Here is a 246,303-nt window from a genome sequence, read left to right on the forward strand (position 1 = left end):
AACTACTTCGTAAATGTTCATATGGTTGCTAAATCCAAATTCAGCTAAAAACAAACTGGCCTAGAAACATGTAAAATTCGAAAAAGTGAACCGTCAACCGAGGTCTTCAAAGGTCCGCAAAGGCCTTTGAATTATAGCGCGAAGATATAAGAAATAATGACTTGTTAGACGGAGTTAGCCAGGGGAAAGCGCCCCCTACCGGGTTTGCGGTGGTTGGAATTATCCCCGGGACCGGCCGGAAAGTCATCGCTCTTTATCCTTTCTAAAAAATTGCATTTAACAAGTTTGGGTAGGCAAGTCTTGGCAAAACAATAAAGTCTCGTCACCTCATCGCAATTTGACCGTTTTCACTTTTTTTGCAAAGCGCGGTGGCCTCCAGGGCCTTGAGCAAAGTCACGAGCGTTGCTATATTTTTAGGGCATAGTCATTTCTTGAGTTCCATGTCTGTGTCAAGGTCTGTGTAGTCCAGGGGTCGGCAAATGGTGGGGCATGCCCCCTTTGGGGGTAATGGCGCCCTTCGGCGGGGGGTAATGAGGGCCTCTGAGAAAGCCTTATTTTTTAGAGTTAATGGCTCCCTTGATGGGACAGACATCGCAACTGTTTTGCCCTGCAGGATTCAAAAATTAGTCGAGGGCAAACGCACAAAGCATGAACTGATCAGCTGGCGCATGCCAATTTTCATGTACAGCCCACCGCTAAAGTAATGTAGGGTTTTACCAATCTCAACGGTTGGCTTTGACTGGCGATTGTTTAATGCGGAGTGATCGAAAAGAAGATGTCAATAGCTAAAGTTACAGCTGCAAGGGTGACGATACATATAAGCTACATTCAAAGTTTCATTGTAGTCTGGCTAATCGTTCCTAAGCTTCAGAAGCAGAACATACCCATGACTGAAAACCCACATTACTTCTGCTGTGGACTGTACATAGCTGCTCACCATTCCGTACAGTCGCGCAAAAGTAACTGTCATGTATTAGCCGGCGCTCGCCTGTTGGCGTTTTCACAGTCACTGACGCAAGGGAGAGGAGTTGTCCATTGCACCCTGACCCGAGCATCTCGGCCTCTGAGCTGGAGCTTTGCAGAAAAATTGAGCGTGCTGCCCGTGAAGATAGGCAGCCGCTGCTACCCAATTTAAAGGTCCTTGGTCATTTGGCGACCTTCCAGAGGTCAATGACAAGTCCCGAGTAAATCGGCTCTTGCTGTAACTTCTTGAAGTGAGATTTTGTGGACTGCCATGATCTCAAGAAAGATCTCACAAATCAACGGTTATTCGGGTTAAGGTCATGCCATTTTCAGGACAGATAAAAATGATCGGCTCGAGGGTACAGTTTTTATGATCCGACCCTTTTAACGTGATCTATTCTCGAAAAATACACGCTACCCCTATTCGTATGGGGGTTAACCCGCGCCCTGATGGGGCTCCTGGGTATCCACGCCCTGCTGGAGGTGGAAGTTGAACCCCCTCCCTCCTTCTAACTTGTCTCCTGGGTCACTAGCGAAACGCCGTAGTCGGCGTTCGAAAGAGAGTAAGACATGATGAAGGAAAACTATGGCCACTTTTTAGGTCAAGTCAAAGGTCAGCTCACCAGAGGTCATCGAACGTAAAATTTCGCCAATTTCCAGGTCAACCTTTGACAATTTTCAACAAACTGGCCTATAGCTCAGGAAAGGATAGAGCTACAGAGCTGCGGAAAAACGCATTCGATAGCTCTCTTAACGTTTTTTTCTGATGACGCCCTCAGATTTAACCTAAGAATAACGATTTAGCCTGCGGAGACAAAAATGGCTAAAATGTACGTTGTTTGCTGATAAAATGTACGTTGTTTGCTGATAGTTTTTCTTCAGTAGCGTTTAATCACTCAGAACTTGCAAGAGCTCACTTTTATCAGCATCGTACTCCCCCCGTCGAGAAGCATCGAAGGTCTTGTTGCACATCAGGTGATCCGTGTCGTCGAGCTAAACACATCTAAGGTATTTTCATCGCTCTGGCATGCATTTAGGTATCAAAAGTTAATAGCGAAAAACTATTAGATACCGTTCACGACCTGAAATGACCTCAGGGACATACAGCGGGGTTACGGGTGCAGTTTTCCGGCTCAGTGGTCAATGGTCATGTTTACTTGTGATTCAGTGCTTCACAGTGCTAGGAATGACACTCATCCAAAAGAGGCGTCTTTTAATTTCTACCATTGACTTTGCGACCTCTCCCATTGATAACGAGAGAGGGCGTGAAAGTGAGCTGACCTTTGATCACCTACATCAAATATCCGAGATGCAAATTTTGTACACGTTTTGTTGCCTTTGTCAATTCCTGAAAGTTTGAAAGACATCTGTTACTCTGTGTAGCTACAACAGGCGTTTACAGTTTTTACTGAGGAGAGGTCACTTGACGTGATCTGGTGACCTGACTTTGAGCGACTTTGGTCTGAAATTTTCACAACATGTGCAGACAAAATGCATGACAAAATGTGACAAAATGGTGGCGCTCAACTTTTTTGAGATATTTGCGAGAAACCGCAGGGGGGGGGGGGGAGCCTGTGGTTTCTCGCAGATATGGTACCCAAAGAGTCGCGGAAAAGTATGGAATTTTAGTAACCATGGTTATATCACCAATGGGGTCTGGCAGGTGGGGGTAATGGCGCTGCCTGGCGCCAAAAAAGGGGGCACGACCCCGGAGGACCTGCCGACCACTGGTGTAGTCCAAGGCCCTATATACCGTGTAGTCAATAAGGTCAATAAATATCATTTTTATCAAGGCACATTGCTTTGTGACATAATTCTCTTTTTTGTCTCTGGGCTGCTTTATAGTTACTCTCGGCTCCGTTACAAATATATGCCCGTGGCAAAGGTAAAAAAGTGCAGTTTCAGAATTTGTGGAGTGAAAACGTAATCCGAATGTGAAACCCCTATAGACTTGTCTTTTCAAGTGATGGAGCTATTAGTCGCAAATGAAGAAGGCGACGCACGGCGACCCTATCGGCCTATTCAGCGCGTCGGAAACGTTTTCGACAAAGATGACTCTTTTCTGTTGAAAAGGTATCGCATGCCGAAGAACATGTTGGAAGACATCACCACAAAGGTACGTGGCCACCTACAAAACAACAATCGTGGTCTCAACATACCACCTGATGTACAGGTGGCATGCGCACTACGCATTCTGGCTGAGGGGAGCTTTCAGCGTCCGGCCGGCGACACCGTCAACGTCAGCCAAGCCTCTGCCAGCCGCATAATCCACCGCTTCTGTGAGGCTCTCATTGCCACGCACCCTGAGGCGATCCGATTTCCAAGCAGAGAAGAAGAGGTGCAAGTCACGAAGAATCTGTTTGAGGTCAAGTTTGGCCTACCCGGAGTGCTTGGATGTGTGGACGGCACCCACATATACATAAAGGCTCCGTCGATAAACGAGCACCTCTACGTCAATCGCCATCAGCGACATAGCCTGAACATTCAGGCCGTGTGCGACAGTAACATGCTGTTCACCAATGTGGTAGCGAAGTTTCCTGGAGCGAGCCACGACGCCTTTGTCTTTGAACAAAGTGCCGTGGGACAGCTGCTTGCAGCATCGAACGGCCAACTGGGCTACCTGCTGGGCGACAGCGGTTATCCTCTTCGCCCCTGGCTCGTTGTCCCATTCGATGAGCGACAACAAGATGAGATGACGGCAGATAAACTGGCTTTCAACAGGCGTCACACCAAGTGCCGCTCCATCGTAGAGCGGAGTTTTGGGATGCTGAAGTCACGGTACAGGTGAGAAAAACCTTCTTGCTCGTCTTAAAAATCGTCTGCTGGAATGTACTAACACTCGCCCAGCGACGGGGGTTGATGCAAGATGCAACTCCCTAAGGGTTCTCACAAATAGCGTAAAAAGGGCGGCCCACAGCGCCACCAAATATTGCATACTTTCTAGGGCAACCTTTTGACATATCTCCCGAAAATTTCAGGTTTCAGTCGTTTTAGGTCAGGTCACCAGGTCACAAAAACTAGTACAAGGTCAGGGTAAAGTTGGAGTAGCTTAGCGGCAATGGAATGACGGAGTTTTTCGTTAATAGCATACGTGCCGAGGCACTTAGCGCCACACAATTTCAGAAACAACTTAGGACATTCATTTGACACATGTCCTAGGCGTTTTGAGCTTCAGTGACCTCCTTTCAAGTCACAAGGTCACAAAACTCTATAATTGTCAAAATGGCACTAAAAGTACACTATTTTTTCCATACAATCTAGAGCTGTTCGTCGCCTTAATTCAAACTTGCAGGATTTGCTAAGCTCACCGAGTGCCACTGCATGCATCCCAGTTTTTTTTTAATTTAATTGTTGGTTGAATTGCCAGTTGTTTTCACCCCCAACGCATAGGTACATTTTTGTTACTGCTTCGACTGCTGTTTTACAGGTGCCTGGATCGCTCTGGTGGAGTCCTTCAGTACTCACCCGAGAAGGCGTCCAAAATAGTCGTTGCGTGCACTACGCTACATAACTTGTGCATGCTGGCTGGTCTGCCTGTGCCTGATGAGCAGCCAGAACAAGAGCCGGAGCCAGAAGAGCCGAGAGCTGAGCTGCAGCTTGCAGAGGGCAACGGAGCGGCGCTGCTCCGACAGGGTGCTGAGCTCCGCAATCGCCTAGTGGCGCTACTCAACGGCCGCTAAACAGACGCGGGACGTCAAACGTCAACATGAATAGAGAGAGGATGCATGTCCTTTTTGTAAATACTACACAATGTCCATGTGCTAAGCGACAAATTGTGTATGTGCGTAAGTGTGCGTGCGTGCGTGCGTAATGCTGTACGTGTGCTACTGCTCATGTAAATGCATCCGAGAATTTGTATCAGTTGGTCGTGTCACACCGGCGAAAAAACAGCATGTCAACCTTTCCAATTGATCAGCTTTCAAGGTGTCTCGTACTAATACACCTTTTTAATTAAAGTCAAAATTTTGGATTTTATAATTAATTTCCCAAAAAAGTCACTTTTTCAAAAAATTTGGGCCCAAATAAAAAATTTTCAAAAAAACCGTGATAGCAATTTCATAGACAAAGTAGAATCACGTATAACCTTTTTTGTTACGACTTGATTCCCTTAACCCTATTCCTGGCGGGGGCCTTTAAGGCCCCCCCCCCCCTCTTCAGGTTTTTCTTGTGCCATTGTCAAACGCCGCAAGACGGAAAGCTCATACTCGGTGACTTTTTCTAAACATTCATTGCGCACATTTTGACAAAAAAAAGTTGCCGGGTCAGGTCAGGTCAGGTCACCAGAGGCGGTTTGGTGACCCCACCTCAGAAAAGTTTGCAATCACGCCAGAGCTAGAGTTTTTGACCGATCAATTTCTTCTCTTCAGGTTTTAGTTAGGGTACCAGTATGTGCAATTTATATATCTCAGAAATTTCATATCTGTGACCTGAGGTCAGGCCAGACTCGCGACCTTTACATTGCAAGCCTATGGGAAAATATTGAAACGCCTCCTGTTTCGTGTAAACGAGTCAAAACCACCCAATTCTTTCAGTATTATGGAAGATTATCTCATCGGTGATGATCCTGGTGCCGCTCATTGACAGGGGCACCAGCAAAGGTCATCTGAGGTCATGTGACGTCATAAATTGTTTTTCTGTCAATAAATCACGACATGATGGTGCTAAAGAATTGTAAGTGGTACCAAACTGCTCGCCCTGGTCAAGGCGCGTCGTTTGGTATGCAGCATGACCATACCCCACAACCTCATTGATGAATGACCTGACCTTGACCTCAGGTCAAATTTCAAATTGACCTGTGAAGGTCATCACATACTTATTTCGCATCGCCTCGGCGAGAGCAACAAAAAATGTATGGTTTTATGTCTCTATGTTTCTTAGTTTTAAAGTTATATAGGTTACTAATTCCAAAACATTTTATCGTTGATGACCTCTGGTGACCTCAATATTGACCTGACCTGAAGATGTTTTATGTAAAAGTTGTAGATCTTTAAACGACCTATCAAACGCCGTTTGCCGTTTGTCGCTGCGATGTGTAGTTTTTTAGATCTGAAGAGGGGCCAAATCGGCCCCCCCCCCCAGTTTCTTGTCCCGGCGGAGCCCGCCAGGAATAGGGTTAACCCGCGCCCCGCTAGGGGGGGGACAGAATCTGTCCCCCTCCCGTTTTTCGCCAATAACTTCTAAACGCGTTACGCCAGCGACGTCAAACTTTTAGTACCTTATCATACATCAATTTGACACGTTCCCTGAAAATTTGAGCGAAATCCGTCGGAATTTTTTTTGAGAAATTGACGTTTTAGTGACGTCATGTTCGCCATTTTCGCCTCAAAAACGGCAAAATTTCCAACGCCGCTAACATCTTCATTTTTAAAGGAATCAAGACGTAACAAAAAAGGTTATACGTGATTCTACTTTGTCTTTCAAATGGCTATCTCGGTTTTTTCCGAAGATAGATTCTCGGTTAAACCGAATATACATAAAAAGACATGTTGTCTTACCGTGGCTCGAAATTGTTGAACAGTCTTCCTTTCCATGTACGTACGATGGTACGGAACTGTTCTAAAACTGAATTTGTGCATTACATGCTTGATAAAGCGGCCTGAATGTGTAACAATTCGATGTATGAAGAATTGAACATTGTGCGGTGTATGCATGTGTATGTAATGTGTATGCATGAAGTGGTACATGAAGATGTACCACTACTCACTACTCATCGTAATACCAACTACTTTGTGGTTGTCGGGTATACTGAAATAGTAATAATAATGAAACTAGCAAATGCTAAATACAATATTCATTTTTAACTATGCTAAATACAGTTCAAAAACCCCGCCTCGAATGATCTCTTGTATAAAAAGAAAATCCTCATAATCTTGTATTGTATTGTATTGTATTACCTTCATGGACAATCCACGCGGGGCGTGGCGATTACAGTCCAGAGTCTGAGTCGGGCACAAACAAAAACATGCGGGGACAAGAAACACAGGCATACAGATTCAATCGCTGGACATTCGCTCTCTCTATACCTATACAAACGTACGATTCAAGACAGCACACCGCACACGGATGTCGCACCTCCTTCCTCTGACACGGGTCATCGTCGGGCGGTCGCCATCGCCGGACAGACTGCAGCCTTGGCCGCACGAGCGAATGGGGCGGGGCGCTGTTCGATGACACCGGGAGGCAGACTGTTTAGTAGCGCCGCGGCCCGGTAGCCGAATCGACGCTTGCCAGTCTCGAGCCGCGAGCGTGGAAGGTGGAAAAGGTGGTCCTGTCGAGTGGACCTCTCTCGCGCGTCACTGTTATTCATGAAGATGGCAGCTAGTGCTTCGGGCTCGCCGTTGCTTATTATTTTCTGCGCAGTTACCATGGTTTTAACATCGGCCATAGCTTTCGGAGGCATCCATCCGAGTGAATCGCGGAGGCCAGAGACGTGATCGAATTTCCGGCGGCCGAATATGACCCGTGCTGCAAAGTTTAGAATTTTTTGAAGTCGGTCGAAGTTTTTCTGGGAGCCATTTCCATATACAGTGAGGCAGTACTGGACGCGCGAGATGACGAGTGCAGTCACGATCGTTTTGAGGATACCGTCTGGGAGGCAGTGTCGTGCGTGGGAGAGGCCGATCAGTACGCCCATGCAGCGACGGCTCAGCTCGGCCACGTGTGCTTCCCAGGTGAGTGCGCCGTCGAATACAACACCCAGGTTTCCCACCTGCGCGCACGGCAGGAGCTCAGCGTCACGGAAAGAGATTTTGAAGCGAGGCAGGTTACGTAGGTTTTGTCGGCTACCGAATACCATCAGTTGAGTTTTAGAAGCGTTGACTTTCAGGGCGTGTGCGCAGAACCATGCGTTAAGTGACTCTAGCGATGCCTCCATGCGCGAGATGAGACTCCTGATGTCGTTGCGTGGGCCGCTCACCAATATCTGGGTGTCGTCTGCGTACTGATAAGCGGTGGCGTCTCCGGCAAATAGTGAGAGGTCGTTGGAGAATATAGTGAAGAGGAGGGGACCCAAAGCCGAACCCTGGAAAACTCCTACGGTGTTTGGGAGCGGTCGAGAGGTTATCTTACGGCCGGTTTTGTCTTTCAGGGATACACTCTGCGTGTGTCCCTGAAGATAAGCGGAAAACCAGGAGGTCTCAATACCGTGGATTTGGAGCTTTTTGACAAGGAGTTCATGGTCAATGACGTCAAAACATTTGCTAAGGTCTATGAGGCATAGCATTGAGATCTCACCCCTATCGGTGGCGGCAAGGATGCTATCTGTGACTGACAGCAGTGCAGTCTCAGTGGAGTGTCGGGGGCGGAATCCGTGTTGGGTAGACGAAAGAAGGTGGTTATGGGTGAGATAGTGATAGAGCTGCTGATGGATTACACGCTCGATGATTTTCATGATTACGGGAACTAGGGAGATCGGTCTGAAATTGCTGGGGTCAGATGGGTTGCCCGACTTGAAGATCGGTTGAACGATAGAGTGTTTCCAGGGGTCAGGAATGTCGGAACGGGTGATTGAGACGTTAATGATGTGTAAAATGATGTCGCCAATAGTTTGGAAGCATACTTTTAACATGCGGATGCATATACCGTCAGTGCCACGCGCGGCAGAGTTTCGCATGCTGAACACTGTGAGTCCGAGTTCCCCGAGAGTGATGGCCCTCGGCCTAAAGCTGCATGCGCCGACACGGGGTAGACGTACATTTAGATCAGTATCGTTGTTTTGGGTACTCAGTTCGGCGGCAATGCGGGGCCCGACAGAGACGAAGAAGGAGTTCAGATCGTCGGGAGACAGATCGGGCTGAATATTTGGACCATCTTTCTTTCCAGCGATCACTGATTTGATGCTTTGCCAGACTTTGTTTACCCCACGCTCGCTGATCTCGTTTTGGAGGACGTGACGGCGGTCTCGGCGTAAGGCGGCACGGACGGAGCGGTTAAGAGCCTTATACTCGGGAGACTCGCGGCCTAGCCGACGTAACGCGGAGCGACGCCTGGACATGATGTCGCGGGTGGCGGCAGATACAGGGGGCGCTGTAGGATTTCTTATCAGCACATTTTTGAGGGGGGCATGGTCGTCGAAGACAGGTAGAAAGTTGTCTAAAAAGACCTGCCACTTGTCAGCAACAGACGTCGAGTTATAAACTTCCTGCCAATCGACACTCAGCAGCTCTTGGTTGATAGAGTGAACGTCCACTTGGTTAAGTGATCTAGATTGGATGACAGTTGGTTTTAGGCGCTGCTTAGGCACGTCGACGGTCACGTGGATGAGTTTGTGTGGGCTGAAATGGCAATGGACTACGCTATAAGAACGCACAAATTTTCGGTTTTGTACAATACACACGTCCAAGAGAGAACCGGTAGTGAATGTTGATGTTGTCACGAGTTGATCCAGGGAGTAGTCAGAGAGGAACTCGCTGATGTGTTGACGGGCGGGAGAGCTAGCGCTCTTTAACAAGTCACAATTCAGATCGCCGCATATAACAAACGGGACGTTGGGGTGGTCGATAAGGACACGCTGAAGCTAAGTTTCCAAGTCGGTAAAATCCGCACGCAGTGCGGTCGCGGAATAACGCGGCGGTCGGTACACCGAGCAGACAATCAGATTGCGATTTTTTGGTAATTTCAACAATGCCCACTGCGATTCCAGAAGACTGTCCGGGCACTGCGAGCTTGGTGGCTTCAGTGCTACAGGCGTAAGGTCCGCTTTGGTGATGATGGCGACGCCACCAAAGCCTCGGCCGTCAGGTCGGTCCACCCGGCTGATGGAGTAGCCAGGGATGACCAGGAGGCGATTGGGTGTGCTCGGTCGTAATCTTGTTACCATTACAAACTTTGCATTTGTCCTTCAGCGAATTAAATACAAAAATGCATGATAGGTACCTATGTTTTGCCATTTTCAAATATGTGTGTTCGTAGGACTGTTCTGGTATTGCTTTATCTGCCAAGACAGACAAACTTGAGAAAAATCGAGTGATTGTACCTTTTTTGAAGGTCTCTAACCATCTTGTCTGAAATTCACCGGAGAACAAATGTGGGGTTTAAAAAAGGTGTCGATATATATATATATATATATATATATATATATATATATATATATATATATATATATATATATATATATATATATATATATATATATATATATAGCGAACAAACTAATAAGTGACGTTTCGACTTTTTATTGCTAAAGTCTGCCTCAGAAGTTAACTCTGGCAAGCCATATCTGCTTCTCATATCTTCTCTTCTCATATCTTCTCGCCATATCTTCTTGAGAAGCAGATATGGCTTGCCAGAGTTAACTTCTGAGGCAGACTTTAGCAATAAGAAGTCGAAACGTCACTTATTAGTTTGTTCGCTATATTTAATCTGGCATAAGTTTGTTGCATATATATATATATATATATATATATATATATATATATATATATATATATATATATATATATATATATATATATATATATATATATATCAGAATATTTGGGAAGCAGGTTCTCTCTGATACATATGTCATTAAACACGACAGCATGTTTGGTGTTATTTAGCTTTTTTGTTTCATTTTCGAGACGTCGGACAGTACTTCTTTCCTCATCGTTCAAAGAGAAAAGTAACTCACCAAAAGAAGCAATGGCTGCGATCGAGATTAAAGTTGTCGTAAATCGGTTACTCATTAGGATGCAAATTAAAGTTCGTTCATAATTCGTTCGCTGTTATATTTATCTTAGCTTTCGATCAACATTGATCATCATCAGAGAAATGAATATACACAAATGATGCCGCGCAATATATGTCACAGATGAATAAAATATTAACATTTCTTCAAACATCGTCCTATTTGTTTCATGGCACCACTCTTTCGAACACAAATCTACATCCAGCTAAATACACATGTCATAACATCGTTACCGTGAATATTCACATTGGATCTTGCATAACAGCAACAAACCATCACAATTCATCGATGACACATCGTTTCAACTTTCACATATTACATCATTTGTCTGTCGAACAGTGGAATGTTTGTCAGAGTTTTCATGTGTGTGTTGATGATGGGTGATGTGTCGCGGATGATGATGGTTTCGGTGATGGCCAGTCGTCGTTTGTCGTTTTGTCGCGCTATTATTGTGGTGTTGTTTGTCAGTAAGTCTCTCGTGAGTCGGGTTCCGTGCTGGTCATGAAGATGTGCCTTGGGTCCTCCGTCTTGTAAGTGCATTGTCAGTCGGCGGCTCAGTGATGTAGTTGTGTGACCAATATATATATATATATATATATATATATATATATATATATATATATATATATATATATATATATATATATATATATAATGACGATAATAACTCAAGTTTATTGTAAGAGACAAAGCTTTTGATACGTATAGTGTCTTGATCACTCACACTGTCAATTAGTTGAAGAATATGGTAGGTATTCTTCATCTCATTGACAGTGATCAAGATACTGTGCGACACGTATCGAAAGCTTTGTCTCTTACAATAAACTTGAGTTATTATCGTCATTTTATATCTCTCGGATTCGTTACGTGAAAATACGTTCAATGTTATGAACATCCTCACAAGAAAGATCCCCAAATCTCAATGGTTAAAGCAAAGGTCAATGCACCCAACACTTCTTACGCATTTCGTAAGACATTTCCTACGAATTTCGACGTGAATGCCATTTGCACTTAGGAATTCGACGTGAATACCGATTTTCGTAGATATCCAGACATTTCGTAAGGAAAAACTTAAGAAGTGTTGACGTGATTACCAAATTATACTTACGAAAGAAAATTGACTTACGAAGTCGACGTGAATACGGCCCCTGGGCCCAATCTTACCAATGCCGTGAATAGGCAAAATGCCGTGAATGGAGCCCATTCACGGCAACGGCATATTACCAATGCCGTGGATAGCTATTCACGCCATCTCATTCACGGCATGCGGTCGATGTTTATCCACGGCATTTTGGCAGTGCTTTAACATGGGCAGTGGCACAAGCTGCCGCGAAGGCGGCAGAACAAACGCAAATAATCAGCTGTTTGCGCTGTCGGTGGCCGTTCCATTCACGCCACCTTTTAGTGCCGTGAATGGCGGGTGTTGTGAAAGGGATAGGTCGTTGGGAGGATGTTACTATGCAATATTTGACACTATTATTATTTTCTAAGTAAAGAATTCTTCATATAATGCCCTTGACATCTTAGAGCGACGATTACACGCATAGTGATTATTTCAAAAACATGTATTTTCCAGGGATAAAATCACACTCAAATCCATAAAAATAAACATGTTCATTCATTATATGGTCTTATTTTTCAAATCCATACGAGATCGTGGAGGCGATTTTAGCACCTGGGCCCAATCTTACCAATGCCAAACCTATCTATATGCTATAATATGGGTGTTTCAGTGTTCACCCCGTCCGGACGTCTCACAAACATAGGTACTTAATGATTTCTAAGTAAATATTTAAAACAATTAAATACCGTAAACTTGTTAAACAATTATATCAGCACTCACAATGCATATTTTACCACTTTCTGTCTGGCACAGACAGCTACGAAGCATGCTGTCTTCATGCGTCTCAATCTGACTTCTGAACTGGAAGCCTTTTTCTTGATATGGTTTTGAGACGTAGAAGAGTTTCTTTAATATTTTGAGGAATTCCTTTTGTTATCATGCTTGTCAAGGCTGCGGAGTCGATGGATTTTCGGCGACTCCGACTCAGACTCCGACTCCGGCTTTCAAAAACCAGCTCCGACTCCGACTCCGACTCCGGGCAGAATTGTCGACTCCGACCGACTCCAACTCCCGACTCCGACTCCGCAGACCTAGCAGGGCTGCGGAGTCGACAGATTTTCGGTGACTCCGACTCCGATTCCGGCTCGGGTTTCTAAAATCGACTCCGACTCCGACTCCGGTCACAACTGTCGACTCCGACCGACTCCGACTCCGACTCCGACTCCGACTCCGCAGCCCTGATGCTTGTAAAAAGCAGAAAAATAGGCTATAGCTTGAGCTGGCCCGGTGCATGAACCCAAAGTTTAAGCTTTACAAGCTGCATTTCAATTGCATTATTCCAATGACTTAAAAACAGCAGCGGAGATATCACTAGGTCGTTACTTCAATAATTTTATCTAAAAACTGTTGCAATATCTTAACAGTAAGTAAATAGAAATGATGAGTAGCGACACGAAGTTGAAAACTAATTCACTCGATTTTCTCAGCGCAAGAATGTCCTCGCGGAAGTTTATTAGGCCAGTAATCCGCTTTTCAGGAGAATTCTTTAGGCAGGCTTTAGTTTTTCATAGTTTGCTATCACGTTTTCCACAAATAACTTATCCTTCACACATATATATGTCTCTAAAACAAATAAACGCCCGACAAAACTTTAAATAGAGAGCTATACCTGTTCACAAGCATTACGCACAATTTCCAACAGCGAAGGTGACAAGAATTGACCAATCACATTGCGTGTTTTCTGCTGGCGCTGAATTGTACCGTGGGCAAAATGCGGTGAATAGAAATGCCGTGGTACGGCATTGGTAAGATTGGGTAAATGGAGTGCCGTGGATCAGCCGCCGTGGTTGGCATCCACGGCCTCTGCATCCACGGCATTGGTAAGATTGGGCCCTGGTGTCGCTTCGCTAGTATGAAACTTCATAACCAGGCGAAAATTATTATACTTGACCTCAAAATGTAAGGAATGTTTTCCCACATTCTACTGCTCTGCACGTGCTTCTGTGGGTGAAGCACTGAAGCATCACGGAATCCCACAGGACCTGCGAGTCGACGAGGTGCCGCTTTGGCCGCCGGGTACTGCAGCTCCCTGGAGCTGCCTGGGACCGATGGTAAAACAACAGCTCCGGCGGTGCCCCTATGGGCCGTAGTAATTAGTGAATTCTCGTAATGTAGTAGATATCATATCCTCAATGATCTCCATTACGATTTTATATTCCTAAACATTATGACAGACCAATTATGTTTGCCTACGTTCAGGCATTACCTCTGATGGTTATCCGCCCAGTACAACATGCGTTGTCTTTCAAACAACAGTCGACGACCGGATCCCTTCTCATCATCTCTTAAACCATCGGTTGTCAATTCATCCACCCCGTTTCCCTAAAAATAGACGGTCAGATTCGGCCTGAGTCCTTACGACACCTCTAGATTCGCCAAAGACGGGATCGCGTCGCCGTTATTGCACCCGTCTTAGTGTCTTTAGATCCGGGCCTAGGATGCATCGAGGTTTATAATAATGCAGTCTGAAGATCAATCAACATAACAATAGTGTTATGCAACCACATTAAAATATCTCCCCGGCTCCTGCAACGTTCCAACGCCCCTCCGTTATGCATTCGCTCGGCATGTCCGCCGAGCCGGCTTGCCTCCAATGACGTCACCGGCCGGCCGGCGGCGTTCAAGGTCAAACGGCTGGTGTCCTTACCTGGAGTTCCTTGGCGAAGTGGCGCTCTCCATTTGTTTGTTTACAATGACTGTAGTGCTGATGTATTTTTAGGACTCTGAACGTCGGCTTATAAAAAATGAAACGTTTTTACAAAGGACGCGTGTATATCACACCACGGTGAGATTTACATAATGCATCGCACTGTAGTGTAAACCTCACCCGGGTGTGATTTACACAATACACTACTCCTGTGTATATCACACCACGGGGAGTGTGATTTACACAGTGGGCCGGCAATGCGTAAATCACACCGGGGTGTGATATACACAATGTGCTCCTAGTGTGTAAATCACACCCGGGTGTCAGACCACGCAGCACCTGGGTGTGATTTACACAGTAGGCCCGGCAAATGCGTAAATCACACCGTGGTGTGATATACACAATGTGCTCCTAGTGTGTAAATCACACCTGGGTGTCAAACCACGCAGCACCTAGGTGTGATTTACACAGTAGGCCTAGCCAATGTGTAAATCTCACCAGGGTGTGATATACACTGTGTGCTCGGTAGTGGGTAAATCACACCTGGGTGTCAAACCACGCAGCACCTGGGTGAGATTTACACAGTAGGCACGGTAACAAGACACTTAACCAAACCTTAGACCTGACCTGACCTAACCTAACCTAACCTAACCTAACCTAACCTAACCTAACCTAACCTAACCTAACCTAACCTAACCTGACCTACTGATTTTTGCCTACCCGTGGATGAGGAAGAAGTTACTCGCATGAAGAGATTGCAAGCAATGGTAAGTCAAATATTTTTAGGTTAAGTGGTTGTGCATCAGGCTTCAGGCCTTCGGCCTGAAGCCAGATACACAACCACTTAACCTAAAAATATTTGACTTACCATTGCCTGTAATCTCTCCTAAGGCATTGCCTTCGGCACTGCACCGCTTCGCCACGAGCATTCAGACGTCGCTTTCCATATTGTATTGGTGCTTTTAAACTTGTCGGTCGGCAGCGAACCCACCGCTACCAAGGAAAAGCGAAAATGCGGGAACTAAGGCATTGCCTTCGGCACTGCACCGCTTCGCCACGAGCATTCAGACGTCGCTTTCCATATTGTATTGGTGCTTTTAAACTTGTCGGTCGGCAGCGAACCCACCGCTACCAAGGAAAAGCGAAAATGCGGGAAAAAGCGCCCGCGCCGACGGGACTCGAACCCGCAACATTCGTATCATGGTGCAAGCACCTTCACCACTAGGCCAGGCGGTCAGCTGATTCCGAGAGAGAGGACGCCCGGAATCCCGCCGGAATATTCGTAGTGCTTAGTCTGATCTGACCAATGGGCGAGCAGAGTCACTGCTCTGACCAATGGACGTTCAGCGTTGCTATGACGTCACATCGTGGTGAGATATACACACAGCTGCCATCTCTGTGTATTCCTCACCCGGGTGTGATTTACACTACGTAGTAGATTTTGTGTATATCACACCGGGGTGGGTGTGATTTACACAAATGGCCGGTATTGTGTAAATCTCACCGTGGTGTGATATACACGGTCCCTTTTACAAAAGTTGTAAGGCAAGTAATATTTATCTGAAAGAACTAAAATATTCAAAAGCCGAACAGTAGGTATGAAATACATGAATCGGAACGAAAAAGTAACCCAAAAATCCAGCCCAATCACCGGCTCCTAAAACTGCAACAAAATCATCACTTTTCCCCGCAACTCGTTGTCCAGACGTAAATATGCATGCTGCTTTCCGATTTTAAGCTCAGGTTACACTATCAGCGTTTTTTCGGTTTCTGCGTGATTTCGGTTTCCGCGTTTTTACGGTTTCTGCGTTTTTTCGTTCCGGGCGGCCGCCGCGTGGACGGTGTTGTTTATAGCATAGTGATGGATAAGTGATAAATTTATTTAATTATTCATGTTAAATATTATCGTGTTTTAACAAAATTATGATTAAATAATTGTTTTAAAGATTTTGCAACTAACAAGAAAAGATTTTCGATCATAATCATTTGTCAGTTTAATTACAATTATCATATTTGATGTACATAGGCGTAGGAACAGGGGGGGGGGGCAGGTGGGCAAGTGCCCACCCACTTTTCGAGGTGGGGGGGGGGCAACCATGTGTTTTGGCCCACCCACTTTTTACTCGACGCCCCTCGTCTCGATTTGAGAGGACGTCGTCACCTTCCAGAATAAACAAACTCGGTAAAAATAAGTTCCACGAATCCCCACGCACGGACTCCAAGGGGCTGTGATGGATCCAAGGAGGCCCTCTGTTCATACTTGTTAGTCGAAGTCCCTGAGACTGATAGCCTGAGAGGCCCTAATGGATCTGAGGAGGCCCCAATATCCACACTGGTCTGGGGAGGCCCCTGACACTGGCGGTCTGGGAGGCCCCTCTATCCACACTAGTCAGAGGTCTGAGACTAGTGGTCTGGGAGGCCCGCCATCCACACTAGTCAGAATAGGCCCCTGACACTGGCGGTCTAGTTGAGGCCCCCTACCCTCACTAGTCATAGGAGGCCCCTCTATCCTCAATAGTCAGAAGAGGCCCCTGAGACTGATGGTCTGGGATGCCTATCCATCTACACCGTCGTCAGAGGAGGCCCCTGAGACTGATGACCTGAGAGGCCCTTATAATCACACCAGGCAGAAGAGGCTCATGAGACTGATGGACTGAGAGGTCCTTCTATTCATACTGGCCACAGGAGACCCCCAAAATTTTCGGTCTGGGAGGTCCCTCAATCCGGCACCAGTCAGAAGAGTCCCCTGAGACTGATGGCCTGGGAAGCCCTTATATTCACACTAGGCAGAGGAGGCCTCTGAGACTGATGGTATGAGAGGCCCTCATATTCACACCAGTCAGAAGAGGCCCCCGAGGCTGATGGCTGTGAGGCCTTTCTGTTCATATAACTGGCCACTGGAGGCCCCTGAAACCGGTGGTCTGGGAGGGCCCTCTATCCATACTAGTCAGAAGAGGCCCCTGAGACCGATGGTCTGAGAGGCTCTTATATTCATACTGGCCACAAGAGGCCCCTGAGACTGATAGTCAGAGAGGTCCACTCCTAATTAATCTGAGGGGGCCCTCTATCCACATTTACACTTTTCGAGGGGGGCCCCCGAGACTGATGGTCTGAGAGGCCCTTTTATTTATACTGTCCACAGGAGCCCCCTGAGATTAATGGTCTGAGAGGCTCTTCTATTTATACTAACCAGAGGAGGCCCCTAGGATTGATGGTCTAACAGGCCCTTCTATTCATACTAGCCAGAGGAGGCCCATGAGACTGATGGTCTGAGAGGCCCTTCTATTCAAACTATATATAGTGTCTCTTAGGGCCCTATATCGGTGGCTCTGGGGGCCCCACACCGGCGCCTCTGTGGGCCACCACACCTGTGCATCTCAAGGCTCTATAGGTATACATCTGAAGGACCCACACCGACACCTTTCAGGGCCCCACACCAGTATCTCGGAGGCTGGAGCTCTGAAGGCCCCACACCGGTGACTCTGACGACTCACCGGCTCCTGAGAGCACCATGTTGATGTCTAACGGCTCCACAAGGCCACTGAAGGCACCACACAAGCTCTCACTGAGCTCTAATGTCCATGTACCGGCCTCTGAGGGATTTAAGCCAGCGCATTCATAGCTCCACACCAGCAATTGTAAGGGCTTCACACTGAAGTATCTGAGGGTTCCACACCGGTGTCTCTAAGGGCCACATACCGGCATCTCTGAGGGCCCCATACCGGCGTCTCCGAGGGTTCACATCTGGCGGGCACCCATCAGCGACTGAAGGTCCCACACTGTCGACTCCGAGAGCCCCATCTGCGTCTGGGAGCACCATGCCGTCTCTAAGAACCACAACGGCTCCTCCGTACGAAAGATGGGCGTCTGCATGCCAAAGGGGAGCGGTTCTGAGACAGTAGGGCACCTACGTGCAATAGAGGGGCGCCTATGAAGCCCATAGGGGCGCCTCAATGCGAAAGAGGGTCGCCTCTGAGGCCTACATATATGGGCATCCACATGCATTAGAGGTCTGCGACTGCAATTGATCAATGCCATGGGGGTGCATTCATAAGAAACAGGGGAGAGGCATGTCAAAGAGAGGCGCCTTCAAGTGTCCATAAAAGCACGGGCGTAGGAACGTCATGAAAAGTGGGTGGGCCACCCTGTCAAGGGGCCTCCTTTTCCAGGGGGCCTCCTATTTACAGAGGCCTCCAACTTTTACCTCGTCCTGCTGGCTGCTTTCAAGTATGACCTCCAAATCTAGCTTCTGAGATCGGTCAGATGTACCCAGGGGCGTAACCGCTTAAGCGAACAGTGCGGAAAGTCCGCACCATTTTTAAAACTTATTCCCCCTCCGATTTTTTTAGAATCTATTTGCCGCAAACGGCGCATGACCCCTGAAAACCCTTACACAAATGTCTTCCTCGTTTCCCAGCTGCCCCCATTAGCTCCATAGGCGCCCTCTTTCTCTTTGGCATATAAGCGCCCTATGTATAGTCATCAGAGACATCCCTATATGTCCCACAGTCGCCCTATTGTCGCATACAATGTGCGCTTATCATAGGCGTCTCTCTTTTATGGACACTTGAAGGCGTCTCTATTTGCCATGCCGGCGCCCCTGTTTCTTATGAATGCACCCCCATGGCATTGATCAATTGCAGTCGCAGACCTCTATTGCATGTGGACGCCCATATATGCAGGCCTCAGAGGCACCCCTCTTTCGCATTGAGGCGCCCCTATGGGCTTCATAGGCGCCCCTCTATTGCACGTAGGTGCCCTACTGTCTCAGAACCGCTCCCATTTGGCATGCAGACGCCCATCTTTCGACAGAGGGGCCGCTGTGGTTCTTAGAGACGGCATGTTGCTCCCAGACGCAGATGGGGCTCTCGGAGTCGACAGTGTGGGACCTTCAGTCGCTGATGGGTGCCCGCCAGATGTGGACCCTCTGAGACGCCGGTATGGGGCCCTCAGAGATGCCGGTATGTGGCCCTTAGAGACACCGGTGTGGAACCCTCAGATACTTCAGTGTGGAGCCCTTACAATTGCTGGTGTGGAGCTATGAATGCGCTGGCTTAAATCCCTCAGAGGCCGGTACATGGACATTAGAGCTCAGTGAGAGCTTGTGTGGTGCCTTCAGTGGCCTTGTGGAGCCGTTAGACATCAACATTCAACATGGTGCTCTCAGGAGCCGGTGAGTCCTCAGAGTCACCGGTGTGGGGCCTTCAGAGCTCCGAGATACTGGTGTGGGACCCTCAGAGGTGTCGGTGTGGGTCCTTCAGATATAGCTATAGAGCCTTGAGATACACAGGTGTGGTGGCCCACAGAGGCGCCGGTGTGGGGCCCCCAGAGCCACCGATATAGGGCCCTAAGAGACACTAGTATGACCCTCAAAGGCGCCGCTGTGTGGCGCTCATTAACACTGGTGTGGAGCCATCACAGGCGGGTGGAGCCGTTGGAGGCCGGAAAGGGCCCTTTAGATGCCTACAAGGAGCCTTCAGAAGCCGGCGTGGCACACTTATGGGGATAAGCGTATCTACTTAGGAGCCCTTGAGGTGCTCTCATGAGCTCTGTGGGGCCTTACCGAGCCGAAATATGGCCACGGCCAGTTGCCGCCGCATGGCTCTTCGGACTATCATTCTCAGGGGCCTCATCTGCCTAGTTTGAATAGAAGGGCCTCTCAGACAATCAGTATCATGGGCCTCCTCTGGCTAGTATAAATAGAAGGGCCTGTTAGACCATCAGTCCTAGGGCCTCTGCTTAGTATAAATAGAGAACCTCTTAGACTATAAATCTCAGGGGGCTCCTGTGGACAGTATAAATAAAAGGGCCTCTCAGACCATCAGTCTCGGGGGCCCCCCTCGAAAAGTGTAAATGTGGATAGAGGGCCCCCTCAGATTCATTAGGAGTGGACCTCTCTGACTATCAGTCTCAGGGGCCTCTTGTGGCCAGTATGAATATAAGAGCCTCTCAGACCATCGGCCTCAGGGGCCTCTTCTGACTAGTTTGGATAGAGGGCCCTCCCAGACCACCGGTTTCAGGGGCCTCCAGTGGCCAGTTATATGAACAGAAGGGCCTCACAGCCATCAGCCTCGGGGGCCTCTTCTGACTGGTGTGAATATAAGGGCCTCTCATACCATCAGTCTCAGGGGTCTCTTCTGCCTGGTGTGATTATAAGGGCCTCTCAGGTCATCAGTCTCAGGGGCCTCCTCTGACTACAGTGTAGATGGATAGGCCTCTTCTGACTATTGAGGATAGAGGGGCCTCCTCTGACTAGTGAGGGTAGGGGGCCTCGGCTAGACCGCCAGTGTCAGGGGCCTATTCTGACTAGTGTGGATGGAGGGGCCTCCCAGACCACCAGTCTCAGACCTCTGACTAGTGTGGATAGAGGGGCCTCCCAGACCGCCAGTGTCAGGGGCCTCCCCGACCAGTGTGGATATTGGGGCCTCCTCAGATCCACTAGGGCCTCTCAGGCCATCAGTCTCAGGGGCTTCGACTGACAAGTATGAACAGAGGGCCTCCTTGGATCCATCACGGCCCCTTGGAGTCCGTGCGTGGGGATTCGTGGAACTTATTTTTACCGAGTTTGTCTATTCTGAAAGGTGACGACGTCCTCTCAAATCGAGACGAGGGGCCTCGAGTAAAAAGTGGGTGGGCCAAAACACATGGTTGGCCCCCCCACCTCGAAAAGTGGGTGGGCACTTGCCCACCTGGCCCCCCCTGTTCCTACGCCTATGCATAAAAGAGAGACGCCTATGCTAAGCGCACATTGTATGCGACAACGGGACGACTGTGGGACATACAGGGACAGGGGCGGCGCCACGGGTTTTCGATAGGGGGGGACGGGGGACTTGCCTGACCGAAAATCCCAAAAGTAGATACTGATCGTATATAAAAAAAAAAAACGAGGCACGTAATGTCGCGAAACTTGGCAAAGCCCAAAACACATCGAATGGTGCATCCCGTTTCCAAACTTATCCTAGGACACCTAAGATCGATCACCTTTTCAGGCCTCCTTGCCTCTAAATCAAAATTTGCAGTCTTGCCAACTCAAAGCTGGTTTCCTACAAGCTGCGAATTGCTTAGGTATGAGTAGCTATTCTTACGTTTCGTACTTTAAAATTTTCGATCTTACGTCTGGTCAGCTTCATGGCTTCACCATCATATAGTCATGGAGGAAAAGTGGGAATGTCTTCTGCTCTAACAAGTGCGTCAAAACTGCAATATAATTTCAGAATCATGACATCACTACCTGATCCATATGCAACGGGCAGGGTGCAGCTAATGGCTAGCCGTCAGTGGTCATGTCATCGGTGGTCAGTGGTCACTCAAAAGGTCATGCTAGGTCATGGAAGGTCACCAGCCGTTATTTGTTCACACTTTCTGATGGATTTTACTTACCAAGAGCTTCGCGGGAAAAACGAGCGCATGCACCGTTGAAAAAATTGAGTGAAAGGGTCTCAGGTCCGGCGACCTCTGCAGGTGAAATGCCCCAGGGTAGGATTCCGGTCCTTGTTGATTAACTTCGTCAAAAATGGCAGTAGAGCTGTGATGTCGGCACCATTGTGTTCGTCATGATCGAGCTGGCACGACCTGCAGTCGTTCTCATATTCACCCTCCAATCGTAACAACTACAGCAGGGATTGGCAAATGGCGGGGCACCCCCCTTTGGGAGGTAATGAAGGTCTCTGGAAACCGCATCCCTCATCTCTTTAGCATTAGTGGCTCTCCTTATGGAACAGGTTTCTTGACTGGTCTGTTTCACCCCGGAATTCAAAGACTAGTCAAGGTAAAACCGAGCGCACCACAGTGAGCACAATTTGGTAAGCTGGTGTATCTCAATTTTCATGTAGAACCTTTCACGTATCACGTACCTAAAACCCTTTCGTGCACTCATGCAAAAGCAACTGCCATGTTTCAACAGCTGGTAATGGCATTTTCACAGCCGCTGACGTAAGAAGGGGAGGGGGGGGGCTCGATTAGACCCCCAGCCGTTCGGCCGCCGACCGAGCTTAGTTTTGCAGAAAAAAAACGAGTGCTATCGAACCCCTTGACGAGAGGGAGTCGATGCTACCCAATGATAAGGTCTTGGGCTACTGCGTGCTTTTTTGGTCATGCCTGTGATCTATCCGAACACTTGTCCCCACAAGTGCTTAAATGGCATAGATTTCAAATGGTTCCTGTGGTAGAACTGCCATGCTTGAATTTGACTAATTAGGAATGAAAAATATCCATATAGTAACGGAACTCTATGGAATTTCAGTAAACTTGGTTTTGTCGGCAATGGGGTCTGGCAGTGGGGTGGGGAGGTAATAACCCTGCCTGGCGCCCCAAGAAGGGGGGGGGGGGGCACGATCCCCGAGGCCCTGCGATCACCTTATAACTACAGGCATCACAGCTCCATGCACCTTTTGCAGATGACCAGGACCCCCTGCGATACATCCCAACAGCAATCTTTATTCAGAATCTGCCTTGATTAACCAACGATGCATTAAATGCGACGGATAACTCTACAATGCATTATTATCAACTATTGAACGGGCCTCGCCGATAGGGGGGTACTGTACCCCCCTAACTTTCGATAGCGGGGGACCTGTCCCCCCGTCCCCCCCGGTGGCGCCGCCCATGTACAGGGATGTCTCTGATGACTATACATAGGGCGCTTATATGCCAAAGAGGGCGCCTATGAAGCTAATGGGGGCACCTGGGAAACGAGGAAGACATTTGTGTATAGCGGGCCGCCGTCCACTATGCGGAGCGCTTGCGGTCCGTACGGAATTTAATACAGAGAGAGCCCTATGGGCGCATGCGGTCTCCGTCCGGAGGCGGTCAGGAATGTCTCCGCATCCGGACAGCAAACGGAGAGCTCACGCACACTCGATATCAGTTGTTACAAAAAGAAAATATGGCCATTGCCTAGCATCACAAGATGGTGCCATGCCAAGGAATTAATATTAATTTACTTTGTCTTGAAAGAGTTGAAATTCAATCTTAAATTTGCAATTGAAAACTCGAAGACGGGCGACGGGCCATGTCCGCATCAGCGTGACCACTCCTTGGGATTTATCCCAAGATCTTGGGAATTCAGCCTCTGTCTTGGGATCTTGGGAACTGACACCAAAGCTTGGGATATAGAGCTCACAGAGCATTTCCGGCTTTTCAACGAAACTATTAAAAAATGCAAGTTCTTCCAAAAATAGCAAAGTTAACTCCATACTTACAATCAGAAATCACAGATGTCTTCATGCATTTAGGCCAGGTCGGGTCAGGTCAGGTCAGGTCAACCAGTAGGCGTCCCACCGGCTATCCATAGTAGGGTGGCACTTAATTTCGACTTTTTTAATTTCGACCGGGACGGGTTGCCATATTGTTCTACCTCACGAAAAAATGATCTGTATGAAATTTTATCAAAAAATATTTATATTTAGAGGTAGCTCAATGGGGTCATACTTGGCACATATTGACAAAACGTATATTGTGAACGGGGATTCAGATGTGTGTCGCGCCTTTCCAAGCATTGTCATATTTGAGCTGTAACACGTTTACATGAATGATAGATGCCTTCCTATTTGTTTCATAACCACAGTGTGTCTCGCCGCAAACGCGCTGTGACGCAATACGTGATTCAACCAATGACCGTTCAGCGTAGTTTAGCTTATTTTGTTCGGTGACGGTAGCCCGCTGCCAGGCGCGTAACTTCAGCTCTTCTCCGTACTCCGTAGTACGATGGTTGGGAAGGGTCACGAGACTGCTAGCACTTACCGGGGTTACATAAGCAAATAAATGCGTATCAAGAATGTTTTTTCTTCGCTGAGTATTGTGATCCGTTTGTAATACGCATTTACTCTGCTCATGTATTCCCGGTTACCGATGCGCAGGGGGACACTGCCAGTGTACGTGTAATGATATTACATTTTTTCCACCGGACTATGTATAAAAATGTTGAACCCAGTCTGGACTTCACTGGCCCAGAGGGTCCCCAGCGACAGGTGTTCCTATCCTGAATCATCCCTTCACTCTCCCACGCTACGTGCAGAACGGAGAAGCATTCCGCCCCAAGGGCGCAGAAATGGAGCAGGCACACACGCCGCCGCCGACAGATTGGAGGCGATCGGCGCGGCAGAAACGACTGTAACGAGTGTCTATGACCAGACTAACGGCCATTCAGGATGCTCCCAGTAGCAGATGCGGATCAGTTTGAGCTTCCAGTAATCACGTACTAGAAAGGCGACGCCAACAATTAGAGCGGCCCTTCTCCGGCTTCAGTCATTAAGAAAGCAGGTGGTATGCCAAATGGAAAAACAAGGGATGAGTGAGCAACAAACACGTTGCAACAGCAGTCAGCGGGCCAAATCAACAACGACAATTGCACGACTGAAACCACCATTCGAAGGCGAATCCGTAGATACCCGACAACCCACAATCAAATCCAACCCTTGCATAGAAAAGCCATCAGGAGGAGACAGGGATCATTGCAAGACATAAAGCAATGCAAGGAAATTGTCGGTGCTGCAAACCAAAGCTCCGAAGCTAAATGGCAAGACATAAAGCAATGCAGGGAAATTGTCGGTGCTGCAAACCAAAGCTCCGAAGCTAAATGAGAACGGTATACTATTCTCTGGTTCAGGATGCTTATTAACTCAACGGAAGAAAGACACCCGGCAAGGAAGAACAGATGAATGTACAGTTGACCCAATGTACAGTTGACCCGGCTGCACGACCGCCGGCAAACAGACTGAAAAAAAAGATGTTTCATGATACCGGCTCGGCAGTACACAGGAAATACGCAAAACATCAGCGGAAGAGTGGTAGTATGAACGGAACCAAATTGTCTGAGTTGATGAGCGGCTTAGTAAATTACATGCAAAATAGCGAATTCACAATCAAGAACCACTAAAAGAAGAGAAATCGCCCGTGTAGCTCAAAACAGCTAAATCAACAGAGAAGGAATTCGCTGCAATTGAGTCCTCGCACAAAAAAAAAAGCTCACCAAATCTGAAGAAAAGTTAACCGGAAATGAAACCAAGACGCTGCAGAATTTCACTCAACCCGCAAAAAGGGAACTGGTTAATTGCACATTGGAAGGATCCGCCGAATTTAAAGAGCGGGTCAGGTCACCAGAAGATGAACGTGGAACATATCTTTTTTACACAGCTGAAACAAATTCAGAAGGGCCCGTTATATCAACATGGATAAATGGGCATATACTTCCAATGAAGTGTCAACTAGAGATGAAATCGTTGCGCTGCAGAAAATCGCCCAACCCCAGAGCTGCAACATGTCACTTGTAAATTTGGAAGGACCTGCTGTTTACCGAATGGATCAAGTTACCAGAACGGGTCAGGTCACCAGAAGATGAACGTGGAACATATCTTTTTTACACAGCTGAAACAAACTCAGAAGGGCCCGTTATATCAACACGGATAAATGGGCATATACTTCCAATGAAGTGTCAACTAGAGATGAAATCGTTGCGCTGCAGAAAATCGCCCAACCCCAGAGCTGCAACATGTCACTTGTAAATTTGGAAGGACCTGCTGTTTACCGAATGGATCAAGTTACCAGAAGATGAACGTAAAACCCAGCGAGTGGCCGCATTCCGGACTTCTCGAAATCATCCACTTCAGAAGCCGGAACGAATAGCCACGCTAACAGTTTTCAGTTTAAACCAGCAAAGATAAAACATCTGTGAGAGATGAACATCCAGGGAGCTTGACTATGCGTCAAATTGAAGATGAGGCAAATATTGGATGTCGCCATGCCGAGACACGAAAGAACAGAAATTTTCTCATCAGGAATCTGGAGCGGTTTCTGAAGAGAAGCCCAAAACAAGCAAAGATGAGAAGTGAAGACAAATTTAAAATCAACCCGAGCTGAAGTAAAATTAACGGATTACAGCACAAGAAAAACCCGATAAAGAAGGGGAAGACCACAGCTACAGCAATACTGTCAGGTCATCCGCCTACAAAACCAAGCAAACGCCTCCAGAAAAGGATTTGCAATTGCAACTTTCGTGAAATGGAACAAGAAATTTGTATAACTAAGGCCAGAATCAAGCGAAGGAAATTCACAAAGAACAGAACATCTGAGCACAAGGCCCCTCGAAATCGCGAGAAACCAGCAAAATGGCGTCGGTGAAAGGCGAAAGATCGAGAGAAAGGACGGAAAGCATAAAAAGGGGAGGAGAGACGGCGCTCCCTCTCACTGCTCCTCCGGACGTCACTCGCAGACAGTGCTCCTCCGGGCGTCACCACGCAGCCGAGATCCAGTCAGCGCTACACTTCGCAGCAGCCTCTTCGGCGACCATCGGTTGCAAGTGAGTCTGAAGCGGACACATCAGAACGCATCCTGGCCCCCTTCACCATGTAACCACGCCTCATAATTCATATTCACCCCTAGCCGCCGGTTACAATTATGATACTTGTTGGTCTTTCCGTTTGTGCGGGTGCCACCCCGGGTATGGTCCAACCCTTAGTAGACATTCACCGGTCGGGGGAGGGAGTACGTTTATTTAGTCAACATCGCCCACCCGGTCTAGATCATACCGTGGCGCGATAATGGCGATGTTCGACGAACTACACGTCGATCCGAGATTGTAAATACGTTGGGTCAAATGTTTTTTTTTTTTCGCGGGCGAGGTGAGCCCGCCCGGCTTCTCAGGCCCGGCAGGATATGTGGGCATTGAATTGCGCTTCAGGATTATCCTTTTTTGGGGGGGGCATCAATTATGCATCAGGCATCTAAAGTGTGCCTACTCCGGTTTTTCAGTTAGTGGGGAGGGGTAGATTTTAAGCCTAAGCGGTTTCATCCGATACAAGGGGTCCATGATTTTGAGTGCAGGAAAGATTTTGTAGCCGCTTGGGGGCTCGCTCCGCCCCAAAACTGTGTGAATAACTTGTTAGGTTACCGGTCGATTTAGTTTTTTTCCGTTCCTTTTTTTTTTAATCATTTGCTTTTGTATTGCGAGTTTCATATCTTCTTGTTTGATTGAATATATCTTGGAAAAGTACTCATATCTGTTGGGGATATTAGGGACGGAATGGTGAACGAGCAGACCCAGCGAGAGCGTTTTGGCCGTCGATACTTAAAAAACCAAGCGAAACATCACCCTTCACACTGCTATCACCCGTGAGCATGCCGTTTCTTCGCGGAACACAAACACTGGGAAAACGCACGCAGTATCACGCCGAGTCGTTGTTGTACTAGTGACCGTCGTTAAAGCTCTAACTCGTAATAATGAGAGTGAAATAGATATTTGCCTCGGTGTTACTTTTAAACTTGATAATGATGAGTCCCAGTTACCTCGATTTAGCGTGTTTTTTTTGTAAGTTATCGTAAGTACATTAAAATCTATGTCTGTTCGCGTTCTATTCCGAATGTACAAGGATAGGTAGGGTCCACTCTCGCTTAACATGGGCGGAGTCAGCCGGCACGGCTGTCGGTGATTGGCGCAGTTTTTTTTTCGGGGGGAGAGGTACCGCGTAAGGGACGGGCCCAGCTACACTAATTTCGGAGAGCGCGGGAGTGACCAAGCTGACCCCGAAGCACCTGAACTGATTCCACATCCTCGTCGTCTGGCCAACTCGCGGCCGAGTTATTATCCTGCCTTAAGACATTGCAGCGCTCGAACGGGAGCTGTTTGATTGTCGCCCGGTCAGAACGGACCGGGATATTATCCTGCCTTAAGACAATGCAGCGCTCGAACGGGAGCTGTTTGATTGTCGCCCGGTCAGAACGGACCGGGTTATGATCCTGCCCTAAGACAATGCAGCGCTCGAACGAGAGCTGTTTGATTGTCGTCCGGTCAGAACGGACCGGGTTATGATCCTGCCCTAAGACAATGCAGCGTTCGAACGGGAGCTGTTTGATTGTCGCCCGGTCAGAACGGACCGGGTTATGATCCTGCCCTAAGACAATGCAGCGCTCGAACGGGAGCTGTTTGATTGTCGCCCGGTCAGAACGGACCGGGTTATGATCCTGCCTTAAGACACTGCAGCGCTCGAACGGGAGCTGTTTGATTGTCGCCCGGTCAGAACGGACCGGGTTATTATCCTGCCTTAAGACACTGCAGCGCTCGAACGGGAGCTGTTTGATTGTCGCCCGGTCAGAACGGACCGGGTTATGATCCTGCCTTAAGACACTGCAGCGCTCGAACGGGAGCTGTTTGATTGTCGCCCGGTCAGAACGGACCGGGTTATTATCCTGCCTTAAGACACTGCAGCGCTCGAACGGGAGCTGTTTGTTGTCGTCCGGTCAGAACGGACCGGGTTATTATCCTGCCTTAAGACACTGCAGCGCTCGAACGGGAGCTGTTTGTTGTCGTCCGGTCAGAACGGACCGGGTTATGATCCTGCCTTAAGACAATGCAGCGCTCGAACGGGAGCTGTTTGATTGTCGTCCGGTCAGAACGGACCGGGTTATTATCCTGCCTTAAGACACTGCAGCGCTCGAACGGGAGCTGTTTGATTGTCGCCCGGTCAGAACGGACCGGGATATTATCCTGCCTTAAGACAATGCAGCGCTCGAACGGGAGCTGTTTGATTGTCGTCCGGTCAGAACGGACCGGGTTATTATCCTGCCTTAGACAACGCAGCGCTCGCACGGGAGCTGTTCGATTGTCGCCTGGTCAGCACTGACCGGGTTATCATCCGTCCACATTTTCCAGCCCATAATAATCTCAGCACAAGGAATGCTTGCCGCTCCGCCTGGTCCGTACGGGTCGATGACTCAAATAGGGGGCGGGGACTCCGCCCGGTAGCCCGGCCGGTGGGGCCGAGCGGCGCAATTAACCCGGGGGAGGGACGCTTGGGCGGCCCGCCGCCCTGTCATGCGAGTGAACGCTTATGCCATCTAGGGAGTGAATCAGAGGCGATAAGCCGAGCCCTCCTCGGTTACCGGCGTGACACGCGACCGTAGTGCCGTCTGCAGGACAGACACGACACTTTCAAGGGGGCCGAGCCGACCACGATTACGCTCAGACACTGACAGGTAGAGAATATGTATGTGAGATGCCTGATCGACGTTAAGACAAGCCGACAGGGTTAATAGTCAAGTAACATAACTTACAGAGTCTTCTATTCCCGGTTTCGCTCCATGATAGGCAGAAGGTATCATTTAGAGAATCATTTAGACAAGGGGATGCTGAATTTAAGTCTTGATTTCGCAGCCGGCAATAAATTCCCATCTAGGACATTAAAGATACGGACAGGTTTTGCATAGCTAATAATTGGTGATATCTTCAATTGAGCACGACCCGATCAACAACTAATTAGACCGCTCTTGGCCACAAGGATCTCAGTAATAGAACACTTGTTTAGAACTGATCACCGTCAACCCGGCTTGTGTAGATGACCGATGGCCTCAGGGTAACGTGATGATGGAAAGTCATTGAAACAGAAGCCGGTTTCGCTAACACTTAGAGTTTGCAATTACGAGAATTAGCTCGAGTCTAAGGGAAAGACTGGCCATCAACTTATATTTGGGTTTCGCGAAACCTCCGTACATAAATTTGAGTTTCACAGTAAACAAGGATAGTTTTTCATGATTTATCACCCGGCACCTTAAGGCATTCGACAGTTCTCGGCCGTGAATCGTTTTGCGGGCTAATCTCCTGGCGAGACCTACCAGCTATGTAACATTGCTAGAGCGTCATTAATTAAGTTTTTTTTTTTTTGGGAAATCGTCGATATGAAAACGAGACGTAAATTGGGAAAAATATGCAAACTCGATAATGTGCTATTGATTGAATAAAACCAGTTTTCTTGTATTCAGGTTTATTGTTAAACTTTGCGTACCGGAGTTGCCGTAAAAGTGAAGTCCAGTGAAATTGAAATCAACGTAGTAGGCAAAGGTGCTTATCAATTGTTAAGTGCAAACGCTTGCAATTATCACTATTTTCCAGGCCAAAGCCTTTAGCGGAGGGACTTTATAAGCCCCGCTACAGTTCTATCTTTTGAATCAGCGTTCCCTCGATCGTTAGGATTTTGCTACGATGAATATTGGGGATGTAATTGCAACTCATTAAAGTCAATTAGCAGCAATTTCGGCATAAGGTTGGTGATCCTTGTTTGGTGTGGCTTCGGTAATTTCGTGATTAGGCATTTCATTCGGTATCGGCATGATAATTATGGTTTCGTAGTGTGACGGAAATGGTTTCGTAGTGATCAACATAATAGATATCTATCGGGCTGGAGGCCGTTCCATTCGTAACAAAGGGCCTTTACTCGTGACGTTCACCAGGAGGGGCCGTGCACGGTAAAGCACCGCTGACGCTGATTATTCCTCCGCTGCCAATAGTGTTCTGATTTGATCCTCTACACTCTCCCTCTCTCTCTCTCTCTCATTCTCTCTCTCTCTTTCTCTCTCTCTCTCTCCCTCTCTCTCTCTCTCTCCCCTTCGTTATCTCTCTCTCTCTCTCTTCCTCCTTCGTTATCTCTCGCTTCCTCTCTCTTTCTACCTTTTCTCTCTCTTTTCTCTATCTGTGTCTCTCTCTCTCTCTCTCTCTCTCTCTCTCTCTCTCTCTCTCTCTCTTTCTCTTACCCTTACGATGAACACGCAGCTACACGTACGTACAGTCACTCAGGCGGGAACGGGAGACAAGTTTCGGAGGCTGGAGGATTCACGATTCGCCCACCGCGTAGGCATGATATTCTCGCACATATAACCAGGAACGTAGGATTAGAAACGAGACCCCTGACAGGAATGGAACGTACGACATAATAAGACGTGTTTAGCCCGGGCGGAAGAGAGGAAGGAGCATGCGACCACGCCCCTGCGCGTTAAGTTCTGCCGGTAAGGACGCATCATTGGGGAGAAGGGACCTGAAAAACGTCCAAGTCTAGTTACATGGGAGCAAACGGAAACGGGACACTAAGACACCTAGGAGCACGCAGTAAAGCGCGAACATACGCTTGTGACCGGAGGGCGGCACTGTAAGACGCGATATACGCTGGTAGTCGGGGAGACACCGTAAGACGCGATATACGCTAGTTGTCGGGGAGACACCGTAAGACGCGATACGCTGGTGGTCGGGGAGACACCGTAAGGCGCGATATACGCTGGCGGTCGGGGAGACGCCGTAAGACGCGATACGCTGGTGGTCGGGGAGACACCGTAAGACGCGATACGCAGGTGATCGGGGAGACACCGTAAGTCGCGAACATAGGTCCCTCACTGGTACTTACACCTCGATAGGTTCGGGAATAACTCCAGTAGAGTTCGGGTAAAATTTAAATATAGGAAGGGCCTGCGTCAAGCTCGGACGTATCCATCACTGGCAGGGTGGATGCCATCGGCAGAGCGGCAGAGAACGTTATATGCGATACAATGGTAACCCAGTGACCGCAGTTAGTCGATGAACGGATCCACATCGCGGTGAGTCGGGTAATTTGGGGGACATTGTGCATTTGTTTATTTAGGTAGGCTGCGACGGCAGTTTAATACGAGGTGACTCGGAAAGTTACGCCGTAAGACGCTAGTCCCGGTTCCAGGACGGTACGCGCCGTAAGTCGCGAATACGCAATAAAGCGGTGCCAGCCGTAATAAGGCGCGAAATATACGCTGTAAGTCGTCACTTAGTCGTTATAGGGCAAGGACGCTGTAAGACGCGAGTTATACGCCGTAAGTCGTCGGGAGATGCAGTAAGACGCGAGATAATATGTAGTAAGACGTGCTTTGTGATCCCAAATGTAGACCATCGATGAGTAGAAAGGGCCCATTAGGCGGAACGTGTAGAATTAATTGATGTGTTTCGACTAACTCCGATAGGCAGAGTGGAAGTTCAAAGGTTCCAAGGGTACTCCAGAGCCGAGGTAATTTAGGACGTGGGATCGACTGCAGGGATAGGAAAAGGGGGAGGGAAGCGAGACGTCGCAGTTTGGCAATAAGGACAAGTTTGAGTCAGATGAGTGAAAGTGTGTGAGACTGGATGAGTGTCTGCGGGAGCAATTGCGCTTAGGTTAATCAGTTCGACCACCTAGCACCCTTTTATTATCCTCAGGGATGGACCATGCCCGAGGGATCCAGAACAAACGCTTAACTGCCCCCCTGTGTTTTTTTTTGTGGCGGTGAAACCCAATGATGCAGTGCCTGTGTGTTCGCCAAAGACTGACTTGCCTCAAATGGCCTCGCTAAATGCACTCCTCACCGAGGGCGGACGGCAGAGAACAAAGTCCGCACAGAGCCGACCCGCACTAGGACAATGACACCAACAGAGCCCAGGGCGAATGAGGAGAGAGGCCGCACAGCAACCCGACAGAGCCCAGGGCGTACGAGGAGAGAGGCCCCCCTACATACGGCCACAGGGCAGGTCTCCGTGTCTTCGTGATGTCAGGGAGAGGACGTGCACGTGAAAAAGATAAGCTGTGTTTTGCTAAGCCATTTCAGAACATTTTTCGCTAGCCAGGCTCAAATTGCCAGGCCGCAACAAACGCTGTTCTAGAATCCCTCGATGAGTGAGAGTTGAAGGATTGAGTGAAAACGCTCAGTTTTGACACAAGTGCATCGAACACCAGCCTCAATGCAGGAGCTTGCACGATCATCGAGCAGCGGCTCGAGCAGGGCTTGCTCCATCTGACTTGCCACGACATTTACGAGTTTGTTCAAAGACACTTTCAGCCTGTGTCTTTGGCCCGTCCAGCGGCCTGGACGTTGTTTTGTTTAAGCGTTTCCATAAAAAGTGGGCGTCTAGATGGAACGAAGCCATAAACCTTCAAAAACTGTGACATGTCCCACCTCCACAACCCGCGTGATGATCTTGCACAGTTCGGTCGTATATCCTTGACCGCCAGCATTCACGCGACAACCTGGAGCTGGAGCTGGAGCTGGCCATCACTGTCCTCGGTGGTACACCTCTACTATAGCTTCAGTGTCTAGCAAGTCCACGGAAGACTTCATCAATCACAACTGGCTTCACAAGCTTCTTCAGCATCCTCGGTATGGACACCGATTTCCTCTTGAAATATTCGATTCTTTGGGAGGTCAACCATTCTACAACGCCGCCATGCGCTACATGAGGTCTCTTCACGCCTCAACGACTTCGCGGAACGAGGCATTTTGTTGTGGCCAGGAAATCGATCTGACCCCCACGAAGGATAAAGACTAACAGCAGCTCCTCATGTAGGTCGTCGAGGAGCAAAGACGCAAGCATTCTGACATACGCAAGGCGATCGTAATTTCTAAGTAGGCAAGACTAGCCGACGAATAATGTGTACAAGTGTTGGCTGATTACGGATGATACTGCTTTCTCTTTTCATGGAGTTATGCAGTAAGTTATGCATACCTTCAAAAGAATTATGTACCTCATATGTACCTGTATATCTGAGATTTAGGTGCTGAAACGTTTCGATAAAGTCTTGTCAACGTCCAATGTCATTGTGAACATAAGAAATACACGTGGAAATTAAAATTTCGGTAAAGCTGTGTTTTTCACGAAAATGTGAACTTTGACCTGGTTGAGCTACCTCTAAATAAACATATTTTCCAAAAATATTTTACACACAACGTTTTATCGGGTGGTAGAACAGATTGGCTGCCCGTCCCGTTGAAAATTCTCAAAACGAAATTTTAGCCCCGTTTTAGTGCCACCCTAATCCATAGGAAGTGTCAACTACCACTGACGGCGTCGTAACATGCACTAGAACTACTTAGTAAATGTTCAAATGGATGCTAAATTCGAAATCAGCCCGAACACTACCCTAGAAACATGTAAAGCTCGAAAAAGTGAGCAGAGGTCATCAAAGGTCAATAACCTGACCTGACCCGACCCCCACCAAACACGATTTGGCAGCACTGTAATGACGCCTGCTGGGCGTGAAGTTTTCCCTTCACCATAGGGTTTACACACAAACTGGTCAAAGTTTGAGCCAGGATATACTAGTCTAAAAATGCAAAAAACGATCAAATTTTGGCATCAATAGATTCAGCATTTCATCGTGTGCCTCAAACCGTCCATCATTTGGCCTCAAAGGAGGTAAAAATTGTTCAAAATCGAAGTTGAAAAGATGCTTTCTGAGCACATAATCTGGTAGCAATCACGTGACCTGCTATAAGCAGTTTATCGATAATTTACAAACATAATTATTAATATGCTGCTTTAAACAACATTAAGCATACATTTTGATCTTTCAGTACTTTAAATAAGGTCAAAACATCGCAAAACACAAAAGTTAATACAATAGTCACGTGGGTGTCAGGAAATGTCACAGGTGCGTCAAATTTGTGACTGGGGCTTTACTTTCAAACATCGGATCTACCTGTTTCTTATAGGTATCTTGACCTGACCTTCAGGTAACCTTGACACCCACCGTGATGCATGGGACGATCATCTGTTTGTACATTTACAATCACAAAAAGACTGGAAACGCGTGGATAATGTGAGCTGACAAACGCCAAATCGCGATTCCGACCGAACATGGTCTCGAGAATCAGAACAGGTCAAAGGTCATTTAGGTCAGGGTTATGATATTTTCAGAGTAGGTGTAAAATTGATCAAATCGAGGGTACTGAAAGCTTCTTCGCGATCGGCCGCTTTTTGCGCGAGTTATTCGGGAAAAACCATGAGTGGTCCATCCGACCCCCCCCCCCTTACACATGCGAGGGGAAAGATAAAAAATGAAGAAATAAGTCGCCGCAGCGACCCACCGATTCGTCTCCAAAGTCACTTACGGTCAGGTCGGGCCGACCACTCTGAAAACGTTCCGCCAATAGAATTATATTTTTCTTGCGAGTTCTTAAGAACTGGCACAGTCTTCGGCCTCGTACGTAGGTGATAAATTTACGCTTTTTTCAAGATAATAATAGCTCTTAGATGCCAGCTGACTGGTAGCCTCCGTAAAATATGGAGCGGCCAGAGTTAGATCAGTCTGTAGCGAGACATTCTAACACTCTTACAATAAAAATTCTAACAAACATTTCAAACATTCATTTCTAAGAGCTTGGGATGTTGGGGGGTAAAAAGGGCCGATCTTGGGATATTTTGCTGACCGTCTTGGGATATACGAAAAAGTTGAGTGGTCACGCTGGTCCGCATCCATTCCGTCTGCGTTCTCCGCACAAAGTTCAACACGTCGTACTTTGGAACTTCGTCTCTGCGACAGCCGCGACAGCCACTTCGGATGTCGATTGATAACCCGATTTCGAATTTAGCTCGAGGGAGGTCTCAGGTCACGCACGACTTGCATAACGTGACTTCCGAGTCGGGCTTGAATATAATTACGCCAATTATCAGCGATATGTGTCCACACAACATGGATGCGGTCCGCACACGATTTCCGTACGGACCGGATGCGCCCACCTAAATTCCGCAAGCATTCCGCACAGTGGACGGCGGCCTTAAGGTTTTTCAGGGGTCATGCGCCGTTTGCGGCAAATAGATTCTAAAAAAATCGGAGGGGGAATAAGTTTTAAAAATGGTGCGGACTTTCCGCACTGTTCGCTTAAGCGGTTACGCCCCTGGGTAGGTACATCTGCCCGATCTCAGAAGCTGGATTTGGAGGTCATACTTGAAAGCAGCCAGCAGGACGAGGCAAAAGTTGGAGGCCCCTGAAAATAGGAGGCCCCTGGAAAAGGAGGCCCCTTGACAGGGTGGCCCACCCACTTTTCATGACGTTCCTACGCCCGTGTTGATGTAGAATGATGAGTTTTGAAACACATTTTGTCTTATTTAATCATGAATTACACCATTTTCATTATTTACATTTGAAACTGTTCCATCGTCACAATATTATTAGCAACAATCACTTCTAATCATCCATCACTAAAACGAAATCCCGCAGAAACCGAAAAAAGTTCACAGCTCTGAACTTTTTTTTCGGTTCCGACTCGTCGGTTTTTGCGGGTTTTCGTTCCACGGGACGCCAGACTGGCAGTGTAGCTTGCGCAATGCATTCGCTATGAGGCGAACTTGACGACGCGAGCCGAAATCCCGCAGAAACCGAAAAAACGTCGGAATTATTGGTGCCAATCGGAATTTCTTTTCTTGGAATTCCAATTTTTGTCCAATTCCAATTTGGAATTTGGACGGAATTCTTAACATTTTTTGGAAATTAATCGGAACACAAGGCCTTTAAAATTTAAAATTTTAAAACGGAGGCCTTTAAAACGCTTTTCAACACTTTTAAAATTTACGCAAAAAATGCAAAAATCGTTAAAAATTGGAATAGCCCCCGCTTTGGACAAAATTGTAAATTTACTTGGCAATTTCTTGGAATTGGATCGGAATTGGAATTGAAATTTCATGAAATTGGCACCACTAGTCGGAATTCATGCTAGTGTAGCTTAGGCTTTAGGCATTTCTCGATGTTGTAACTGTAAGTGCCGAAACCGGTAATTGTGAGCCAGGGACCCCATTTTGGCTATCTCAACTCAAATCTAATGTTAATGTGGGAGGGTCCCTTTAAGATATTGCGACTTTCATATTTCATCGTGACGTCATTTATATCGAATCTGTGACGTAATGAAGGATTTACTTCATGTCGATGTGAGGGGAAATTTGGCAGCAAATATATTTGCTCTCAAATATGACGCGGCTCATACAATAACAAGAGTGTCTCTGAAGTCTGATTCAGTTGTGGTCAAGGCCGTGTATAGGGGTGTTGTAGTAATACAGCTAGAACATAGTCATTCGTCATGGATAAAAGAAAATATTCGTGAGTTTTTTGCTTCCTTTCATTTTTTTTTCAGCCCCCTACGCCTTCAACATGAACTGGAATGGCAGTTTTGTAGCTCAGTTGGGCAAACTAGGTTTCTGAAATAAAAAAAATGGAAGCATCAAAAAATTGATTAGGTACCTATTCATGGCCATATTTGGGTATAAATGTAGACCACTTCAAAATAACCAATCGTCTTAAAATAAGCCAGTGTTTTAAGAAGGAACATGCCTAATGTTGAACAGAAATGTTGGAACTCCCTACTGAGCACAAAAATATTGTTTTAATCATAGTAATCTGACTTCAAAAGGGTAGTGAAAGGCATTCAATAAATTGATTCACTTTGAACAGATAATCAAAATATTGATTCCATGCTCAACTAGCTACTCATTATTTTGATTCACAGGTAATGTTAACAGGCAAAAATGGCTTGCAAGAATACAGCATTTATCTTGCTATCATTATCATTTAGTGGTATCCTCAGCACCTCAACAGATACCTATAGTGTTGTACTTAACATTCACTGAATTTGATAACAATTCACAATTTTTAAATGTCAAGAATACAAAAACTGACGCAACAGGTATAAACCATATAATAAGTATTAAAGTAATACGACAATGAAAATTAGGGGTTTAAGAATTTCATTTTGCCATTTTACACAAATACTTTTTGTTAAAGGGACTATCCCACCTTTAACATGGGGTTTGAGTTGAGATAGCCAAGTTTGCGGCAAGGTTCAGAAACCACTATCTATCTAGGTTGCAACCCCCGCGGCCTCTTGGTGTTGAAGAAATTTGTTCCCTTCATTTGAAAATGGGCCTTGCGCAAGGCCCTATCTTCAACATGGAGCGACCGTTAGTGTGACGTCACCTCGTTTAGTCATTCTGATTTAAATGGGTTTGTTCGTTGAAAAATCGCTTAAAACCTGGTCTTGACTTTCTTGTGGTGCCTACAGAGTAAAAAGAATCAGCTTTATGACAGTAATGTGGCCTGGGGAAGGAGGTAATTTTGGGCTGTGACGTCACATATTTGAAAGTTTGTGTTTGGAATATGGGAAGCCTTCGATGTTTAATGAAAAATAAATGCCAGAACCGTGTTCCTGATCATCCAATCTATAAAGTTGGGCACAATTTAACTGGTTTTAACAACATTTTAGAAGGTGGGATATTCCCTTAAAGTATGCGATTCATGATACCAATATAACATACAGTGTGATTTTCCCAGGGCCTATTTTAACATGTTAACTGGGGGGGCAAATGCCCCCGCACTCAATAGCATTGCCCCCCCCCAGTCGTCGAGATTTGCCCACTATAAAAATGGGCATAAAGGAACAGGGTGACAAACATACTACTGTGACTTGTTTTGCAATGGATGTCAAATGAGTCAGTCTGCAAGTAATGACCAGTGGTGGATCCAAGGGTGGGTCATATGGGTCATGACCCCCCGCCCCCTTGGGGCCTGGGGACACCACAGGCCTGCCAGGGGCACCACAGGCCTGTTGGGAGCACCATCGACCTAGCAAGAGCACCTAGGTCTGCCAGGGGCACCACAGACCTGCCAGGGGCCCCACCGACCTCGCAGGGACCTTGGGCCTGTCAGGGGCACCACGGGCCTGTCGGGGGCGCCACAAGTTTGTCAGGGGCACCACAGGCCTGTCAGGAGCACCATCGGCCTAGCAAGAGCACCATAGATCTGCCAGTGGCACCACAGACCTGCCAGGGGCCCCACCGGCCTCGCAGGGGCACCACCTTGGGCCTGTCAGGGGTACCACCACAGGCCCGCCAGGGGCACCACAGGCCTGCCAGAGGCACCACAGGCCTAGCAAGGGCCAAGGGCACCATGGACCTGTCAGCGACACCACGGGCCTGTCGGGGACACCTCAGGCTTGTCAGGGCCAAGGGACACCACAGTCCTTTCAGGGGCACCACAGGCCTGTCAGGGGCACCAGAGGCCTAGCAGGGACACCACATGCCTGGCAGGGGCACCACCGGCCTCGCAGGGACACCACCGGCCTCGCAAGGGTATCATGGGCCTGTCAGGGGCACCACGGGCCTGTCGTTGGAACTTTAGGCTTGTCAGGGGCACCACAGTGCTTTCAAATGCACCGGCGGCCTAGCACCATGGCACCATGTTTGGCCGGGATCGCGATTCGGCGTATGTCGCCTCGCATTAGCCGCGCGTTTGCAGTCTTTTCGTGGTTTCAAACGTTCAAACATGGGATATGATGTTGCTCTCATGCATTAGGGTGGGTGTCAAGGTCACCGGAAGGTCAGGTCAGGTCATTTACCTTTGGTGACCTGGGCTCACATTTTCGAGTTTTATATGTTTCTAGGCTAGTTTTTGGAGCTGAATTCGAATTTAGCAACCATTTGACCGTTTACGAAGTAGTTTTGGTGCCTTCGTAACATGTTACGAAGCTGTCAGAGGCGGTTGCCACCTACTACGAATACGCGGCAAAACCCCTGGTTGACCTGACCTGACCTGACCTGACCTGGCCTAAATGCATGAAGACATCATCTATGATCATAACTAACATGATATTCGTGATCAGCACCCCGGAAAAACCATAGCAGCCACCCATTACGACGCTCTAACAGGTCCCGATTTTCCCGACTTTTGAGTCATTGACCTGACCTGGAAGGTCAACCGATGACCTAGGACCTTAAAATTGGGTATCATCGTTTTCCTTTCATCACGGGCAACACGGCCGTTTTTTCCGCGAAGCTCTAGCTCGATCAGGGGCGAAACGGCAAGGGGGAGGGGTCCAACGGACCCCCCCCCTAATATTCGTTCGCAGCTGGAAACACCAATACGGGCGAGGGTTAATGGATTATTAAAGACAATTTTTCAGGTTGCCCCCCCCAGTCAAATTCCCTTAAAAAAGGCTCTGGATTTTCCCAAAACAGCTCTTACGTGATGGACAGTGGCTCCGTCTTTTTCCCATTCTCAAGGCCAAAGTGACAATTTCTGAGTTTTGAGGTCACACTTTGCATAGGTACCTACTACCTACCACTTTGTTCTACAAATTTAAATAAAAAAAAACTCACTGTCATGGGCCTTGTTCAACCGTAAGGATACATTTGAAGTCAAGAGTGTACCCAAATGAATCAAAAAATTGATTCCATACCCATATTTGGTCATGGCTCCTCCCACCAGAATCAAATTATTGATGCCTCCAGTCTCCACATTTTGATTCCAGAAGTCTAGTTTGCCCAACTGAGCTTCAGTTGAAACTAGCACAAATGGGAGTTTTTACAGCCTAACGATCACCCTAGGCAAAGATAAGTTTTTACACTTATCTTTGTATGAGTTTTTACACTTGCACTTGGATATTGATATTGAAAGATATTGCACTTGGAGCCAAACACCTTTTGAAAAAAGCTAGGTAGCAGAATGGGTGGCTGCATGTGAGACGGCTGTCATATGATTGCCCATATGGCACTTCCTGCAAAAGACTTCTCAGAACAAGAAGTGCATTATCAAATATCTCGCGCAGGTTTTGGCAACTTCAGCGTCTGGCTAAGAATTTCTTACTGTAAAAATGATTGATTTCCTAGCCAACATGCCCATGCCTCTGGGCCCCACATGGGCAGTTGATGGGCATGGTGGGCCATGGGCTAGAGATGGGCAGATATGTAGGCTGCATGTGGGCCCCACATGGGCTGCCCCATTGACCTCTGTAATAGCCTAGACGCAGGAACCGCGGATTCAAATTTTGTGCATTATGCTGTATGCAAGATTTGGCGATTGGGCCCCCCACCCACGTCGGGTTCCCTTCCAAAAAGCCCCGCCACTGCTCCGGAATATAAGCCGCTAGGCTCTATAGTAATAAGCCGGGTCTAAGGAAGCGGGGCGGGAAAACCTTCAAAATTGACGGTCGTAAGATGAATGAATGAGCATCTTACGTTCAGGAGATGCATGAGCAGTGTAAATGCACATGCATGCATGCAACGTGATCTGTACCTATGTATACGGATCTTAATGCTAAGCGCAAAAGAAAATATTTTATTTAGGGGAAGATGGGGGAACACCGCCCTTTGGGGAACACCGCCCACCTTGATATCAGAAATATAAAAAGGTCTAGAGCGATAGCTGACTGTCTTTTGGCAGCGTGACGACAACACAAGTGCAGGTACAGAGGCGGATCCAGCTCAGAGTTTTGGGGGGCAAACCATAACAATTTATCGATTCTTTCCATGCATCGTCCATAGGCGTAATGTTAAAATTATGCCCTTTGGGGGGGGGGGGGCAAATGCCCATTTTGCCCCCCCCCCTGGATCCGCCACTGTGCAGGTATGGGCAGTGCACCGCATTGGCTTAGGTGATTTGCGAGAAATTCCTAATTTTACGTTTCGTGAATGCGTTTTATACTTTTTCTAGCATAATAAGCAGAAGAAAACTGATCTTATTTGACAGATATTAGTCCTGAAGTAGTATTTATGCCATGATTGGGACTCATCCAAGCATTACGTGCTGCTGCTCGAGCGAAATTTTTGTCGTGCTGCCATATTGAAGGATTTTTTTTAAAGAAAAATGCAGACACTTGGGTAACACCGTAGTAAAGTAATCTTGGGTAACACCGCCCAATTGGGAAATTCGGTATTTAAAAGCACATTGTGACACCTAACCCAGGAGTGGCGCATTTCAAATAAAGAAAGAACGTTGTTGCTATATTTTCTTTTTAGAGGATAATGGAAAATTTCAAGAAAATTAAATTTTGGGACTTAACCCGCGCGGGGCTGGGGTCTCCAGCCGAACGCGCGGGGCTGGGGGGGGGGGGTAAATTTTACCCCCCCTGTTATCTCCCGAACTAATGGTCCGATTTGGAAAATTCAAACGCCAATCGAAAGCTCTCATCACGAACTACTAAAAACATGTACTTAATTTAAAGTTTGAGGTCAAGGTCAAGGTCAGGTCAGGGGTACAAATTGCAAGTTTCTACAGTATCGGCCTTGCACCGTAGTTGCCGAAGAATGGAGTCATGGACTGAGACTGATCGCCCAAAACGTGTTCTTAGGCTACCAAGACAATATTCATTGCATACAATATCATTCAGAGGTCAAGGTCAAGGTCAGGTCAAGTCAGGTCAGGTCAGGTCACCAAAAAACAAAATATAGAAAAGGTCATGTGCGACACATGTTTTATGGGTCATTTTACTCATAGAATTCAATAGGCACACTCAATAAGTGATATGGACCACCTCTGGATGAATTTCAGGTCGAGGTCAGGTCAAGGTCAGGTCAAGTGAGGTCAAATTTTGAAGTTAGTTGTTAAGGCCTAAAAAGGTGTCCATCTGATGCAGTTTTTCACGGCGAATCGAATGGTGCGATTTTTGTTTCCGTACGAGGTCTAGAACTTTCAAAAAAGTCATTTTTCAAAAAATTTGTGTGTCGTGACGTCATAAAATTTTGAATAACTCCCACATTTTTGAACCGATTTTTCTCAAATTTGGTATGCAGGTGCACATAGACCACTTCTCTGACATATATTCCGGTTTTTTTCGATAGACTCAAAATTTTGGATTTTATAATGATTTTCCCAAAAAAGTCAGTTTTTTGAAAAAAAATTTAGGCCAAAATCCAAAATTTTCAAAAAACCGAGATGGCCATTTGATAGACAAAGTAAAATTACGTATAACCTTTTTTGTTACGTCTTGATTGCTTTAAAAATGAAGATGTTAGCGGCGTTTGAACTTTTGCCGTTTTTGAGGCGAAAATGGCGAACATGACGTCACTAAAACGTCAATTTCTCAAAAATGTTCCGACGGATTTCGCTCAAATTTTCAGGGAACGTGTCAAATTGATGTAAGAAAAGGTACTGAAAGTTTGGCGGCGCTGCGCGCCGCCGTTTTTGAGATATCGCAAAAATTCGCGAGGGGGGGGGGTAAAATTTACTCCCCCCCAGCCCCGCGCGGGTTAAAGTCGTCTAGTTATATAAATGAGTACTACATTGTCCCAGGGGTATAATAAATTCATTTCCGCTGTATTTTAGAAATCTACTAAAACCCCTCGAAATTTACGATAACAAGAACAACTTAATAGTCAAGCAATCTGCAAATTGCGTTGCCTGCTGAGCTCGGGCGGTGTTACCCAACGGTCGGTGTTACCCCGAAAAATGTAGACATTTACTAAATGTGGAATAATGCAATTATGAACGACACTACAAGAAAACAATTGGTTGATATGTATGTAAAATTGATGCGACAATCCAATGAAACTGAGAGATTGATCATTTGGGCAAAAATTACGTGACTAGACCCTAAAAGGTTAAGGGGGTCGGTGTTCCCCCATCTTCCCCTATTAGGTACTCCGACTCGACTATAGTAGTACCTAACTATTGGATCCACGGGTGGAGAATTAGGGGTTTTGGGGGTGCTTGAGCACCCCCTGAAATTCAAAGGTCATCATATTATAGTGCTCCAGTGGTTGCCTAAATTACGTCTGAGACACAAACTGCTTTGCGTAAGTCGCGAGAAGAGTGATGCTTTTGGGAAAGCGTACTTATATGTGCTTTTCTACGCAAAAATTTGACGCTTCCATTCGCAAGGTGCTGAGAAGCGCCCCCTGGGATTATGACAATTTTCCGCCCCTGATTGGATCAGACTTCTCAGGACACCATCCAGAGGCAAGGGCGGATCTAGGGCAACTTTTTTTTGGTGGGTGGGGGGGGGGGGGGGGTCACAAGTCGGCCGACATTCCGGGTCTGATGGATGAATTCGGACGACCGGGGGGGGGGATAGGGAGCGAGTATCTCCAGATCAAATGACATTTGATCTTCGTCGTTTCTAAGATGAAGCTTTAGCGTTGTAAGTCACTCGGCTCAGTAGTTTTAGTTAGTGAAACCCACCTAAACAGGATTTGGGGAGAGCGGATCGACCGACTTAAAAACCCAAAAGTAGACATAGTTACTTCACTTTTAGCCTAATGAATTAGTAGCATACGTTCGCGATCTCTCTTATTGCCCTGTGTATGAATCGGCGGCGCGAAGCGCCGCAAAAATTTGCAAAAAAAAAAATTGTCAAAACACAGTTCTAAAACATAAATATTACAACCCTTTTAGCATGTTAGTACAAGCCGGAGTTCCTTCACAGTACACGTATGAATTCCGATTTAATTTGACACGGTTGGTGTTATTACAGTCACGATCTCTCTTATTTATTGGTGTATGAATCGGCGGCGCGAAGCGCCGAGAAAGTTTACAAAAGCATTTGTCAAAACACAGCTCCAAAACACAAATTTTACCACCCTTTTAGCATGGCAGTACAAGCCGGAGTTCCTTCACAGTACACATATGAATTCTGATTCAATTTGACACGGTTGATTGGTGTAATTACAGTCACGATTTCGTATTGACCTGTACGTACATGAATCGGCGACTGGCGGCGCAAAGCGCCGCGAAAAAAATTGCAAAAACATTTGTCAAAACACAGAGGGGGCCTCCGCTCTACAGAGGACCACTTCTCTACTGCGGGCCTCCTCTTTTCACAGGGCCTCTCAACTACAGAAGGCCTCCTCTCTACAGAGGGCTTCCTTTCTACTGAAGGTCTCTCCCTTTCAGAGGGCCTCCTTTACAGAGGGCCTCCTCTCTTTAAAGAGCCTCCTCTCTACAGAGGATCCCATCTCTGCAAAGGGCCTCCTCTCTACTGAGGGAGTCCTCCTCTCTACTGAGGGAGTCCTCCTCTCTACAGGGGACCTCCTCTCTTCAGAGGGCCTCCTCTCTACAGCGGGTCTCTTTTCTTCAGAGGGTCTTCTGGTTTCAGGCGGTTTCTTTTCCTCAGAGGGCGTCCTCTCTACACAGGGCCTCCTCTCTACATAGAACCTTCTCTCTACACATGGTCTCTCTACAGAGGGCCTCCTCTCTAAAGGGGCATCCTCTCTACAGGGGGCATCCTCTCTACAGAGGGCCTCTTTCTACAGAAGGCCTCCTTTCTACAGAGGGCCTCCTTTCTACAGAGGGCCTCCTTTCTACAGAGGGCCTCCTTTCTACAGAGGGCCTCCTTTCTACAGAGGGCCTCCTTTCTACAGAGGGCCTCCTCTACAGGGGGCCTCCTACCTGCAGTGGGGCCCCCTCTCTACTGAGGAGTCAGAGGGGCCCTAGCGGTCAGACACAGACGCTAGCGGTTATTCACAGGAGGCCCCAGGAAGTAAGAAAGACCCTAGTTGTCAGGCTGGTCAGAGGGCCCTGAATGGCCTGACATGATTTTTGGGATTCCCGTGAATTTCTTTTGCCTCCGACGTGATTTTGGCCCCCGTGGGCCTTCGGCGCCCCACGGGGGACTCCTGAAACCCCAATGGGGGGCGCCCCGCCCGCCCCCCTTGGGTACGTCCCTGGGGCCCACGCCGGTCTCCGAAGGTCCAAATTGCCCCTTGAGTCCCATACTGGCCAGTGGCCCGAAGGTCTTGTGATGGTCTTTGGGCTTCTCACCGGCTTCAGAAAGCTCACATCGACCTATGAGGGCCCCGCGCTGGCCTCCGAGGGCGCAAAATGGGCCTATTTCGGCATCTGAGGGGCTCTGACTGTTTTTTGGGTGCCTACTGCCTCATGCCGGTGAGGTGAGGGTCTCTACCTGTCTCTAAAGTCCCATTTCGACATTCGAAATCCTTATTTTGGGTCACAGCAGAGGCCCATGCGGTTCCCCTAAGGCCCAATGCCGTCGGTCATACAGCCGCTTCTGATGGCCCCACGTCCTCTTTTGAAGGTACCTCAGGGGTCACCAGAGGCCTCGCAGGGGCACCTTGAGCCTGTCAGGGGCACCACGGGCCTGTCGGAGCAGAGGCACAGGGCTGGTAAAGTGTTATGTCCTATTGACGTCGTCGGGGACACAGTACCAGTAAAAGTTCAAGTACCCGGGGTCAAAATTACCACATTTAGTAAACTTTTACAGTAATAAATAACTTTCAAACAAAGCAGAAACTAAACGCAAGTAAAAGATATCATTGAATCCACAACGTATATCCCCTTTAACAAGGACATAAAAAGCCCCTATACCTAATACATACCTACAACATGGTTATGAACAATTAGTAGCCACAACTCACTTCCGTTAACAGCAAAACTACCGTCGACAGTTGCTAACGAAAACTAGATCAAACTAGATGATCAAACACATACTAACAGACGCTTAGACACCGACCCCGCTGTCGGCTGTGCTATTTCAAGCGGGGTTGATTGACGACCAGTTGTAGCCAGCTATACGACTAGACAAAGGACTAGATTCGGAACTGGGGTCGGGCCGGTTGGACATGGTAAATTCATGCGGGGTCGATAGTTTCTAGCCGTCGTCGTTGTGAGCTACCGATACAATAGCGACACCTATTGCATCTGTTCGACGATCGTAGCGCCCCCTACCCCTTCCGGGTTCTTCGTCTGTTACGCTACCCGCTGACCGAGTGATGCCGTGACATTTAATTAACAAACTGGAAATTTCGAAGCGCTAGTCTGATAATTGCAATTTAGTACATATGACTGCTCGTAAAAAAATAATATAGAAATGAAACCTAAGGAAACGCGCATCGTAGTTGCATGCAGCCTGCATACATGAATCGTAAAAAGGTCGGGGTCATTTTTCGCTCTCATTTTTTGGTCGGGGACGCCATTTGCTTTTTTACCAGCCCTGCAGAGGCACTTCAGGCTTGCCTCAGGGGCACCACAGTCCTGTCAGGGCCCAGGGGCCCCAGCGGCCTAGCAGGGCACCACACGCCCGCCAGAGGCACCACAGACCTGCCAGGGGGACCACAGGCCCGCCAGGGGCACCACAGGCCTGCCAGGGCCCAGGGGCACTAAAAATAGAATAAACAATATAAAAAAATGGAAATAGGGCATCACCAAAATTAAGTGGCCGAGATCCGTTAAGTTTTTAATTTTGGGTATAGGTAGGGGCACCACGAATTAAATTCATGACCATCCCCTTGGAGTTTTCCCGGCTCATACCCTGGTACTCGCACGGTTGAGACAAAAACGAGTAAGATTCTGGCCTTCAATACGCCTTTTCACGCAACACGATCCAATAAAACAAAGGTATTGGCTCAGAAGTGTTTGACAGGTGCTTTTGGGCATGCAAGCAGGCGCGTAACCACGAGTCTGAAGCTACTGGGGACCACATGGAAGGCCGCGAAGACCAAATATTATATTTCAGGTGTGGGATGAGATACGTGGGAAGGGTGGAAAATTGTTAAGAATAAAATCTAACTTTAAAAAGATCTTGGGGACCCTCCCACCTTAACATTAGATTTGAGTTGAGATAGCCAAAATGGGGTCCCTGGCTCACAATTACCGGTTTCGGCACTCACAACATCGAGAAATGCCTTAAATCGGAAATATTGAATTTCAAAATTGCAGCATTTTGATTCAGAGGGGCTAATGCTTAGGAATACCCCTCTGAATGTGTGACGTCAGCGCAAATATCTAACGATTTTTAAATGTTTGACTAAAACGTTTTGTAGCACGCGGTGGTATATGCTATTTGCGCGCAACATCTACCGCAACCGCCGCACTTCTAAAATAAAGTCGCTAGAAACAGCGGAGATCCAAAAAAAGTAAACAAAAGTAAAAGTCTAATATCTTGAAAACCGGTGAATATTTTTCGGTGAAATTTGGTAGATATTCGTTTTCGCTCTTTCTGAACCGAGCGACATCACTTTCATGCCAATTCATAAACTTTTTTGAAGGTGGGAGGGTCCCTTTAAGCCTCGCACTGGCAGCGCATTTTTTATAACGCGGCTTGGCAGGCAGGTCAAAGGTCAAATTTCCGGGAAAAGCTATAATCTTCCAAATTACTTAGCCAGTACCTATTGGCGAATCTATGAAAGATAGCCACATGAAACTCTCACGACCGTGTCTTTCAACGAATCAGCAACAAAATGATGTAAAGTTGATTGCATTTCAGTCATTACTGGCGTGACGTATTCCCCGGGAACACGAAAAGTCACGCCCGCTGCCGGCGAGGATGGTCGCCGGCGGAAGTTCATTCTAGGTAATTGACCTTGGTTGACCTTGTAAAGGTCAAGGAACAGTTTTGAAGGCATTTAGGGGAAACTGAACCACAGATTCGGGTTCAGGACCTCAAGAAACGCCACTAAACACGGCTCATATCACGGAGGTCAGTGTGCGAACATGCGAGGTCATTACATTGGTTGATCTTAGAAAGGTCAACATACAATGTGAAGATTCATTTCCAGTCAAATTCTGACAAATCACACGGAATAGTTTCGTTCTTGTCGATGAGATCACGTCCAGTTACGGTACGTACGATTTTGTCAAAAACGGTCAGAGGTGATACCTATTATGACGTCATAGCTCGGTGACCTGACATGACCCGGAACTGCTTTTTTACCAAAAGTTGAGCAAAAGATGTCCCAGAGCTGTCGAAATTTTCAGCACGATCCGACTGATAGCTCGGCGCGCATCGCAAAAAAAACTCGGAGGGGGGGGGGGGCGTCGCATCGAATCGACCCTCTCCCCTGCCAGGGCGAGGGTTAAAATGTGTGGCGGTGAGACGCGTTCAAAGCCAAAAAGTCCTTAGCCACCTCAGTGGGCTGCACCTGCACGCGGTCACGGTGCACATGCATTATATAGCCACTCCGTCCAGACGCCTTTGGCTCAGTGTAGACCGCATCCATGTTTTCAGCCTACGCAAGGCACTGAAGCTTCGCTCTGCGGTAGCCGATGCTGCTGGCAACACCGTCAGCTGCCTCAGCAGCTGCTCGACTTGCATGGGAGGAGAGATCAGGCGTCATGACTCAGGCTTTGGAAGGCCTCCCTGGCGTGCTTGAGGCACGTGACCTGTCTTCCCGACAGGAACACGCGCACCTGACTGGACAAGTTGTCCACCTCGAGTTCCTCGGGCCACCATTCTAACGAACTGCGAACTTTGTCCAGGCTTGCTCGGTCTGTTGGGCCACTGAGTAGCTGTTCCAGCTTTTTGGCTATTTGAGCAAATTGAGGAGGTCGTCGGTTTTACTGGGGACGGTCCCCAGCAACCCAAAAGTTACTGGGGACCGGTCCCCAGTGTCCCCAGTGGTGGTTACGCGCCTGCATGCAAGACGGCCTCTATAACGCATTCAGGTCTTCGGCTTTTTTGGGGGGGGGGGGGGTCAAATGACCCTCTCAGACCTTTTGGGGGGTCATGACCCCGTGGACCCCCCCCCCAGGATCCGCCATTGTCCCGAGGGCTGTTCGGCTGTGCAGCCAAAATGAAATATGCTGCAGCACGCATGCGCAGTGAGGACTTCGTCGCCCGTTAGTCCCGCCCACACCACTGCGTCACCGCCTGTGTGACGTCACCTACCGAAGCATGCTTCGTTTTCCTGCAGCACGAAATTCGGTGCTGCAGGAGGCGAAAGTGGCGCGGATTAAAGTTAACCGTCCGATATTTCTTATTGTCAGCGGTTTGTATGCTGTTTTTCTGGTATCATTATCACTCTTTTCGGTGGCACATTGCTATTAACCACCAGGCACGTACCCAGGATTTCGCCCAGGAGGGGGCCACCTGCTTTCGAAGGGGCCCCCCACAGTGTATAGGGCCCCCCAGGTTCCCCGGGGGCCCCCGGGAGTCATGAAGAACCTTTCGATGGTGGGGGGGGGGGGCATAGTGGGTCCGGTCTCTCCTGCAGACGTAGGTGAGAAAACGCCACGTGTGTGGGAAAACGCAATTCAGTTCTTTACAACCTAATGTAGCATTTGGTTGTGATTTCTCGCGTTTAACTTCATCAAAGTCAATTAAAACGGTCTCTGTAACGGTCTAAGCCTTGAGAAAATGTGGAAAATTGGAAAGTAAAAATATTTTTGCTTGAGGAGTGTGCATGAAACGCACGGCATTTTATGAGCGAGCGCCTCAATTATTGAACATCCTCCAATTCCGGATATGTAGGTATATAATATAATAGTGGGGAATAAATGTCTCGTTATCGGAATTCCACTATCTGGCAACTAGCCCTATGTAAACGCGGCTATTATATGTTTCACTAGGAATCGAGCGCAATTGTACTTTTAGCCAGAAAATAAATGTTTGGGTAATTCTGGCCTCTGGGACACTCTGTATTAATTGGAGGAATGGGACTTAGGAGGAAATGCGATTGCAAATCGACCCACATCCCTGTGTTAGCCAATGACGCCTTTGGGGCCAAGGTTGGGGGTATTCAGTTTAGCCTTTTTGTTTTTCTGTGATATCTCCGGCACCGTGAAAGATATTGGCTCCTTCAGATGAGTGCCTACTCCAGTCACTACTTATATCCAGTAGCCAGTAGCCACTCAGATGATTTGGGATCAATCAGGTGATAAGCGTACTTTCAGACGACCAGGGGCCCCCAGTCGACCAGGGGTTCCCAGGCGACCAGGTCCTCCAGATGACTAGGGGCCCCACTGCCCCAGGCGACCAGGGCCCTCCAGGCGACCAAGGGCCAATGCGATCAGGTCCCCAAAGCGATCAGGGGCCCCCAGGGGGCCCCCATGCGACCAGGGGCCCCCAGGCGACCAGGGGCCCTCTAGGTGACCAGCGGCCCTCAGGCGATCAGGGGCCCCCAGGCGACCAGGGGATCCCAGGCTACCAGGGGCCCAAGGCGACCAGGGTCCCCCAGGCGACTAGGGGCGACCGGGGGCCCAGGCAACCAGGGGCCCCCATGCGACCAGGCCCCCGGATACCAGGGGCCCCCTGGGCGACTAGGTACCCCCAGGCGATCAGGGGCCTCAATATCATGCAACCAGAGGCCCCCCATGCGACTAGGGCCCCCTAGGCGACTAGGGGCCACAGACTATCAGGGGCCCATACGACCAGGCCCCGGGCTATCAGGGCCCCCTAGGCAACTAGGGGCCCCCAGTCGATCAGGGGCCTCATGCGACCAGAGGCCCCCCATGCGACCAGGGCCCCCTAGGCGACTAGGGGCCACAGGCTATCAGGGGCCCCCATGAGACCAGGCCCCCGGCTACCAGAGGCCCCCTAGGCGACCAGGGGCCCAGGAAACTGGGGGCCCTTGGATGACTGCAGGGGCCCCTCGGGTACCCGGGGCACATGAATGAAACTTTAATATCAATTTTTCTTCCGAGTAAAAGACGTTTTATCCAGTGTTTAAAAAAAAAATATCCTGGGGCCTGAGGGGCCCCCTGAGCGCCTTCGGCGCTCAGGGGGGGGCCTTGGCCCCCGTGGCCCCCCCCTTGGGTACGTCACTGTTAACCACATTTGAACGCAATTCAAACGTTATTTGAGCGACAATCACCAGTCCACCCGCGCAACGGTTCGCCGCGTTTGAAATAGGCTGCAGTGACGCTCGGACGCGGCGTGCCGGCGGGGGGGGGGGGGCAAAAGATAGTATGGCCCCCCCTTTGACCGTCTTGAGGGGGGGGCATGGCCCCGTTGGCCCCCCCCTTGGATCCGCCCCTGTTTGCAGCTGATTAAATTAATGAAGGGCGAATAAATTCAATTTTTGTTTAAAGGGGCCCTCCCGGCTCTCACCTTCAAAAAAGATAATGAATAGGCGTGAAAGTGCATGTCGCTCGGTTCAGAAAGAGCAAAAACGAATATATACCGAATTTCACCGAAAGATATTCACCGGTTTTCAAGATATTTAAAGGTAGTGTGCCAGCTTTCCTGGACCATATGGAGATAATCACTGGCGGATCCGGGGGGGGGGGGGCACGGGGGCCATGGCCCCCCAAAGGCCTAAAGTGGCCTGTTTGGCCCCCCCAAAACGTCAGCAAAATTGCTAAGAAAATATACCTTGATGGAGGCTTTTAGCCACTTGGTGAAGTAAAGCTTTCCACAGCATAATATGGAAGCAATATGGTAGCAGTTAGGGTCAGTCAAAAGTTGTGCGAGCGGAGTCGACCTTCAAAAAAAGACTGTTGTTGGCACGTATTTATGGCGCGGCAGCTGGTAGTTGGCGGTGTTTCGCGTGGTGTGGCATCACTGGCGGATCCGGGCGGACTTGACTTGGCGGACCTTGACCTGACCTTCACCAAAACGTGACCTAAGCTGGCCCCAAAGGCTACCTGACCCACATAATCGCATTTGTCATGTAAAATGGACCATAAAACATGTATCACACCGCACACGACACTTTCATATTTTGACCCCAGATGACCCCCAGTGACCTGACCTCTGTGACCTGACCTGGTATCAGTGACCTCAGATAGCGAAGTATGTGTTTGATGAACAATTTACCATCGATGGTTTTCAAAAACTTACCAATTTACTCGATTTCACAACACATTTCTTGAAATGCCTCCAGCGATGCCATTCCTTGGGATTTGTCCCAAGATCTTGGGATTTGAACATTAACATTGGGATCTCGTGATTTGCGCTGCATATCTTGGGATCTGGCAGAAGCTGATTTCATGCTGTCGAATGCTTTTTTCCTTGGTCGATAATAAATTTAGGATGGATTTGCCTCACGGACGGTTAATAGCATTCAAACACATTGAAGTAACGGACGAAGCTTGCGATGTTTCTTGCAGGCATTATCTTCCCGAGGTCGCAGGATTATTTTTGTACCATTACTTGTTATGGGTATAGTAGCAGCTTTCAGTCGCTGTTCGCAACTGGCGCTCATTTGTTTAATTTCCAACTACCGATCAACGGGGATGGGTGGTTTGGCGGCATGATGTTGGATGGCTATGAAAAGCTTTTACAAACATTATGCCCCCAAAAATATTTCAGAAAGCGGCTCCCGCACAAAGCGTTTCATTTTACAGTTTTGCTCTATGGAGGCTTATCCGTTGACCGCGAACCAAAATAAGGGCAATTTGTCTTTGATCTCGGAAAAGTGTCTGGTCACCTGACCTCTGCGGCTCTGCTAGACCAAAAATAATCAAAGCGTAACCTTGCGACCTTCACAACACTGCTGACGTCTTTAACTATAGTCCAGGGGACGAGTTAGGTCCTCGTTTAGACCCCCTCGCCATCGTCGGCTTGAAAATTCATGGGCCCCAGCGGGCACTGGCTTACGCGCAGATTCACAGCATAGGCTTTTCGATTTCGGGATTCACATAAGCTTTTAAGAGCTTGTTTTGGAGCCCATATCTCAAAACTCAGTGGTGGAAAACACTAAAAATCAGCCTGACCTCACCTGACCCTAGCTTCTCCAAATGTGTCACGAGACAAATTTCGAAATAAATCCAAAATGCCACATACTTTGTTTCCAGGACGTTCTAACAGATTCGAACTTTGTATTTTGGGTCCTTGACCCACCATTGACGATCGACGAATGACCTGACCATAATATCAGATACCACCGGCTTCATGTTGTCTAGGCCAGCATCTTCATTTTTCGTGAAGCTCTTATACTCGGTCAGGAACCGATCAGCTGTAGGAGTCCGATCGACCCCCTCCCCCCGGCCTCTAGGTACATTAGCTGCTGTAAAGACGCCAATAAGGACAAGGGTGGACCCGAAGAAGAGAACGTTGAATACTAAACACACTAATATGTCTATAGATGGCCTTGCTAATATGTCCAAAATAAGCTATGGATTTACTTGGGGTACTCCTAAGGATATGCGATGGGTAGTCTTGGGATTCGAGACGAAAATCTTGGGAAATTCTGGTCGAGATCTTGGGATGGAGCAAAAATGTGGATGGCATCACTGCTGTGAACGGTGAAAATCCCACCTTTGACCTGACCTGTGACGTCATCGGTTTGACCTAGGTCAATGAAATTTGGTCATAAGGTAGTTCCCGGGTGAGGCTATCGAACGCCGTTTGGATTTTGAAAATCGGCCGGTAAATTTCCGAGATCTTAGGGGGGCCGTAACGCCCCCCCCCCTACGGGTGGTAGGGTCCGCCGGTAGCCCTACGGGGCGCGGGTTAACACCACTATGAACAATAAATGCACACACTAAAATCGATATTACCGATAGCGATTTTATCAAGTTGATTGATTGATAAAAATATGATAAGATATATGATAAGATATGACGTTACAGAGGAAACCCCTGGCTGTGTTTTACGGGCGCGCTGCCAGCTGTGCCAGCATGCATTCCGTGAGCTAGCGTCAACCTCCGATAGTGTTGGAGGTATAGGCTTGTTGATGTCTCTATGGAAGTCAAAAGTGGCTGGCAGAGTGCCGCGAAACACCACCCTTATTTTTGCACAATAATGGCGTGATAACTGTTCCTGCAAGAAAATATAAGGTGAACTGTGAAGTGAAGTAAAATCAGGTCAAAAATTAATATATACCCAAAAGTAGCAGTGTATGGAGTAGGTACCTATATTCTCATTACCAATAATATGATGCACAACAGGCCATGGAAAAACCGGTGAATGTTCAATTGTAACCCAATTTTAATATCAATATGGCACTTGGCATTAACAGTAAAATACTGTTATGTGGTGGCTATGAATAGCCCCCCCCCCCCTACCCCCAGTGGGGCGCGGGTTAAATAATCGCTGAAGCGTGTGAGTCGCTGTTCTACATAGAGCTTGCTGTTGCTGTTTTGACTTATGAGTGAGTCGCTCCTCTTTTGTCGCTGTTTTTAAGTCGTTATTTTTTCTGAATCGCTGCTTGAGATGTCAGCCGGAGAAAATAAGTGACTTGAAATTAGTGGTTATATTTTTTACGCATTTCAGAACAACTGGAGAGTCACTGTATCAACTTTTAGGACTGGAAAAGTCTGCCACACCCGAGCAGATAAAGAAGACCTACAGAAAGCTCGCGCTGAAGTATCATCCTGACAAGAACCCCAACAACCCAGAAGCAGCCGAGAAGGTAAGGACACTGTGCTATTTCAACCGTAAATCGAATCGAATGAGCCTGGGATTTTATCTTATTCACCACAGCTTGACCTCCCAAAACCCAACGTCCAACCCTTGGTCCAACCCCCCCCCCCCCCCGCCCCGCCCCCCATAATATTCGCCCCACATATTTTCTTTCAATCTCACAGTCGGCCGGCTGACCTTGGCCGGGTCGGACGCGCGAGCGGTGCTCTGCGTGCGCGACCGTCTCAGTCGGGGAAACTGTGGTAAAATCCTCCATTTTTAGAAGCCTTCCATTTTTGGAAGAATTTTCCACAAATGGGTACGCATTTTCCAAAAATGGGTACGCTGGTGACGTAATGGTACCCAAATATAGAAAATGTTGTGCATATGTTGGGGCTTAACGATTTCCGCCGAACATGACGCAAATGCGACTGTCGCGCCTGGTCGCATTCAATTCAGCATAGTGAAGTGTCCATATTTTAGCGTGGATGTGTAAATCCTAGCGTGGATGTATTTTATATCATTTTTCAAAGTAACGGTTCATGGAAAATTGATGAAATATACTGAAAAATGAAAATTTTATTGGACTTAATCGAACATTTTGTTAGAAAGGAGCACTAGAAACGAAAACTACATGCTCTTAAAAGTACAGGGTGTCCCAGAAGTCTTGAAGCTTTTTTATTTTTGTCGTGTGACCTTGCTATGCCACTGATTAACCCGCGCCCTGCTGGGGGGGGGGGGGGGTGTTTGAACACCCCCCCCTGTGGTTTTTCGCGAATATCTCAAAAACGGGCGGCGCTCCCGCCGCCGTTTTTGGTACACCTTATCATACATCAATTCTACACATGTTGTGAAAATTTCAGACCAAGGTCATTCAAGTTCAGGTCACCAGGTCACTTGAAGTGTCCTCACCTCATAAAAACTTTCAATGTCTGTCATAGCTACACCGAGTGACCGATCGCTTTGAAACTTACAGCGATTGCTAAGAGCAATAGCATGTACAAAATGTATATCTCAGAATTTTGATATCGATGACCTAAGGTCAGGTCAATTTTGCGACCTCCCCATTATAAGTCAATGGGAGAAAATTGAAATGCGCCTCTTTTGGATGAAAGACATTATAAACACTCCCAAACACCGAATCACAAGTGGTTTAGACACACTGAACTTGAAAATGGTGTCCGTGACCCTTGTTTATGCCCTGAGGTCATCTAAGGTCACGAATGGTATCTAACAGTTTTTCGCAAATAACTTTTGATAGAGGTATGCTAGAGCGATGAAAACGCCTTAGATGTGTTCAGCTCGACGATACGGATCGACTGATATGCAACATGACCCTTTCCGGTCAGGTCATGACCTTGACCTGAGGTCAAATTTTCAAGTTGACCTTTCAAGGTCAAGTCATAGTTCATTCGATGCGTCTTGACGAGAGGAACACGATGCCGCTAAAAGTAAGCTCGTACAAGGCTTGGGTCAAAAGTTATTGCAGAAAAACTGTTTTAGAAAAAATCGGCTATTTTTGCAATTTTTGCCCCCTGCAGGCAAAACCGTTGACGTTAGGTCAAATCTGAGAGAATTACTCAGAAAGGGCGTTAAAAGAGCTATCGAATGCGCTTTTCCGCGGCGCTGTAGCTCTATTGGTTCCCGAGTTATGCGTTGGCTTCTTGGAAATTTTCGACATTCGACCTAGAAATCGGCGAAATTTTGCCTTCAATGACCTCTGGTGACCTGACCTTTGACCTGACCAAAAAATTGACCGAAGTGATTTCGTCATTATTTTTGACGCTCTTTCGAACGCCGCCTTCCGCGTATCGCTACGTGGCCCAGGAGCCGAGTTACAAGGGGGGGTGTTCAAACACCCCCCCCCCCAGCAGGGCGTGGAAATCCAGGACCCCCAGCAGGGCGCGGGTTAAAGCAAATGACGCCTCAAACGAAAGAGAATGAACTGAAGTTTTGTATTTTCATGCGTAGAGCACCACTTTAGTCAGGTGGCCCCCATTGTGAGTCGCACAAGATTGAGCACGAGAGATCACGTTCTTCGCTGCCGCCAAGATCTCCCGGTTTGCGAAACACCGGTGTCGCCATGCCCGTTTCTGGTCAGCTTCAGAGCCTTATTTCATGAAGCGAGCCAGGAAACAGAGTATTGGATCTCCGAGAAAACATTAGCAACATAATGATTTACTGATCAGAAAGTCTCCTGACATGTTTGCACGCATCCATTACGAAAATAAGGCACAGCTGCTTGAGCGCGCTAAGCAACAGCCCGTTGTAGGTAATCCTTTGATTCGTCGCATTATTATGGTGCTAAAACAAATATCAACCCGTCGCAAATATATGTCGCTAATATTATGTCGCTCGCTTCAGGGAATAAGACTCTGAAGCTGACAAGAAACGGGCATGGCGACACCGGTGTTTCGCAAACCGGGAGATCTTGGCGGCAGCGAAGAACGTGATCTCTCGCGCTCGTTCTTGTGCGACTCACAACGGGGGCCACCTGACTAAAGTGGTGCTCTACGCATGAAAATACAAGCATACAAATGTGGCGCACTTCCGTAGCAATAGAGGTGACTGAATTTAAAACCTAATATCTTATGTCTTTTTTGCATTTAATCTGCTCAAAACATTCTCAATTAACTTAACAAAAAAGTTAAACATAAAGTTGTCTTGCTTTGACTCATTGAGCACTTGCCTCTCTTGATTCGTCTGTAGTGCTGTCAGAAAAATGTTTCAACTGAAAGTACTTCTTTGCTGAATGAAATCGTCAAAATGCAAAATACTAAGCATTTTTTTATTGGCTGCCTCGTAGAAAATAGCAAAAAGAAATGTTGGTATTTCGGTTTAGTCTTTGAAGGTGAATTTGATAAAGATCAAAAATAAAATGAATGAAATATTTTGATAGATATTTTTTTTTCTGACCACCCTGCTGTCGCTGCGCGTATATTCGAATCCAGTATGAGTAGAGCATGGGTCCCGAAAAATTCTTCAGAAACTAGAGAAATTCTCGCGGGGCAAGACGTCTGTCAAACTAGCAGCGAGCAGCGAGCAGCGAGTCCAGCAGCGAGAAACGGGCCATCCCGATTTGGCTGAAAATTTGCTCACAGAGCCTTCTCAGCACGCTGATTCCGAAAATCATGGTCTCTAGGGTGGGAATCTTCACCATTCTCGAGATAGAACTCTCTAAAGTTCTTTGCACCCGTGACCGGGCCATCCCGATTTGGCTGAAAATTGGCTCACAGAGCCTTCTCAGCACGCTGATTCCGAAAATCATGGTCTCTAGGGTGGGAATCTTCACCATTCTCGAGATAGAACTCTCTAAAGTTCTTTGCACCCGTGACCGGGCCATCCCGATTTGGCTGAAAATTTGCTCACAGAGCCTTCTCAGCACGCTATTTCCGAAAAGCATGGTCTCTAGCCCTCGCCCATGTAGGGGGGGGGGTTGGTGCAACCCCCCCTGAGGTTTTTCTTAGCTACACGCCGAACCGTTTCAGATAGCCTGCTCAACTTTTCAGTACCCTTTGGGGCATCCTTTGCGCAACTTTTGATACAAATTTTTGTCAAGGTCATATCAGGTCACGGAGTTATGACGTCATAAAGGGAACAACCTCCGGCCAGATTTACGCTAAATTGGAGATTGCTTCACAATGGTATAAATGCCGACTGACCTGATACACTGATGGATTGTTTTAGAATCATAACTGGCTGATTTGACATTGGCACAATGTCCGTTGACCTTTTCAAGGTTACTAAAGGTCAAGGTCAGGTCAGTGACCTCGGTTGACCTGTAATGACTTCTTGCACTTGTATGCTTTTTCGGGGTATTTTGATGCCCTGAATTCGAATTTGCTATCCATTTCAGGCATCGTCAGTTGTTTCTTGTAGTTCATTTTGGGTCAGGGTCAGGTCAGTGACGTCACACGCCTGACGTGACCCAATGCACAAATGACCTTGCAGACTTCCGATGCTCCCAACGCATCATTTTTTGAGTTATGACATCGAAATACACACCAAACGATAGAGAATTGATCAAGGATCACGATAGTGAAGGTTTCAAGTCGATATCTCTTACCGTTTTGCCGCATCCGCGCGGAAATCTGAAAAAGCTAGATTTTTCCGAAAATTTGACCTTTGACCGGTCATAAGTAGGTCAAATGTTGACCTAGGACCAAAAAATATACCACCAATCGCGAGATCTCGTTGAGAGCAATCCGGTGGTCTTTTCCGCTAAGCTCTACGACGCTCCGTTTTCAAACGCCAGGGGGGTCGCCCCCCACCCTGCATGGGCGAAGGTGGCAAAACACCGTTTACGGGCGAGGGCTAGGGTGGGAATCTTTACTGTTATCGAGATAGAACCCTCTAAAGTTCAATTACCACCCATGACCGGGCTACCCCGATTTGGCTGAAAATTTGCTCACAGAGCCTTCTCAGCAGTACGCTGATTCCGAAAATCATGGTCTCTATGGTGGAAATCTTTACCGTTCTAGAGATAGAACCCTCTAAAGTTCTTACCACCCATGACCGGGCCATCCCGATTTGGCTGAAAATTTGCTCACAGAGCCTTCTCAGCACACGCTGATTCCGAAAATCATAGTCTCTAGGGTGGGAATCTTTACCCATCTCGAGATAGAACCCTCAAAAGTTTTCGACACCCGTGACCGGGCCATCCTGATTTGGTTGAAAATTTTCTCACAGAGCCTTCTCAGCACGCTGATTCCGAAAATCATGGTCTGTCAAATCGACCGGGCCATCCCAGTCAAATCGGGATGGCCCGGTCATGGGTGGTAAGAGCTTTAGAGGGTTCTATCTCGAAAACAGTAACAATTCCCACCCTAGGGACCATGACCCAGTAAACATGCCGACGTCGGCCCGACGTCGGCCGACGTCGGGGTGACGTCGGCAACTCGGTATTGGCATGCCGACGTCGGCCCGACGTCGGTCCAACCTCGGCACGACGTCGGTTGGATGTCGGATATGCCCGCATGTACCGACGTCCAGCCGAGGTCCAGCCGACGTCGGGCCGATGTCGGACCGAGATCAATTGCTGAGGTCCAGCCGACGTCGGGCCGACGTCGGGGTGACGTCGGACCGACATCGGCCGCTGTTTTGACCGTTAAAATAATGTAAAATGCATGTTTCATGTTTCATAAAGAGCTTCTGTATTCAAAATATCCTCAGGAAACTCAAATCTTCCTCCACGCCGCAACCCCCTGATCCGGACTGGACGGGAAACTTTATCCCATTTGGGATTGCCCGTAAGCCGAGCTCACCCGTAGCCGGGTGCGGTGAGTGCTTGGGGGCTGATCGGCCTATCCTTTGGTCAGGCTCAGCCCCGGCAACTCACCAGGGCCGGGCCCAGTTCATATAGAAAGACCAGTCGGCAAGTGTCACTTTGCCAAAGTGCCACTTATCAAAGGGACACTTTGGGAAACGTTGGTGCAGGTGTGTAAGAGTGGCTATATGAATCCATTGTGGGGTCGCCCTTTCCAATACGAGTAAGTGTCACGTAACAGCAATGGGACCAGGGACTCTATATGAACTGGACCCAGGGTGCTCGCCAAGAAGACCAATGTCTCCATCCTATCATCCTTCCGGCTCTGAAATGGTCTTGTCAGACCGAAAGGGCATAACCCAACAAAGCAAACTACTTTCGTTATCTGGCTGCGTGGTGTAGTGGTTAGCGCACTAACCTCGCGTTCAAATGACACGGGGTTCGAACCCATCGCCGGATGATGCTTTTGGCGTGTTGTCCCAGTAAACATGCCGACGTCGGCGACTGGGGGGCTCGAATCCCGCCGCCGGTTGATATTTTTGGCGCGTTGTCCCAATAAACATGCCGACGTCGGCCCCGTCGGTCCAACGACAAACGATCTCGTCAACCTCGGCAAACGACCTCGGCCCGACGTCGGCTCTACGTCGGCTGGACTTCGGCTGGACGTCGGAACATGCGGGCATATCCGACGTCCAGCCGATGTCGGGCTGAGGTTGAACCGACGTTGGGCCGACGTCGGCATGTTTACTGGGGATATTCGGAATCAGCGTGCTGAGAAGGCTCTGTGAGCAAATTTTCAGCCAAATCGGGTTGGCCATGGGTGGTAAGAACTTTAGAGGGTTCTATCTCGAGAACGGTAAAGATTCCCACCCTAGAGACCATGATTTTCGGAATCAGCGTGCTGAGAAGGCTCTGTGAGCAAATTTTCAGCCAAATCGGAATGGCCCGCCCAGTAAACATGACGACGTCGGCCCGACGTCGGGCCGAGGCTCGGCCCGACGTCGGCCCAACGTCGGTTCCACCTCGGCCCGACATCGGCTGGACGTCGGATATGCCCGCATGTTCCGACGTCCAGCCGAAGTCCAGCCGACGTCGGGCCGAGATCGTTTGCCGAGGTTGACGAGATCGTTTGTCGTTGGACCGACAGGGCCGACGTCGGCATGTTTATTGGGACAACGCGCCAAAAATATCAACCGGCGGCGGGATTCGAGCCCCCCAGTCGCCGACGTCGGCATGTTTACTGGGACAACACGCCAAAAGCATCAGCCGGCGATGGGATTCGAACTCCGTGTTATTCGAAAGCGAGGCTAGTGCGCTAACCACTTCACCACGCAGCCAGCTAACGAATTTGGTTTGTTTTGTTGGGTTATGCCCTTCCAGTCTGACAAGACCATTTCAGAGCCGGAAGAATCATAGGATGGAGACATTGGTCTTCTTGGCGAGCACCCTGGGTCCAGTTCATATAGAGTCCCTGGTCCCATTGCTGTTACGTGACACTTACTCGTATTGGAAAGGGCGACCCCACAATGGATTCATATAGCCACTCTTACACATCTGCACCAACGTTTCCCAAAGTGTCCCTTTGATAAGTGGCACTTTAGCAAAGTGACACTTGCCGACTGGCCTTTCTATATGAACTGGGCCCGGCCCTGGTGAGTTGCCGGGGCTGAGCCTGACCAAAGGATAGGCCGAGGAGCCACCAAGCACTCACCGCACCCGGCTACGGGCGAGCTCGGCTTACGGGCAATCCCAAATGGAATAAAGTTTCCCGTCCAGTCCGGATCAGGGGGTTGCGGCGTGGAGGAAGATTTGAGTTTGCTGAGGATATTTTGAATACAGAAGCTCTTTATGAAACATAAAACATGTATTTTATATTATTTTAACGGTCAAAACAGCGGCCGATGTCGGTCCGACGTCGGCCCGACGTCAGCTGGACCTCAGCAATTGATCTCGGTCCGACGTCGGCCCGACGTCGGCTGGACTTCGGCTGGACGTCGGAACATGCGGGCATATCCGACATCCAGCCGACGTCGTGCCGAGGTTGGACCGACGTCGGCATGCCGATGCCGAGTTGCCAACGTCACCCCGACGTCGGCCGACGTCGGCATGTTTACTGGGCGGTCATGGGTTGTAAGAACTTTAGAGGGTTCTATCTCGAGAACGGTAATGATTCCCACCCTAGAGACCATGATTTTCGAAATCAGCGTGCTGAGAAGGCTCTGTGAGCAAATTTTCAGCCAAATCGGGATGGTCCGGTCATGGGTGGTAAGAACTTTAGAGGGTTCTATCTCGAGAACGGTAAAGATTCCCACCCTAGAGACCATGATTTTCGGAATCAGCTTGCTGAGAAGGCTCTGTGAGCAAATTTTCAGCCAAATCGGGATGGCCCGGTCATGGGTGGTAAGAAGTTTAGAGGGTTCTATCTTGAGAACGGTAAAGATTCCCAATCTAGAGACCATGATTTTCGGAATCAGCGTGCTGAGAAGGCTCTGTGAGCCAATTTTCAGCCAAATCGGGATGGCCCGGTCATGGGTGTCGAAAACTTTAGAGGGTTCTATCTCGAGAACGGTAAAGATTCCCACCCTAGATACCATGATTTTCGGAATCAGCGTGCTGAGAAGGCTCTGTGAACAAATTTTTAGCTAAATCGGGATGGCCCGTTTCTCGCTGCTGGACTCGCTGCTCGCTGCTCGCTTCTAGTTTGACAGACGTCTTGCCCCGCGAGAATTTCTCTAGTTTCTGAAGAATTTTTTCGGGACCCATGCTCTACTCATACTGGATTCGAATATACGCTGTCGCTGCATGGCGAATCAGTGCACAGTGACTTAAAACAAGAAAACTTTGTTTTCATTTTTTGATTTCATGTTAATTTTAAATGTTTTTGAGCCTATCAAATTATATAAGTATTTAAAATTTAGTTCAGTCGTCCCGGTAAATGCCGCAACTGCGCCATGACTGTACGCTAATCCTATTCCGTTTGTGATACGAATAACCGGCCGTCGAGGAGTGAGCCCGGGTGAGCCAAACAAGATCCGTTTGACGTAGATAAAATGAATTAGTCTCATGTAACCGGTGCCGTAGATACGTTTTTGGGGAGCTGATGCGCATTACCGTAGTACGTATTTGGAACGGATTGCTCATGTAACCCCGGTATATGTGGTACGGTGGTGGTGCGTCGGACCGCGCGCTCTGACTTCGGCCAAGAAAAATGCGTCAGCTGATCATTGTCATTTCTACCACTTTCATGTGGTGAGATGGGGTCATAACTTTAGAGACGGCTGTTTCATATCAATTATTTTACATAAAATAATATTTCAAACCATAAATTAATGTTCGACAGCCAACTTAAAGAAACAATACCAATACAGGCTTACAGTTTAAATTCGACATTGTGTTGTCTACGATTAGACAGCTGGGGCATTCCACGATAGATCGTACCACTTTTTGTCAATTTGACACCCTCATCTCTCGGATTTTAACGATAATTGGTCTAAGGGGTAATCAGGGACTCTAAATCCTCCTGTAACAATTTCAGGCTTATCAGATGAGTGGTTTTTGAGTTATAGTGTAAAACATGTTTTGGATCTTGCGTTGCAGCCCCAAGTTTGGAGGACTGGCGAACTCATCTGCTGTGCGTTTGAAGCAGTGACCGGCAATGCTCGGCGAGGATTTGGCTCCGAAAATCAAGACCGGTGACTCATAGACATCGAATGGTCCCTCGCGCCGGTCACCTCTCCAGAGAAAACGGAGACTTGGCGTGTCCTTGGGTGACATCTTTATCTGGCTGAACATAGCCTTCACATCTGAGCAGAGCCCATACTGCCACTCTCTCCAGCGGAGCAGGACGCCTGGAAGAAAATTCATGTTGTCGGGTCCCTGCATGAGATAATCATTCAGACACATCCCCTTTGATTTCGCCGCCGCGTCCAGCACGAGTCGCACCTTTCCAGGCTTGTCTCGCTCGTCACTGCCAGGAGCGGCAGGTACCACGGGTTGTGTGGCTCGTTTCCAGCTTCTTCTGGGGACAGCTTACGGAAATATCCATTGTTTTCCATCTCACTGAACCGTGAGGAGCACATGTTCGAAAGTGCTGCGTTTTTGTCCAGTTTTCTTTCAAACGATCGAGCTCGCTTCGCTGCCATGTCGTAGCTAGGTTTGAAGACGCATTCTTCGTCTCGACGTAGCAGAGGTGCCACCCATCGCTCGCCATCATGGTACAATTGTTCATCAAGAACAACCTGAGCCTTTCTATCTTCAAGGCTGTGTGGTCTGTTGTCGTTATATTTGCAGCCAAAATCGTCTGTACTCCAGAGGTCATTCGTGTCATCTCTTTTCGTGTTGAGAAAGTTGCTGGGTCGACATTGTCACTCGACTGCTCCGTTAGGACAACCTTTCCTGTTACCGTCCATCCCAGTAAGGTCCGTTGGAGCAGTGGCCCATTTGTGCTCGTCTTTCTGATCTCACGTGCATCTATCAACTCTGCATTATCGAGCCCAATCAGTATTCTGGGTGCTTCGATCAGTTCAGGCAAGCCCAGTTTCCTGACTTCTGGGTACAGGGATTTCAGCCTTCTGCCTGTGATTGTTGGAGACGTCATGTTAACCCGCGCGGGGCTGGGGTCTCCAGCCGAACGCGCGGGGCTGGGGGGGGGGTAAATTTTACCCCCCCCCCCCTGTTATCTCCCGAACTAATGGTCCGATTTGGAAAATTCAAACGCCAATCGAAAGCTCTCATCACGAACTACTAAAAACATGTACTTAATTTAAAGTTTGAGGTCAAGGTCAAGGTCAGGTCAAGGGTACAAATTGCAAGTTTCTACAGTATCGGCCTTGCACCGTAGTTGCCGAAGAATGGAGTCATGGACTGAGACTGATCGCCCAAAACGTGTTCTTAGGCTACCAAGACAATATTCGTTGCATACAATATCATTCAGAGGTCAAGGTCAAGGTCAGGTCAGGTCAGGTCACCAAAAAACAAAATATAGAAAAGGGCATGTGCGACACATGTTTTATGGGTCATTTTACTCATAGAATTTAATAGGCACACTCAATAAGTGATATGGACCACCTCTGGATTAATTTCAGGTCGAGGTCAGGTCAAGGTCAGGTCAAGTGAGGTCAAATTTTGAAGTTGGTTGTTAAGGCCTAAAAAGGTGTCTATCTGATGCAGTTTTTCACGGCGAATCGAATGGTGCTATTTTTGTTTCCGTACGAGGTCTAGAACTTCCAAAAAAGTCATTTTTCAAAAATTTGTGTGTCGTGACGTCATAAAATTTTGAATAACTCCCACATTTTTCAACTGATTCTTCTAAAATGTGGTACGTAGGTGCACATAGACCACTTCTCTGACATATATTCCGGTTTTTTCGATAGACTCAAAATTTTGGATTTTATAATGATTTTCCCAAAAAAGTCAGTTTTTTGAAAAAATTTAGGCCAAAATCCAACATTTTCAAAAAACCGAGATAGCCATTTGATAGACAAAGTAAAATTACGTATAACCTTTTTTGTTACGTCTTGATTCCTTTAAAAATGAAGATGTTAGCGGCGTTTGGACTTTTGCCGTTTTTGAGGCGAAAATGGCAAACATGACGTCACTAAAACGTCAATTTCTCAAAAATTTTCCGACGGATTTCGCTCAAATTTTCAGGGAACGTGTCAAATTGATGTAAGAAAAGGTACTGAAAGTTTGGCGGCGCTGCGCGCCGCCGTTTTTGAGATATCGCAAAAATTCGCGAGGGGGGGTAAAATTTACCCCCCCCCCCCAGCCCCGCGCGGGTTAAGTCGGTCGATGCTTATGACGTCTTTCAGTTGGAAGACTCGACCAGTTTGGATATTTTGCGCTTCGAGGTCGACAGCCATCGTTTGCATGGTGTTGATGCCTGACACTGTTTTGATGTCCATTTTTCCTTCAGGTCCTGACAGTCCCAGTTCTTCAGCCAGGGACCGGTCCATCAAAGTTATGGAGCTGCCTTCATCTAAGAATGCCCTACATCTCTTCTTTCCTTTGGCAGTCACTACATCAATGACACAGGTCTTCATTAAAATCCGCTGTGTTGAAGCTGGCTGTGTCGCGCCGATCACCTCAATCGGTGGGTCTCCTCCAATCCTCCATGCAGAAGGACATGATGCCGCTGCTGACAGCCTTTCATTCGGCAGGGCCGCTTGCGGTGGCAGTTGTTGGTGTCGTGTGTTTTGGATAGGCATTGAATGCATACGTGGTTTTTGGTTGCCCACTGCTGACGGTCCTTCACTGTCATCCGTTTGAATGATTCACATCGTTGTATGAAGTGTTATCCATCGCAGAAATAGCATCGTACCTCGCTTGTCGTTGCACAAGTCATTTGCTTAGGGCGAGACACGGGACGCCTTTCGACTCGTTTCGTCTTGAGTCTGGCCTCACTCATGTCGGTGTCCAGGCAGAACCGTCTGTCGCGCACATGACTCCTCATGAATGCGCAAAACAGTTCACATGTGACTCTTCCGCCGCCAACCTTGGATCTGCCGTACAAGCCCCATTCATTGCGGCTTTCCTTTGGTAGCTTCGCGGCCAGCTTCTGAATAACGCGAAGGCTATCGAGCTCGGCCGCGTGCCCGATCGATCGCAGTATGACGATTGTGTTGGAAATATCTGTACAGAATTGTTCCAGTTGTTCGACGTCATCTTCTCTGAGCTGGGGAAAGTTCAGCAATTTGTTTACGGTCCTGCTGACGATAATCTGTGGGTTTCCGAATCGTTCCTCGAGAATGGCCCACACTTCTTCAAAGGAGGCTCCCGTGAGCAATGCGCCATGGACGGCCTGGAATGCCTGTCCTATGAGCCGCTCCTTCAGGTGACGCAACACCTGTACCTTTGAAATCTGCGAATGAATTGCATCCATCACTTGTGCCTTGAAAAACGGGAACTCTTCGTATTTACCGTCGTATGCGGTAAAGTCCAGTTTCGGCGCATCTCGCAAGTAAATCGTTTTTCCCGTCAAAACCTCGTCCACGGCTGTACATGACGGTTTCTTCGGCGCTGTTTCGTATCCAGCGGCTTGGAACGGCCTGTTTGACACATCATTGTCTCTGAAAACGCCTTGTGCCTCGTCTGGCATGGCTTCGATTAGTCGTGAGTCAGACGACGAAAGTGAGTCTGTGACAGAAGCCGAATGTCGGCTCAGTCTTAATTCGTTTCGGTGTTTGAGCTTTTCTAAAGCAAGTTGTGATTCTCGAATGATCACTTCGAGCCTTCGCTCTTCTTCCTTTTGAAGCTGTGCTGATTCGATACTGCATTCTGACAACGAATCGCATTTTGCCTCTGAGACCGTCTTCCAAGTTCTGATGGATCTTGGAGCCGGTGTCGGTGGTGACGATCTTCGTCTCGGAGTTGGCGTCGGCATATTACGCCTTACTGCCGGTACCGGTCTATCCATTTTAACTCTACGTTACTTATATTTAATGTAACTTCCGTTAAATGCAAATAAATATTTTATTCAAGCAAGTTAATATTATGCTTACATATCAAAGAAAGCCGGGTTTTTATGATGTTACCGAAGTAACTGTTTGTTAAGATATCTATGTTATAGTTCAGAATATCGATAATATTCTAGTGGAGACCGCGATTTTATAACTGAATAAGTTTATCACAAATCCAATTGCAATACTCGTATATATTGCCTGTATAAAATCTCGAAACGATCCGTCACAAATTCTCACAATTTTTCAGAGCAGCATGCGACATAAAAAGCGAAAATAACAATGGAAGGCGTGAATATTAGGGACAGGTCCTTTCCTATCCCGCGCCCAGATGGGGTCTGCCGAGCAACGCGGTCTGATGGGGGGGGGCCATTTTGGCCCCCCCTCAGATCTCGAGAACCACGCAACATAGCGACAAGCGGTAAACGGTGTTGGATAGCCCCAACAGGGAACTACCTTGTGACCCAATTTCATTGACCTCGGTCAAACCGATGACGTCACAGGTCAGGTCAAAGGTCGAATTTTCACCGTTTACAGGCATTTCAAGAAATGCGTTGTAAAATCGTGTAAAATGCATTTCATTGAAAATCATCGATGGGGAAATGTTCTTCAAACACATATTTTGCTATTTGAGGTCACTGATACCAGGTCAGGTCACAGAGGTCAGGTCACTGGGGGGTCACAATATGAAAGTGTCGTGTGATACATGTTTTATGGTCCATTTTACATGACAAATGCGATTATGTGGGTCAGACAGACTTTAGGGCCAGCTTAGGTCATGTTTTGGTCAAGGTCAGGTCAAGGTCAGGTCAAATTAGGTCAAATTTCAAAGTTGATATTTTTGCATAAAATGGGTATCGATTCGATGCAGCTCGTCACGGGGAGTTCAATGGTGGTCTCCGTTTTGCGCTACGAGGTCTAGAATTGCTAAAAATTGAGTTCAAAAATTTGACGTCATCAATTTTTAACAGTTTTTTCGCTATAACTTGGCCAAAAAAAGAGATATCGATCTAAAATTTGGTATGTATATCGAAGAGCGCAGGGACTATCACATATATTCCGGTTTTTTCGAAATTCGAAAAATTTTTGGAAATTTTTTGAGTTTTTCTAAAAAAATCATTTTTTTTGATTTTTGGGGGTCAACATCCAAAAATTTCAAAAATCCGAGATAGCAGTTTTGTAGCGCCGTTTTTTCTCTACACAACCACATAAAGAACTTTAAAATTGCTTGTGAACTGTAGAATTGGTGAGCGTTTCAAGATGTCATGTTTTTTGCTCATTTTTACTCGAACATGACCTCAGTTTGACCTCAATAACTCCTGACCTGAGGTGACCTGTGACTTGAAATTTTGTGTGAAGGTGTCAAATTGATGTCCGGTAAGGTACCCAAAATTTGGCGGCGCTGCGCGCCGCCGTTTTCTCGCTATTTAAGAAAAACCACAGGGGGGGGCAAAATGGCCCCCCCCATCAGGGCGCGGGCTATAAATGTGAGGCACTCTCACAGAGCGGAATAAATCACCAGGTCAGAAGTTACCTGTAGTTCAAGAAATTATTAAAGTATCATGCGAAATAAAATGAAGCACAGTATATATGTACAATGAGATGCATCTTCAACAGGTGCGAATTACGGAAAGGTGTAAGTTACGGCAGAGCTTTATGAAACGAGGCCCAGGTCACAAACCCGGTACAAGGTCAGGGGAAAATTGGACTAGTTTAGCGGCAACTGAATGCCAGATTTTTTGTTGATAGCGTGAGTTCTATAGCACATAGCGCTACCAAATTTCAGACACGACTTGGAGCATCTGTTTGTCACTTGACCTAGGAGTTTTAGGTTCCAGTGACCCGATTTCAGGTCACAAGGTCACAAAAACTGGTACATTGTCAAAATAGCACTAAAATGCACTATTTTGTTCATGAAACTACAGTTCTTCATTGATTTCATTCAAACTTGCAGGATACGCTTAGCTCACCGAATGCCATCATATACACGCCAGTTTTTTCCAATTCGGTTGACCTGAGGTCATCTAGAGGTCATCACAAATTTAAGGAATTTTGCTTCAATGTGTAAAGATGAGAGATTTGTGTTCTATTTTAACGTTCTCAACCTTGATGGCTAATCATGTTATAGAAAAGACGTTACTCAGTCACTCAGATACTCCTACCCTCAGCCACTCACACCCTCAGCCACTCAGTCACTCACAGCGTCACTCAACGACTCAGAGTCACCTACCTTTGATATGATGTCTGATACCGGTGCGCCCTGTTCATCTGTCGCCAGTTCAAGGAGATCAACCGGGCGCATGCCACTCTCAGCGATTCAGTGAAGCGTAACATCTACGACAGCTACGGCTCGCTGGGGCTGTACATCGCCGAGCAGTTTGGCGAGGAGAACGTCAACACCTACTTCCTGGTGACGTCCGGCTGGTGCCGCGCCCTGTTCGTCTTCTGCGGCGTCATCACCGGCTGCTACCTGTGCTGCTGCTTCTGCTGCTGCTGCAACTTCTGCTGCGGAAAGTGCCGGCCGGCACCGCCCGAGGAGTCGGGAGACTACCACAACTTGGAGGTGAGAACCACGGGAGCACGCAGACAGGCAGCCAGCGCGCCTATTCAGGATACCTGAGAAGATGGTTCATTGTTATGCGCTGCCCGATGTCCTAAAATCCTCTCCATGAGGGCACAAGTTCCTGCGCATGAACACATTACCGCAACCTTGTACTAGTGCAGGTGAGTGACACTGCTCATGGACTCAATGAACCTTTAGGCATCCCGTTTAGCTCATAAGATATCACTGGCATCGCGTAAATCCTGCTCACGAACACGTTTAGGGAATGTCACAGCTGCGTCATTCTTTTTGTAACGATTCCTTCCATTTCGGTATCAGCTATATACTTTTCAACTAATTCAGACTAGAAACTAAGGTTAGTAAGTATGCATTTTCTGGTACCAATAATTTAAACATAGCTAGTATATGAAATTGCCTGAAGTCGTCACAGTTCAATACTATATTTTTTCATATACAAACAAAATGTAGATCCTACCTTGTGAGTCATCCAGATAAAATGGGCGCTTTCCGCGCTGTTGGTGTACCCGATGTTCTATATACTGCTTTGACCGGTCGCACGGCTGAACAGCTGTCGCTAGCACAGTCTCTGACAGTGAAATCCCGCTAGCCTTTCTTGTGCGACTGGTTTGCTAGTACACATTTTCGTATGGCATTTCTTCGTCCACAAAACTTCGTCCGCGCATTTCTTCATATCCTCTTTTCTTGGTGTTCACATTTTTTCGTCGGTGCATTTCATCGTAAACTTGCGGACGAAGATTTACGGAGGGGGGAGGAAATGATGCGTGACGAAGCTTTTCGGGGGAAGAAATACGGACGAATAATCGCGCGACGAAGAAATGGCATACGAAGATTTGTCATGGAATCCTTGGAAATTGAAGTCACGTTTAAGGCCATCAATTGTCACGTTAACAGTTTGTGTTGAGTTTATGTTGCAGTGACAGTGAGTGAGTGCGTACTGTACGAAATAATCACAGAAACACATTCTATTCCTCACTTCCACATGTTTTATTATGTTTTATTTTTATATCTGGTCAGTGGTCAAAAGTCATCACTGGGTAGGCATCATGGTTTTCTCATGTGGATTGTGATGTAACTACTAACTGGTGATATTGTAAAAGTTATTTTTAGTGCATGTTCATTTGTTGTAACTTCAACACATTTCACATTGCCCTATTTCTAGTGTTGACATGTTATATATTCACGTCAACAGTCAACACTCAATTTATATTTGCAACGAAGCCTCTGGAACAGTTGGTATTGAATACTTTATCTAGCCACCTTGACAGGGGTGAAGCTGTCAACGTCATCATGTTTGACTTTTCATGCGGATCTATGATCTCATTGGATCTCTGACAAAATGGAGGAGTCGGATCTATGATCTGTGTGGATCCCGATCCAGATCCATGGAATCAGATCTCAGATCCAATTTTCTGGATCCATGCATATGTCTGACTGAAAATATGGTTGAGTCATAATTTGAATCGAATCATACATTTGTTGTCATGTTGAGTCATGAGTCAAATCATGTTTTTCATGTTTGAGTCATGAGTCGAATCGAATCATATATTTTTTGTCATGCTTGAGTCATGAGTTGAGTCGAATCATTTCGGTTGAGAAATTTTGAATCAGAGTCGAGTCGATTCAATTTTAGAAAAATCTCTTCTGAATCGACTCACCAAAAATTTGAGTCGTATACATCCCTGCAATCATGGCAGTTGCACGATCACGCAGATAATTCGAATAAATCATGATCGCCAACCAGATTAGCTTTTGTAGCCCATATATGTCCATCAGTTAAGTTAAAAATACAAAGAGTTGAATTAAAGGCAAAAAATGTATTTATGTATAAAAAAACGCCGACCGCAAAACATCTGCTCACATGTGCATGCACAGGTCTGGCCCACTTACATTGCGCGCGCAGGGGAAGGGAGGCGTCTCGACCGCGGGTATAGGCACGATTAGTGCGTCCCGCAGGCCAGAGGGGGCCTCACTCACAGGCCACAGCACGAACACCACAGTTCACAGATTTCACTTTTTACTGCACAAATGCTGGGACAGCCCTCGTCGCTGCTCCAGGCTGCACGGCGGCCGCGCGATAACTGCTGGTTCGAAACCGCCGCGCCGGGGCCCGCTAACGGCGGGCGGCGACCGCTGATTGGTCCGCCAAGTCTGACGTCAGGCGCAGCTGACCATGTGTATGCTGACCAGCTGACCAGTACAAGTTAGGCGCCGGTTAAATAACCATGCGGCAACAAGTTTCCAAAACTGGTTAAGAAACAAACGTTGAAACAAATGTAGAGTTGGTCTGGATACTGAGAAGTTGGTGTGCATAGTAACTATTGACTCGTAGTTGTCACTTGACAAGCAATGCACCAGACAACGGCTTGTTTAAAAAGTATCAGTTGGTAAACATACTAAGAGATGATTGGTTATATTACACAAGACTTGTCAATTTGGTTTACAGTGTAGAACAAGCAACATTCAATTCTTCAAATAAAAAAATACATTATTAAACCAAAAAGTTCAAAATTTCGCATTTTCGGGGTACGGAAAGCCAAAAATAACTGCGCAAAAGTCGCTGCGTTTTCACATATGTTTGGAAGTCTAGAACGTTGTTGGTTCTTGGACAATATCAACCAAATTTCCAGGCTACCTTTCTCATGTGCAAGAGTGTCACTACATTTCGAAGATTAGAGTTTTAGAAAATCATAGGCGTGTTCAGGTAGGCAAAACAAAACGGGAGGGGGATATTTTGTATGCTTAACTCCGTTATATAGCGCCTGACATGTTTTGCGATGATAATTTAAGATCTGCGATACCTAACAATAATGCCTCTGCTTAGGAGAGGTGAGTCTGCGCGATATGTCAACCGTGTCAAGTGCACCAGAAAAAGGTACCACTTCTGATACCAATCAACACTGTCTTTGTAAATTACTCCTCCCGCCTTTGCTCCCCCTCACAGATGCAGCACACTCACAAGTTCCTTTCGCTCACATCTTTTCCATCCACCTACTCAAGTTTGCATTGCCTCCTATGCCTAAGAACTAAGATGTAGAAATTGAGAGACGTAGGTAATTGTGAATGTCTTATTGGACACCGATAGAGTCCTAACTCCTATGCATTCATATGATTGCAAAACTGGCCCACGTGGTTTGCAACGAATTGGGATATCAGTAACAAACACCCAGTTGATCGGTACCTAAGTCATTAGTTATAGGTACTTTGAAAAGGTCACAGTAGTTTTCACTTTCACTTTCCATCCTGTTATATATAAGCCTATAGGGGAAAGGCATTGTTTACTTTATTGCAGATTGCAAAGAATACACACCATTTTCTAACATGAAACACAATGTCAGGTGAAGCGCAATGAGATGATCTACAAAATGAGAGGTTACAAGCTCAGTTCAGTCGAGCATAACTCGTGATATAAGCCATGACGTGCTAGAATTACGAAATCGCCTACTGTGCGCTGGCCACTTTCTTTTGGTGTTATGAACTAAATGGCATGCACGTGCTTTCTGTTAATGTCACCTTTTTAATTATGTCAACAATAAGTATTTGTCCATTAAAATATTTCCCATTTTGTGTTTGCCGCCTTGCATTGTCGGAAAGTGTAGTATTGAATAGTAAATTCAATACTATAAATAGTAAATAGTAAATAGTAGAATAGTAAAATCCCGCTGCCGGCCGAAATTTTACGCAAGGCCGGGAAAGAGAATGTGACTTTAAATGGAAAATGAGGAAAAAAGGGACTCAAAACCAGTATAACGCCTTTTGGGGCGACTAACGGAGCGAGCGAGAGGGTGGGCCTTGCACGTGCGAAATTGCGAGGGGGTACCTCCAACTGACTTGTGCACGGCACCCTACTAACTGGTCTCTAGCGATGTGCCAAATTTGGGCACAATCGGCCCAGCCGTTCTCGAGATCTGGAAGCGGCACCCTGCACGTGCGCACGTGCAAAATGGGTCCCAACTGACTTGTGCACGGCACCCTACTAACCGATCCCTAACCGTGTACCAAATTTGAGCGCAATCGGTCCAGCCGTTCCCGAGATCTGGAAACGACCCCTGCACGTGCGCACGTGCAGCAGCACCCCATTTCTGGCACATGTATATGCAGTGCCTAGTGGGTGCCTACCTACATGCCAACTTTCAGCGCAATCGGCCAAGTAGTTACCGAGATATTGCAACAATTACAAAACTGACACCTCTTCGTTTTGCACGTGGCACGTGCATAAGGGGTCACCCACATGCATCGGGAATAGTCCAATACCTGGTAGAAGGAATGAAGCTACCCTACAAAAATTATCCCGTGTAAATCGGTCAAGTGGTTGCTGAGATATAAGCCTCGCAAAAGCGTGACCACGGCCGGCCGGCCGGCCGCTCATACTCAGAAATTTCCGTTAATCTAAGGAAAGACTACGCTCGCTTCGCTCGCTCCGTAATAAGGTAATTTAAACGATTTTCATAAGTTTTATGGTTTGTTCACTACTACAAACTCACTTGGCCAACTCCTACCAACAAAACGTGACGTCTTTAGTGGAGAACTTTCATTGTGCAATATGCAATAAGACAACGGACGTTATCCATACAGCATCATGTTCGGTCCGGTTTGGAGAACATTTGTTTTGATACTGATTACCCTGAGATGTTTCATTGTTAGCACCGAACATCCAGAGTACAGTCCCCTCAAAGCAAGACTGGTACAAAATGTCGGAATGTTACCCATGCCTCCACGGATGCGATCGTCCCATGCCCACAGAAGATTTAGAAGTTCAAAACTGTACCTGACCGTGCTTCTACTGATACTTTCTGGAGACATTGAGATAAATCCAGGACCGATACAAGTCATGGGCTCCAGGGATGATCAAAATATGAGGAATGATCAAAATGATGTTACTGAAAACTTTCTTCTAAATCGGACCAAGGCACTTCAAAAGAAATTTGATAGTTTAGATCGACCCGACTATTCGATCACGAGTCGCGATGGCATGCAGGTTACCATCAAGCTCAATGCTGCTCTCTTTGAAGTATTTAAGAACGAGTTTGGGAAGCTCATTGAACACAAAGGAATCAGAGTAACTGATCAAAAAAGATCGCATGACCGTACTCGGCTGATAACCAAGTTCTTTGCCAAAATTGAGTTCGAAACTTTGAAAGTGGCCATGACAAGCTATTTTACTACTTCAACTGTTCTCATTCAATCTAACCAAACAGGGCCTGATGGATTGGGAGCAGCCATGATTTTTACGACGTCACACTTAGTCCCCTTCCTAGATCAGCTGACTTCAAGGTTCCAGATGCCTATTATCCGCTCGGATTTGAAGCAAAAACTTCAGAGGTTGATTAAAGATGAGTCAAAATTGTGCAATATATGTGAAATGCCGCTAACATTCAAGACGCTTAGAGGAAACAAAACAGCCGGAGTACTGCTTTGCGCAGCCAGTATGTGCCAGAATATGTCGCACGTAACTTGCACCCAAGATAGGCGGAGTGATAACTGGCTGTGTTCAAGCCATCACGCACAACCTAAAATGCTCTCTTCGAAGATACTGGAGTCGATCCCCGTTGCAGCTCAAAGTGCTGGCGGACCTTATAAAGGGCCGCCTGCACCGCCTCTGCCTGTGGCACCGGAGCCGACACTTGCTCAGCGAGAGAGGTCACCTGCTCCCCTGGCAGTGGTATCGGAGCCGACATCGCCTCTGTCTATGGCATCGGAGCCGTCCTCTGGCCGGCTAGAGGAGTCAACTGCACCGCCGCTGCCTGTGGCACTGGAGCCGACCCCAGGCCAGCCAGAAAGTTCACCTGCACCCCTGGCAGTGGTATCGGAGCCGACAACGTCCCTTCCAGTGGCACCAGAGCAGCGAGAGAGGTCGCCAGTTCCGTCCCTGCCCGTGGCAAATGTACCGGCACCGCCCCTACTAGTGGCACCGGAGCTGACCATTGGCGAGCCAAAGGGGGAGCTGCCGAGATCTGGTTCAGGGGACAGGGAGCAAGTAGAACGGGTAGAGGGTTATAGTGGTGGTTGGGTAGGTGATGTGTTTGACCGCGTTGCCTCTGATACTGCAACGGATTTTACAGGGCACACTGTCCATAATGCTCACTCCGATTCGTTACCTGGCCCATCGTTCTTAGGCGTCACACTGATGGACGTTATGGAGGCCATTAGGCTCATGCAATTCAGTATAGACCAACTTAGAAATGAAATACGGGATATTAGGATGAGACAAGAGGGTATTCGTAGAGAAATTGCTCATAAGAACATGTCGACGGTAACAGAATGCGCAAATGGGAACGATGAGTCACCAGGTGAATCGTTGCCTGCTGACAACCAAGTAGATCGTGAAGCATGGGTAGGGTCTGAAGGTGCTACCACTGATAAATGTTTGAGACCAGGCCGGGAATGCACCGGAAAGGATCTGAATGTCTCCAATGTTAGGTCCAAAGGAGAAGGTAGAAGTGAAACGGAGGAACCAGAGGTTATGGTTTATGGAGACTCCAGGGTTAAATTCATGGACAGAGCCTTTTGTGAACGTAGCCGAGACAAACGCATGAGGGTGTGCCTGCCGGGCGCGAAGCTTAAAGACTTATCGGACAGGCTCCCTGAAGTAATGCGGGGTAGTGGACCAAACTGTGTCGTTATTTTGCACGGTGGAGTTAACGACGTCGGTAGCACCCTTTCGGAGGAACTTATTGATACCTATAGGATGGTGATTACGGAAATGGTTAAATCAGGCAGAAAAGGCATAATAACTAGCATTCTCCCCAAACTTGGTGCTGGAAAAGAGTGGTCATCTAGAGCCATTGGGATTAATACAAGGGTTAAAAAATTGTGCAAGGAGAACAACATAGGGTTTATCGACTGTTGGGATGATTTCTGGGACAAACAAGAACTGTATTCGATAGATGGCTATCACTTAAATAGAAAGGGCGTGCTCCTTTTGAGCGAACTCTACGAAAAGAGGGTACAACAGGGAAACTAAAGAGGTCTAAAGGTGAGGAAGACAAAAAAGCAAAGGTCATTGACACGTCTCTAAAATGTTTGTACACAAACGCTAGGAGTATAAGAAATAAATTTGGAGAGCTGCAACTTTACATGAATTCTGAAGAGCCTGACTTAGTGATTTTGACAGAATCGTGGGTTAGTGAAGGGTTGTTGGGGGATCGCATCAAAGATTATGAGGCAGACAATTATAATCTGTTCTCCTACCAAAGAACAGCGAAGGTAGGAGGCGGAATTCTTATATATGTGAAGAGGAATCTTAAGGCTATTGAAATAGACCGTTTTGTTAAAAATACTAATATTGAGGCACTCTGGATAGACATTTCCGTGGATGATGCTTCAACAAATAAAATCAGATTAGGTGCATTCTACAGACCCCCTAATCAATCGAAGGATACAGATTTAGCTATGATAAAGGAGATAGAGAGCGGAATAAGTCAAAGGACAATCATTATAGGAGATTTTAATTTGCCAAAACTTATGAGTACAAATGCAAACTGGGAATCGAGGCTTTTCAGGGAAAACTTTGAAGAGCTTTTTTTGACACAGCATGTTGTCCAGCCAACTAGAAATAATGAAATACTTGACCTAATTTTGACTAACGGCGAAAACCTTATCAGAGACGTGAATTCAGGCGAAAGCATTGGAAATAGTGATCATGTGCTTATCAGATTCAGCATACAGGGTCAAGTACAGAAAAGAAAGGTTACATTACCGATCATGCCCAATTTTGCCAGAGGAGATTATGATGGAATCAGGGCATTCTTTCAAACCATTAAATGGAGAACTATGTTAGAAGGCAGAAATGTTCACGGAATGTGGGAGTTTTTCAAGAAAACACTCACTGAGGCTCAAAATCAGTTTATTCCTATGAAAAAGCAGCGTGGAGGGAAGTCCGCAACACCTATTTGGTTCAATAGCCTGGTACGACAACATTTCAGTGAAAAGAAGGGTGCGTTTCGCAAAATGAAAACCAACCCAACACAAGAAAATAAGGCTAATTATATTTCAGCCAGAAGGAGACTTAAAAGGAGTATAAGAAAAGCAAAAAGAGCATCAGAAATAAATCTAGCCAATGAGTGTGGAGGTGATTTGAAAAAGTTCTTCGGTTTTTATAAATTTAATAAACATGATTCAAGGATTGGACCAATAGAAAGTCAGCATCAGGTTTACCATGACGATGCCGACAAGGTTAAAATATTCAATGACCAGTTTTCGAGCGTTTTTACTGATGAGTGCCTCAGGCAGTTTCCTATAAATGTACCTGAATCGACAACACACCCTAAACTTACAACTATTTACCTGTCTGAGGATGACATAACTAAAGCTTTGTGTAATCTTAAAGCAAATAAGACAAGTGGTCCAGATAATATTAGCACTAGGGTCTTAAAAGAAGGAGCAAGAGAATTATCTGTTCCACTTTACATTATCTTTAAAGAGTCATTAGAATCAGGTGAAATTCCTGATGATTGGAAGTGTGCGAATGTCATTCCAATCTTCAAAGGTGGAAACAAAACTGTAGTGAGCAATTATAGACCAGTAAGTTTAAGTTCGGTCGTGTGTAAAGTGCTAGAAAGAATCATAAAACGTCAAATAGTTGCTCATTTTGAGGAACACGAGATTTTACTTCCATCTCAACATGGTTTTTGTAGTGGACGCTCCTGTTTGACAAACTTATTAGATTTCCTTGAATATTCGACAGACCTTTTGGACAGGAGTAACAGTGTATCAGTAGTTTATTTAGACTTCAGCAAGGCATTCGATAAAGTTCCACACAAAAGACTCTTGATCACATTAGAGCGTCATGGTTTAGACGGTCCTCTTCTCAAATGGATAGGGGCCTGGCTAATAGGTCGCAGGCAGCGAGTCATTCTAAATGGCCATCAAGCTGACTGGAAAGCTGTCAAGAGTGGTGTGCCTCAGGGAACTGTTTTAGCACCATTGCTTTTCATTATTTTTGTAGATCTTATAGACTCTGACTTAACAAGTAACATATGGAAATTCGCGGATGATATCAAGATAGCTAAAAATATTACTTCAGATGACGATAGAAGAGCACTACAGGCAGACTTAGATGCTCTTTTAAAATGGAGCAAGGAATGGCAGATGGAATTTAATGCTGATAAATGCAAAGTTCTTCATCTGGGAGTAAAAAGTAACGATACATATTATTTGAATGGAACTAAGTTGGCAACTGTGAGGGAAGAAAAGGACCTGGGTGTTTTGGTGACAAATGATCTGAAGTTCAGTGGCCATTATGTGCAAGCTCGAAAAAAGGCTTTAAAAATGTTGGGGGTTATAAATAAAAATGTATCATATAAAAGTAAAGAAGTAATGAAAAGACTCTATTGTTCATTAGTTCGGCCTCATCTTGAATACTGTGCACAAGCATGCCACTCGTCTCTAAAAAAGGATATAAAACTTTTGGAGCGTGTGCAGAGGAGGGCAACAAAGATGGTTCGAGGGCTGGGTGAAATGAGCTACAGAGAACGCCTGGCTTCCTTAAATATGTTTTCACTTCATTACCGCAGGATAAGAGGGGATTTGATTGAACTTTTTAAAATATACAAAGGGATTGATAAGTTAGATTTTGGGAAGATGTTTACACTCAATACAAATTCCACGAGAGGAAATGGGTGCAAACTAGTAAAGAAATTTTCCAGAACCAAGTTAAGACAGTCCTTTTTTACCAGTAGGGTCATAGAAGCTTGGAACGGTTTACCTCCTAGAGTTATCAATAGTTCCTCCTTAAGTAATTTTAAAAATGAGTTAGACTTGTATCATAAACAGCGTGGGCTAGTGTTCGATGAAATGGTGTAATTGTACCGTGTTTTACATACAGTGTTTGTTCATCTACCTGTAACCTCGTTGGGCCCAAGTGGCCTGCTGTTACATGGAATACATGTTATGTTATGTTATGTTAAATGGTGTGTAGTGAGGCACGTTGGTGTTGTGGTGGCGCGGCGCGGCCGTCCGACCGGGCCTGACTGTAGCTGACTGTAGCTGACTGCATGCTCTGTCCCGCTAGACGGAGCCGCCTGTGGTGGTGGTGGAGCAGCCGGCCCCGTCCGGCTCTCAGCAGTCGCCGGTATGTACGGGCTCGGGGTGCCGTCCAGCGCTGCGCTGAACCGGGCCGCCGAGATGGTCGGCAGTGCCGCCACTTACTGTATAGTTACTGGTATTTGCTGCCACACAGCCTGTTATGGTTATTGTTGTTGTTGTTGTTGTTTTTATTTGTTCGGGAATTCATGTACCTGATGGCATGCTGATGAAATTAGACAGGTTGAAAAAGGTAAATGTGGCGAAGGTTTTTCGTAAACCGTTACTCTAGAATTCAAAGTGTCATGCGGGGCAGCTGATGTAGATAGCGCAGGTGTAGTTACCTACCACCGACCTTGGTTGTTTTCTCTTTTGGCGGAAACACGGTCTCAACTTCCCCTCCTCGCTCGCCCAGGTGTCTGTGTCTGCCGATTCCTTCTTGCGTAGCTGAAAGACGCCTCTGCCGATTCCTTCTTGCGTAGCTGAAAGCCGCCCCGAGCGGAGAGGAAGGAGACTTGGGAAGGAATGGGGTGACGGTGGGGCGGTGGGCGGGTCTGTTAGGATCCTAGTTTTACTCTCGCTGATGCACGTTGGTGTGGAACCCGTTCGGCGTAGGAAGACTATGGTGGTGATGTTTGCCAGCGTTGCCTTTCTTTCACGGATTTTGTTTTCTTGTTGGATTTTGCTGCTCACATATCGATTCACACATACATCACTCGCACTCAAGACTGAACAGTGAACATTCAACTCGACTAATGTGCCCCGCGCCCTTGCCGACGGCTCGCCGGCGGGCACCCGACTCCGTCTCCCGGCCGGCCCCGGCGCGGCGCCGCGGCGCGGCCGTCCCGGTTACCTGACCCGGCCGGCCAAAGGTCGGACCGGCTCCGGCCGCCGCTGCCAGCCCGCGGCGGGCCCGGGGAGGGGTACTACGGGGAACATTCATTCTGGCCAGGGTTCATAATGTCCAGGGTACGATATGCCCAGTGTCGAAATGGCCAGTGCCTTGAATAGGCCAGAGTTCATAATGTCCAGGGATTGCATGGTCCAAATGCGGCCAACTGGCTGCAGATAGGGTATATTCAAAGAGGCCAGGGTTCATAATGTCCAGGGCACGATGTGTCCAGTGTTCGAAATGGCCAGGGTTCATAATGTCCAGGACACGATGTGTCCAGTGTTCGAAATGGCCAGGGTTCATAATGTCCAGGGAACGATGTGTCCAGTGTTCAAAATGGCCAGTGCCTTGAATGGGCCAGAGTTCATAATGTCCATGGATTACATAGTCATTGAAAGTGACGTCATTATGTAAAAACACGGAACCAGCTCAATGCGAAGCAGTGCAGTGCCGAAGGCAATGCCTTAGGAGAGATTACAGGCAATAGTAAATCAAATATTTTTAGGTTAAGTGGTTATGTATCTGGCTTCAGGCCGAAGGCCTGAAGCCTGATGCATAACCACTCAACCTAAAAATATTTGATTTACTATTGCTTGCAATCTATTCATGCGAGAAACTATTTCCTTATCCCCGGTAGGCAAACATCATTACCTTAGGTTAGGTTAGGTTAGGTTAGGTTAGGTTAGGTTAGGTTAGGTTAGGTTAGGTTAGGTTAGGTTAGGTTAGGTTAGGTAACCGCAGGTTGTTTGAAAAGACAAACACTATTCGTTAGAATTGTGTTTTTCTATTGAAAAACAACCGGAGCGGTCCTTCTCCGGGCTATGTTTTGCATGGTTGGCCTGAGATTGGGGCAACTTGATTGGGGCCTAAACTTGTGGCTCGATTTTCGTAAAAATTTCAGTGTATGGGCTCCCGCAGGCGATCTACCTGATGGCACCGGTCGCTACTCGCTTAAAACCTCGTGGCACGTGGCACGTGCGTTTCAATTTTCGCCCATGTTAAGTCAATGGGGTTTTGGACACTTTTTGCGCGATCGCGAATGGCGGCAAAACGAGCCAAGAAGGCGGTGGTTTTCTTCCTAGAATTTTATGGCAAACATGTTTGGGTACACGCTAGTGTGCGCCGTATACCCCTCAGAATTTCGTAACGTGCCTTTGAACGAGGTCAAAGTTGAACTTTTTTCGCTCCCCATGTTAAGTCAATGGGCGTTTTTGCAGAGACATTTTCATTCGTTCATTGCACAAAATTATATGATACGATTTTGTTTAAACTTTCAGGACCTGTTGAGAAACGACCATAGAACATGTTGTTATGCTTCGTTTTGAAATATAATGGCCCGTTTTGGGGTAATCGGCACGTGCATTTTCCCATAGGGTTAACATGGGAAAAAATTAAAATGCGATCTGCGAAAAATTTCGTCAATTATATTTGCTGATATTTTTAGGGTCGGATCTCGGGCTGGCACCCCAACTGACGGTGGTAATTACTTAAAATATAATTGACAAAATTTCGGGTAATCGTCACAAACAGTTACCCCATGTTGAGCCTATGGCGATTTCGAAATATTATTTTCAAATCAATTTTGTCAAAAATTTCCACGTTAGATTTTGAAAATGTTCCAATATGTTGTGCCCCGGGGTATCGGCTACCACAAGGTATGGGTCAGATATGGGGCGATTGAAAAGCACGTGCCACGTGCAAACGTGTTTGATGGGGTAACCTCCGGGAAAATCCGACATTGGCCTACTTGGGGTCCTATGGCGTGGAAACGGCTTCAACTAGCGACACCAAATCAGTGCAGCCGGTGAGCAGATGAGTCCAGCTTGTCGCACTAGTGGTCACGTGTCGCACGTGCTATTGCACGTGCCGTGGCAGGGGGTCAATTTTGGTGCTTAAGTATACTAGCATTGTGAAATGCAAGGAGTGGGGGAAATAGCCGTCAGGCCGTCAGTTTTTGTGATAGGGTCGATCTGAAAACGGGTTTAGGCACAGAATGAAGGGGGCTAAAAAACTGCTATCTCGGATTTTTTGTAAAATGAAAAATTTAAAATTCTGGGGAAATTATATGTTCGAAAGGTGAAATTTCCTAAAATTTTCCCGTTTTTCGAGTTTAGCCGTCCACTGTTCAGAGACGGTGACACCGGCCGGGGTCATCTTTTACATGCTGATGGCCACGTCGATGGGTCATCACGTGGCGTGAACGGTAAAGCTATCAGAGGTCCGGCACGTGCCACGTGGCCACGTGTTTGAGTCGCGTACCTCCCAGATTATCGTGTGTTTGCCGATTTGTGGCCTTATAGCACGAAAACAGCACAAGCCAGGAACACTGAAATAGTGCAATCAGTGAGGGGACAAGTCCTGCTTACACTAACGGCGGTCACGTGGCACACGTGCAAATTTGGGCACCTCCGTTGCGGAGATATTTTATAGTGAAATATTCAAATGAACATAACTTTGTCAGTTTAAGTCCAATTGGGCTAGACTTTGGTGGGTGGATAAAATTGTTAAGCGACAGGAACAAATGCGCCACGTTTGTCGCAGTGCGCCACATTTGTCTCAAAGCGCCATTTTTGCCACAAATCACAGAATGTGCGTAACTTTATCGAACATGGGACGATTAGGATGCGCTTTGATTGAGGGATGGCTGCTTAAACGGCAGATATGAATACACCACACTTGCCGCAAGGCGCCATATTTGTCTTAGTGAGCCAGTGTTTGCGTTTTGCCTACGGCGGGCGTTTTCGCGGCGGTGTTTGCGTTTTTTCGGTGTTTGCGTTTGGCGGCGGGCGGCCGTTTTTGCGTTTTTTGCGGTGGTTTTGTTTGGCGGCGGGCGGCCGTTTTTTGCGGCGTTTTGCGGTTGGCGGCGGGCGGGCGTGCGTTGCGGGCGTTTTTTTGCGGCGGTGTTTGCGTTTTTTGCTTTTTTTGTGTTTGGCGCAGGGCGGGCGGGCGATGCGGGTGTTTTCCGGTGTTTGCGTTTGGCGGCGGGCGGCCGTTTTAGCGGTGGTTTGCGACGGGCGGCCGTTTTTTGCGGCGTTTTGTAGTTTGAGGCGGGCGGCCGTTTTTTGCGGGGTTTTGCGGTTGCCGGCGGCCGAGCGTTATTGGCGGTGTTGCGGTTTTAGGCGGGCGGCCGCGTTTCGCGGCGTTTTGCCTTTGGCGGCGGGCGATTTTTTGTGGCGGTGGTATTTGCGTTGTTTGCGGTGTTTGCGTTTTGCGGCGGACGGGCGTTTTTGTGGCTTTTTTGCGTTTTTTCTGCGGTTTTGTGCCTGCGGGCGATTGTTTTTTTGCGACTTTTGCGTTGCGTTTTGAGCGTGCGTTTTGCGAGTTTTGCGGTTTTGCGTTTTGCGGCGGGCGGTACAGAGGTGCTTGCTCAAACAACCTGCGGTCCCGCGATGCGGAGCCCGGCATCGCAGATGCTGGTTACGTTAGGTTAGGTTAGGTTAGGTTAGGTTTGGTTTGGTTTGGTTTGGTTGACTGTGTAATCCCTGGACACTATGAACTCTGGCCAATTCAAGGCACTGGCCATTTTGAACACTGGACACATCGTGCCCTGGACATTATGAACCCTGGCCATTTCGAACACTGGACACATCGTGCCCTGGACATTATGAACCTTGGCCATTTCGAGCACTGGACACATCGTTCCCTGGACATTATGAACCCTGGCCTCTTTGAATTTACCCTATCTGCAGCCAGTTGGCCACATTTGGACCATGCAAACCCTGGACAATATGAACACTGGCCAATTCAAGGCACTGGCCATTTCGAGCACTGGACACATCGTACCCTGGACATTATGAACCCTGGCCTAAATAATACGCACCCGGTACTACACCCCATTCTTCCATTGTCGTGGTAACATGCTTGGTGAGGGCAAACATTGGCATTATTTCTTTCCCATTAATACACCTTTTTGCGTTGTTCGATGGCCAATCAGCAAAACCCATTCGTCCGATCAGCACATAGGTGGCGCCAGTGAGAGGCATTCCGGCAAAACCTTCAGCATATGGGCAAAACGGAATGCTGATCCCACTCCACAGTTCGTCAGTTGGTATTACCTTCGCTATTCGCCATAACTGATTGAGTTCCGGCAAAACCTTTGACGATTTGGATAAATGCTTCGTCTTTCGTTAATATCCCTTTGTCGTTCACCAAAACATCCCCATGCTAATTTCAGCATTCCTCATAACATTTCGTCAAAACTAAAAACAGATCGCCCCTTTACAGAGAAGTATAAATATGACCGGGTTTATACAGTGCAGTGCGAGGCATAGGTGGCGAAACTCGTAGACCATTGATCTACATAAAAATCGGTAGCGTTCATGAGCGCCATAGGTACAATGTAGATGGACGTAGCTGACATGTTATCGGCTGATTGAAGAATGGACAGGCAACAGAGCAACAGGCTGGATAAGTTAACCCCGCCTCAAACACCAAGGAACAGGCAACAGGCTGGATAAGTCAGCCCCGCCCCAAAAACCAAGGTGTCCGGCCGGCAGGGCCCGGCTTGCCATCTGTCAGCTATTCTCTCGCGAGTCCGACCGGCGTGGCCGCCCGAGGCGTTGTCCCATGACATCGCACGGGCAGTGACGCGATAATGATGGCCGACTTCGTGGTTTGTATCGAAGCGTTTAGGAGTCCGACGCTCAAGAATCTACATGCCTACTGGTTATGGCGCCGGCAGTCTCCTCGTAGCTATGGTATAACTGCCTTTTTCGGAATTTAATGGTTAATTGGTTGCAAATTGCGCTGGAACTGTCATAAGCCTCATCCCTGAATGCGTGATTAACGTTAAACATTGAATATGGCTAGATAAGCACTACATCATTGACATTTTGATCATTGACGAAAGTTTTAAATAAACAGTCATTGTTTACGCACAGTACCGATGAATTTTGCACATCGACTAACCATTTTGTGAAATGTCGAAGCATTATGACAATCTGACAAAGTGTTTTGCCTATGACGAACATTGTGCTCAATGACAAAGAGTTATGCAGAATGGTTAAATGGAGTCCAGCCTGTTTTGCCGACCGTCTAACAGTGATGCACATCGCCGATGGGTTATTCTGAATGACGCTTGTCCAAACTGATGCCGAAATGGTTATGACGATTGGCCATCGAACAACGCAAAAAGGTGTATTAAAGTATTGTCTGATTATCTCGTCTAGTGCTGCCATCTGTCGAATGTTGTTCTCCCTAGTTGTTCATCCTAGGGGTCGCCGCAGTCTGCCCCGCCGCAGTCTGCCCCGACACTAATGTTCCGTGATTATCGCCGGCTCTAATACGGTCCCATTAGTGTCATGCGGGGCAGCTGATGTAGATAGCGCAGGTGTAGTTACCTACCACCGACCTTGGTTGTTTTCTCTTTTGGCGGAAACACGGTCTCAACTTCCCCTCCTCGCTCGCCCAGGTGTCTGTGTCTGCCGATTCCTTCTTGCGTAGCTGAAAGACGCCAAAGAGTTTTTTTTTTGCGGTGGCCCGGCTGCCGCCCGTCCGCGGGCGCTTATGACTCCGTTGCTCTGGGCGGCTGGGCCCGCAGAACGCGAGGGTTCGGAGTCAGACCATTCGGAGAGGCCGGAGCTGCTGGGACTGCGTCTCCGTCGGCGGCGGCCGCGGTTCGCAGACGAATGTGACCACCTCCGGTGTGGGGGGTCCGCAGGCCGGGAAGTTTGGCGGAGACCTGCCGGCCCAGCGGTGACACGGCCTGCAATGGACGGTCGACGGCAGGGTCTCGGGAAGCATCTGCCCAAACTAACCGAGATGTCTGCGGCGGCGGGAGAGCCATGGCTGTCGGTGTCGGCTGCCGTAGCCGGCCTTGACACGAGAGCGGGTTCACTGGCAGTGGGTTGAGGCGGAGGGGGCGCGGCCGTCTGTCGCCTGGATAATAAACGGGAAGAAAGAAGTCGCAGTTGGTGGCGAATGGCGAGCCGGCTGGGCTGGCGGGCCGAACTAGCTGTGGAGTGAGCATTTAGGTTAGGTTACCGCCCAGCCCCAGTGACAGGCCAGGTGCAGTGTGCACTGGCACCTGGTGGCAGCACAACTCAAAGTGTATGGTGGCATTCTGTAGTTTCCGTAAGTACATATCGGGCACTGGTACTTACAGGCTAAAGGATGTGTAACGTGCCACCCCACTGAGGGTGTTAATTGTGGAGCGCCTAACGGATAGTTTTTTTTGCGAGAGCCAGACTGTGAGATCACAGTGGACGGCAGTGAATGGTCACGAGAGCCGTAGGTGACCAGGTGGGTTATGCGGACAGCCTCCATGTCTAAGTGGGCAATCGCGGACAGCCTGGTGTGTCACAATGTGGGGGCTATCGCGGACAGCCGGGCATGTCTACAGGTGGGGCTATCGCGAACGGCCCTGCATGTATGGATGTGGGGCTATCGCGGACGGCCCGGGGCTATCGCAGACAGCCCAGCATGTACGTAGGTGGGGCGAACGCGGACAGCCCTGCATGTATGTAGGTAGGGCTATCGCGGAAAGCCGGGCATTTTTTAGGTAGGGCTATCGCAGACAGTCCTGCATGTATGTAGGCAGGGGGTAGCGCGGACAGCCTGACCTGTCACAATGTGGGGCCATCGCGGACAACCGTCCACGTCTGCAGGTGAGGCCATCGCGGACAGCCGTGCACGTCTGCAGGTGAGACTATCGCGGACAGCCGTGCAATGTGCATGTCTGCAGGTGAGGCTACCGCGGACAGCCGTGCCTTTTTGTACCCTCGCTATCGCGGACAGCCGTGCATGTCTGGAGGTGAGGCTATCGCGGACAGCCGGGCATGTCTATAGGTGGGGCTATCTCGGACAGCCTTGCATGTATGTAGGTAGGGCTATCGCGGACAGCCTGACGTGTCACAATGTGGGGCCATCGCGGACAGCCGGCCATGTCTGCAGGTGAGGCTATCGCGGACAGCCACGCACGTCTGCAGGTGAGACTATCGCGGATAGCCGTGCATGTCGGTATGTGAGGCTATCGCGGACAGCCTGATGTGGTACAATGTGGGGCCATCGCGGACAGCCGTCCATGTCTGCAGGTGAGGCTATCGCGGACAGCCGCACACGTCTGCAGGTGAGACTAGCGCGGACAGCCGTGCATGTCGGCATGTGAGGCTATCGCGGACAGCCGTGCCTTTTTGTAGGTGAGGCTATCGCGGACAGCCGTGCCTGTCTGTAGCTGGGGCTATCGCGGACAGCCGTGCATGTGTGTAGATGCAGCTATCACAAACAGCCCTTGATGTCTGTAGGGGAGTCTAAGTGGACAGGTGAGGGGATGATACAGGGCCACTACTGCAAACAGGCGCCGCCGGAGGCGGTGTCTGCCGACCCTTATTATTTCTCAGCCTTGGCGCCGGGTCGGAAATGCATCTTTGCGTCACAGTCTGGCGCTGCCAACTGATGTCAGGTAGGTGCGCGTTCCGTGTAGGTATACGGTCGGTGGACAGGCCCATGGCAGCAATGCAGCATAGCAGCAGGCATACGTGCATCCACAGAGTGGCACATTGCCAGCAGTGACCTGACCCCCAGTCGGTCCGTTGCAGACCGGTGCAAGGCAACACCCCCGATCAACGGCAGTCCGACCGCCGGCACAAGCCCGTCACGGCCTTGTCAAGGGCAGCTGACGTCACGCCGGATGAGTCACCCGGCCGCCCCCCGGTGCGGAGGACGGTCAAGTGTCACACGCCCGCGCCTGCGCCGCTGGCAGCCACGTGACCATCAGTAGCCATCGTTGCTGCCGCCGCCCGCGGCGCTACCAGCGTTGGAAGTGCCACCTAGAGCTGACTTCACGATCACGCAATGGCTGGTCGGACCCGCCAAGATGGCGTCAGGGCGACAGGGCATTGGGCGTAGGCCATGGACATCAATACTGATGCTAGGCAAGCAAAGAGTATATAGGGCTAAAAATGCATGGCAGGCGAAGAACGTCAATGACTGGGGCCAGGCAAGCAATGACATGGGTGGAAAGAACCATTGTAGGTACGGAAGAGGAGGTCATCCTGGTTGGCCGGGCACAAGATAAATGTACAGAAAGTCACAGGTTCATACACTGAGCAAATCACACCGGAGTGAGCTGCTCCCCAGGCACATTGCAGGTGGTGAGACACCTGATTGCAGTCAGTGTAGGGCTCGTTATGGTCAGTAATGTGGCGCACGGCGCCCGGCCTCGGCTAGGGGGGGGGGGGCGATGGGGGCAAACTCTTATCATGTATGCTATATTGAATCGCCGTTAGCGATCACATGAGTGAGTAAGGTGCAAGTGGCAATCACCACCGGCGTGTTATGGGACGCGGCGAGGAACGGGCGAGACAAAATGGCGCCCGGCGCCGGGGGGGGGGTAATCTCCCCATGCACGCGGTGAAAGCCGTCGACAGACCTAGCTAGGTAGCAGGGAATGTCCAGTAACATACCTGCAGTTTTTCGCCGGCGAGGGGCCATCGCGACCACAGTAGGATCCTAGTTTTACTCTCGCTGATGCACGTTGGTGTGGAACCCGTTCGGCGTAGGAAGACTATGGTGGTGATGTTTGCCAGCGTTGCCTTTCTTTCACGGATTTTGTTTTCTTGTTGGATTTTGCTGCTCACATATCGATTCACACATACATCACTCGCACTCAAGACTGAACAGTGAACATTCAACTCGACTAATGTGCCCCGCGCCCTTGCCGACGGCTCGCCGGCGGGCACCCGACTCCGTCTCCCGGCCGGCCCCGGCGCGGCGCCGCGGCGCGGCCGTCCCGGTTACCTGACCCGGCCGGCCAAAGGTCGGACCGGCTCCGGCCGCCGCTGCCAGCCCGCGGCGGGCCCGGGGAGGGGTACTACACCCCATTCTTCCATTGTCGTGGTAACATGCTTGGTGAGGGCAAACATTGCCATTATTTCTTTCCCATTAATATTAAAGTATTGTCTGATTATCTCGTCTAGTGCTGCCATCTGTCGAATGTTGTTCTCCCTAGTTGTTCATCCTAGGGGTCGCCGCAGTCTGCCCCGCCGCAGTCTGCCCCGACACTAATGTTCCGTGATTATCGCCGGCTCTAATACGGTCCCATTTTCATTAAATCGTTACTCGTTACGGAGCGAGCGAAGCGAGCGGAGTCTTTCATTAGATTAACGGAAATTTCTGAGTATAAGCGGCCGGCCGTGCGGACGCTTTTACGAGGCTTATATCTCAGCAACCACTCGACCGATTTACACGCGGTAATTTTTGTAGGGTAGCTTCATTCCTTTTACCAAGTATTGGACTATTCCCGATGCATGGGGGTGACCCCTTATGCACGTGCCACTGCCACGTGCAAAACGAAGAGGTGTCAGTTTGGTAATTGTTGCAAGATCTCGGTAACTACTTGGCCGATTGCGCTGAAAGTTGGCATGTAGGTAGGCACCCACTTGACAATTCATATCCATGTGCCAGAGTTGGGGTGCTGCTGCACGTGCGCACGTGCAGGGGTCGTTTCCAGATCTCGAGAACGGCTGAACCGATGGCGCTCAAATTTGGTTCACGGCTAGGGAGCGGTTAGTAGGGTGCCGTGCATTGAATTTTATCATTTATGTAGCAGCTGCGCAGTATATGTAGGAAATGCTTAAAGCAAGGCAAAATTAAACGCAGGAAATTAATTCACTGTCGATCTTAAATTAGAAAATTAGGAATCACAGCATGCTTTCACTGATATAGCATGTAGATTATGTCAAATCATGGTCTCTGACACAGTGGCGGCGGATTCGATTTTGGCGTGGGGGGGGGGGGGGCAAGATCCCAGTCGAGATGATGTCATAGACGGATCCAGAAAGGCGTTTTCGACGCTGTAGGGGACATACCCCCCCCAAAAAAAAGTGTCTAAAATCCAAAAACTCCTCGGATTTCGATTCCTTTATACTGCTGAACAGTATAAAGCAAAAACATTCCTGATAAAGTTTTATTATTAGGAAACATAAGGTGCATACGTTTTGTCTATTTCCGGTGATGCAGGGGGAGGGGGAGTAGATATTTGCTTTAAATGCCCGCTCCCTGGATCCGCCAGTGGACGATGTATCGATTTTCGTATTGCTGTATTAGAAAAAAGCTCCAATGGGAAAAATTGTGCCATAACCCTATCGCATATCAGATGTTGAAGAACGGTGCCAAACCTTTTGAAGTAGGCGAGCGCTATTCTTCAATGAGGTAACTCGTTACCATTTTCTCTGTTCATTTTACGTTCGATTTCCGTTTAACCTTCCTTTAAAAAGTATTTCTGAGACAGATATCAACTGAAACTAGCTCACAGCGGGAGGAGACCGCTCAAACATTCAGAGACAGTCGGTCGCATCTAAACCTATTGGGACAGCGATCCGCCAGAAACCCACCCCAAGGCAGTAGTTCGCCAACTAAGCTCACCGATACGGGCTGTCTCGATGGGTTTATACAGTAAGCCTACAGCAAGGCTTAACTAAGGCCCAAACGCTCGTCAAGCTGGGAACGGAGGTCTGAGGTGAGGGAGCGCGGCGGCGGGCTAGGGTGAAGGAATGGTGGACTGGAACGAGAATCCAGAAGCTCTGGGTGGGGCGTTTCTTTATTAGGGCTTTAGGGTGCGCTGACTGCGGTAAGGTCCAAATTATCACATCAAATTTTGCCACGACATCTACCGGTTCAGGCACTAGAGGATCAGCGGCCAGTGATATCTGCAAAGACGAAGCATTTCCAACCCAGCTTCAGCCTGGTGTCAGGGCGCCTCGGGTGGCTTTAATTACAGTTGCACATACCATACGACCTCAGTGCAGCCAGTCTGTGGCCGAAACCATTCGGAACAGAATTCAACGAAAAGTGAGACAAGGTTAGTGCTATCGCCATTATAGTTAGTGCCATTATAGACTTGGACCCCGATGGCTTGACCCACTGGAAGGTGGTAGTTATCGGACGCTGCGGGGCATACTCGTTTTCCAAAATGCCTTAGATTTTCCTTTTGTGTTCGATGCTCTGTATTCTATAGCCTTTAGGCTAAAGGCCCCCTGCCTAAAGAAAGCTCCAATGGGCCCCCTTCTGGCTAAAGGCCCACTTCAGCCTTTAGCCAGAAGGGGCCCACTAATGATCAGTGCCCTAACTCTCATAAGTTTCCAACATTAATTTTTACTTATTTAATAGTGAAAACTGAAATAAAGCGGATACTGAACTTTATACAGTACATCCAGTTTTTACACTGGCCCCAAACAAGCCTCCGAATGCCCAAAGCAGATCTCTGATAAGTGATGACTGGCCTTTGGGTGTCATACCGTGCATTGGTCAATGTGGTCAATGTGTACGACCTCGGCGTTTACCATTTTATGCACTAGAAATTGTTGTGCTAAAAAAAATCAGGGGAGTGGCTTATTACGAGCGCTCATCACTCATCAGTCAACTACCCGCAAGCGAATGGCTAGCCCTTCCGTCTCCGCTCGCTTGGGATTTGGCATTTATGTACAGCCCTCAGCAGACTGCGTGGTAGGTATTCTTTTTTTCGTTAATAACGATAATATCTCAAAGGCTATGCTATTAATCGGTCGGAACTCACTGTAGATAGATGCGCCATGCTCCACTCCTTCGATTAGATCTAAACAGAAGCATGCGCCTTGTGTGGCAACAAAATGCAAAAGTTTGTTTTGGGGGCAAATATAAACTTTTGGGTTTTGTTGCCAAAATGGATGGAAAATGAGTACGATGATTATGCCAATCTAAGGTGCGGAGTCTCGCGCGTCTTGCTGTTACGATTTCCGAATGACCGATTGCACGGTATTCGCTTTATTCTCGGTTTTGTCGAAAAAAGAATACCTACCTCGCAGTTTGCAGAGGGCTGTAGGTACAAAATAGCGGCAAACGACCACTGAAGGTATGAGTTGCGTCTCTTGCGCACTTAACCTTCCAGGCGGCGTGGGGGGCATTTTTTTTGCCCCCCCCCCCTTTAGTTTTTTTCGATATATCTCGAGAACCGCTGCGCCGATCGTCACCAAACTTTCAGTACCCTCCCGGGAGTAGCTAGCGCACATGGTGACCACAAATGTTTCCAAAGGCTTTGATAGGTTAGCCGCTAATGACGTCAGAGTGACGTCATTTCTGCCATTTTCGACAAAAAAAGGTTTGCGGGAAGAGCTGTCAGGCCTATAGCTTTAGAGATACAGAAAAATGTTTCAGACATAAAAGGTGTGGAATCAAGAGGGCTACAAAACTGCTGTTTCGGTTTTTCGATTTTTTTATTTTGACCCCCAAAAATAAAAAATAGGTTTTTTGAATATTATAGCCGAAAATCCAAAGTTTTTTGAATTTCGAAAAAAACGGAATATGTGTAATAGTCCCTACCGCCTTCTATCTACATACCGAATTTGAAATCGATACCTCTTTTTTTTTGGCCAAGTTATAGCGAAAAAACTTCAAAATTGATTACGTCAAATTTTCAAACTCAATCTTTAGCAATTCTAGACCTCGTAGCCCAAAACAAAGACCACCATTAGATTCCCCGTGGCGAGCTGCATCGAATCGATACCCATTTTATGCAAAAATATCAACTTTGAAATTTGACCTTTTTTGACCTGACCTTGACCTGACCTCCACCAGAAAGTGACCTAAACCGTACCTGATGGTCTTATAACCAACACCATTGAGTTGGAAATGAAAAACTGGCCATAAAACATGCATCGCACAACCTTAGTAAAGTTGGGTTCATGTGCTGACCCTTGGTGGTGACCTTTGGTGACCTGACCTGTGACCTGACCTGGTATGACCAGTGACCTCTAATAGCAACATATTTACTAGACAACTGACGCCCTATCGCTGATTTTCGACAAAATGCGTTTTACTCGGTGTTATAGCGCTTTCCCTAGAAGCCCCGTGAACGGTGAAACTTTTTATCTTTGACCTGACCTGTGACGTCATCAGTGACCCCGAGGTCAATAAAATTTGGTTTCCTTCGACAAATTTGACAGGGCTATCGAACGCCGTTTGAATTTTCCGGATCCGTCTAGTAGTTTTGGAGATACGGGGGGGGGGGCAAAAAATGCCCCCCCCCCCCACCGCGCGGAAGGTGGCCGGGAGGCCCACCGCCTGCCGGGTTAAAATATCTCTAAATCGAATCTGAAAAAAACAAAAAAGCTATAAAGCGGAAATGGTTAGCATTTACACATATTCAAAAGGCACCGTTGGGCAAACTGTAGGAGCGCATAGCTGCAATATCAGGTTATGGACATTTTCCTCATGTACAGGGCACAAATAGGAGGGGCAAGAATACTACGTTTGCCCCTCCTCTAAAAGTTTCTTAGGAAACGATGCCTCCTCTGCCGCCTCGTATCCGTCGCCTCTGTAAGCGGTCACTGAAGGCCTGGGTTGCCGCTGCGTCACGTTGACGCTTATAATGCCTCCAAAACCAGGTTGAAGAGAGGAAAACTTCAATTGAACGCGAACGCTTGTCATTTAAGAAAGGCAACGTATGATATAGTATAGTTAATCTGGTTACATCTTCAGATGATCGAACGGAATAATCAGGTATATGGTTTCTTGTCTAAGTTTTGTCACAAATTATGGGGGGGGGGGCAAAAAGATACTTTTTCCCCCACGAGTTTGCCAGGGGGCGGCTGCCCCCCCTGCCCCCCGAATCCGCCGCCCCTGCTCTGACAGGATTTAAAGGTAGTGTGCCACCTTCGAATGTATTCCCATTTTATTTTTCCTAGGATAAGAAGCTTCTGTTTTACCTAATATCGCAAAAAAATCAAAAATGGGCTTAAAATAGTGCTTTTTTCGCCTAAAAGTTTATCGGTTTTTCGACATGTATAACAATTATAGTGGGCTGACTTGCAAACAGGCGTCGGCAACAATCACGAATGCGGCGCACATATGACAATAAGCAAAGGTCATTATAGAGTTACGACGTACGGGAATGAGTTATCAGCTGTCTAATCGTAGACAACACAGTGTCGAATTTAAACTGTAAGCCTGTATTGGTATTGTTTCTTTAATTTGGCTGTCGAACATTTTTATGGTTTGAAATATTATTTTATGTAAAATAATTGATATGAAACAGCCGTCTCTAAAGTTATGACCCCATCTCACCACATGAAAGTGGCAGAAATGACAATGATCAGCTGACGCATTTTTCTTGGCCGAAGTCAGAGCGCGCGGCCCGACGCACCACCACCGTACCACAAAGTATGAGCAGAAGCCGCGCCCAAAGCCAGGGCCCCGGTAACGTGAGGTGGCCGAGTCGGGGCAGCGTGCGCTGACCCAAGCCGGGGCCGCGGCTTTGGGCGCAGTCTACCGCATCCCCGCGGGCAGCCCCGGGCTATCACATGACACCGGGAGGACGCGCGGCCCCGGCTTGGGTCAGCGCACGCTGCCCCGACTCGGCTACCTCACGTCACCGGGGCCCTGGCTTTGGACGCGGTCTACCGTACCACCTAACAAGCGTGTTCGAAACCGCAGGAGATGATGATGAACGGGTTTATCAAAACTTGATTGGATGAGCCTATCGGTAATAGCGATTTCAGTGTGTGCATTTATTGTTCATAGTGGTGTGAAATGTGGTTGGGGTACGACCGACAACCCGTCGGGGCGAATTTCGCACTGGGGTACTCAAAATTTGAAGAATTTAAGACGTTTCCATGAGTTTTGAAGGTATGGATAGGTTCTAAAAATCCGGTTCTCTTTATCTGGGCCATTAACTCCATACGGTCCAGGAAAGCTGGCACACTACCTTTAAATGAAATGCTTAAATATAAATAATAGATAAAAGCATAAAAATGGGACGGACATCTACATCATTTGTACCGCTTTCGCCTCCCGTAGCCTTCCCTATGGCACATGCAGAAACCGCACAGTGGGCCAGGCGCATCAAAAAAGCGGAATTAAGTCGAAAATCAACTTCGGTGAAATTCCTGTAATGGGGTTGGGAACTCGATTTTTTAAGAATGTATAGAAATGATCAAACTATTTTCGCAGAATTTATGGTGCATACAATTTCCTCATAAAATCATTATGCTGAGAGAAATGGGGGAAGACAGATAGAAAACATGTTTTTAAAGTCCTTGAAAAAGACGCTCTTGATGCTGTTACGTCACATGTCACCTTCTGCGGTTGACAAATAACGGCGCATCTGACGCACCACCGATTACATGTTATTTCTATGTGTGAAAGAGGTTGTTTGTTTCACTCTGCCATTCGCGCTGTTTTTAGCTTTAAATTATGCTTAAGCATTCACAGATGAAAGGTTCACTGTCAAAAATTGATGCGTCTGCCGTGTACTGTTCCCATTTAACATTGAGCGCGTGGTAAACATTTTGTGAACCTCGAATTTTCAAATGAAAAACATGATGAATCGGAAGATGCTGAAGGGCAAAAGCCTTTCCAATACGCATTTGGCCTAATTTACAATTAAAATTTTAACATTTCTCTAATCCTATTAATAATTTCTTTGTTCTTTTTCATAAAAATAACTCAAAGCGTTGAGAACCGAGGTAATTTCTATCTACCGTGCCTTAAAGGGACCCTCCCACCTTCAAAAAAGTTAATGAATTGGCATGAAAGTGATGTCCCTTGGTTTAGAAAGAGCGAAAACGAATATCTACCAAATTTCACCGAAAAATATTCACTGGTTTTCAAGATATTAGGCTTTTACTTTTGTTTACTTTTTGGGATCTCCCCTGTTACTAGCGACTTTATTTGGAAGCAATAATTTGGCAGCCCTAAAGTGCGGCAGACGTTGCGCGCAAAGCAGCGTATACCACCACGTGTTAACGATGGTTTTAGTCTAAGATTTAAAAATCGTTAGATCTCCGCTGACGTCACAAATTCTAAGGGGGCATTCCAATGCATTAGCCCCTTAGAATCCGAAAACTGCAAGTTTGAAATTCCATATCTTCGAATTAAAGCATTTTTCGATGTTGTGAGTGTCCAAATCGGTATTTGCAGGTCATGGCCACCAATTTGGCTATCTCAACTCAAAACTAATGTTAAGGTGGGAGGGTCCCTTTAACTTACCAGCAACAGCAATCTATCTACGCCCTACGGTGGCAAGGGAGACTGTGAAAGAAGCGTATGATGGATTCTAAGCAATTCTTTTGTGATATACTGAAGGGCAAAGTGCAGAGAAAAGCGTACAAGTCCTGTTTTGTGCCAGGCTGTTGCAGTAGCACTTATGAAACTCCGAAAACGATCTTCATTCATGTCCCGAACAACATTACCCTGAGGAGATGATTGTCTGCAATAGCAAGAAGAGCTGATGCAAGTACTTTGAAATCCACTATCAAGTCGGTGATATTGTTGTAATGATCACTGTGAGGTGAGATATTTTGTGCAAGGGCTGAGTGTAATGCCCAGGAGATGACCTCTATTCGCCCCCTGACCGGTCAGGGTTATAAAATTTGAGTGGATGACAGTCCGTTTGGGGTTCAGATGTCAATTGTATTTTGTTACTGTCAAACAATACATGTTATGCTGGCAGCGAATATGTGTAACGACGGTTTTCGAAACAGAAGTTAGAACTGTAACGGCGGAGTGCTTGCTGGTCTCATCGTAAGCATTGTAACAGTATTGTAAGCATTGTCAATATTGTAAGTATTGTGAGCATTGATGTATGGTAGATATCACCTCACATGATCTCGCCCTCAGATAACCCCCTCCAGTGTCCCTGTCAGGAAATGGCACCTGGATCATCACAGATAAGATAATTTGTCATAATTCTTAAAGAATTGGGTGGTTTTGACTCGTTTACTCGAGGCAGGTCGCATTATTATTTGAATATTTTTCCATAGGCTTGCAATGTGAAGGTCACGACTCAGACCTAACCTCAGGTCACAGGTGACAGGTGACCTAACCTCAGGTGATACCTATCTAAAAAATTATGAGATATATCTCAGAATTTTTTATCTAACAATATAATTTGTAACAATATATACAAACGACACATACATACTGCAGGTACTGTTTTGAAGACTTGATGAGAGGAAATAACTTCGTGAAAAACTCAAGCTCTGACGTGATTGCAAACTTTTCTGAGGTGGGGTCAACAAACCCGCTCTGGTTACCTGACCTGACCTGACCCGGCATTTTTTTTTTTTTTTTGCTGAGATGTGCGCAATGAGCATTTAGGAAAAGTCACCAAATATGAGCTGAATGTCTCGCGGCGTTTGGCAATTGTACAAGAAAATCCTGAAAGGCCTCCCCCGTCCGAAATAGGGTTAATGTGTATATGAAGAGTTGCAGATGCCAAACATACCCAGATCTAAGACTGCAGTTCCCAGCGCCGGTGCAACGTTTTTAAAACAAACATACATACATATAACATACAAACATGTTTATTTGCATCTGTTTTGGATAATAGCAACTCATGGCGCCATCACCCGCGATAACTGTTAGGATTTGAGATATATTTTTATTTAAGCCATTAGTTTGGCTGTAATGTTTAGTTTATATTAGTTGGGCGGAGTTGAGTAGTTTTTTATTTAACTTGTGGTATGCTGTGCTGATTGCGGGTTGTTCAAACCTTTCAAATGTAAGGACCTTATTGAACTTAACCCTACCCCTACACTACCCTACATACGACTGGACGCTTTCCAAGCCCACAAGCTTCACGACGCCGAGATGGAATGTAGCCGGGAAGTTACCTTCGCCATCTGCTCTAGAGCTAATCGGTGTGGGGCGCCGCTTCTCCTATGGCCTATGGGGGTGCACTTTTAGTGGATGGGGGACGGGGGTGCACCTGCCCCCCTTTCATATGGAAAGTTACTTCCCTGATTACAGCTCCGCGTATTGCACCTTATCAGGGAACGGCCAGCAAACGAAGGAACTATTTCTGGATGACGGGCGAATAGGCGCTCACGCAAGGAGCGGAGCTCCGGCCCGTCCAAAGTGGTTAACAAAGCAGAGACAGAGGCAGAATCACATCTTCCATCAAAGAACTGGTTTCTGGCTTGGAAGATGAGCTCCATCTTTGCATCCGAGTCGGTGCTGTCAGGAATCAGCTGGTCTAATGGAGTGAGACGACTAGCCATCGTATCAGAGCTGCCTGGTCCTCGTAGCATTGCACCGATTCTTCTCGATCGGAATATGCATTCTGTTCCTCCTGCGTATTACTTGAGGCATTGCTATGTAGCTAAGTCTTTGGCACAGTTTCATTATCCATGCTTTGTAAACAGTACCGTAACAACACAGTTAATTAATCACCAAGCTTCTTTGCAAGTTCCAATACAGTTGAATCGCACGCGATTTGAGTGAAAAAATCAAGAGAAGTGCCAACTTGTTCCCGTAAAATATTTTGAATATTGACCTAAAAAATGAGTAATTTCCAGATAAAATAACAGCGAAATCAGTTTTCGCTTGCCAATAAAACTCAGAGATATTGAAACTCCACTATTAAAGGAACATTTTAGTATATGTTATTCTTGATAAAATTTCTTAGCCACGCAATACCAGCGCAAAATAAGGAAACACTGAAAACACGACCAATCACTCCGATTTACCATAGGTTAATACATAGAAAATATATGTCTCAACTGCGCCAAATATACAGACAGTTATATACCTACATGTGACGTCATGATTAGCCCGACCAATCAGAAGCAAGTTGTTTTCAGTCACAAATAATTAATTTCTGAGCTAACTAGGCATTTTTTTAACAAAATGATTTTAAATTAAATCATGAAAAAATCTCAGCTTTCTTATTTTACCAAAACATACAGATTGTGGAGATAGGTCCCAACCCTATTATGGGATAGAGTATTGTAAAAATGTCCAAAGTTTCCGAATAAGCAAGTTTCCTTTCCCCAATGTCAAGGCAGATAATGCTATAACGTCGCAAAGTATGACTTACCGACTGGAGATGGAAATGACTGCTGTGTACCATTTTCCGTTCCCCCGATTCAAAAGCTCTCAGCGTAAAATCATTAAAGTTATTCCGTACAAAATAGCTTTAAAAAAACAGCCGGTATTTCTGCGCATGTTTCTCGTACTCAAGTTCCCGGGAACTATTTCATGCTTACTAGTAGCGGTGGGGTTTACAGTGCCTGTTCGGAACCGTGGTAGTGCAACGACGCAATGCATTTATATAAGGATATAAAGAAAACGTCACCGAACAACACGAAGATATTTGCTGCCTGACTTTCCTCAAGGTGTATAGCTTGCTGCCCAATGCAAATATTTTGCGCATTTTTGCGCGAAATGGACAAATAAGGGTTTAACCCTCGCCGGCATAGGCCAATTTGCATCCCTCGACGGCACAGGGGGATGCGACCCTCCTCGCGTTTGGCCCCTAATTGAGCTAGAGCCTCGCGGAAAAAAACCATTGTGTAGGTCGTCACGAGACGAAGCCAACGGTACCCGGTTTTAAGGTCATAGGTCAAATGGTGACCTCTGAGGTCAGGTCAATGGCCGAAAGTCGGGACCTGTTAGAACGTCGTATAGTGTGGCTGCTAAGGGGTTTTTCGGGATGCTGATCACGAATATCATGTTAGTTTTGATCACAGATGATGTCTTCATGCATTTAGGCCAGGTCGGGTCAGCTCAGGTCAAGTCAACCAGTATGGGTCCTGCCGGGTATTCGTAGTAGGTGTCAACCCGCCTCTGACAGCTTCGTAACATGTTACAAAGGCACCAAAACTGCTTTGTAAATGTTCAAATGGTTCCTAAATTCGAATTCAGCTCCAAAAACTAGCCCAGAAACATGTAAAACTCGAAAAAGTGAACCGAGGTCATCGAAGATCAATGACCTGACCTGACCTTCAGGTGACCTTTACACGCACCCTAAAGCATGGGACCAACATCATATCACATGTTTGAACGCTTGAAACCACGAAAAGACTGCAAACGCGCGGCCAATGCGGCATAGTGCCCGCCTGTCCCAGGCATATGTGCAGCGCAGAAATTAAATAATGACGTCATAGGTCAGTGACCTAGCGTAACCAATCAAATTTGAAAATGGATATCGGATTCGGCTTTAGCATGATATTTTACCCTGTAACGAATGATTTTTGGCACCGCAGCTGTGCTCATTGATTTAATTCCGCTTTTTTGAAGCGCCTGGCCCACTGTGAACCGTAGGCCCCTGAACCCAGCTGCAGATATTGTCTGGTCAGATACTTCAGACGCGTCCTCAATCGGAGCACCTCAGAATCATCCTTGATTGGAAGCTATCTGCTGCGCCTCGTGTAACACAGCATAACAAGCGGGCACCAGTGTTCCAAAATTTGTAGATGTTGGTGGGAAATGACATCCAAATGAAAATCATTTTCCACTCTCACCTCCAGTTTTCAAGCCCAATTTTCCACTCCCAATTCCACCGAGAAGGAGCAATTGCGTGAATGGTTGTTCATAGGCGGCGGAACGATTTGAGACAGGGGGGGGGGGGCACCAGCTCAAGGAGCCAAACCTAGGGTACCCCCAAATCCTGTTTTCTCATCGGATTTAGGCCACTTATTTTCCGCCACAGCCCTGACACGATGATTTTTTTTTATTATTTTTTTTACTAAACGAAAATGGCAGTTCACCCCCGTATGTGTGGTTAACTTTAAGCTGATCCTCAAGTACCTATGTGTTTGTCTCTTCCTTATTCTCGTTTGATAAATTCCATTAATCCTACATGTATCAAATTACCAAGAAGCCATCGCAGTACTAATCAGTGGCGAATCCCAGGGGGGAGGTCACATGGGTCATGACTTTGGGCCTGGGGTCACCACATGTCTGCCAGGAGCACCACAGGCCTGACAGCCGACAGGGGCACCACAGGCCCGCCAGGGGTACCACAGGCCTAGCAGGGGCACCACGGGCCTGTCAGTGGCACCACCAGGGGCGTAGGCAGGGGGGCCACTGGGCCATGTGGCCCCCTGCCACATGACAACGTCCTCCCCCCTTGTGCGCCGAAGGCAAGTATATAACCGCCGAAGGTGCCCTTTGCGATTGGAGGGCGCCGAAGGCGCCCTCAATCGCAAATGCAGTTGTGATAGAATCGAATCGAAAAACAATCGCGACGGGGGGGGGGCAATCGCGAATGTGTTTGCAGGGAAAAGACGGTTGGAGGGCGCCCTCGGAGGGCGCCATTCCAAATACGCCCTCCAAATACGATTGGAGGGCTCCCTTGGGCGCCCTCCAACCGCATTTGTAGGCTGTAGCTTTCTAAGCGTAGCGGTAGTCGCCTATGTAAGCCTGTTGATCGCTGCCCTCCTACCCACTGGCGCCCTCATTTGATTGTTGTACTCCTACCTATTGGCGCTCTCCTGTAAATAGGCACCCTCTCACCCGAAGACGCCCTCCTGTAGGTCGCCACCTTGCCTTACACAATGGCGCCCTTCTGCTGGTCGGCACCCTCATAATTATTGGCGCCTTCCCACCTATTGCGCTCTCGTGAAATTCTGATGGCCTCCCTCCTCCCTTTTGGCACCCTCTTGTTGAGTGCCACCCTTCTAGCCATTGCATGGCGCCCTCTTACCTATTGGTTCCCTAGTCCCTCCTGTTGAATGTTAATCGGGGCCCTTCTACCTATTGGCGCCCTCGTGTTGATCGCCGCCCTCCTAATCACTGACGCCCTCCTGTTGATCGCCGCCCTCCTATCCACTGGCACTTTCCTGCTAAATTGGCGCCCTCCCCACAGGTCCCCTCCTGTTCAATGTCATCCTCTTGGGCAAAGGCACCCTCCTCACCATTGCCACCCTCCTATTGATCGTCATCCTTCCACTCATTGGCGACCTCTTGTTGATCGCCACCTTCCTATCTATTGGTGCTCTCCTGTTCCTTGCCGCCCTCTCACCTGGTGGCACCCTCCTGTTGATTGTTGATCGGGGCCCTCCTACCTATTGGCGCCCTCCTGTTGATCGCCGCCCTTCTACCCATTGGCGCCCTCCTGCTGCTTGCCACCCTCCTACCTATCGGTGCCCTCCTGTCGAAACTCGGGATGTTGATCGGGGCTCTCCTACCTATTAGCGACCTCCTGTCGATCGCAGCCCTTCTACCTATTGGCGACCTCCGTTGATCGCTGCCCTTCTATGATTTATCTACTCCTTTGGCATGTTTCCCAACTTAGCAGTTATCTTGCACATATTGATGTCTTTCCTGATTTATCTACTTTGTTCATTTGTGGCCTGTGAAAACTGCCACAAATGAACGTGCATTCAGCATAATGAATGAAGCATACCAAAACTGTCTACGCTCTACCATGCATAAAGCACGTCTTTGGTCTTAACGGATTGATCTTACTTTACGTGCATCATGACATCTATTCTATATGGATCACGATTAAATATTGTCAACAGGTTCGGCCGCAACAGCAGGCATCAGTTTCGGTGATTGAAGCTGGTTATGTAGGCATTCAACACTGTAATATGCATCTGTGAGAAGGTCATGAGGGCTGGTCGAGGGAATTTGGATGAGAAGCCCGAGAAGGCTAATCGATCTCATGAGGAGCAGTCCTGTTATGGTTTATATTTCTGTTGCTGCCGCCTTCTCGTTGTGCGCTTGTGTTTACCGCACCTCGCGCTCCGGTATCAATCCGATATGGTGGTCTGGTGTGTATGCCACCGCCAATAAACTTTTCTACATCGTCACCCATGGGCGAAGCTTCCTATACAGTTTGTGTGGCACCGGCCCCACCAAACCTTAGGTATTTTTACACCTTCAAATTAGGTAAAAGAGCGAGAAGAGCTTTGAACAGTGAACACGTAAAATATTGCCTAAAAAGCGGAGGAAAAGGTTGTTTTCAAAAATTTTCGCGCGCCTTCGCCGCGCACAACAACAACACTTCTTTAGTAGGAACTTATAGCCAATCACTTCCAACATTTTCGTCACGTGTGAGATTAACCCGCGCCACGACATTTCTTCAGACATGCGGTAAAAAATCCCATATGCCACTACGCTACGAGCTTCCGTTTTTTTTCCTGTTGGGGGAGGAAACTGGGTGAGCGGGAGGGGCGCACCTTTTGGTACATTGCTCTTACACGTGCTCTATAAAATGCAAACCATAGTCGCTAAAAGCAAGGTCATCAGGCCATGTCGAGTGACCTAACTTTAAAAAAGTTTTAAGCATAGTCACTTAAGCTGAGCGGGTGACTTGACCTTTTGTGACCTGGAGTAAAAACAAAATACACACGATGCAAAATCAATGCAGCATAACCTATACCAAGGTACGCAAAAGAACTGGTGGCGTAGTAAAAAAGGGCCTCCCACCCCACCCCCCTCCGCTGAGCGATCGTTAAGGATTTTTATCTCGCGACCGTATGGCGCCCTCCTTGGGTGAGGTGGCGCCCTCCAAACCCTTGCCCCCCCCCTTCGCGATTTTCTAAATACGCCGCTGGGCACCAAAGGCCTGTCAGGAGCACCATCGGCCTAGCAAAAGCACTACATGTCTTCCCGGGGCACTACAGACCTGCCAGGGGCACCAGAGGCCTGTCAGGGGCACTATCGGCTTCGCAGGGGAACCACCGGCCTCGCAAGGGCACCATGGGCCTGTCAAGGGCACCACAAGCCTGTCGTTGGCACTTTGGGATTGTTAGGGGCACCACAAGCCTGTCAAGGGCACCTGCGATCTAACAGGGGCACCACAGGCTTGCCAGGGGCACCACAGACCTGCCAAGGCCTAGGGACACCACAGGCCTAGCAAGGACACCACAGGCCTGTCAGGGGCACCACGGGCCTGTCAGGGCCCATGGGCACCTAAGTCATGTGCAGGGCCCACCGTAGGCTTGTCAGGGGACAGGGTATGTAGGTACCACAGTCTTTCCAGGGGCACCAGCGGCCTAGCAGGGGCACCAGTCACCACACGACTAACCAAAAATAAAGAAAATAAAAAACTGAAAATAGGGCACCACCAAAATTAAGTGGCCGAAATCCGTTGAGGTTTTAATTTTGGGTATAGGTAGGGGCACCACTTCGATTCATGACCCTCCCCTTGGAGTTTTCCCGAATCCGCCCCTGGTACTAATACATCAAATTTAAGGGGGGCACCTTGCTATTGGTGCCCCCCTTGCAGAATTCAAGGGGGGCACGGTGCCCCGGTGCCCCCCCCCCGTTCCGCCGCCTATGTGGTTGCTTTGCATCTGTCACAATTGTAGATAGATTAATGTTTTTGATCATTTTCCCACTCTTTTTTGGGCCTTACCTGACCGACAATTTTTCACTCTCATCCTTTTTTGGTCAGCAATTTTCCCCTCTGACACCCAAGCAAAAATATAATTTTGGGACACTGGCGGGCACGAGTCGCATTCTTCGGTCTTACGCTAGTAGGAATGCTTACAAACCGCCTCTCGCCGCGGGATAAGATTTACCTATGGAAAAACTATCGTAATACCGACATTGACCTTCGGGGGTGAAGTGTCACCTCTTACGTCTTCTGAGGTAGAGCGCCTTGACTCGTTCTAGGCAGCTAGCATCAAAGCTGCTGTGGGACTTCCCAAAACGTCACACATCATACAGCGCTGCTAATTGCGTTGAAAGTTCCTCCCATTCACGAGATGCTCCGAGGCTCAACTTAACGGTGTTTCGGCGCGGCCTTTCGCTCGTCCCATCGGCTACGCCAAGCGTACATAGCAGCACTGGCACCGCACAACTCGTCATAAATCCGAGCGCTGTCGCTGGCTCATTCTTGTCTTATGTTAATGCGTTGTGCGACAACGATTTTGACACTGGTCTGTCATGCATTGTGCTGGTGGGGTATTTGAAAGAGAGCGCGTCCATGCACCTGTCCCTCAGAGCGGACTGGTTGACACCATCAGCTCGCTTGTGGCTGTGTCTCCATGTCAGGCCACCAGGCGCCTCATCCGGCTGCTAACCTCTGTATGATACTGTTTGTCATTTCCCTGGTTGTTGTTGATCATGGTTTTTGTGCTGGTTATGGAACATATGTCAATCGTATCATTGCATTGTCACTTTGTGATGTTCAATAAAGATTGATTGATTGATTGATTGACTGATTGATTTACCCACCCAACTACCAATCGATTCAGGTAAGGTAAGTTTACGTTAGGTAAGGTTAGACTAGGTTTTGTTTTTGTTATTTCTGCTTGTAGTGTACCTGCTTTTTTAGGAGTAACTAGATGCTGGCTGGCTCTGACGGCCGCCGTGCCTCGGCTCTCCTGTCCGGCAGGGGGACGATGACGCGGACCTGGAGGAGCCGCAGATGGCTCGGTCACGGGCCGACGTGGAGCCGGTGACGGCGCAGCCGGTCAGCGCTGGCGCCCAGCTGTCCGCCACGGAGAGCACCGGCCTCAGGAGCTCCGAGCAGACCACCTACACGCCAGGTGCGTCCCAGGGTGGCCGGCCCACCTACCGGCCCGGCCCAGACGCCGTCTGAGCTGTAGCGGCCGTCTGGGCTGAGACGTTCTACAGCCTTGGCTGAGACGACCAGGGGCTGCCGGCCAGAGGGACCTCAGTGGCGAGTCTCACAGAGGCGCCGGTTCGGACGTCACACGGAAATGTCAGTCGGCTGGTTGACTACACAGTACACACAGTCACGCATACAAGTCATCGCCGAGTAAAAATACGTTTCACAGCTCGTTTAAATGCCGTACTGCGTAGCAGTAGCAGCGCGGTACTGAAAACAGCGCTGCCCCGTCGCTGTGCGCATGGCTGAGAGGCGCAAACATTTGTCCTGTCTAGTCGAACGCTCACCATTCCTAGTGTCAGCATGGGTATGTAAAAGCATGGCAAGCTCGGCGGGTACCTGCCTGAAACAGCTACCTGCCTGGAAACAGCTCACCATCCTAAAAAGCTACTTGCATGAAAATGACTCAAGAAACTAGCCACAGGTCAATGAGAATGAGGGTCAGGGAACATTTTCAGGAAATGTGTGGAATTGAAGTGAACACGAGAATATACATTCTTAATTTCTTGGACGATACCGCGAAAACGAAATATTTCTATCGAGAGTTTTCAAAGGATTTCATGCACGATGCCTTGGCCGAGTGCATGAAATTCTTTGAAAACTCGAGATAGAAATATTTCGTCGCGGTAGAGTCCTAGATATTATTTCCTGTATGTTTCTTAATATCGCTCGTTATCTGCTTAAAAAAGGCCGAAATATGCACAAATAAAATACAGTAACATTAACTACACGTTAGGTACTGAAATACTGGCAGTTCTAATTACTTAAAGGGACCCTCCCACCTTCAAAAAAGTTTATGAATTGGCATGAAAATGATGTCGCTCGGTTCAGAAAGAGCCAAAACGAATATCTACCAAATTTCACCGAAAAATATTCACCGGTTTTCAAGATATTAGACTTTTACTTTTGTTTACTTTTTGGGATCTCCGTTGTTCCTAGCGACTTTATTTGAAAGCAATAGTTTGGCAGCTGAAAGTGCGGCACTTATTGCGCGCAAAGCAGCATATACCACCGCGTGCTACAAAACGTTTTAGTCAAACATTTAAAAATCGTTAGATATCTGCGCTGACGTCACACATTCAGAGGGGTATTCCTATGCATTAGCCCCTCCGAATCAAAATGCTGCAATTTTGAAATTCAATATTTCCGATTTAAGGCATTTCTCGATGTTGTGAGTGCCGAAACCGGTAATTGTGAGCCAGGGACCCCATTATGGCTATCTCAACTCAAATCTAATGTTAAGGTGGGAGGGTCCCCTTAACAGTGCAGCAAAGCTTACAAATTTTCTTTAAAACAGAAGCCCTCGATGTAATCAAGCTATCCAAGAAAACCATCCAAGAAAACGTCTCGCGCAAAGTTTCTTGGATGGCTGGATTGCATTGCAAGACTGCATCAAACAAATAGGAATACCTACTAAAACTTTTGCCACGCTGGGGCACTTTTTATTCGAGTTATTCGCAAAAAACCTAGGGGTGGGGTCTATCATACCCCTCAATAAGTGGGAGGGCTTATCTTTGCTAGTCCCAAACACTGGGAAAAAAAAACTTTATATCGTGCTATAAAGCTCAGCCGCACTCTTATTTGACCGTAGTAAAATTTCCTCTTCAAGAATAAACCCGTCTCCCGAAAAAGACATAATACTTCTCCGTGTTGAACCGTAAGCGCTTGACTTACTTACTCTTACTCCTCGGCGACAGCTTGGTCGACGAAACGGGAGCCGAAGATTTTTTTTTTTTGTTCCGCCAGGCGCCAGCCTAAAGCGAGTCTGGAGCCGGGGGTCATTACACCTGGCAATTTTGGCCAGGAACAAAGTTTTACGTTAAGCCGGTTTATGTGAACCCGGAAGCAATAGCAACGTGGGAGCCTATCCTTAGCGTGTGTGAGCAAAAAAGGATAGGCTCAGATCCGCCTCCATACCGTCTCCGCTCCTCCCAACGTTCAGACGTCGGCCAGGGTTCGACGAGACACCGTCCCGCACGCGAGCTGGCACGCCATCCTCCCACGGGGGCCGCAGAGGCCCGATCTCGCGATCCAGCCCGGCCTCAGACCGACACGGGCCATCCTTCCCGACTCCCGCTTCTCCTGGATTTGGCTTCCTGGCATAGTCAGTTTCCATCTTGAATTTGAGTAGTTGCTTGAAGTCGGAAGCCGAGAGGACGAGGACGATCCTGCTGGTAGCGGGCGCGCCATTGCCCGCCAGCCGGTCTGCCTTCTCGTTGACCTCCACGCCAGCGTGGCCGGGGCAGTAGAGCCAGGTGACGCGCCTGTCTGTCCACCTTTCAGGGGGCGAGACGCCGCCCTCCAATTTCCGCAGGAGAGACTGCGAGTCAGTGGCGTCGACGATGTGCTGACAGTCGGGTAGGAGCTGATTCAGGGCGTTCAGTTCAACAGTGACGGCCTCCGTCTCAGCCCGCAAGCTCGAGAGCACGAGCCGCGTAGCTCCCGATACGCTTTGGGTGAGTTCAGCCGAGCGGATGAAGCAGCCCCAGCCGCTCCGGGGAAGGGGCTCCTGGATGACTGATCCGTCGGTGGCCAGCATCGCGTCGCCCTCGGCCATCAGCTCTATGAGCAGACTCTCAAACTCCACGTTGGCCACGCCCGGCGGCCACTCACGGCAGGACCTGCCGAGGCTGTGATGTGAGATAATTGTCCACAGCTCAGCGACGCCGTCAGGTGTAGGCTCGAATTACGGTCGGGAGCGAAACTGGTGCCTGCCGCGGAGCTCGCGCAGCGTATCGGACGCCCTCCTCATCCATCCGGTCCTCCGCAGACGCCGCAGCGGGAGGGGGGGGGGCGTCACCAGGCCGCGGGCCACTTCGTGAAGCGGATGCTTAGGACTCTCCAAAACTCTCGCGTCGGCCGTGACTCGAAGGGTCTCCACCTGCTGGGGCATAGACTGCAGAGTCGCCATGTACAGGGACCCGCAGTTGCTACTGTACACATATATTACCAATTTAGAATTGCGCTATTATTTGCTAAGTGCTGGCCATTGGAGAAAGGAAATGTAGCGCAAAGTATGGAGGAATAACACATGTTTGCTCCTAGGACGTATGCTTTGTATAATTCCTCTTACCGCAACAGATATTCTTCCAAAACTACAATCGTGTTATTTTTCCGCGCCGGTTGCCTCCCCAGAGCCCGTCCTTGGTATCGCCTATAGCTTCCGTTCCCGCTACGTGAATGAAAGTCACGTGACTACTACAGGTTTGCGCTCAGTACTAACACACCTAGCCCGAGGGCCGGTCCGTAGCGGGGAGGGGTAGAACGCCTGAGCTCCAGCGCAGTGGAGGTGGTGGTGGCCCGTATCATAAAGAGGCAGCCGTAAGCAGAACTACAATTGCCGCAGTATAAGATTATGATCAAGTTTTCTTTAAATGTATTGATTGATAAGAAAGTGCAATGCTTATCCGATATAATAAAACGGTGTCCAAGGCCTTGGAAGAACTATAAAACATATTCAGCAACGTATAAATTTCTGATACAGGCCATGACCTTTCACCTTGCCTCCGGGGAGGACCGCTCAGGAAGCCACATACCGAACGAATCGAGGCCTCGCAGCGCGGCGGCAGACGGGGTGGATAAACAATCGCCAGATCTTTCGGTTACTTATGTTTCCAGAAGGAGGGGGAGGGGTGAGGGCTGTTTTCAACCCACTCACCAATCCTCTCCTTATTAACTTATAGCTTACCGAAAAAATGCAACACAATGGTGGCCGTCACGAGATGTAGCGAAGAGTGCCTCAGCCACACCGGTTTTGAGTAAACTTTAAGCATTGGAATTCAGGCCAGTGATCCTGAAGCATTATTTTATTTTTGTCGTGCATAAGCTGGGATGACGTGATCCAAGTTAATTGCGAAGAAACGGTTTTAGTTTCAGAACATTTATGAGGCCAGTCGCGCCAAATAGTTATACTTTTGTTGTAAAATGTCAAATAGAATGTTGACGTGCTATCAAGATGATGGAATTTATTTGACACAAGAAGTCAAAAAAGTGACATCGTTAGTCATCCTGCATACCTATCAATCGATTCGTCACCTTGGTTCGAGCTCAATAGTTCCTTTCGCGGATGATCGGTTTCGTTTTCTTTCTTTTCTTTTTTTTGGGGGGGGGACAGTTTATGAGCCAGTAACCACCCTCTTCAGTCCCCCAAACAACAATTGTTGACAAATACTGTGATGGCCTAAAAAATGCCCTCAATTGTGTTACGTAGGGCAGAATGAGGTAAGTTGAGCCGCTTTTTGTTTTTCGTAAGCTACAAGCTAAATTACTGATCATTTTTCTGCGTTTACGGGTTGAACGGACAGAGTGGTCATTTGCGCATGTAATGGTGGCCAGAAATGTTTCATACCGCTTATTTTTGTACTGAAAGGCTACGTCAAAAATCATCTTGCACGTTGCTCATCTTACCCCATGGGCGGGGTAAGTTGAGACACGTCGTGGGGAAAGTTGAGCATGGATAGAAAAAGCGAGCCTCTTCTTTTCCCGGGCGCGGCGAAGAGTGGGCTCTTTTATTCACTCCATGGCATACATACTTATGGCAGTTTTTTCCTCCATCAAAAAGTCACTGTTTAAGCCTTCCAATAACTCGTCAAGTTTTCTATCACGGAAGAAATCATTTTTAATCTTTCAGATAATCTGCAAATCACTTACAACTTGTGTACTCAACAAAGAAAAACAATTTCCTACCATTTTTATACAGCAGAAACAAGCGCAGCTCAGTTTGGTTTTCGACAGCGGAGACAACAGTGGCTTATCCGGCTCATCTTCCCCCAGGTGAAAGTGGCTCATCTTGCCCCACCCGTGGCCATTTTCGATTAATGACACCCGCTAAGGAAAATAACCATGCACAGCAGATAACAACCATCTCATTTTAAAGGCAAAACATGTCTTAGTTATCAGGGGCGATACCACATGTTACCGGGTGCTGAGCGTGAGAACGTTGCCGTCTCACGTGAAAGACTGCAGCATCGTAAGCGAATGGCACCTGGAAGCTCAAGTTAATTAGCGTCATAGGAGCTGAGAAACATGGGGTGGCTAAACTTGCCCCTTGGCTCATCTTACCTCACTCTCCCCTATTTGGGGCTCTCAACCTTGATTTGTTAAAGTTATTTGTCTGTTCATTATAAAAGCTGTCAAATTTGCCGTATCATTTAACTTTTATTGAGTTTGTATTTCACACTTATCTAAAATGAACAATTTTGTCACTGGCTTCTTTTATTAATGGAATTGGATGGTCGCATGAATGAACGAATGAATAGCTCCATTTGAGCATCAGCTGAAATCAATCCTAAAATTTAATCTACCAGTCTGCAACGAAAAAGTTTAAAAACCAGTGCAAGTTAGGTGCAGTTTCTAATCTATGCCGTTTTTTATTAAGTGTCTCATAGCTCCTTAATCTTGAGCCGCTTCTCTCACGATTCATTTTATGTGGTGCTTCTTACATTGTTCAAGAAGTTATAGTATTCGAGCTCGTTGGTCTTAAAAACTGCTATCGAAGTAAATTAAAGTGCTTCGAGCTTCGGCACTTAAAAGCCAATCGATATTTAACCCTCACCCATTTAGGCATTTCTTTTCAGCGTCTTACATGTAGCGGAGGGGCGTAGAAACCCTCAGCCATTCGGCCCTTGATAAAAAGAGCCAGAGCTTCGCTGAAAAATAAAAAAAGAGCGAGCTGCTCATGACGAGAGAAAACCGATGATTTGAGGGTCCTGGTCATCGCTGACAAGAAAAATCCAATTATTTTTATGTCCTGGTCAATGCTGAGATCCTAGGTCACTGGTTGACCTCCTAGATCAGGTTAATAACCCAAAAGCACGGAAAATTGGGTCCTGCTAGAATTTCTACAAGTGAAGTTTTCTGGGACTTGGCTTGCTTCTGACTCCGAATTTGCACTTGTTTTGATCAAAGATGATGTATCACAGCATTTGGGGTAGGACGGGTCACGCCAGATCACCCATTAGGCGTTCTGCCGGCTTTCCATAGAATGTTAACCAGCACTTACAGCCTTGGAACATATTGCATAGGCACTATAACTGATACCTAAGTAAGTATGCCTAGTTTTCAAATGCTAAAATGGGTGCTAAATTTCAAACCAACACTTCCTAAAAACCACAGTAAAAAAGGGTAAATTTAAGGAAGTTAACCGAGATCATTTCAAGTAAATGACCTTAATCTGAGTTTCACGTGACCTTGGAACCCACAACAATCAATGAGACAAACATTAGATAGTATATTTCACATGTTGTCACGTTGCTAATCACGAAACGACTATGGAAACACACAGAAGATGTGCGCTGACTTTCAATTGCTATTCTGGCCTGACATGATCTTGAGAAAAATAATCACAGGTTAAAGATATTTTGGTTCAGGGATTTAAAATTCTCAGACAAGATGCAAAAAATGATAAGGGCTATTTAATTTTCCGGGAAGTTGTGAAATTGATTAACTCCAGGGCACCAAAGAATCGTCGCAATCCTTCGCTTTGCCGCGATTTATTGGTGAAAAACAGGGGGCACGGTCTACTTACCTCTACTTATATGTGTGGTGAGGGCTAATATTCATTTTATCTGTGTTGATGAATGTGCAACAATTTCTACATGAACTGAGACCAGTCCATATGAGTATGTTCTTCTCACGGATAATGACAATATAAAGACAATGCGAATAAAACCAAACGTTTCGGACAACAACGTGCCTTCGTCAGTGGAGAAAAATAAGTGTATAGGTTTATCATCGATGAGAACTAAATGCGGCACCGTCTCGGTCTGGCCAGCCGGGTTGCCGATAAAATACACAAATGTTTATAAGCTTCCATGATGTGCTTAAAAAACTGCTGAAAATATATCTTAAAAATAAAGATAACTACGTCATCGATTTTATCGAAAGAAAACATGTATGCCTAATTACTTATTTCTTGCCACTGACGGAGGCACTTTTTGTGTGAAACGTCTGGTTTTATTCGTATTGTTATTTATTGTCATTTCCTGTGAGAAAAAAGGATACCTCTTCAGTTGGTAACCATAACAGCGAAACGGCTTATTGTAACACAATTCACTGTGTATACGAAACCTATCCTATTTACAACTTTTAAAAAGATACAGCTTATACAGCTTGAGCATACAATTTTTTCTGCATTAAGATAATATCCATTTATCTCCACAGAATATGGTAAATTAGTGCTGCTAAAGTTCGCTTTCGAAGAGTCTCCTTCAGGCATTTCACAGCTCTCGTGCCATTTTGGATCACGGAACATGGCTGGGCGCAGGACAGGTCGTCTGCGAGCTTGGACGGACCACGTGACCACCTCATCCACTCCCGCTCACTCCCGTCCCCTTCCCCAGCAGGGCGTCCGATCTAACCGCGCCCCAGGCAGTCGGCTCGGTCCGACCCTCCCTGGTCGAGCCACGGCCCGGTGCCGCCTGAGTTTGTGCCGGGTGCAAAACTGGGGCAGTTACTAGCGCCGGAACTAGTAATCAGCACGACCATCGTCAGATGGCAGGAGTGAGTGGAATAAGCGGTTCCAGGTTTCAGAAGGAATGGGGCAGGAAAAGCGCTGAAAACAATGTTTTGCTGATATAGCCATAAAAAGTTCACTGAATTAGGAGAGCAGCACATCAGTTTAAAGCCCTTCAGATGGTGGTTTTAATAAGCACACAATCATTTCCCAATTCGCCTCCAACGGTGTCACAGGCCAAGAATACGCTGAAATACTAGTGTGTACAGAAGCAACTGCGGGTCCCTGTACCTTAGAGTCGCTCGGGCGGTGTCACGAGTGCAGCCGGTGACGATCCGGAGCGCTGCGGTTTGTACACGATCGAGCTTCTTCAGAGCCGACGCAGTCGCCGTGATGACCTCCGCGCCGTAGAGAAGGCGGCTCTGTACGAGGGACCTGTAAAACTGCAGCAGTCGCGCCTGCTTAACTCCCTTACGCTTCGCTATCTTCAAGACGCCGAGTGACCTGGTGCAGCTGCTGACGACCTTCTCGACGTGAGTATTGAATGAGAGGCCCTTGTCCAGAGTGATGCCGAGATGAGTCACGGTGTCCTCGCCGGGAATTGGCCGGCCGGCGTATCTGAGCTGACAGGGGACACTGCGCCCGCTTGACTGATTGAGACTATAGACGGCGACCGTTCGGTCTGTTTCCTTCTCAAAGTGATGCCCCGTTCGGGCTTCAGTCGGCGTTCGATTATAAAATCTGCAATGTCCGACCTCATTCCGCGGCTCATCCTAGGCGGATCTGTAAAAAAACTGTAGATAAGAAACCAACGATATAAGGAAACTAAAATTAGTAACATGTTAACATGGTGATTCAGCTCCACTGGAGGGGGGGCAGCGGCTGTGGCGTAGACTGGGGGCATGGGGGCCATGCCCCCCTTTCCGCCCAGCCGCCCAGATGGTGCCCCAATTAGCACCGGCTAGGCTGATGCCGTTTTACAGAGGGAACATGAATTAAAAAGTGATGTGCAGGCAGGGATCGAACTCAATATCTTAGTCTTATATATTATTATAAGACTCATATATATATATATATATATATATATATATATATATATATATATATATATATATATATATATATATATATATATATATATATATATACACCCCTATGTCCTCCAAGGCACCCCCAAATAGGACCTGAGCCCCCCAATGTTGAAGGGCGCCCCTCCGGAAACCAGAATACTCCGAACCCCGGCGGGGTCGATGGCGCCCCCTGAAACCACTGGCGCCTCTCTAAAGCACCTGCATTATTCTCAAGATCACAGTCGCCCTATCCGAGATCAATAGCGCCCTCAAGAGAGCCACTAGCGCCCCCCCCCCCCCCCACCTTGAGACTGAAGTAGTCCCGCTTGAAATTCAAGCCCAATGACGCCCCTCCAGAGCGTCCGGTGCGCTTCTGAAGATCACAGTCGTCCTCATTCGTGGTCGCTGGCGCCCCTCAAAAGTCACTGGCGCCCATCTAAACGGAGATCACAGCTGCCCCATCATAAGATCGATGGCAACCCTCTGAAACCAATGGCGCCCTTCGTACCCGGCGCCCCTCTGAAAATCATATTCGCCCCATCCGTTACAACGCCCCTTGAGACTACAGTCGCCCCACCCAAGCTCAAGGCGCCCCTCTAGAGCGTCCGGCGTCCTGCTGAAGGCAACAGCGGCCCCACCCATCCATGCCCAATGGCGCCCTTCAACGCCCTTCTAAAGATCACAGTCGCCCCATCAATCCAAGGTCGCTGGCGCCCCTCAAGAGCTACTGGCGCCCACCTTAACCGGGACTTCATTCGCCCCATCCTAGATCAATGGCGCCCCTCTGAAACCACTGGTGTTCCTCTGAAAATAACAGTCGGACCATCCGAGATCAACGGCGCCCCTTCAGAGCGTCCGACGCCCTACTGAAGGCAGCAGTGACCCCATCCAAGCATTACACCCCTCTAGATCACCCGGTGGCCTTCTGAAGATCACATTCGCCCTATCCGAGTTCGTTGGCGCCCTCCAGTAGTCACTGACGCCCATCTGAATGGAGACTTCAGTCGCCCCGCCCCATTCAAGATCGGTAGCGCCCCCCCCCCCCCCCCCAGAAACCACTGACGCTAAGTAATTATTTGACAATGGGGCTGTCTCATCGACACCAAGGGCCCCTTTGAAATTGCAGCAGCCAGGCGGCGCCGAGCTGGGATAGGATGTGCCAAGCGTTTCTTATAAGGCAGCCTCGTTAGTGCCACCCCTCGTTGCGATACCGCCCCTCAATGCGACGCCGCCCCTTCACCGTACAATTCCACCCCTCAATGCAATTAGTGCGTCTCAGCACAGTGCCGCCCATTATTGCGATACCGCCCCCGCCTAGCAGTGCGGTGCCGCCTCCAGCGTAGGTACGCGTCTTTTTAATTGAACCTGCTGGGGGTGTTTGAACACCCACTTATAACTCAGCTTGTGGGCCACGTTGAGACACGCAATGGGCGGCGTTCGAAAGAGCGTCAAAAACTTTAACAAAACTACTTAAATCATTTTTAAGGTTAGGACGAACTGGTCGAAGGTCAGGTCACCAGAGACAACCGAAAATCAAATTTCGCCGATTTTGACATTTTTCGACAACGCGGCGCATAAGTCAGGATTCAGAAAGAGGTTGAGCTACAGCCCTGCAGCAAAGCACATTTGATAGCTCTTTCTTATTAATTATCTCAGATTTGACCTACGGTAAACGTTTTAGCCTCAAAATATACGTTTTCGCGGAGGATGTTTATCTGTAATACCTTTTGGCTCAGACCTGCACGAGATTAGTTTAACCGGCATCGTGTACCATATTTCGAGACGAATCAAATGAACTAGTATTTGACATTAAAAGGGCATTTTGAGAATTTGATCTAAGGTGAATCTCATCACCTAACCGGGAAAGGTCATATTGCATATTAGTCGATCCGTATTGTCGAGAAGGAAAATAATTATATAAGGTGTTTCATTGCTCTACCATTTCTCTATCAAAAGTTATTGTCTAAAAACTACTGGAGACCTTTCATGGCCTGATATGACCTCAGTAACATAAAAGTGGTCACATCATGAGTGAAATTTTCCGATTAAATGTGTCATATTTACCTGTACCCAGATGTTTGAGGGTGTTTTCGTTTAAAAGAAGAGCATTTCAATTTTCTCCCATTAACCCGTGCCGTGTTGGGGGGGGGGCGTTTTTACCCCTCCCCTTAGTTTTTTTTTGCGAATATCTCAAAAACGGCGTCGCGCAGCGCCGCCGTTTTTAGTGCACCTGTTCATACATCTTTTCTACACATCTCGTGAAAATTTCAGTCTGGGCGCAAAATGACCTAAGTAGTCGGTGCGCCCTAAAGCCCCAATTAACAGACAAACAGATGAAAATTTCAGACCCGGGTCGTTCAAGGTCAGGTCACGTCAAGTGACCTTACCTCAGAAAAAGTTAAAAGGCTCGTTATAGCTACACCGACTGAACGATCACTTTTGAAACTTTCAGAGATTGATAATGTATAAAATAATTATCTCGGACTTTTGATATCTATGACCTAAGGTCAGGTCAATTTTGCGACCTCTCCATCATAAGTCAATTGGAGAAAATTAAAATGCGCCTCTTTTGAACGAATGTGGTTCAAAACCCTCTCAAACATCGGTTCATAGGTAAACATAACACTGAATCGAAAAAATGCACCTGTGTGTGACCCTTCTGTGTGCCTCTGAGGTCATCTCAGGTCATGAGCGGTCACCAGCAGTTCTTTGGCTATAACTTTTGATAGAGACGTGCTAGAGCGGTGAAAACACGTCAGATGTGTTCAGCTCGGCGATACAGATCGACTGGTATGCAGCATGACCCTTTCCGGTCAGGTCATGACCTTCACCCGAGGTCAAATTTTCAAAATGACCTTTCAACTTCAACGAATAGTTCATTCGACGCGTTTCGACGAGAGGAACACGATGCTGGCAAAATAAATGTCACTGTCTTGGGTCAAAAGTTATTGCAGAAAAAAAATGCTTTTAATAAAAACTGCTATTTTCGGGGTTTTTGCCCTCTGGAGGCTAGTGGCAGTCAGTCACTGGAGGCAGTCATGCATGTCCACAGGTAGGTGCTGCACGCACTAGACATCGAATTGTAAAGGTGATTTGTGGAGAAAAAATCACGAATGTATGTCAGCGTTCGGTCGCCTCTGACTGCAGTCGCTGCTGGTATGACAATGAGTTGGGATCTCATGGTGGATCCCATGGTCTTAAATGTTCAAGTCTTTCGTTGATCCCAATTTAGGCAATTAGTCGCAGCGTGAATCCTACATACGTGCGGTTTGAGATTCTAAGTAGAGATGTCAATCGGATACCGACTTTTTGGTATACCGATACCAACTTGGTATTTGGTATTTCAATCCTAATGTGTTTGGTATTTTGTTGGTATCATGAACCCCCACTAATGTATAAGAGGCTAAAAAATCGGTAAAAAGTTGGTATTTCCAAGGGCGGATCCAGGGGGGGGGCCAACGTTCAAGCTCGAACGAAATCGCCAGTTAATTGTATGCTCTGTGTACCGGCCGCCCCGACAGACCGATGCCGCTCTGCGAGCGGACTTTTCGGACCTCGAGACGCAGTTACAGCGTGTACTAATTGATTTTCCCAAGATTCCATTTATGATCTGTGGCGATTTAAACTGTGATATGTTGAAGGAGGAGAGTTTTCGTGCGCGTGTACACCTCAGTGACTTTTTATCGAATTATTCTCTTGAGCAGCTTGTAACCGTTCCAACGTACACTTCCGGCTCGTTGCTAGACGTCTGTATGGTTAAAAATAGAGAGCTTGTGCGTGATTGCTCTGCATCCTTTTGCCACTTCAGCCCACACAAACTCCTTCGTGTGTCTATTAACGTTCCGAAACAACGCAAAAATCCTACAGTTGTTCAATCCCGCTCAATCAACCGTATAGATGTCGACGCCCTGAACTCTGACCTGATGTTTGCCGATTGGGAGGGCGTGTTTAGTGCCACGAACGTAAGTGACCAGTGGGATGCTTTCCTGACCGAATTTCTGCCGATTTTTGACGATCACGCACCTATAAAGAATATTACCATCCGTAATCCTACTGCACCACCAGTTACCCCCGCCACACTTAAAATCATGGATCAACGTCGTACCGCGTTACAGCAGTTCGGTAGAAAGTCAGAGGTTTACAAAGACTTAAACCGAACTGTCCGGGCCGCAGTGCGACGAGACCGACGCGGCGAACTTCACAGAGAGATAAGTGGGCGGGGTCCCAACAAGGTGTGGAAAAGTATTAGGTCGGTTGTGGCTGGTAAGAAAGACGGACCTAGTGTTCAACCTGATGTATCGGCTGACGTTTTAAATTCTTTTTTCGTTTCTGTGGGTCCCCGCGTCGCTACAGAGATCCGTGACCAAAATCCAGTTGTTGAGCAAATTGGCCGTTTGCCGCGTGTCGTAACCGGTAGATTTAAGCCCAGACCTATCTCTCTCGGTGAACTCGGTCACACAGTTTTCAATATGCGCAATTCTGCCGCCTGTGCGTCTGATGGCGTCTGCATTCGCATGCTGAAAACTGCTTTCCCATCTATAGGTGACGTTATCCTTCACATCATTAACACCTGCATCTCAAGGTCCGATATCCCCTTTCATTGGAAACACTCTATAGTTCACCCCATCTTCAAGTCTGGAAACCCATCTGATCCCACTAATTTTCGACCTATCTCCTTAGTACCTGTCATTATGAAGGTGGTCGAGCGAGTCATTCACAAACAGCTCTATCGCTATCTCTCCCAAAACCATCTTCTGGCCAATACCCAGCACGGTTTCCGACCCCGGCACTCAACTGAGACAGCACTTCTGTCCGTCAGTGACCAAATCCTGGCCGCCACCGATAGGGGGGATGTCTCTATGCTATGCCTTATTGATTTAAGCAAATGTTTTGATGTCATCAACCATGAGTTATTACTCGCTAAGTTGGCAATGCACGGCATAGAGACATCCTGGTTCGCCGCCTATCTCCAGGGTCACACACAGAGTGTGTCATTGAAGGACGAGTCCGGTCGCCGGGTATTATCACAACCTCTCCCCAACTCTATGGGCGTCTTTCAAGGCTCGGCACTTGGTCCCTTACTCTTCACGGTATTTTCCAATGATCTATCACTTTATTCTGAGGATGCAACAGTCTTCCAGTACGCTGATGATACTCAATTGTTGGTGAGTGGCCCTTTAAACGACCTTAGGGGACTCATCTCGCGCTTGGAAGCGTCACTGGCGTCTCTCGACCATTGGTTCAGTGCAAATGCTCTAAAAGTAAACACTGCTAAAACTCAGCTCATGGCTTTCGGCAGTCGGCAAAATTTGAGAAGCATGCCTGCTTTCACCGTTTCTTTTCGCGACACCAAACTAGTGCCATGCAAGCAGGTGGGCAACCTGGGCGTTATCTTCGACGGCACCCTGTCCTGGGACGCGCATGTGTCCGAGCTCAGTCGCCGGTGCACGGGTCTCCTAATCGGCCTCTCCCATGTCCGCCACTATCTCCCCGACGGTGTCACCAAGACACTAGTGGTGGCTCTCGTCATGTCACGGATCCAGTACTGTCTCTCCGTATTCGGTAATGGTAGCCAAAAGAACTTCGATCGCATTCAGAAAATTCTTAACTTTGCCGCTAGAGTCATTTTCGGTCGCCGTAAATTTGATCATGTCTCCCATCTCCGGGACCAACTCGGCTGGATGGCACCTAAAACAATGGCTGAATACCATACCCTTATCACGGCGCACAAGGCCATCCAGAGAGGTGAACCCGAGGAGATTGCGACCCTATTTTCCAAAAATTCCCAAACACGAGCAAGGTCTACTCGCCAAGACCACCTTTTCCACTTACCGCGACCCCGACTAGAGACCGGAAAACGTAGATTCGCCTACCGTGCCGCGGCGCTCCTAAATACTCTCCCCCTCGAGCTAACGCAGTTGCCTCCAGCCAGGTTTGCCCGTGCTGTAAAAAAGGGGCTTAAGCCTAGCCAGAGTAGCCATAGTAGCTAGCCTCATGACTCTTGGACTATGAAAGGCAAACGAGTCTGTGTGTATAGTTATGAACGCGGCTTCGTGCGGGTTACACCAAGTATGTGCGTGTTCGGCGTTCGCGTTGTGCATTCTCGTATCCGTAAGTGTGTGCGTTTTCTTGTGTAGGTATTTCTTGTGTTTATCTTTTACCAGCTCGGACTCGGAGTGTAATCGCCACGCCGATTGTGGATTGCTCTTGATCGTCAATACATACATACATACATACAACGGGGCCATGGCCCCCTTTCATCCGTGTTCTTTTTCAGAGCCGACTCATGTATTCACGATCATTTTCACTTTCTTATCTACGCCAAGGCCAAACATCTCTATTTTTGTCCAAATATGACAATGGCCCGGCCGTGTTGTACCATCTTAAAACCCCAAATCGGAATTATTGAAGGAAAACTTCATGAGCCATGGATATGCCTGAGCTACTATGGTATCATGATGCTACCATACTTCATTCCCATTATAACCAAAACCTTGAAATGCACGTTTGTTTACACGCCGTATCGCCGCGATCGCCGCACTTTTTCGCTCTAATATCGTATACACTGCCGCGTTGTTGTGTGCAAAGTCCTATATACCTTATATACCGGTTGTGCGTGGAGTCGGGTAGGTAATCACTAATCGAGGTGTGGTAGGTTTGCAACTCATATTTTAGCCCATGCCTTCTTGGCTTAAACTTTCCACACTCACATTGGATTTTAAGATCCAATTTTGCTCTGTTGACATTTATGCTGAAGCCAATTTTGGGACACCACCAAGGCTGTTGTGCGCATATATTTTCCAATGTTTCTCTGGGTTTTAGGAGTATTAGTGCAAATTTTCTCAAATAGCAATGAGAATTACCTACAGTGCAAAGTCAGTGCCTGCAAAGGAGTGAAAAGTTATCTGCAACTTAACCTAGAAGAAAGATGAAAAGATAGACCAGAAAATAAGTAAATAACAACTTGCTTTAGGCACATTTTAAGGACCCACCAAACCATTTTCCAGGATAAGCCATCCATGATGAAAAGACGAGGACCACCTGTGCAAAAGTCCATGATGGACTTTTTCTCAAAGAAAAGTAAAAACAGAAACAGGCAAGTAAAAAAGTATTTGAAAATGTAATGGAAGCCATTCTGGATGCATATATTTGACATGTGTGGTAATTTACAACAATGTTTAATTGGAATTGTATTGTATAATACATTTTGGTCAGTGTTTTAGTCTCAGCCTCTTAGATAGGTGTCTAATTTTGGTGCTGCTTTATTTAAATGAGCATTTTAAAGCAATTAAATCCACCTTTGTGTTAGTATCAACTAATACTACCTTGGCTGCTGAGTGCTGGCATATATGGATAATGGATCACTACATCTGCATTGTTCTGAATTCCACACACCGACTTTTTCAGCCTGGATCCACAGCCATCTGTCCCAGCCTGTGATCCTCCGAGCACCCCTTCTCCTACTCCTGGACCAGAGATGCCCACAGCAACAGCAGGAGCCTATGCAGGTACAGTAGCTTATGTTGCAGTTCATTCAGGCATATTGTGTTCAGTTATAGTTTAATGAATTCTTGTATTAAAAATGTGAGTATTACATGTATATCCCTCTGCTATGTGAATAGTGTAATGACAGCTATTGTTCTACCTCTAAACCGCCTTTTGCACCTGTGCTGTTGTATTATTGTACCTGAATCTGAAAGCAAACAAGATTTAATCAATATATACTGCCAGAGCATGCAGTAATATCATCAGAAAAAAATTATGCCTTTTCCCAACACTTATATCACTTTCATTTATTTCTAAAACACGCATGATTTTAAGGGCACCGGCAGCCACTTACCTATCGACATCCCAAGTCAGGGGCGAATGGGCCGCGCACACAGAAGGACACGGCCAGAGGTCACGGGGTCGCCTGGCCACGCCGCCGCCCGAATCGAGCTACCCATTGCCACATTCTTATGGTTTGCTTGATTTGTTTTGTTCGGTCGGTCCCTTTGCCACAGTCATAGCACAGTCAAGACTTTTCGATCGGTCTATAACGTGTCGGTGCATTGTAGTCTGCGCACCGACCGCTACCGCCACCTATCCTACCCACTGGTCGACGAGGCTCGCAGCGCTCGCGGCGACCTCTACAGCGACGAGTGCTGACACGGCTCAGCGGCACAACGCGCACCGCTCGCCGGCAGTCACAAATAGTATCTAAAAATAGAATAGTTATACTAGCTTTGTGAATTCTGGCTAAGATTGGTTTGAACTATCAATGGCGCATGCTAGAGCAGAAGCTAATATGAGCGTCATTTGACCATTGTAGTCGGCGCGCCCCTAAGCCCCAATTATCATATTATCATAGAGCGTAAGCTGATTGTACGGGCGTCACCGTCGTGTTACCTATGCCGTCTTCTTAACCTTCTGTCGGTAACCTTGCTTTAGTCTAAACAGACTACTACATATACCTAGATTGTTTTTACTTTTTTATCGGACATTAGCTGGCGGTCCGAAACACCCACTGGTTGTAATGGTAACATGACTTTGACAAACGGTTTTTGAGTGAATGAACTAGAAACGTTGCATTTTCTTGTTTTATTTTTATGCAAATAACATTTTTTAAATATTTTGCAAACGAGCTTGGTGGTATTCCGACTTCTTAGGTACCTACCAAAGATGCCAGCGCCGACAATCGGCAGCTTTTTTCCTAATATGCTTGCCTAATTGATAAAGTAATTTTCAGAGTCCAACCAGCAGAGTCCAACCTGACCGTTTAGCGACCGGATAGTAATCCTATATCCCCTTGCTTGTCTCTTCAGAGGAGGATCGCCCCTTGGCCCTGGAGTCTCCTGTGACGGGTCCTGGCCCTGGAACCTCATCCTTCACGCCATCTGAAAATCAGTCAGCAGGCTCTCCAGACCAGAGTGGTGGCGATTCAGAGGACATTGTTGGAATCCCAGATGATAGGCCTGTTCTGCCTCCGAATGACTTCGGTTTTTTTATCGCAAAGAAAACCAGCGATGAAGAAAAGCTAGAAGGACTGACCAAACGATGGTGTCCCTCCGAGAAAAGTCAGTTCCCTGTTTCGTATCAGACAAAGAATGGGGTGTCCCGGCCGAGGTATCTTCTCCGGCATCACTTGGATACATACAAGTGGCTGGCTGTATCCAGAAAGGGGAACTTATCTGGTGCATGGTGTAGTGTTTGTGTGCTTTTTGGCGAAACTCTTGATGAAGGCGAAGGTGCACGTGGAGGTAAAGGCAGGTCGAAAGGCAAGCTGGTGAGCCGCCCCCTTGTCGACTTTTCTGACTTGACCGGCAAGAATGGTGCTCTGGTTTCGCATGCCCAGTCAGCATCCCACCAGGCCAATGCTGCAAAGGCTGCCAGCTTTACGATCGCAATGAAGGATCCAAAGAAAAGCATCGATGCAGTGATGGACACAGCGAGCGAGCGCGAGGTCAGGCGTAACAGGGCAGTACTGACGTCAATCATCGAAACGCTCAAGTTTGCTGTGACGCAAAACATATCACTGCGAGGCCACCGTGACGATGGGCGAATTGATGGGAGTGGTACTCAGCCAGCCGAAAACGATGGAAACTTTAAAGGGCTGCTCCGATTTAGGCTTCAGAGTGGCGACGAAGTACTGAAAAGGCACCTGCAAGATGGTTCTGGTAACGCGCTTTACACGAGCAAAACAGTCCAGAATGAGCTCCTCGACGTCCTCAGGACTTTGGTGCAGGAACGTGTGACAAACAAGGTGCAAAAGGCTCAAGTATGGGCGTTGATGGCTGATGACACTACAGACATTTCAAACAGAGAGCAGATGGCTGTGGTGGCTCGATATGTAGACGAAAATGAGAGTGGCCAACTCGTAATTCGGGAAGACCCTGTCGCTCTTCTGGATGTGATGGACGTCATTCGGCGGTCCGCGAACGGCCCAGAGCTGAAGATGTCGGGGAAGAACCTCGCAGAAGCGCTGCTAGGCAGTATCCGCAAGCTGGGCCTGGACACTTCTCGCCTTGTAGCCCAATGCTACGACGGCGCGGCTGCTATGTCGAGTGAGCGGGTGGGCGTGGTGGCACAAGTGAAGGAAGCCGCACCACTGGCAGAGTATTTCCACTGTGCGTCTCATGCATTGAATCTATAGACGTCACTCATCAACAAAGTGGATTTGGTAAGAAATGCCTTGGGGACAATGGAGACTGTCGTCGTTTTTCTAACAGATGGTGCAAAGCGGGGCGAAATCCTGCGCTACGCACAGTCATCAAAGATGGACGGCGATAAGAGGCTCAAGCTGATCAAACTGTGCCAAACACGGTTTGTCGAAAGGCATCTCGCTGTGGAGCGTTTCTTGGAACAGCTCAGCGCTATCCACCTGGCACTGGAGCAGATCGCCACGTGGCAAGATCGGCGCTCCAGTTCGAAGGCCACGGCGCTTCTGAGTGCCATCTCGAGGACCGAATTCCTGGTAGGTCTGGTCGTAGTTGAACGGTTGGCCGGCATCCTTCGGCCATTGGCTCTGGCACTTCAGGATAAGCAGCTGGACCTCACTAAAGCCCTACAGTTGGTAGATGCGGTGAAGTCCGTGCTGACGGAGCAGAGAGCCTCCAGTGAAAAGGAATTCGCTGTGTTGATGCGGACGGTGGAATGCGCTGCAGAGAAGCTGAGTGTAGAGGTGAGGAAGCCGCGTCTGCCAGAAAAGTCCGTCTACCGGGGAAATGCAGGCAGGGATCTCTCCACAGAAGCCTACTACCAGATCACGGTCTTCAATCCTGCCGTGGATCTCGTCCTGCAAGACATCAACCTGCGCTTCGGCAAGCACACGCAGCTGACCGCGAGCCTCAGCAAACTCCTGCCAAAGAAAACAGTTTCTACGGAGTGGTCTGACGTGGAGCCAGCCTACGAGCAGTTTAAAGGTCTCCTAGGATCAGTAACTGACTCGCAGGTGAAAGCCGAGTTCAGCGTGTGGAAAGCCATGTGGCGTGATAAACCCAAGGAAGAAGTTCCGACGACTGCTATCAGTTCCCTCAACGCGTGCCCGGCTGAAATCTTTCCAAACGTACATATGCTTCTAAAGGTACTCAGCGTGCTACCAGTAACAACCGCAGAAGCCGAGCGCGTGTTTTCCAAGGTAGCTAGGACACTGACAGCGCTCAAAACGACCATGACCGAGGGTCGGCTCGAGGCGCTCGTTCTGCTTCAGGTACATCGGGACCACATGCCGGCGACCAGCGAGGTCATCAACCGCTTCGCTGCGTCTGCCTGTCGCCGTCGGGAGTTCCGATTGCGCCTGTAGCGCGACGCGATCCTGATCCTGCGCGATGTGGCCCTGACCCTGCGCGATGTGATCCTCGACTGCTCAATGTTATCCTCATCCTGTGCGATGTGATATTGAAAGGCTGACCATATATGTATGTACATACATAATATACATTCGGTTCTGCGCCAGACGTGTCAACTGTCATCACTATCAGATGTCTGACAGATAGGATGACCGCGTATTAACTGATAGGCTGATTGTGCTGATCTCTGTGAACAGGACAGCTAGCATAAACGCGATGAAATCACCTGATTTCAGGAAACACATGTGATATAAATCATACGCGTATTGCACAAAAACAGCTTGGCTTGAATAACAAGTTCTTCATCATGCATCATTTTGTGAGCTTACTTGTGAGCCATTTGTGCCCTAAACCGCTAATGTCATTATGTCAAATGCCATTCCGGGTTGAAAATCCAACCATAAGACCGATTCATAGATTCATATCTGGCTAAACATATCCTGTGCTGAGGGATTCATGCTATCAACATTTTACCACAATTACATGTTTATTACCAAAGTTATTTTTGTCCCATAGGCACCCAAGCTTCTACTAATAAATACACGCTATCACTTTAAGCATCATTCACGTCCATCTGCTTTTGCATGCAGAGCAGGATGCGGAAAATGTACCCCATCACGGCCGGCTTTCTCAATGACATTTTGACTACTCCCAAGTAATAATTTAGGTTTTCTGCCTCCTTATTTGTTGTTCGGATATCGCTGCATGTATAAGCCCACCTTGCAGTTCCCCTTCAATTGGCCTAGGCCTAGCAAAAAATAGTCAGGCGTTAACCCCTCTCCTTAGAAAGGCGCTTTAGCAGGGTATAGGTTGCCACTACGGATTGCCATTTGCAAGGGCGCAGCCAAATTGGGGCCTATTAACCCCCCCCCCCCCCCCACCGCCGAAGTACGTGATTTTTTTTTGATTTTTTATTTTATTTGATTTTTTTTTGGCAAAATTGCAACCTTACAAAATAAAGTGGCCGAAATCCGGGGAGAAAATAGGATTTGGGGGTAGGTTAGGTTCTGCGGGCCCTATCCTAGCGAAAAACATGATGGGCATTTGGCCCCCCCTTTGAGATGCCCCTGGATCCGCCCTTGGGTATTTCCCTCATGTTCCCAAGTTGGTTCGGTTTCGGTATTTCTCCACGGTTTTGGTTGGTATTTGGTTTGGTATCGGTATTCAGATTTTCCGTAACTGACATCACTAATTCTAAGCACGGCCACCCGGTCGACCACAGGCTACAGCCAACAGGTCACTTTGGATCAGTGAGTGAGCCTGTATATTTTTTTGCAAAGAATATACATAGATTGTACCTACCGATCAACGTATATTTTACCGCTTCGAATCAATCAATCACATGTATTTGAACATCCAGACGCATGTATGAATTAGTACAAAAGCACTTGCGTGCTTAAGTCGAGGTACATCATTCATACTGGTCCATGATAGCTGACAACAAACACCCCACATCACACATCACTTTGGCTTTCCTACCTTAAACAAATCATATTTCTTTACAGTTTCCCATACCTGCTACATTGCATGATTAAATCGAGACATCCAGGCATTTTAATGGCACGTGCACTGTACCACACTTTTCAAAGTTTAATGCAGTGCTTTAATATTGCCAGCCGTGTGGTTCAAGGGGTGTGGTTAAACGCGTTGAACCACATGGCTGCTGACGTCACTATCAATTATAGTTGTGAGCTTTTTGGCAGGTATGGGAAACACCTTCCAGCCCTAAGGCCGGGAATTCAATAAATGTCACCTCGCTTTTTTAGCGAAAAGCACCTCGGGCCTAACGGCCCTCGGAGTTTTCGCTAAAAAACCTCGGTGACATTTATTGAATCATCCCGGCACCGGGCAGGAATATATTTTACCACATGCCGAGATATCCCTTTAACATTAGCACGTGCATTTGGGAAATGGCTTCGGCCCGCCTCGGCTAATGTTGAAGGTATTTGGGAAACGATTCGGCCCTAGGGCTTTTTGATTTTCCCAGACAAAGTTTTACTGAATATTCTGAGCGGAAGAACCAATTCCAAAGAAGATATTTACGGTTTGTGTGTTCACTAACAGCAACAGCAGAAGTGAGCAAAATTAAATGACTGCGTTTTCACTTACTTTTGCTGACAACGTAATTCAACTAAACAAGGGTAGGTATCGTTCAAATGCCAACGTATTTATTGCTGCAGAACAATGGTCAGAGTACTCATTATTAGAACATAATGCACGCAAAAAACGAACACTTAAAACGCGCGAAGTATCTTAACGAGACACAATGAAACATTTGATATTGTTCCAGCTGGGATCCAAGACGCGTTTGATTCAGCGTTTCACCCAATTTTCAGTCTTGGCTCACACTCCTGCTGGAAGTAGACTCCATATCTTTATTTAAACTTCTGGCGCTTCACCATCTTCATCCTCAGCTTTTTAACACCCTAAATAAGGGAGAAGTAGGGAATTTCATCTTTCATACTTTGTACTCAAGTCTCAACGCCGCCCAATAATGCAAAACACAAAAAATAACCACGGTTACTATAGATATGAACATAGTATTAATATAATATTAACACCATATTAAGAATATAATATATGTATAATATCAAATGAATATGAAACTAACTGTTGCGCCGGTACGGCATGTGGTAAATCTCTTCCCAACCTTGGGCTGTGAAAATTATACTTTATTCACGCCTTCCCGTGAGTAAAGGATATTTGATGCACGAGTGGGATCATTTAAACACGAGTGTGTAAATTTCACGAGTGAAACGAGTGAAATTTACACACGAGTGTTTAAATGATCCCATGAGTGCATCAAATATCCTTTACTCACGGGAAGGCGTGAATAAAATCTATTTTAGTATGACTCCCCGTGTCGTTCAAGTTCTTAGCATTGAGTATTTCAGCGCTCCGGTCAGGATTATTAAAGGGTTTTTTTTGGGGAGAGTTAAAGAAAAAAGGGGCTTGGCTTTTTGGGGGGAGCAAAAATTGATTCACGCGTCAATTAAACGTATGATTTAGCGTATATATTGGTCACCATTCCATCCAACTTCTTATGGCACCGATGTAAGAAAACTCATGCATTTGCGCCTGCCAAAGAATCGTGTATTGCATTAAACCTGCAGTAACAAACCTATGGAGAGAAATGCTACGTGGCATACTAAACGAAGGTAACTGAACGGCGCAGTCGCTGTACAGTATGTCTAAAAAGTATGTCCCCTGGTTTGGCTCTCCCACAGGAGGCGAATCGGTAACTTGGCTGAATCCCAGTTGCGGCACCCGGCCGCCAGGGTCGCTGCCGCGCGAGCGGCCTTGACCGCTCGCATGTCATTGGCAGTTCGGTCCCTCCCCATCTATACAGAGGTGGGGAGGGGAGAAGAGGGGAAGAGAGGGGAGGGAGCGGCATCCGCTCGGCACTGGGCGATACCTGGCTGACACCGCGCTCCCTCGCTGACCTCCGTCCTGCCCTCAGGCGAAGACCGACTTCCTCGGCCCGTAGCGGCCGAGCGGAAAACCGAGCTCGCAGGGCGCGACTCCATTGGCCCAATCTTATAAATGGAATGCTGTCGCATTCACGGCATTATATAATATTAATAGTGATACCAGCAGTGGATGTCGTAAAATACAGTCCAAAACAAACGAAAGCACACGATTGACGCATAATGCGCCCTCCCATTCAAATAAGCCCGCCCACTTCAATAGATGGTGTAGTTTCTTAGGGCGTAAAAGATGCAAAACACTACCAAACTTTTTTTAGCTCGGCCACTGGGACCGTCAATATACAATTGACTGAAATGCATGAAAACCATTTTGCTTTTAATAGCCGTTTCCTGCACCCAAACTTAAGCCATGACGCCCTGTCCATTCTAAAGCGTTTATAAGATTGGTCCCAGCACCCGATTTTATATGAGGAAGTCGTTTAAAAAGCATCTTATTTCTAACCAATTTATTTATTATGGCCACTTTTACAGGACGTCTATAGAGCTTTGACTTTTACATTTCTTCCTCGTTCAGGAGCAACGTTTTAACCCTCACCGGACCTTCAGGTTTTCTGAATACCGAGGGGGCGTTGGGGGGTTGGAAGTGAGAGAACAACCCCCTTTGCCGATTCGCCCCTTAATGAGCTAGAGCCTCACGAAAGAAACGATCGTGCGCGTCGTTACGAAATGCAGCGATTGGTCTCCGATTTTAAGGACTAGGATCGGCCGATGACTTCTGAGGTTAGGTCAAGTGGCCCAAGGCACAGGTTCGGTTTTTGGTAAATAACTTCGCTAAACATGACCACAGATCTGCGATTTTAGCAGCATCGTGTTTGTCTAGCTCAGGCGTGTCGAATGGTATACTTTTTCTTCGGGTGAGATCAAGTTAAGGTGTTAACCTCGGGTCAAGGTCAGGTCACAGCCCGTCAGGTCACGAAGCTGGTCAAAGCATACAGATTTTATATACAATTTAATTTAGGATAGTTTAATTCAAGTCGGTATGAATCCGACTTGACAATTTACTAGGTGGGTTTTGCAGCGTTATTACTTCGACATGTAATTATAAATCATTGCTAATTTCGATCCGGATGTCGTTATTCAATGCTGGCCTTTGCGCCCTCAGAAAAGTTTATAGCCATGAAGGCTTGCATTGACCCATACTTTCCATTTTTCAGTACCATTATTCGCCGTAGTTGACCAGGTATTTTTCTTCAGCTCTCCCCCGAATCATTTGGCTTAGACCCATGGCGTATCACCCGTGCATCGCAAGACGCACCTACCACACACAAGTTCACGATCCCCACGAACCCACATCAGCGTCCGTTCACTTGGTGTGTGACCCCTTGACCTTTGGCCGCGACAACTGCCAGCTTGCCGGAGCACCCCTCCCTGCACGCGCTGCCCCGCCCGCTCCCCTCCCTCTCTCCCTCCTTCCCCCCCCCCCCCCGGGGTCGTGTCACGAAGGTTCGGGCTTACGCTACTACCGGCCGCTGCGCAGCTGTCACCTAACGCTTGGGAATGTGTGGTCTGGTGCGGATTCAGCCAACTACCGGCTCGCGACACCAGCGCCACGTAGTGGCGACGGTACATTCTTTTTAGACATACTGTACGTCCGGGTACATCTACACTGCGGGTAACTGAACCGATCTGCTTCTAGATCTTGTCACTGATGTTGATGTGGAAGGTGCAGTTGGTGTACGTGCCACTGAACAGCTGTCGACTTGCACTAGCTGCTCGTATATGTAGGCTTTCTTCACACTGCATGGTACGATTGCCATCTCCGGCTCCCTGCCCGGCCTCTTGAATGACTGAAAGCCGGCTCTGAGACAGCGTGCCTGCAGTCGCGCCTTGCAAGGCCGCCTCTAATAGCCGTGCTTCATGTCGTCGTTCAGAAGATGTTGTCATTCCCACATAGTGCTGCAGACTTTCGACACTGCGGTGTCCAGTCCTAGCCATTATGCTCTGGGCCTGCACTCCGGCATGGAACAGGACTCCAACAGTTGTGGAGCGGACACAGTGGTTAGTGTACCGTTTGCTTAGTCCGGCGCTGGTGCTGATCCGGGGCATCATATCACCCAGAGTGTTCACCCCGAGGGGCTCCTTCTTGTACCAGGTCGGGTCATCCTGTCCTGGTCGTGGGCGGCTCTGCTGAAACATCCACTCACAGTCGGGATGGAGTTTGGAGATGTAGAGTCGCAGCAAAGACAGTGCGCTCCTTCCCCCCACCTGTGTGTCATAGATCCTCGTGCTGAGGTCGTACTGCTTATCCGCATCGGCGCCGCCTTCATGTTTTTTTTTCCACCACACTCTGCTGCAGCTCGCAGTACTCCTTGCCCATGTCATCAGTGTAGGATTTAAAGCTCTCTCTCTTCAGTTGTCTATATATCTCCCGTCCGCGGCATCCCATGTTGAACGCTATCGTAAACCATACAGCTTGCTGCAGCTGTCGTGGATCCTTCGTGATGTTTTGTCCTCCCAGATACTCATTTATTTTTTCCAAATCTCCTGCAGCAATTTGCTCTTTGTGCTGAACCTTGGGACCTCCCTTCATGTTAAATAGGCGGCACTTCGCTTTGAATACTTTGTTTGCTGCAGAAAATGCTGGATCCTTAGTTATGTCCATGCCGTCCGGCCGAATTCCTGACAGGTGCCGCTGGAGCCCGGCCCGTATTCCCACCAGCGTGCTGGGAGACAGGTCTGATCCCTGCATCCCGCGGACTTCACCGTAAAATCGCTTGAGGATCCCAGACAGCATTGTAGGCTCGACCTCACTCATGTTGATATCAACTTTTCTTTTCGTCATCCAGTCTTCGAATTTTTTCAACGCCCATTTTGTTTGTCGGGCTGTTCCTTTCTGTTCAGCTTGTCGAACCATGTTTTCCAGCTCTTCTTCTCCCATCTCCGAGCTGCTCCCATCATCATTATCAATATCCATACAGCTAGCTGATCAGAAAAATAATATAAAGAAATTCACAAATATGTAGAGCAAAACCAGATAACAATCACTGGCTTTTAGAAGAGCAGCTTGAATGCGCTCGTCAACAAGAAGCAAAACCTGTCGAGAGTAAAACGAAAAAATTAACGCGTGATTTATTTTATTGACGCGTGCAGTCTTTTCTGCACTGGATCTTTTACTTTGATTGCAGTAAAAAAGCCGAGAACGCACGGGGAATCATATTAAAATGCAGTTTTATTCACCTCGGTTTTTTGCTACGGACCTCGTGCCTACCGGCACTCGGTCCTCCGCACAAAAACCTCGGTGAATAAAACGCATTTTCCCAGCCCCGGTCGGGAATATATAATCTCATATATATGACTCAAAGCGCTTGGTTTCCCTGATATACTTTTGTACCGAAGCATCCACAGCCACACACAGGCTACTGTTTTCTCCAGGACCATGAAGTATCTATCTATATTATAAATCCTAAATAATCCGCCGCCGCCGCCGCCGTGTGCGACGTAGTCACTTTGTAGCGCTTATTGCGGCGGCGTCTGTTGACCTATGGCCGTGAAATTTTACAGCAATGTGGGCCACCTTTACACGTAGCTCGTATTAAATTTTGGACATGATGCGGCCGGGGGTGCGCCCGCGGCGCGTGCTCGCGTGCCCATAGGGTTAACATTAGAATCGGCAAAAACACGCTATTGCTCGGGAACGGTAAGGGCTACGGGGGTGAAATTTTCACTGCAAGTCGGACGCGTGCACTCATTTGTCGTATTAAATTTTCGAGGGGGTTGGTTCAGCGGTGTGCACGTGGTGGGGCCGCGACCGGAGCCGAGCAGAGGGCACGTGCTTTAGGCTCAGTTGTTCGCTTAGAAAACTGAGTGAAAAGCATCAGAGCCAACGAAGGCCGACACAAGGCACCGCTCGCCAAGGGGATTCGCCAGTAAATACAATTAATTTGTTTTTGCAATATCTCAGCCGTTTCTGGGCCGATTTAGCTGAAACTTGGACTGTCGGTGGTAGTGTAGGGTAGGGTAGGGTAGGTTAGGGTAGGGTAGGGTAGGGTAGGGTAGGGAATTGTAGGGTAGGGTAGGGTAGGGTAGGGTAGGGTAGTGTAGAGGTAGGGTGGGGTAGGGTAGGGTAGGGTAGGTTAGGGTAGTGTAGGGTAGGGGTAGGGTAGGGTAGGGTAGGGTAAGGGTAGGGTAGGGCAGTGTAAGGGTAGGGTAGGTTAGGGTAGGGTAGGGTAAGGTAGGGTAGGGTAGGGTAGGGTAGGTAGGGTAGGGTAGGGTAGGGTAAGTTAGGAGTAGGGTAGGGTAGGAGTAGGGGTAGGGGTAGGTAGGGTAGGGTAAGGTGGGTAGTGTAAGGGGGAAGGGTAGGGTAGTGTAACGGTAGGGTAGGGTAGGGTAGGGTAGTGTAGGGGTAGGGTAGGGTAGGGTAGGGTACAGTAGGGTAGGGGTAGGGGTAGGGTAGGGTAGGGTAGTGTAAGGGTAGGGTAGGGTAGGGTATGGTAAGGTAGGGTAGTGTAGGGGTAGAGGTAGGGGCAGGGTAGGGTAGGGGTAGGGTAGGGTAGGGGTAGGGTAGGGGTAGGGTAGGGTAGGTTAGGGGTAGGGTAGGGTAGGGTTGAATTGAGTAACATCCTAACTTATTAAGGGCTCGAACAACTCGCATGCATCACCATCATACTTTATAGTTCAATTAAAAGCAGTTATCCAGTTCTACACAAATAATACCAATAAAAATGCAAGTTTCTACACCCAAACTAATGCATCCGTTTTTAACATACATATCAAAACATACAGTTATCGCGTAAACCTGTACCTCTAGTCTATATTAGTGATGTCATTTTCCAAAAAATGTCTGACCGATACCGACCGAAACCAAAATTTGGGAAAATTTTCCGACCGAATACCGACCGATAACATCCCAAGCCAAAATTTGACCGAAATTTGACCGAAATTCTATTTGCTATTACTCTACCCCAAAATTAAAATATTTGGTAAATTCTGATGGAAAATAATGGGAAATGGCATTTCAGTCCAAGTTCAGTCAACTCTTAGCCACTGCAAAATACATTTTGTGGTAGAAGTTACATTGCTGAGGGTAGCAACACATGGACCTCAGCATTTCACATATTTGGTTAATTAGAATTGTCAAGAATCTACTCTGGTCTATGTAAGGAAGAATGCTCATTCATGTTGCAAAAGCACGATCAATTAGTAAGTCAAATGGTTGGTAATAGGTATGTTCATGACAACATTCCCTAGTAGAAAAGGCGGAATCAAAACACCACAAAACACATCAAAACTGCTTGGAAACTTGCCTTGAGTCTTGAGATGTGGTCTGAGATACCTACTCTACAAAGAATTTGACAGTGAAAATCCAGCTGAAAAGGTAGGTATTAGGTAGCTCTGAGCTTGAATTTTGTCCCAAAAATGAAATGAAAATTCATTAAACAGGCACTTTGTCTTATCTCTTGTTTGTCTTATCTTTACAAGAACACAAAATATGCAGACAAAATTAATGCTAAGTGGCGCCAAAGTGGCGCAAAAAGTAATAGAAGAACCAAGGATTGACTTTTAAGATCCTCTCTTCCCTAACGAAAGGATGAATGATGATGACGTAATATTTATTTATATGCCCTTTTGGTCGAATTATTGAAGGGAAATTAATTTTCTTGTAGTGAATTACACTCACAATGTTTATTTTATTAGAATTCAATATCGTGTTGGATCATTTACATCAATAAAATAATTCACGAGGCAGCATGTAACAATCCAAAACTTTTTTTGCAGCAACTTAATCAGCTGGTTTAAAGTCTCTGTTATGACGCATCTGTTTCGAAATCCTTCCTTGTGTTTGGAATGTGGAAGATTCCAGAAATCGGACATGGGCCGAATCTGTAGTTTTTGTCAAGATTCCTATGTTTTTATGTTGTGGTCATCTAGATTACAAACATTTGGTTGGTACCTGCAATATTTAAGGAGAATGTGGAATAGTAGAACACCTGTGAAATGTAAATGTGATCACTGCTAAGTGCTAAGTGCTAACTGTCCAGTCTTCAGAAACACATTTCAGTAATTCAAGGTATTTTTGTCCTTGCATTTTTTGATGACTGTATAATGATTTTTGTAAGCAATACTTCTTTGATTACAGGTGAAATTTTAATAGTTAGACTGGAATAGAGTTTCAAAATTGTGTGTACTTGTGGGGCCAACTGAGTCAAAATCAGCCCGCTTGTAGTTGTGGTTGGACAATGGGTGGCTGCTGCCTGCTGCCTGCTGGGTGGGATGGCTAATGAAGTTGCCAAAATGTGGCATTTGGCATTTGGGGGAAATTTTGCAACTCTATCATTAACATCCCAATAAATTTCATTTTAACTAGGCAAAAATGGAATACTTTCTCTTTTTGAAAATGGTTTCACTGGCAGGGTGACCGAAAGTGTCCGATTTTTGGGGGGCCTGACCGACCGATTACCAAATCGGTCAGCATATATTTTCGGTAACCGAAATTTTCGGTAACCGATTGACACCACTAGTCTATATTATAAATCCTAAATAATCCGCCGCCGTGTGCGACGTAGTCACTTTGTAGCGCTTATTGCGGCGGCATCTGTTGACCTACGGCCGTGAAATTTTACAGAAATGTGGGCCACCTTTACACGTAGGTCGTATTAAATTTTGGACATGATGCGGCCGGGGGTGCGCCCGTGGCGCGTGCTCGCGTGCCCATAGGGTTAACATTAGAATCGGCAAAAACACGCTATTGCTCGGGAACGGTAAGGGCTACGGGGGTGAAATTTTCAAGCCAAGTCGGACGCGTGCACTCATTTGTCGTATTAAATTTTCGAGGGGGTGGGTTCAGCGGTGTGCACGTGGTGGGGCCGCGACCGGCGCCGAGCAGAGGGCACGTGCTTTAGGCTCAGTTGTTCGCTTAAAAAACTGAGTGGGCCGGCAGGTCATTGACCTTTGACAACGAAGGCCGACACAAGGCACCGCTCGCCAAGGGGGATTCGCCAGTAAATACTATTAATTTGTTTTTGCAATATCTCAGCCGTTTCTGGGCCGATTTAGCTGAAACTTGGACTGTCGCTGGTAGTGTAGGGTAGGGTAGGGTAGGGTAGGGTAGGGTAGGGTAGGGTAGGGTAGGGTAGGGTAGGGTAGGGTAGGGTAGTGTAGTGTATTATAAATCTTAAATAATCCGCCGCCGCCGCCGCCGTGTGCGACGTAGTCACTTTGTAGCGCTTATTGCGGCAGCGTCCGTTGACCTACGGCCGTGAAATTTTTACAGCGATGTGGGCCACCTTTACACGTAGGTCGTATTAAATTTTGGGCATGATGCGGCCGGGGGTGCGCCCGCGGCGCGTGCTCGCGCGCCCATAGGGTTAACATTAGAATTGGCAAAAACACGCTATTGCTCGGGAACGGTAAGGGCTACGGGGGTGAAATTTTCACGGAAAGTCGGATGCGTGCACCCATTTGTCGTATCAACTTTTCGAGGGTGCGGGTTCAGCGGTGTGCACGTGGTGGGGCCGCGACCGGCGCCGAGCAGAGGGCACGTGCTTTAGGCTCAGTTGTTCGCTTAAAAAAACTGAGTGAAAAGCTTTAGAGCCGGCAGGTCATTGACGTTTGACAACGAAGGCCGACACAAGGCACCGCTCGCCAAGGGGATTCGCCAGTAAATACTATTAATTTGTTTTTGCAATATCTCAGCCGTTTCTGGGCCGATTTAGCTGAAACTTGGACTGTCGGTGGTAGTGTAGTGTAGGGTAGGGTAGGGTAGGGTAGGGTAGGGTAGGGTAGGGTACTGTAGTGTAGTGTAGTGTAGTGTAGTGTAGTGTAGTGTAGGAGTAGGGTAGTGTAGGAGAAGGGGTAGTGTAGGAGTAGGAGTAGTGTAGGAGTAGGGGTAATGTAGGAGTAGGGGTAGGGTAGGAGTAGGGTAGGGTAGGAGTTGGGGTAGTGTAGGAGTAGGGTAGAGTAGGAGTAGGGTAGAGTAGGAGTAGGGTAGAGTAGGGGTAGGGTAGAGTAGGAGTAGGGTAGAGTAGGGTAGGCGGGCGGGCGTGCGTTGCGGGCGTTTTTTGCGGCGGTATTTGCGTTTTTTGCGGTGTTTGTGTTTGGCGGCGGGCGGGCGGGCGTTGCGGGTGTTTTTGCGGTGTCTGCGTTTGGCGGCGGACGGCCGTTTTTTGCGGCGGTTTGCGGCGGGCGGCCGTTTTTTGCGGTTTGCGGCGGGCGGCCGTTTTTTGCGGCGTTTTGCGGTTGCCGGCGGCCGGCCGTTATTTGCGGTGTTGCGGTTTGCGGCGGGCGGTCGTTTTTTGCGGCGTTTCGCGGTTGGCGGCGGGCGATGCGGGCTTTTTTTTTGCGGCGGCGGTGTTTGCGTTTTGCGGCGGACGGGCGTTTTTTGCGGCTTTTTTGCGTTTTTCTGCGGTTTTCGACGGGCGGACGATTGTTTCTTTTTTGCGAAGTTTGCGTTGGCGTTTTGCGCGTCTTGCGGTGTTTGCGTTTTGCGGCGGGCGGGCGGTTTTTACAATTCAAGTCCCAACCTTCGGATCCGCAGTGCTGTTCGACAAGCGCTGCCCGGGCCCGCCTTACAGTTTAATTAAAAACAGCTACCCAAATCTACCCAAATAATACAGATAAAAATACAAGTCAATCACCCAAACTAATGCACCCGTAACATAACATAAATCAAAACATACAGTTATCGCGTAAACCTGTACCTCTAGTCTATATTATAAATCCTAAAAAGTACCCCGCCGCCGCCCACGCCGTGTGCGACGTAGTCACTTTGTAGCGCTTATTGCGGCGGCGTCTGTTGACCTACGGCCGTGAAATTTTACAGCGATGTGGGCCACCTTTACACGTAGGTCGTATTAAATTTTGGACATGATGCGGCCGGGGGTGCGCCCGCGGCGCGTGCTCGCGTGCCCATAGGGTTAACATTAGAAATGGCAAAAACACACTATTGCTCGGGAACGGTGAGGGCTACGGGGGTGAAATTTTCGCTGTAAGTCGAACGCGTGCACTCATTTGACGTATTAAATTTTCGAGGGGGTGGGTTCAGCTGTGTGCACGTGGTGGGGCCGCGACCGGCGCCGAGCAGAGGGCACGTGCTTTAGGCTCAGTTGTTCGCTTAAAAAACTGAGTGGAAACAGACCCGGCAGGTCATTGACCTTTGACAACGAAGGCCGACACAAGGCACCGCTGGCCAAGGGGATTCACCAGAAAATACAATTAATTTATTTTTGCAACATCTCAGCCGTTTCTGGGCCGATTTAGCTGAAACTTGGACTGTCGCTGGTAGTGTAGGGTAGGGTAGGGTAGGGTAGGGTAGGGTAGGGTAGGGTAGGGTAGGGTAGGGTAGGGTAGGGTAGGGCAGCCCCCGTTCACGAGCTTCATAATTCCTTTACCGTGACGTCATCACGGCGCATGAATTTTCCTTCACCCATAGAAATGCATGCAAAGCATGGTGTGTTTCAGGCGGGCTAAGGAGAAATCTAAGGCCTACATGTGTTCAAAAGACGTACCACTAAGCCAATGGATTCGTCTCATTACGATAAATGGGGTTGAAATCGAAACATTCGGTCTATATTTGTCTAAAATGGGCCAATCAAATGGTCCCTGCAACTCATAATGAAGGATTTCCTCTGCGTTGAAAAATTTGTTTCAAGTGTTTTTTCATCAGCGACAGGGGAAATCCTTCATAATTGCTACCAGATAACTACCATATTCCCTCGCATTTCTGTTGCGCATTGCCTCACAAATCAGAGTTTTGTGAAGTTTATATTAATTTAATTGTCATATTTTGACTGATTTTGGCGATTTTCAATTATTTCAACGCAGCATGGATCAGATAGCTCTCATAGTTTGCTGAAGAATGTGGCTTTTGCTTGGTTATTTTCAAGTTATCTGTGATTTGGTGCGCCGTGATCGTAGCATTATACAAATTATATCAACTTTAAAAATTGAATCAACTTTTGAAGTGAAGTTCACATGAACAATCAAAAGTTCAAGCATAATAATTGTTTTAACATAATGATGCAACATGTTTCTCCCAGATGGAACTTGTATTTCAATTGAAAACTGAAAATGGAAAACAGAAGATGGATCTGCGGAGTTACTGAGATCACAAGGTGCTCTTGATTGTTGGTACCTAATTGAAGATGTTGAGAGAACTTGTGAATCTGCATACCAGTCCTGACTTGCTTGATTGTTTAAATCTATTTTAATTCTCATAATTGTGTAATGTGTAGTGACTGTGCACACTGCGCAGCACATGTGCGCAGAAATGTGCAGGTGGCTGGTAGGTGGGTTAAACTTCGGAGATGCGAAGTTGGATGTCAGTTATAAAATTAATGGCTATGCCTTGTGGAGTAAGCTCTGCTGTTTTTTTGCAATTGTTTTTTATAATTGTAACCTACAATGCTGTTAGTTTCATTTTTATTAAAATGCTCGACCAGAATTTGCACTTGTTCATGCATGAATGGCTAAGTTTGGGGTGTTTATTCAACCCTGACTGCTCAAGTTTGTCAAAGGCACATGACACAGTGCGGCTAGATCAGCTGGTACCTATAACCTGTTGACTATTTTTGTCTTTGGTGGTGATGTGTTTGCTGTTTGTCTTTTGCAAGGTGGTCAATGAAATAAAATAATGCATTATTTTGGAATGTTTCCTTGACAGAAGCCAAGGCCCTATATAGAAGGTATGCTCATTAGGCCGAAGCAGCGATTTCCGTGACGTCAAAGGTACGAAGGGTCGGACGGCTGTAATGCAATCCTATGGAAAATGACCCAACTTTAGGGCTCTCCCACATAGCTGCTAACCTCGCCACTAAGGTAAAAGTTATATCACATAAAAGCTCAAATCAAGACGAACAAGAAACCTATCTGACGTTTTTACGTATTACTAACGGCTTAGACTCTATTCAAGTATATTCAGAGCTCTGCATTACCTCACTTTTTCTGCCGTCAATGCCACTACAAATGTCTAGTCGGCGCACGTGCGCTTGTCGAGCGGGGACCACCAGTCGGGCGATTCAGAGCTGCCGCCCAATCAGAACGCCGCAATGCCGTGACGTCATTGGTCGCACACGACACGTTACGGAGATAGGGATGAGACAGCCCTGGACAGAAGCCAGGAGCCGGATTGATGTGTGCTGGTGAATGAGATGGTTCAAAAGCATTATCTGATGCTTTTCAATGTGCATAAGCCATAACATACCTTTCATACGCTGAAGTTTTAATAGCTTCTCAGTCTCTGTCATTTTCCTGAAATATTGGTGTAGATAAGAGATATCAGTACCTTCTCAGAGGTACCTGCCTTCTGCTGGATGAATATTTAATTGGTTGGACGAAATGGACAGGTAGCCTTATGATAATGTAATGTGAAATCTTATGTCTATAAAACTTTGAAAATGAAGTTCTAATTATTCATATGTGCATACATTTTTGATGACTAAGAAAGTTTTCGACAAGAGTAGAAAATGTGGGAAAGTCTATCGAATAACACATTCTGAAGGCTCAATGCTGACAGAGTGCTGCCTCAAAGAATAACTGACTTGCTGGGTTACGAATATTTCTTTATTTTGATTTTCAAATGTAATGTACAATACATTGCAGTGAAATAACAAAATAGTGCAGTAAAATAGTATTGGCGACGATCAAACAACACGTGCGCCATTGATGTCTGCAAAAATTGCTACCAGATTGCTACCAAATCCGTGACGTAGCTACGGCGCCTTTATTTCCCTAGTGAACCAACCTGAGTAGTAAAGTAATCTTGGGGTAGGGTAGGGTAGGGTAGGGTAGGGTAGTGTAGTGTAGTGTAGTGTAGGAGTAGGGTAGGGGTAGGGGTAGGGGTAGGGTAGGGTAGGGGTAGGGTTGAGTTAAAATAGGGCCTAGGGTAGGGTAGGGTAGGGTAGGGTAGTGTAGTGTAGTGTAGTGTAGGAGTAGGGTAGGGGTAGGGTAGGGTAGGGTAGGGTAGGGTAGGGTAGGGTAGGGGTAGGGTAGGGGTAGGGTTGAGTTAAAAAAAGGGCGTAACATACAAAAGACTTGGACACTCCGCAACTATCGCTATTATATTAAAAACAGCTACCCAAATCCGGCCCCCGCCAAAGTTAGTTGGTAGCACTGCTGCTCCACGGCGTACATTTCCTACCAGCCCATAGGGTTTACATGTTAAATGACCTGTTTTCGGCGAGCGATATCTCGGTCAACCTTTGAAGGAATCAATGGTTCTTGGCCTCAAATGATAGATCGATGAATTTTCTTTCGACAATTCCTGTACCGTTTTTCACGAAACCCAGCCGATCTTCTACGGCGTACAGGGTAAAGATTTCTCTGCACGCCAGCACCCGCGATCCGCCTCTCCGAGCTACGGCGCGCGGTCCGCGGTAGCGCAGTCGGTAGCGTATCGGGCTACGGATCCGAGGGTCGTGAGTTCGAATCCTGGGAGCGTCGCGTGATTTTGGCTAGAATTAAATGATGTAGATTCTTGAATGTTTGCATAATCAATTATTAATAGCTAATTGAATGTATCTGCCCACTAATCGGCCCCTTAAAGGTAGTGTGCCAGCTTTCCTGGACCGTATGGAGTTAATGGACCAGATAAGGAGAACCGGATTTTTAGAACTTATCCATACCTTCAAAACTCATGAAAACGTCTTATATTCTTCAAGTTTTGAGTACCCCAGTGCGAAATTCGCCCCGACGGGTTGTCGGTCGTACCCCAACCACATTTCACACCACTATGAACAATAAATGCACACACTGAAATCGCTAAATAGCGATTTCAGTGCATATCGGTAATAGCATATCGGTAATATTACCGATATGCTCGTCCAATCAAGTTCCGATAAACCCGTTCATCATCATCTCCTGCGGTTTCGAACACGCCTGTTAGGTGGTGCGGTAGACCGCGCCCAAAGCCAGGGCCCCGGTAACGTGAGGTAGCCGAGTCGGGGCAGCGTGCGCTGACCCAAGCCGGGGCTGCGCGTCCTCCCGGTGTCATGTGATAGCCCGGGGCTGCCCGCGGGGATGCGGTAGACCGCGCCCAAAGCTGCGGCCCCGGCTTGGGTCAGCGCACGCCGCCCCGACTCGGCTACCTCACGTTACTGGGGCCCTGGCTTTGGGCGCGGCTTCTGCTCATACTTTGTGGTGCGGTGGTAGTGCGTCGGGCCGCGCGCTCTGACTTCGGCCAAGAAAAATGCGTCAGCTGATCATTGTCATTTCTGCCACTTGCGTGTGATGAAATGGGGTCATAACTTAAGAGACGGCTTTTTCATATCAATTATTTTACATAAAATCATATTTCAAACCATAAATAATGTTCGACAGCCAAATAAAAGAAACAATACCAATACAGGCTTACAGTTTAAGGCTCGACATTGTGTTGTCTACGATTAGACAGCTGATACCAGTGTGGCGGCCACAGGGGAGCAATGCCGCTTCAACCCTATTGGCCGTAGTGTCTAACGGTGGCGGCCATATTGCGCAGACCAGAAACCGGCTGCCGCCTGTGTTGAGGAATAGGGAATTCGGGACCTCGATTTACGTTTGCGGCCGCCGTAACCGTTACGTTCAAGTTACGTAGATACGGAACCCGGCGTCTTACGCAGAATTGAGTGGGGAACACGATCGTATCTTCAGAATTCCTCAAATTCACTCGCCTGACCTACATTTGCCCCGGCCGAGGGGGTTGATTGAACCCACCTCGCTAATGCACCGCTAATTAAACTAGAATTAAAGGGACAGTATCATCGAAAAAAAAATCCATGTATGGAGCTGATTTTTTTTTTACTAGCATTTCTTATTTTTCTGAATCAGAAAAACATAGTTTGAGGACCGAACTCGGTGAAAAATATTGCAACCACATTTCATTTTCATGATTCATTTTCATGGGCGAACCACCACTATACAAGCATGGCCGCCAGTTTGGAAGCATGCAAAATTACTACAGAACTGGCGCAGATAATACATTATTGACGCTACGCTTACGCGGTCGTTCTTCTGATTGAGTTGTCCTTAGGGAGAGGTAGCCTTAGGTATTGCCTATAAAAATATAACGTGACAATTGGAGGGAGTGACAATTGGACGTGACAATTGACAATGGGAGAAAATATCACGTGACAATCACGTGATAAACGTCATACATTGGAGGGAGATTGTGATTCAAGCTGGAGGAATTCCTTTGTTGAGCCGCTAGAATCCGAAGGAAACAGCGGAAATTGCCTACGACTATTTAATGAATTTAACGGTGATGAAGAAGTGCGAAAAACGTTTTGGCTTTATAAAATTTGATGAAATGACCAGGGTAAAAGTTTTATTACTGGCGGTCAATTCAAAACGGCGCAAACATTTAAACAGTGAAGATAGTGAAGCACGATTCAAAGTGTGGTACACCTTTCGTACTTTGAGCGGCGATAGCGGGATAACGGTGTGGAGCTTCGAGGATCGGTCTTCAGTTCCCGGACCAGAAAGGTGGGGCCTATGCAATGTCAAATTTCATCAAAATGGTGATACTGTCCCTTTAAGCGGTAAAGTGGTCGTATGCGGCAAAGTATAATGCAGAGTGACTGGTAGGAACCCGCTGTAAGGGTCTCAGGTCAACCGGTGACCTCTGAGGTCAGGTCAAGTGATCTAAGGCACGGGTTCGGTTTTTGGTAAATAACTTCGCCAAAAATGGCCATAGAGCCGCGATTTTGGCATCATCGTGTTCAGCTAGCTCAGGCGCATCGAGTGATATACTTTTTGTTCGGGTCAGGTCAACTTAGGGTGTTGACCTCAGGTCAAGGTCAGGTCAGCACCCCCAGGTCACGAAGTTGGTCGAAAGAGGTCATGTCGCATATCATTCGATTCGGCAGGTCTTCCTGAGTCCATTGGTGGCTTTCCCGACTCGCTAGCTCAATTTGATCGGGAGTTATTGAAGAAAAATGGTGACTCTTGTGACGTCACAAATGACGTCACGCAAGGGCAACAATGCAAATATGAAGCATAGAACCTTGCAAAGAGTGCATGAAATCATGATTTTATATGCTTGAGATAGTTTCAGATCATTCTCGGCGCCAAAATAACAATTTTCATATTTCCCCATTGACTTATTAGGGTTTAACGTATTAGTTCCTTATAGCTGATGATTTTTTAGGATTTCATCTTGTTCTCCACTCAATTCTGCGTAAGATGCCGGGTTCCGTGTCCACATAGCTTGAGCGTAACGGATGCAGCGACCGCAAACGTAAATCGAGGTCCCGAATTCCCTATTCCCCAGCACAGGCGGCGGCCGCTTTCTGGTCTGCGCAACATGGCGGCACCGTTGGACACCATTTGGCGGCCGATGCGCATTCCACATTATAGAGTTCAGTGGTGGCGGCGCTTGGGTTAGAATTCAGGTGAGGCACTCGTAAATGGACTTATAACTTTAGTAGGTACAACAATACCCGCAGCATATATTCCTACTACTTTTGTATATTAATAAAATATGCATGACACCTTGGCCCACTTACCGTGACGATATGTCTTGCAATGATTGGGGCATTGTGCATGGCTTACCGATGGAATTACTGATTGTCGTAACCGCGCCAAAAACGTACCCGATCTAAGTGAGCTGCCGATGTGCCATATCAAAAACGCCTAGGTTTTTAGTCCTTAGGCTGTGAGGCACTGTTTCACAGCCCAAGTTTTTCCAACGGAGGTCGCTGCTCCCTTTGGCACTTTCAATATTTTTTAAGAAAAAAGTAAGGCATAATAAGACAAATCCCTGAACTATTTAATATAAAATTATTTTTCATTTCTAGCACGGTAAGACCTTACCAAAAATACTGAACATAATCTAGAGCTTCATATTTAAAATCACAATAAATCGATCTTGGCTATTTTCGGCAAGGCTGTGCCTCACTTGATTCTCCCACACAAAAGCATTAGGCCACCAAATTGGCAACTATTATGTAGCATGGTAAACATCCAAGGTAGCAGCATTGCTGTGCCGATTCATGGAAGCTATATGGCCAAAGCCATGAATGAAATTAAGGAAGCAACACCCAATAAAAGCTTTTTTACCCAAAAGCTGGTGAGGCACTGCCTCAAGTGCCTCAATGGAAGAACCGCCACTGGGCCTGATACGTCATTCCCGTACGTCGTAACTCTATAATGACCTTTGCTTATTGCCACATGTGCGCCGCATTCGCGATTGTTGCCGACGCCCGTTTACAGATCAGCCCACTACAGTTGTTATACATATCGAAAAACCGATAAACTTTTAGGCGAAAAAGGCACTATTCCAGGCCTATTTTTGATTTTTTTGCGATATTAGGTAAAAACAGAAGCTTCTTATCCTAGGAAAAATAAAATGGGAAATCTTTCAAAGGTGGCACACTACCTTTAAACCTTTTATTTAAGGAATTTAAGAAATGAATGTCACGTGCGCGTCACGACTGCCAACCATAAGCGCTACCATATTCTAGTTTGAACTAACTTTTTGCTAGTCCCGACCACATATAGTAGGTTTTCTAGTAGGTATACTAGAAATTCCTACCAAAGTTCGTCCTACCCTTCACTCAATATACCCTGCCCAAATCTACCCAAATAATACAGCTAAAATACAAGCTACTCACCCAAACTAATGCATCCGTCACATATAATTAATCAAAACATACAGTTATCGCGCAAACCTGTACCTCTAGTAACAGTTAATTTATCTTTTGAGTTAAGCGTATGGTAATTATTTATTAAATGTCTTAACGATGCTTCAAGCTCTTCCTTTTTTTGTGCGTACTGCGGACAAGATAAGAAATAATGGTGTACTGATTCTGTGAGGGAATTGCATTTACAATATGGTGAATCTACCAAAGATGAATTTATTTGAAATAAATGAGAGTTTAAGCTGGACATACCGAGCCTGAGGCGAGTGTGCAAAATGTTATCTCCCTTAGTTCCCAAGCTATAATAAAACAAAGGTTTCGCTACCCCATACATCTTCTCTAAGGTTTGTTTAAATTCAATAGCATTTCTGATTGATTTGGTTTGTTCTGATAGTCGATTCCATCTTTTAATGGTCGAAGGAAAAAAAGAGTTTTTGAGGGAAGACAAGCGATTGAATGGTATACTTATGCTTCGAGAGTTCCTGAGGTCACGCTGAGTTTGTTCGTATCTTGTGCCGGGGATAACGTCTAATAGATAGCGGGGCGCATGGTGCTTGATTTTGTGAAATAGTTTAAGCGTGCTTCGTATGGATGCGTATTTTGAGAATAAAATGTTCGTAGCCCGTGAGCTCGTTTCCTATATCATGCTAAAAATTCATCAAGATCAAGGTTTTTTTATAAAAAAAAAAACACCGGGCTGCAAATTTCATTAATTGGATTTTATGAAAAATACACGAAAGCTGGTTCTTTTACTCGTATTTTGCAACACCTAGTAAATCATGCATGAACATGACGTTACATTTTAGACTGACGCCCCTGTCATTAGCTAACAATAGCGCCCCTCTCAAGGGAAAAAGTCGCCCCCTCGAGCACCACCCTTTCGCTGATCTCTGGCTACGCCACTGGGCAGCGGCATCACTGGGGGGGACCCCCCCCCCTGTTCACATGTTAGAGGAGGTCCTGTTGGAAGGACCATCAATTATCTTTCATATGCGCATAAAAAAATGATTACTTTCTTCGTAAAATATCACGGGAGATCACCATTAAGGGTGCGATGTTAATGTTAAGTCAATGGGAGGTGAAAAACCGCAATATCTTGAAAACCGATAGAGATATTAGCCTCAAATTTGGCATGTACCTGCTCCATGGGTATACAAAGCCTACTTTGGACAAGTTGTTTGATTCCGTGCAATATTCACGTTGATATTGCACGATAAAGGTGGAAAAACTGAAAAGTTTGAGCCGAAATTCATTAAATGTCATTCAAACTAGGCGCAAAAAATGAATGACACCCGCATCTCCTCAAAATGGACAACAATTCTATGTACTCCGATTTTCCATTTTCTTTTTGCAATGTTGCAAAAAATGAAAGTAAAACTTTGCTCATCTTTCATTTTTTTTGTGTGAGGCATAAAACAAAAAACCGGCTACATAGAAATGTGCACAGAACATTTCTTCACACGAAAATGAAGTTTACTTTTCAGAAATATCTGAACTGTGACTGGAATTAAGCCCGATTCATATCCACTTTTTGACGGTTTTGTTGGTTCAAGGGAGTGCCGCTAGATGTCGTATGGGTCTCCGCCTCGGTCCCTGCCGTTCCCCCATGTAATAAAACCCGCGAGTCGCGCCGACCGGCGGGGAGGGACTGTCAACACACGGTGATTTACGGTCTGGGGTTCCCGCGTGTGCCGGTGGCCGTGAAACTCTGCCGGAACAGAAGCGAACTCGGGGTTGTCGGAAGAAAATACGGATGGTGGGTGGATTGAATGAGATTAGTGGATTTTATATAAGTAGTATATATCGATACACAGGTTACCAGCTACCAACCTTGGCGCCTATACTTTACCTTCTCCCCTAAATAAAAATAGGTATTGCATGTGAACTGTGATGAATTTGATTGTGGCCAGTCTGTCTATACGTCAGTAATATTACAATCGCATAGTACCTACTCTGAACTCTGTAGCTGCATTTGTATAGCGATCACAATTCACAACACGTCGGCAAATAATGTGGTATCGGTATATAGCAACCACATGGTGAAGCTCAAGACCAAGAAGGAACAACCAGTACTACTATGTATTGTAATACTCACGGAAAATAATAAAACAGTGCATCAGTAGTTGTACATCAGCGATGCATCACACATAAATCCCCAGTTTGGCGTCTGCTCTGCTGACACAGTGCAGAGGCGAAGCCAATGAAAACATACCAGTATAACAGGTACATACCTACCTAATATTGCATCCATGGTATCATTGACATACATGTATGTATTGCATTCGTACATGACACGAAACTGACACAGAACAAGGAGCACAAAATGAGATCGGCATGATGCTGAGCGAATGCTTCAGTTTTGACACGATTGCTGAAATTACCTTAGCTGATGCGTGGTCGACATCTGAGCCAATGATGATATGTTACCTACATCGAAGTATCATTCACTGTTGTGAGTTTTTACCCCTTTTTCCCCTTTTTGCCATGATGGGATGAGTGACAAAAAAAGTTTCAGCTTGTTAGATGTGTGGCAGGGCTAGTCGCCTCATCCTGTATGTTTTTTTTTCGACTGCATCGACTGCATGGGCAAATCATGCTCTTAGACTACATAGAATACATACGTACTACATGTTCCAGAGTCGACGTCGATAGAGTTTGGACGACTCCGACTTTGACTCCTCAGTTGTTGCCACGACCCCGGACGATTCCAACTCCGAAACCCTGGTACCTATTTAGGACACTGTATGCTGTTGTGCACTCTGTGACTGAGGTCACGGGCGGCGTAAGCCGACTCCAAATATTGACGATAGGATCCATTTTCTGCTTGACCAGTTGGAGGTAGTCAGTTATGGAATGGACGGAGTGGATGGCGTCCGGGAGGGGAGGGGGAGGAGGTAGAGCACTGGCAGTGGCACTGGAGAAGCAAGTTAAATAATCATCCCTTCCATAAGTATAGCAGGCAGCAGCCGTTTGAAAAAAGGTGGATGGTAAGTAGGTATAGATATTTCTGTGAAGTTCCCAAGGAACATATTACATGGTTGCTAGCAGTCAATAAAATGCAGCTTGCTATAAAAGCAAGGAAGCATACCAATGCCTCGTTTACCTATAGGTAAAATTGATATTTTTTTAATATTTGTAGTTTGTACCTATCCAGTCCAGAGTCTACTTGATATAATAAAGTTATGCGTATGGGGCTTAGCTTCAAACGACATGCTTTCAAATGAGAAATAGATGAGAAATGGAATACGAATCTTCCAGCTCATAGTCTGCTCCATTAAAATAAGATTGTGCGCATGGGGCTTACCTTCAAATGAGAAAATAGATTATCAGCAGTATGAAAAATAACCTCTTGCTGATATCTGAAGGAATTAAAAAATTAAAGACCAATATATATATATACGGGCGTGGCCCATACGTCACATACGTCTCTCTTGTTCCATTGTAACACTGTACGTGTACCACTGAGGAAGGGCCACGCCCGAATATATATTGGTCTTTAATTTTTTAATTCCTTCAGATATGAGCAAGAGGTTATTTTTCATACTCCTGATAATCTTATCAGCAATGCTCAACTCAACGTTTCAATACCTGAGAAAATAGATGCTGAACTTCCCGTTGTTGTTACGGAGCGAGCGAAGCAAGCGAAGTCTTTTCCAGACATGTGCATGGATCCGAGTGATGGATCTATGATCTCTGTGGATCTCGAAGCAAAATACAGGTTGGGATCTATGATCCCACCGGATCCGGCGTGAAAAATACATCTTGGATCTATGATCTCACATGATCTGACGATAAATAGAACATGGATCTATGATCTGAGTAGTGAGTGGATCCCACCATGCACCACATTTGAAACCATGTTTTGAAGAGTTTCTATGCCAATAAGTGACACAAAACTATGGACTATAACGTGCGATCACATAAAATCACTAAAACAGAACGTTTGTGAGTTGAAACAAGTGTTTTTTTTGGGGGGGGGGAGGATATGTGTTGACAAAAAATAAGTGAGGATCTATGATCTCACTGGATCTCAAGCAAAAAATGAGACTCGGATCTGTGATCCCTACGTATCTCTCGATAAATTACAGAGCTGGATCTATGATCCCTTCGGATCCGAGATCAGGAACCGTGGGATCAGATCCCAGATCCTTTTTCTCGGATCCATGCACATGTCTGGTCTTTTCAATATAACGGATACATCTCAGTAAGAGCGGCCCGGCCCGACCCGGCCCGGGCTGTAACGCTTTTGAAAGGAAAAAAAACTCAGCAACCGCTGGGCCGATTTACTTGCGGTAATTTTTGTAGGGTAGCTTGATTCCTTCTACCAAGTATTTGCCTTCTTTCGATGCATGTGGGTGACCCCCTATGCACGTGCCACGTGCAAAACGAAGAGGAGTCATTTTTGTAACAATTGCAATATCTCGGTAGTTCCTGGGCCGATTGCGCTGAAACTTTGCATGTAGGTAGGCAGTAGGCACCCACTAGGCAATGCATTTTCATGTCTCACAGTTCATGTGGGGTGCTGCTGCACGTGCGCACGTGCAGGGGTCGATTCCAGATCTCGAGAACGGCTGGACCGATTGCGCTCAGATTTGGTTAACGGTTAGGGATCCGTTAGTAGGGTGCCGTGAAAAAGTCAGTTGGGGCCCATTTTGCACGTGCGCCCGTGCAGGGTGCCGCTTCTAGATCTCGAGAACGGCTGGGTCGATTGCGCTCAAATATGACACATTGCTAGAGACCGGTTAGTAGGGTACCGTGCACAAGTCAGTTGGAGGTACCCCTCACAATTTCCCACGTGCAAGGCCCACCCTCTCGCTCGCTCCGTTTGTCGTTCTATAAGGCGTTTTACTGGTAGTATGTGTAGCAATGCGAATCTAGCACTGCATTTCACTAAAACAATGCCGTCAGGTCAATCATGTGAGGATATCAGACGCATTCTTGTGACTAGAGCTGCGGCAGACTCAATATTCGATAACATGTATTCATATCAAATAATCAGTTTCGTTCTATCTGGGTAAGACGTAGCTCTAGCTACACCAGGCTAAGGACGGCGCCGGGAAGGCCTGTCGAGAGACGTGTTCCTTCCGCGCGGTGTTTACACACCATGATCTCCCTCAGTCGGCGCCGCCCGCCGCGCCGGCGCAGTAACCAAACGTCGTTATCGTAAGGGCCGTGAAATGAGGAGGGGGAGAAGGTCATTAACGTGGGAAAAAAGCGCTCTACCCTGGTGACATCTACTGGCTGAGAATCGGAGTAGTAGTGCTCGGACACCAACGCTGAGCGGAGCCACCTCCGAAGTTAACGCACCCTTAAGCATTTTCGAGAAAAGTGCCAAAGTCACCCAGCGAGGCAAACTCACCCCCGTGTACGGTATTCATATGTTTGCCCATGAATGGGGAGCACTTTGAGTGGCTATAAATACATCAAAGTGTAATATACTCTCTTTTACATGCAAATATAATGTGATAATGGGACACCCTGTATATATGAACAGTTCTCTTGTTATATCGAAAGGACGTCTTACACCACCCGGGCGTCTTACCCCACCCTCTCCTATACAGTTTATATTGATTTCAAATTTTTGAAACCCTGATAATCCCTTCAATTAACTTAACAAAGCTGACTGTGTGTACGCCTGCCTATGTCGTAACACCCATGGCGAATGTGTGCTCTGCCCGCGTGCTCCGACTTTGTGCTCTGCCTGCTTGCTCTGACCGTGTGCTCTGATTGTGTGCTCTGACCGTGTGCTCTGTTTGCTTTGTCCGAGTATTTTGTGTTCTCTGTGTTTTCTGGTCATGTGATCTAGCCGTGTGCTCTGACCCTGTGCTCTGTGTGCTCTGTTGACAGGCATGACGCAGTCCGGAGTTCAATCAAATGTTCCCTAGACGGGCGTTCTCCCGGGACCAGCGCACACAGATCGGCTTCTGTAAGGAATTGACCATTAGCTGACTCCCAGTGACCTACCATTGAGCTCCAGCCCGCCTCCCAATGATCTCCCAGTGACCTACCACTGAGCTCCAGCCCGCCTCCCAATGATCTCCCAGTGACCTACCACTGAGCTCCAGCCCACCTCCCAATGATCTCCCAGTGACCTACCACTGAGCTCCAGCCCACCTCCCAATGATCTCCCAGTGACCTACCACTGAGCTCCAGCCCACCTTCCAATGATCTCCCAGTGACCTACCACTGAGCTCCAGCCCGCCTCCCAATGATCTCCCAGTGACCTACCACTGAGCTCCAGCCCACCTTCCAATGATCTCCCAGCGACCTACCACTGAGCTCCAGCCCACCTCCCAATGATCTCCCAGTGACCTACCACTGAGCTCCAACCCACCTCCCAATGATCTCCCAGTGACCTACCACTGAGCTCCAGCCCGCCTCCCAATGATCTCCCAGTGACCTACCACTGAGCTCCAGCCGGCCTCCCAATGATCTCCCAGTGACCTACCACTGAGCTCCAGCCCACCTCCCAATGATCTCCCAGTGACCTACCACTGAGCTCCAGCCCACCTCCCAATGATCTCCCAGTGACCTACCACTGAGCTCCAGCCCACCTCCCAATGATCTCCCAGTGACCTCCATCTAACCTCCATTTCACCTCCTGAGCGCCGTGTTGGCTCCGTCGTCTCACCTGATGGCTAACCGAAGTCCTCTCTCTCTCTCTCTCTCTCTCTCTCTCTCTCTCTCTCTCTCTCTCTCTCTCTCTCTCTCTCTCTCTCTCTCTCTCTCTCTTTTTCTCTTTTTCTCTTTCTCTTTCTCTTTCTCTCTCTCCCTTCCCTCCCTCCCCTCCCTCCCTCCCCTCTCTCCTCCTCTTTCTCCATCCGTTCCTCCCACTTTTCGTTGGCGGTAAGCTAGCCTTTGCTCTGGTGGGAAAAGGAGAGTTTCGGGCCAGACTCCAATTTGTTTGCGTGTATGTATTAAATTAACCCGCGCCCCGTTGAGGCCTGGCAGATTCCAGGTGTTTGTTTTTTATAAAATCTGATGGCCAATAATTGCAAACCAAAATGATAATTAATATCAAATTTTTTTGTAGTGTACTCGTTTCGACAACAATGTGCCGTCGTCATTCGTCAGTAATTGAGACAAAATATACATAAAGTCACAAATCACATTTTAAAAATAATATCAGCATTGGATGGCCTTGATCAGCATTAATAAATCACTCATGGAAATGACATTTCGATTTTTTTACATTCGATCACGTTCGTTCCCCACAATCGTGCTTACGTTATAGCAAGGATAATCTGGCTGTCGCTACTGCCATCGAATAAAATCCACCTCTTGTGTTTAGTGTGTTCTTGGTCTTGATGTGTGCAGCCTCTAGTGCCCTCCTGCTATTTTTGTTAATACCTTTCCCTAAAATTGCAGCAAAAAGCAAAAAGTTTCAGGACACAAAAGTGGCGACATTCTACAAGGTGCACGCGACGAAGATAAGGATCGTGAGTCGTGACAGTAGCATAGGTAGTTTACCAGATACCGTGCGCTGTTTGCGAAAAACAATATGTAGGCGAGACAGGTAGGGGCCTAGGTACCCGTGTCCACCCGTGTCGCGGAACACAGAAGAGACGTGAGGGGGCACGTGTTAAAGGGATATGTTTTCCTTGAAAAAGTGGAGTGGATGGTTCCAAAACACTTGAAAATTGTCAATAATACCAGAATGGGTGGCTACATGCCATTAACGGCCGAACTTTGCAGAAAATGATGAAAAACTGTTCTAAACTGATGACGTAATTTATGGTAGTGACGTCATATGCAACACAAAGCCACCTTGTGGGAATGTAGCGAACTACAAGTCGCTTCAAGTTATGGTGAATCAATGTGCTACAGACATTGCGCGCAAGCTTCGATAGCTACGCAGACGTTTATGGCTATTTGTGTGGATTTTTTCGGTGTAGCATTTTTCAAGCAATTTTATTTTTATTACGAGCGAGCGAGCGCAGCGAGCGAAGTGAGTCTTTTCAATATAACGGAAAAATCTCAGTATGAGCGGCCCGGCCCGGCCCGGCCCGGCCTGTAACGCTTTTGAGAGGCTTATATCTCAGCAACCGCTGGACCGATTGGCCTGCGGTCTTTTTTGTTGGGTAGCCCCATCCCTTCTACCCCGTAATTGACTACTTTTGATACATCTCAGTGACCGTCGTGGCACGTGCCACGTGAAAAGTCAAGGGTGTTCAAGCTGTTTTGCAAAAGTAGTGATTTTGAGAGGCTCATATCTCAGCAGCCGCTTGGGCCGTTGGGCGATTGACTTGCGGTAATTTTTGTAGGGTAGCAGCATCCTTTCTACCCAAAATAGGATACTCTTGATGTATGTGGGTCACCCCCAGTGCACGTGCAAAATACAACAATAAGAGGTGCCAAATTTGTTCCCATTTCAGTAACTCGGTAATTACTGGGGCGATTTCGCTGAAACTTGGCATACAGGTAGGCACCCACCAGGCAATGCATTCCCATGTGTTGCAGTTAGGGTGCTACTGCACGTGCACACGTGCAGGGGGCGTTTCCAGATCTCGAGAACGGCTGGGCCGATTGCGCTCAAATCTGGTACACGGTTGGGGACCAGTTAGTAGGGTGCCGTGCAAAAGTCATTTTGGACCCCGTTTGCACGTGCGCACGTGCAGAATGCCGCTTCCAGATCTCAGGAACGGCTGGGCCGATTGCGTTCAAATTTGGCACACCGCTAGCGACCGGTTAGAAGGGTGCTTTGCACAAGCCCGTTGGAAGCACCCTCTCGCCCTTCCGCACGTGCAGGGCTCACTATCTCGCTCGCTCGTTCTTCGCCCAAAAGGCGTTTTACTGGTTCTATTTTTGAAACGAGCCAAAGTTCGTCCTATTTGTGGCTCAAAAAGGCTTTGGTAATGAATCTTCAAAGTGATATAGCCATGAAGAATATTGGATGGAACAGTGTTGAATCAAATTCAAATTTACTACGAGCTAGCGAGCGAAGCGAGTCTTTTCAATATAACGGAAAAATCTCACTATGAGCGGCCCGGCCCGGCCCGGCCTGTAACGCTTTTGAGAGGCTTATATCTCAGCAACCGCTGGACCGATTGGCCTGCGGTCTTTTTTGTTGGGTAGCCCCATCCCTTCTACCCCGTAATTGACTACTTTTGATACGCAGTGACCGTCATGGCACGTGCCACGTGAAAAGTCAAGGGTGTTCAAGCTATTTTGTAAAAGTAGTGATTTTGAGCGGCTCATATCTCAGCAGCCGCTTGGGCGATTGACTTGCGGTAATTTTTGTAGGGTAGCAGCATCCCTTCTACCAAAAATAGGATACTCTCGATGCATGTGGGTCACCCCCAGTGCACGTGTAAAATACAACAATAAGAGGTGTCAAATTTGTTCCCATTTTAATAACTCGGTAATTACTGGGGCGGTTTCGCTGAAACTTGGCATACAGGTAGGCACCCACCAGGCAATGCATTCCCATGTGTTGCGGTTAGGGTGCTACTGCACGTGCGCACGTGCAGGGGGCGCTTCCAGATCTCGAGAACGGCTGGGCCGATTGCGCTCAAATTTGGTACACGGTTGGGGACCAGTTAGTAGGGTGCCGTGCAAAAGTCAGTTTGGACCCCGTTTGCACGTGCGCACGTGCAGAATGTCGCTTCCAGATCTCAGGAACGGCTGGGTCGATTGCGTTCAAATTTGGTACACCGCTAGCGACCGGTTAGAAGGGTGCTTTGCGCAAGCCTGTTGGAAGTACCCTCTCGCCCTCCCGCACGTGCAGGGCTCACTATCTCGCTCGCTCGTTCTTCGCCCAAAAGGCGTTTTACTGGTAATAATTTGAATTACGATGTGCTGAACCTCATCAATAATTCAAACCATGCATGGCAAAATTCACGATGCAGAACAGTTCAGAAAATTGACTTTGGGTTCAATCTACTGAGTGATTTTTTTACAGGGCAAAAAGTTTTTTAGCCTAGAGGTACCGAAACATATAGCAAACACGAAAAAATATATTCACGTGAAAGAAAATTGTTTGTCATTTTGTTTTCAGGACCTTTTAGAGATTTCTTGGGACTCATTCTGTCCTTGATTCTGTCATAGTGAGCTTAGCGAGTACGCAGTCATCCGAATAACGCAACCCATCAGGAGACGAGCTCATGCTTGCGTGCACCCATTAATGCCGCTTGTATAAGTTGTGAGACTTCTGAAGGATACTACGCCCTGTAAGTTTCATCTTCCTGCATGAAAGTTCCTCTGGCACTGGGGGCGTTGCAAATTTGCAACATCTGAGGACCTCGTAGAGGCTCATTTATGACGTCATAGGCTAGTGACCTGACCTGACCTGAAAACGCGGTTGGTGTCAAACGATCCAGCTTGAATAAAAGATTAGGTATGCCAAGTTTCAGCTGTCTATCCTAGGCGTGTTTTGAGCTATCGCGAAAAACCCTATGAGGCGGCACCCGCCCCACCCCTTCTCGGCCGATGAGGGTTAATGTACTAGTTCATTTGCGCAGATATAGTATCATCTCAGCTAAAATATATCTCTAATTCATGTTCGACACATTCTAGTGTTGTTATACAAAAATTAACTCATTATATTTTCAATTTATTTGACTATTTTGCCTGACGAATATTTATTTTTCAAAAAAATAGGTGCTATCTCCAAAATGGAAATTTTTCAGATCTTGGAAACCGCACCATCGGATTCCTCGCAAAATTTTAGTCCAGAAAACACTAAAATTGGAGATGGGTATTTTCAAAAGTTATTTACCGTCTTTTGGGGCAATGTCCGAGGCTTGTCAACCATGTTATCTAATATCTATTGCCCTCTCTCTCTGGCTTCGCTCGCTGATGTAACTGCGATTTGCTCATCCCTACCTGCTTGAAAACGAGCTTCTGAAGCTCTCCAGTAAAAACCATGCCGAAAGTCCGTTTACGAACTTCAGAACTGCACTTGATTCACCATGATTGCCTTTAGGTTGCTGAGGTTAAAAACGAAAAGGGACTACTCTTCACTGACTCAGGATAATAGTTGACTCGAGTAGTGACTGGTCACCAACAGCACACAGTCTCCGAGCTCAATAGCTAAGGGATGTCTTGTAAAATTATGATGCTCGTACCTCATTAGAATCAAGCGCAATCGTACTTTTGGTGGTTCTGCGACACCTGAGCGAGCGTCATTTCAGCGAACGACATTTGAGCGAAGCCTTTTCAGCGATTATCAATTTAGGCGATTGACTTTTTCAGCGATTGTCAAGTCGGCGAATGCAATCACAGCGATAATCAACTTAAGCGAGGACCAGAATCAGCGAAACCAGATTGAGCGAATATATGGAGGTCAATGGGGGACCAATTGAGCGAACACAGTTACAGCGAAACCGAACGCGACGGAAGTCAATCATTTGCTACTTTTCTGGAATTCTTGCCCTTGGAATACCCGCTTGGTATGTGTCATGCTTCAAGCTGCGCGCAGCAAATTAAACATTTTCTTTTAAGCTTGGAAACCACAAAAATATATGGCCTCATTCAGCAACTTTGATCTGGAAATGTGGAACGTCAGGGATAGGACGATGGAAGGAATGCCAAGGACCAATAATAAACTCGAGGGATGGCACAGGGGGATCCAGTCTATGTTTCAGGGACCTCACCCAAATATCTGGAAATTCGTACGTTGCTTCATGCTTGGGGCAAGAACAAATTTTACAACATGGGGAACTGATCCAAATTCAAGCGGGTGAATTTCGCGAAAAACAGCACAAGCAATATGAATCTCTGAACAAACGTTTGGTCATCATTACTAGCAAACAGCAGGGGGGGGGGGGTGAAATCGAATCGCTGTAATTTTTTTAGAAATGTGGCATTAAATTTGGAGCTTAATGTCTGAACTTTGAACGTGACATCCGCCATCCAGTTCCGGATAACCATGAAAAGTTCCGGAAATATTCGTTGTACGAACGCTCGCAAAAGAAAAAAGAAAAAATACACCGTTACGGGGCGATGAAGTGTTTCGCTGAAATGACAGTCGCTCAAACTCTAGTCGACGAAAAAGATGTCGCTGAAACATAGCTTTCGCTTAAATTGATAATCGCTTTATTTGATAATCGCTCAATTTGATATTCGCTAAGTTGCCAGTCGCTGAAAATGGTTCGCTCAAATGACATTCGCTCAAATGACACTCGCTCAAGTCGCTCGCACCGACTTTTGGTCAGAAAATAAGTGTTCGGTGAATTCTGGGAGACGCTGTAAGTGTTTTGCTGTCTGGTTCCGGCAGGCTTCTCTGGCCAGTGCAGTCAGTCAGTCGGCGGCGATCCCCGAGCCGCCGAGCGCCCGACACTGCACTCCGGCCCTCGTCAGGGAGCCAATGGCGCCAGCAGCCGCAACCATTCAATGCTCAGCATATCGGAGAAGTTGCGGAGCGCTGTCTGCTTCTGGATTCTGGAATGTGAATGTAGTCGTCATAAGCCTGAAACAGACTCTTTCCTCAGTCAGGAAATCGCATGCGAGGAGAGCCTAGAGCCTATTCAAATGCATGGAAGCACGCTCGCATCAATCGCACGTACTTTCCGCATGCGATTGATGCGGGAAGAATTGTAATGTAGTTCAATAGGCTCTCGCATGCGATTTTCTGAATGCCGAAAGAGTCTGTTTGAGCCTCGACTCCGGAGCGCACGGCTGCACTGTCGCCGGATCCACGGACCTGTAATCAACCCTAACTCTCAGTCGACTGGAAATCAACGGGTGTTCACTGATTGGTGTGCGGATGTCTGCCGGCTTGTTGTTGTTACTTTTGATGTGCTATTTGATCTTTGAGTGAGAGAGCGTTGAATGCGTGGCGTTGAATGCAGCGCCGCTGGTCCGGCGAGGCGGGTAGCCCGGTCTGCCACGACGCGCCCCGAGTCGGCCGGGCCGGGCCGGCGGCGTCACCCGTCGGCAGCGCCGTGAGCCCGCCCGCCGCCGCAGACTGGTGGGTCGGCACCCCGCGCTATGTCTTTCCCTCTGTCCCTCGCCTTTCTCCCTCTGGGAAGTGCTATGATGGGCGAATGCCAGACAGTGGCTGCCGCACCTATTGGCTGTCATTTCTATCACTATAGCTAGCTTAAAAAGCACAAATGATGCCAACATTAACGTTCTGGTGTTCTTTGAGCTTGATATCGAGCTGTAACAACTAACAACGCTTTATGGGCAAGAATGCTTGGTTTGACTCCGGCTATTTCTGTTTTATGCTCCATTTAGCTGTGCTGTATTGCTGCTCTGCTGTGCGAGTATTGGATGCGTCCGTCAATGATTGATCGTTTGACCTGACCGCTGCACACCGCTCTCGCCTGGTGACTGGCTAGTGCACGTTTACGGGTGCACTTTGGGTATCTTTAGGCATATCTGCTATTTCTGGCATACTGATTTGTTTTCTTGGCTGGCTGTGTCCCGTTCGGGCGAATGGCCAGCCCACATAGACTGCTGATATCAGGGTGCTTGGCCGAAGAGTTTGTCAGTGATCTGTGTTGTGCTCGAGCTGGCAGTGGTGCTGGGCTGGCTGCAGACGGATGCCGCTGCCGCGCCGCGTCCTTTCGTAAGTTGTCATCTCGCAGTAATAACCTTCCGCCATTCCGTTCAAATATTTGCTTGATTCGTGAACGGGGAATTATATCGCGCATGGGATTAATCGATATATTATCTGATAGGGCGCGACCAATGGACTGATGGCCTAACGCCAGTGTGGCGCGCGGCGCGACCGGTGGCGGCCAGTGTGGCGCGCGGCGCGACCGGTGGCGGCCAGTGTGACCGACTGCTGGCCAGTGGCCAATGTGATCCGGTGTGCTGTAAATACACTTGACAGAGCTAACATCAATAGCCACTGCGACACACTGCGACAATCACGGTTTTTGGTAATAGTGACTTCATACAGGGTGTCCCGAAAAAGTTAATCCAAAGAACGTTTAATAAAATTTGCAATTTTTATTCAATTCCGTCTGAAATTCATACGACATTTAAACAGTGCAATAATAAGTGAGTTGGCATAGTTTTATCGAATCGGTTGTATTAAGCGGAATGATGGCACGTCAAAAAGAAAAAAAACGTACGATTTTAGCGCCAGGGTGTTCCGAAAAAGTTTCCATACGACCCTACGAAAATTGCATTACAAATAATATTTCCGGATGAATTCATTTCAATTTCACACAGTGTTAAGCCAAGGCCATGAGAAGTAGTTAATTAATGTAATTTGGAGCGCGTTTGGCTCATTTTCGTCTTGATGGGTGCTTTTCAAAGAAATGACCAAAACCGCTTACAACTGCGATTTTGCAAGAAGAATTCTTCGAACACAACCAGCAGTTTTTTTTCGGCAGATGACGGCCTGCACTATGTGCTCCAGGGACAAGGGTCGTCCTTGCCTGTGGTTTCTGTGGAGGACCAGTATGGTGTCCGTGAACACCCGTTCTTGGTGTACAATTACAGGGACTCCATATTTCGGAGTTCGGATGCCCAATAAGAGTTTTTTACAACCCTTTGGGGCGGATTTTTTGGCATAACATTTAGCAGACGCCCATTATCACCCTCTTCTCACATTTGCCACCTGCAAAAAGACGTTTATGTGTCGTAATGCGCAAGCAAGCACTTATAATGTATCGCGAAAGAATTCAGATGTTCAAGTGTCAATGTACTAGGGTTGACTATTAAGTAATGGAAGTGCCTTAAGCAATTAAACGTTTTTGCACGTGCACACATTTTTTGGGTGTCATTTCATGCGCCGATGTTTTTCTATCCAATGGTGAAGACCACATGTCCTTAGCTACTGTTTGCTATAAGCTATCGTCGTTTTCCCAAGAGACCACCCGAACCTGTGGCGCACCACCTGGCAATGGCCAAAACCGCGCGCCAGCGCCGAGTGCAAGATCATTAGTGCTCAGTTTGTCGTAGGGAAAAAGGCCTACCAAGATCATAATTTTTTTAAGTGTATGGAGCGACGTAGCCTCCCCACAGACGATATGTAGGTGGTTTCATCGGTTTGAGAAAGAAAGCGCCGATCAGTCTTCTGGCGGCGTTCCAGGAGTGGGTCAAGACGAGGCTGGAACGGTGTGTGATGCTTGAAGGCGATTATGTGGAGTAGTGTATGCTGTCGTTTATCGTGCCTATGTGTATTTTCCAATTCAAATTATATCGTGCCGTCTGGAATTTCTGGAATTAACAGTCAACCCCAGTATTTAGTAACCATGAGAACCCCTTGCAGTGGATTCGAGCGGCGCTGGGATTAAATTCGCGGTAAACTGTTCTTCGACCACACTGTGCGCCGGCGGCCAGTGCAGCCGACCCTTCTTGGCACCCCCGCTGTCAGCCCGTTTCCCCTCTCCCTCCCCAGACCCCGGTCGGCCCAATCCAGGCCCGTCGGGCGGCCGCGCGCCGTCACAAAGGCGCCGTCAGCGCCCCTCCTGTGCCGCATCTCCCCGCCGTCGCCGCTCGGCTGATTGTCGCCGTTAAGCCCAGCACCGGAACAGCAACGCCGCATAGCGGTATTTTTCTCATCGGATGGCCGGCCACGTCTGTACCGCCCCCCCCCCCCTCCCTCCCCCCTCCCCGGCCACCTAGGGAGACGGATCCACAGCGTCCCGGAGTTTCACCAACAGGCGCTGGCCATGCCTCAACCCTCGCCCGTATAGGGGCGGGGGGGGCCGAACTCGGTTTTTGAACCCTCTCGTTTTTTTGCGAATAACTCGCGTAAAAAGCGGCCGATCGCGACAAAACTTACAGTACTCTCGCGTTAATAAGTTTTACACCTACCCTAAAAATTTCATGACCCTGACCCGAATGACCTTTGATCTGTGACCTACTTTTCAAACCATGTTTGGCCGGAATCGCGATTCGGCGTAGGTATGTCGACTCGCATTCGCCGCGCGTTTGCAGTCTTTTCGTGGTTTCAGGCGTTCAAACATGTGATATGATGTTGGTCCCATCACCCATGCATTAGGGTGGGTGTCAATGTCACCTGAAGGTCAGGTCAGGTCTGAGGTCACTAACCTTTGATGATCTCGGCTCACTTTTTCGAGTTTTTTTTTTTTGTTTTTAGGTTAGTTTTTGGACCTGAATTCGAATTTAGCAACAATTTGGACATATACGGAGTAGTTTTGGTGATAAGTTCGTGACATGTTACGAAGCTGTCAGAGGCGGTTGACATCTACTGCAAATACCCGGCAGGACCCCTACTGGTTGACCTGACCTGCCCCGGCCTGGCCTAAATGCATGAAGACAACACCTGTGATCAAATTTAGCATGATGTTCGTGATCAGCACCCCGAAAACCACATAGCAGCCACACTTTACGACATTTTAACAGGTCCCTTCTTCCTCTCGTCACAGGCAACAATCTCGTTTTTTCTGCGAAGCTCTAGCTCGATCAGGGTCGAAACGGCAAGGAGTGTCCAATGGACCCTACCCTTCCCCCACCCCCAACCCCGTATTCGTTCGCGGCTGGCAAAACGAAGGCTGAAACAGTCTTTTCCGCATTCAGGAAATCGCATGCGGGAGCCTATTCAAATGCGTTGTAATTCTGCTCGCATCAAATTGCATGCGGGAGGTGCGTGCGATTGATGCGAGCGCGCTTCCATGTATTTGAAAAGGCTTGCGCAATGCGCATGCGATTTCCTGAGTGTGGAAAGTCTGTTTCAGGCTTTAGTCATGAGTTTGTGGCAACTCTGCCATAACTGAAAGAACCGACAACTCCGAAAGTGACTTCGGGCGGGCAACGACCATACTATTTTCGAATTATAAGTCCATGTAATGAACCATAAAACATGCCACATGACCGGTACATTATACAAACCTAAAATTTAATTTACCATTTGTGACCTTGGCTGACCTGACACATACCGAATACCGGGAGTTCCTAAATAAACAGTCGAATTATTTTTGCTTCTAGTGGCGTCAACTAACAAAATCACAACAATCAAATTGCACGTGATGATAGCACGTGCAATGCCATTTTATTTCATACCAAAATCAATCACTTTCTATCATGCAGCCGTATAGTAGACATAAAAACAAAAATAGTACATTTCTATTTTGAGACAAAGTCAATCGTTGCAACACAACGTAAGCTACGCCGACACTTAAAGAGGACCCAAGTGCCATCAAGAACCGTCATTTTAAGTATAGTTGAGAAGTTTTTGGCAAGAGGTAGTGTGGAGAACGTAAAAAAGGGTAAATGTGGCCGAAAAAGAACCAAGAGGACGCCTTTAAACGCCCAAAAGGCACGAGAAGCTCTCCAGAGGAGCCCACAAAAGTCGCTCAGACGGCTGGGCCAGGAACTGGGCTGTAGCAAAACCACCGCTCACCGTTTGGCCAGAAACGACGTTCAGCTGTTCCCGTACCTATAAGGTCTCCGTTCACCAAGCACTGTCGAAAGTCGACAAACAGTCACGGCTTCTTTACAGCGGCTGGTTTTTGAGAAATTGCGAGCAGGACAATGAGTTCCTTCACCGAATCTGGTTCAGCGACGAAGCCCATTTTCATATGGATGGCCGCGTGAACTCCCAGAATTTTCGATTCTGGTCGACGGAGCCACCCGATTTGGTCGCGGAAGCCCCTCTGCACACACTGAAAACATTTTTACACCTGTCCCGAGTGTAAACCCGCGGAACAGGTGTCGTTGATCAGGTTCCATTTTTAAGCATCTGAACAGGTGTCAACTAACCCTTCATCAAGGCGTCATCGAACACCTGCATCAGGTATCAACACCCAATGTTTACACGCGCATCGAGTATCAACGCTCGATGTTTACACCCGCATTAAGTATTAACACCCACTGTTTACACCCCCATCGAGTATCAACGCCCACTGCTTACACCCCCATCGAGTATCAACGCCCACTGTTTACACCCGCATCGAGTATCAACACCTACTGTCTACACCGGCATCGAATTTAAGCACCTACTGTCTACACCTGCGTTGTGGGTTACACCTGCGCTTAAACACCTCTCCCGCGGGTAGTTTCCAACACCCGTCCCACGGCTCCCCGCGTAATGAGTGTAACTGCACACCCTTGAGAGAACAACTGTTTTTGGCGAACGACTTTATTAAAAAAAAAAACACGACACAAACCGAAATGACAGCACATCTGTTGTCATTTCGTGTCAACAGAAGTGTGAACAGAAGTGTGTCAACAGAAGTGTGCGTTCTGCCGCAACCGCAGAGCCACCCCTCAGCTACCCAGGATGGCTGACCTGCCAGAGGCGAGAGTCGACATGAGACGACCTTTCAACACACGACTATCTCGGCCCACTGACAGTGAAGAAGTTCCGCAAGACGGAAAAAGGTAAGTCTTACCCGACTCAGTCGGGCCTCAGATGGACAGTCAGGCGACACGAATCTACTGAGCTTGACGCTTACTGAGTGATACGCTCCAGGCCTTTCGGGGGCTTCAGCACGTCTGTTTGGAGAACCATAACGGTTGCCAGGTATGCGGAGCACCGCGTGCTTTTCTTGGTCGGCTTTTGAGCGAACACCGAGAACGCAGCATCCCATGTGAGGAACTGGTCGATCTTGTTCAGTATCTCAAAATCAGCTACCTTCTCTCCCTCGACCCAGATGGCATCACGCCATATAACCATTGGACCTCCGGCCGTCGGTGCCGCGTAAAGAGCGTCTTCCTCGCGAAGTTCGATGAGGAGATGCTCCAGCGCAGCTTCTAAAACACACAGACACACATAGACACGCATGTCAGTTACCAATGCAACACTGTCATGCCGTAAAATACAAACTGCACACACAATAGCTCGTTTTTTTTTTCAAAAGACAATCCGACGTTTCGTTTATATTTTTCATTATCCTACCACAAACTAAAAACTGGTAAGAACATTATCATGCAATGAGGGAGCCAAAGCGCCACCAACCACCATCCAATCTTTATAGATACCCCAAATATGGCTAACGTAGATCCGTTAATAAACTTTGTCCGATTGTCTTTCCAGTGGGCTCTGACTGCGTTAATAGGTGCGGGAGAAAAAGGGGAAATGGACAAACGACCATGTAGGTACCTCTTGGGCAAGTCTTTGTATAAGCCTAGAGTCAAACTTCAAATTTGAAGTACGGCGATGGAAGAGGAAAGTAGCCGAACTAGAAGAACACTGGCACTAAAATGCACTTTTGACTCGAGATCCACGAAATTGTTAACCGTAAATTCACAATAACGTACCATTCGTTTCACAGACTTGGAACTTTGTGAGCACCTTGGAAAGGTTCTCACGCGCCCTCTCCAGCTCATTCTCCTTGGTCGATCAACCGCCCCTGATTCGGGCAAGCTCCGCCCAGATCTGCAACAAATAAATACGTCTTTATTATATGACATGGAAATAAAATCTAGAGTTACCAATGAAATAAGTCGACACCATCTAAGAAACGAGGAAGTGAAAATAGCAAACGTTTATGGGTAGCCCGTGGATAACTATCAATTAGCATGCTACATACTTTGTTTCATTATATGACTTTGATTCATTATCAACTTTGATACTCGCAGAATAAAACTTGTCATTCTTTACAGTAGAACTTTTTGACGGAACAAAACTTCCAAGTTCGGAAAAAAATAGAAAGGGATCACTTTTCTGACACTGGACTCAACTCCGACTCGACTCATTTGAGTTAGAGTCGAGTCAAATTTGACTCGACTCATGGGTGGGTGGAGCAAAACCCTGGTAGGAAGTTTCACTCCCAACATCTAAGAGATGATAAAACCATAAATTTCATGAACACTACAAAACAAAGCGTGGCACGATGTAGCATAAGCACAACCACTACCAAGTGAGCGAGAATGAGAGCGAGAGGGCGAGAGACATACCTCCATTTCCTGAAAGAGGGCAGGGTAGAGCTTCTTCAGCTTGGGTACGGATAGCCTCTTCGTCACCACCAGGATCCTTCTGTCCGCAAACGTCTTCGACATCGCTTCATCAAGCTGTGGGAGTAAAAAGACCCATTTCACCAATATAAACCAGTGATCGCCAGCTTACCTTTCTGTCACAGGAAAACGCTTTGCAAGAATGCACGAAGTAGTTTTGTGACAGCCTTTGTGGATTGCAGGAGATGGATGCGGACTGGGAGGGTATCGTCAGAAAACAAGTTTGTGATTTCAAAATCAAAGTTAACTGTTCGGTACCACTGGATCTTGGTTTTGGAATAATTATTTTATTAGTGGCGTGTTTGTGTTTTGCTATTTTGATAGAAAGACCCAATTTCGGCCAAAATGTAGGCCATTTCAGCACTGTAGGGTACATACTAGGTGTCGTTCCATATCCAACATACGGTAGACATAGAATACCTCCGACAGCTGCATTTGTTTCACCACAATGATTGAGACGACGATAAATTTATAAGGATCGAGGAGACAGATAGACAGTTCGAGGAGACAGTGCGGTTAACCCTATTCCTGGCGGGGGGGGGGCTGAGAAGCCCCCCCCCCCAGGTTTTTGTGTGCCATGGCCAAACGCCTGGAGATATCGAGTTGAAACTTGATTTTCTTACGGAACCATTGCGCACATGATGGATATTTGTTTTTTTTTTCTAATTCGTTGACAATTTTTTAGATAAAGCCAATTTCCGACGTCATGTTGCTCGATTTTTAGACGAAATCCGGCATTTGTTTGAGAGTCTCTCAAAGTCACATTTAGAAATGGAATTGCAAACGAAAAATAGCGTAAATGTAGAATTGCTAGCCCTACAACATGGCTACCTCCGATTTTTTACTTTTTCATTTTGTCCCCCCCCCCCCAAAAGAAGAAAATGCCAATAAAATCCAAAAATTTCAGGAATCGGAATATATGTTATACACCTCTATTGTGTCAAACATCAAATTTCAAATCGATAGCTCTATATCTGATCCCCAAATGACCCGTTTTAATCTCCAAAATCATACTAAAATATGACGTCAGATTTTCAAATGCAATTTTGGGGACTTCTAGGGGTCGAATGGAAAAATAAATGGCACCAGTGGATTTCTGAGCAAAAACTGGTGAAGAAAGACACCTGTTTTGTCCAGATTGTTTTTTTTTTTGTATTTTCCAACATTTTCGAAATTAAGTGGCCGAAATCCGAGGAGAAACTTAATTTAGGGGGTAGGTGGGTTTATTTCCCCCCCCCCCAACCTAAAAAGTCTGGCAACGCCTATGTATCTTATGTTCCAATCTTCCAGAAAGAACTACCATGGCCTCATGTTTCATGCCGCCTGGCCCGGCCCAACGGTGCCGTAAGGGCGGCCGGCCGGCCGATCGTCAGCTGATAGTCGCCTTTTGCCGAGCGGGTGATAGTCGCCTTTTGCCGAGCGGGCGGTGGACGCCGGCGCTGCACCGTAAATACGTTTTTGCATTGACTGCACCGGTTGGTGGGAGTGCCACCGGGGTGAGGGGGCAGGGGGAAGGGAGTTGTCTCATACTGCCAGACAATGACGGAAAGTATCAGTTTTTCCCGATAATTCATGGTAGGCTCCCTTTGGCCGGATTATGCGTGGTTCCCTTGACGATTGAGGACGCTTTCTTTCCGATGCCAGGCTCTTTAGGATCGATACATATCACTTTTGGTCTATTTGTGAGGCCCTCTAGTAATAAAGTGAACGAAATTCGACAATGAATTTAAATTTCAGCTGACGGTCGGCCGGCCAAAAAAAAAAGCTCAAAAAGCTTTAAAAGCTTCAAAAGCTCGTTAAAAATCATTACGAAAGTACTTAAGTCATCTTTAGGTCAGGTCAAAACGAGGTTACCAGAGGTCACCGAAGAAAACAATGACCGTTTTGACTTTCTGAATTAACTTTTGTTCCAGAAAAGATCCAGGAACGATTCACACACCATTGTGCTTAGCTCGTCAAGGCACATCGAATGATATATAATATGACATTAAAAAGTCAAGTAAAAAGTTGGCCTTAGGTCAAGGTCATGACCTGATCCAAATAGGTCATGTTGCATATCAGTCGATCTGCATTGACGAGACAAAAACACTGGACGCTGTTTGGAGCTTCTATCTCTACCCAAACGAAAGTTATTGCAGAAAAACCGCTGATGACCTCAGGTGACCTCAGATGACGTAAGGAGCATCTTCCAAATGACAGGGGTGATTTGTTTCGGCGGAATCACCGACAGGGACCTGTAACACCATGCTTCTGGGCATTTTGAAGACATTGGATGACACTCAGAGGAAGTTGGATGTTTCCGCCGTTTTCTGGCAATCCGAAAAAAACGCAAGGTGTGTTCAAACCCCCTCCCCCGGAACAGGGCGCGGGTTAATAAGCTCATTCACTCGATGTCAATGATGCTGTTAAGCATTTTTATATCAACAATTGATTGCTAGAACTGCTCGACAGTGCCATCGACGTTGGCAAAATGACCGGTGCAGCGCCATGGAAGTACTGCACTCGAGCGAGAGAATATATGTATATTGTGTAAATACATAGTGCGTAATAGGTACTACCTGTTTGAGGTTCACTCTAGAAACTAATGAAACAAACATCACAGTTCAAAGAAGTAAAGTATGAAAAAAAATCAAAAACCCACCAATGCTAAAAAAAAAAATACCCATCAAAAAGGTCCTGGATGACGCATCAATATTTTGACGTGAAGTGGGCGGGGCTGTCATAGGTACCATGGTTAACGATCAAAAGTGACTCACTTTTTTGAAGTACAAGCTCCAAGACACACTTCATTTTGTTTTTTTTTCTTCAATTTTTCGGTCTCCAAAAACTACCAGAGCCATTGTCAAACATGGAGCCGGAGGACTCCATGGCAAATGAAAGCAAAAAAAAACACAGAATCAGTAACTCAAAAACGGGAAAAATTGTGAAACAAAACAAAAACATGATAAATCAAAAACCGAAAACTCCAAAGTTGACCCAAAAGTTTGGATCAAGAAAATTGTGTGGAGTGGACGATTGCGCGTTGAATGGTAATATTGGAGTTGTCAACCAGGAAGCTTCTGTGGCACCCATCTACCTGAAATACAAAGCTGTCTGAAAAGTGAGTCAATATTTTGATCCTTAAAGGGACCTCCCACCTAAACATGGGGTTTGAGTTGGGATAGCCAAGTTGAGGACAATCTGGCAAAAAGGCAGAAAAAATTGTCTTGAACTCCCACAGTTCCATAGTTTAGGAGAAAACTCCATCTGATGCTTCAAAAAAAGACCTTAGCTAAGGTCCTATCTTCAACACGGAGCGACCGTTAGTGTGACGTCACCTCATTTAGTCATTCTGATTTAGATGGGCTTGTTCGTGGAAAATCAATTAAAACTTGGTCTGAGCTTTGCTGTGGTGCCTACAGATTAAAAAGAATCAGCTTTATGACAGTAATGTGGCCTGGGGAAGGGAGAATTTTAGGCTGTGACTCACATATTTGAAAGTTTGTGTTTGGAATATGGGAAGCCTGAGATGTTTAATGAAAAATAAATGCCAGAACCATGTTCCTGGGCATCCAATCTATAAAGTCGGGCACAATTTAACTGGTTTTAATAACATTTTAGAAGGTGGGAGGGTCCCTTTAACCAAGATGCCTATGACAAGCCCCCCCCCCCCCCCCACTTTGCATCAAAATATTGATTTGTCATCCAGGACCTTGGATGCATAAAAAATGACCATTTGCTCCCAGTGCCAGAAAGCCAATTGAAAGTTGGCTGTCTGGATTTTGGCTGTGTCTGTGGGTGTTCCTGATTTTGCAATCAGGTACCTGAAGCCCTCAAACTCAAGCTTCTTACAGATATAGATTGTTACTCACTAGCGGATCCAGGGGGCAACGGGCCAAAATCCAGCAGTGGCGGGGCCAAAGTGGGATTTGACCCCTCCCTTTGCAAACCGAACCCAATGCTTTAGGTATATTGCTACATGTATAAGGCCCCTACTTTGGCCCGTTTTGGCCCCTCCCTTAGTCACTAGCTAGATCCGCCAATGTTGTTACTGGATATATTTCTTTGGCTCACCTAAACTCCTCATTAGGTACCCCACCAAATTACTTTAGCTGCTTTAGATGAGAAGGGAGTACGTACCTAATTTAGATTAACTTAGTAGGATTTTAGGTAAACAATGAGTAATAACTAATAAACCTGCTCTAGGTCAGGACACCTGCTCTACGACCTGCTGGTTCAGGGGCGTAGGAACTTGCTTTCAGCTGTGGGGGCAAAATTCGGTCTGCTAGTGCGCCAGTGATGAGAAAAGGTGTCCTACCTGCCCAAAAGGCTCCTTCATTAGACGGAAATGTGCTTTACTGAACGTAGGGACGCTGGCTCGCATCGCAAGGTGCAATGCCATGCCATTTTTGTCTCGAAATGCATCTTTTTACCGTGAAGTTATGGGGGCAATGCCCCACGGCTCTGCGGTTGGGGGGGGCACGTGCCCCCCCTGTGGCTCCTACGCCCCTGTGCTGGTTGCTGAGATCCTGACAAGGCACGACTCGACAAGAACGAGAGGGCACAAGTGGAAGTTCAAGAAACGCAGGGTGCGGACACTCGTTCAGTGGAACATGCTGAGTGTGTGAGTAGTCAACAACTGGATCACACTCCCAGACTGAGACCATGTGTGTGCCGAAACCCTCAACCAGTTCAAGGCCCGACTAGACCGCCACTGGAAGACGGTCATGTACAACACTCCCTATCCCTTAGAGCCACACTAGTCCAACCAGCTAAGAGCTCGGTGAGAATAGGTCCACCAGGCCAAGTGGCCTTTGTTATCCCGATAACCATCCTGAATGCAGAAAATTATACATTCAAACAAGAAATGCACCCCCAACAATTCTTGGTAAAAGTATACATTAAGTCCGAGTGACTGTTAAAAGATAAAGTTTTCATATTCTTACATTATTTGACATCCTGAATCCAAAAATGATACTTATATGTCCTGGAAATCAAAGAAAAACATAATCAAACCTGACCTAACCTTACCTATTTACCTACAACCTACCAACCTACAACCTACAAACCTACAACCTAACCTAACCTAACCTACAAACCTACAACTTAAAACTTAAAACCTAAAACCTACAAACCTACAACCTAACCTAACCTAAAACCTAAAATTTTTGATGTTACATATTTGTATCAACAGCGTCACAATTGTCCACTCGGACCTAATATATACTAATACCCAATTCTCCGCCCTTGAAGGTAGGTATGAACATTCTGCACGTCTCACCTCAAATAATCCAAATCCATGTACTGGTAAATTGAAATCTAAAATCCAATCCATACGTAGGCACATGAATTGGATTCAGTCAATTATAACCATTAAAATGGCTATTTAACTTTTTCCTTCTGTGCTTTATCGTCCCTCATTGTCATTCACAACCATGAGGCATCACATTATCAATGGTGCACACAAAGCATTTGTGATGCGGAACTCTAGGATAGGCACATTAAACCATGCATTATGCAAATATTGTAATTATAAAATAGCAAGGCAAAGAACGGAGTAACATAGGAAATAAAATGGATAATTCACCAGTTATCATTATGACAGCGCCACATATGCCGACAGAAGCAGACAGCAGGACGTCTTGCTGCGTTTCTACCTTCCTCCACATCCTTATTCGCCTTCCGTAACTGCAAATGGCCAAATGCTTATTGTAAAGATGTATGCCTATCACCTTACCTCAGCCCTCTTCGAATCCATGCAGCCCAGAACCGGCAATACCACGCGTCCGCCGCAACACACAAAATGCAGCAAAGATGGCGACAAGGCCAAATGTTTGTAATTTCTTACACCCGAGTAAAGTGACAAACAACCCGCCGCCGGCGGACGCGCGGGAAAATGATACGCGTTTCGCGAGCTGCATGATCAGCCCAAGGCGGTCGCGCGGGAAAAAATAACACGCATTCCAAGGTCCTACCCTTTTATTGATGCCTGCCCTGATGATCAATTTGTGGGGGACTCGAAACCGGTGTTGATCATCTATAACGAGGTTCATGATGACACCCGGAGCACGTATTTTTCGTGGACCACAGTGTTAAGGCAAAGTGTATTATCCCAAACACTTACGTTTACCCATGCATAGTTGATCAGACTTAACAGATGATTCGTGATTCGGGTGTCATTTGATTCTTCACACTTAGGACAGGAGTTATTTTTCGGGAACAGGTGTAAAAATGTTTTCAGTGCAGTGTGAAGTGCACAGCCTGGTGTGCAATGAGCAGCAGTGGCATAATCGGACCTTTCTGGTTTGAGAACGACGCTGGGGAGTCTGTCACCGTCAACGCTCAGCGCTACCGGCAAGTCCTAGCCAAGTTCTGGACTGCGCTGAACAGGCGGCTGGGTGGAGACAGGCAGCTGATGGACCAACAATGGTTCCAACAAGACGGAGCCTCGGCGCACACGGCCGTTGCGACTCGAGAATGGCTGCGGAACCGATTCGGTTCGCGGGTTATCTCCCGCAGAGAGGTGCGGACCTGGCCCCCGCACTCTCCGGATCTGACCCCACTTGACTTCTTTCTCTGGGGTCACCTGAAGTCACAGGTCTACAAAAGCAACCCCAGAACCACAGATGACCTCAAGAGGGCCGTGTCGTCCGCGGTGCGCCGAGTGCGGCCGGAGATCTGCCGGGCTGCGGTGGAGTCCGCTCGGCGACGCGCAGAGCTGTGTGTGGAGCGAGAGGGGGCTCATCTGGAACACGTCCTCTGTGGCCGCAAATGAAGAGACAGCAAAAAGAAGATGGTATCACGTGAAATGGCATCGACTATTGTGTATGTTAGAAAGTGATTCGTTTTTGTCATGCCTTCCATGCTGATAATATACAGCTTTTAGGGGAAAGTGGGTGTATTGCGCCCTCCTAACCAATTGCGCCCACCAACATTCCCACGAATTCAATGGCATGTTTATAATTTTGTGTTCGAAAACAATATTTTCACCATCCGATAGTTCATTTTATGGCCCAAGCTCTCCGACGAAGCCAATCAGCAGGGCTCAGTTACGCTCTCAAAGATATTACGGCGTTTTCTTAGCTTTTTTGCAGTATTTTGAACTGTTGGCTATAAAAATCTGTGATACGTGTGTGATTTTCAGAGTGATATTTAGAAAGAGAGCCCATTTTTTCATTATATTTCACTTAAACAGTAAACTTCCTTCAGCATATTTATGATAACTTCTACGCTTTTATTAAAAAGTACCTCAATTCTAATTGCGCCCATGGCAATTGCGCCATGGGGGCGCAAATAGAATAATGGTGTAGCTATTGTATCACGACAGTATGAATGCACCATTAACTGATTGCAATAAAGAAGGAGTTTAATGCCAGGCAGGGGAGCAGCCCGCTGTCGCCAGTCCGAAAATTATTTCTCTCGTCAAACTTATAATGCAGCTGCCATTTAGGCTGCCAATTTGTGGTGTAATTGACAAAATACGGCATTTTCAACATGGACTCGGGCGTGAGAGGTGACAGCTATGATCAAAAAGTAAAAACTGATGTCAACAAGTTGTCGAAACGATAAAAATTAATAATTTTGAGAGAAACGATTGAAAATTTAGCCATACTTTCACATATATCTAGTCGGTTACATAAAACGTTTTCGTTGCACTTTTACAAACATACGGACACATGTAAAGTTATTTACTTGGGCAAAAAAACATCGCGATTTATATCTACATTTATTATTTATCCAGCCTGATTAACATTATAAATGTTTAAGTAAGCCGCAATGACATTACACTGCCGGGGTGTATGCATTCCGTCTCATTCGCTTAGCCATGTTTAAGTATAGGGCGCAATTGGATTCTAATTGCGCCATCCCCCTGGCGCAATTTACAGCAGTTGTCGGTAAATGCGCCCTTTTGCATGTTTCTGAAAAGCAGCTGTCGGAAGCAAACGAAACATTCTTAATTGATCGGGAGGCTCTTAAATCGTAGCTAATGAGTTCCTCTTTGAAGTGGTTACCAGTGCATGCTTATATCTCCAGCGGTTTTCTTACAATTAGCGTTTTTCCTTAAGGTGGCGCAATTCACCCTCCTTCCCCTACATACGACTGTTTATTTAGGAACTCCCGGTACAAATTCAATGCCCACACGGTTTCTTGATCATAAATGTTTTGTTTTTATTCTTGTGATTCCGTCTTTTAGTGGGTCAAGTGCCTAAATTGACGGTCTGTGGAATAAGTACAAATACAAGCAAATAAATTTCAGTGGGTAAACGAAATATGAGGTTGATGTGACTGATATGGCGGCGGGCAGACCACAAAGTGCGATCATGCCCCCGGCGCGCCGCTAAACAAATCATCCCCCCCTTCCTCTTCAGGTTCGCGTCCTTTATCGCTCTAAAGACCACCCGGACAGAAAAATCGCAGAATCCCTACTTATAAAAGTAAACCGCCCACACATAAACTCAAATAAACTCAAGGCCACAAGATAACATCATTTATCAACACCAGGCACGTATCCAGGATTTCGCTCAGGGGGGGGGGGGCGACAGCCGAGAAGGGCCCGGAGGTCAGCCAAAAGGGGCCCCACAGCGACTGCCTATCCTGGCGTGTAAAAATTCGAGAATGTCGAAAAAACAGCAAATTTACGATAGAATTTGGCATTGTAAATGAAAATGCATTGTCTTGCGCTTCTCGACCTTGATAACATGTTTGCAGTTAGCTTCCGTTGAAGTTCGTTTTTGCAGTTCACTTCCGTTGAAGTTCGTTAACCCGCGCCCGGCCGGGGGGGGGGGGGGCTGTTTGAACACCTCCTCCTTGCGGTTTTGCGTGGATATAAAAAAGAGGGATGAATCTTATCTACAGATATGAAAATTTTACACCCAGGTCGCTCAGGGTCAGGTCACCAGACCACGTCAAGTGACCTCACCTCAGAAAAGGTTAGAATGCTCTCCATAGCAACACCGACTGAACGATCGGCTTGAAACTTTTAGCGATTGATAAGAGTAACAGTATGTATAAAATGATTATCTCGAAATTTGCATACCGGTGGTGACATAAGGTCAAGTCAATTTTTGCGCCCTCTCCATTAGGTTTTATAAATGGGAGAAAATCGAAAGGTGCCTCTTTTAGGCAAACGTCATCCTAGGCACCCTCAATCACCTGGTTACATAAAAAATGACAACCTAAATCGGAAATTTGTACCCGTGACCCCTCCTTATGTCTATGGGGTCATCTAGGTCACGAAACGTCTCCACAGCTTTTGACAATAGCATTTGTTAGAGACACGCTAGAGCGTTGAAAACACCTTAGATGTGTTCAGGCCTTATCGACGATACGGTTTGACGGATGTGCAACATGACCTTTCAGGTCAGGTCACCTTGAATTTAGTTCAAATTTTCTAAATGACCTGATAAGGTCAAATGATATGTAGTTCATTTGACGCGTCTCGACGAGAGTAACACGATGCTGACAAAAGAAATGTCGTGCCTTTTCCTGAGTCGAAAATTGTTAAAGAAAAAAAGTGTTTCATAAAAACGACTATTTTAAAAGTTTTTTCTCTCAAGAGGCTAAACCGTTAACCCGAGCACCGACGGGGGGGCTGTTATCCGCCCCCCCCCCTTCAGGTTATCGTGAATAGCGGGAAAACCGCGGCGCGTAGCGCCGCGAAATTTGGCATGACTATTTTCTCATTAATTTTACACATGGTGTGCAAGTTTGAACCTCCTAACTTTTAAGGTCAGATCACCAGGTTACTTCGAATGACCCAACCTCAAATCACTTTTTTGCAACTTTGTCACGTCGTGTCAGAGCTACAGTAGATAACGGAGTATGATTCGATGCGGATTGACGAGAGGATCACGATGGTGCCCTTAGTTTGTTCCTAGCTTGGCTAATTCGAAAGTTATTCGAGAAAAACTCTTCATATCTAGCGCCGCCATTTTGACTTTTTTTACCCCTGTGACGTCATCTTTGACCTGATCTGGAAATGACCTAATTAAAAATTGTAGACCTTGTCCGTGCGTACCCCATGCCGTTTACCGCTTGTCGCTATCTTGCTTCGTTCTTGAGGTCTCAGGGGGCGGGCGGTCATCCGCCCCCCCCCCGTCGGTTCTAAGTTGGCGCGGACCCCCGTCGGTGCGCGGGTTAATCGCAGGTCAATTCTGAGAACAGTTAACGGAAAGAACGTTAAAAGAACTATTGAATGCGTTTTTTTGTGGCGCTGCAGCTCTGTTTGTACCCGGGTTATGCGCCGGAGTTGTCAAACAATGTTGAAATAGGCAAAATGTGACCTTTGCTGACTTATGGTGACCTGACCTTTGACCTGACCTAGAAAATGACTGAGTTACTTTCGGCATGATTTTTTACGCTCTTCCGAATGCCACGTACGCTTACGTGTCGCTACGTGGCCCAGGAGCCGAGTTAGAGAGGGGTGTTCAAACGCCTCCCCCACCGCCTGTCCCAAACGCCATCCGTGGCGCAACTATGGAGCTCATTTTGTTCGGAGAACTGTAAACAGGAGCAGCCCCATGAGGTCAGTCGAAAGGGTCCCATCATCGGCTGTTGCCTGTTCCTCGGGCCCCATGGCCTGGGCAGGGCCTTCTCAGCGGGCCCTTCCGTTTCTGGGGCCCGGCCAGGACAAGCTGTTTCTGAGACTGGGCACGGAAGTGTATATCTGGGCTCGCTTTCTTGATACGTTGTCGAGGCCGAGGGACCAATACTTGAGCTCAAAAACCTGCTTCAAGGCTTTCTGAGCGGGCCCTTCCGCTTTTGTAGACCTCCCGGGCCCCCGGTTGTCATTGGCTTGGCCCGGTCCGCTTGTGGGGCCCGGCTAGGGACCCATATGAGCACCGGCAAGACCCTATGGGCCCTTTTTGGACCCGAAAGCCTGGGCAAGATCTTCTCAGCGGGCCCTTCCACATCTAGGGCACAGACAGACCCTGTGACTGGGCACGGAAGAGGATTTTTTTCGGATCCGCTAACCATAACTTCTCCGGGGCCAATTAGCTCAAAAGCGATACCTTTGGGCCCGATAAGGAACCCGTTTGGAGTCCGGCAGGGCCATAGGGGCCCTTCCTCAAGCTCGAAGGCTCGAGCATATCCTTCTGAACGGGTCTTTCCGCTTTTGGGGCCCTGCCGGGCTCCAAATTGCCCTCGCTCTGCCCAAAAGTGGGCCGAAGGGCCCAGTTACGGACCTGTTTGTGGCCCGGCAGGGCCCCAGGGGCCCATCCGCGAACCAAAAAAATTCGAACAAATCCTTCTGAACATGCCCTTCCGCTTTTTGGCCCAGCCGACCCCAAATTGTTCCTGACTAGGCCCCAAAGCGGGCCCTTCGCCCTGCCGGGCCCGCTTTTGGGTCCCGGCAGGGCCCAGGGGGGGCGACCGCCCCCGTCGCCCCCCCCTTGGATACGTCCCTGATCAACACCTTTCTTTCGAAACTCGCCTTTTAACCCGCGCCCTGGTGGGGGGGGGGGGAGCTGTTTTTTTTGCCCTTCCCTCCAGACTTTTTTCACCTGGATATACTATTCGTTTCCACACCGTTCAGAGCCCAACAAAATTATGGTGCATAACGAACGATGTGATCGTAGCCCAACAACAACACTTACACAACCACTCATTACCAAATCGCATTGCACTTCCCTTTCTTTTAATGCCCACGCATTGGCGCCCTTATTTCATACCCACGCTCAAATGAAGCTCCGCAGTCGTAACTAAAAAAAAAAACAACGCATACCATCGTACGAGAAAAAAATACATAAAAGGAAATCGTATCGAACTACTCTTCTCCCAGTATCGATTCCTGGAAATCAGCAACACCCTCCCATTTTTTCTGATGCTGGTCCACTGTCCCTTTTATTTTTGAAATATATTTTTATGTATCCGTAGCTTCCGTTAAACGGCAAAAGAGATGTTCTAGTTGCAACCCCACTCCTCGTTTTATTATTCTTTTTGCGGCTGCGCATATAATCACATGATGTATAAGCGCATTGTTTGATGTTCCGAGCAGCACGCTACGTTCCGAGAAAAGCGATCCATCGGTGATAATCCTATTTCTCAATAGCCATGATGTAATGTCGTCCCAAAACTTACGACTACTGGGGCAATACCAGAACTTATGTTCTAGCAAGTCCCGGATGTTTCCGCATTTTGTACAATTACTGTTGTCAGATATACCCATGCGATAGAGCAATAGATTAGTTACCTGAATGCGCGTAATAATTTTGTAGTGCAGTGATCTATAGGAAGACGACAATGTTGTATCCAATATATTTTTGTATACATCCTGCTAGCATATATCGCCATATCGCTCGCCCCATATGCTTTCCCACCTATGCCTATGCTCCTTCAGTTCATCACTGATAATAACTGCATATAAATATTTCGACCCTTTACGCCTTGACAAAAGGAACGACGCCGCCGGATGAATCACTGGCGCAGGTAGTTTTACTTTATTGGCTCGCAGCCATTGATCAGGCAAACTATGTTTTAGTCCGACGTAATCCAGTTGTATCCCACTGATGCCGTATCTTTTTTTTTTAATTGCGAAAAATGCATCAATGCTTCTCTTTCGTCAAGTAAATCATTTAATGTTGTAAGACCTCTTTTACGCCAATCCCGTATTTCTCCATTTGTGAACTTCGTTACATCTGAGTGCCAAATATTATAACTTATGTCTATTACATCAGTGACTGCAAATGCCGTCATAAATATACTATATGCCAAAATCACTTCTTTCCAGAAAACACTCTTCGTTTTCTGCGCTACCTTTTCCAGCGATTCTTCATTTCTATCCCAAAGAAATTTGTCATTGCTTACCATTTCTGCGATTAACCTGGTCCACATATATGTGTGGAAGTTATTTCCTTCCTAGCCCATGCCACTTTGAGCGCATTAATGTACGCAGAAATATTTGGCATTCCTAAGCCACCCTTGAGTGGTTCCCTATAAACGCTTCTTCTGCTCACTTTTTCCTGCTTGCCATTCCATAAGGAATGAAACGGTGCTCTATTTAGTTTTTTAATGAATTCTTCACTTGGAGTACGCAATGCAGCAAATAAATGCGTAAATTTAGGCAAAAGAAAGGACTTGATTATTGTAATTTTCCGAATACTGTTAAATACCTTTTACTCCATTGTTGCAATATCTTTTGCATTTCTCCAAATTTGATATCGAAATTATTGGCACACATTCTTTCGTCGTTTTCTTCAAAAACAAACCAAGCACCTTCATCCTCTTGACTCATTGTATTTGCAAATCCGTACAAATGGGTTCTTTTCTATCCGCATTCAACCCTATCCACATGGCTTGTGTTTTCTCGATGTTTGGAGCCAAACCGGAATACTTGGCGAATATTCCGAGATCGTAAAAGAGTGATCTACAGCTAGTTACTGAACCATCAAGCATGCAAAGAGTATCATCACAGTAACACGATACCTTACAAATAAAGTCAGCGATCGAAACACCTTTTACCTCTGGGTTATTCTGAATCATTCTTGTTAAACATTCCATTACTAGAAGAAACAGATAACGGCTCAATGGGTCACCTTGTCTACATGACCTCTGCAACTGAATTGGTCTAGACAGATTCCCATTGTACAGTATTCTCGCTACAGAACCTTCATATAATATCTCTAATCTGCGCCGTCTTGTCTTGATCGAGACGCGAGTAATTCACTTCATCGTCTAGAATTGCTTTCAAGATTGAGGCTGCCACCAAGCGGCTTTTCAAGCAGACGGCGCGTGACAAGCTGCCAGAGAAATGCATAGAAGATCTGTCTCCAAATCACAGCCGTACGCCTGTCTTCTACGGGCTACCAAAAGACCACAAAGCGAACGTCCCACTTCGACCCGTCATAGCTGGTTGTGGTGGGACCACAGAGAAGACATCGTGGATGCTAGACAAGATCCTGCAACAGCTTCTTCAGTTCGTCCCCCTCCACCTGACTGACACCACCGATTTTCTCCAGAAGCTCCGCAGTTACTGCAGGGTGAGCATGACGTCCCCGCACGTGCTATTTTCTTCAACATCGATGTCTCAAACTTATAGGTATGGCCAAGGCTATAGAACGGTATGGCAGTATCCCGGTAGAGAGTGCCATAGAGGCGGTGCGGGAATCTTTGGATAGGAACCAAGATAACATAGACATGGCTGGTTTAACTGTAGATGACATATGCAACTTACTCGAGCACTGCTTGAAGAACAACATTTTTCGCTTTGGAGATGACTTCTCGGTTCTATGTACAAAAAGAGGGGATTGCTATGGGCAATCCAGTCGCTCCAGCGGTCGCTATTTTGTATCTGGACAGTTTCGAGAGGCGAGCTCTCGACAGGGCTGATCTGAAGCCGGATTTTCTGGTACGATATATCGATGATTATGCGGGAGTTTGGTTACATGGTAAGGAGTTTCTGGACGCTTTTGTTTCGTATCTAAATGGCATAGATGAAAGAATCAAATTCACTTGCGAAATGTCTGGGGAGGGTGAAGGTTCAGTGCCCATGTTAGAAACTTTGGTCACGCCGTGAAGATACTTTGGTCACGTAAAGTGAAGCACGCAGTGCGGCACTCCGGTCTGAATGTAAATGTCGCCAGCTACACTCCGGATACTTTGAAGCGAAAACTCGTCCACTCGTCTTTTTCTGACCCACCATGCCCACCAGGCAACAAAACTTGCAACACCTGTAAAATGATCACTAAGGGAAGGTGCACGGACAAAAATGTAGTTTACGAACTGACCTGCACACTATGGGGCGATATTTATATTGGAGTTCACTCAATATACCCTGTATTGGAGAATCCAAAAGACCGCTCCGCCTACACACAATGAGCATCTACGGAGCGCAGTAAATGAAACGCAGCTGACTCCCACCGGGGACCATTTCGAGTCCTGTCACCAGGGCTTATCTAAGGAAGAGAAGCCAAAAATTCCACCCCTGATCGTCAAAATTTTAATGTGGACCAAAGATCATCCCGATAGAAAGATCGCTGAATCCATGTACATTAGAATGAAAAGACCGAAACTAAACGACAACATGTCATCCTGGCGCTTTATCTCGGTCTAGACTTAACTCCATTTCATTTTTTTCTCCGTGTTTGTCAAATATATAATATTTTTGCTTACTATGCTACCTTGGTGCTACATGACTTGGTCCTTGTAATGACCCAGACGGGTTATTTCAGTAACTACATATGCATGAGATGTAATTATATCAAATCACATGATATGTAATCAAATGTAATCAAATGTAACTTTCTAGGACTACGATCGACACTGATGTACCGTATTATGTAGATATATATGATCGAATATGTTATGACTTGGCTGTGTGAGAGATGAGGGGTACGATATTCACAAGCTGGAGGACAAGCTGCTTGAAAATATGTTCTGAGTTTTGTATTGAAATGTTTACTTATCACTTATGTGATGTAATCCATTTGGCAATATACATCCGATGATGGGCGGGCTGTGCCCGAATGCACATGTAAAACGGCATTTCATTTCTTTTTCGGAATTTTCAAGGAGAAGGTCGCTTAAATTATAATAATTATCAATTTTTAGCAATTCCAAACTACGTAGCGCAAAACAAAGATAACCATTAGACTTGCCTTGACGAGCTGCATCGAATCAATACCCATCTTATGCAAAATATCAACTTTGAAATTTGACCTTTTTTGACCTGACATTGACCTGACCTCCACCAGGAAGTGACCTAAATCGTTCCTGATGGTCTTATAACCAACACCATTGAGTTGAAAATGAAAAATTGGCCATAATACATGCATCACACAGCCCTAGTAAAATTGGGTTCATGTGCTGACCCTTGGTGACCTGACCTGTGACCTGACCTGCTGTTATCAGTGACCTCTAATAGCAACATATGCACTAGGAAACTGACGCTCTATGGCTGATTTTCGATAAAATGCGTTTTATTCGAGGTTATAGCGCAATCCCTAGAAGACCCGTGATCGGCAAAACATTTTATATTTGACCTGACCTGTGACGTCATCGGTGACGCAGAGGTCAATGAAATTGGAGTTCCCTTGACAAATTTGACTGGGCTTTCGAACGCCGTTTGAATTTAGTGGATCCGTCCAGTAGTTTCGGCTAGACAGTGATGGCCATGTTTGCGCGATAACTGTATAGATTCGATAGATATTGTTAATGGGGGCATTAGTTTGGGTGTATGAGGTTATATTTTTATTTGTATGAGCTAGGTGAAGTTTGACGTTTGGTTTTATTTGAACGGTATGGTGTCTCGGTGCTGGTTACGAGTGATGACCCCTTTTCGTGAGTTGGGCCCTTATTGCACTCAACTCTTCCCTACCCTACACTACTCTACCCTGCCCATACTCATACCCTGCCCTGCCCATAACCCACCCTGCCAATACCGTACCCTGCCCTGCCCATACACTACCCACACCCTATCCTACTCATACCTCATCCTTCACAACATACCGTACCTTACCCTACTCATAACCTCTTCACCCTCTATCGAAGCGATGTACAAAATCTGAGCGCAATCGGCCCAGCCGTTCTTGAGATATAAAAGCGGCCCGCTGCACGTGCGCACGCGCTAGCTGAGACCCCAGATGACTTGTGCCAGCCACCTTTCTAAATTGTCAACAACAGTGAACAAATTTTGAGCGAAATCGGCCCAGCCGTTCTTGAGATGTATAAGTGGACCCCTCACGTGCGCACGTGCAATCGATCCACCCTACCTGTCACAAATGACCATGAATCGCCAGGTTAATGCCCCCTCCACCCACAGTCCAAGTTTCAGCTTAATCGGCCCAGTAGTAGCCGAGTTATTCCTAGTACAATAATGCGCTGTTTACTGGTAGGCGCTTATTTTCAGTGTTTGGAATTCCCCTTAGCAGGCGGTGCATTGCAGCCCATGCTTTGATATCTATTGTCAAAAGTTGTATGACCTGCCGGCCATAAGCAATCGATCGGATTTTGTCGAAAAATACCTGTAACGTTAACAAAACACGGTCGTATGTTTTAGTCATTTTCACGAAAGTTTATTGACTTTTCGATAATATTTTGGGTGGATTTTGGTCAGGAAAGAATGTACTATCCAATTATGTAGGTTTCATAGCGACTTATCAGCGTTTTCAATACGTTTTGATGTTGTAAAGGACATCGCGCTCCGGCCGAATCAAATTTTCAAAATAATTTTTCATTATTAAAGAAATGGTACGGATCATCAGTTTTTGTTTGCTATTATCTGATTACACATACATTAGTCTGCAAAATGATACAACACCGATTTCATTCCGTCAAGGCGTTTTCCAGCGGCATCGGTTTTCTTCCCACAATGCACCAAATCGGTCATTTTTTCACAACTGGGGGTGCTGTCTTGCACGTGGCGCGTGCTTTACTATGAAACCATATCAATACGCTAGGCCCATCTCTCCTCTATCCAGTGGTGACAACCCCGTGTCGCTGCGACCCTCCGTTGCCGATTTATACAGCCGGGAAGCAGGCGCCGCAGGCCGGTTTTCGCCCGATCGTCGATTTAACCGTTTCCTGTGTTAACCCTATGGCGCACGCGAGCGCGTGCTGACGGCGCACCCCTGGTCCGATCACGCCCAAATTTTGATACAAAGGCCGCCCACGCCCACAGATTCGGCATGCCAAATTTCACGCCGATACGCGGCGCCTTTCAGGCGCAATAAGACACATAAGTCCTGACAGACGCAGGCACGCACAGACATGTTATAATTCATAATATAGACTAGATGGCATGTTTTGCGCTATAACTGTGCGTTTTGATAGATGTGTTTGAGGGGGCATTAGTTTGGGCGTGGGAACTTTGATTTTTATTTGTCTTATTTTGTCGGAGTAGGATATTTGTTTGAACGGCATGGTATGCTGGTGCTGGTTGCGGGTTGTTAGAGCCTTTCTCATGGTTTGCCTTTATCGAACTCAAACCCACCCTATCCTACCCTAACCTACCCATACCCTACCTTACTCATAACCTACACATAGTTACCCTTCTCATACTCGATTAAAGTAACGCACCAAATTTGAGTGCAATCGGCTCAGCCGTTCTTGAGATATAAAACTGGCCCACTGCACGTGCGCACGCGCTAACTGAGACTCCAGATGACTTGTGCCAGCCACCTTTCTAAATTGTCCCCAACAGTGTACAGAATTTGAGCGAAATCGGCCCAGCCGTTCTTGAGATGTGTAAGTGGACCCCTTACGTGCGCACGTGCAATCGATCCACCCTACCTGTCACACATGACCATGCATCGCCAGGTGAGTGCCCCCTCCACCTTCAGTCCAAGTTTTAGCTCAATCGGCCCAGTAGCAGCCGAGTTATTCCTAGTACAATAATGTGCTGTTTACAGTGGCAAGCGCTTATTTTCAGTGTTTGGAATTCCCCTTTGCGGGCGGTGCATTGCAGCCCATGCTTTGATAGCTATTGTCAAAAGTTGAATGACTTGCCGGCCATAAGCCATCGATCGGATTTTGTCGAAAAATACCGGTAACGCTAACAAAACACGGTCGTATATTTGAGTCATTTTCACAAAAGTTTATTGACTTTTCGATAATATTTTGGGTGGATATTGGTCAGAAAAGAATGCTCTTTCCGAATATGTAGGTTTCATAGCGATTGATCAGCGTTTTCAATACGTTTTGATGTTGTAAAGGACATCGCGCTCCGCGCGAATCAAATTTCCAAATTAATTTTTCATTATTAAAGAAATGGTACGGATCATCACTTTTTATTTGCTTTCCTATCATTGCACGAACATTTGTCTGCAAAATGGTACCACATCGATTTCATTCCGTCAAGCCGTTTTCCAGCGGCATCACTTTTCTTCCCACAATGCACGAAATCGGTCATTTTTTCACAACCGGGGGTGCTGTCTTGCACGTGGCACGTGCTATACTATGAAACCATATCAATACGCTAGGCCCATCTCTCCTCTATCCATTGGTGGCAACCGCTTCTCGCTGCAATCACCCGTTGCCGAGATATCAAGCCGGAAAGCGAGCCGTGTCGGCCCGATTTTCGGCCGACCGCCGCTCTCGCCGACACCTTGCTATCCCTATGAGAGGGCCCTTTTGCACGTGCTGACGGCGCACCCCTGGCCCGATCGCGTCCAAATTTTAATATAGAGGCCGCCCACGCCCACAGATTCGGCATGCCAAATTTCACGCCGATACGCGGCGCCTTTCAGCTGGCTAGACAGTGACCTACTTCGGTGCTGAGGTCGACGCCACTGACATGGCTTTGCTGATCAATGAGCTTCTGTGCTACATGCTGGCCCAAATTGATAGTGTGCCTACAGATACGTTAACAAGACTGGTAAACGAAAATTTTCGGATGAGGTTGAAGCTGCACAGGCTTGTATCGTGTCAGACATTGTGATATTTATTCACTTTTGATGACAACACAAAAGCAAATATTCTAAATAGCCAGACGTTTCGGCCTCACGGTGCCTTCGTCAGTGACAATCGAGATACTAATACATTAATAAATTAATCAATCTTTTACACTTTCAAAATACACATGACCTGGACATTTTTCAACCATTCTGCACATGAGACTAACTCGAGATTATAAAAAACTAAGTACACATTTTTGACACGTTCAACTTTTAAAGCATTACCTTTCGATAAGATGATAATTGATATGCTACACTTCTTTTTCTCTTATATGTACAAACATACACAACACAATTGTCGGATATACCTAACTGTTATCAGATGTCGTTCATTCGTATTCTTCCGTTCGAGATTCATTCTTACATGTTTCATTTTTTTCTTTCTTCTTCTTCTTCTTCTTCTTCTTCTCCTTTTCGTTTTCCTTTCTACGTTTTCTTAGTTTTCTTTAACGCCATTTTGGCTCCGGATTTGGCCCATGTAAAGAAGCCTGGCTTCTCATTCACTGTGTTATCCAAAGAGATGTGAGCTGCTTCCAAAGCCTTTCGTATTGATTTGGACATTCCTTTTTCTATGACCTCAGCCTGGTTCCAGTTCGGTAAAGTTTCACATTTTTCGATGTGTAAGACCATTGCATTTGAACAATGGGGTTGGGAACTCGATTTTTTGAGAATGTATAGACATGATCAAACTATTTTCGCAGAATTTATGGTGCATGCAATTTCCTCATAAAATCATTATGCTGAGAGAAATGGTGGAAGACAGATAGAAAACATGTTTTTTAAAGTTCTTGAAAAACACGCTCTTGATGCTGTTACGTCACATGTCACCTTCTGCGGTTGACAAATAATGGCGCATCTGGCGCACCGCCGATTACATGTTATTTCTATATGTGAAAAAGGTTGTTTGCTTCACTCTGCCGTTCGTGCTGTTTTTAGCTTTAAATTATGCTTAAGCATTCACGGATGAAAGGCTCAGTGTCAAAAATTGATGCTCTGCCGTGTACTGTTCCCATTTAACATTGAGCGCGTGGTAAACATTTTGTGAACCTCGAATTTTCAAATGAAAAACATGATGAATCGGAAGATGCTGAAGGGCAAAAGCTCTTTCCAATACGCATTTGGCCTAATTTACAATTAAAATTTTAACATTTCTCTAATCTTATTAATAATTTCTTTGTTCTTTTTCATAAAAATAACTTAAGGCGTTGAGAGCCGATGTAATTTCTATCTACCGTGCCTTAACTTACCAGCAACAGCAATCTATCTACGCCCTACGGTGGCAAGGGAGACTGTGAAAGAAGCGTAAGATGGATTCTAAACAATTCTTTTGTGATATACTGAAGGGCAAAGTGCAGAGAAAAGCGTACAAGTCCTGTTTTGTGCCAGGCTGTTGCAGTAGTACTTATGAAACTCCGAAAATGATCTTCGTTCATGTCCCGAACAACATTACCCTGAGGAGATGATCGTCTGCAATAGCAAGAAGAGCTGATGCAAGTACTTTGAAATCCACTATCAAGTCGGTGATATTGTTGTAATGATCACTGTGAGGTGAGATATTTTGTGCAAGGGCTGAGTGTAATGCCCAGGAGATGACCTCCATTCGCCCCCTGACCGGTCAGAGTGATAAAATTTGAGTGGATGGCGGTCCGTTTGGGGTTCAGATGTCAATTGTATTTTGTTACTGTCAAACAATACATGTTATGCTGGCAGCGAATGTGTGTAACGTCGGTTTTCGAAACAGAAGTTAGAACTGTAACGGCAGAGTGCTTGCTGGTCTCATCGTAAGTATTGTAACAGCAATTGTAAGCATTGTCAATATTGTAAGTATTGTGAGCGAGCATTGATCTATAGTAGATATCACCTCACATGATCTCGCCCTCAGATAACCCTCTCCGGTGTCCCTGTCAGTAAATGGCACCTGGATCATTACAGATAAGATCATTTGTCATAATTCTTTAAGAATTGGGTGGTTTTGGCTCGTTTACTCGAGGCAGGTCGCATTTCAATATTTTTCCATAGGCTTGCAATGTAACGGTCACGACTCTGACCTGACCTCAGGTCACAGATAAACAAATTCTGAGATATACAAACGACACATACTGCAGGTACTGTTTTGAAGACCTGATAAGTGGAAATAACTTCGTGAAAAACTCAAGCTCTGACGTGATTGCAAACTTTTCTGAGGTGGGGTCAACAAACCCGCTCTGGTCACCTGACCTGACCCGGTATTTTTTTTTTTTTTGCTGTGATGTGCGCAATGAACATTTAGGAAAAGTCACCAAATATGAGTTGAATGTCTCGCGGCGTTTGACAATTGCACAAGAAAATCCTGAAAGGCCTCCCCCGTCCGAAATAGGGTTAATGTGTGTATGAAGAGTTGCAGATGCCAAACATACCCAGATCTAAGACTGCAGTTCCCAGCGCCGCTGCGACGTTTTTAAATCAAACATACCTACATACATATAACATACAAACATGTTTATTTGCAGCTGTTTTGGATAATAGCAACTCATGGCGCCATCACCCGCGATAACTGTTATGATTTGAGAGATATTTTTATTTAGGCCATTAGTTTGGCTGTATTGTTTATTAATATTAGTTGGGCAAAGTTCGGTAGTTTTTTTTTATTTAACTTGTATTTTGTGCTGATTGCGGGTTGTTTAAACCTTTCAAATGTAAGGAGTAGGACCTTATTGAGCTCAACTCTACCCCTGTCCCCTACACTACCCTACATACGACTGGACGCTTTCCAAGCCCACGAGCATCACGACGCCGAGATGGAATGTAGCCGGGAAATCACCCTCGCCATCTGCTCCAGAGCTAATCGGTGTGGGGCGGCGTGTGGGGCGCCGCTTAGCCTATGGGGGTGCACTTTGACTTGATGGGGGTGCACTTCTAGTGGATAGAGGACGGGGGTGCACCTGCACCCCTTTCATATGGAAAGTTTCTTCCCTGATTACAGCTCCCCGTATTACACCTAATCAGGGAACGGCCAGCAGACGAAGGAACTATTTCTGGATGACAGGCGAATAACCGCTCACGGAAGGAGCGGAGCTTGGCCCCGTCCAAAGTGGCCAACAAAGCAGAGACAGAGGCAGCATCACATCTTCCATCACAGAACTGGTTTCTGGCTTGGAAGATGAGCTCCATCTTTGTATCCGATTCGGCGCTGTCAGGAATCAGCTGGTCTAATGGAGTGAGACGACTAGCCATCGCATCGGAGCTGCCTGGTCCTCATAGCATTTGCACCGATTCTTCTCGATTGGACTCTGAATTCTGTCCCTCCTGCGTATTACTTGAGGCATTGCTATGTAGCTAAGTCTTTGGCACAGTTTCATTATCCATGCTTTGCAAACAGCGCCATAACAACACAATTAATCACCAAGCTTCTTTGCAAGTTCCAATACAGTTGAGTCGCACGCGATTTGATTGCAAAAATCAAGAGAAGTGCCAACTTGTTCCCGTAAAATATTTTGAATATTGACCTAAAAAATGAGTCATTTCCAGACAAAATAACAGCGAAATCAGTTTTCGCTTGCCAATAAAACTCACAGATATTGAAGCTCCACTATTAAAGGAACATTTTAGTATATGCTATTCTTGATAAAACTTCTTAGCCACGCAATACCAGCGCAAAATAAGGAGACACTGAAAACACGACCGATCACTCCGATTTACCATAGAAAAATACATAGAAACTGTACGCCTCAACTGCGCCAAATATACAGACAGTTAGATACCTACATGTGACGTCATGATTAGCCCGACCAATCAGAAGCAAGTTGTTTTCAGTCACAAATAATTGATTTCTGAGCTAACTAGGCATTTTTTTAACAAAATGATTTTAAATTAAATCATGAAAAATTCTCAGCTTTTTTATTTTACCAAAACATACAGAGTGTGGAGATAGGTCCCAACCCTATTGTGATTTCTTACGTCGCGCTTATGTTCTTTGAGTCTTGTTTCTAAATCTCTTCCAGTTTCTCCTATGTACGACATACTGCAGGCTCCCGAGCAGGGAATGTTGAACACTACTCGTACACTTTGTTCATTTGTTATTTCACGTTTTCGTCGAGTCAAATTATATCAGGGATAGGCAGCGCGCCACATAAAATCGCGAAAGTCTTAGCCAAACCTCTAACACGGGCACTCGGATCCCTTAGTGGTGCAAATTTGAGAAACTCAACCGAACTAATAGAACAACTTTAGAACATCGACATGTCGAACAAGAAATTGGCGAGCTTCGACGTAAAATCTCTATTCACCAACGTACCTGTCGAAGGCGTATTGGAAGCGATAAACGAGGTGGTTATGCTGGACGAACGATCACTTCCGATACCGAAAGCACATTATTTAGAATTAATTTCACTCTGCATGCATTTCAATGCTTTTTCTTTCAACGGACAAGAGTATGCCCAGCTTAGTGGGCTTGCGATGGGCTCTCCGCTCAGTCCTGTGGCCGCCTGTTTTTATATGGAGCGCTTAGAAGAAAACAGATTTAAAAGCATTATGGGAAATGAATGTACGTGGCTCCGTTATGTTGATGACGTGTTAGTGGTGGTCCCGGAAGATGTTTGCCTTGAAGAAAAACTACGAAACCTCAATCAGGTGGAAGAGAAAGTTCAATTTACGATTGAACGAGAAAACGACAGAAAAATACCTTTTCTGGACACACTCATAATGAGATGTGGAAGTGGGGTAAAATTTTCAGTGTACCGCAAACCAACGAACAAGGAAGATTACGTACACTATTTATCGGGTCATAGTGAGCGCGTAAAAAGTGGTATTGTGATTGGATTTTTCTTACGAGCTTTCCGGATTTGCAGTGACGACTTTCTAACAGAAGAGATTAGACATATCTTTGATACGTTTGAAAAGTTACAGTATCCAAAAGGCTTCATTATTAGGGCAAAAAAGAAAGCAGAAGAAATATGGAAACGAAGTGCAGAAGAAAAAGAAAAACGAAAACAAGAACAAAAGAAACGAGGACGATTTATATCTATACCTCACTCGAAACACGCCGACTCGATATCGAACCAGCTTCGTGACATCGGACCGAACGTAGCAGTAGTCTCTGGTAGAAAAATTGCTAATTTGACTCGACGAAAACGTGAAATAACAAATGAACAAAGTGTAGTGTACAAAATTTCCTGCTCGGGAGCCTGCAGTAAGTCGTACATAGGAGAAACTGGAAGAGGTTTAGAAACAAGACTCAAAGAACATAAGCGTAACGTAAGAAATCACAATCGTTCAAATGCAATGGTCTTACACATCAAAAAATGTGAAACTATACCGAACTGGAACCAGGCTGAGGTCATAGAAAAAGGAATGTCCAAATCAATACGAAAGGCTTTGGAAGCAGCTCACATCTCTTTGGATAACACAGTGAATGAGAAGCCAGGCCAGGCCCATGTCACTCCACTTTTGATGACATCATAAGGGGGCCTCAGGACAATTAATGGCGCGGTGCGCCACAATCGCTCCCAAGCTACCGGCCAACAGCTGCCATTTTTGAAAATATTTTTTTGAAATAAAGTTTCAAGTAATGAAAATATTGTAATGAAGTTGTAACTTAAATCTGTACCATGTCTAAAAACTTATTGAAAAATGATTTATCCTTAGTAAAAATATAAGCTCGATGCGTTTTTACGTTGCTTTCCTGCTGCTGCAGAGGGTTTTTAAATCGTCTATATCTTCAAAACCGGCCATTTCTTAGCATATTGCTGCTCTTTTTTGTCGCTGAAAAATTAGTTGGGCTTTCCATTGACATCAACGGCTGAGCAGTATGTGCAGAGTGCCATCAATAATCTTCAAATGAAGTTAGTCATTTTTACATTGCAAACGAATGGAGTACCCCTTGCGAGCATCAGGGATGACGTCACTCAGGATCTGTCTCTGATTGGTCGGCGGGGGAGTGACTGTACCTTCTATAGATGGCCTTGAGCCAGGCTTCTTTACATGGGCCAAATCCGGAGCCAAAATGGCGTTAAAGAAAACTAAGAAAACGTAGAAAGGAAAACGAAAAGGAGAAGAAGAAGAAGAAAGAAAAAATGAAACATGTAAGAATGAATCTCGAAAGGAAGAGTACGAATGAACGACATCTGATAACAGTTATATCCGACAATTTTGCTGTGTATGTTTGTATAAGAGAAAAAGAAGTGTAGCACATCAATTATCATCTTATCGAAAGGTCATGCTTTAAAAGTTGAACGTGTCAAAAATGTGTACTTAGTTTTTTGATAATCTCGAGTTAATCTCATGTGCAGAGTGGTTGAAAAATGTCCAGGTCATGTGTATTTTGAAAGTGTAAAAGATTGATTAATTTATTAATGTATTAGTATCTCGATTGCCACTGACGGAGGCACCCTGAGGCCGAAACGTCTGGCTATTTAGAATATTTGCTTTTGTGTTGTCATCGAAAGTTAATAAATATCATCATCTGCACAGGCTTTACTGTGTGAACATGTTGACGACTCAATCAAAGCTGGCAACAAACGCGGCCAGCATAAGAAGAACAACTTGGATGATATTGTGAATATGCTTGTCCAGTGCGATAGGAACACTCTTTCGAAGTTTGTGGCGCTGGATTTATCGAAACTTCCTCCGATCTCTATTGATTGCATCGATGTGAGTTCCTTGATGAGAAAGCAGCAGTTACAAGACACAGAAATTGCGAACTTGAAGGACTTGGTGCATGAAATCTTGAGTGTGACTGCAGAGACGTCAAAACGGCTTGAAGTTGGAATTCTTGCTAACCGAAGTAACACCACCAGTAGTGTTCCTGGCATTGCAAGTGGGTTGGCTGCGGGGCTGCGGCAGATAGCTTGGCTTCAGGGTCTCGTGAGGTTCCGCTGGGTGCCACAGCTGGCCTTGCATCTTCTCCAACCTACTCGGAAGTAGTTCGGGATTCATGCAACGCCGACTCTTAAAGAGTGGATTACTGCGAATCGCAAGAAGAGTGCTAAGGCACCAGCGCCAAGAAAACCTGTCCCACGTGCGGCTAGCTATGAATCATATCTGCTGATGGTGCTCCCAGCACGCCGTCCGACAGCTCAGAGGGTAGTCTAGTCAGCAAACCAAGGTGAGGTCGACGGCGAACGAGGCCGTGATCGGCTCACGGCAGGCCGGGCCGATCAAGGCGGTGGTCGAGCTGTGAAACGGCTCTCGCTATTCATGTCTCCGCTACCACCTGGTACGGGTGGTGATGCGGTATAGGCGACTACAGAATGATGTTCCACTTTTCACAGGCAATTACTTGCCTGGAGTGGTAGGCTGTGCCGCATCACACGGGCTGAGTTCACAAATTATAGCTTTGTCCCAATGCTCACAATCGACACGTTTAATTGCGTGATAAACGGCACAACTTAGCGCTGCGGTCAACTGATAGCTTCTGAGGTGTGGAACATCATTCTGTAGTCGACTATACAGGCCTATGTGCTGGAGCAGGCGGGGAACATCATTCTGTAGTCGACTATACATGCCTATGTGCTGGAGCAGGCGGGGAACATCATTCTGTAGTCGACTATACAGGCCTATGTGCTGGAGCAGACGGGTGCCGATGATGTAATTGTCACTAAGCTTACGACGAGATATGACAGCTACGAGTCGTACCGCTTGGACATAGTCAATCGTTCGTGTGGAAACGTTATGGCTCCTGAGCTTTGGGTGCAGAGCCTGGTCGTTCGTCGTTTTTTCACTCGAAGGGGGTCTCCTGAACGTGTGGGGAGGGCGCTGGCGGATGCAGGCAAAAGTAATAGAGACAAGTGAGTATCTGTTGCCAATGTAGTTTTTTCCTTCTCATTAACGTACCATGTCACGAATCAGCTCTTACAACTGCAAATCCCTGGCTAAAGCGTAATATTGGCGGCACAAATAAGCTATGTAAGGAATCTGACATTGTGTTCTTGCAAGAGCACTGGCTATTTCCATCTGACCTACCACTTCTAAACAAAGTTCATAATCGTTTTTACGTCTTACGGTATTTCGTCCATGGACCCGTGTACTGATTTAATTGTAGGCTGGGAGACGATTTGGTGGTATTGCCGTTTTATGGAGAAATTGGCTAGCTTCACTTGTTAAACCGATAACGCTCAATGACGACCGTATTATTGGCTTGGAGTCAGGGCCTCGTCGTAACATGTTAACTGGGGGGGGGGGGGGCAAACCCACGCAGTCACTGGCCTGCCCCCCCCCCCAGTCAGCGTAAAAATCTCACGACTTGGGGGGGGGGAGGGACGGCAAAAGCGAAAAGGCAAACGAATTTTTACTGCAAGGCGTCAGTGCACATAAACACAAATGCGTAAACGAAACATGGATGCAATGCAGAGCACATTGATATACCCGATTACCTTTGACTGTTTTCACGTGTTTATTCTGCTTACCTAATACCATTGTTTTTTCTTCGCTCAGCAATACGTTACATTTCGGGTTTTCAGGCGACCTAACTCCGTGTCCCGCATATTCTCTTTCACGTATTCTCCTGTTGTTTCTGTCCTCGGGGCGTCAATCTGTTGTTTCTACCTTTCGTCGTCCTCACTACGCGACGTCGAACTTCTGGCTGGACGGTCACCGGTGTGCGGCAAGAGAAGCTCCTAATCGTAATGAAGCAGGCTCCCATTCTGGGTGATCGTAAGCTCAGCTTGGTGGTCTGTCTCTGGGGACGGGAAAGACTAGTGTGGGCTAACAGAGGCCGACGTGGGTCCAGAAGCTGGCACTGGCCATCAGAGCTCGGCACCTGACGCTCATAAGCCGGTGGGGCCCATTAAAAACCGATGTTGTTCGCAAAAAAATATATGCGTTCGTAGTAAATTGCTAAGATAAGGTCAATGTTCAGGTCATTCGAGGGCATCAATTGTCCATTTCGCTCGATTATTCTCAGAAAATATTTGATTTCAACGTTTTAACGCTACCTTGCACGAACAGAGGAGCAGAAGCGCATACAAATAAGTGATGACTCCCTTATAGCCATAACGGGAGCAAGATTCTTAGATGAACGGAAATAAGTCGTTAAATTTGAAATCCGATGAACAGTAAAACATTCATGAGAGGCTGAAAGCGTAAACAAATGACCGACTTAAAAAAGATGTAACGGGTCCAAAAACTATAAGATTTCATTCTTTGTATGCTTATTTACTGTCTGGTGGGGCAATGTAAGGGGGTTATAAACTAATGCAAAGGCATGGGTCGGATGTTCTACATTTTTATTTATTTAGTTTTAAAAAAGTTCATCAGGTTTCAGGGCTGTGATGAAAATAAGTGGCCTAAATCTGGTGAGAAAACAGGATTTGGGGGTATCCTAGGTTTGGCTCCTTGAGTCCTGCCCGCCCCCCCCCCCCCCCCGGTGAAAATCTCTTAGACGAGGCCCTGGTTGGAGTATAATGCTAATGGTCATAAAATTCTTCTATTGGGTGTTTATCTACCGCATCTACCGCGTGTTTATCTACCGCATGACTCAAGACAGAATTTTGATCAATATGTCTCTTACCTGTCAAAGTTGAAGTCCATAGTCGATGACTTTGATTTTCCTTATGTTTGCATCCTAGGTGACTTAAATGCAGGCATTTTCAAGCGCTCTGACTTCGGTCAGGAACAAGAATCCTTTTGTAATGACGCTCACCTCACGATAGCTGATGTTTTGATGTTGCCTCGAACTTCAGTCACTCATGTTAATGATGGCTGGGGAACTGAATCTTGGTTGGATCCTATACGTACGAGCGGGTTTCTTCCCCTCATTGGACATGTCGGCATAGAATCGTCTATAATTGGCTTAGACCACTTTCCCATTTCTTTGAAACTTCAATTTCATAGAGTGAGTGATATTTGTATGAGGCATCAGATTGTCCTTCGAGGTGGGTATAAGTTGACTGGACCTCGGTCGATAATAATGGCATCAATGCATTTGCTACAGCAGCCAAGATGGAGCTTTCTAACATTGTTGTCCCCTATGGAGCCCTTCATTGTCGTCATAACACTTGTCAAGTTCACACAAATGCCATCTGTAAAGCAGAAATTCAACTGCATTAGTTACATATAAACTGCAACTGCATTAGAAATGCCTCTCGCTCAACCGTGGCTAAGAAGTTGCGCGATGGTAACAAACCAGGCTGGTCAGAATTCGTGGAGGAGAAGCATACCCGCCTCGGTGATATATATTCTCTATTGGCTCTGGTTAGTTAACCTCGCCAGGGCTACATCTATAGTCAGCTACAGCTTAGCACGGTCACAGTTTAAGTATTCGCTACGTTTTTGTTTAAGGAATGAGAAAGACCTGAGAGCTAAAGCACTCGCAGATCTAAATTTGCTTCTAACCCACAGAATAAAGCCATATTCTGGAAGGAAGTGAGATCCAGCGAGCCACCATTGGCTCAATCAGTGGGTGCGTGTCAGTGGGGAGGCAAATATGGCGACTATGTGGAAGGATTACTATTCAATGTTTTAAATAGTGTGAATAATGACAGTTTAAAGGAATCTGTATTACGACAACCTGGTGATTTTCGCATGGGCGTTAAGTTTACTGTTCGCGAGGTACTTGAGTCGACTAATGAACTATCCTCCGGTCCATGTCCTGGTTGTGATGAGCTAAGTGCCGAGCATTTCAAATTTGCTGGTGTCCCTTGTGCGACCCAACTTGCACTGTGTTTTTCTATGATGTTGACACACAATGTTCTGCCGTCTTACTTCTCAAAAGTTATTCTGACTCCTATTGTAAAAGATAAGACAGGCAACGCGTTTGATAAAGACAATTATCGACCCATTGCCAATTGGCATACTGTTAGCTCCAAAATTTTAGAGCGTGCCATATTGAATCGATGCGGATACAAACTTACTACCAGTAACCATCAATTTGGTTTCATGGAGAGTCATTTCACTGACATGGCTGTCTATGTTTTTAAGAAAATCGTGGATTATTACTTACGCAATAGGAGTGCTGTTTCCGCATGCTTTGTAGACGCGCGAAAAGCATTTGATCGTGTCAATCCTTGAACTCTGTTCAACAAGCTGTTAAAGGGAGACAATGACCTTTTTCCACAAAATCTGAGTTAGGACCATTTTCTGACAAAACACAACAAGTTATAATGTAAATTAAAACCATTTTGCTCAATTCGGTACCTTGCCGCAAATATCTCAACTTGAAGTCACGTTAGCGGGGAGCGCTGAAAATGACCGTTGAATAAGTACTTACATCACTTTTTGGTACTTGCATGTAATTTTGTAAAATGAGCGTATTCCTTACATTTGATCTTCATCACATCTAGTTAGTTAATGGTCGTCTATAGTGCCTTCAAAAGATATTCATGGTTTGAGGGTGGTTTATGTCTAAATTTACGCAACTATTTTTCCTGTTCATCATCTGACGCCATATGCTGCTATTTTAGTAGCAACGACTCAATTTTGAATCGGTCCCGCCGACTGCACAATAAAAGAAGATAGATACAACACTTTTGCGGCATCACTGAAAAACTTATGCAGTACTGTTATCAAAATTCTCATAACACCGTTCGACAAACCTGAAGTCTTTTTGAAGTAAATATGCTTGTATTTTTCGCTTCAGGCTCTGACGCCAAAATAATGAATTTCGTAGTCGCAATCGCAAGATTTGGCTGCGTTTCTGGCGCATGCCCTTCATTTGTGGCGCAAAATAATACTTGGAAACAAAGAAGAGTAGGCACTATGTACCCCCGAATTAGAATCTAATTAATTCTAAACCGAATTAACTCTAATTCAAATTAGAATCCTTACAACCAAGCAACGACAAGGCGATAACATAAACAAAAACCCAAGCGTCGCTGTTTGAAACAAAAGCGCCATATACTGCGACTTTTTTATAGAGAAGGACAACGCATTTCGGTGGGTGTTACAAGTACTGCAAGTACTGCTTCTTTTTTGCAAAAATAAAAACCTTTTTCACATACGAAAATATGCTAGGAAATTTTCATATTTTATAGAAACTACAGTAGAAATAGTATAGATGTCGAGTAATTTTTATTTAAGAAAAAAGAAAGCTCATTATCTCCCTTTAAGCAGGGGAATGGATACGAGAACCTATTGTAAGGTTACTTGTGTCGTGGTATGAGTCATACAAATTGTATGTGCAATTGGGAGCGTCCCTCACAGAAGGATTTTCTGTTTCTAATGGAGTGAAACAGGGCGGAATATTATCTCCGTACCTGTTCAATGGTATACTGATGGACTTTCAGACGCTTTAAACATGTGCGGTGAGGGTTGTCGTTACTTGTGAAGCGTTAACCATCTTTGTTATGCTGATGATATGGTTTTACACTCGCCAACGCCCACAAGGGTTGCAGACAATGTTGGATATAGTTATGTGCTGGGTATATGCAGCATCCCATGACATTTTGTCTAACACAAAGAAGACTGTGTGCATGGCGTTTCTTCCCAGCTTTTTGAAAATATGCACTTACCGGACATTGTCCTAAGCGGGAATGTGCTTGCCTATGTTGACAGCTATAAATATCTGGGTTTTCATCTCTCGAGCGCCTTTACCATGGATGATCTTGAGGTTTGTCATCAGTACCGTCTTTTATGCTGTCGGGCTAAATTATTGACAAGGAAGTTCTCTTTCTGCTCGTGCCCCGTTTAACCCTCGCCGGCCGAGGGGGGGCGGGTGCCGCCCCCCCATAGGGTTTTTTTTCGCGATAGCTCCGAACACGCTGGCGATAGAGAGCTGAAACTTGGCATACCTGACCTTTTATCCAAGCCGCATCTTTTGAAACCAACCGCATTTTTGGGTCAGGTCAGGTCACTGACCTATGACGTCATAAGTGAACCTCTGCACGGTCTTCAGATGTCGCAACTTCGCAACGCCCTCACTGCCAGAGGAGATGTCACAGGGAAATGAAACTTGCAGGATCTAGTATCCATTATGAGTCTCACAATTTGTATATCTCGGATTTTTCCTAAAGGTCATATGAGGTCAGGTCATTTTCGTGACCTCACCATTATAAGTCAATGGGGAAAAATGAAAACTGCTATTCTGGCGCCGGGAACAATCTCCAACTATCTCAAGCACACAGAATCGTGATTTGATGCACTCCTTGCAAGGTTAGATGCGTCACTTTTGCAATATTGACCTTGCGTGACGTCATTTATGACGTCATCAAGGTCATATTAGTTTTTCGTCAATAACTCTTGATCAAATTGAGCTAGCGACTCGGGAAAGCCACCAATGGACTCAGGAAGACGTGCCGAATCGAATGATATGCGACATGACCTCTTTCGACCAGCTTCGTGACCTGGGGGTGCTGACCTGACCTTGACCTGAGGTCAACACCCCAAGTTGACCTGACCCGAACAAAAAGTATATCATTCGACGCGCCTGAGCGAGGCGAACACGATGCCGCCAAAATCGCGGCTCTGCGGCCGTTTTTTGCGAAGTTATTCACCAAAAACTGAACCGTGCCCTGGGGCACTTGACCTGAACTCAGAGGTCACCGGTTGACCTAGGACCTTAAAATCGGGTACCAATCTCTGCGTTTCGTAACGGCGCACACGCTCGTTTTTTCCGCGACGCGCTAGCTCCACCAGGGGCGAAACGGCGAGGGGGGTCGTACCCGCCCCCCCCCCTCGGCCGGCGCGTATGTAGAAAACCAATAGGTCCGGCGAGGGTTAAGATATTTGTACAATACGTACTGTTCGAATGTCTGTGCTGTCCATCTATGGCACTCTTACCGTGTCACCGTGCTTCGAAAATTTGTAGTTTGTTTCAACAATGATGCTTGCATGTTGTTTTGGATATGATCGTTTTTGTAGTGCCTCTAACATGTTGCCTCTAACTCTAACGTGTGTGAGCGAGTTGACAGTTTCAGAGCTATGCATCGAAAAACAGTATTTTGGTTCATGGATCGATTAAGCCGGTCAAATAATCTGAATCATATTGTGCGCTCGTTATGTAACAGTGACCTGGCGTGCTTGTCTTCTGTACGGAAAGCTTGGCTTATACTGTTCTGTTCAAGTGATCATCTCCACTTGTCATACTAGCCTAGATATGGACTAAGAGTCTGTTAATACAGGAAGGAATCTCTCTCTCTCTCTCTCTCTCTCTCTCTCTCTCTCTCTCTCTCTCTCTCTCTCTCTCTCTCTCTCTCTCTCTCCCTCTCTCTCTCTCTCTCTCTCTCTCTCTCTCTCTCTCTCTCTCTCTCTGAAATCTTTTGTCGTGGCCGATCGTGTAAGCGTGTATCTTGTGTATCTTGTGAGAGTGTAGCTTTTTTCAACTCAATCGTTTAATATGTGTATGTGTTTATTATTTTGTTATATATGTTACAGTTAGTATGCAAAATCAGTTAGTTTGCAACTTGTAAAACTACCTGACCAGCCAGGTATTTTGCAACCTAACTATAACGTTGTAACTAACTGTAACGTTGTAACTTTTAGGTATAGTTACGTTGCAAACTAACTGACTAGTTATTTTGCAAACTAACTAGTTAGGATGCAAACTGCCTAGGTACGTTGCAACGGAACTAGTTATGCGAAATGGACGGCTCAGTGGCTATAATTGTACATCAATTCCAATGTTCAGTCGCGGGTTGTTAATAAGGCTGATCCGAGCATTGAGCAGTGCGGGTTACGGCGCTGCCATATACGATTGAAAAGATATCGGTGCAATGTCTGGCTCCATGAAGTTATTTTTGCTTAATTATATGACTTTCTTAAATCCTGTTTATCCTGACAAACCTTGTCAGGCTAAATATGTCATCTTAAATTCTGATCGTGGTCGTGTAAGCTTGTCAGTTTATCCATGAAAAAATCACTATGGGTGCCGCCTTTGTTTTAACATCACGAACGGCACATAGCCACGTATGCCACCCGTCCCACATGCTGCACACTTATTTTTATTTGTCCTAATCGCTTCGAAATTTCTCAAACTCTCTGACCGGTCAGTGAGTTTGCAAACTCCCCAGTGAGTTCGCAAACTCACTGACGGGTCAGGGAGTTTTCAAACTGCCTAGGGAGCTTGCAAACTCACGAATTTCTCAAACTCCCTGTAACCAGTATACCAGCAACCAGTATACCTAGGGGTCAGCAGTATGCAGTAATGCACCACATGGACCGACCACGAGACAGTCTTGTCCGAAACGGCTTTTGGCATCCAGACATTGAAAGCTGGTGTCAGCGTCGGTCGCCTCTGTACCGCGAGGGGACGGGGTTCAAACAGCCCCAGGACAGACGCCGGACCGGCGCGGCGGCGGGGGCAAAACAGCCCCAGGACAGACGCCGGACCGGCGCGGCGGCCGGGGTCAAAACAGCCCCAGGACAGACGCCGGACCGGCGCGGCGGCCGGGGTCAAAACAGCCCCAGGACAGACGCCGGGGACCCTCTCCGCCCCTCGCGAACCTGGCGCTGCGTGCGGCGCCTCCGCCACCCGCCGCACGGTGAGGCGGAACGCCAGATGAGCGCGAATTTAATCATGGAACTTTTTATATCCCTCAATCGATAGAAAATTTCTTACCTATGTCAATATCACGATACTTTATGCCAATGTCCTCCTTTTGGTGATAAGGTAGCTAGGTACCTAAAGTGGGCACACGCAGTGGTAGCCCTGGCTGTGCTGAACTCGTGGAAAACCCGCGTAACATTCACAGCACCTTTTCACATGGTTGTGAAAAAGGTCTGGAAATAAATGAAATGACATATTATTCATAACTTTATATAATATATTTGATAGTATAGTCAAGTTTGATGGGTTTCCTCGAACTAGACGATGAGTTGTATCTCATTAGAAAAAAATGATCCTTTCAGACATCCCGTGAAAACATGGTCCACCGTAAAAACGCCTATCAACTACAGTGGAATCCGCTTAATAAATCCTCGGATAATAAATCCAGCCGCTTATTGCGGCCACTTGAGCTGTTCACGGATTTTCTCCATAGACGCCCCTTGTTAATCAATCCGCTTAATAAATCCAGCTACTCTGCTTAATAAAGCTACCGGGTGGGAGTTTTGCAGTCCGCCGTCACGTCTTTTCCCTCGAAATGTGACGTACAGCCCGCTCTCAATGAACCACACTGGTGCAGCAGTCTGCAGCGGCTAGACTTCCCACAACAGACTGAGTTCAGGGCTATAAAGAGCGCCATCACCATGCACACCAGAGAAATGTTCACAAGGTTTTCAAAGTGAAGAAAGAACCTGAAGTAATTGAGGTTCCAAGTAGGAAGTTTGAGGACTAGTCCAAAGGTCAGTTGAGTTTACAGTACAGTTCTAGCCGAGCAGTATGCTAACCTTAATGCAACGACGATATTGATGTATGATAACGGAGCAGAAAATTATCTCAATGACATGAACATTGAACATCTCCAAACTCTCGCATACCGAATCCCGAAACCTAGAAAATGATATAACGGTAGAAGAACTGGAACTAACGTTACGTAAGTTTAGTAACAACAAAAGCCCAGATTCTGACGGATTCCGGTACGATTTTTATAAAGTTTTTTTTTTTTGAGTGACATGGAACACTTTGTATATAGGTCCTTGCATTTCGGATTGGAGAGAGGCGAGATATCAATAATCCAAAGAGAAGGGTTGATAACTTTGGTACCTAAAACGTCTAAACCGAGGAACCAGATATCAAGCTGGAGGCCAATCAGTCTTCTAAATTCTACGCATATTAGCAATAGTTCCTGTAAGTATACTTACAGGAACTATTGCTAATAGACTTCGCTCTGGCATGTGTACGGGGGGGGGGGGGGGTCGGATGGACCCCCCATGGTTTTTCGCAAATAACTCGTGCAAAAAGCGGCCGATCGCGACGAAACATTCGGTACCCTCGAGTTGATCAATTTTACACCTACTCTGAAACTTCCATGACCCTGACCGAAGTGACCTTTGACCTACGGCCTATTTCTCGAGGCCATGTTTGGCCGGAATCGCGATTCGGCGTAGGCCGGCTCGCATTAGCCGCGCGTTTGCAAGCTTTTCGTGGTTTCAAACGCTCAAACATGTGATTTGATGCTGCTCCCATGCATTAGCATGCATGTCAAGGTCACCTGAAGGTCAGGTCAGGTCAATGACCTTTAATGACAGCGCTGAAAAGGGAACGCGCGCGTCCGGCGGAGATCAGTATCAGATCAAAACGCCATCTCAACCCGGACGTGGTCTGTCTCGATCCACTCATGTCAAACTGGGCCGAAATTTACGACACTCCCCCGATCCCAGTCTCAAGTGGGCAGCTTGGCTGTCAGTGTGGACTCCAATCATCGACAGTCACAGGCCCATGAAAAAGCTCAAACTGCGTCACGCGCCCAGCCCATGGCTAGCGGAAAATGAAGGTCTGCGCAACATGATGAGGGAGCGTGACCTGGCGCAAAAGGCTAAACTGGAGAGATATATGGCCTTGGAGAGACCTTCAGCCGAGACACAGCAAGAATATCGAGCGTGCCGAAATAGGGTGAGGACTGAGGAGTGCCCACTGCCCAGTGTAGAGCGAAATCGGAATATTTTCTCTCGTCATATCGTCAGTCGCGCAAAACGACGTGGCGGGACATCAGACGGTTCCTGCTCCAAAGAGTGAGAAGCCGACCCCGGTCCCGTGCAGCCGGACCGCCGCTCGGGTGGGCCGACCGGCTCAGAGCATTTCGCCGAGCTGTCGGGCGGCGGCCTGGCGGCGGAGGCTGGACGGTGAGCGGAGCGGTGCCGAACCTCTCCCCCCAGCGTCCGCCGTGTGTGGTGAGCGGGTCATTCCGTGTGCGTGCTGCCACTCTGCCCGAACTGTCAGACGCCGTCAGACGCATGTCGGCAATCGGCATCGAGAGCATGCGGAGACGAGTACGACGGTACCACGATCACGATACTCATTGGATCGAGGATTGGTTAAGCGGATGGGTGCAAAAGGTCAGGGGCGGACAGAAGACATTTCCGATCAGTCACGGCGTGGTGCAGGGGTCGCTTTTAGGGCCGATTTTGTTTTTGCTTTTCAGTTTTCACAAATGACTTCGCATCCTTTACGGACACGAAACCTGTCATGTACGCAGACGATGAGCAATTTCCTCATCTTGAACTTCCAAAAAATCGCAAGCAGCTTCAAACTCGGGTTCAGTCTACGAGGGGCGTTCAAAAAGTTCTCGGCCCAACCATGAAGGAGTTGGAATTTCGGCCTGCAACGCGGTGTGTTCAATGACGTGTTATTGGGATGTCCACTTACGTAGCCATTAACCAATCTGCCCTGTGATTGGTTCAGGCTGCTAATTAATCGTAGCATAGTTTGCTATTCCCGGTCAGAATGGGCGACGCCCAGAAGAGAACAGTGATTTGGTTCATGTATTGCAGAAAAATGCACCAAACGTTATTCACGAAAAGCTAGTGCCAACACATGTTGAGGTTTGTCTTTCTTACAGTAGCGTCAAAAAGTGGGCATCTCTGTTCAATTTTGGTCAACAGATCATTAATTGTCACCCCCGCAGTGGCCAGCCATCAACAGCAGTGACTCAAGAAAATATGAAAAATAAGCACTTCTTTGTGAAAAATGACAAATGTTATGGTCTGAAACAACGCAGCAGAAGCGGAGTTGTCTATCAGGTTCCTCAAAGCCATTCTTCGACAGCGTATTTATATGTTTAAAATCTCTGCAAGATGCATCCCCCGTTTGCTGACTCCAGAGGGAAGGCAAACTCGAAAGGAGGCGTAACGCGAAAATTTTGGCCCCTATATCGAAGATCCAAAAGAGTTCATTGAACTACTTGTTACCGTGGAGGGATTGTGGGTGTCACACATTGACCCTCAGGGCGTGACCGAGTTGCACAAGTGGAAGCACACTGAGTAAAGGCCACCAAATGTGTGCGACGTGTTTAAGTCAGACGGCAAGGTGACAGTGGTTGCATTTTTGGATGATGGCGGGGCTCTGCTCGTCAACTTTCTAAAACAGGGGCGCACAATTCATGATGAATGCTACACCTCCTTTCGATAACAGTAGCGAGCAGCAGTTATCAAGGAGAGACTAGGGAAGCTGACTAAAAGTGTGCGCCTGATCCAGGGCCGCGCACCAGCACGCATGAGCAGGGTGACGATCAGCGAAGCAGTGAGCTGTGGCTTCGAGTTGTTGTCACAGCCACTTTTTTCTCCGTACATTGCACCCTCAGGTTGCCACCTCTTCCCCAACATAAGGAAATTGCTTAGCAGTGGCAACTTCGCTGACAGCAAGGAGACAAAAGCAGCCGTCTTGGACGTGCCAGATGCGTCCAAAACCCATTTGGCTATGGAGACCCAGGGGCCTCTCGCGAAGCGCTGCGCGAAATATTTTTGTCTTAACGCTGGTTATTTGACTAAATGAACATTTTTGGTCTAATAAGTCGACATCGTATCTCTGCTCCTTCATGGTCGGGCCGAGAACTTTTTGAACGCCCCTCGTACCTTGGAAAACGCACAGCAGTGGTTCACAGACAATAGTTTGAAAATAAATCCTCCAAAAACAAATTCAATCCAAATCAATCCAAAAACTGCTTCTTGTTTAACATAGACAGAGGCCAGGAGGCCAGAATGTCGTCTGACAAATTTTTTAGGAGTGGCAATCGACAGTGGTCTTACGTTTGAGGACCATGTGTCGCTTGTGATACGCCGCAGTTACGCTGCGCTCGGTGGACTAGCTTAAGACGGGGTTAAATTCGATTATACACTCGGACCAAACAGCTGTCGTTAAAAATAGATTTAGGGAAAATATCCGTGCAACTTACGATGTTGTATGGGAAACATATCACAGAAAAATCGAGGGACTACTTCTTTCAATTGATTTCAGCTGATTTCAATATAATGTGATGAACTGGACCTTTTTGGGAAGATGTCTGACAATGTTCAATTTCGGTGAAAGTTCATCAAAATGTTTTGGTGCTTACCTACATAGACGACTTTTCTCGCGTATGCCCTATAACAGATATTTATCAGAGCAGATCATCAATTTAAATAGGGGATGTAGACAACGGGACCCAACAGCATGCTACTGTTTTATTGATGCTGAAATCCTCGCAAATAAGGTGCGTCTAAATGAACACATCAGTGGCATAACAATTAATGAGTCGACTATTAAATCTATTCAGATTCAGATTCAGATTCAGATTGTATTTCGTTGAGCATCCACTGAATACCGGTGGCTTTTCATGCGCAGTGTCATCAGACAGGTAAAATATGATGGTCACAGGAAGAAAACATCACATTCACACACGCACATCATCATTCGATACACATCCTGTCAACATTCAGCCAGTTCAGATTCGCTCAGTAAGTGTTCCTTCAGTGCAATTTTGAACTTGCTACCTTCTTCTCGCACCGACTGGGGCATTTTATCGTAGAGACCTGGTGCTGAGTAAGCGAATGTCCTTTTTCCGAGCTCAGTTCGCACCGGTGGCCGCCGGAGGCTGAATTGATCTGAGCTACGTGTGCTGTGATTGTGAACGTCCGAGATGACTGTAATGTTTGAAGACAGAGACAGAGGTTCGCCTGTGCGCAGCACCGCTCTAAACCGGGTCACCACGCTATACTGATACAGTGCTGTAGCGCTCAGCCACTGCAGGGAACGGACTGCGTCCCTGATATGCTCCCTTTTACGTCGGCCAGTAATCACTCTGGCACCAAAATTGATAAGTTTTTGGATTCGATCGCGTGTTTCGCATGACGAGTTTCCAAACACAGATACACAATACCTCAATTGCGAGATGACGAAACACTCGACGAGCATCGTCAGGATGTCCCGCGGGAGCCAGTGTCGCGCAGCACTGAGTCCGATGAGAACACCGGTACATCTCCTGGTGAGCCATGTGAGGCCTGAAGGTCATGTGGCGGTCCATCACTATCCCTAGGTTACGTACCTTCTTGGATTCCGTCACAGTCTCACCTCCGAGACACAGCGCCCGCGTACGTATGTTGGCGCTGCTGAGCTGCTGTAGAGGCGGCGGCTCTGCGCAGTCCTCCGTCCTCCTCGTGGATCTGATGACGGACAGGCCCCGCCGGCGGCCAGGCTGCGGGACTGCGGTCGGAGAAGGTCGGCTCTGAGGTACGAAAAGTACGCCTGCGACGCCGCCGATTCAGTGGATGTGGACGAACTGTGAGGCCAGCAGGCCATTGGTTAAGATGCCCCTCCGCACTATAAGTGACAAAAATGGGCACGGGAATTGCCTGAACGAATCAGTTCCATTCGAGCCTGCGGTAGACACTTAAACGCCATCATAAGGGCCCTAAAAAGTCGTCGTGAGGGGCTTCAGAGGTCATCGGGAGGGCCATCATAGTCCAGCGCGGCCAAACAAGCCTCCGTGGTGACGTTCGGAGACCGTTGTGGGGCCCTTATTAGGTCTGCATGAGACTCGAGGACTCTCAAGACCATCGTGGGGACCTTAGATGCCAGCGCGACCCGTGGGTATCAATGTTACCAGCCATTATGAAGGTCTGCGAACGTGTAGTACAGGGTCAGCTCGCCGAGTATTTTAACGATCATCATTTATTTACTGACGCACAGCATGGCTACCGGCGAAATCGTTCCACCGAAACCGCCTTATCTGTGATAACCGACAAAGTGTACCGTGCGATGGACAGTGGCGAAATATCCATTTTAGTACTGCTCGACCTTTCAAAGTGTTTCGACGTAATTTGTCACGACAAATTGCTTGCAAAGCTTCGCCTTTACAACATTGACGCTCCATGGCTAAGCGATTACCTGCGCGGACATTCACAACAAGTAAAAATGCGACATACAGACGGTTCATACACATACTCAAAGACGCTCCCCATCACATCCGGTGTGTATCAGGGCGGTTCCCTCAGCTGTTTGCTATTCGCCATTTTCGCCAATGATATGTGCCTGCATGTTCCTGGAGTCAGCATTGTTCAGTTCGCAGACGATACGCAGATTTTAGTGACCGGCAAAAAAACGAATCTGAGTCAATTAATATCGAAGATGGAACGTGCACTATCAAAGCTGTTTGACTGGTTCTGCGCTAATGATATGAAGGTGAATGCGACAAAAAGCCAGATGATAGTGTTTGGCACCCGCCAGATGCTGCGAGATATGCCTCCCGTGAGCATCCGGTTCGCTGGGACTATTATGCACGAGTCCGAAACTGTGAAAAATCTAGGCGTTGTGATGGACAAGCACTTAACTTTCCATAGTCATGTGAACCATGTCGTCTCAAAGTGTACCGGATCACTCCTGGCCTTAAACCACGCGAGGCATGTATTACCAACACTGACCATGAAACCAATTGTGACCTCGTTAGTAGTATCAACTCTGCGTTACTGCCTTTCCGTGTATGGCACCTGCGGAGCTATAGAGCGGCGTCGACTGCAGAAAGTGCTGAATTTCTGCGCTCGTGTGATAAGTGGCCGACGGAGGCGAGGCCATGTATCCGACGTGTTGCGCAGCTTAAGATGGTTGACGGCTGACAACCTGGTATTGTACCACAGGGTGTGCGGTGTACGACGCATTGTCGAGTCCGGCCACCCAAGCGAGATCGCGAGCACGTTGGTCACCGCTGCCGGCCATGGCCACTAGGCCCCGTCAAACTTTCTAAAGTTTTTGGAAGACCAGCTCCCCTGGTGTTTTCCCATTGCTTGTTGGCCCAATAAAAGGTATGCAAAATTTCAGCTTCCTAGCTCAACGTTTGCGTCTGCCTCAAAGGCCTCGAAGTTTGCCCCATAGGGCATAATGGAGACTGCAATGCCGGTGTTAGCTGCATTGTCCTGGCAGCGGCGTTCATTGGCACAATATCGCCACGAATCAACTGCTGCCCAAGCAAGAGATGAACCAAACTAGTCTTTGCCATGCCCCCCCCACTCACACCCCTCCCCCTCCTTACCCCCTGATTTTGTAATGCATCGTTTGATTTCCATGCATTGTTCACGATCACTTTATCTGTTTTTTTTTTCAGGATGCCTAAATGCTGATTGAGACAAATATATTAGTACCTAGCTTTAACATTCATGTGCATATGTATATTAATTTCGACTTAATACTGCGGCGGCGGCAAACAGATAACTACGAACGACAAAAGCAGCAGGAGACCAATTGACGGCGGGCACGGCACTGGTGACGGTGACGGGTACCGGTGTCACCCACTATGGTCGAGTCTGCGTGTCCGGTGTCGTGGCTTACCTACAAGCACGAAGGTTCTCTTGCGCGGCTTTTTGGAAAACTCTGCCGTGCGGTCTAGGAGTGAACTCTGCAGTTTTCAAAAACTCGTCATTTCTTTCCATGCAACGACATAATATGAGGACGCCTTTAGGGCCCAAAGGGGCGCCCCAAATTTAAAGGTACAGGAAAATGGGCTTGACCTTAAATGCCCGCGTGTGCTGGATACGCCTCTGCTCTGGAGGCTGAGGGGCGCCATGTTTTTTTTCGTAATGGGGCGCCCAATCGCCTGTGATCTTTAATGGGGCGCCTGTTAAGCTTTGCAGATCAGCATCCGTGGTGTTGACTTGTGTGCCGAGTGCTCTGCCCCCTGGAAGGTGCGCCATCGTTCAGAGGGGCGCCGAATGTTCTTGAGAGGTGCCAGTAATATTGAATGGGGGCGCCGGATGTTCTGGAGGGGCGTCAGTGATATTGAATGGTGCGCCAGATGCTCTGAATGGGACGCCAGCGATAATGAATGGGGCGCCCACTCGCCCGTGAACTTCAATGGGGCGCCTGATACGTGAGACGAGTCGGTGGTGTTGAATGGCGTGCCAAGTGATCAAGAAGTGACTTGATCAAGAAGCCGAGTGACTTCTTGATCACTCGGCACGCCATTCAACACCACCGACACGTCTCTAAAACGTATCAGGCACCCCATTGAAGTTCACGGGCGAGTGGGCGCCCCATTCATTATCGCTGGCGTCCCATTCAGAGCATCTGGCGCACCATTCAATATCACTGACGCCCCTTCAGAACATCCGGCGCCCCCATTCAATATTACTGGCACATCTCAAGAACATTTGGCGCCCCTCTGAACGATGGCGCCCCTTCCAGAGGGCAGAGCACTCGGCACACAAGTCAACACCACGGATGCTGATCTGCAAAGCGTAACACGCGCCCCATTAAAGATCACAGGCGATTGGGCGCCCCATTAAGAAAAAAAAAAAACATGGCGCCCCTCAGCCTCCAGAGCAGAGGCGTATCCAGCATACACGGGCATTCAGGTCAAGCCCATTGTCCTGTACCTTTAAATTTGGGGCGCCCCCTTTGGCCCTAAAGGCGTCCTCATATTATGTCGTTGCATGGAAAGAAATGACGAGTTTTTTTTTTTTTAATTGCGGAGTTCACTCCTAGACCGCACTGCAGCGTTTTCCAAAAAGCCGCGCAGGAGAACCTTCGTGCTTGTAGGTAAGCCACGACACCGGACACGCAGACTCGACCATAGTGGGTGACACCGGTACCCGTCACCGTCACCAGTGCCGTGCCCGCCGTCAATTGGTCTCCTGCTGCTGCTGTCGTTCGTAATTATCTGTTTGTCGCCGCCGCAGTATTGAGTCGAAAGTAATATACATATGCACATGCATGTTAAAGCTAGGTACTAATATATTAGTCTCAATCAGCATTTAGGCATCCTGAAAAAAAAAAAAAACAAACAGATAAAGTGATCGTGAACAATGCATGGAAATCAAACGATGCATTACAAAATCAGGGGGGTAAGGAGGGGGAGGGGTGTGAGTGGGGGGGGCATGGCAAAGACTAGTTTGGTTCATCTCTTGCTTGGGCAGCAGTTGATTCGTGGCGATATTGTGCCAATGAACGCCGCTGCCAGGACAATGCAGCTAACACCGGCATTGCAGTCTCCATTATGCCCTATGGGGCAAACTTCGAGGCCTTTGAGGCAGACGCAAACGTTGAGATAGGAAGCTGAAATTTTGCATACTTCTTATTGGGCCAACAAGCAATGGGAAAACACCAGGGGAGCTGGTCTTCCAAAAACTTTATAAAATTTGACGGGGCCTAATGGCCACGACACGCGGAATGCCGGCCGACTACGTCTCCCGCGAATACGTACCGAGGCGGGTAGGAGACAACTGGTGTACGGGGGCGTGGACGAGTACAACCAGTTTTGTGAAATTTATGACGGCCGAACATCTTTTAAATATGCGCTCAGAAGATTTTTACTTCTGAAGCAGGCAGCATAACAATTTATCACTGACACTGACATGGCAACTGTTCTGCGATGTTTTGTACGAATGTATGTGTGTATGCTCATTTATCTATAACTACTCGTTTTTACGTTATATGACACTGCGTTAATGAAAAGCCGCGAAAGCGGATTAGCGTGAATAAATGAACTGAACTGGGGTCAGCGTGGGAGCTCTCAAAGAGTGTCGTAAGGGGCATCGGAGCCAATAATGGGACCCACAGAGACCGTCGTGAGGGCTCTCAGAGTCAGATGCCGCCCAAAAAGTCGGCGTATGGGTCAAGAGACCGACATGGCGAGCACCTGACCGTATTGGACTCTCATGATGGTCCCAAATCGGCTTTTGTCTCTCTTCACAAGTATGTACACTAAATGATCCGACGAGTTCCTTGAAGGGCAGTACACGAATTTAGGGGAGCGTCTTTCCCCATCAGGTCAGGGGGCATCTTTCCCCAAGGTACCGAATTGACATTTAACCCGCGCGGGGCTGGGGTCTCCAGCCGAACGCGCGGGGCTGGGGGGGGGGGGGTAAATTTTACCCCCCCTGTTATCTCCCGAACTAATGGTCCGATTTGGAAAATTCAAACGCCAATCGAAAGCTCTCATCACGAACTACTAAAAACATGTACTTAATTTAAAGTTTGAGGTCAAGGTCAAGGTCAGGTCAAGGGTACAAATTGCAAGTTTCTACAGTATCGGCCTTGCACCGTAGTTGCCGAAGAATGGAGTCATGGACTGAGACTGATCGCCCAAAACGTGTTCTTAGGCTACCAAGACAATATTCGTTGCATACAATATCATTCAGAGGTCAAGGTCAAGGTCAGGTCAGGTCAGGTCACCAAAAAACAAAATATAGAAAAGGGCATGTGCGACACATGTTTTATGGGTCTTTTTACTCATAGAATTCAATAGGCACACTCAATAAGTGATATGGACCACCTCTGGATGAATTTCAGGTCGAGGTCAGGTCAAGGTCAGGTCAAGTGAGGTCAAATTTTGATGTTGGTTTTTAAGGCTTAAAAAGGTGTTTATATGATGCAGTTTTTCACGGCGAATCGAATGGTGCTATTTTTGTTTCCGTACGAGGTCTAGAACTTCCAAAAAAGTCATTTTTCAAAAAAATTGTGTGTCGTGACGTCATAAAAGTTTGAATTACTCCCACATTTTTGAACCGATTCTTCTAAAATTTGGTATGTAGGTGCACATAGACCGCTTCTCTGACATATATTCCGGTTTTTTCGATAGACTCAAAATTTTGGATTTTATTATGATTTTCCCAAAAAAGTCAGTTTTTTGAAAAAATTTAGGCCAAAATCCAAAATTTGCAAAAAACCGAGATAGCCATTTGATAGACAAAGTAAAATTACGTATAACCTTTTTTGTTACGTCTTGATTCCTTTAAAAATGAAGATGTTAGCGGCGTTTGAACTTTTGCCGTTTTTGAGGCGAAAATGGCGAACATGACGTCACTAAAACGTCAATTTCTCAAAAATTTTCCGACGGATTTCGCTGAAATTTTCAGGGTACGTGTCAAATTGATGTAAGAAAAGGTACTGAAAGTTTGGCGGCGCTGCGCGCCGCCGTTTTTGAGATATCGCAAAAATTCGCGAGGGGGGGTAAAATTTACCCCCCCCCCCCAGCCCCGCGCGGGTTTATCAGTAAAACTTGTTAATGCTACAACTACACCCTGAAACAACTAGTTGGGACAAAGTACACGCATATAAATGCATCACGACAATAGCAAGGGACTTTGAAAATTATATATCTTCTTTGATATTCACAATGTTTTGACACTAAAATATTTTTTGAAAGCAGCACATATAAAACAAGCAAACACCAGCCCACCGTTGCCAAACTGAGCTTGGCAAAGTTCTGTGCAGTAAACAAGGAAGTTTTCCGCTTTACGCTAAAAGCATTAATTTCCAGGTAATATTTTTTGTTTTGCCGTTAGAGGGGGTGGGGCGTCTTTCCCACCCTGGGCATCTTACCCCACTCTCCCCTACATACCAACACCCTAGGGAGTTTGCAAGCTCACGGATTTCTCAAACTCCCTGTAACATACATACATACCCAGGTCAGCTTTCGAATGGTATATTTCGTTTCTTTTGTGACGAACCGTGAGCTTCCGACGAACCGTGAGCGCATTCCCTAGAATACCCGTGAACGGTGAAACACTTTATTTTTGACCTGACATGTGACGTCATCGGTGACCCCGAGGTCATTGAAATTAAAATTCCTTCAACAAATTTGACAGGGCTATCGAACGCCGTTTGAATTTTCCGGATCCGTCCAGTAGTTCCGGAGTTACGGGGGAGGAGGCAAAAATGCCCCCTCCCCCACCGCGCGGAAGGTGGCCGGGAGATCCACCGCCTGTCGGGTTAAAGTCAAGCAGCTCCATGACGGACAGAGAGCAGAAGTACCTACGATAAAGCAAAGTGTCCGGATATTTCTGATACACCATGGTTGAAAATGGCTTTGATCTTACTTAAATCTATCTGATATCTACACATAATTTGGCTAGCTAAAAAAGTGATTGTTATATATCATTCAATAGAGGAAAACTCACAAACTTCTTCGTACATCCCTGGACCTTTTGAGAAAAGAAGGAAGCTGATGTCAGGGACCAGGGCCGGCACTCTTTTGTGGTTGACACTGGCTGCCGTTGTGCTTTCTTTTTGCAGTCAGATGGTTCAGTTTTTCAGCCTGAGAACTTGATTTAATTAAATGTGTTTTTTATTCAATATCATTCAATTCTATTTTTGAAATTGGCAAGTAGGTTATACAAAGTAGCTGAAATGACATGATGCCAGTCAACTGCTCCTGAAGAGTGTTGCACTCTAGTCAGCCATTCAGAGAAATACATAGGCAACTGATATGGGTGAGCAGTGAGTACTGAGCAGTGGACCAATTTATATGTATTGTATTGGCACTACACAAGATAAAACAGAAACCGTTTTCAATAGCATAATAAATATTGAGTTAAAAAAATAATGGCACACTAACTGATTTTGCTTAACTAAAAACTTGACAAAAACTTAGGCAATTCAGAACTATTGCATCATCCACCATCTATCATGCGCTAACAAAACCGAAATTGTGTCATAAACAAAACCATGGCTATATCAGCGGCATGTATAAGCTTGAGATATGCTGCGCCAAACTTATAACAAACATAACAGACATAACAAACCTATAACAAACATATAAATAGACATAAATGGGTAATTTAAGAGAGTTAAGCGTCGTGAGGAATATCATCATAATTATTATGAGCATATTTGATTGACCGAATCCTCAATATGATCTGAATAAAAATGCAAATTAGCAAAATTCGGGTACCTATGTTCGATCACAGATCTTTGTCAACCCTTGGGTTGACAAATATGCTCATATTTGTATTTGTCAACCCTTGGTTGAATCAAATATGCTCATAAATGAGTAATTCACCAATTACGGCCTAAATTATACAATTTTTGACGACATACGGCGAGAAGCAATGCGTGCCAGTATCAACAGCCGCTCTTTACCTACAGTAATATTTTAGGCCACTCAGATCCTCCAACCATAAGAAAACCTTACCAGTCTTACCTTGCCATCTTCCTCCATCTTCTGAAACCGTCTAAGCTTTATCTGCTCTAAACTAACTTAAAGGTAAATTGTCAGCTAAAATACAAAATTTGATATTTGGTAGAATCAGCACTCCACTTTACGAAACTGAAATCAGATTTTCGAAATTCGGTCTGAGTCACGAGTAATTTAATGTTGAAATTGGGATTTGACCCACTTTTTGTACTATTTTTACGTTCAAACTCACCCGATTCCTCAACTGTCACTATGTATTTGAATCGCGTGAAATCGGAGCTTCTCTACGAAACTTCAAATCAAAAGTTAATTTACGATTTTGCCGAATATCAACATAATAATATCATCCTAGGTTATGAAAATTCTTAATGTATTACCAGTTAAATTATTTTCAAAGACTAAGTTTTCATATGTAGGCGTTTAGACATATGCAGGCGTTTCGCATTTTTCATTTTGCAAAAAGAAAGCAGAAATCGATTTGCCGATGCTGTGGCTTTGGACAAGCTTTGGAGATTAGTAAACATTAGTACCATTCACTCAACGTTGGCGCCGGAATTCCCGGCTTTGGACCCGGCGAATCGATACGCCGCAAAAGTAAACAAAGCCGGGTTGACGAGATTCAACCAGATTCAACGTTCGGGTATGGTGGTACGAGGGTATTTGGTTGTGTGTTGGCATCATTTTTTGCCTTTTTCTTTAAATGTGGAACGGGCGTGAGGCTTACATTGGAAAAATAACGTTGTAGCTTACCTTCGGAAATTGCGTGATAGATGTATGAAGTGCGCCATTCAAGGTAACAATTTCGCCGTCGGCCATCATGAAAATAGTGATGAAGGATTTTCGCACGTACTATTTTAGACTCGCAAGCGACTCTGGAATCGTTTATCGAAAGATCGTGTTTGAAGAATCCGGTAAGTCTGAAACCTGCACAGAACGACTTCTAAAATTCGAATTGTGCAATCTTATAAAAATGAAAAAGGTGGTAGTTTCCCTTAAAAAAAAAAACAGGGCAAACGATCCTACGACGCGCCGCCGACCATTGTTTTGAATAGCACCCGCTCCCCGGCGTCCTTAGCGCTCGACACCACTGCCACCTGGCGGTGGTCAAAAACATCGAGGAGTTGCCGATCCAGGTGCTACTTCATCCATGACTTTGACTAGACATATGTAGGTTCGAAAGTGCTATTTCTTCCAATGTTCTGAATGGCCCACTCCATTTTTCACAGATTATGAAGAATATGATATGCATTAAAATAAAAACTAGCCAAATCGAGGGTAGCGTATTATTTTTCCATTTCAATTTTTTTATATTTAACCCGCGCCCTGGTGGGAGGAGGGCAATTTTTGCCTCCCCCCCCCTCCAGACTGTTCGAAATATATTTCCAGAACCGCAGCGCCGATCGTCACCAAACATTCAGTACCCTCCCGCGCATCAATTTTACATATTGTCCCAAAACAATTTCAAAGGCTATGATTGGTTCGCTGCAAATGACGTCAGAGGGACGTCATGTTCTGCCATTTTCGACCCAAAGAAGGTTTCGCGGGAAGAACTGTCAGGCCTATAGCGTTGAAGCTACAGAAAAACATTAAAGACATAAAAGGTGTAGAATTACCAGGGCTACTTAACTGATATCTCAAGAGTTTGAAATTGTTTTCATTTTGATCCCCAAAAGTAAAAAAATGGATGTAATTACCGAAAAATTCCAAAAGATTTTCGATTTACGGGAAAAAACGGAATTTACGTAATACACAGTCCCTATTGACTTCTATTCGCATACCAAAGTTAGATCGATGCCTCTTTCTTGCCAAGTTATAGCGAAAAAACTGTTCAAAATTGATGACGTCAAATTTGCAAACTCAATTATTAGCAATTCTGGACCACGTAGCGCAAAACAAAGACCACCATTAGACTCGCCGTAACGAGCTGCATGGAACCAAAACTCATTATATGCAAAAATATCAACAATAAGTTTGACCTTTTTTGACCAGACACTGACCTGACCTCCACCAGGAAGTGAGTTAAACCATTCCTGATGGTCCTATAACTAACACCATTCAGTTGAAAATAAAAAATTGGCCATAAATCATGCATCGCTAAGCCCTAGCAAAATTGGGTTCATGTGCTGACCCTTGGTGAGCTGGCCTGGTATTATCAGTGACCTCTAATAGCAATATATGTATTAGGCAACTGACGCACTATCGCTGATTTTCGATAAAATGCGTTTTGCTCGATGCTATAACGCATTCCCTTGAAGCCCCATGAACGGTAAAACATTTTATCTTTGACCTGACCTGTGACGTCATCGGTGACCCCGAGGTTAATGAAGTTAGAGTTCCCTCGACAAATTTGACAGGGCTATCGAACGCCCTTTGAATTTTGCAGATCCGTCCAGTAGTTTCAGAGATTACGGCAGGGAGGCAGAATAGCCCCCCCCCCCCAAAAAAAAGGTCGCGTTAGAAACAGACCCGACCAGGGAGCGGATGAAGCAAATTTTAATTAAGGTCACATTTCTAAGCATATGCACTTTCAAAGAAATGTTTAAGAAATTATTACAACAATGCCGGTTAGATTATTGAACTCAAACAAGTCCAACCAATGTTATAGTCGTTCGACAATATAAAGGATACGATATTTTGTTAAAAAATTAAAGCCCTATGTTTAGAAGCCCCGTGGTCAGATTGTGCAAAAACATCAATGTAATGTCTGGTGTGACGGAGAAACTCGCTCACAAATTTATAAAGAAATCGCTGATGGTAAGGAGCAAAACAACCGATTTTTGTTCGATTTTACCTGGAATAAAGGAAATAGTTCACAACTTAAAGGAAATAGTTCACTTTTAAGTTTTAACATTGTGTTTTAAACTGGAAAAGCAATTTTGTAGCTTGAGCTGAGACTTGCACAAATCAACTTTTACGCCCCACCGATCACCCTAGGCAAAAATATTGCATTTCTCGTTCTGAAAAAGAGTGCCTTGTAGAGGAATGTGTCCCTTGTAGAAGAATCCCAGGAATGCAGCCACCTGTCACAGGGGTTAAACTTTCAGACATTCAGCTTGCAGACAGGTGTATCAAATGCGCGCTGTTTTTGTCCACAACTTAATGATAGTCTATGCAGGTTTAAATTGCTTGGTCAATGCATCGTTACCTTCCGCTGCAAATAGTACGTAGCTTGTACTAAAGATAAAAACAGTTCCTCCTATATTGAAACAAAGAAAATAATCCCTTTTTAAAACGGCTTTTCTTTTCCCATCATTTCCACTTTCCAGCATAAAATAAATCATAAATCCATTACAAAAAAAACTTATTTCAGGAAAGTCAACTATTTCCTTATAACATGTAGGTATTGGCGTGTCGTTTTCCACACGTGCTCTGGCCGTCGCGCGGCCGTTTCAGTTGGCTGGGAAGCGGCGCGGCTCTCCGAGGGGAACGTTACTCTGTGATACAAGTCACAACTCACTGTACCAGCAGAGTGACGCGCCCACCGGAGACTGCGCCCACGGCGCGCCACTGCGCGGCCGACTCCCTGCCGAAGGGCGACTGAGTTCAGTCTAGTCACAGTTTACGATATCGTGTGACGAGACCAACGCAGTCGCCCCGCGGCCGGGCGAGCGACAGTGGAGCGGCGGCGGCGGCGGCACGGCAGCCACCCGACGTCGAATAGTTGGAGCAGCTAACCGCATCGAACCTCTGTGATACAGGTGTGATCTCGTGTATCCGCAGAGTTCAGTGCGCTGGCCACAGCAACTGTGTGCGGAACGGCGCAGACACCGGCGGCCGGGCCCAGAGCTGACGGGGAACAGACGCCACCGGGAGGGAGGCGGCGGCCGAGAGTGAGCGACTTGACGGCGGCCGCCACGGACGCCAGGCAGCGGCCGGGGCCGCCCCGGCGCCGATTGGCCAGCGGCCCGACACGGGGCCGCCGATTGGTTCCTGACGCGAACCGGTGGAGGAGCATGGCCGCCGGCGGCGGCGTCGGGGGGGGGGGGGGGGGGGCGGGGTACGGTCCCACGTGGCTGCCGCGCCGGCGCACTATGGATCTGAGCACGATTGAGCGCGCCAAAAATGCTAGCTGGTGTTAACTAGCTGCGAATGGGTTGGAATTACGAAGTGTTTTTCGACAATAACTTTTGATTAAAAAAGCTAGGACATTTCTATTGCCAGAATCGTGTTCCTATCGCCGAGACGCGTCGAATGAACTATAATTTGACCTAGAAAGGTCAACTTCAAAATTTGACCTCAGGTCAAGGTCATACCCTGACCGGAAAAGGTCATGTTGTATATCAGTCGATGTGTTTCGGCAAGACAAATACAATGAGGCCAACCCCAGCGTTCTATCTCTTTCCAAGTTATTGGCAAAAAGCTGTTTGTAGCCTCAAATGACTCGGATGACCTTTCTAGAGGCTATCAGCAAAAACGACACCTTGGTCGTCACGGGTGGTCCAAATCATTGTGATTCTGAAATATTTGGACTGTTCCTATGCGTACACACTAGGGTGTGTCACTAATCGCAATGCAAGGTGCTCCATCGATTTTATTGTGCTCCACTCATGTGGAAAGGGCGTGGCATTGTTAATTTCCCGCAAATTTTAACCCCCAGGCCACAACAGTCGTGTTTCGCTCTTCAACCGACTTGCTACCTTCGCTGCCGCTGCCTTCGTCTCGACACCAACCACGTTTGTAAGTCACACTTTGCTGCACCTCACCACTACCAACACAACACAAGACAACACCCACTTACGCTCATACAACACCACCACTACCCAACACCACCCCCTCAACACCCACGCACTCCCACACCCACCTCACTTTCCTACCTCCACCATGTCCCGTAACCCTGCCTCATCCTCCTTCCAATTCTCCTCTACTCCTGTCCCATCCTTTGTCCGCATCCGCCGTATGGACGGCTCTCCCCTTTCCGACCTTTCCCCCTGGGCGGTGGGGGACGCACTCTCGTCGGCGATCGGGCGCTGTCCCCGTGCCCGGCCGCTGCGAGGGGGCGACCTCCTCGTCGCCTGCGAGGCGTCGGAGAAGCGAGTTTTGCTCGGTCTCCGGCGAATCGCCGGTGCTGAGGTGAAGGTGTGGGCTCCGCCCCACCTGAACCAAAGCCAGGGCTCCATCTACGCTCCATCCCTCCAGCACCTGTCCCTGTCCGAACTGGAGGAGGGCTTCTCCCGGGTGGGCGTTACCGCCGTGTATCGCCCGCCCCGCTCTCCAAAAGTTCTTATCCTAACCTTCTCCACCGCTGAACCTCCCCCCTACATCCTGGCCGCCTACCTATCCTTCCCCGTCCGTGCAGTCCCTCCCAAACCTCTCCGCTGCCGGCGGTGCCAGCGCTATGGACACCGCCAGCAGCACTGCCGATCCGACTCCTCCACGTGCTCCAACTGCGCCGAGGCGGGGCACGAATCCTCCCAGTGTCCTGCCGAAGATCCTCTGTGCGCAGGCTGTGGCGGCGCCCACACCGCGAACGACCCATCCTGTCCCCGCTGGATCTCTGAGACCCAGGTCACCCTCCTCATCCGTAGGGGCTGGGACCCCCGCGACGCTCGCGCGTACGTGGACTCCCACCCCTCATCCAATCCTGTTCCTCCCCCTTCGACCTCAGTCAGACCCTCCCACCCTCCTCCGCTGACTGAGGCGGAGTACCCTCATCTCCCTAAGCCCCACTCCTCGTCTGGCCGGTCCCCTGCACCTCCTCCCTCTCACTACCGCCCAACCCCTCCTCCCCGACCGGCCAGCGTGCAGAGCGGTGCTGCCCGCTCCGCGCAGCGGCTTGAGGTGGCCGCCCAGACCCCACCCGGGGTCTCTGACCGGGACCCGCGACGACGCCCGGCCAACCCACCACCGTCTGAGGAACCGACTCCCAGGCCGGGCGCCAGTGTGGGAACTGAACCCGAACCCGAACCTATGCCCAAGAACCGACCGCCACCACCACCTCGGTCCTCGGACGAGTCTAACGACTCATCCCAGTCGGCCTCGACCTCGAACTCCACGAGTCCCACCTCGCCACCGAAGACCCGCCGCACACGCCTCCAGTCGGCTCCCTCCGACTTTCACTTCACACTCCGACACAAACAGTAAACACAGTACACAGCAGTAATGCCTCACCACTCCACCACACATAGCACACCCACCCACAACAAAAATATAACACTCTTGCAGTGGAATGTGAGGGGAGTCCCTGAAAATTGGTCCGAACTAAAACAAGCATTAATTTCTTCTTCAAAATCGGTCATTTGTCTTCAAGAGTCTCATTTAAAACCATCTGATCCGTATAATTTCGAAATTGCAACCTATTCTCTCATTCGAAAAGATGCACTTTTTCAACCTCTCAAAAGAAAAGGAGGTGTATGCACATACATTAAAAATAATATAGCCTTCCGAGAAATCCAAATCACTACAACTTTTGACATCCAAGCATTCGAAATCAGCACCAATCAAAACTTTCTAACCGTTATAAACACTTACGCCCCGCCGGACATTAATTTTTCAGAATTTATCCAAGACTTAGAAACCCTAGTAACCTCTCTGACATCCCCTTTTATTTTATGTGGAGACTTTAACGCCCACCACCCACTATGGGATAGAAGTAGAAGACTTCCGGACTCCAAAGGCAAAATTCTGTTAGAACTCGTAGATAACCTTCAGCTAGTCATCAACAATGACGGCTCCCCTACACTCCCTGCAAGAACCACAACACACTCTGACACCACACCAGATATCACAGCCACCTCATCAACACTCGCACTTTCAACAACATGGGAAACTTCACCAGACCCTTACTTCAGCGACCACTTACCAATCCATATCACACTAGGACACACTACCACACAACACCGTTCTTACACACGATTTAACCTTAAAAAAGCAGACTGGTATTCCTTTACAAACACCCTAGAAAACGTGATTGAAAGACAACCCACACCCGAACAATTCATTGAAAGCATTACAGAAACAGCAAAACTACACATACCACAAACAAAACCAAACAACAATGCCAAACCAAAATCTGTACCATGGTGGAACTACGATTGCCAACGAGCTATAACGTTCAGGAACACGGCTAGACACAGATATGAAAAATCTCGCTCTGAAGAAGACTTTATTAATTACAAAAAAGCAAAAGCAAGATGTAGAAAAGTAATCAAACAAGCCAAAAGAACATCTTTCGAAGAGCTCGCAAACTCCTTTAACAGATTCACTCCTCTCTCTAAAATTTGGGGCATACTTAAAGCATTTAAAGGACTGAAAACCTCAACACAAAAAGCGACATACATTATCCATAATAACAACACATTTACAAACCCACAAGAAATTTCAGAACAATTTTCAATTTTTTATAGATCAATATCCTCGAGCATCCCCCCTCCATTACCCTTAATTATCCCAGAAGAAACCACCACCGAAGTTTATAACCTCCCATTTACTTTATACGAATTAGATAACGCCATCAACAGAACCGGAAACTCATGTCCTGGCCCAGATCAAATTCACTATCACCTATTCAAGAACCTGGGACAAACCGCTAAATTAGCTCTCCTCTACTCATTAAACTACGCCTTTTCCACGCACTCCTATCCTGAAAACTGGTTCCACGCCCATATCATTCCTATAAACAAACCAAACAAAGACCCCACCAAACTAAGTAGCTACCGACCTATCTCCCTTACAAACACCATTCACAAAATCTTTGAACGGATCATTAAAAACAGACTCCTCTATATCATTGAAAAACAAAACCTCATATCCCCAAATCAGTGTGGTTTTCTACCCGGCAGATCAACTTTCGATAATTTAGTCAAAATAACAGCCGATATAAGAAATGCCTTCCACTCCAAACAATATACAGCAGCTCTCTTTCTGGATCTAAAAAATGCCTATGATACCCTTAATATCCAGCCTCTCCTTTACTATCTAAAAACCAAAATCAACGGACACCTTCTCCATTATCTTAATACATACCTAACAAAGAGATCCTTTCAAGTTAAATTCCTCAACCATATATCCCATCCCAAAACTCCAACTTCCGGACTCATGCAAGGCTCCGTTCTCAGCCCTCTCCTCTTTATCCTGGCCTTAAACATTACTGTCAAATCCGTTCCTGCTCCATCCAAAATCGCAATATACGCTGACGACATAGCTATCTGGTCCTCACACAAAAGCTCCAACACAGCACTTAATAACCTAGACCGTGCCCTAAAAACTGTACAGAACAACCTCCGACCTCTTAATCTCCATATATCACCCGAAAAAACTCAATGCGTAATATTTGGCAGCAGAAAACCAATTAATCCATTGCCCCTCCAAATTGACAATAGTAATATCGAAATTCGAAACGACGCAAAATTTTTAGGAATCATATTAGACCGAGGACTCACTTTCAGATTACACATTGAACAAATTTCAACCAGAGCAAGAAAACGGATCAATATTCTCAAAGCACTCTCTGGTACAGATTTTGGCGGCGACCGGAAAACTTTACTTAACATTTATAAATCCATCATTAGGCCGATCCTCGAATACGCATCTATCATATTTGAAAACATAGCTAAAACACACTTACAGAAATTAGATATTATCCAAAACACATGCTTACGAATTATCACATCCGCCTATCGAACCACCCCAACTCAATCCCTCCATATTTACAACAACATTTCAACTCTCACCGATAGACGTACCGAATCACTACTCAGATACTTCCACAAAATTCAAAAAACAAATAATCACCCCTGCATACCATATATAAAATACAGATCACACCGTAGATATACAAACAACATACACCAGAAAACATCATACGGCAGCAGAATCACTACACTAACAGACACAGTCAACATAACACTACACTCACCACCACACACGAACATACCGGTGGCGTGGTGGGCCTCCAAAAGCCCGCAAGTTATCCTTCTCATCGACCAACCAAAACATATGTACACCGACATTGAAATTCAGGCACTTCATCACCAAATTACCTCTGAACATCTAGGATACACTTTCTTCTACACTGACGGTTCAAAAAACACACAGGAAAACAAAACAGCGGCAGCGGTGGTGAGTCGGTTTAAACAGGAGCAAACCACGGTTCTTAAAACAAGGCTGCCAGGATGGGCGTCCATTTTCTCCGCAGAACTATACGCCATCCTGGCGGCCTATGCCCAAATAAAACTAAAAAACATCTTTAAATCTATGATTCTATCAGACTCCCTTTCGGCTATTACTTCCATTCACGAAAAGCATTTAAACAGTCATCCCCTTATCAAAGAAATTATCAAATTACAAAGACAAATGGCATGCCCCCCAAAATTAGTATGGATCCCCTCTCACACCGGCATTCATCTAAATGAGAAAGCTGACGAACTCGCTAAAGATGCCTTGAATCAAACCAATATTGGTAAAATCCCCTACTCATCTCAAGACTTCCTTTCCCTTCTCAAAAATAAACTAAACATAAAATCACAATTAGAATGGGATAAGTCCAAATGTTTCCTGAGAAAAATCCAACCAGAAATAACAACAAAAACTAAAAACCAGAACTCCAAATTACAGGAAATGTGTTTAGCCCGCCTCCGCCTAGGACATTCATATATCACCCATTCCTACCTCCTTCTTAAATCAGATCCTCCAAACTGCCCAACCTGTAACTCGCAAATCACGGTTAAACATATATTAATTGAATGCCAAAACCACAATCAACAGCGACAAGAGCTTCAAAATTATTGTTTCCGAAACAACCTATCCTTCAACATCACAACCCTTCTAAACGACCAAAATGCAGACATCACAAAACTTCTCCTTAAATTCATTTTTGATTCAGGCATCTTTAGAGACTTATGATCACTTTTAATTACATGATCTTACCTCCAAGTGAGGTAAGGTATGATATTAAAATTCTCGTTCACCGGTGCACATTTTCAGCGATGTGCACATTTGTGAATGAGAATTTAACACCTCTCCTCTATGACGTAGAGGAGACAAGAAAAAAAAAAGCTGAACAAAAGAGGAAGAGAGGAGAAAAAAAAGAGGAGAAAAAAAAGAGGAGGAAAAAAAAAAGAGAGAAAAGATAAAAAAAGAGAAAAAAAGAGAAAAAAGAGAGAAAAAAAAAGAAAAAAAAGAGGAAAAGAAAGGAAAGAAAGAAAAAGTGTAATTTTGTACCTGTATGCATGCCTGTGTATGACATGTACGTATGTGCTCTCTCTCTCTCAAAAAAAAGAAGATAAAAAAGATGAAAAAGAATAAAAAGAATAAAAAAAAATCAAAATAAAAAAATAAAAATTTAAATTAAAAAAATGGAAAAAAATAATAATAATAAAAATAAAATAAAATAAAAAAATAAAATAAAATAAAAAAAGAGAAAGAGAGAGAGAGAAAAAAAAGAGCAGCACAAACAAGCAACAGCAGCAGCAAGCAGCGGCCGAGCCGGCCTGGGGGGCGGTGGCAGCACCAACTTCAACTTCGAGACCTGCCGTCCGCCTCCCGGGCCGGCAGAAACGCCTCAACAAAGAGGAGCCACGGGCCGGCCGGGGGGCGGGGGCGGCACCATCACCTGGAGACCTGCCACTCGCCTCCCGGGCCGTCAGAAAAGCAAAGGGGGGGGGGGTCGGCCTGGGGGCGGAGGTGACACCAACTCCAACTTCGAGACCTCCGCTCGCCTCCGGGGCCGCCCCCCCCCCGCCACCACTCATCAACAAAGAGGAGCCGCGGACCGGCCTGGGGGGCGGGGGTGGCATCGTCTCCAACCTCGAGACCTGCTGCTCGCCTCCCGGGCCGGCAGAAAAGCACAGGGGGACGGGTCGGCCTGGGGGCAGAAGTGGCACCAACTCCATCTTCGAGACTGCCGCTCGCCTCCCGGGCCGCCCCCCCCCCCCACCACGCATCAACAAAAGAGGAGCTGCGGGCCGGCCTGGGGGGCGGGGGCGGCATCGTCTCCAACTTCGAGACCTGCTGCTCGCCTCCCGGGCCGGCAGAAAAGCACAGAGGGGGGCGGGTCGGCCTGGGGGCGGGAGCGGCGCCAACTCCAACTTCGAGACCTGCCGCTCGCCTCCCGGGCCGTCCCCCCCCCCCCCACCATGCATCAACAAGAGGAGCCGCGGGCCGGCCTGGGGGGCGGGGGCGGCATCGTCTCCAACTTCGAGACCTGCTGCTCGCCTCCCGGGCCGGCAGAAAAGCACAGAGGGGGAGCAGGTCGGCCTGGGGGCGGGAGCGGCGCCAACTCCAACTCCGAGACCTGCCGCTCGCCTCCCGGGCCGTCCCCCCCCCCCACCACGCATCAACAAGAGGAGCCGCGGGCCGGCCTGGGGGGCGGGAGCGGCATCGTCTCCAACTTCGAGACCTGCTGCTCGCCTCCCGGGCCGGCAGAAAAGCACAGAGGGGGGCGGGTCGGCCTGGGGGCGGGAGCGGCGCCAACTCCAACTTCGAGACCTGCCGCTCGCCTCCCGGGCCGTCCCCCCCCCCCACCACGCATCAACAAGAGGAGCCGCGGGCCGGCCTGGGGGGCGGGAGCGGCATCGTCTCCAACTTCGAGACCTGCTGCTCGCCTCCCGGGCCGGCAGAAACGCACAAACAAGAAGGAACCACGGGGCGGCCTGGGGGGCGGGGGTGGCACCGTCTCCAACCTCGAGATCTGCCGCTCGCCTCCCGGGCTGCCCCCCCCCCCCACGCATCAACAAAGGAGGAGCACGGGCTGGCCTGGGGGGCGGGGGCGGCGCAACCTCCAACTTCGAGACGTGCCGCTCGCTGCCCGGGCCGCCCCCCCCCCCCACGCATCAACAAAGGAGACAAAAAAAAAAGAATGTGATAAAAAAGATTTGAAAAAAAAATAAAAAAATAACAATAAAAATAAAAATAAAAAAGATGAAAAAAAAAATACATATATGTAATGGAAAAAAAATATTATCACTGAAGTGTCAAATCTCTGAACGTTCCTTGTATGTGTGTGACTGTTTATTGTGTGAAAATATGTTTTGAAGATATCAAAAGAGGCAAAAGAGGCAAAAAAAAAAGAGCCAAAAAAAGCCCATAAAAAAGCAATAATAATAATCATAATAAAATTAAAAAAAAATAAAAAAAGATGATTAAAAAAAAAAATATATATATATTTATATAATGAAAAAAAATATCAATATTATCACTGAAGTGTCAAATCTCTGAATGTTCCTTGTATGTGTGTGACTGTTTATTTTGTGTGAAAATATGTGTCGAAGATATCAAAAGAGGCAAAAGAGGCAAAAAAAAAAGCGCCCACAAAAAAAAACAAAAAAAAAACAAAGCCCACAAAAAAGCAATAATAATAATAATAATAAATATAAAAAAAGAAAAGAAAAAAAAAAGATTGAAAACAAATTTCAGAGTCCTTTCAGAGACCACAGCTGAAAGGACCCCCAGACTAATCTGCGCATCCGGAGCGATGCCGTTGCGGATTTGCAGAAGGCCAGCGAGACCTATCTGGCCGACCTCTCCGAGGACACCGACCTCTGCGCTTTCCACGCCAAGCGTATTACCGTCACGCCAAAGAGGCAAAGAGCCATCAGTACCGCCACTCAGACCGCAGGAGCGCCATCAGTACCGCAGGAGGTCTGCCTCCTGGGAAGCCAAACCCAGAAACACGGCACGGCCGAAATCGCCTCTGGCGGGAGGCCGACAACCACAAAGACGAAGACGAAGACGAACCCCCAGGCGGCGCCGAGCGAGAGAAGTTTGCCCTATCTCACAACATAGGCGACCCTAGCGCCCCTGGCGGCTGTTTGCGAAACTAACAGGCCGTTGACTGTATGGGCTTATCCCTGCTTTCTGTAAGCGCGTCTAGGGACAAATAATAGTATGGGCAGATTGCAGAGAGTGCAAGCTAATGACGAATACCTATAATGAATACAATATATTGTCACAGGGGCCCAGGAACATTCTTCAAGTTGGGGTGCAAGCCCAAAATACTTGACATGACGCATATGAAATAGTAGCGTAGTCAGGGGGTCCCAGGAGGCACGTGCCATGTAGTCCCCCCCCCCCTATCGCATTCAGAGGACCCCTCGGGTCGGAGGGGCTCTGTGGCACCAGTTTACCGCTCAGGGTCTATGCTGGCCATATTTCGATTCAGAAAGAATAGGGCTCGTAACAGCACCTCGTGAGTCCAAAGAAGCCTCACTAAATTGTCCATGAGGGTTACACGCCGGCTTCTGAAGGCTACTGGCGGCCTCTGAGGGCCCTTTACCGGCCTCTTATGGCCGCTAGCGTGCCTCTGAGAGTCCTTGCCGGCCCAAGAGGGGCCATATCTAGGGCCTTACGCCAACCTGTAATCAGTAATGGCCTCACACCAATGTCTCAGACGGCCCCATTACGACGACTGTGAGACTGAGGGCCCTCACTGGTGCTTCTGAGAGCCCACCCGGCCATAAAGACCCCTGCGGTACCAACTGACCTCTGAGGGTCCACGCTGACTATATTTCAGCTGAGAAAGACCTCACAGGTCTCGTAATAGCACCTCATGAGCCCCTAAGTAGCCACACTAAGATCTCCGTCAGGGTCTACGCCGGCTTCTGAGGATCCCATAACGGAGACCGTGAGGGCCCTCAGCAGGGCCTCTGAGGGTTCACAACCAGCACCTCTGAGATACCCACACCAGTGGTTCTAAGGGCCCATAAGGACACCACTGAGGGTCCCCCAAGCCAGTGCCACACCATTTATGCAACCCTATATTGGTGGCTCTGAGGTACCCACACCTGCGCCTGTGAGGGTTCGGCAAAAGCATATCTGACGGCCACCTACCTGCAACTCTGAGGGCCCTACATCAGAGACTGAGGGCCGCACTGGCGTCTCAGAGTACCTTGTCGGTATCTAAGGACCCCACAGGGCTTCTGAAGATGCCGCCGGCCTCTGTGGGCCCCTTGCCGGTCTGAGGTCCCCCTCCCCGGTCGTTGAGGGCCCCCTGCCGACTTTTAAAGGGTTCGCACCAGCAGCTCTAAGGGCCACACACCCACATGTAACGGACCCACACCAGTGTCTCTGAGGGTCCACAACGGCGTCTGTATTCTGTGAGGACCCTCACCGGTGCTTATGAGGGATTCACACTAGCACCTCTGAGGGGCCACACGGGCGTATGTGAGGACCCCACACCAGTGCCTCTAAAGGTCACCTAATTGAGGCTCTGAAGGCCCTTCATCGGTGATACTGAGTGAGGGTCCTACCAAAGGCACAACACAAGCCATTAGTCTCCTTCTGAGTCCCACACGCCGCCCTCCCACCATAGGCGGCGGAACGGGGAGGGCACCGGGGCACCGTGCCCCCTCTGATTTGGGCATTTTAACATTAGCCCTATGGGCGTTGCATGGAAAGAATGGGACCAAAAGTCGGCAGTGTCCCCTCCCCCCTCCACTTAATTGAAGGTGTTCCGCCGCTACTGCCTCCCACCGGAGCGAGTAAACCTGTATCAATCAACGACTTTACCACCGTTGTACGTCATAATGTTCTCATCACGCCAAATCAAATACCATCCGGAACCAAAATGGTCCCGAGTATAAAATCTGACCTACCAAAGTTATGATCAAGTTCAGATAAAATCAAAGTGGGATGATAATAGCAGGTGTTCTTAAATCGATGCCGAGTCAGCAGAAACCATTCACTTCACATGCAAGAGAAATACCTTGTGCTGATGTTTATATAAAAACAGACATGTAGGTCCATAAAAGGGAGCAGAGATCCTTCATCGTTGCATCAATGTTGAGGGGGCGGCGCCCACTCGGCTCTCAAGTTGGAGGGGGGGGGGGCAAGCGCCCCCACTGCCCCCCCCCCTGTTCCCCGGGGTCTATGCAGTGAACGACGCTACAAAAAAAAACATGTGAGACCTAATAGCAGGCACTATAAACATGCGCTCGTACGTATCCCGTCAGACCAGGACGGGGATCGGGGGTAGTACTATGCAATATACATTAACACAGAACTATTTCGTGCTTTAAGATGCATAACATCACATTTTCACCAACATTCTGAGTGCCAGACAAGCCAACAGCAAGGCGTCATTTCGGTAAAATGCATTTAATGATGATCGTAAGCTCACAAAGCATAGCCATGGATGAAGTATACCTGGATAGGACACTCCCTATTCCCCAACACTAGCGCCGGCGACCAAGCGGCCGCCCTGGTGGCGGAGCTCCGAAACATCGGCGGCGAGTGCGCCGGCGGCCGCCGCACCGGCTTGCGTGCTAAAAACGCGGTAATGGAGGGCGAAATTAGCGAACTTCAGCTCATAAGACACGATTTCAGAGACTTCACACATATTTTAAGTTCTTTCTTATAATTATTATGGCTCCATTTAGTCCCTATCACATACGGAATCATTACCTGATGCCCATAAACTGAGCCGATATTCTTGACTTGCCGATGCAATTTATCATCAAATATCATCGTTCCTCGGCAGTCAAACAAGTTCCTATTATACAAATATCAACTTATTTTCATGTTATCGCATAAAACTTCACTTTATTCTAACATTGGCTCTTCGGCTGTAATCACGAACCCTCACTTGTCAGCAGAATTTAAGCAGCTTCTTAAATCAAAACTGGGAAAATAATATTTTCATGACATTCCTCAATTCGTGTTCTACCAGGTTCACAAAAATTTTCATCAAAATCGGTTACAGGTAAGTAATAAACGACAAAAGTATACAAAAAGACACGCTCCGCCCATAGCCCGCAATGCTAAAATGGCGATAGCGCCCTCGCCGTCGGGAAATCCGCCGCCGCCGCCGGGTGGTCGGAAAATCGGCGGAGTGTCCGATCCAGGAATACCTAATCCATGGCATAGCGGGCGTGTTAGTTCAAAACATTGCCGCTAGGGGCGCTGAGGTCGCTAATGCTGAGAGATAGGCCAAAGTGTCGGCGGTCGGCGCCGCATGGGTGTTAATATTTGGGGGAAATAAAAAATGTCACACGGTTTCTACGTGTCTGGGGCACGATAAAATCAGTGGAGCACCATGTTTTGCGAAAAAAGTGCCCAAAATGACACACCCTAGTACACACGGATCTAGAGGCATTTTGGTTTTTCTCCATTGACTTATAATGGAAAGGTCACGCCACTGACCTGACCTTAGGTCACGCATATAAAAAATCCGAGATATACAAATTGTAGGCACCCATAACATCATGCAATCCACCAAGTTTAAAACATCTCTGACAAACACTGCAGGCTGGACATGATTGCAAACTTTCTTAGGCTTGGTCAGTTAACTTGACCTGGTGACCTGACCTGACATGACCAGGTCAAAAATTTCACACATTATCCAAAATTGATGTGCAAAAAGCTACCCCAAGCGGCGTGGCGCTACGCGCCGCGGTTTTTTATTCACGCACAAAAAACGCTACAGGGTGGTAACATATAGGTACCCCCCCTCCCCCCACTGGGGCGAAGGTTTAAGAGAAGCCCACCTGCGAAGGGGCCCGTTTGCAAGGCAGTAGCGGCGGAACACCCTCAATTAAGGGGGGGGGGGGGCACTGCCGACTTTTGGTCCCATTCTTTCCATGCAACGCCCATAGGGCTAATGTTAAAATGCAAAAATCAAAGGGGGCACGGTGCCCCGGTGCCCTCCCCGTTCCGCCACCTATGTTGCAAGGGGGGCCATCTGCGACGGGGGGCCCATCGGACCCACTGTGCCCCTCCCATCGAAAGGCTCTGGCTACGCCCCTGATCCTCCACGGAGGATCACGGTCAAGGGAGCGATCATGGCCGCTTCATAGAGGTCGCCAATCGAGGCTACGCTACGCGCAAGTACTAAGGACACGCAAAATAAAAAGCAATGCATGAACATTGAACCCTTATACGTAATCGTTAGCAAATGATAAACAAATAACAGAAATATTAGCCCAGTACTAGCCTAATCGAGCGAAACATAAGTACAAATAGAAAACATACATATACCGAGCGGAACAAGTAAATGCCGCACTACATAGAGCTGCTCAAGTACCTACCAATCAGCTGTTCTGCCCGCTGACAACAAACTACCCGAATTTGTTTGTTTTGTTGGGTTAGGCCCTTTCGGTCTGACAAGACCATTGCAGAGCCGGAAGGATGATAGGAATTAGGGGGAGACATTGGTCTGGGCAGGCACCCTAGTGAGTTGCCGGGGCTGAGCCCGTCCAGAGGACAGGCCACCCAGCCCCAAGGCACTCACTGCACCCGGCTACGGGGTGCGCTCCCTCAGGAGCAGCGGTGCCGCTCCAAGGGAGCAGCCCGCATGAGATAAAGTTGCCTGTCCAGCCCGGAGCCCGGAGGCAGATTGCGGCGTGGAGGAGAAGGATTTCAGTATCCTGAGGATAGAAGCACGGAACGGGTCGAACTACCCGAAAAAGAGGCGGCCACTAAATTACCGCCGCGCGCCGCAGAGCCAGCATGAGGTAAAGAAATGAAGAGGACGCTTGCGCCATCTAGCAGTCATCCGCGCGAACTCAAGTGTGCCTTCCTACGCCTCACAATCTCGCGCCGGTGACCGCTCAGCGTAGGTGTCGCTGAGATAGCGTGACTGCTCCTTCAAGTGGCAGGCATCAACAATCAGTCAATGACAAGTGGCTTATTTTTCTTTTCTTTTTGTTGCTAGATCATATTAATAAAAATTAGGTAGGTAGGGACCTCAAACTACCAATGCCAAAGTTTGGTTAAAATCAAACGCATATACAAGGAGAAATAGCCGAAAACGCCTGTTCCACAGGGTCTGAAACGCATATAGTAGGTGGTTTGTTCGGGTGATAAGAGGTGGCACTAGCAGTCTGTGACTCTGTGGATCAGAAGCGGGGCTAGGATCCACGACCTCTTGGGGCATAATGAAGGGTGGAAAGTTCTTTTTGGGGGGCTGACAAAATGCTTTGCATGCGCAGGAAAGGTCTTTGCTGGATTTACGTTTTCAATCTGTCTAATTTAATTGACGGGCTGACGCTCGTTGTCTAGGGGTGGGTGCCGACTGCCGAGGGTGCCCCCCTGCTGCCCGGGGCTGGGTGCGCCCCTGAGTCACTGACCTCTGGCCCGACTCGCTACTGACCCGGCGAGTGGCAGCGCGGCCTCCCTGGACCCAGCAGTGCTCTGGTGGAGTGCCCGCCGGCAGCTAGGATAACACTGTGGTGAGTGGTTATTTAATTTTGGTTAGTCAAGTGGTTGAATGTGTCGTTTCACCCGACAGCTGCTAGGGTATTTCGCCACCCACCACTTGCTGGGGGGTTGGGGCGTTAAACGCCCCCAGCCGATAACTCGAGAACCAGTAGACGTCGCGAAACGGGTGAGGCGGCAAACGAGAATCGCAGGGGTCATTTAAGCATAGGTGGTTACTGGTTAGGCTAACTAGGTATCCGCGAAGATCAAAAATGGTATTCGCGGCATTTGAAACATGTGTTGAAACTATTAGGCGCAGAAGTCGATGGTGAAATATATGTTAGCATACGATTGCGTTTTCTTTTTTTGTCGAAAAAATAGATTTAACAGATATATGCATCATGATCGTAAAGAAATCACGGCAAATAGTCGAGATTCAGTTCAAGTTTTCGAAAAACATAAAACATAATACCCAGAAATCTACGCAATCCATCTTATTGTGCAGGGTATGTCAGTCTAATGGCCTTCACCGCATACGTGTAGATATGTTTATTTTGTGATTTTATACGATGTTTTGAACATATCCCTTTTTTGTTGAAAACTCAGAAATCATGACGTCACTAAAACCTCTATATCAGTAGGCGAAACAATATGGTCATGAGTACCTAAACATAGCAACGTTTCCATTTTTGGGAACATGGGAACGGACGTTCCCATTTATGGGAACGAAAGACAATTTTTCGGTCGTTCGCCCACTGAAACTCGTTTCGCCATCACGCCTCAAAAAACGGCATGCTAATTTAAGTATCTACTGAATTTCCGTAAAATTATCTATAAATTGACCGCTGAACAAGGAAATTGACCGGTTAATATTTTTTTTTAAATTGCAGAATGGTAAAATATGAGTCAAACTACATTAAACGTGCAAGTTTAAGGAAAATGAAGTTTTTTTTTACATTTTGACGCCAAGCATAATAATTTTCGCCTGGTCATGAATTTTCATACTAGCGACACCAGATACTGACATATGCAAGCGAACACGCGGACGGTCCCGCGGAAATTTTGCTGACATTTAGTGTCGGGACAGACAACCGCGTGGAGCGTGAGTGAATTTACCGGACTACTGTTGTAAACTCTGTTTAAATGGTTGAAAATTATTCAGCTGTTTTTTTCAGCCCTGAAAGCCATATTTTATTTGGATGCTAGCTGTTTAGCGTTGTTTTAAGGAGCGTCATGAGCGTCGTTCTAGCCTTCGGTTTTTAAGGCACAATCGTTTTGGAATGTGGAGGAATTTCTTTTATATTGGTCACTCTGTGTGACTTATTCATAATTTTCATGATGATTTCGATAATTTCTCGTCCCCATCCTACCAGGCGTTTTTGCCATTTACACTCATTTAGATAGGAAAACAGTAGAGTTTTATTGGGACTAGGTGTTTTGAGAGTGTAACTAATTTAGCGTTCCCATTTTTGGATACTAAGGTACTTGTGCTCGTCAATTATCAGTGTTAAACAGACAGGTGCTTGACACACCTCCACCCTCGGCGCGGACGGTGGATATATGGTATGGAAGACCTTGTTGAACATCGCTGGGCGTTGTGAAGTACTTAATCCCGCAGAGGGGGGCGTGCCCGCTGCGGGATCGACGGGAATGAAAGCGCAGACCTAGCGAAACATGTTGGTCCCATGCATTAGGGTAGTAGGGCAGTAAAAAAGGCAGTAAAACATGCAGTATTCAAAATATGAAAACAGCCTTGTTATGCAATGCAGAAACAACGTGCACCAATCCATCTTCTTTTTTCTGCCACCCGTATTTAATATGTACGGCTCTCGCGAGATTAAGCGGTAGGTTTTGCACTTTTACATTTCCGGTTATATCTCAGAAACTAATCGATCTACGATGAAGCCATTTTATACGATCATGGCCGGCTTGTGAACCAACAAGTCGATCACATCTTCAACACCTAAAAGCTTAACCCGCGCACCGACGGGGGTCTGCGCCAACTTAGTACCGACGGGGGGGGGCGGATGACCGCCCCCCCCTGAGATCTCGAGAACGAAGCAAGATAGCGACAAGCGGTAAACGGCATCGGATACGCACGGACAAGGTCTACAATTTTTACTAAGGTCATTTTCAGGTCAGGTCAAAGATGACGTCACAGGGGTCGAAAAAGTCAAAATGGCGGCGCTAGATATGGAGAGGGTTTTTCTCGAATAACTTTCGAAGTAGTCAAGATAGGAACAAACTAAGGGCATCATCGTGATCCTCTCGTCAATCCGCATCGAATGATATATATGTTGACCTCGAAAGGTCAAGGTCAAAGGTTGACCTCAGGTCACGTGACCTCGAGGTCATCATGTATATCATTCGATGCGTCTTGACGAGCTGAACACAATGAGACCATCCGCGCGGCTGTATCTTGTTCCTGTAAGGAGTTATTGGCAAAAAACCTTTGGTGACCTTTGATGACGTCACATGACCTTACAGCTGCCCAACAGCAAAACAGACCTCAAGGTAGTGAAGGTTGATCGTATGTGAAGTCATGTATGGTATATGGGGCCATTCCGACCCGTTTTAGTGGTAAAAACAGGGAGTTGATTTTTCCCCCATTGACTTATAATGGGGAGGTCGCGAAATTGACCTGACCTTAGGTCACCGACATCAAAATTCCGAGATATACAAATTGTAGCTACTAATGACCTAATAACATCCTGCGACTTTCAAAGGCCTCCGACATCTACTGTAGCTCTGGCACGGTGACAAAGTTGCAAAAAAGTGACTTGAGGTTGGGTCATTCAAAGTGACCTGGTGACCTGACCTTAAAAGTTAGGAGGTTCAAACTTGCACACCATGTGTAAAATTGATGAGAGAATAGTCATACCAAATTTCGCGGCGCTACGCGCCGCGGTTTTCCCGCTATCCGCGAAAAACCTCAGGGGGGGGGCGGATATCCGCCCCCCCCCGTCGGTGCGCGGGTTAAGACGACGAAGATATAGCCTGAAGTACACTAAATTTTCTAGGTGCAAAACCTACCGCTAAAACCCGCGAGACCTGTACCTACTGAGCATTGGAGCCGGAGCCGCAGGAGCCTGACCATTTTACTCGGAGCCGGAGCCGGAGCCGGAGCCACCATGGCATTTCACCCGGAGCAAGAGCCGGAGTCGGAGACGTCTGGAATTTCCACGGCTCCGCATCCCTGAAGCCGGCCATAAGTCCCCCCCCCCCCACCCTCAAACTGAAAGTCTGGATGCACCCTGGGCGTATTTGGAAATTCCGACCTCGACGAGCATCTGTGGTAGAAAACCACCACCTGCATGTGTCGCTATAGCTGCGACATCTATGCATATACATATAAACCGCGATATCTGTGTGCGCTGATTCTAGTTAGCGATTAGCTAGGGCACCAGGGTAGATCCAGACTTCAGTTTGAGGCAGGGCCGGGGTGCGGAGCCGGAGCCGGAGCTGGAGCCGGAGCCGAGCCGGCATATCTTGCCCGGAGCCGGGGCCGTGAAACAATATATCCCGGAGCCGGATTGTTTCACGGCTTCGGCTCCGGCTCCGGGCAAAATATGCCGGCTCCGGCGACTCCGGCTCCGGCTCCGCATCCCGGCCCTGCCTCAAACCCAAAGTCTAGATTCACCCTGGTGCCCTAGCTAATCGCTAACTAGAATCAGCGCACACAGATGTCGCGGTTTATATGTATATGCATAGGTGTCGCAGCTATAGCGACACATGCGGTGCAAATGGTAGCAGACAGCAGTAGTCTCCCCTACCAAAGTGGTGGTTTTCTACCACAGATGCTCGTCGAGGTCGGAATTTCCAAATACGCGATCGTGCCCCCTGCCTCGGTTCAAACAGGCTGGGGACCAGCAATGTCTGTATCTTCCCCTCCCCCTTCCACTTTCAGTGCAGTGGCGGTCGCAGAGGGGGGATCAGGGCCATGCCCTTCCCCCTCCAAAGGCTAATCAGGGGGCCATCATATCATTTGGCCCCCCCCAAACAACCAATGGGCCCCCATGGGCGTATGGGGCTCTGGCCCTTATTCGACTGTCACGAGGCTTAATCTTCCGGGCGGTGGGGGAGGGCATTTTTTGTCCCCCCTTTAGTTTTTTCGATATATCTCCAGAACCGCTGCGCCGATCGTCACCAAACTTTCAGTACTCTCCCAAAAATAGCTATTGCACATTGTGACAATTTTTTTCCAAAGGCTATGATAGGTTGGCCGCTAATGACGTCAGAGTGACGTCATTTCTGCCATTTAAGACTCAAAAAAGGGTTTCGCGGGAAGAGCTGTCAGGCCTACAGCTTTAGAGATACAGAAAAATGTTTCAACATAAAAGGTGTAGAATTAAGAGAGATACAAAACTGCTATCTCGAATTTTGGAATTTTTTGGATTTTGACCCCCCCCCCCCCGCCAAAAAAAATAGATTTTTTTAATATCATAGCCGAAAAATTAAAAAAAAGTTTTTTGAATTTCGAAAAACCGGAATATATGTGATAGTCCCTACCGCCATCTAACTACATACCAAATTTGAAATCGATACCTCTTTTTTGGCCAAGTTATAGCGAAAAAACTGTTCAAAATTGATGACGTCAAATTTTCAAACTCAATTTTTAGCAATTCTAGACCTCGTAGCGCAAAACAAAGACCACCATTAGACTCCCCGTGACGAGCTGCATCGAATCAATACCCATTTTATGCACAACTATCAACTTTGAAATTTGACCTTTTTTACCCTACCTTGACCGAACCTCCATCAGAAAGTGACCTAAACCGTACCTGATGGTCTTATACCCAACACCATTGAGTTGGAAATGAAAAATTGCCTATAAAACATGTATCGCACAACCTTCATAAAGTTGGGTTCATGTGGTGACCTTTGGTGACCTGACCTGTGACCTGACCTGGTATGACCAGTGACCTCTACTAGCAACATAAAAACATTACAACAACTAAACATGTACTTTTCTACAACAACTAAAAACATGTACTTAATTTTAAGTTTGAGGTCAAGGTCAAGGTCAGGTCAAGGGTACAAATTGCAAGTTCCTACAGTATCGGCCTTGCACCGTAGTTGCCGAAGAATGGAGTCATGGACTGAGACTGATCGCCCAAAACGTGTTCTTAGGCTACCAAGACAATATTCGTTGCATACAATATCATTCAGAGGTCAAGGTCAAGGTCAGGTCAGGTCAGGTCAGGTCACCAAAAACAAAATATAGAAAAGGGCATGTGCGACACATGTTTTATGAGTCATTTTACTCATAGAATTCAATAGGCACACTCAATAAGTGATATGGACCACCTCTGGATGAATTTCAGGTCGAGGTCAGGTCAAGGTCAGGTCAAGTGAGGTCAAATTTTGAAGTTGGTTGTTAAGGCCTAAAAAGGTGTCTATCTGATGTAGTTTTTCACGGCGAATCGAATGGTGCTATTTTTGTTTCCGTACGAGGTCTAGAACTTCCAAAAAAGTCATTTTTCAAAATTTTTGTGTGTCGCGACGTCATACAATTTTGAATAGCTCCCACATTTTTGAACCGATTCTTCTTAAACTTGGTATGTAGGTGCACATAGACCACTTCTCTGACATATATTCCGGTTTTTTCGATAAACTCAAAATTTTGGATTTTATAGCTATTTTCCAAAAAAAGTCAGTTTTTTGAAAAAATTTGGGCCAAAATCCAAAATTTTCAAAAAACCGAGATAGCCATTTGATAGACAAAGTAGAATTACGTATATCCTTTTTTGTTACGTCTTGATTCCTTTACAAATGAAGATGTTAGCGGCGTTTGAACTTTTGCCGTTTTTGAGGCGAAAATGGCGAACATGACGTCACTAAAACGTCAATTTCTCAAAAAATTTCCGACAGATTTCGCTCAAATTTTCAGGGAACGTGTCAAATTGATGTAAGAAAAGGTACTGAAAGTTTGGCGGCGCTGGGCACCGCCGTTTTTGAGATATTGCAAAAAATTGTGAGGGGGGGGGGGGGTAAAATTTACCCCCCCAGCCCCGCGCGGGTTAACCCTCGCCGGCCGAGGGGGGGCCCTCCATAGGTTTTTTTTTCGCGATATCTCCGAACACGCCGGCGATAGAGAGCTGAAGCTTGGCATACCTGACCGTTGAATCAGGCCGGATCTGTTGACACCAACCGCTTTTCGGGTCAGATCAGGTCACTGACCTATGAGGTCATAAGTGAACCTCTGCACGGTCTTCAGATGTCACACCTTCGCAACGCCCTCAATGCCAGAGGAGCTTTCACAGGGAAATGAACCTTGCAGGACCCAGTATCCATTAGGAGTCTCACAACTTGTACATCTCGGATTTTTCCTAAAGGTCATATGAGGTCAGGTCATTTTCGTAGCCTCACCATTAGGTAGGTAGGTATAAGTCAATGGGGATAAAATGAAAACTCTTTTTCTGGCGCCGGGAATGATCCCCAACTATCTCAAGCACACCCAATCGTGATTTCATGCACTCCTTGCAAGGTTCGATGCGTCACTTTTGCAATGCTGACCTTGCGCGACGTCATAATTTGACGTTATAAGGGTCTTATTAATTTTTCGTCGATAACTCCCGATCAAATTGAGCTAGCGAGTCGGGAAAAGCCACCAATGGATTCAGGAAGTTCTGCCGCATTGAATGATATGCGACATGACCTTCGACCAATTTCGTGACCTGGGGACGCTGACCTGACCGTGATCCGAGGTCAACACCCTAAGTTTACCTCACCCAAACAAAAAGTATATCATTCGACGCGCCTGAGAAAGACGAAAATGATGCTGGCTTAATCGCGGCTCTGCGGCCGTTTTTTGCGAAGTTATTCACCAAAAACAGAACCGTACCTTGGGCCACTTGACCTGACCTCAGAGGTCACAGGTTGACCTAGGACCTTAAAATCGGGTATCAACCTCGGGTCGGGTATCAGTGTATTGTGCATACCAAATTGTAACCCATTCGGGCCAACGAGATGCGGGAAATTAGCCGGGATTCGTCAAATAGCCAGATCGTTCTGCTCTTTTATCGAAGCTCGAGTGCTACGGCATTTCCCCTCACTGGTTTGCCGACTACTTTACTGACCGCCACCAGATCGTAAAAGGCGGAAACGCACCGAGCCTCGAGGTTGCGTACGGCGTGGTCCAGGGCAGCATCGTGGGGCCTCTGATGTTTCTCCTGTTCACGAATGACATCCAGTGTTACGTATCTGCCGCGTGTAAACTTGTAACTTCTCCACACATCGCTCCCATCGGTCTGTGATCTAGCACGATTGCGCTCATGTGTCGAGACTGACCTGGCCACAGTCTCAGCATGGTTTCGTCACAACGGCATGAAAATTAATCCATCTAAAACAGAGTTCATTCTCATGGGCACACCCTCAAATACTCGTAAAGCTGCCGAACTGACCGTCACTTTTGGAGCTTCCCAGTTATCCTCCGCAGAGAGCATCAAAATTCTCGGAGTTCATATCGATAGAAACCTCACCTGGCAGCCACAGACATCTAACGTAGTTCAACGCAGTTTTGGCTGTCTCCTGGCAATCAACAAACTGAGACATGTGCTTCCCACTGCGACTTTAAAATCGCTAATCGAGTCACTTGTTTTTCCGCACATCAGATACTGTTTACCAGCCTGGGCTCCGATCACAGCAGCGCAACGTCAGCGCTTGGAAAAAGTTATCAACTTTGCAGTTAGAGTTGTCACCGGCCTTCGCAGGCGTGATCACGTGACTCCATCCCGAAGGCAGCTAAATTGGCTAAGCTTTGGTGAAACCGTCACCTTTCGGGACTGCACATGCGTGCATCGCATCATTAACGTGCCCGACGGACCGCAAGCTATGCGGAGTCTCATCAAACGCCGGTCTGAAATATCTCAGCAACGTACCAGGGCCACATGCGACGAAACCATGCTGCAGACTAGTGCAGAAAAACACCCCCGTCTAGAGTGTGTGAAAAAAGCGTTTCCCTATCGGGCTGTAAAAGAGTGGAACTCTCTTCCCCCTGCCACTCGGCAGTGCAAGTCTCTCAATGACTTTAAGAAAAAGGTTCTGTCTTTCATTGTGTAGCTGATCTTAACCACTGACTCTATGACATCATTTTTATCGTTTTTCGCTTTTGCATGTGGGTTGTACTCGTACCCATGTGTTCATACCAAATGTGTTTTTGCGTGTACTTACCATTTTAATCACTATTCTTGTATTTTATTGTATGAACTGTCATAAGTCTCGCCCATGTACTGACGCGGCGCTCTAAGAGCCACGATGTGGATATCGCCAAGAACCGCAATAAATAAATAAATAAATAAAAAATAGCCTCAGGGCATATTTCGTATATCGGGTTTGGCTTGATATGATGAATTATCCATGACAGTTGGATAACGACAACTCAAGAAACTCAAGATTACCAACCGATATTTATTTTAAAATTACTTTTAAATACACAAAGCTTTCGGTCACATACGACCTTGATCACTGTGTTAAAGTGTTTCACAATGTTTCACAATAGGGTTGGGACCTATCTGCATGCTCTGTATGTTTTGGTAAAATAAAAAAGCTCAGATTTTTTAATGATTTAATTTAAAATCACTTTGTTAAAAAAATGCCTAGTTAGTTCAGAAATTAATTATTTGTGGCTGAAAACAACTTGCTTCTGATTGGTCGGGCTAATCATGACGTCACATGTAGGTATATAACTGTCTGTATATTTGGCGCAGTTGAGACATACATTTTCTATGTATTTTCCTATGGTAAATCGGAGTGATTGGTCGTGTTTTCAGTGTCTCTTTATTTTGCGCTGGTATTGCGTGGCTAAGAAGTTTTATCAAGAATGGCATATACTAAAATGTTCCTTTAATAATGGAGCTTCAATATCTGTGAGTTTTATTGGCAAGCGAAAACTGATTTCGCTGTTATTTTATCTGGAAATTACTCATTTTTTTAGGTCAATATTCAAATTATTTTACGGGAACATGTTGGCACTTTTCTTGATTTTTGCACTCAAATCGCGTGCGATTCAACTGTATTGGAACTTGCAAAGAAGCTTGGTGATTAATTAACTGTGTTGTTATGGCACTGTTTGCAAAGCATGGATAATGAAACTCTGACAAAGACTTAGCTACAAAGCAATGCCTCAAGTAATACGCAGGAGGGACAGAATTCAGAGTCCGATCGAGAAGAATCGGTGCAAATGCTACGAAGACCAGGCAGCTCTGATACAATAGCTAGTCGTCTCACTACTCTCACTCCATTAGACCAGCTGATTCCTGACAGCACCGACTCGGATGCAAAGATGGAGCTCATCTTCCAAGCCAGAAACCAGTTCTTTGATGGAAGATGTGATGCTGCCTCTGTCTCTGCTTTGTTGGCCACTTTGGACGGGGCGGAGCTCCGCTCCTTGCGTGAGCGGTTATTCGCCTGTCATCCAGAAATAGTTCCTTCGTTTGCTGGCCGTTCCCTGATTAGGTGCAATACGGGGAGCTGTAATCAGGGAAGTAACTTTCCATATGAAAGGGGTGCAGGTGCACCCCCGTCCCCCATCCACTAGAAGTGCACCCCCATAGGCTAAGCGGCGCCCCACACGCCGCCCCACACGATTAGCTCTAGAGCAGACTAGAGCAGATGGCGAGGGTGATTTCCCGGCTACATTCCATCTCGGCGTCGTGATGCTTGTGGGCTTGGAAAGCGTCCAGTCGTATGTAGGGTAGTGTAGGAGTAGGGTTGAGTTCAATAAGGTCCTTACATTTGAAAGGTTTGAACAACCCGCAATCAGCACAACATACCACAAGTTAAATAAAAAAACTACCAAACTCCGCCCAACTAATATTAATAAACATTACAGCCAAACTAATGGCCTAAATAAAAATATATCTCAAATCCTAACAGTTATCGCGGGTGATGGCGCCATGAGTTGCTATTATCCAAAACAGATGCAAATAAACATGTTTGTATGTCCTATGTATGTTTGTTTTAAAAACGTTGCAGCGGCGCTGGGAACTGCAGTCTTGGATCTGGGTATGTTTGGCATCTGCAACTCTTCATATACACATTAACCCTATTTCGGACGGGGAGGCCTTTCAGGATTTTCTTGTACAATTGCCAAACGCCGCGAGACATTCAGCTCATATTTGGTGACTTTTCCTAAATGCTCATTGCGCACATCTCAGCAAAAAAAAAAAAATGCCGGGTCAGGTCAGGTCAGGTAACCAGAGCGGGTTTGTTGACGCCACCTCAGAAAAGTTTGCAAACACGTCAGAGCTTGAGTTTTTCACGAAGTTATTTCCTCTCATCAAGTCTTCAAAACAGTACCTGCAGTATGTGTCGTTTGTATATCTCAGAATTTTTGATCTGTGACCTGAGGTTAGGTCAGAGTCGTGACCTTTACATTGCAAGCCTATGGAAAAGTATTGAAATGCGACCTGCACCTCGAGTAAACGAGTCAAAACCACCCAATTCTTTAAGAATTATGACAAATTATCTTATCTGTAATGATCCAGGTGCCATTTACTGACAGGGACACCGGGGAGGGTTATCTGAGCCGAGATCATGTGAGGTGATATCTACCATACATCAATGCTCACAATACTTACAATATTGACAATGCTTTTGCTTACAACATTTACAATACTTACGATGAGACCAGCAAGCACTCACTCTGCCGTTACAGTTCTAACTTCTGTTTCGAAAACCGACGTTACACACATTCGCTGCCAGCATAACATGTGTTGTTTGACAGTAACAAAATACAATTGACATCTGAACCCCAAACGGACCGCCATCCACTCAAATTTTATAACCCTGACCGGTCAGGGGGCGAATGGAGGTTATCTCCTGGGCATTACACTCAGCCCTTGCACAAAATATCTCACCTCACAGTGATCATTACAACAATAGCACCGACTTGATAGTGGATTTCAAAGTACTTGCATCAGCTCTTCCTGCTATTGCAGACGATCATCTCCTCAGGGTAATGTTGTTCGGGACATGAACGAAGATCGTTTTCGGAGTTTCATAAGTGCTACTGCAACAGCCTGGCACAAAACAGGACTTGTACGCTCTTCTCTGCACTTTGCCCTTCATATATCACAAAAGAATTGTTTAGAATCCATCTTACGCTTCTTTCACAGTCTCCCTTACCACCGTAGGGCGTAGATAGATTGCTGTTGCTGGTAAGTTAAGGCACGGTAGATAGAAATTACCTCGGTTCTCAACGCCTTAAGTTATTTTCATAAAAAAGAACAAATAAATGATCAATAAGATGACAGGAATGTAAACATTTTAATCGTAAAGTAGTCCAAATATTGGAATGAGCTTTTGCTTTTCAGCATCCTCCGATTCATCATCTTTATCATTTGAAAATTCGAGGTATATAAAATGTTTATCACGCGCTCAATGTTAAGTGGGAATATAGTACACGGCAGACACATCAATTTTTGACACTGAACATTTCATCCGTAAATGTTTTAGCATAATTTAAAGTTAAAAACAGCGCGAATGGCAGAGTGAAACAAACAACATCTTTCACCCATTGATATAACATGTAATCTGTGGTGCGCCAGATGCGCCATTATTTGTCAACCGCAGAAGGTGACATGTGACGTAACAGCATCAAGAGCATCTTTTTTCAAGAACTTTTCAAAACAATTTTCCTATCTTTCTTCCCTCATTTCTCTCAGCATATTGATTTTATGAGGCAATGGTATGCACCATAAATTCTGTGAAAATAGTTTGATCATTTTCATGCATTCTTAAAAAATCGAGTTCCCAACCCCATTATACAAACTTCGCAAAAATGATACAAAAACCGTCTAAAATTCTTAATGTGAAGCGCATGAAAATTCCTAGCCTACCGCCAGTTTTTGTATCATTTTTTTTGTATCATTTTTGCGAAGTTTGTATAATTGTGAAACATTATGAAACACAGTGATCAAGGTCATATGTGACCGAAAGCTTTGTGTATTTAAAAGTAATTTTAAAATAAATATCGGTTGGTAATCTTGAGTTTCTTGAGTTGTCGTTATCCCCCTTGATATGATGATTTAGTTCTTTACAAGTTAGAAGTTCCCCAGAAATATTTTTTGCCTTGCTTACTGTCTTACTGCTTACTCTGATATATCTTCTACTAATTTTTCGTAAACATCTGAGGTACAGAACACGGTCAAATTTGAAAATACCCAGTTTGATCTAGTCAGGTCAAAGGTCATTGAAAGGTCATCGACATATAAACATTTTTCTATAAAACCTACATCCATTGCCTCTCTAATGGCGCCTACCGCAGCTTCCCCGCCCTCTTACTTACAGAGCAATGGGCATTTAAATCCCGCAATGTCGGCGAAAACCGTTGACCTTTCATGACCCATAACTCCACCAACTTGAATGCGCCATAACCCACCAACTGTGCAGGCAGATGTCCCAACTGATCAGCAGTGGCATGCCATGTCATTTCGGCCTGGAGCATGCCGACTGCCTGGTTCAGCTGCTCAAAGACTGAAATGTTTTTTTTTTTGCTCTGTGCTCCGTGACCCGAGGTCTGTTTGCGACCTCAAGTCACTGGGCCAAGAACCGTGCAATGCAGGGGTGCTTCCAGAATAGTTATTCCTTAGGCCAAAGGTAGAAACGATTAGGGACCGGGGAGTGTTGGCACAGGTAGAGGACAAGACCTTTGCCGTACGCTGTAGTGTGTGATGGCGCATTCAGCGTTGCTGTTCTGTGGTACAGATGCTGATGCTGTGCTGCTGGTGTCTACTGGCCGCTATGGCCTGTATCGCCGCTGCGGGCCCGGCCATGGAGGGCGTGCCATGGACGTACGCCGAGCAGCAGCTGTGGCCGCTGCGGTGGCCGGCCTGTGGCGGTCCGCGCCAGTCGCCCACCCGGCTGGACGCCCAGCTGCTGCAGCTGGGCAGCCGTCCGCGGCTCAGCTTCGCCCAGCGGCTGCACGCTGGCCGTGTGCACGCCACCAACACGGGCCACACTCTGCAGCTGCGACTGGAGGCCGGCGGCGCCGGGCGCACGGCGCCGCTGGTGACGCTGAGCGCCGAGGGCGCACCGCTGTCCGGTACCTACCGGCTGGAGCAGCTGCACTTCCACTGGGGCAACGCCAGCGGCCGCGCCGGCTCCGAGCACCAGCTGGGCAGCCGCCTGGCAGACGCCGAGGCGCACTTTGTCTTCTTCGGCAGTCAGTTCGCCAACGGCAGCGCGGCGGCCCGGCAGTCGGACGGGCTGGCCGTGCTGGCCGTGCTGCTGGAGGGGCGCGGCGCCGCTGGGCCGGACACGCTGCGCTGGCCGCCGCTGGGCCTGCAGGGCCGCCTGGCCGCGCTGGCTGCGGTGGGCAGCCGGCTGACGGTGGCGGCCGACCTGCGGCCACTGGCGGCGCTGCTGCGGCGCGCCGTCCGGTCGGTGCTGGCCTACGGCGGCAGTCTGACCACGCCGCCGTGCAGCCCGGTCGTGCGCTGGCTGGTGGCTCTGCGGCCGGCCGTGGTGCCGCGCGAACTGCTGCGGGAGCTGAGCTCCAGTCTGTACGCGGCCGGGCCCGGCCGGCAGCTGCTGCACAACAACCGGCGCTGGCTCCAAGCGCGTCACCACCGGCTGGTTGTCCAACACGTCAGCTTTGACTGATGGTCCCGGTGACCGGCCGGCATAACGCTACCCTATCTGCCGCCGCCGAGAGAGAGAGAGAGAGAGAGAGAGAGAGAGAGAGAGAGAGAGAGAGAGAGAGAGAGAGAGAGAGAGAGAGAGAGAGAGAGAGAGAGAGAGAGAGAGAGAGTGAGAGAGTGAGAGAGTGAGAGAGTGAGAGAGTGAGAGAGTGAGAGAGTGAGAGAGTGAGAGGGTGAGAGGGTGAGAGGGTGAGAGGGTGAGAGGGTGAGAGGGTGAGGGATTGGAAGAGGGATTGTAAGAGGTTCTCTCGTTGGGTTTTAAAGAGTGGACAGACGAGCAGGAAATGTCTTGTGTCTTTAAACAGGTGTCCTCACGGGCAGGAAGGGAGTCACATTTTGCACAGAAAATTGATGGGCTTTAAGATTTGAAACGTTGAGCCGTAGTTTGTTATGCAAAAGGTAACCGGTCAATGATCCCAGGAAAAAGTCTGAAGGTGTCAGCGGAGTGGCGCTAATAGGGCTTTTAAATGTTTATCAAAGAACATAGGTATTAGGTCTGCAATCTGTGCGCATTTCTTCAGGTAGTGTTCCAAATTCGTGTGGTACAAGGAATCAGAAATCTATAGTAGGCCGAAGTGCGTGCCTTTGGAAATATTTGTGGACATGCATTATGTAGTGTCTTTGTGTGTTATG

The 246,303-nt window shown here is 47.0% G+C and overlaps 3 protein-coding genes and 1 long non-coding RNA gene across 6 annotated transcripts; 3 read left to right on the top strand and 1 right to left on the bottom strand.

Moving 5' to 3' along the window:
• The first annotated feature begins 3,055 nt into the window (after window positions 1-3,055).
• Window positions 3,056-4,643, top strand: LOC122380400 (putative nuclease HARBI1). The gene is made up of 2 exons (XM_043363583.1): window positions 3,056-3,747; window positions 4,391-4,643. Exons 1-2 carry the CDS (start codon window positions 3,056-3,058, stop codon window positions 4,641-4,643), a joined length of 945 nt encoding a protein of 314 aa, XP_043219518.1.
• Window positions 4,644-36,903: 32,260 nt separating this feature from the next.
• On the top strand, window positions 36,904-159,886 carry LOC122379558 (dnaJ homolog subfamily C member 5-like). Of its 2 annotated transcripts, XM_043361883.1 has the most exons (7): window positions 36,909-37,025; window positions 54,583-54,721; window positions 69,713-69,997; window positions 80,028-80,087; window positions 105,976-106,129; window positions 151,948-152,026; window positions 158,318-159,886. In XM_043361883.1, the coding sequence occupies exons 1-6, from the start codon at window positions 37,006-37,008 to the stop codon at window positions 151,983-151,985; spliced, it is 696 nt and encodes a 231-aa protein (XP_043217818.1). In that variant the 5' UTR covers window positions 36,909-37,005; the 3' UTR covers window positions 151,986-152,026; window positions 158,318-159,886. The 2 variants fall into 2 exon arrangements, with proteins under 2 accessions (XP_043217898.1, XP_043217818.1); XM_043361963.1 differs by lacking the exon at window positions 80,028-80,087 and having other exon boundaries at window positions 36,904-37,025.
• A 4,200-nt stretch (window positions 159,887-164,086) lies between these two features.
• Window positions 164,087-171,744, bottom strand: LOC122379666. 2 transcript variants are annotated; one of them, XR_006256223.1, is made up of 4 exons: window positions 171,638-171,744; window positions 165,865-165,978; window positions 165,226-165,343; window positions 164,087-164,718 (listed from the first exon to the last, which is right to left on the bottom strand). It is a non-coding gene; the product is annotated as an uncharacterized LOC122379666 (long non-coding RNA). The 2 variants fall into 2 exon arrangements; XR_006256218.1 differs by lacking the exon at window positions 171,638-171,744 and having other exon boundaries at window positions 165,865-166,469.
• Window positions 171,745-231,951: 60,207 nt separating this feature from the next.
• On the top strand, window positions 231,952-245,796 carry LOC122379744 (carbonic anhydrase 12-like). The gene is made up of 2 exons (XM_043362203.1): window positions 231,952-232,059; window positions 244,736-245,796. Exon 2 carries the CDS (start codon window positions 244,736-244,738, stop codon window positions 245,630-245,632), a length of 897 nt encoding a protein of 298 aa, XP_043218138.1. The 5' UTR covers window positions 231,952-232,059; the 3' UTR covers window positions 245,633-245,796.
• The last annotated feature ends 507 nt before the right edge of the window (window positions 245,797-246,303 follow it).

The sequence above is a fragment of the Amphibalanus amphitrite genome, unplaced genomic scaffold (genome assembly GCF_019059575.1).
Source record: "Amphibalanus amphitrite isolate SeventyFive unplaced genomic scaffold, NRLGWU_Aamphi_draft 000000F_arrow, whole genome shotgun sequence".
NCBI lineage: Eukaryota > Metazoa > Arthropoda > Thecostraca > Balanomorpha > Balanidae > Amphibalanus > Amphibalanus amphitrite.

What these genes read in the sequence shown, in the direction of transcription:
- LOC122380400 (XM_043363583.1), top strand. Translation starts at nt 3,056, where the DNA reads ATGTTGGAAGACATCACCACAAAGGTACGTGGCCACCTACAAAACAAC. An exon ending in ATGCTGAAGTCACGGTACAG is followed by an intron (nt 3,748 to 4,390) that starts GTGAGAAAAACC and finishes GCTGTTTTACAG; the next exon opens with GTGCCTGGATCGCTCTGGTG.
- LOC122379558 (XM_043361883.1), top strand. Translation starts at nt 37,006, where the DNA reads ATGGATAAAAGAAAATATTC. An exon ending in ATGGATAAAAGAAAATATTC is followed by an intron (nt 37,026 to 54,582) that starts GTGAGTTTTTTG and finishes TACGCATTTCAG; the next exon opens with AACAACTGGAGAGTCACTGT. An exon ending in GCAGACCACCTACACGCCAG is followed by an intron (nt 106,130 to 151,947) that starts GTGCGTCCCAGG and finishes CTCTGTTGACAG; the next exon opens with GCATGACGCAGTCCGGAGTT.
- LOC122379744 (XM_043362203.1), top strand. Translation starts at nt 244,736, where the DNA reads ATGCTGATGCTGTGCTGCTGGTGTCTACTGGCCGCTATGGCCTGTATC.